We start from the raw sequence: 258,309 nt of genomic DNA, 5'->3' as shown, positions 1-258,309 counted from the left end.
TTCGCGTCACAGAACACAGCCTGAAGGACCCGCCCACACGTGACAGCGCACAGCCTGAAGGACACGCCCACATATGACAGCACACAGCATGAAGGACCCAGCCACATATGACAGCGCACAGCCTGAAGGTCCCTTCCCCCACATGACCGAGCACAGCCTGAAGGACCCGCCCACATGTGACAGCGCACAGCCTGAAGGGCACGCCCCTCGTGACAGCGCACAGCCTGAAGGACCCGCCCCCTTGTGACAGCACACAGCCTGAAGGACCCGTCCACATATGAGAGCGCACAGCCTGAAGGACCCTTCCCCCACGTGACAGCGCACAGCCTGAAGGACCGGCCCCGCGTGACAGCGCACGGCATGAAGGACCGGCCCCCATGTGATAGCGCACAGCCTGAAGGACCCCGCCCCCTCGTGACAGCACACAGCCTGAAGGAGCCGCCCCCCGCGTGACAGCGCACAGCCTGAAGGAGCCGCCCCCCGCGTGACAGCGCACAGCCTGAAGGAGCCGCCCCCCGCGTGACAGCGCACAGCCTGAAGGAGCCGCCCCCCGCGTGACAGCACACAGCCTGAAGGAGCCGCCCACACGTGATAGCGCACAGCCTGCAGGACCCGCCCCCTCATGACAGCACACAGCCTATAGGAGCCACCCCCTCGTGACAGCGCACAGCTCAAAGGAGCCGCCCCCACGTGACAGCGCACAGCCTGAAAGAGCCCGCCCCTCGTGACAGCACACAGACTGAAGGAGCCGCCCCCTCGTGACAGCACACAGCCTATAGGAGCAGCCCCCGCGTGACAGGGCACAGCCCGAAGGAGCCGCCCCCGAGTGACAGGGCACAGACATGATGGAGCCACCCCCACGTGACAGCACACAGACTGAAGGAGCCGCCCCCTAGTGACAGCACACAGCCTATAGGAGCCGCCCCCACGTGACAGGGCACAGACTGAAGGAGCCGCCCCCGTGTGACAGCGCACAGCCTGAAGGAGCTGCCCCCGCGTGACAGCGCACAGCCTGAAGGAGCCGCCCCCGCGTGACAGCTCACAGCCTGAAGGAGCCGCCCCCCGTGTGACAGCGCACAGCCTGAAGGAGCCGCCCCCCGCGTGACAGCGCACAGCCTGAAGGAGCCGCCCCCCGCGTGACAGCGCACAGCCTGAAGGAGCCGCCCCCTCGTGACAATGTACAGCCTAAAGGAGCCGCCCCCATGTGACTGTATTATTAGACACTGTCATAAGTATGTCCATTCCAGGTACTTCCGAGGAGTCTGGCAGGCAGGATAGCAGGGAAGGGACTAGTAGCAGCAGACATGGGCTACACACAGAATCTGTTACTGTCAAGTGAATGGGCTGCCTTGTGTGATACACGGGAACCCATGTGACTTGCTCCTTTAAAATTCCCAGTGGGAAGCTGTGTGAATGGGGCCTAATAATGAGATTATCAGTAACGGTAGCTTGTTTTCTCCATAAACTGACAGGTCTGGTCATAGGTGAAGCTAAAGGATTCAGAAAATATTAGGTATATATTTTCTGTCCCTGTCAGTATACTCTGTACAAGCACATTCATAGATGTCAGCAGACTGGGTTCTGGGTTGATTTTGAGGCGTTTATCATCATCTGGTGGCACTTTTCATTGTGGGTGTATCCACATTTCCACCATGTGTTCATACCATTTCGTTAATCATCTGAGTAATGTATTTAGTGTGCCCCCTGCTGGATTTCCCCTGAAAATACATGAAAACCTGGACTGAGATTTACAAGATCACTTCACTCTGCATAAAGCTGGTCATACATGTATAGATTTTAGGCTGAATGAAAACATATAACAGATCCCCCCCCCTCCATGCTTTAGTCCAGGTTCACACTGAGCTGCTGCACGTCAGTCCTCATTTCAGCGGCAATTTCACAGACATCTATGGGGGTTTCTGCACAGATGCCAATGGAAATTGCACCCTGAAATCGCAAAAAGTAGTACAGAAATGACTTTTTAAAATTGGTGCCGCGCCGCAAATTCAACGTCGCACTGATTAGGAAGGTGCCATGGCCAGCAATTGTTGCTGATCTGACATTCCGATCGTGTGTACACGGCATAAGAGTTCTCTTCACTGGAACTAAGGGGCCAAGCCCAACCCCTGAAAAACAGCCCCACACTATAATCCTCTTTCACTAAACAACTTGGACAAGTGCACAAATCAAGGTCCATAAAGACATGGATGAGCGAGTTTGGAGGAACTTGACTGGCCTGCACAGAGTCCTGACCTCAACCCGATAGAACACCTTTGGGATGAATTAGAGCGGAGACTGTAAGCCAGGCCTTCTCATCCAACATCACCGCCTGACCTCACAAATGTGCTTCTGGAAGAATGGTCAAACATTCCCATAGACCAGTGATGGTGAACCTTGGCACCCCAGATGTTTTGGAACTACATTTCCCATGATGCTCAACTACATTGCAGAATGCATGAGCATCATGGGAAATGTAGTTCCAAAACATCTGGGGTGCCAAGGTTCATCATCATTCCCACAGACACGCTCCTAAACCTTGTGGACAGCCTTACTAGAAGAGTTGAAGCTGTTATAGCTGCAAATGGTGGGCCAACTCAATATTGAACCCTACGGATTAAGACTGTAATGCCATTAAAGTTCATGTGCGTGTAAAGGCAGATGTCACAATACTTTTGACAATATAGTGTATACTCTCCTGTGTATAAATCTATATTGTGAAATATCTTAAAAACTCCAGCCAACCATCACCTTTATCACCTGTTTTCTAATTCATTTAATGAAAATATGTAAGAATTGGCACATTTTATCTTGGAGGTTGATATTTTCCTAAAATGTTTTGACTGGTGAGATGTGGTGGCTGCATTTGTTTTTTCTTTACCTTCACCTGAAGATTCAGCCATTAATTTACTGTTTTTCAGCTTCCCTTTAGGCCCCTTTCACACTTGTGCGACTTGTCCTGTGACTGCAGTCACACCTCATGATTGCCAATGAGTACCGTTCATATCTGAGCGACTGCAAAGTAGTCCCTGCACTACTTTGGTCCCACTTTGATATGACTTGAGGTCCATAGATCTCAAGATTACACAGGCATCGAAGTTGCACTTCTGAAAGGGGCCTTAACAGACGGAACTGTCCAGTAAAATTGGCAGTAAGAAGGTTGAGACAAACCACATCCTGCCACACAAGTCCTCGTGCAGACACTTCCTATTACAGGGTGACAGTAAAGGATTTTGGGGCACTTCCGATGCTTTCTGAACATTTGCACCTGAGTGTTGCAGTGATCAGCGACGGATGGTTTTGCGCACGTGTTTGGAGATGCCTGGTGAGGGGGGGGGGGGGGGGGGGGGTGGGGCATGCCATTAACAATGGCACTACTACACATCTGTTAAATGGCAGCTTGTTTCTCTGTGTCGGGAAAGCATGTGATTTTGCATGCCTTCCCGACACGCAAAGGTCTGAAACTAGCCTAGGGACTCTGTATGAACCGACGATCTGTCAGTTCCCTGCTCAGAGAACTGAAAACTGTGTGTTTACACACACAGCTCCCGTGTTCTCCGAGTTCGGCTCGGGGAGTAAGCAGGGGACGCGCACCTCCAGCGGCGTGCAAGTGCCCCCTAGTGGCCATTTATGTGACCGACGTAGCATAACTGCGATTTGCGCAGCCGAGCCATGCTGCCGCAGTACAACTGCGGAGGCTGGTCGGCATGCAATTAACGTGTAAAAATGTCCCTGTTCTGGTATGCATGGCTACGCATGGCCTCAGACACAGATTTTTGGACTTTGCATTACAAATCTGAATGCAATATTTACACACCTGTGTGTATGTCTCCATCAAAAGCACTACAACTACGTTCAGGTCCGTAAGGCCTGGTTCCCACTATTATGATTTCAGATGTGACTTGGGTTCGCGCAGAATCGCATGCCAATGGAAATCACATTGTTTTAAATTGTGCCTGTTGACATCAATGTGACTCAACTGCAATGCAACTTAGAGAAAGGTGCAGATCCTACTTTGATGCATTTTTTATGCGTTTTTGTATAGTCTTTTTCTCCTACAAAAAAAACTGCATCCGCATCAAAAACGCATCACACTACAAAATCTCATCAAGTCGCAACTGCCCTAGTATGAACTTTTTTTTTATTTACAGCCTTGACAGTCAATGAACGCAAAAAAAAAAAAGCAAGCCCTGCAATGCGTTTTGACAATGCAACACAGCTAAGGCCTCTTGCACATGGATTCCTAAGTACCAGTGGCGGGCCCTCATGCAGGGTGCCCGCCAATCCATGTGCCCAGCCCCTAACCACTTAAGGATCGGGACTCTTTTTAAGATTTGTTGTTTGCAAGTTAAAAACTGTTTTTTTTTGCTAGAAAATTACTTTGCAGCCAGGCTGAGAACCAACATGATTAGAAACAATGTCTGTGGATGAGCTTCAGTGGTATCAGGCGGTGCGCTCGGGGAGGCCGGGCTGTGCTGGTTATGAAGATTTCTATGGGGAGTCCCCCTTTAGGCGGTGCAGTGCTGTGTGTGTCCAGCAGGTGTCGCTCGGTGAGATCTCCGCACAGACGGAAGAAGCTCGGTGCAGCGTCCTCTCCCGGGGTGGGGAAGGAGGGAGTCGGTGCCGCTTCATTGATCGGGGGCGGTCAGGCCGGACGCTGTACAGAGCCTGCTCCGGGCCGCACCCCTCCCTCCGCCACCGTGCACAGCGGGCTCCGCTCACCACCTCCGGACACACACCGATCTGCATGCAGCCCCGGCCCAGCAGCGAGGTATGTCCGCTCCGTCCTCCCTGACAGGCGCTCACCGCCCCCCCTCTCCCACTATCCCCCGCTCCCGGGGCCGGGGGAGGAGTCCCGGTGTGCGGACAGCTCCCGGTTCTGGGGTTTGATTGACAGGCCGGGGTCACACAAGTTGCAACTCATAGAAGCGCTATGATTGGCCGACAGGGGGATGTGACGTCACACGGTGACAGCTCGAGCCATGATCACAACACTTCATATGTTTGCACTGTTTGGGGGACATCAGTGTGGCATATACACAGGAGGAGGGACATCATCGGTGTGGTATTTACACAGAAGGGGGGAACATCACGAGTGTGCTATATACACAGGAGGGGGACATCAGTGTGGTGTATACATAGGGGGAGGAGGGGGGCATCAGTGGGGTGTATACATAGGGGGAGGAGGGGGGCATCAGTGGGGTGTATACATAGGGGGAGGAGGGGGGCATCAGTGGGGTGTATACATAGGGGGAGGAGGGGGGCATCAGTGGGGTGTATACATAGGGGGAGGAGGGGGGCATCAGTGGGGTGTATACATAGGGGGAGGAGGGGGGCATCAGTGGGGTGTATACATAGGGGGAGGAGGGGGGCATCAGTGGGGTGTATACATAGGGGGAGGAGGGGGCATCAGTGGGGTGTATACATAGGAGGAGGGGGGGCATCAGTGTGGTGTATACATAGGAGGAGGAGGAGGGGGGGCATCAGTGTGGTGTATACATAGGAGGAGGGGGCATCAGTGTGGTGTATACATAGGAGGGGGGGGGACATCAGTGTGGTGTATACACAGGAGGGGGGACATCATGAGTGTGCTGTATACACAGGAGGGGGACATCACCAGTGTGGTATATACACAGGAGGGGGGATATCAGTGTGGTAAAGTGTGGTAGAGTCGGCCTGTGTGTAATCTCAGTATACATACAGCTGTTCTGTGAAGCCCTCATAGGTTTGTTAGAGAATCTTCGTGAAGAAACAACATCATGAAGGCCAAGGAACACACCAGACAGGTCAGGGATAAAGTTGTAGAGAAATTTAAAGCAGGGTTAGGTTATCAAAAAATCATTATCTGAAAATGGAAAGAGTATGACACAACTGCAAACCTACCAAGACATGGCCGTCCACCTAAACCAGGGGTCTCAAACTGGTGGCCCTCCAGCTGTTGCAAAACTACAAGTCCCATGGGGCATTGCAAGGCTGACAGTTGCGAGCATGACTCCAACAGGCAGAAGCATGATGGGATTTGTAGTTTCGCAACAGCTGGAGGGCTGCCAGTTTGAGACCCCTGACCTAAACTGACATGCTGGGCAAGGAAAGCATTAATCACAGAAGCAGCCAAGAGGCCCATGGTAATTCTGGAGGATCTGCAGAGATCCACAGCTCAGGTGGGAGAATCTATCCACAGGACAGCTATTAGTCGTACTCTCCACAAATCTGACCTTTAGACTCCTTTCACACTGGGGCGCTTTTCAGACATTTTAGCACTAAAAATAGCGCCTATAAAGCTGTGCGAAAGCCTGAGTTCTTTCACACTCACTGGGGCAGTGCGTTTGCAGGTTGGGGAAAAAAGTCCTGCAAGCAGCATCAAGCCTGCAAAGCGATTTGAACCCTTTCCTCGGTAACTAGCGAGGGTTAAAAGCACCCTGCTAGCAGCCGAAAGGCGACCTAAAAACGAGCGATGCTTTACTGCTAATGCCCCTGCCCCAGTGTGAAAGTACTCATATGGAAGAGTGGCAAGAAGAAAGCCATATGAAGTCCTGTTTGCAGTTTGCGAGAAGCCATGTGGGGGACACAGCAAACATGGCAGAAGGTGCTCTGGTCAGATGAGACCAAAATTAAACTTTTTGCCCTAAAAGCAAAACACTATGCAAGGAAAACTAACACTGCACATCATTCTGAACACGCCATCCCCACCGTGAAACATGGCGGTGTCAGCATCATGTTGTGGGGATGCTTTTCTTCAGCAGGGACAGGGAAGCTGGTCAGAGTTGATGGGAAGATGGATGGAGCCAAATACAGGGCAATCTTAGAAGAAAACCTGTTTGAGTCTGCAAAAGACATGAGACTGGGGCAGAAGTTCACCTTACAGCCGAACAACCCTACAAATACAGCCAGAGCTATAATGGAGTGGTTTAGATCAAAGTGTTAGAATGGCCCATTCAAAGTCCAGACCTAAATCCAATTGAAAATCTGTGGCAAGACTTGAAAGAAGAAGAATGGGCAAACTTTTCAGTCTCTAGATGTGCAAAGCTGGTAGAGACATCCCCCAAAAGACTTGCAGCTGTAAATGCAGTGAAAGGTGGTTCTACAAAGTATTGACTCGGGGGGCAGAATACAAATGTATGCCACACTTTTCATATTTTTATTTGTTTTATTTTTAAACCATTTATCATTTTCCTTCTATTTCACAATTATGCGCCACTTTGTGTTGGTCTATCACATAAAATCCCAATAAAATATATTTGTTTTTTGTTGTAACATGACAAAATGTGGAACATTTTCAATGGGTATGAATACTTTTTCAAGGCACTGTATACACAGGGAGGATCAGTGTGGTATATACACAGGAGGTGGGGGCATCAGTGTGGTATATACACAGGAGGTGGGGGCATCAGTGTGGTATATACACAGGAGGTGGGGGCATCAGTGTGGTATATACACAGGAGGTGGGGGCATCAGTGTGGTATATACACAGGAGGTGGGGGCATCAGTGTGGTATATACACAGGAGGTGGGGGCATCAGTGTGGTATATACACAGGAGGTGGGGCATCAGTGTGGTATATACACAGGAGGTGGGACATCAGTGTGCTATATACACAGGAGGGGGGGGCATCAGTGTGGTATATACACAGGAGGGGGGGGCATCAGTGTGGTATATACACAGGAGGGGGGGCATCAGTGTGGTATATACACAGGAGGGGGGGCATCAGTGTGGTATATACACAGGAGGGGGGGCATCAGTGTGGTATATACACAGGAGGGGGGGGCATCAGTGTGGTATATACACAGGAGGGGGGGGCATCAGTGTGGTATATACACAGGAGGGGGGGCATCAGTGTGGTATATACACAGGAGGGGGGGCATCAGTGTGGTATATACACAGGAGGGGGGGCATCAGTGTGGTATATACACTGTAGGGGGGGGGGGCATCAATGTGGTATATACACTGTAGGGGGGGGGGCGTCAATGTGGTATATACACTGGAGGGGGGGGCGTCAATGTGGTATATACACTGGAGGGGGGGGGCGTCAATGTGGTATATACACTGGAGGGGGGGGGGCGTCAATGTGGTATATACACTGGAGGGGGGGCGTCAATGTGGTATATACACTGGAGGGGGGGCGTCAATGTGGTATATACACTGGAGGGGGGGGCGTCAATGTGGTATATACACAGGAGGGGGGACGTCAGTGTGGTATATACACAGGAGGGGGGGGACGTCAGTGTGGTATATACACAGGAGGGGGGGGACGTCAGTGTGGTATATACACAGGAGGGGGGATGTCAGTGTGGTATATATACAGGAGGGGGGGGGCATCAGTGTGACGTATAGAGGGGGGGTGGGGGCATCTGTGTGTGGGGGAAATATCCCAGGCTAGACGGGTTCTGATTGGTCAGCGCTGTCCATGTGATGGCGCCGACCAATTAGAATGTCTCCTATACGTGCCTTTATGAGGTACTTTTAGTAGGTTAAGCTGTCAGGATTTCAAATCCCCGGACTGGTGAAGCGGTGACCAAATGTGTCACAGCAGGTGATCGTGGGACGGAGGGTCCAGTGTAAGTTCACCTTACAGATTTTCTGTAAAGGTGAACTTACCCTTTAACTACTTAAGCCCCGGACCATTTGGTTGACAAAATACCAGTGTTTTTTGCGTTTTGGCACTGCCTCGCTTTAACTGACAATTGCGCGGTCATTCGACATGGCTCCCAAACAAAATTGACATCTTTTTTTCCACACAAATAGAGCTTTCTCATTTTTTTGCACTATAAACAAAAAAATAGCTTTAATTTTGAAAAAAGTGCATTCTTTTTTAATTTTTGCTATGATAATTGTATAAAAAAAAAATTCCTTTGTTTAGGCCGATTGTATTATATGTAGTATATATAAAATCACAATAAGCGTTTATTGATTGGTTTGCACAAAAGTTATAGCGTCTACAAAATAGGGGATAGTTTTATGGCATTTTTATTAATCCTTTTTTTTTTTTTTTTTTTTTTTTTTACTAGTAATGGTAGCGATCAGCGATTTTTATTGTGACTGCGACATTTTGGCGGACAGATCGGACACCTTTGGCTCTATTTTGACACCATTCACATAGCGATCAGTGTGATTAAAAATGCATTGATTACTGTGTAAATGTGACTGGCAGTGAAGGGGTTAACCACTAGCTGGCGCTGTAAGAGTTAAGTATGTCCTAGGGCAGGGATATGCAATTAGCGGACCTCCAGCTGTTGCAAAACTACAAGTCCCATCATGCCTCTGCCTCTGAGTGTCATGCTTGTGGCTGTCAGAGTCTTGCTATGCCTCATGGGACTTGTAGTTCTGCAACAGCTGGAGATCCGCTAATTGCATATCACTGTCCTAGGGAGTGATTCTAACTGTGAGGGGCTATGTGTGACACGACACTGGTCATCACTCCCGATTACAGGGAGCTGTGATCAGTGTCCTGTCACTAGGCAGAATGGGGAGATGCTTGTTTACATTAGCATTTCCCCTATCTTCCCCTCCTTGAGACGATCGCGAGTATCCCTGCAGACATCGAGTCCACGGGACCTGCGATCACGCTCACGGAGGTCGCTTGCGCCCGCAAACCGATTCTTAAAGGGCAACGTACAGGTATGTTAAACTGCCTGTACGTGCCCCTATGTCTACGCAAATTGGCGTGAGCTTGTTGGCAAGTGGTTAGCTTTGAGAAAATAAAACTGGAAGCCGATTGGTTTCTATGCAAAGCTGCACCCGATTTTCACTCTCCAGTTTTAGTAAACTCAGCCCCACTGTTTGCACTGCAATTCCCTTTAGTACATTTGTTCCTAAAAATGCATTTGAGAAATAACTGCGCAAATGTAGTGCAACATAAAAAGTTGTAACAACCACCGTTTTATTCTCCAGGGTCTCTGCTTTCAGAAAATATATCATTTTTGGGAGTGTACAGTAATTTCCAGCAAAATATACAGATCTTAACGTATGCAAAAATGTCAAATATTTCTCCAGTTTGGTAAGTAGTTCATGTCGGAGGGATCATGCTGCAGCCATGTCCAAACACACCCCGGAGTTCGCACAAGGGCATATCAATGTAAAATCCTCATTGGGATTGATCAGCAGGCTTTCAGGAGGCAGCAATAATTCCTCTTGTCTGCATAAAGCCCAGCTCTAGGGATTTGAAAAGTGATTCCACCCCCGATCACCTTTCCTAGCCTGCCGACTGTTTGGAAGAAGCCTATGCCTAGGAGGATATACCAAGCAGGGGCTTTTATTGCAACCACACACCTCCCCTATAATGGAGTTGTATTGTTTAGTGTTCAAATAACCTGTTCCCGGTTTGCATTATAACACACCTGCACAGTGCTTTTCCAGGGTACTTGTACACTGATCATTTGACTTTATTTGCATTGCCTTTGCCTTTTGTTTGCATATGGGGACTCTTATCAAAGAGACAATCAGTACTGGGAACCCAAGTGCACCTTGTCTAAGCACACCTGAACAGAACACCCCACAGTCAGACCTATCTTAGAACCCATAGTGGAGTCTAAACCGATGCACAAGTATGTGTAAATTCAGTGTATATACCGATTTGCCAGGATGTACTTCTTAGGCATGGGGTACCTTAACATTAATAGCTGCACTACAAAGTGTTCACAACGTAGGTCAGCCACGTGGGTCTGGTCTGTTTTTGGAGTGAATGTTGCATGCATAAGTCAAGTGAGTCACCAAGGACCCCACATCCTGAGATCGTAGTCTCCTTCTTAACCATTTGACTACCGGGCACTTTCACCCCCTTCCTGCCCAGGCCAATTTTGAGCTTTCAGCGTTGTCGCACTTTGAATGACAATTACGCAGCACTGTACCCAAACACAATTTTTATTGTTTTGTACACACAAATAGAGCTGTCATTTGGCAATATTTAATCACCACTGGGTTTTTTACTTTTTGCTAAATAAATGAAAAAAAGACCGAGAATTTTTTTTCATAGTTACCATATTTATCGGCATATAACACGCAATTTTTTCCCCCTAAAATCAGGGGGAAATCGGGGGTGCGTGTTATACTCCGATACCTCACTATTTTTAACCCTTTCTGCTGCTCTCTGCAGCTTCCGGATATTTTCGGCCATTCTCAACTATCTTCAGCCGTTCTCGGCTATTTTCGGCCACACTCGGTGGCTTTTTGAAAGCCGAAAGCCACCGAGAACGGCCGAGTGTGGCCGGAAATAGCCGAGAGCGGCCGAGAACTACCGAGCGCCGCCGAGATACACAGGACATCTGTATCTGTATCTCGGTGGCGCCATTTTTAAATGGCAAAGCCACAGACAAGACTGCAAATGACTGACAAGGCTAAATGCAAGGCTGCAATGGAAGGCTGCAAATGACACTGATAAGGCTGCAGTGATGGGCATTTAAATGTAAGTTTTGTTTTCCTTAAACTTCCCTCCTAAAAGTTTTTTTTCTTTTAAATTCCCTCCTAAACTTGGGGTACATGTTATATATACGGTATATCATTTTGCAAACATTTCATTTTTCTCCTTAAGTGATGTGCACTGATGAGGCTTCACTGATGGCCACTGGTAGGCCCCCCCTTCCCCAAGGTGCCCCCCCATGTTGAGGGCACGCGGCCTGGTACCCCTTTCCTGGCCGGCCGGGTAGCGTGCTCGGATAAGGGTCTGATGTGGACCTGGGGGGACCCCCATGCCGATTTTTTTTCGGCGTTGGGGTTCCCCTTTAAGTCCATACCAGGTGGCGGGGCCAGCGACGTCTCCTTCGCGGGCCCCACCTACCTGGAGACGAAATGAGCGGACTTTCCTCCGTGTGTGTGGGCGAGTCCGTTCATTTCAAAAGTACGGCGGACTTAGTACTCCGTATTAGTCCGCTGAAAAAGTGCCTTGTGTGGGCAAGTAGCCCGTTCGGAATGTCCGGCGGGAAGTCCGACGGACAGTCCGGCGGGAAGTCCGACGGATAGTCGGCTACGTGTGTACGCGGCATTAGAGACACACAAGCAGCCAGCTATCCACATGATGTAAAAGAAAACATGATTCATCAGACCAGGCCGCTTTCTTCCATTGATCCGCGTTCCAGTTCTTTTTTTTTTTGTTTGTATAATCTTTATTTACTTAGCATATTTGACAAAACATCAAAAAGGAATAATAGTAAAAAAGAGAATAGAACAAGGTCATCATACATGGCCCGAGGAGATCTGGAAATGAAACCATGAGATATGTCAACATATTGCAAAGGCAGGGATTCCTTCCTTAGCTGTCCAAGACCTCTCTCGCCTGCCAGGAGAGAATAGGAGGACCCCAATCTTAACTATAAACGATAAGTAGTGATTACATAACTCAAAGCTTGTCTAAGGCATATGACCTTGTACCATGAACTGACGTAAAACTAACTACCGCTCATTGGTCCATAACAGGAATGTATAAAATATGCAAAGTGATCAAGAGGTTCACACCTGGTTGAATGAATGAATGAATGAATGAAATACTTATATAGCGCACAATGCGAACTGAATCGCCTCTAGGTTTATCAGTTGATTAGGTACGACAGTAGTAGGACAGCATTGAGTAGGTGAGGGAGAGAACTACGTTTATAGCAAGAAACAGGGATGGTTGGAATGTGGAGTAGAAAATGTTTTGGTGAAGCAGGGACATCTATACAGAGGCCATCAGATATGTGCCTCTCAAAATTGGACACTCCCACCATATATATAGGAATGTTCCCTTCTGGGCACATCCACTCCAACACAGGTCAGAGGCAGAGGGATGCATTTGAGCAATAGACCACGGTACCTTATACCACCTTGATAAAAGTTTTATAGTTATTCTCCTGTGTTTTGGAGTTCATGGAACTAGAGTGTCTCAGGCGGTACAGATGATGCAATTGTTCGGTGAAATCACTGGGGGGTCACACTCCCATTCTCACAAAAAAAAGGGTTTTGGGCTAGATTTAGGTGCCTCTAGCATCTTATTGAGGGCATATGGGGCAGGGGGTTGTTAGTTGCCCATAGGTTTTCAAATTCAGAGAGTAGTCCTAATCTGTGAGTTTCTATGTCGCATGTTGGCAAAAGCAGCCAGATGACAATGCCTCCAGAAATCAAAGGGGAAGCTGCCATATCTGTTCCCTGAGGGTGGTTAGTGGAACTAATGTGTGATCCTCTACAAAACATGCCAAACGAAGACCCCCGTCGCTCACCCAGGTTCCAAAGAAGAACAGCTGCTCCCCAGGGGGAAACCAAGGGTAACCGCCTATCAGCGCCAATGGAGATGTCGGAGGCGCCAGAGCCAAATGCTCATACATTCCATCCCACACCTTCAGAGCGTGAGTGGTCAGCGGGGACACCCATTTACCGTGTTCCAGTTCTGATGCTCACATGCCCATTGTAGGTGCTTTTGGCTGTGCATGAGCACCCTGATTGGTCTGTGCCTATGCAGCACCATACACGACAAACTGCTATGCCCATTTCTTCTGCTTTCAGCATGTCAACTTCAGGGACAACATATTTGCTTGCTGCCTAATATATCTTATCGACTTTCAGGTGCCATTGTAATGAGATAATCAATGTGGTTCACTTAACCATGTCAGTAGTCAAAAAGTTATGGCTACTCTCCTTTAACCACCTGCCGCCAAACGATGTACTGGTACTTTACCGCAGTTTGTGTGATGATATCGGATCATGGCTGCTGCTGCATTCATGACCTCAGAGTATGTGTGTGTGTATATATATATATATATATATATATATATAAAATATATATATATAAAATATATTATTTGAGCTGTCCATTCTTTTAAATGCAAAAGTGATTTTAGCAGTGCCTCTCTCTGGGCTCTCCCATCCCACTGGGGAGCCCGGGACTAAAGCTGGCAGTTCTTCCGGCTAATCATAGACCTGATTCAGGACCAGAATGTTCCTGTTTATCTCTATGGTCAAAGAGATCAGAAGCAACGAATATTTTGCCACTTCCGATTTGGGCAGAACAATCCATCTTGGTTTGATCACATGCTTTTAAAGTGGTTGTAAAGCCTCAAGGTTTTTCACCTCCCCCTAGACCCCCCCCCCCTTTTATTTTTACCTGAGCCGACCCGGTCCAGTGATGTGCAAGAGCACAGCGACTCCAGCCACTGTCTCTCTCCTTATTGGATAGATTGATGGCAGCAAGAGCCATTGGCTCCCTCTGCTGTCAATCAAATCCAGTGACATGTGAGTGGGAGACAGGGGAGACGGTGCTGTCTGTGTCGATGGACTCAGCAGCGGGACTCGGGAGCAAACCCTCATGGGTGCACCCAGGGAAAGCGCCTTTCCATGAGGGCACCTGATGAAGAATAGGGGCCTGGAGCGCTGGCAGGGAACCCCAGAAGAAGAGGATTGGGGCTACTGTGTGCAAAAAGAATGCACAGAGCAGGTAAGTAAGGGCACGTTTTTTGCTATCATGAGGGGTGCTTACTTAAAAAAAAACAAATCTTAAAATGGTAACCTGCACAGGCATTTAAAGCGCCACCTATGAATTATATAATATACGTAGTTTGTCACCATTCCATGTACCGCACAATTTTAAAGCATGGCATATTTGGTATCTATTTACTCAGCGTAACACCAGTCTTTATATTTTACCAAACAATTGGGTATTTTATTGTGTTTTTGTGCATAAAAATTCATTAAAGTGCATTTGAAAAACTACTGCTTACAAATATCTAAAAATTGGGGGTTCTAAGTAATTTTATAGCAAAATAAATACAGCTTTTGACACGTAGGAGAGAAGTGTCAGAATAGGCCTGATCTTCAAGTGGTTAAATGTATTTTTTTTAAACTTTTTTCAGTACTGGTCCCTTCATAAAGAGTTTTTCCTTTTTCTTTCTTTTTTTTTTAAGGTATTGTTGGAAAACCAAGATGATGGGTAAATCAAGCCATTGTAGTTATGTACTGCAGCAACTCTACAATCAGAGGGAATGGGGATTTCTCTGTGACTGTTGCATCTCGATCAATGACATCTACTTCCAAGCTCACAAGGCGGTCCTGGCAGCCTGCAGCTCCTACTTCAAAATGATGTTCATCAATCATCAGCATAGCATGGCGCAAATCAACCTCACCAACACAAAGATCAGTCCGGATTGTTTTGACCTAATCCTGCAGTTTATGTATCTGGGTAAAATAATGACTGCTCCAGAAAATTTCGAACAGCTAAAGCATGCCATGACTTACCTGCAACTGTATGTTATCCCAGACTGCTTGGAAGAAATACAGGATATGGATTCCTCCATTAAATGTTCCTCTTCTGCATCTAGTAGTCTAAGTAGTAAAATGGTCTTCGGAGTGCGTATGTATGAAGAACACACGGCAAAGACTGACGAGGAACCAGGAAAACATACCTCAGAGTCGGCCTTATCGACAAACGCGGTGCCGGAAAAACAGGTTGAAAACAATCTGCCGCATCACAGCCGGCAACCAACTAGGAGTTTGTGCAAAAAGACACCTTCACCAAAAGTGCATAACACCAGAGAACGCGGAACAAGGCGCTTTGGACGTAGCTATACTTGTGAGGGTTGTGGATTTGTATTCAGTTGCGAAAAGCTGCTGGATGAGCATGCTCAAACCTGCACCAACAGGCTCTTTTTTCACGGCAGGGAACAGAATAACAATGAGCAGAGCCAGAGCGGAAGCGAATCGCCAGTGTCAAAGTTTTCACCTTCGCAAGACAACGTGAACAAAGTGGACTCTAGTCAACCGATGGAAGAAGCTGCTGAAAGTACTAAAGACTCTGGAGCCACCTTGGACCAGATGAAGAGCGACACGATAGACACTACCAAGAAAAACCCAGTTATCATCAAAATCGAATCTGATGAGAATTCCTTGGCAGAAATGGATGACATCAATATTGTAAAGATCTCTGACAAAGATTATTTGGAATCTTCTGATATTGATGATTTAGATGATGAAGCTGATGAAGGAGCTTACTACATTGGTATACCATGTAACCAAAGGAATGATAACATGGCTATGAACTCCCAGATGATGTTTGCCGGCTATAGAAAAAATTTGAGATGCTCAAGTAGGAAAATAAGTAACGCCACTGAGCGTACATCAGAGATATCGTGTGAACTTTGTGGTTTGACTCTTAATGAGCAGGACCTCTCATCTCATTACCTAGCCAAGCATATAGAAAATATATGTGCGTGCGGTAAGTGTGGCCAAATTCTGGTGAAAGGTAGACAGTTGCAAGAGCACGCTCAGAGATGTGGGGAACCCCAGGAGGCTTTTGAGAATCACGAGAGGAACATGGATGACAGAGTTCACTTTGGAGATGGCATGGAAGAGTCCTCTGCAGTTGGAGAGGTATTAGTAGACATGTGGGATGACCTAAACGAGGGCACTGTTAGTACACCAAAACAGGTCTATAAACATTCCTCCTGCCCTTATCGTTGTCCTAATTGTGGCCAACGTTTTGAGTCTGAAAACCAGGTAGTGGAACACGTGTCCCAGTGTATGGAGCATGACGTCTACAGGAGTTCAGTTTCTGAAGACAATGATCGGGACCATCGGAGAAAACACTTCTGTGACATCTGTGGCAAAGGCTTCTACCAACGTTGTCACTTACGGGAACATTATACCGTGCACACCAAGGAAAAGCAGTTTTCATGCCAAACCTGTGGGAAGCAGTTTTTAAGGGAGCGGCAGCTAAGGTTACATAATGACATGCACACTGGCATGGCTAGATACGTTTGCTCACTTTGCGACCAGGGAAATTTTCGTAAACACGATCACGTACGCCACATGATATCCCATTTAGCGGCTGGAGAAACTATATGTCAGGTGTGCTTTCAGATTTTCCCAAGTAATGACCAGCTAGAGCAGCATATGGACACCCACCTCTATACTTGCGGAGTTTGCGGTGCAAAATTTAACTTGCGAAAAGACATGAGGGCGCACTATAACTCTAAGCACTTCAAGAAATCCTAGACGCAGCTATGTGATTGGACCTCCTTTTAGAGTATATACCAAAGCTTTAATTATTAACATAGGACTTATATAAACATAGATTTAACCCAGGAAGCCCACACTTCTGTTAGATTTAAATATGAAAAAATATCTTTTTATATTTTTGTTGGTGGAGAAAGTATTTAAGCATCTTTGCAAAGTACAGGTAGCATCTTTCTGACAATTTAGCACCAGACATATACTTTTCTTTTGTATATATTTTTTATTTTCATTTTCATTATATTTTATTTCAGACTGGTAGAGAGTATATCAGGGTACCTTTTTATAGGTTGCATAGCTATGATTGAATGTATTGCTGAACTCCTGCCCTTTACATATTCTTACTTCGCATGAATTCTTGTTATGTTTTGGAAATTCAAATGGCGGTGATAAACTTCTGCTGCATTATCCAGTGTATGATTGCTGTAAAATATAGTCTATTTATATTGGTTTATTACAAATAGTAATCATAAAGTAGATCAAACACTGTGTCATTTTGTAGTATTCCTGTACCCGTCTATACAAGTCTTGCTAATAACACATCTTAAGAGCTTTAATGGGCTTAAAGGCATATTCAAGTTCAACCTTTTGTATAAAAAAAAAAAAAAAAAAAAAAATGTGCATGTATTATTTTTATTTTTTTGCATTTTAGCCTGCAAAGTATTGCAACTGCAATCAGCTCATAACAGGTATAATGCAAAGGCTCCTGCAGACTATTCCTCCAGTCTCAGGTAGAGGGGAGGGAGGAAAGTGGACACCCATCTGCTCTGCTCCCCTTCTACTTGTTGACCCAGAAGTGACTCCTGACGTCACTTCCGGGTCCCTCTTGAGAGTTTCCCTGGCCATCATTGCATTACATTCAGTGGAGCACAGGGGAGACATGTCGGATTTTTTTAGACCATAGATGTCTCATTAAAGTGAACCTGTCACCAAAAAGAAAAATCATACCCCCCCCCCCCAAAAGAAACATGTCTGCTAGTTTATAAGGAAAAAAAAAGTTAAAGTGTTATTAAACCCACAAAAGTAAAATCAGTGTGTATATGCCGTAAAGCACGCTTTTTTAAGACTCATACACACGATCAGACATTTTGACAACAGACATGCAAATTAGCTGTTTTAAGGCAACATCTGTCCGTGTGTACGCGCATCGGATTTGTGTTGGCTGTGCGAACAGACAAACTTTCCGGCAACAAAAGTCCGATGGAGCAAAGTCAAATCATGTGTACAGAAAACCATAGGACTTTTGTACAAAGTACAATCACGTATGCTCAGAACCAATGCAAAAGATCAAAAAACAATACAGAAGTTGACCAAAAGTGGCAGTAAAGAGCATAAAAACCACATGATTTGGTGAAAGTTGGCTGAAAAAGACCTGCCGTGTGTATGCAATACAAGTTCACGGCCAACGCCCTTTGTTCAAAAATCCATGGGAAAGTTTGTTCAAAGTCCGATCGTGTGTATGAGGTGTTATACTCATTGTGGAATCTAAGGGGTTAATCCTATGCATCGTGTAAAAAAGGCTATTTGACACTGTCTTCTCTGATCCTCCTCTTCCATTGTCCCCAATTAATCACCTGATGGAACAGAGCCTTGGGGGCAAGCTGCTCGTGCTCAGTTTGGTGTATATTACTAGAGAGTTGTTGTTTTTTCTTGAGAGAGTGCATGTGATCAGCACAGAGCCAATCAGCACTGTCCAAACAGAGGGTCAGGGGTCCTGCAGCCTCATAGGACAGTCAGAAGAGAATGAAGACTCCTCCTACAAGCTTTAACCAGACACTGATAGAAGTCACAAGACTGCTGTATACTGCTGATGACTGCAGTTGGCAAGTGGTTAATTGAGCAAGCTGAAGTTAGAAGCTGATTAGCTACCATGCACAGCTACACCAGATTTTGCACTCTCCAGTTTAAGTAAATCAACTCCATTGTCACACAGAACGGGAACAAAGGAAATGACCTCAGTAGGGGCACTCGGCTATAGAAACCTGACAGAGGTTCCAATCCTTTCCTGCTCTAAAATGAACACAAGAGAACAGCAAGGCTTCAATTATGTATTACTCCGCATCTGCTTGATGAAAAGCATTTCAGGGATTTCATCTTAAAAGAGAGTTCTAAAATGAGACCTCCCCAGGAGGCCTTTTGATTCACAGTAGAGGATTGCAGGAGAGATGGAAGTAGGTCAGGTAGGGACTGGAGAGGGTTTGTGGGTGAGATAAGTGTAGGAGGGATTTGGGTTCTGTAGAGACTTCTAAACACAGAATAATCATTTGAATTCCATTATCAACCACATTATTAAAAGAAGTGTAAAATAATTATTTGCGACTTCTGAGTGCCAAGTACGCTGAATACTCAATGTAGTAAAGAACTGTGAAATAGCTGATCTCTGAAAACACAAGGACTGCTTTTCGAATGGTAGCCATACGTTCTTTGATAAATGATCATTTTATTTTTCAATTGATTTCTTCACATAGGATTAATTGATCTATTGTTGACAACCCGTTTAATTGCTAAGGTATATACAGGTAACGGTAAGTGGAGTACAAAAAAAAATAAAAATTACGAGCACTTACTATTGCATAAGAGACATGCACTGGGGTTGGTTTACTAAAGGCAAATAAACTGTGCACGTTGCAAGTGCAGTTGCACCAATTTTCCCCGAGGTTTAGTGAATGTAGTGAAGCTCTGCTGATTTCCACCATCCAATCATGTGCAAGCGAAAATGCTGTTTATTTTTCTTGCACCTGATTGGGTATTTACAAAGTGAAGCTTCACCACATTCACTAAGCTCTAGGAGAAAATAAGTGCAACTTCACTTCCAAAGTGCACAGTCTATTTGCATTTAATAAAGCAACCCCAATGCCTCTTCTGCAAGAAAATGCGCTTACTTGGCTGTTCGCAACCCTCTCTATTTTTTTGGCACAGTGCCAAAAAGAATGAAACGTCATCCCATACTAGCCAATCAAGACTGCTGAAGACCATCATCTAGAAGGAGCTGGTAAGAAGATGTTGGTGAGGGAACTCACAGTTGTCACTATTAGAGAATAGGTAAGTATTTCTGACTTTAGTTCCACTTTAAGATACAGTTGTAACTGAAACAGGAGCTCCAGTCTCTCCCCAAAAAATACTGTAGCTGCTGGTTTTTAATATAAGGACACTTACCTGTCCAGGGATCCAGCAATGTCCTAATCTGAGCCAATTCTTCAATCGGCTTCTGCTGCAGGCATCTTAAGTAAAGGAAATCGGCAGTGAAGCCTTCCGGCTTCACAGCCGGTTTCCCACTGCGCATGCGGTAGCCACGCTGCACTTTGTGAATGGTCCCGCAGTCTTCTGAGACCTGGGACGTGTCCCAAGAAAGCTGTTGGTGGGGGGGGGGGGGGGGGGGGCAAACTTCTGCACAGATCGCCCAGCAATCTGGCTGGAAGTTGGAGTGGGTACTTGTCAAAACCAGGTACCCACTCCCCCACAAAAAGTGCTAAATGGGGAGGAGGGTAGGATGCAAACAAGTGGAACTTCCCCTTTTGGGTGAAGTTACGCTTTAAGCTGGCTATACACTAGTAGAATTTTGCTTGAAATTTATCATTTTAACAACGTTCGTTCAATTTTCTAGTCGTTAGTGGGGTCATCATCGTCATTTGTTTTCGACCACAGCAATGAGATAATTTGCAGGAGCAGGATGTAATATTTTTAAGTGAACAATTTGCATGTGGTTTTTGTTTAGGAAATTACATTAATTTCAAAATTTAATGTTAACCACTTCAGCCCCCTTAATGACCAGGCCATTTTTTGCGATACGGCACTGCGGCGCTTTAACTGACAATTGCGCAGTTGTACGACCTTCTACCCAAACAAAGCTAATGTTCTTTTTTCCCACAAATAGAGCTTTCTTTTGGTGGTATGGGAAAACCTTATGCACATTTTATTTTTTGCGCTATAAACAAAAAAAGTTGAAAAAAAACGAATTTATTCATCACTTTAGGCCAATATGTATTCTGCTACATATTTTTGGTAAAAATATTGCAATAAGCATATATTGATTGGTTTGTGCAAAAGATATAGCCTCTAAAAAATAGGGGAAAGATTTAGGGACTTTTTACTTTTTTAATTGTTTTTGCTACTAATGGCAGGGATCAGCGATTCTTAGTGGGACTGCGACATTGCGGCGGACAAATCTGACCCCAAGTGACACTTTTTGATGACCAGTGACACCAATACGGTGATCAGTGCTAAAAAATGAACTGGTTACTGTATAAATGGCTTTTGCAGGAAAAGGGTTAACACTAGGGGGTGATCAAGGGGTTAAGTGTTCTCCAGGGCGGTGTTTCTAAATGTCAGGGAGAGGGACTGACTGGGAGTAGAGAGAGAACGTTGTTCCTGATCACCAGGAACAGCTGATCTCTCTCTGTCAGAACGAGGATTCGCGGTTGTAGGTGGCCGGCAGACATCGAGTGACCCAATCCTGTGGGCAAGCTCCCGTGATGGGCGTGCACCCGCAGTACCACATGCACAGCTCGATGTACAGGTATGTAGTTTGTGCAGCCCAGCCACCTTGCAGTAAATATGCAGAAGGCGGGCGGCAAGTGGTTAAAGAGGAACTCCAATCCCCCACCAATTAAAAGTCAGCAGCTATAAATAATGTAGCTGCCGACTCTTATACCCTGTACACACGATCATAAATTTCGCCTGTGTGTATGCAAGACAAGCTTGAGCGGAATTCAGACGGAAATTCCGCTTGTGTGTACGGGGCATTACTATTAGGGCACTTTCCTGTGCAGCTTATGGTGTCCTCACCCAAACTGATTCTTTAATCTGCTCTCGGGTGCTGATGCTGCCATCTTGGTTAAGGGCCGGTTCACACAGCGATGCGCGGCGAGGCGTCTCCGACTTGCCTCGCCGCGACCTGCACGGACCTCAGCGGCGACTTGCAGAGGACTTCTGTATAGAAGTCAATGCAAGTCGCCCCCGAAGTCGCCCCAAAGTAGTACAGGAACCTTTTTTCTGAGTCGGAGCGACTCGAGTCGCTCCTCTCAGAACGGTTCCATTGTACAGAATGGGGGCGACTTGCGGGAGCGAGGCGAGGCGAGCCGTGTCGCCTCGCCTCGCGTCGCAGTGTGAACCGGCCCTAAGGGAAAGGGCTTCAACAGCAGGTTTCCTACTGCACTTGCGCTGCGCTTTCACAATGGGCCGGGTGCGGCAAGGGCCGAACTTCCTGAGTTCACTGTGGGAAGGTCAGCAGGAAGTGGGGGCAAGCACCTTTTAAAATCAGGTACCCGATTCCCCCCCCCCCACAAGGTGCAAAATGTGGCACCTGAGGTGGGAGGAGGCAGACAAGGGGAGCTTCCCCTTTTGGGTGGAGCTCCGCTTTAAAAGCAAACCTCAGATGTACAAAGAATTTTCGTACCAACTTTAAAATTTTGTTTGAAAATCTTCTACTGTATAGACAGCTTAAGAATTGTAGGTTATCAAGTGAATTTTATAATCTGATCTAAATACAACCAATAGAATTCTAGACCTAAGCATCTCTGTGCTGCGGGCCCTTTCACATGGGCAATCCGACCAGGTCCGCCTATCAGTTTCTCAGGCGGATCTGATTGGAAGGTCCATGTCCATACATTCCTAGGGACCAGCGGGTGTAAATGGACTTGTAAAAGAACACACAGAGGGTGCAAACGCCTAGTGCAGTGATGGCGAACCTTGGCACCCCAGATGTTTTGAAACTACGTTTCCCATGATGCTCCACTACACTGCAGAGTGCAGGAGCATCATGGGAAATGTAGTTCCAAAACAGCTGGAGTGCCAAGGTTCGCCATCACTGGCCTAGTGCATTGCCCCCACAGTTAAGATGCAGGCGCCCCTCTGGAGGAGCACAGCATTGGATCCTGGTACAGGTAAGTGTCTGTTTATTAAGTCAGCGGCTACAGTTTTTGAGCTCATATCAAGTCACACTGGGAGGCTGCAGCAGGGGCTGATCTGTGTCAGACATCCATGAAGTAGATGCTGAGCCTGAGCAACAATGACTGTTTAAAACTTTAGCATCAAAAAAAGTTAAATTTGTATGCCTTTTGTGCAGAAAAGGTTCAATTGATGCATTTGATTTTTCTGACAAAGAAGGCGCTTCTGTTACTGCTGGCTCATGTATAATTTCTGATCTGCTCTGAGCTACAAATTTTTGTGGGCAGTCAGAGGAATCCGTGGGAGTGGCAGGATGCTTAACTAAGAGCAACTGCAGAAGCTGGCCGAAACCCAAGCAGGGACTAGCCATGAAAAGCCATCAGGCAGGGAATTACTAATGTCTCTCCTGCAAAAAGGTTATGTTAGCTGCAGTGTCTATATTTGTGGATAGGGCAGGACATGAGTTCATTTCAGATGGTTTTCAATACATGGCTAAGGAATATGCATAGTGCAAAGGCACTACAAGTACAAGGATAGCTTGCTTGCTGATTTTAAGCTGCAGAAATGCTAAAGCCGCACTATTTTAAGCATATTTTTTTTCTATACAGATTTCAAAAGTGTTATTTGGGGAAAGGGGTGGATGATGGATAGAGTCAAATGTTGAAGTGAAATGTATAAATAGCGATTCTGGATTATAAGAAGCTTTTGATGTGTTTTTGGGGCATCCCTTGACCCCAGGCGCACACTGACATAAACTACAAGCGTGTCTTCATTTACTTTTTCTACTTTTATCCATCTTAAGCCACGTACACACGGTATGATTGTTGGCCAAACGATTGTCTGATTTTTGGCTTAAGGGCGTGTGCCAGGATCTTGTCTTGCATACTAACTGTGCACAATTGTACAACAAACACGAACGTAGTGACGTACTACGAGGAATTTCAGCTCTCGAGCACCACCCTTTGGGCCCCTTCTGCTAATTTTGTGTTTGGTGAGCACTGATTCCGAGCATACGTGTTTGTACTTTCAACTTTTGTGTGACGGACTTGTGTAACAACCATACGAAAATCAGACAACAGAACGTTGCGTGCCGAAAATTTACCAACCTGCCATCCAACATTTGTTGGCTGAAAGCTGGACAACAATTGTCAAAAGGAGCATACTAACGGTAAGATTTTAGGACAATAGTCTGTCAACAGACAATCCCCTGCCAACAATTGAACCGTGTGTACGAGGCTTTACTCTCCCCTTTAGCAAATTCCCAAGAAAATGTTTTTTTCTTTTTAAAGGGGAGCACAGCCTGTGTGTGGGGAGGTGCAGCGGTAGTAAAATCTCTGAATCCAGTAGCAGAGAACAGAACTTGTATTAATGTAGAATCCGGTAATTCACAACAAACCCACAGGGAAACCACCCAACTGGGGATACTCACGTTATGTAACGGCACTGTGTTGCGGAGCAGGTCTCAGATGTGCCAACAGCATATGTCTTGAGGGGCAGAATGGGACCAGGACCAGTGGCAGCTGGTGTTTCTTTTTTTTTGGGGGGGCAAACAACCCCCCGCTGTTTGTCGATCAGTCCGGCACTTGCCCCATCGTGGTGGGTGGCTGGTAGCGTAGTGCAGTGGCTCGGCTCCGAGTCCTCCAATCAGGTGACCAGTGTTAAAACCCGCTTCCTGATTGGCCGAGAGGAGGATCAGTCTTACGACAGCGAATATTTGTTGGTGTGTGTCCTATGCCTAAGTACGTTTTCTAGTAGGTGTCCCTCATTCCCATCTAAAAAAGTTGGGAGATATGTATAGTATATTGTGGGCAGAAAAATTAATTGGGTGCCAGTCACTTTAGCTTTTTTATTTTTAGCTTTTATTGCTGAACTCAATTCTAGGAGAGAGACTTCAGGGGTCCAGGATAACCCAAATAGGACAGATATTCTGAAAAAAGTAGTAGGCCCATTAAGAGCCACTTGGTAATTGCTGGCCCTGTGAGAGCCACCAGACAGATCTATGATCCTGAAGGAGCAATCGCAGTCTCCTTAAAGCGAAGTTCCACCTATTTTTTTTTTAAAGTCAGCAGCTACAAATACTGCAGCTGCTGACTTGTAAAATAAGGACACTTACCTGTCCAGGGTGCCCACGATGTCAGCACCTGAAGCCGACTCGTCCCTTGGCTCTTGGATGCTGCCGCCGCCATCTTCGGTAAGTAAGGCTTCACTTCCTGGTTCCCTACTGTGCATGAGCGACTGGTGCTGTGCAATCCCACTGGTCCCTGCTGTCTTCTGGGACCTGTGTGTCTCCCACAAGACAGCGGGGGGGACGGAGAAGGCACCGGAAGTGGCGTAGATACCCATGGGTGGCTCAGCCATCTATGCTGGAAGTGGGAGCAAAATACTTGTATTAGACTGAAACGTGCCAAATGTGACACCGGAGAGGGGAGGATTCCGAAAAGCAGAAGTTTCATTTTTGGGTGCATCTCTCTCTAATACATTTGGCTTTTGACCTTCTAATAGCTCGATCAGACATGTGGCTATTATTGCTGCCCCTCTTAAAAGTGACCTTCAGCAGATTGCTTTTCAGAGGGCACTTGACAGGAGGTGAGGAGATGGTATGTTGCCTTCATGCTTCCTGTTTTAACCCTAAAAATGTTGACTAACTGTACTACATACACATGTGTAGCATGTCCCGAGCCCCTTTTAGACCTAATAGTTACCTCCAGAGTTAGGGAGAGCTGAAATCTTTCAGTGGGTTACAGGGCATGGTGAGTGTTCCGCAAAATGAACAGGTGGGCGCCAGACACTTTTTGAATGCAAAGAGATTTATTTTCTCTTAAACAGAATTGTGGGAGAGAGGGCCAGGACACCCTTAGGTAGATGCAAAGATAATTGTCAGACTCCGAGACTTCTATAGGCAGACAGCTATACTGGTGAAGGCCTCCAGCCGTACACCACTTCTGGATGCTGTATCCTATGGCAACAGTCTTTTAGAAGTTACTAACTGTAATGGTATCCAACTATTTGCAACACAAACAGTTCTCAGCTTACTCCCACTTACTTGCTGTGAGTCTTCACTCAATGAGCTCCCAGTCTCTCTCACTAGACTTCAGATCCACTAGCCACTAGATCCCCTGAGCTCTTTTGCTTTAGCACACAGTTATATTTTCTTCAAACTTCACCCCCGCTGACACGTTAGGTCCCTGGCTTGGCACTCACTGATGCTCCACAAGCGTCACCTCTGCTGTCCCACTGAGTCCATGACTTGGGACTCGCTGAAGTTTTCCCACTCTTCACCATCCCCAGCTGGTGAGAAGTCTGCTCTGGTACTGGCCTCAGCCCACTCACAGTGGTCTCTGGTAACAAGGTGGATGGTCCCTTAGTGGCAACAGCTTCTCCTCCACCTCCGACCCTAACTGGTTCTCCGGCCAGCGGAACCGTAACTGGTCTGACTACAAGCCCACAGTCCCAACCCTACGCTGCTTTTCCTGCTTCTGGATAGGCCCTCAGACAGCCTAGCAGCCAGATGTCCCTGGGATAGACCTCAGATTTTTGACCTTGCAGCCTGGGACAATACACACACACACGTCCACCCAGACAGTCATCGGGATGGCACAGAACAGAGATCACCTGACTCCAGCCAAATAAATAGGCTCTCCCAGCAGGCAAAGGGGCCCAGGAAAATCCATGCCCATTGGCTGAGACACCCCATTCATTCCTAGTCTGTCCTTGCTATTCCCTTGTCCTATCCAATGTCACCAACTACAATGCCACCTAGTGACAGAAGAGAGAAGAGCAGCAAGTCCAGAATTAGGGGGAAATCAAATGATCTCCTATCATTTGGCCAAGGCAGCTAAATTTGATAGAAGCCCTGCCTAAACATCAGATCAAGATCTGTCTGGGGGTGCACTGTAATGCAATGGAGAGTGGGGAACTCTTGACATTTGATGTAAGGGGGGTGGGGTGATCTGGACATCTAGTCTTACAGATACAACGGGTCCTTTGAGGGCAACAATAATGCTAATTCCGCCCATAATAAAATTGAGTTTGACACCTCTGTTCTAGACACGCATATTCTCCAGCAAAAGCCTTGTGGGACAGAACACCCTGGAAAGGTGCCCCAAATATTTATCCTCTTCCCAAACCATACAACAAACTCAGAGATTGGTTGGGTCAGATACATATTCAGAACTCACTGAATGTCCTTCCCCTCTGATTACTGGAATCCCTTTTACAGTAACAGGCAGAAGCAATCAACCCACTGAGTTTAGGGAAGCCAGCAGAGCCTAGATTTATGTAACCAGAGCTAGGGCTGCAAAACACATTCAATTTAATTAGGCACACAATAGCATTGGGTGGGGTTCCTACACATAACCTTAACATCTCACCAGATAATTCTGCTGGCTGTTTTTTGTTGCTTTTGGATACAGTTAGTATAGTATTTTGAAGAGTTTATTTTTATTTTTTAAACAAAGCTAAATTAACGTTCAGTAATTTCCTCAAAATGTGATGCAGACAGCTTTTTCAACAGAATGCAATTAGACGGAGTCCCCATGGTCCTGTGATATTGCAAATAGACAATTCATGTGACAGGATCACAGAACATCTTGTTTCCATAGTACAATATGCCACAGTAGCCTGCAGCATTTTTTGTTCATTGCAAATCATTTTCCACCCTCATCTGATGCGTTGAAAGAAGTAATTGAAAAGAGTGTTCTTGCCCTCTTAACCAGTCGTCTTGTATCATGCGCCCTCATACCCAGGTTACAAACGACACACTTGGGAGGCACGCCCTAAAAATGTGTTTATATTCAAGATGGTGCTGCTATAAGACCAATAAACAGTACAAAATACATTATAGTGCACACATATATAGATTTAACCACTTAAAGTGGAGGGCCACCCTGAAAACAAAAAAAATATTAAAAATTACAAAAAAATCTAAAAAAAAAAAATGAAAAACATTTTTTTTTCTTTTTTACTTACCAGAAATGCCTGTTGCTAGGCACATAATCCTAATCTTCCTCTTCCTCCTCCGCGGAGATCTTCTGTCTTCTCTCCTCGTCGCGGCGTCTTCTGGGTAATGGGTCGCGCTGTGTTCTGGGAACTGTGTGTGCTGCGGGACTCGCGCATGCGCAGTAGGAAACGGGCAGTGAAGCCATAAGGCTCCACTGCCTGTTTCCCTTAGGGGGAATGGCGGCGCCGGGACCCGAGAGCCGAGGGACGGGTCGGCCTCGGGCGGCCGACATCGCGGGCGCCCTGGACAGGTAAGTGTGTTTATTAAGTCAGCAGCTGCAGTGTTTGCAGCTGCTGACTTTTTTTATTTTTTTTTTAAACGGCCCTCCTCTTTAAGGACCCAGCTTCTTTTTGAGATGTGTTGTTTACAAGTTAAAAACATTTTTTTTGCTTTTCTAACACCCTAGAGAATAAAATGGCAGTCGTTGTAATACTTTTTCTGTCGCACCGTATTTACGCAGTGGACTTACAAGCGAATTTTTTTGGGGGCGAATCCACTTTTTTGAATTAAGAAATAAGACAACAGTAAAGTTAGCCCAATTTTTTTTATATCGTAAAAATTAATGTTACGCCGATTAAATTGATACCCAACATGTCACGCTTCAAAATTGCGCCCGCTTTTGGAATGGGGACAAACATTTACCCTTAAAAATCTCCATAGGCGACGTATAAAAAATTCTACAGGTTGCATGATTGGAGTTAAAGATTGAGCGCGTTTAAAAAAAAATAAAAATCTTATTTATTTTACCCTTTATTTTTACACTGTTTAAAAAAAACAAAAATTGTATCACTTTTATTCCTATTACAAGGAATGTAGACATTGTAATAGAAAAAAAGCATGACAGGACCTCTTAAATATGAGATCTGGGGTCAAAAATAACTCAGATCTCATATTTACACTTAAAGTAGGGTTCCACCCTAAAGTGGAACTTCCACTGATCGGAACCCTCCCCCCCTCCGGTGTCACAATTGGCACCTTTCAGGGGGGAGGGGGGTGCAGATACCTGTCAAAGACAGGTATTTACACCCACTTCCGGGCATAGACTCCCACGGGAGTCTATGCCTCTTCCTGTCCCTGCGCGCTGTCTGCTGGGACACACACGGGTCCCAGAGACAGCGCGGACAATTCCTATTGCGCATGCGCAGTAGGGAACCGGGAAGTGAAGCCGCAGCGCTTGACTTCCTGATTCCCTCACCTAGAATGGTGACGGCAGCAGCCGAGAGCCGAGCGATCGATCGGCCTTGGCTGCCGGCATCGCTGAAGCCCGGGACAGGTGAGTGTCCATTTATTAAAAGTCAGCAGCTGCAGTATTTGTAGCTGCTGGCTTTTAATATTTTTTTCCACAGTGCAATCCCGCTTTAAATGCAATAAAAAATAAAAATAAATTGTCATTTAAGGCTGGGTTCACACCGGAGCGATGCGGGAACGCCGCGAATCCGCGGCGTTTTCCCGCATCGCATGCCTCCCGCCGGCAGTTAACACTGCCCTATGCGGACTGCTGGGAGTGTCAGTGAAATGTTAATGACACCCCCAGATCAGTCCGCATATAGCAGTGCGATCTGCAAACTCGGACAGGAATCGGATCGCATGGTGTGAAAACCCATGCGATCCGATTCTGCTGCGGACCAAAAAAAGGGTCCCGTGCGAGTTTGCGGCGGGTGCGATGCGAATTCAGCCATACTATCTGTATGGCTGAACTCGCATCGCACAGAGATCGGATGTGATTTGCACTGCAGTGCGGTGCGAATCACATCCGATTCTCGCTGCCGCATCGGTGTGAACCCAGCCTAAATGTTCCTGATGAGCAGACACTATTGTTTTTTTTCAAATTTTAATTATCTGAACCTGTAGTTTGGCTCAGAATAATTTCTCTAAAAGTTCTGGTTTCTGTACCAGTCTAGTTGGGTTGCATTGATTTCCACCTGACCGTAGGTGTCGCTGTCACTCTCAGTGGGTATGGAACAGCAGCAGGCTGAATGCATTGAATATCGCCTCTTGCGCAGAAATGGTTCAGTGGGTGTGGTTTCCCTGCTGTGCATTCTGGCAGAGGGTATTTAAAGTACCGACGCCATTTTTCTGGGTTCGTTTTTTGGGGTCCGTGATCCCAACCCCAGGGCCCTCCTGGCCTGGGGTCTGTGTCACATGGTCTTGCACCTCGGGGCCTGCTGACCTAAGGCTTTGCAACTGAGAGTGTAGGCCCAGGAATGTCTTGGGGCCTACAGATCCAGGGGTGGTCCTGTGCTGCCTCACCTGCGGGGAGAAGCCGAGGAAAGCTGAAGGATCCAGGGGAGGACTTTTCCAGTGGAGGACCGAGCGCAAGGCTGTTATCTCTGGAGGAGCCTGGAAACTCAGTTTGAGGACGCATCCCGGATCAATATCCTTACAGTATCGTCGGGTCAGCTGAAAGAATCTGGTCAAACTGTATGGTAGTTCTTCCTAAAAACTCTCAAGAATCTCTAAGTCTGGTTAACAAGTCTGTGGCAGAGACTTTGTTGCACATTTACTTTCAAGAACCACTAAGTTTAATTAACAAGTCTGTGGCAGAGACTTTGTTTAGCATTTCATCGGCTGCTAGGTCAAGTGAGAGGGGCCTATCCGGTGACTGCTGGATCCAGTCTGTGGAGCTGTTTGTCCTCTGGATCTGACTGATACCTCTAACCCGCAATTACCAGTTGCCTGAACTCCCCTTATCCTCTAACCCTCTATTGAAGGACTGTGTCTTGTGTCTTTCTTTGGAATTACCCCTAAACAAATCTTCAAAAAGGACCACGTGTCTGATATATCTTCATTTAGGCTACATTACACGGGGCTCCCTAAGATGAAGAGGCGAGCAGAAGAGGTAACGGTAAGCCTGAATAAAACTAGCAGCTCCTTCAGGGGTTAGTGCTACATTTAAAAAAAAAAAATGTCCCTTTAAGAGCTATGGGCGTAAGTGTTGTTATGACGTCACTTCCGCCCTGCGATGTTATGGAGACGAGTGGGGGCCATCTTCCCCCCACTCGTCTCCATACCCAGCAAGGGTGAAGAGCCGATCGCCTACGCCGCTGCCGACTCCTCACGTAAGCGGCGGAGGGCATCGGAGCGGAGAGGGGCCGTCGATAAAGGTGATCTTGTGGCGAATCCGGCGCAGAGACCACGCTTATCAGAAACTGGATCGCCAGCCGAAGAAGAGTATACCGAGGTTATGGCAGCTAGCTGCTGCCATAACAATGATATTCCTCTTCAAAGTTAGGACATATATTGGCATGTGGCGGTCCGTAAGTGGTTAACCACTTAACGACCAGCGCCCGCCGATGTGCGTCCTATTTTTGAAGAGGGATATCTCAGTAACGGCAGCAGCTGCTGCCACAACCAAGATATCCATCTCTTCAGGTGCCAGTCGTCTGTACGATAACGGTGGTCTCCGCAGCGGGTTCGCCGCGAGATCACCGCTATCGGCGGCGGGAGAGGTGCCACCCCCCCTCCCGCCGCCCTCCGCCGCTTACCGGAGCCGTCGGTAGCGGCAGAGGCAATCGGGTCCTCTTCCTAGCTGGGTATAGAGACGAGTAAGGCTAAGATGGCCCCCACTCTTCTATACCATAGGAGGGCGGAAGCGACGTCAAAACGTCACTTCCGCCCATACCTCTTAAAGGTATATTTTTTTGATGTTATTTTTTTCAAATGACTTTTTTTTATTATTTTTTGTTGCATTTAAGTCCATATATGAGATCTGAGGACTTTTTGACCCCAGATCTCATATTTAAGAGGACCTGTCATGCTTTTTTCTATTACAAGGGATGTTTACATTCCTTGTAATAGGAATAAAATTGATCCATTTTTTTTTTAAAACAGTGTAAAAATAAATAAAATCAATTAAAATAAATAAGGAAAAAAAAAAGGTTTTTAAGAACCCCGTCACGACGAGCTCGTGTGCAGAAGCGAGCGCATACGTGAGTAGCGCCCGCATATGAAAACGTCAGTCAAACCACACGTGAGGTATCGCCGCGATCGGTAGAGCGAGAGCAATAATCCTAGCTCTAGACCTCATCTGTAACACAAAAAATGCAACCTGTAGAATTTTTTAAATGTCGCTTATGGAAATTTATGAGGCTACAAGTTTGACGCCATTCCACGAGCGGGCGCAATTTTGAAGCGTGACATGTTGGGTATCAATTTACTCGGCGTAACATTATCTTTCACAATATAAAAAAAATTGAGCTAATTTTACTGTTGTCTTATTTTTTTATTCAAAAAAGTGATTTTTTTACAAAAAAAGTGCGCTTGTAAGACCGCTGCGCAAATACGGTGTGAAAAAAAGTATTGCAATGACCGCCATTTTATTCTCTAGGGTGTTAGAAAAAAAACCAATATAAAATGTTTGGTGGTTCTAAGTAATTTTCTAGCAAAATAAAATGTTTTAAACATGTAAACACCGAGTATGAAAAAGAGGCCTGGTTAAATGTAATTTTTGTATGCGTGCGGTATAATCAATTTTGTACTGTTTTGTATGGTTTGTTGGTCTTATAGTAGCATCATCTTGAATGTTTTGTACTGGCCCGTTCAGCTTTAAAAAAAAATGAACATTCAGGAGGTTGAGGGATTGCCTCCTAAATGCCTGGCAGAAGCTTCTCTACTGCCTTTTGAAGAGCGATCCATGATCCACCAAGGATTGCTTTCCAGAAGGGTGGTATGGACTGATGCCTATCCAAATGAGCCCTAACTCATGATAATACCAGTCAGCTGAAGGAACCACAATGCACGGCGAGGAAGCAGGTATTTGTCACATGCAAATGTTTAAGTTACCTGCAGCAGCCTGGGATGAGCAAAAGTTTAACCACTTCCAGACCTCCCCATAGCAGATTTACTGCTACAGGGCGGCCCTCCTGTGCAAAATATACATTATTCTACACATTCACTTAGAGGGGGCATGCGCTCGCCACCGGTGGGCTGCTTCTGCTGTGATTAATCACAACAGAAACCGATTTGCGGGCGCCGGGGACTGGATGTCTGCAGGCACCCACCAATCGTCTAGCAGAGACTTAGGACAGCGGTCTGCTTATGTAAACAAGGCAGTTCTCGATTCTGTCAAGGAAGAAGGGATGGATTTTGTGTCCCTGCAAAGCAGGGAATAAAATGAATCACTTCCTCTAGTAAAAGAAGCATATACAGTCTACTAAAACACTGGCTAGGCATAGAATTAACCCTTTGATCGCTCTAGATGTTTAACATCTTCCCATCCAGTGTCATTAGTACAGTGACAGTGTATATTTTTAGCACTGATCACTGTATTAGTTGCACTGGTTCCCGAAAAGTGTCAATGTCTGATTGTCCAAAGCAATATCGCAGTCCTGTTATAAGTTGCTAATCATCACCATTACTAGTGTGAAAAAAAAAAAAAAAAAGAATTCCATAAATATATACAATAACTTGTAGATGCTATAACGTTCGTGTAAACCAATCAATATTTGCGTATTGGGATTTTCTTTTACCAAAAACGTAGCAGAATACATATTTCCCTAAATTTATAAAGAATTTAGATTTTTTTAAATTATTTATTGGATATGTTTTATAGCAGAAAGTCAAAAATAATTATTTTTTTTTCAAAATTATCAGTATTGTTTTGTTTAAGGCTGGGTTCACACCAGAGCGATGCGGGAACGCAGCGAATCCGCAGCGTTTTCCTGCATCGCATGCCTCCCGCCGGCAGTTCACACTGCCCTATGTGGACTGCTGGGAGTGTCAGTGAAATGTTAATGACACCCCCAGATCAGTCCGCATATCGCAGTGCGATCTGCAAACTCGGACAGGAATCGGATCGCATGGTGTGAACACCAATGCGATCCGATTCTGCTGCGGACCAAAAAAAGGGTCCCGTGCGAGTTTGCGGCGGGTGCGATGCGAATTCAGCCATATTATCTGTATGGCTGAACTCGCATCGCACACAAAGATTGGATGTGATTTGCACTGCAGTGCGGTGCGAATCACATCCGGTTCTCGCTGCCGCAGTGGTGTGAACCCAGCCTAAAGCCCAAGAAAAAAAAAACAGTGGTGATCAAATACCACCAAAATAAAGCTCTATTTGTGGGGGGAAAAAGAATTACATACATTTTATTCGTGTACAGCGTTGCATGACTGTGCATTTGTGAGATATGCAACAGTAACGGTGGCATATCACAAACAAAATTACCTGGTCATGAAGGGGAGTAAATATTCCGCATACAGTATTTTCTTTTATAGCATGGGCTTAGTTTAGTTTGGATCCTGATATGGAGTAAGCCTTAGACCCCTTTCACACTTGGGCACTTTGCAGGCGCTACAGCGGTAAAAATAGCTCCTGCAAAGTGCCCTGAAAGAGCCGTTTTTCACACTGGAGCGGTGCGCTGGCAGGATGGTAAAAAAAAGTCCTGATAGCATCTTTGGAGCGGTGAAGGAGCGGTGTGTTTACCGCTCCTGCCCATTGAAATGAATGGGGCAACACGGCTATACCGCTGGCAAAGCGCCGCTGCAGCAGCGCTTTGCAGTGGTTTTAACCCTTTCTCAGCCACTAGCAGTAAAACCACCCCGTTAGTTGCCGAATACCGCCACTAAAAATAGCGCTGTTTTACTGCCAGCGCCCGCATCGCCCAAGTGTGAAAGGGGCCATAAAAAAGCCCAACTCCAGCCAGTGCTGGGACAAGGTCCTTTTTAAGCGAAACTATACTTAACTTCACGCCAACACTGCGCTGTCTCAGAGCTCCCTGCTAGTCGCTGATATCTTTGGCTGGCAGCTTCTGGATAGCGATCTCCGGTCATTTTAATTGACTATGCTAGGGTGACGTCATTCCTGCACATGCATGGGAGTTTAGTTAACTCAAAGTTGTACACTGAGCAGCGTACATCGGCCAGCAGGCGGGTAAGAAACATTAATGCAAAAGGGACATAGTAAATCTCTTCTGCATTAAAAATCCTGCCTGTTCCCCAACTATTTTTTTTACCAAAAGTTACACTTTAGCATTAAGGTGAAAGGCCAAGGTGCACCCCCACTTCCCAACATGAGCTGCATACTACCTCAGAAGAAAAGATTGTATGTTCTGCCCTGTTTGCATCCCCCTCCTGCTGAAGCATCCAAGGTAGCTGCCTCTTCTGCTAACCTATAGGCCTAGTTCTGACTCCAGCTAATGCGTTTTAAACAGCAATGCCAACATTTTTTTTCTAAAAGGTTTATATAAAAGCTGACCACTGGAAGAATGGCAATGTCATACAGTATAAGATAAGGGTTTCTTTTAACTAGTTAATACAATGATTTCAACTCACATTATGTGCTGCTGTGTTGTGGTGCTATTCATTCTAAGTGGCACCCCAACACACTAATGTAATGCACATGCCTTGCTGCACACTGAAATGCATAGAGGTTTGTTACTTTGACAAAAATGTTCTCTCAATGTGTTTGGTTATAAAACGATACTCATTACCTCTCATGGTGTCTATGTAATAGGAAGTGGGGAAGGAGGTGGTGAGAACTCCTCCTTCTACTACTTCTAATGGTATAGTTGACCACTGCTTACTATCTTGCAACTCTATAGTACTCATTAACCTCCCTTTTAAGCGGAGTTCCGACTGGGTAAATAAAAATTAAAAGTCAGCAGCTACAAATACTGCAGCTACTGATTTTTAATATATGGACACTTACCTGTCCAGGGAGCTGTCCCTGGGCTCCGGGTGCAGGTGCCAGTGTCTTATCATATAAGGTCCCCCATCAGATAGCGTCCGCTGTGTACTGCGCATGCGCAGTACACAGCAACACAGATTCGGAAAATAGCCGAGGATGAACGGCGCCTGCGCACTGAGTCCAGGTTCTAGCCCCACCATCCAAGTGGACATAGAGTAGGAATAAAAAAGAGCCAAGCGCAGCGAGGCCGAGCCCGAAGCGTGGCAAGCGAAGCTCGCCCGCGAGGGGCCGTCTAATTTTAACAACCCTATGTCCGCTTGGATGGTGGGGCTACCACCTCCACTCACGGAAATTTTACGAAGCTTCTTCTGACCCGTACTGCGCATGCAGTACACCGGCATCCTTACCAAGGGAGACAGGAAGTGAAGCCTTTACGGCTTCACAGCCTGTTTCCTACTGTCAGAAACCATGAAATCAGACTGAGACAGAGGTACAGTTAAATCACACTTGTTTAATAATAAAAGTAAATAGAACAAAACTCATAGTCAAAACATAGTCAGAGTTCAGGAACCAGAACGGATAGTCAGACAAGCCAAAAGTCAGGGAGCAGGAGATGAGCGTAGTAAAACTGCAAGCCGGATCTGGAGCCAGAAGGGATGTCAGCCAAGCAAGTCTTTTAACAGGAATGAAGGAGAGCATCTCTGTGATGTTGACTAAGGCATAGGCTGGACGGCTTAAGTAGGCAGAACTGACAAGCAGGAAATCATCAACAGCTGAATAACTGTGGAGAGATAGGAGCTGGCAATGAGCCGACGGCCTCAGAGAAGGAATGGCTGAGCCCAGCCCTGACACCTATTGCTAGGGGTGCAACGGATCAAAAAACTCACGGATCGGATCGTTCCTCGGATCAGAGTCTCGGATCGGATCATTTTTCGGATCAGCAAATAATAATTTAATTTCCAAAAACCTGTGAAAATTCCACCACCATATAGTCCCCACTGTAATATCCACAATCTCCCCCACTGTAATATTGGCTGAGTATGGCTGGGCACGGCTGGGTATCGCAGAGTATGGCTGGGTATCGCAGAGTATTGGCAGGCAGGGTATTGGCAGGCAGGGTATCGCTGAGTATTGGCAGGCAGGGTATCGCAGAGTATTGGCAGGCAGGGTATCGCAGAGTATCGCTAGAGTATTGGCAGGGTATCGCTAGAGTATTGGCAGGGTATCGCAGAGTATTGCTAGAGTATTGGGGTATTGCAGAGTATTGCTAGAGTATTGGGGTACTGCAGAGTATTGGGGTACTGCAGAGTAAGGTAGAGTATTGGGGTACTGCAGAGTATTGGCAGGGTATTGCTGGGTACTGTAGGGTATAGAGGGATGGCTGCTTCCATCTCAGGATCTCTCCCCGGAGCGATCAGTGTAAACAGCCTGGGTGTAGAAAGATGGCCGCCGCTTCGGAGCTAGGCCGAAGCCGCGGCCTTGTGCCGATCCGAGCGGGGTGACGATCCGTTGCACACCTACCTATTGCACATGCATGACTCGCACTGTGCTTTCTGAATGAATGGCCCTTCCTGCTGTCTTCTGGGACCTGTGTGTCTCCCAGAAGGCGGTGGGGGGGAGGGTATCTCCCCCCCCTGAAAGGTGCCAAATGAGACACCGGAGGGGGGAGGAATCTAATCCACGAAAGTTCCATTTCTGGGTGGAACTCTGCTTTAAAGTGGTTGTAAACCCTTACAGACCACTTTGACCTACAGGTAAGCCTAGATTAAGGCTTACCTGTAGGTCCAAGAAATATCTCCTAAACCTACACGGTTTAGGAGATATTTGCAAAAAGACAGGCACCGCTGTCTACGGCAGTTAATGGCAGCTCCCGTGCGCATGCACGGGAGTGATGTCATAGCGGCTTCGGCCAATCACATCACCAGAGCCACAATACCCAGAAAGAAGATAGACGCTCTGTGGAAGAGGAGACAGCGGTGACATCGCTGGCTCCTGTGTCAGGTAAGTGAAATATAATGGGCTACTATGCGATGCATAGTAGCCCATTATGCTTTACCTTTGCAGGGAAACAAAGAGGAAGTAAACCCATCAGGGTTTACTTCCTCTTTAAGTGAATGTTATGCACAGTTACATATACATTTTATATAGTCATTTTAATAAAGGTTATATTTTATACCATATATTTTATAAATATTAAGAAAAATTAGCTGTACGCAGGAACATTTTCCTTGTTATGTACTTTGGTGAAACTTTTGTTCCTCAATATTAATGCTGTATAATGTAAAGTTAAGGTTCAGTGACCTTCATGTTGAATTCATATACAGATATAAGAATAGAATAAATACCATGCTGAATGAGTTATAAAAAAAAATAAAAAAAGATTCATTATACTGGAGGACCACCATTGTGCTGATGGCTTGTTAACATCATGACTTCTTCCATTGGTTTGTCCTTTTCCAATACCCTGCAAATACTACAGTGTACACATTGGGGGTTTACTAAAGGAAAATCCACTTTACACTGCAAGTGCACTTGGAAGTAAAGTTGCTGTAGATCCAAGGGGGACATGCAAGGAAAATGAAAAACAGCATTTTAGCTTCCACATGATTGGATGATAAAATCAGCAGAGCTTCCACTCATTTCAGATCTACCCCTTAGATTTTGAGCGACTGCACTTCCAAGTGCACTTGCAGTGCAAAGTGGGTTTGCCTTATCTGAATAGCCAAGTTCTAAATTTCACAGTAGTGGGCACTGAAACATGTGGCATTACGGCTGCACTTATCTACAGTATTTTGTTCTAGACGGTAGAGCAGCCCAGCTGTAGCAGAATGCGGCCCATAAGACTACATGCATACCTTTACCTCTGTGGGGTTTTTTGTTGCATGTTTTTCATGCATTTTTTTGTGCACTGCTATTAAAGTCAATGGAACCAGAAACATGCACTGATGCACTAAGAAGGAATATTTTTTTTCCCAATGCAGGGAAGGGGCATCACACAGGCATCATTGGGACCAATGGGGGAGCTGCCATGTTTGAAAAATTATGAAAAATTATCTAAGCTGCTTTAAACCATAAATCCCACATAAAATTCTATAAGGTAAAAAAACATTAGGCATGAACTCAATAGTAATGTGCAAATATCAAATGGACCTATTACACCCCAACTCATAAGAAATTGGGGGGTATAGGATAAATAATAACAGTGATCAACAATAAACAATATAATAAACACCCGATGTGTTAAAATTATATAAACGTGCAAATTTCAACAAAGTCCTTGTGAAATAAAATTATAGATGAATGAAGAATTATCGAATCTTCTATTGTGTGACAGGTGCTTGATCCACCACCATATAGCCAAAATCACTTCTTACCAGAACTTCATGACCCCCCACTACAGAGGGTCACAAACAGCATGTAAATATGGATTATCTCCCACTTCAAAAGGACCTCAGCTGCTCTCCTCCCTCCACCGATATCATGACCAGGTTATCAAGCAGGTATCCTTAATCATCTCCCATATGTTAAAACATCTCGCAGATATGTACCAGTTGCATGAAAAAGAGATGAAGCTCCAATAGTATAAAAACCCTTTAACCACTTCAGCCCCGGGAAACAAAAAACACCTTAAGGACTAGAGGTCTTTTTCCAATTTCGCACTGCGCTGCTTTAACTGGTAATTGCGCGGTCATGCAATATTGCACCCAAACGAAATTTGCGTCCTTTTCTTCCCACAAATAGAGCTTTCTTTTGATAGTATTTGATTGTCTCTGCGATTTTAATTTTTTGCGATATAAATGGAAAAAGAGCGAAAATTTTGAAAAAAAAAGATATTTTCTTCTTTTTGTTATAAGAAAAATCGAATAAACTAAATTTTAGTCATACATTGAGGGCAAAATGTATTCAGCCACATGTCTTTAGTAAAAAAAATGTCAATAAGCGTATATTTTTGGGTTTGCGCAAAAGTTATAGCGTCTACAAACTAGAGTACATTTTCTGGAATTTACACAGCTTTTAATTTATGACTGCCTATCTCATTTCTTGAGGTGCTAAAATGGCAGGGCAGTACAACCCCCCCCCCCCAAATGACCCCATTTTGGAAAGTAGACACCCCAAGGAAATTGCTGATGGGTATGTTGAGCCCATTGAATATTTTTTTTTTTGTCCTAAGGGATTGAATAATGACAAAAAAAAATTTTTTTTTACAAAAAGTTGTCACTAAATGATATATTGCTCACACATGCCATGGTTATATGTGGAATTGCACCCCAAAATATATTCCGCTACTTCTCCCGAGTACGGGGATACCACATGTGTGGGACTTTTTGGGAGTCTAGTCGCGCACGGCACCCCGAAAACCAATCACCACCTTCAGGATTTCTAAGGGTGCAAATTTTTGATTTCACTCCTCACTACCTATCACAGTTTCGAAGGCCATAAAATGCCAAAATAGCACAAAACCCCCCAAAATGATCCCATTTTGGAAAGTAGACACCACAAGCTATTTACTGAGAGGCATGTTGAGTCCATGGAATATTTTATATTTTGCCACAAGTTGCGGGAATATTACAAACTTTTTTTTTTTTGCACAAAGTTGTCACTAAATGATATATTGCTCACACATGCTATGGGCATATGTGAAATGACACCCCAAAATACATTCTGCTGCTTCTCCTGAGTACAGGGATACCACATGTGTGGGACTTTTTGGGAGCCTAGCCGCGTACGGGACCCCGAAATCCAAGCACTGCCTTCAGGATTTCTAAGGGCATACATTTTTTATTTTATTCCTCACTACCTATCACTACCTATCACAGTTTTGAAGGCCATAAAATGCCAAGATGGCACAAAACCCCCCCAAATGACCCCATTTTGGAAAGTAGACACCCCAAGCTATTTGCTGAGGGGCATGTTGAGACCATTGAATTTTTTTTTTTGTCCCAAGGGATTGAATAATGACAAAAAATAAAAATGTTTTTTTTTTTTTACAAAAAGTTGTCACTAAATTATATATTGCTCACACATGCCATGGTTATATGTGGAATTGCACCCCAAAATATATTCCGCTACTTCTCCCGAGTATGGGGATACCACATGTGTGGGACTTTTTGGGAGTCTAGTCGCGCACGGCACCCCGAAAACCAATCACCACCTTCAGGATTTCTAAGGGTGCAAATTTTTGATTTCACTCCTCACTACTTATCACAGTTTCGAAGGCCATAAAATGCCAAAATAGCACAAAACCCCCCAAAATGACCCCATTTTGGAAAGTAGACACCCCAAGCTATTTACTGAGAGGCATGTTGAGTCCATGGAATATTTTATATTTTGCCACAAGTTACGGGAATATTACAAACTTTTTTTTTTTTGCACAAAGTTGTCACTAAATGATATATTGCTCACACATGCTATGGGCATAAGTCAAATTACACCCCAAAATAAATTCTGCTGCTTCTCCCGAGTACGGGGATACCACATGTGGGGGACTTTTTGGGAGCCTAGCCACGTACGGGACCCCCGAAAACCAAGCACTGCCTTCCGGATTTAAATATAAAATGCTACCAAAAAAACTGTTAGCGATCGCAGGGATCAGGCCTGACTCTGCGATCGCTGCAGTTATGTGTTTAGTGTTTTGTAAGTGACAGTGATCGATCGATACTGCACTTGGGTGGGCTGGGCGGAGGGGCAAAACGCAGGTGCTAGCAGGTATCTGGGCTGATCCCGCTAACAATGCGTTTTTTTGGAACCCTAAACTGCTGGGGACGCTAGTATAGATCTGATCAGATCAGATATTGATCTGTTCAGATTCTATACCACTACGGGAGGTTTATGCTTTGCGTGTGGGTGTTAGCGGTACTGGCACTAACCTAGTGCTGCCTGGGGCGACGCAGACCCTGACCCTAAAACCTAATTGATATCACCCGCCGGGTGATCAGGGGGTTAAACCTTTATTGGGTAATAAATGGTGGGTGCCCTGATGCTATAAAAAGCAAACTAACCAGAGTCACCCGTAACACGGTGATCAGTGGTGAAAGTAGGGGCAATCAGGGGGTTCAAATTTTTTTTAGGTAGTATATGAGGGTCCCTGGCGCTATATAAAAACCTGACGGGGAACCTAAATAACTAACTGGCTAACCAGCGTCACCAGTGACACTTATACTGTGATCGCTGGTGAAAGGGTTAACTAGGGGCAATCAGGGGGTTGAAACCATTATTGGGTAGTATATGGGGGTAGCTAACGCTATAAAAACCTGGCGGTGAACCTAAAAAAATAACTAGCTACCTAATGACACTAGTGACACTAATGCAGCGATCAGAAAAACGATTGCTTAGTGACACAGGCAAAAGGGGGTGAAAGGGTTAACTAGGGGCAATCAGGGGGTTAAAACCATTATTGGGTAGTATATCGGGGTACCTAGCGCTATAAAAACCTGGCGGTGAACCTAAAAAAATAACTAGCTACCTAGCGGCAGTAGTGACACTAATGCAGCGATCAGAAAAACGATCGCTTAGTGACACTGGCAAAAGTGGGTGAAAGGGTTAACTAGGGGCAATCAGGGGGTTAAAACCATTATTGGGTAGTATATTGGGGTACCTAGCGCTATAAAAACCTGGCGGTGAACCTAAAAAAAAAATTAGCTACCTAGCGACACTAATGCAGCGATCAGAAAAATGATCGCTTAGTGACACTGGCAAAAGGGGGTGAAAGGGTTATCTAGGGGCAATCAGGGGGTTAAAACCATTATTGGGTAGTATATCGGGGTACCTAGCGATATAAAAACCTGGCGGTGAACCTAAAAAAATAACTAGCTACCTAGCGACAGTAGCGACACTAATGTAGCGATCAGAAAAATGATCGCTTAGTGACACTGGCAAAAGGGGGTGAAAGGGTTAACTCTAGGGGCAATCAGGGGGTTAAACCTTTATTGGGGGGGGGGTAGGGGGCTACCCTGGACCTAACACTAACTGCTCTGACAGTTTTTACTGTTACAACTGACACTGAATGCAGTGATCAGTAAATAAATGATCAATGCAATCAGTGACACTGTGACTGGGGGGGGGGGATCGGGGGTGGGGTTTGTGTACCTATGTGTACCTATGTGTCAGTGTAGTGTTTTGGTGCACTTACTTTTTGTCTTCTCCTCGTAGTCCGGTCAAAAAGACCACCCCCGAGGAGAATGACATCACTTCCTCCTTCCTGTGTATACAATGCACAGTGGGAGGAAGCTTCTCATTGGCCAGGAGCGATCCAGAGGGGGTGACCAGAAACCAACGGCCATCCCCTCATCACGGATCTCTCCTGAAGCGAACCGGACCGCCGTATCCAGCGGGAGGGGGTCCGATGGGACCCCCCACCCGCTGGAAGGCAGGCACGTACATGTACGTGCTTGTGCCTGCCTGTGCCATTGCGATGACGTACAATGGCAATACGGCGGTCCTTAAGTGGTTAATATAGATTCAAGTATAAAAATAAAATTGCACTTACAAAGCACAAAGGAAAGATCAGCCTTAAGTCCGCTGCGCCGGCCGGACGCATACGGACAAACTCGTCCTTCCTGGATACAACTCCTTCACACGGGGTGACGTCAGCGCATTGCTCAGCCCTACGCGTTTCATAAAAAATTACATCATCCAGGGGCACATGCGGCACGCTGTGTCACCTCTATTTATACTGCCACATCCTCACCAACACTACACTGACATGTAGGTACACACAGGCACACAAACCCCCCCCGATCGCCCCCCGATCCCCCCCCCCGCCCCCCCTCCCCCCCAGTCACAGTGTCACTGATTGCATTGATCATTTCTTTACTGATCAATGCATTCAGTGTCAGTTGTGACAGTAAAAACTGTCAGGACAGTTAGTGTTAGGTCCAGGGTAGCCCCCTATCACCCCCCAATAAAGATTTAACCCCCTGATTGCCCCTAGAGTTAACCCTTTCACCCCCTTTTGCCAGTGTCACTAAGCGATCATTTTTCTGATCGCTGCATGTGTCGCTAGGTAGCTAGTTATTTTTTTAGGTTCACCGCCAGGTTTTTATATCGCTAGGTACCCCGATATACTACCCAATAATGTTTTTAACCCCCTGATTGCCGCTAGTTAACCCTTTCACCCCCTTTTGCCAGTGTCACTAAGCGATCGTTTTTCTGATCGCTGCATTAGTGTCGCTACAGTCGCTAGGTAGCTAGTTATTTTTTTAGGTTCACCGCCAGGTTTTTTATAGCGCTAGGTACCCCGATATACTACCCAATAATGGTTTTAACCCCCTGATTGCCGCTAGTTAACCCTTTCACCCCCTTTTGCCAGTGTCACTAAGCGATCATTTTTCTGATCGCTGCATGTGTCGCTAGGTAGCTAGTTATTTTTTTAGGTTCACCGCCAGGTTTTTATATCGCTAGGTACCCCGATATACTACCCAATAATGGTTTTAACCCCCTGATTGCCGTTAGTTAACCCTTTCACCCCCTTTTGCCAGTGTCACTAAGCGATCGTTTTTCTGATCGCTGCATTAGTGTCGCTACAGTCGCTAGGTAGCTAGTTATTTTTTTAGGTTCACCGCCAGGTTTTTATAGCGCTAGGTACCCCGATATACTACCCAATAATGGTTTTAACCCCCTGATTGCCCCTAGTTAACCCTTTCACCCCCTTTTGCCAGTGTCACTAAGCGATAATTTTTCTGAACGCTGCATCAGTGTCGCTAGTGTCGCTAGGTAGCTAGTTATTTTTTTAGGTTCACCGCCAGGTTTTTATAGCGCTAGGTACCCCGATATACTACCCAATAATGGTTTTAACCCCCTGATTGCTGCTAGTTAACCCTTTCACCCCCTTTCACCAGCGATCACAGTATAAGTGTCACTGGTGACGCTGGTTAGCCAGTTAGTTATTTAGGTTCCCCGTCAGGTTTTTATATAGCGCCAGGGACCCCCATATACTACCTAATAAAAATTTGAACCCCCTGATTGCCCCTAGTTAACCCTTTCACCACTGATCACCGTATAAGTGTTACGGGTGACTCTGGTTAGTTTGTTTTTTATAGCATCAGGGCACCCACCATTTATTACCCAATAAAGGTTTAACCCCCTGATCACCCGGCGGGTGATATCAATTAGGTTTTAGGGTCAGGGTCTGCGTCGCCCCAGGCAGCGCTAGGTTAGTGCCAGTACCGCTAACACCCACACGCAAAGCATACACCTCCCGTAGTGGTATAGAATCTGAACAGATCAATATCTGATCTGATCAGATCTATACTAGCGTCCCCAGCAGTTTAGGGTTCCAAAAAAACGCATTGTTAGCGGGATCAGCCCAAATACCTGCTAGCACCTGCGTTTTGCCCCTCTGCCCAGCCCACCCCAGTGCAGTATCGATCGATCACTGTCACTTACAAAACACTAAACACATAACTGCAGCGATCGCAGAGTCAGGCCTGATCCCTGCCATCGCTAACAGGTTTTTTTGGTAGCATTTTATATTCAAATCCGGAAGGCAGTGCTTGGTTTTCGGGGTCCCGTACGTGGCTAGGCTCCCAAAAAGTCCTCCACATGTGGTATCCCCGTACTCGGGAGAAGCAGCAGAATTTATTTTGGGGTGTAATTTGACTTCTGCCCATAGCATGTGTGAGCAATATATCATTTAGTGACAACTTTGTGCAAAAAAAAAAAAGTTTGTAATATTCCCGCAACTTTTGGCAAAATATAAAATATTCCATGGACTCAACATGCCTCTCAGTAAATAGCTTGGGGTGTCTACTTTCCAAAATGGGGTCATTTTGGGGGGTTTTGTGCTATTTTGGCATTTTATGGCCTTCGAAACTGTGATAGGTAGTGAGGAGTTAAATCAAAAATTTGCACCCTTAGAAATCCTGAAGGTGGTGATTGGTTTTCGGTGTGCCGTGCGCGACTAGACTCCCAAAAAGTCCCACACATGTGGTATCCCCATACTCGGGAGAAGTAGCGGAATATATTTTGGGGTGCAATTCCACATATAACCATGGCATGTGTGAGCAATATATCATCTAGTGACAACTTTTTTTTTTTTTTTTGTCATTATTCAATCCCTTAGGACAAAAAAAATAAATATTCAATGGGCTCAACATACCCATCAGCAATTTCCTTGGGGTGTCTACTTTCCAAAATGGGGTCATTTGGGGGGGATTTGTACTGCCCTGCCATTTTAGCACCTCAAGAAATGAGATCGGCAGTCATAAATTAAAAGCTGTGTAAATTCCAGAAAATGTACTCTAGTTTGTAGACGGTATAACTTTTGCGCAAACCAAAAAATATACGCTTATTGACATTTTTTTTACTAAAGACATGTGGCTGAATACATTTTGCCCTCAATGTATGACTAAAATTTAGTTTATTCGATTTTTCTTATAACAAAAAGAAGAAAATATCTTTTTTTTTCAAAATTTTCGCTCTTTTTCCATTTATATCGCAAAAAAAAAAATCGCAGAGGCAATCAAATACCATCAAAAGAAAGCTCTATTTGTGGGAAGAAAAGGACGCAAATTTCGTTTGGGTGCAATATTGCATGACCGCGCAATTACCAGTTAAAGCAGCGCAGTGCGAAATTGCAAAAAGACCTCTGGTCCTTAAGGTGTTTATTGGTCCGGAGTTGAAGTGGTTAACATATGGGAGATGATTAAGGATACCTGCTTGATAACCTGGTCACGATATCGGTGGAGGGAGGAGAGCAGCTGAGGTCCTTTTGAAGTGGGAGATAATCCATATTTACATGCTGTTTGTGACCCTCTGTAGTGGGGGGTCATGAAGTTCTGGTAAGAAGTGATTTTGGCTATATGGTGGTGGATCAAGCACCTGTCACACAATAGAAGATTCGATAATTCTTCATTCATCTATAATTTTATTTCACAAGGACTTTGTTGAAATTTGCACGTTTATATAATTTTAACACATCGGGTGTTTATTATATTGTTTATTGTTGATCACTGTTATTATTTATCCTATACCCCCCAATTTCTTATGAGTTGTTGTGTAATAGGTCCATTTGATATTTGCACATTACTATTGAGTTCATGCTTAATGGTTTTTTACCTTATAGAATTTTATGTGGGATTTATGGTTTAGCGCAGCTTATATAATTTTTCATGTGTTTTTTCTGTAGTTATGTGATGCAGTTAAGCCGCAGCTGAACATAGTTCTATTGTGAACAATTAGTACACAATTCTTTTTACCATAGCGCAGTTTCTTTCTTTATCCATTGATCTTCCATGTTTCCAATATGTGCCGTGCACGTGGGCCCCACTGTACTCCCACACACTGTACATGTTTTAGGCACAATGGGTGGCATATAGTTGGTTAATGAATGCCATTCACTGGGTGCAGTCTGATCTGCAGCCATGCCTGTTACTTGCAGCAAGATCCTTACTATCCATGCCAGGGACAAATACTGCTCAAATGTAAACCTGTGGGCAGGGCGGGGTATCTGTAAAGCCCCATACACACTATCAGATTTTCTGCTGATTTTTGTCTTCAGATTTATCAAAACCATGCAGTGGAAGGGCCTGCCTGATTGCATACACATTGAAATTCCTAAGGTTTGAACTCATATTATATGGTTTTGGTAAATCTGAAGACAAAAATCAGCAGAAAATCTGATAGTGTGTATGGGGCTTTACTCTAATTGCCCATGGCAGAGGGCACATGTAGTCTGGAGAAATCCACTGTGCTACAATAAGCCTTGGCAAGGTCACTTTCCTTACTTATTGCCAGCAGCCAGTCTGCACGTGCACCTGCAGTCCAGCCTTGAAAAATGTAAGCACTGCCACTTAGCCCTTTCACTGCCATCAACTTATGCCATATGATGTCAGGATTGTGTGTAAATCTGACAAGTCGACTGTCAGCTGGAAGTAGGGGTGCAACGGATCGTCACCGATTTGTGATCCGAACGGGTCAACCTGTTCGGATCGGCACACTCCACGATCCGTGGGGCTCTCCGCTGCTTCGGCCTTAGGAAAGGCCACGGCTTCGGGCTAACTCCGGAGCGGCGATCATCTTGGTACGCCCGGCAGCCGACGGAGCGATCACTGCGATCACTTGTACACAAACCGCGTCATGTCATGACGCCGGTTGCTCTCTCCCTTCTGTGTATCTGTGGAGGGGAGAGATCGGATGGCAGCAGCGATTTGGGCTGCATCTGTAGTGCCCACAGTGCTGCTCTGTGACAATTGCAGTCACATCCATCCATGCTCAGTCATCCCTCCATACTCTGCCAATACCCTGCCATACTCTGCCAATACTCTGCAATACGCTGCCAATACTCTGCAATACGCTGCCATACCCTGCAATACCCAGCCATACCCTGCAATACTCAGTGATGCCCAGCTATACTCTGCAATACCCAGTCATACTCGGCGATACCCAGCCATGCTCAGCCATACCCAGCCAATATTACAGTAGGGGAGATGTCCATTACAGTGGGGGGAGATGGGGAGATGTGGATATTACAGTGGGCACTATATGGTGGTGGAATTTTCACAGGTTTTTGCAAATTCAATTATTATTTGCTGATCCGAAAAATGATCCGATCTGTGACTCTGATCCAAGGAATGATCCGATCCATTGCACCCCTAGCTGGAAGTGATCCGGCAGCTGTGCATCCTTCAGATCGCTTACACACAACCTGGCAACACTGTGTCTCCCCCGTGTGCACCCCAGCCTTGTTTACCTGGCTTTGTGTTCCAACTGGCAGACCTGGACCAAGGGTTGCAATAGCCAGGTAGAGGGGAGGGAGATCAGTGAATTTCTCACCTAGACAAAAATGACGTCTGGGGCCCCCTTACCCCATTCTGCATGTGTATACAGATGTGCTGCAGGGCTTTGGGTCCTGACAGCCCTGCAACACACCCGTGCATAATATCAAAACAGGCAGTGCTCATACACGAACATGATGTTAGTGTATATACACAGTATCTCATAAAAGTGAGTACACCCCTCATATGTCTGTAAATATTTTATTATATCTTTTCATGTTACAACACTGAAGAAATGACACTTTGCTACAATGTAGAGTAGTAAGTGTACAGCTTGTATAACGGTGTAAATTTGCTGTTCCTTCAAAATAACTCAACACACAGCCATTAATGTCTAAACCGCTGGCAACAAAAGTGAGTACACTCCTAAGCGAAAATGTCCAGATTGGGCCCAAAGTGTCAATATTCTGTGTGGCCACCATTGTTTTCCAGCAATGCCTTAACCCTCTTAGGCATAGAGTTCACCAGAACTTAACAGGTTGTCACTGGAGTCCTCTTCCACTCCTCCATGATGACATCACGGAACTGGTGGATGTTAGAGACCTTGCGCTCCTCCGCCTTCTGTTTGAGGATGCCCCACAGATGCTCAATAGGGTTTAAGTCTAGAGACATGCTTGGCCAGTCCAGCATCTTTACCCTCAGCTTCTTTAGCAAGGCAGTGGTCATCTTGGAGGTGTGTTTGGGGTCATTACATTGGAATACTGCCCTGTAGCCCAGTCCCTGAAGGGGGGTGGGGGGGGGGATCATGCTCTGCTTCAGTATGTCACAGTACATGTTGGCATTCATGGTTCCCTCAATGAACTGTAGCTCCCCAGTGCCAGCAGAAACTCACACGCTTGACACCGTCTGAACCAAATGAGTTTATCTTGGTCTCATCAGACCACAGGACATGGTTCCAGTAATCCACGTCCTTAGTCTGTTTGTCTTCAGCAAACTGTTTGCAGGGTTTCTTGTGCATTATCTTTAGAAGAGGCTTCCTTCTGTGACAACAGCCATGCAAACCAATTTGATGCAGTGTGCAGTGACAGGCTGACCTCCCCACCCCTTCAACCTCTGCAGCAATGCTGTCAGCACTCATACGTCTATTTCCCAAAGACAACCTCTGGATATGACGCTGAGCATGTGCACTTAACTTCTTCGGTCGACCATGGCGAGACCGGTTCTAAGTGGAACCGGTCCTGATAAACCACTGTCTGGTCTTGGCCACCATGCTGCAGCTCAGTTTCGGGATCTAGGCAATCTTCTCATAGCCTAGGTCATCTTTATGTAGAGCAACAATACCTTTTTTTCAGATCCTCAGAGAGTTCTTTGCCATAAGATATCATGTTGAACTTCCAGTGAACAGTATGAGTGAGAGCGATAACACAAAGTTTAACACACCTGAGACCTTGTAACACTAACGAGTCACATGACATCGGGGAAGAAAAATAGCTAATTGGGCCCAATTTGGACATTTTCACTCACTTTTGTTGCCAGTGGTTTAAATATTAATAGCTGTGTGTTGAGTTATTTTGAGGGGCGGCAAATTTACACTGTTATACAAGCTGTACTCTCACTACTCTTTACATTGTAGCAAAGTGTAATTTCTTCAGGAAAGCTGTCAGCACACCGCATTAAGGAGCAGCTTGTTGGTATTATCAGAGGGAGGAGCATTATCAGTGTGCTGCACTGCTGTTAGAAACAGTGAGTCTGCTGGGGGGGGTCACTGTTTCTAACAGCATGTCAAACAAGTCCTGCACACTGATAATTCTCCTCCCTCTGATCATACCAACAAGCTGCTCCTTAATGCGGTGTGCTGACAGCTTTCCTCCATAGATAGAGCACTGTTCTTGGCTTTGCCTTGCTAACACTGCCCTGTCCTGATCCTGTCTGAAATACTAAGGCAGGCTGCATGATGGGTACTGGTAGGCTGCTGGGCACTGGCAGGCTGCATTTAAAGGAACCTGGTGAGGCTGCATTGATCTCCTGTACCACGTCTGCAGTCTGACCATCTCCTGTACCATGTTCCCAGTCTCTGACCATCTCCTATATAAAACTTTTTTTTTAAAACAGTCATTTTCGGTATCAGTTTTCAGCCTAGAGCATTTTTCATTTTGGTATCAGCACCAAAAAACCCATTCGGTGCACTCCTACACACAACTATAGAGAAAATTTGTGCAGTTGCTACTAGCAATGTGTTAAAGTTATAACAGTCAAAAACCATAAATCTCCATTTACATGAAGGTCATGTTAATATAACCCAGCACAGAGTTCCCCCTTACATCATAGTCTGCAGGATTATCCCTCAGTGCAAGGGGAACTTTGATGTAAAGGGGCGTGCTGCTGATCATGATGTAAGGGGGAATGATGAAGAATTTGATGTAAAGGGAAACTATGATGTAAGAGGGGGCTCTGGTGACCAGAAATCACCTTATATCAGATAGCACAGCATTCCCCTTTACAGAGTTGCCCTTTAAATCAGGGTCTCCAGAGTTCCAACTTGCATTTAAAACGGGAACTCTAATGTGGAGGGGGAAGATGACCAGAGACTGTGCGGCCATGATACAAAAGAGATGGTCAGAGACTGTGCGGCCATGATACAAAAGAGATGGTCAGAGACTGTGCGGCCATGATACAAAAGAGATGGTCAGAGACTGTGTGGCCATGATACAAAAGAGATGGTCAGAGACTGTACGACCATGATACAAAAGAGATAGTCAGAGACAGTTTGGAGATGACAGCTCCTGCCATGCAAAATAGTGCCGGTGTTCTGGCACAAAGTGTCCGCCTATCGAATCGTGTCTGGGTCGTACTGCGCAGGCGCAGCACTTGCACAGTACAGGGGACAAGGAGAAGTCGAACATCTCCGAAGAAGAGTCCAGGTTGAAGCCCCACCATCCAAGTGGACATAGGGTTGCTCATAGCGACAGGGCCGCTCGCCATGCTTCGAGCATGGCCTTGCTTTGCTCGGCTCTTTTATATTCTAACTCTATATCCACTTGGATGGTGGGGCTTGAACCTGGACACAGTGCGCAGGCGCCTTTTATCTTCGGAGATGTTCGGCTTCTCCTTGTCCCCCGTACTGCGCAAGCGCAGTACAGGGAGGACACTATGTGATGGGGGACAGTATTTGATCGGACACCGGCTTTGGGAGAAGGCTAGGACGGCGTTAGAGCCTGACAAAGGCTGCCACTGATGAGATGCTCTCAGTTGGGGGGGGGGGGAGGGTTTCAGCTGGCTGGAACCTCCATGGCTTGACCCCAGTGTGTTCCAGCCTCCTCACCCTGCCCACCTGGGGACACCCAGGGCCGTCTTTAACCACTTGAGGACCGCCGTATTGCCATTGTACGTCAGCACAATGGCACAGGCAGGCACAATCACGTACATCTACGTGATTGCCTTCCAGCGGGTGGGGGGTCCAATCGGACCCCCTCCCGCTGGTTACGGCGGTCCGATTCGGTCCAGGAGCGCTCCGTGATGAGGGGATGGCCGTTGGTTTTCGGCCACCCCCTCTGGATCGCTCCTGGCCAATGAGAAGCTTCCTCCCCTGTGTATTGTTTACACAGGAAGGAGGAAGTGATGTCATTCTCCTCGGGGCGGTCTTTTTGACCGGACTACGAGGAGAACAGTAAAAGTAAGTGTGCACCAACACTACACTGACATGTAGGTACACACAGGCACACAAACCCCCCCCGATCCCCCCCCCGATCGCCCCCCGATCCCCCCCCGCCCCCCCTCCCCCCCCAGTCACAGTGTCACTGATTGCATTGATCATTTCTTTACTGATCAATGCATTCAGTGTCAGTTGTGACAGTAAAAACTGTCAGGACAGTTAGTGTTAGGTCCAGGGTAGCCCCCTATCACCCCCCAATAAAGATTTAACCCCCTGATTGCCCCTAGAGTTAACCCTTTCACCCCCTTTTGCCAGTGTCACTAAGCGATCATTTTTCTGATCGCTGCATGTGTCGCTAGTGTCGCTAGGTAGCTAGTTATTTTTTTAGGTTCACCGCCAGGTTTTTATATCGCTAGGTACCCCGATATACTACCCAATAATGTTTTTAACCCCCTGATTGCCGCTAGTTAACCCTTTCACCCCCTTTTGCCAGTGTCACTAAGCGATCGTTTTTCTGATCGCTGCATTAGTGTCGCTACAGTCGCTAGGTAGCTAGTTATTTTTTTAGGTTCACCGCCAGGTTTTTATAGCGCTAGGTACCCCGATATACTACCCAATAATGTTTTTAACCCCCTGATTGCCGCTAGTTAACCCTTTCACCCCCTTTTGCCAGTGTCACTAAGCGATCATTTTTCTGATCGCTGCATGTGTCGCTAGGTAGCTAGTTATTTTTTTAGGTTCACCGCCAGGTTTTTATATCGCTAGGTACCCCGATATACTACCCAATAATGTTTTTAACCCCCTGATTGCCGCTAGTTAACCCTTTCACCCCCTTTTGCCAGTGTCACTAAGCGATCGTTTTTCTGATCGCTGCATTAGTGTCGCTACAGTCGCTAGGTAGCTAGTTATTTTTTTAGGTTCACCGCCAGGTTTTTATAGCGCTAGGTACCCCGATATACTACCCAATAATGGTTTTAACCCCCTGATTTCCGCTAGTTAACCCTTTCACCCCCTTTTGCCAGTGTCACTAAGCGATAATTTTTCTGAACGCTGCATCAGTGTCGCTAGTGTTGCTAGGTAGCTAGTTATTTTTTTAGGTTCACCGCCAGGTTTTTATAGCGCTAGGTACCCCGATATACTACCCAATAATGGTTTTAACCCCCTGATTGCTGCTAGTTAACCCTTTCACCCCCTTTCACCAGCGATCACAGTATAAGTGTCACTGGTGACGCTGGTTAGCCAGTTAGTTATTTAGGTTCCCCGTCAGGTTTTTATATAGCGCCAGGGACCCCCATATACTACCTAATAAAAATTTGAACCACCTGATTGCCCCTAGTTAACCCTTTCACCACTGATCACCGTATAAGTGTTACGGGTGACTCTGGTTAGTTTGTTTTTTATAGCATTTTATATTCAAATCCGGAAGGCAGTGCTTGGTTTTCGGGGTCCCGTACGTGGCTAGGCTCCCAAAAAGTCCCCCACATGTGGTATCCCCGTACTCGGGAGAAGCAGCAGAATTTATTTTGAGGTGTAATTTGACTTCTGCCCATAGCATGTGTGAGCAATATATCATTTAGTGACAACTTTGTGCAAAAAAAAAAAAGTTTGTAATATTCCCGCAACTTTTGGCAAAATATAAAATATTCCATGGACTCAACATGCCTCTCAGTAAATAGCTTGGGGTGTCTACTTTCCAAAATGGGGTCATTTGGGGGGGTTTTGTGCTATTTTGGCATTTTATGGCCTTCGAAACTGTGATAGGTAGTGAGGAGTTAAATCAAAAATTTGCACCCTTAGAAATCCTGAAGGTGGTGATTGGTTTTCGGGGTGCCGTGCGCGACTAGACTCCCAAAAAGTCCCACACATGTGGTATCCCCGTACTCGGGAGAAGCAGCAGAATGTATTTTGGGGTGCAATTCCACATATAACCATGGCATGTGTGAGCAATATATCATTTAGTGACAACTTTTTGTAAAAAAATTTTTTTTTTTTTTGTCATTATTCAATCCCTTAGGACAAAAAAAATAAATATTCAATGGGCTCAACATACCCATCAGCAATTTCCTTGGGGTGTCTACTTTCCAAAATGGGGTCATTTGGGGGGGATTTGTACTGCCCTGCCATTTTAGCACCTCAAGAAATGAGATCGGCAGTCATAAATTAAAAGCTGTGTAAATTCCAGAAAATGTACTCTAGTTTGTAGACGCTATAACTTTTGCGCAAACCAAAAAATATTCGCTTATTGACATTTTTTTTACTAAAGACATGTGGCTGAATAAATTTTGCCCTCAATGTATGACTAAAATTTAGTTTATTCGATTTTTCTTATAACAAAAAGAAGAAAATATCTTTTTTTTTCAAAATTTTCGCTCTTTTTCCATTTATATCGCAAAAAAAAAAAATCGCAGAGGCAATCAAATACCATCAAAAGAAAGCTCTATTTGTGGGAAGAAAAGGACGCAAATTTCGTTTGGGTGCAATATTGCATGACCGCGCAATTACCAGTTAAAGCAGCGCAGTGCGAAATTGCAAAAAGACCTCTGGTCCTTAAGGTATTTATTGGTCCGAGGCTGAAGTGGTTAATATTGACTGGACAAACATTTTCCTGGCTATCCCCACCCCTAGCAATTTCGCTATCCACCCCATCCCAAAAATCAAACACGCACATGGACTTATGCAAAAAAAAACTTCAATAATGTAAAAAAAAGATCTGGTTCACACTCACTGATTGTGCTAGGCTCACTGACTGGTTGCTAGAGGTTACTGTACAATAATAGCAAGCAATGATCAGTTGCTAGGGGTTACTGAACATCATTACCTCTCACTGGGTGGCAGTATTGTGGTGTGTGAACTGTTGGGGTACACTTGGTTGGATGACAGGATGGCAGCATTGGGGTGAGAGGCTGAGATCATATCTCCCCAGGATGCCAGAGGTGGGGTAGAGAGGGATGTTGATGACAATGGGTGGGGTACAGGGGATAGAGATAAGGATGATGATGGGGTAGGGTGGTTGGATGCTAGTGGTGGGGTACAGGGGGGTGATGGGGAGGTTGATGACAGGGGTCAGGGTGGTAGGATGTCAGAAGGGGGGTATGGGGATTATGATAGTGGGTGGGGTGGCAGGAACCTGGCAGTGGAGTACAGGGGGATGAAGATGATGGGGTGGGGTGGTAGGAAGCTGGCAGTGGGGTGCGGGGGGTGAAGATGACACAGGGTGGGGTGGTAGTAAGCTGGCAGAGGGTTACAGGGGGGGTGAAGATGGTGGGGTGGTAGGAAGCTGGCAGTGGAGTAAAGGGGGTATGCAAATGGCAGGGACAGGAAGCTAGCAGAGGGGAACAGGGGGATGAAGATGACAGAGGGTGAGGTGGTAGGAATTATATTATGTATGGTACCTCTGCACTTAGCCCAATTGGTACAATGTAAGGGGAGGATGGGATACTGCTGCATGCACTGATTAAGGGAAAAAACTCTAACCTTAATGAAAAAATAGTATGTATATGATAGTGCTGCGCCGTATAGGAAAGGGGGAAATAAGGGGGAGGGGAAAAAAAAGGGGGGGGGTGTAATTTGGGGTGGGTGGGGGAATAACAAATAAATAAAGTACTACACCGTGAATTATAGCTAATAAAGGTCCGCTATATATACCCTAATAATTGCAATTATACTGGTATCAAAAAACCAAAGTATTAAAAAATCAAATAATAACAATATAACTTGTCATATGTACAGCAAAGTGCAATTGTGCTAAACATATAATATCACTGAAAAATAAAGCGCCAAGTGCTAAAGCTTAATAGTGCAAAAAAAGATGAATAAATAAAGTGGACACACCGTTCACAATAGGGACCCCTCTCAGCTCAAATTTTGGAGCATAGAACCCTATGTCAGACATTGGCGGGGGAGTCACAAAGTGAGAAACCTAAGCCAATTGGAATCCAAATGGATTTTTATTATGGATACTTTTGCACCACAAGGCCTAAATATAGACTTCGATTTGAATTGTTTTATCAGTGATTTTAAAAAAAAATATTCTTTTGATTTTTTAGATACTTTTTCCCCTTTTTTTATATTTAGTAGTTTAATATATTTTTGATATTTATTTTTGTCTCAATTCCCAGATACGATGTTAGATATATGTATGGTGATTATCTTTGCTAGCAGCACAATTACTACATAGATATGGCGTTTTTAAGCCACATTTTTTAATATATTATTTTCCCTTTTTTTTATACACATTTTTTATTATATATTTTTTTATTCATATTTTCTTAATATATATTTTTCTGTGTTTTTATCTAATTATTTTTAATTGGTATTTTTATTAAAATACGTTTTTAATATTTTGATGAATGTAACAGCGATGTACACACTTCCGGTGTCACCCTATCTCTGACCGCTATAGCATACACATATCTTGTATAGATCGGTTGAAAACGTTGTGCGCAACATATCAGGCGCATGATATAGTTGTAATTAATGGCCGCATTTAAATTCCCTGGGTATGGACTACAATAAAATGGAGGCTATTACAATTCATTCGCTTCCAATATATTGCTGCACATTACTCGCGCAGGATATATAAGAAAATGGCCGCAATTGTACTTCCGGTCACCGGACTTCAATAAAATGGCCAAAACAATTAAATTAGGGTATATAAGGGACACTTCCCTCTCTCTGTCTATTCCCTGATGAAGTCACGTGACAGTGACGAACACACGTCGGAAAGAGAGAAAGAGAGACACCGGAAGTGATGTCCGAACCCGCCATCCACCGTTTGTTTACACTTGATGCCTATTTTTATTTTACCAAATGTGAGTAACCTGACAACTTTATTAAATAAAAATTTAAACATCAAAATTACTACACTATTTGGTATCATCTCTTGCATTTTATGAGGTTTACCTGCTTTTAGCCCCTGTACACACGGTCGGAGATTTCAACAACCAAATCCGTCGGATTTTCTCCGTCGGATTTTCTCAGTCGGATCTTGTCCAAAACTGTTGCATACACACGGTCGGACTAAGTTGTCGAAAAATCCGATCTTTCAGAACGTGATGACGTCATTTTGTTACGATGGGACTACATTCAGGCTAGTAGCCAATAGCTTTGATGTAGGAATTTGATCTGAGCATGCGTGGCACTTGGTCCGATCAAAATTTGCTACACATGATCGGAGTATGTCCGACCGGCCCAGTTGGTCGGGAAATATTTCCAACATGTTGGAAAATTGGGTCCGACGGATATTCGGATGGAATCAGTCCGATGCATACCACACACAGTTGGATTATCCGACGACACGGTCCGATAGGACACATTCCGATGGATTCTCCGACCGTGTGTACAAGGGCTAAGATATCTGGTACAAGAAGTGAGGAAACCCCCATTGTGACCAATATATCTTGCTATGCGCTGTAACCTTACAGCGGTAAGGTAAGGGGATACCCATCTATTTATCCTACGGAGGGGAAAGAAGGAGTGTGGCACTGAATTGCCTGCATGATCTGCACAGCACATTAAGTTGATATGCTTTTTGTCTGAACGCTACGTCAGCAACAGTTGCACTTATTCCACCATTCAGTTCATTTATACTATGTGATTAATTGCTTGGATTTATTGGCACTAAGCACTTTATTTTTACGGACTTGATTCTGAGTTTTAAATATTTTGTTTGAATATTTTATATATACGGTGTGTGCACCAGCCACTTTATTTATCTTTTTGCACTATTAAGCTTTAGCACTTGGCGCTTTATTTTTCAGTGATATTATATGTTTAGCACAATTGCACTTTGATCTACATATGACAAGTTATATTGTTATTATTTGATTTTTTAATACTTTGGTTTTTTTGATACCAGTATAATTGCAATTATGAGGTGGTAGGAAGCTGCTAGCAGAGGAGGACCGTGAGGGGCCCTCTAATTTTCCCAGCCCTATGTCCGCTTGGATGGTGGGGCTACCACCTCGACTCACGGCGCAGGCGGCGTTCATCTTCGGAGATTTTCCGAAGCTTCTTCAGCTTTGTACTGCGCAGGCGCTGTGAATGCACAAAACGGGGCGGACTCTATATGACGGCCGGACTCAATATGCCAGAACACCGGCAGAAGGGAAGGAGCTGGGGGAGGGGAGTACACGGAGCCGCCCACTGACCCTGAGAGCTCGGACAGTGCAGTGCTGAAGTAGTCAGTCTGCTACTGGCAGGGGAAACTAGTTGCAGCATAAAAACGCCGGAGTTCTGTCAAAACGTGTCCAGGCATCGGATAGTGTCCGCCCCCTACTGCACAGGTGCAGTGCTTGAGCAGTACGGAGGAGGAGACTCCGAAAGTCTGCGAAGAAGAATGGCATGAGCAAACAAACAGGACAAAACTCTGGATAGCCGCATACTGGAAAAAGACTTGAATTCCCATCTTTAATTAAAACAACGTGGGTCCCATCAAAACAAAATAAAAAAATCCACAGCAAAAGAATAATGGTACAGGAAAATGCTGACGCAGAAGAAGAACCGCGCCTGAGTCCAGGTGCAAGCACCACCATCCAAGTGGACATACGGTTGCACATAGTAATAGGGCCCTTTGCGGGCTTGCTTCGCTCGCCCCGCTTCGGGTATGGCCTCGCTGCGCTCAGCTATTTTTTATTCTAACTCTATGTCCACTTGGATGGTGGGGCTTGAACCTGGACTCACATTGCAGGCGCCGTTCATCTTCAGAGACTTTCGGAACCTCCTTGTCCTCCGTACTGCGCAAGCACAATACAGGGCAGACACTATCTGATGGGGGGCACTATTTGATACATCACCGGCTATCGGATAGTGTCTGCCCCATAATGTGCAGGCGCAGCGCTTGCTCGGTATGGAGGAGAAGGAGACTCCGAAAGTCTCCAAAGAAGAACGGTGCCTGCGCACTGAGTCCAGGTGCAAGCACCACCATCCAATGGACATAGTAACAGGGCCCCTCGTGGGCTCTCTTTGCTCACCACGCTTCGGGGGGGGGGCCTCGCTTCACTTGGCTATTTTTTATACTAACTCTATGTCCACTTGGATGGTGGGGCTTGAACCTGTACTCATGGCGTAGGTGCCATTCATCTTCGGAGACCTCCGGCGTCTCCTTGTCTTCCGTCGCTGCGTAAGCACAGTACAGGGCAGACACTATCTGACGGGGGACAGTATTCGACACAACACCGCCTCTGTAGTAACCCTAGCTCAGCCCGGGCACCCTGTCAGTATCGTCATGACAACAGAGAAATAGGGAAGTACCGCCTCCCCCTTACCCACGTGACTGCCATCCCATACCCACGTGATTGCCATCCGTTAGTCACGTGACCGCCTTCCCTGCGTCACCGTCTCCATGGAAACCCATGCTAAGGTATTGAGGCACCGAGGATGCCTTTCCTACCCCTCCACCCCAAGGTATTGAGGCACTGAGCATGCCATCCTAACTCTCTACTCGAAGGTAATAAGGAACTGAGGATGCCCTCCTACCTCTCCACACTAAGGTCCTCAGTGCCTCAATACTTTAGGGTGGAGGGGTAGGAGGGCATCCTCAGTGCCTCGATACCTTGGACTGGAGAGTTAGGAAGGCATCCTCAGTTCCTCAATACTTTGGGTTTGAGTGGTAGGAGGGCATCCTCGGTGCCTCAATACTTTGGGGTGGAGGGGTAGGAGGGCATCCTTAGTTCCTTAATAACTTGGAGTGGGGGGGTAGGAGGGCATCCTCAGTGCCTTAATACTTTAGGGTGGAGGGGTAGGAGGGCATCCTCAGTGCCTCGATACCTTAGTGTGGAAAAGTAAGGGGGCATCCTCCGTGCCTCAATACTTTGGGTTGGAGGAGTAGGAGGATATCCTCAGTGCCTCAATTCTTTGGGGTGGAGAGGTGCGAGGACATCCTCAGTTCCTTAATGCCTTGGGGTGGAGAGTTAGGAGGGCATCCCCAGTTCCTCAATACTTTGGGGTGGATGGGTAGGAGGGCATCCTCAGTGCCTCAATACCTTAGCGTGTAGAGGTAGGAGAGCATCCTCAGTTCCTTAATACTATAGAGTGGAAAGTTAGGATGGCATCCTCAGTGCCTCAATACCTTGGGGTGGAGGGGCAGGAGGGAATCCTCAGTACCTTTGAAACCTTGGGATGGAGAGGTAGGAGGACAGCCTCAGTTCCTTAATACCTTGGAGAGGAGAGTTAGGAGGGCATCCTCAGTTCCTCAATACTTTGGGGTGGAAGGGTAGGGGGGCATACTTGGTGCCTCAATACTTTGGGTTGGAGGAGTAGGAGGATATCCTCAGTGCCTCAATTCTTTGGGGTGGAGAGGTAGGAGGGCTTCCTCAGTTCCTTAATGCCTTGGAGTGGAGAATTAGGAGGGCATCCTCAGTATGTCAATACTATGGGGTGGAGGGGTAGGAGGGCATCCTCAGTGCTTTCATTACTTTAGGGTGGAGAGGAAGGAGGGCATCTACAGTTCCTTAATACCTTGGAGAGTTAGGGGGGCATCCTCAGTGCCTTAATACTTTGGGGTGGAGAGGTAGGAGGGAATCCTCAGTAGCTCGATACCTTGTGGTGGAGAGGTAGGAGGGCATCCTCAGTTTCTTGATACCTTGGGGGGGGGGGAGTTAGGAGGGTATCCTCAGTGCCTCAATACATTGGGGAGGAGGAGTAGGAGGATATCCTCAGTGCCTCATTTTTTGGGGTGGAGGGGTAGGTGGGCATCCTCGGTGCCTCGATCCCTTAGCATGGAGAGGTAGCAGGGCATCCTCAGTTCCTTCATACCTTGGAGTGGAGAGTTAGGAAGGCATCCTCAGTTCCTCAATACTTTTGGTTTGAGTGGTAGGAGGGCATCCTCGGTGCCTCAATACTTTGGGGTGGAGGGGTAGGAGGGCATCCTCAGTGCCTCGATACCTTAGTGTGGAAAAGTAAGGGGGCATCCTCCGTGCCTCAATACTTTGGGTTGGAGGAGTAGGAGGATATCCTCAGTGCCTCAATTCTTTGGGGTGGAGAGGTGCGAGGACATCCTCAGTTCCTTAATGCCTTGGGGTGGAGAGTTAGGAGGGCATCCCCAGTTCCTCAATACTTTGGGGTGGATGGGTAGGAGGGCATCCTCAGTGCCTCAATACCTTAGCGTGTAGAGGTAGGAGAGCATCCTCAGTTCCTTAATACTATAGAGTGGAAAGTTAGGATGGCATCCTCAGTGCCTCAATACCTTGGGGTGGAGGGGCAGGAGGGAATCCTCAGTACCTTTGAAACCTTGGGATGGAGAGGTAGGAGGACAGCCTCAGTTCCTTAATACCTTTGAGAGGAGAGTTAGGAGGGCATCCTCAGTTCCTCAATACTTTGGGGTGGAAGGGTAGGGGGGCATACTCGGTGCCTCAATACTTTGGGTTGGAGGAGTAGGAGGATATCCTCAGTGCCTCAATTCTTTGGGGTGGAGAGGTAGGAGGGCTTCCTCAGTTCCTTAATGCCTTGGAGTGGAGAATTAGGAGGGCATCCTCAGTATGTCAATACTATGGGGTGGAGGGGTAGGAGGGCATCCTCAGTGCTTTCATTACTTTAGGGTGGAGAGGAAGGAGGGCATCTACAGTTCCTTAATACCTTGGAGAGTTAGGGGGGCATCCTCAGTGCCTTAATACTTTGGGGTGGAGAGGTAGGAGGGAATCCTCAGTAGCTCGATACCTTGTGGTGGAGAGGTAGGAGGGCATCCTCAGTTTCTTGATACCTTGGGGGGGGGGGAGTTAGGAGGGTATCCTCAGTGCCTCAATACATTGGGGAGGAGGAGTAGGAGGATATCCTCAGTGCCTAATTTTTTGGGGTGGAGGGGTAGGTGGGCATCCTCGGTGCCTCGATCCCTTAGCATGGAGAGGTAGCAGGGCATCCTCAGTTCCTTCATACCTTGGAGTGGAGAGTTAGGAAGGCATCCTCAGTTCCTCAATACTTTTGGTTTGAGTGGTAGGAGGGCATCCCCGGTGCCTCAATACTTTGGGGTGGAGGGGTAGGAGGGCATCCTCAGTGCTTCAATACTTTAGGGTGGAGGGGTAGGAGGTCATCCTCAGTGCCTCAATACCTTAGTGTGGAGTGATAGGAGGGCATCCTCAGTTCCTTAATAACTTGGAGTGGAGGGGTAGGAGGGCATCCTCAGTGCTTTAATACTTTAGGGTGGAGGGGTAGGAGGGCATCCTCAGTGCCTCGATACCTTAGTGTGGAAAAGTAAGGGGGCATCCTCCGTGCCTCAATACTTTGGGTTGGAGGAGTAGGAGGATATCCTCAGTGCCTCAATTCTTTGGGGTGGAGAGGTAGGAGGACATCCTCAGTTCCTTAATGCCTTGGGGTGGAGAGTTAGGAGGGCATCCCCAGTTCCTCAATACTTTGGGGTGTGGAGGTAGGAGTGCCTCAATACTTTGGGGTGGATGGGTAGGAGGGCATCCTCAGTGCCTCAATACCTTAGCGTGTAGAGGTAGGAGGGCATCCTCAGTTCCTTAATACCTTGGAGTGGAGAGTTAGAAGGGCATCCTCAGTTCCTCAATACTTTGGGGTGGAAGTGTAGGAGGGCAACCTCAGTACCATGATATGTTAGCATGGAGAGGTAGAAGGGCATCCTCAGTGCCTAAATACTTTAGGGTTGAGGAGTAGGAGGGCATCCTCAGTGCCTCGATACCTTAGTGTGGAGAGGTAGGAGGTCCTCCTACGTTCCTTAATACCTTGGAGTGGAAAGTTAGGAGGGCATCCTCAGTTCCTCAATACTTTGGGGTCGAGTGGTAGGAGGGCATCCTCAGTGCCTCAATGCTTTGGGGTGGAAGTGTAGGAGGGCAACCTCAGTACCATGATATGTTACCATGGAGAGGTAGAAGGACATCCTCAGTGCCTCAATACCTTAGTGTGGAGAGGTAGGAGGTCCTCCTACGTTCCTTAATACCTTGGAGTGGAAAGTTAGGAGGGCATCCCCAGTTCTTCAATACTTTGGGGTGTGGAGGTAGGAGTGCCTCAATACTTTGGGGTGGATGGGTAGGAGGGCATTTTCAGTGCCTTGATACCTTAGCATGGAGAAGTAGGAGGGCATCCTCAGTTCTTTAATACCTTGGAGTGGAGAGTTAGAAGGGCATCCTCAGTTCCTCAATACTTTGGGGTGGAGGTGTAGGAGGGCAACCTCAGTACCATGATATGTTAGCATGGAGAGGTAGAAGTGCATCCTCAGTTCCTTAATACCTTTGAGTGGACAGTTAGGAGGGCATCCTCAGTTCCTCAATACTTTGGGGTGGAGGGATAGGAGGGTATCCTCAGTACTTCAATACTTTAGGGTAGAGGAGTAGGAGGGCATCCTCAGTGTCTCAATACCTTAGCATGGAGAGTTAGGAGGGCATCCTCAGTTCCTCAATACTTTGGGGTGGAGGTGTAGGAGGGCATCCTCAGTGCCTCGATATGTTAGCATGGAGAGGTAGATGGGCATCCTCAGTTCCTTAATGCCTTGGGGTGGAGAGTTAGGAGGGCATCCCCAGTTCCTCAATACTTTGGGGTGGAGGGGTAGGAGGGCATCCTCAGTGCCTCGATACCTTAGCGTGGAGAGGTAGGAGGGCATCCTCAGTTCCTTAATACCTTGGAGTTGAGAATTAGGAGGGCATCCTCAGTGCCTCAATACTTTAGGGTGGAGGGGTAGGAGGGCATCCCCAGTTCCTCAATACTTTGGGGTGTGGAGGTAGGAGTGCCTCAATACTTTGGGGTGGATGGGTAGGAGGGCATCCTCAGTGCCTCAATACCTTAGCGTGTAGAGGTAGGAGGGCATCCTCAGTTCCTTAATACCTTGGAGTGGAGAGTTAGAAGGGCATCCTCAGTTCCTCAATACTTTGGGGTGGAAGTGTAGGAGGGCAACCTCAGTACCATGATATGTTAGCATGGAGAGGTAGAAGGGCATCCTCAGTGCCTAAATACTTTAGGGTTGAGGAGTAGGAGGGCATCCTCAGTGCCTCGATACCTTAGTGTGGAGAGGTAGGAGGTCCTCCTACGTTCCTTAATACCTTGGAGTGGAAAGTTAGGAGGGCATCCTCAGTTCCTCAATACTTTGGGGTCGAGTGGTAGGAGGGCATCCTCAGTGCCTCAATGCTTTGGGGTGGAAGTGTAGGAGGGCAACCTCAGTACCATGATATGTTAGCATGGAGAGGTAGAAGGGCATCCTCAGTGCCTAAATACTTTAGGGTTGAGGAGTAGGAGGGCATCCTCAGTGCCTCAATACCTTAGTGTGGAGAGGTAGGAGGTCCTCCTACATTCCTTAATACCTTGGAGTGGAAAGTTAGGAGGGCATCCCCAGTTCTTCAATACTTTGGGGTGTGGAGGTAGGAGTGCCTCAATACTTTGGGGTGGATGGGTAGGAGGGCATTTTCAGTGCCTTGATACCTTAGCATGGAGAAGTAGGAGGGCATCCTCAGTTCTTTAATACCTTGGAGTGGAGAGTTAGAAGGGCATCCTCAGTTCCTCAATACTTTGGGGTGGAGGTGTAGGAGGGCAACCTCAGTACCATGATATGTTAGCATGGAGAGGTAGAAGGGCATCCTCAGTTCCTTAATACCTTTGAGTGGACAGTTAGGAGGGCATCCTCAGTTCCTCAATACTTTGGGGTGGAGGGATAGGAGGGTATCCTCAGTACTTCAATACTTTAGGGTAGAGGAGTAGGAGGGCATCCTCAGTGTCTCAATACCTTAGCATGGAGAGTTAGGAGGGCATCCTCAGTTCCTCAATACTTTGGGGTGGAGGTGTAGGAGGGCATCCTCAGTGCCTCGATATGTTAGCATGGAGAGGTAGATGGGCATCCTCAGTTCCTTAATGCCTTGGGGTGGAGAGTTAGGAGGGCATCCCCAGTTCCTCAATACTTTGGGGTGGAGGGGTAGGAGGGCATCCTCAGTGCCTCGATACCTTAGCGTGGAGAGGTAGGAGGGCATCCTCAGTTCCTTAATACCTTGGAGTTGAGAATTAGGAGGGCATCCTCAGTGCCTCAATACTTTAGGGTGGAGGGGTAGGAGGGCATCCTCAGTGCTTCAATACTTTAGGGTGGAGGGGTAGGAGGTCATCCTCAGTGCCTCAATACCTTAGTGTGGAGAGATAGGAGTGCATCCTCAGTTCCTTAATACCTTGGAGTTGAGAGTTAGGAGGGCATCCTCAGTGCCTCAATACTTTAGGGTGGAGGGGTAGGAGGGCATCCTCAGTGCTTCAATACTTTAGGGTGGAGGGGTAGGAGGTCATCCTCAGTGCCTCAATACCTTAGTGTGGAGAGATAGGAGGGCATCCTCAGTTTCTGAATACTTTGGGGTCGAGTGGTAGGAGGGTATCCTCAGTGCCTAAATACTTTGGGGTGGAGGGGTACGAGGGCATTTTCAGTGCCTCGATCCCTTAGCATGGAGAAGTAGGAGGGCATCCTCAGTTCCTTAATACCTTGGAGTGGAGAGTTAGGAGGGCATCCTCAGTTCCTCAATACTTTGGGGTGGAGGTGTAGGAGGGCAACCTCAGTACCATGATATGTTAGCATGGAGAGGTAGAAGGGCATCCTCAGTTCCTTAATACCTTTGAGTGGACAGTTAGGAGGGCATCCTCAGTTCCTCAATACTTTGGGGTGGAGGGGTAGGAGGGCATCCTCAGTGCCTCAATACCTTGGGATGGAGGGGTAGGAGGGCATCCTCAGTGCCTAAATACCTTAGCGTGGAGAGGTAGGAGGGCATCCTCAGTTCCTCAATACTTTGGGGTGGAGGGGTAGGAGGACATCCTCAGTGCTTCAATACTTTAGGGTGGAGGGGTAGGAGGGCATCCTCAGTACCTCAATACCTTAGCGTGGAGAGGTAGGAGGGCATCCTCAGTTCCTTAATACCTTGGAGTGGAGAGTAAGGAGGGCATCCTCAGTGCCTAAATACTTTAGGGTGGAGGGATAGGAGGGCATCCTCAGTGCCTCGATACCTTAGTGTGGAGAGGTAGGAGGTCATCCTACGTTCCTTAATACCTTGGAGTGGAGAGTAAGGAGGGCATCCTCAGTGACTCAATGCTTCGGGGTGGAGGGGTAGGAGGGCATTTTCAGTGCCTCGATACCTTAGCATGGAGAAGTAGGAGGGCATCCTCAGTTCCTTAATACCTTGGAGTGGAGAGTTAGAAGGCCATCCTCAGTTCCTCAATACTTTGGGGTGGAGGTGTAGGAGGGCATCCTCAGTGCCTTGATATGTTAGTGTGGAGAGGTAGAAGGGCATCCTCAGTTCCTTAATACCTTTGAGTGGAGAGTTAGAAGGGCATCCTCAGTTCCTCAATACTTTGGGGTGGAGGGATAGGAGGGCATCCTCAGTACTTCAATACTTTAGGGTAGAGGAGTAGGAGGGCATCCTCAGTGTCTCAATACCTTAGCATGGAGAGGTAGAAGGGCATCCTCAGTTCCTTAATACCTTGGAGTGGAGAGTTAGGAGAGCATCCTCAGTTCCTTAATACTTTGGGGTGGAGGTGTAGGAGGGCATCCTCAGTGCCTCGATATGTTAGCATGGAGAAGTAGATGGGCATCCTCAGTTCCTTTATGCCTTGGGGTGGAGAGTTAGAAGGGCATCCCCAGTTCCTCAATACTTTGGGATGGAGGGGTAGGAGGACATCCTCAGTGCCTCTATACCTTAGCGTGGAGAGGTAGGAGCGCATCCTCAGTTCCTTAATACATTGGAGTGGAGAATTAGGAGGGCATCCTCAGTGCTTCAATACTCTAGGGTGGAGGGGTAGGAGGTCATCCTCAGTGCCTCAATACCTTAATGTGGAGAGATAGGAGGGCATCCTCAGTTCCTTAATACCTTGGAGTTGAGAGTTAGGAGGGTATCCTCAGTGCCTCAATACTTTAGGGTGGAGGGGTAGGAGGTCATCTTCAGTGCCTCAATACCTTAGTGTGGAGAGATAGGAGGGCATCCTCATTTTCTCAATACTTTGGGGTCGAGTGGTAGGAGGGTATCCTCAGCGCCTAAATACTTTGGGGTGGAAGGGTACAAGGGCATTTTCAGTGCCTCGATCCCTTAGCATGGAGAAGTAGGAGGGCATCCTCATTTTCTCAATACTTTGGGGTCGAGTGGTAGGAGGGTATCCTCAGCGCCTAAATACTTTGGGGTGGAAGGGTACGAGGGCATTTTCAGTGCCTCGATCCCTTAGCATGGAGAAGTAGGAGGGCATCCTCAGTTCCTTAATACCTTGAAGTGGAGAGTTAGGAGGGCATCCTCAGTTCCTCAATACTTTGGGATGCAGGTGTAGGAGGGCATCCTCAGTGCTTCCATATCTTAGCATGGAGAGGTAGGAGGGCATCCTCAGTTCCTTAATACCTTGGAGATGAGAGTTAGGAGCGCATCCTCAGTTCCTCAATACTTTGGGGTGGAGGGGTAGGAGGGCATCAAAGGGGCCTCAATACCTTGGGGTGGAGGGGTAGGAGGGCATCCTCAGTGCCTCAATACCTTAGCGTGGAGAGGTAGGAGGGCATTCTCAGTTCTTTGATACTTTGGAGTGGAGAGTTTGAAGGGCATCCTCAGTGCCTCAATACTTTGGGGTAGAGGAGTAGGAGGACATCTTCAGTTCCTCAATACTTTGGGGTGGAGGGGTAGGAGGGCATCCTCAGTGCCTCGATGCCTTAGCGTGGAGAGGTAGGAGGGTATCCTCAGTTCTTTAATACCTTGGAGTGGAGAGTTAGGAGGGCATCCTCAGTGCCTCAATACATTGGGGTGGAGGAGTAGGAGGATATCCTCAGTGCCTCAATTTTTTGGGGTGAAGGGGTAGGAGGGTATCCTCAGTGCCTCGATACCTTAAAATAATTTATTTGACAAATGTTGATCAATCATCTTGATCAAAATAGAATTAGAGGAACTTTCCCTGCCCATTTGGAGACCCAGGTCCTGCCCCAGGGAACATGTATCCATAAAACAAAAAGATTTAAAGACGGCTGTTTTTTCAGGGGCAGTGATTTTAATAATGCTTAAAGTGAAACAATAAAAATGAAATATTCCTTTAAATATCGGGGGGGGGGGCTTAGTATGCCTGTAAATTAGCGCATTTTTCCCATGTTTATAACAGTGCCACAGCAAAATTAAATTTCTAAAGGAAAAAATGTAATTAAAATTTGCTTGCGGCTGTAATGTGTTGTCGGATCCCAGGAATATAGATATTAAAAATATAGAAAGATAGATAAAAAATAACTCCTAAAAAAATGCTGTGGATGTCCCCCCAAAAATCCATACCTGGCCCTTCAGGTCTGGTATGGATATTAAGGGGAACCCCGCACCCAATTTGTTTACAAAAATGGTGTGTGGGGGGCCCCCAGGCACTATATACTGTCATGAAAAGGTCCACCCGTTGGTGGCGCTGTTGGTCTCTTGGATTGCAGTACCAGTGTCCACCAGCGGGTGTCTTCTAACACCCAGGGCCTGTAATAAGAGGACCTACCTCCTGGTGGCACTGTTGGATCCTTGGGCTGTAGTACTGGTGCCCACCAGCGGGTGTACTCCGGCAGTGTGGAGCAGACAGCACCTTCTGCACTCAGCTGTTACGTGAGGGTAATCATTGGTAGTCTTATAAATACCCGGCAAGCCCTCACATGCTTGCCTTGGTATCGCTCTCTCCATGTGCCCTGACCTTGTTGCCTGAACTTGGACCTTGAGCCTGTATCTACCTGACCTGTTCCCTCCTGATCCTGAGCCCATCCTGGACCTGTCCCTCTTGTCTCCTGTTACCTAAGATCCCTACTCTGCAGCCCATCCATCCGTCCTCTCCCTCTCCTGCTGGTTCCCCTTCCTTACCCATCTACTGATTCCCCGGTGTATGACCTCGGCCTGGCTTTTGTTGACGACTCTGGTATTTCCCATTTATTGTATATATTACTTGTTGTTTGTGGTTGGTAGTGCACTGTTTGTTTTCACTTTCTTGTCATTTATAATAAACACTTTTGTTATTTCACTTAAATGCGTTTTGGGTTTCCTCTATGCAGTCCACACAGTCTGGTCTAATAATTCCCTGATATATACTCTGAACAGCAGTTTATATACTATACAGCCTGCCCTATATACTCTGCAGAAAATTTGGCCTTAGGTGTTGGTGGTACCAGAACACTGTAAGCCTCCACAGTTACTCTTGTTGGGCGCAGGAATGGGCCCTGCTGTGGAATATTATAATCAAAAGTTGTAATTACATGCCCCTGTTAAACAGGGGCAGAAAAAATTGGGCCTTGGGTGGTGGTGGTGCCACAACACTGTGACCCCTCACAGATACTCTTGCTGGGCACAGAAACAGGCCCTGCTGTAAAACATGACTGCCAGTTTCCTGTCCTTCTGTGACACCCCCTCTCTGTAAGCTTACATTACTCCCTTCCTCAACCTAGGAACATTGGAAGCTTCAAATCGCTGTCCAGCACTATATAATCGAGACTGGTCGAATAATTCTGGGGACTCCTCCATGCATGATGGTGGGGCTATGGAAGGAGTGACTGTGGACAAGGAGCTGGTGGAATAGGCCTGGGTGACAGAGGATGAGGACAGCTTTCTTATCCACTCCACCAACTCCTCTGCATGTTGTGGCTTAATAACACGGCCAGCAGCAGCAAAAAAGGACAAGCGTGCCCCACGGCCACCTGCAGAGGATGCACCATGTCCACGACCACCACTGTTGACTGTACAGAGGGTGCTTGCCCTCTTTTCGTGGCCTGTGAGTGTCTGCCTCTCCTTGGTGGCCTTCTGGACATGATATATTTTTGGTTTTGCAACACCACACTAAACTGTATTAGATACGGGGGGCGTGACCGGATGTGATCGCGGCAGCAAGCTTTTATACACAGCTCCGCTCATCCTGCTACTATCCGTGATTTTGGAGCGCAGCCGGCCGGGAATACAAGGCACCATAGTCCGGGGGAAAGTGTACTGGCTCCGGAGATGCGTTCATCGGCATCTAAACAGCAGCGCAGGGCCCAGAAAGAGCAACGCCGCACTCGCTCCTCACAGGACACGGCCGGAAGTCCCGCCCCCGCCATCTTGTCTTCACAGAGGGCAGAGCAGTGTGTAGCGCGGCCGTGGGACGGGATGGAGCATTCTGCTCCTGCAGCAGAATTGGGAGCAGAAGGTGAGGGGCTTGAGGACCATCCTGTAGCGGTGGATGCTGAGGCGATCACGAGACCTATACTGGCGAATCGATCATTTGTCCTCTGAATGCACACTGATACGCCATGACCTAGACAAGATCCGGGGCAGACTTACTACAGTGGAGGACAGGGTGTCTGGAGTTGAAGATGCCACACATTCACAGGCAGCCCAGGTAGCTGAACTCCGTGACATGGTGCGGAACCTCCAACGCAGAGCGGATGACGCCGAAGACCGTCAAAGGCGCAACAATGTAAGGGTGGTGGGCCTGGCGGAGGGATCAGAAGGGGACAAGCTGGTGGAGTTTGCTGAGGCTTTGTTCAAAAAATTATTTTCCCTGGAAGATTTACCCCCCACTTATGTGGTCGAACGGGCGCACAGGGTCCCGACGGGCAGGCGGCCACCAGGGGCGTTCTCACGACCTTTTCTTGTCAGATTCCTGAACTACAGGGATAGAGACATGATCCTGGCCAAGTCTAGAAGAACACAAGAACTGTTGTATGAGAATTCCAAGTTAATGCTATTCCCTGACTTCTCTGCCGCCACACAACAACAACGCCGATCCTTTACAGATGTCCGCAAGAGGCTACGCGCGAAGGAGATACCATACAGTATGCTATACCCGAGCAGGCTTCGAATCCAACACAAAGGCAGTGTGAAATTTTTTGACAACCCTGCGGAGGCCTGTGACTGGATGGACAAGGAACTGGCTTAAAGGCATGGGACGTTGGGCGCGGAGTTATTAAATCAGCCACGGCTGTGGCGGAATATTGTGCCTGTTGCACACTTCTGTGAAAAGTTGTCCGACACGAGGACTGGCCCACTGATGCCTAGAGAGTTATTCAGCATCCTGTTGGTGGAGACGGAGCCATGAGTCGGGGGTCCTCCGGCAGAGCACCCCCGCCGGCAGACAGTGGAATGGAACGCGACCCTCCCATTGCTCCGGAACATTTTTAGACGTACCTGCAACAAGGGTGGAGGAGGCTCGTGCTGCATCATACGGTACTCTGGGGTTGCTTGAAGGGGGGGTGGGTTTTTCCCCGGAGGGGTCGGGGAGCCCACGGTCCCTTTACTCTTCACATTTTTTCCTATTTTTCCATCAGAGTTTCCACTTATGTTTACCCGTGGCTACTCATCCAATCATCCTTATGTTTTTGTCCCTTTGCCTTTGATTTTTTTTTTTTCTCTTTTATTTATTTTTTTTTTTTTCTTTTTTCCCTGATCTCAACCACTTGTATGGGACTATGTTGGCACGTGTCTGTGCCCTGGTGCATGCTGTGCTCCAATAGTATGCTCACTTCCTGGAGCTTAGGACCAAGGAAGACACGACGGAGGAGATGTTGCCAGACTTTCGATTGCAGTGGTTGGACCTCACCGCAAGTTTTTGCTGGTTTCGTTATGGGAGGAAGCTTCATATCAGGACACTTTGGTTTGATTTTAAAACGGGTGCTTGTATAAGAGCAGGGGTGGGAATTCGGTTTGTCACGACTCAGAGTCTCGGGAAGGAGGTATGGTTCCTTACGTTAAGGTTTTATGACATGGTACCGGTGGTCCGGCATGTGGGAGTTTGGTCTGACCTGCACTGTACGAGTGTTATTCTGTTGTGGGATAATGGTGGATAGGTTGGATATTGTCTCTTGGAACGTCCGAGGCCTCAATCACAAATTTAAGAGGGCCTCGGTTTTCCAATATTTGAAACAATACAAACCCCATATAATACTTTTCCAAGAAACACATCTAGATGGAGCCAAAGTATTGACTATGCGGAAGCCGTGGATTCAGAAAGCTTTGCATTCCACATATTCCACTTACGCAAGGGGAGTGTCCATGCTTATTAGCAAGGCTATTGCCTGCACGGTACATCAAGTTATTACTGACCGGGGGGGACGATATGTGGCGGTGGTGCTGGAAGTGTACTACCAGAAGATATTGTTGGTCAATGTGTATATACCCCCCCCCATTCCAGGTTCAATTATTATACGATATGTTTGCCAGCTTGGCTGAATTTTTACATCTACCCATGGTGGTATTGGGGGATTTCAATGCTACACTGGATGCGGTATTGGATTCCTCCAACCCAAGTAGGGGAGGTTCAACCGAACTAAACAATTGGGCCATGGGGGTGGGACTGACGGAACTGTGGAGGTGGAAGTGTCCGGTGGCCAGATGCTATTCTCACGTGTCCTCAGCCCATGGGTCAGCGGCGAGAATTGATCTGGCCTTTGGTAACGACAGGTTGCTGCACAGTGTGGAAAGGGTGGAATATTTGCTGGGGGGCATATCGGATCATAATCCTCTCTCCCTCACCCTGTCGTTTCCGACTGGATCCGGGAAGAGGGGATGGAGGTTGTCTGCCAGTTGGTTACAGAAGGAAGACGTACTCTCCCAGCTTAACCCTGCTTTTCAACATTACTGGTCGGAGAACATGGACACCTTGGATCCACCTGTGGTGTGGGAAGCCTTTAAGGCAGTTGCCAGGGGCGAATGTATATCAGCAATAAAAACAGCTCGGGTCAATGATAACGAGGAATTCCTCTGTTTGAAGCAGAAGGAGCGGGAGTGTGCGGAGGCTCATGCGGGGTCCCCGACGGGGGCCACTCTTGAGCATCTCATGACGGCTAGGAGGAGTTTGTCGCTTCATATTAAAGAATTGACTAGCACTGAATGGACTACTACTGCCCACAGAGTGTTTGCTGAAGGGGACAAAAATGGAAAGCTCCTGGCCACATTGGTGGCTGATAGGCCGCCCCTGGTGCACATTCCTAAAATTATAACTGAATCAGGTGCCTTGGTTTCTGACCCAACCTTAATAATGCAGGAGCTTGTGACCTTTTTCACGAAACTGTACCGGCCCATCCCTAGGTATGACCCTGGAGCTCTGGACTCCCTATTAGGGGGTCTGCCAATCCCACAACTGGCGGAAGACGACTGCTTGACCCTTGATTCCCCCATTACGCTTACGGAAATTCAAAAGGCAATTTTCTCGTTTACGCCCAATAAGGCCCCGGGACCGGATGGTTTTCCAATGGAATCTATAAGTTAAATGTAGAGCTTTTGGCCCCGCGTTTTAATTGGCTGCTACAGCACTGTCTTGATGTGACCTCACTGCCGCCCTCCATGATGGAGGCTTATATGCTTCTATTGTTGAAACCGGGGAAAGATCCTACTGAGTGTGCATCCTATCGTCCCATAGCTCTCCTAAACACGGATCTTAAGGTCCTCACGAAAGTCCTAGCGACCAGACTTGCCAAGGTCATTCAAACGGTGGTGAACAGCGACCAGACAGGGTTCATGCCTGGCAAATCAACAGACACAAACATAAGGAGACTTTTTACCCATCTGCAGCTCCCGCCAACAGACTCTGACTGTAGAATTGTGGTGTCCATAGACATAGAAAAAGCGTTTGATTCTATTGATTGGGAATATATGCTTAAAGTGCTAAAAGTCATGGGTTTTGGGCCACAGTTTTGTAAATGGGTGTCCATGTTGTACACGAATCCTAAGGTGGCTGTTAGAGTGGGAGCGAGGACCTCTGATTTTTTTGCGGTGGGCAGGGGCACCAGGCAAGGTTGCCCGTTGTCTCCCTTTTTATTTGCCCTGGCTATGGAGCCCCTGGCCATCGCACTCAGGTCGGCAGAGGGGATTCAGGCCATCAGGGTGGGGTCTATCAGGGAGACTTTAGCCCTCTATGCAGATGATATGCTTTTGTTCCTTAATGACCAGGAGGAGTCTTTGAAAGAGGCGCTGGCTGTCTTTGACAGATTCGCCGTCTATTCGGGTCTTAGAGTGAACTGGACGAAGTCATCCATCCTGCCGGTGGATGAAAAGGCCAAAGCCAGGATGGATCCACACTTGCCACTTCAATGGGTGGATTCCATTAAATATTTGGGTGTAACGGTCACTCCCCGGGTGCGGGACTATTTCTCCTTGAACCTGCTTCCCTTGCTGGGTCTCCTTAAGCATAAAACACAGGCCTGGGTTAGACTGCCCCTGTCCCTTATGGGCAGAATCAGTTTACTTAAAATGAAGCTGCTTCCGGTAATCCTATATTTTCTGAGACATGCCCCGGTCTGGATAACAATGTCCTTTTTCAAACAATTGGAGGGGATTATAAATACATTTCTCTGGTCGCCAAAGTCACCTCGGATCGGGTTGAAGGTCCTACAGGAACCAACAGATGGGGGTGGCTTGGCAGTTCCGGATTGGTTCAAATATTACCTAGCGGGCCAGATGGTGTTTGCACGCCGGTGGCTGCTGTCCGACCACGGTGACGCGGCGACGGTACTGGAAGCCGCGCACTTAGGTTCGTACGAAAGCTTAAGCCTGGCGCTTTTTCGGGGAACTAATTCAGATTTGCCCATCACCATAACCATGACGGCCACGATTAGGGCATGGGAAAAGGCACATACTTTGGCTGCCCCTAGTTATAAGGGAATATCTCCGTCCACACCTCTGTGGATGAATAGGAGGCTCCCCCATTTCTATGGGCTAACTGATCCGTTGTTATGGGCGATTAAAGGCATAAAGACGCTCGGAGACATTACTAACCTAGGGGAATTGCAGTCTTTTTCGCAGCTACAAACTAGGCATGATCTGCCTAACTCGTATTTTTTCTGTTTTTTCCAACTCAGGCACGCATATCATGCTCAATTTGAGGAGTTGAAGGTGGCATCTCTGCCTTTGATGCTCTAATTATTGCTATCCCGGGAGGACCTATCAAAAACGCTCTCCGTAACTTATAAGGAGTTCTTTAAATGTTCGCCTAAGGCAGTCACTAGGTGCAGGACTAAATGGGAAATGGAAGTCCCTGATCTACAGACGGAGGACTGGGACGATCTCTGGGCTCAACCTTTTCGGCATCTTGTGTCAGCCAGGGATCGCCTAATACAATTTAAGTTCTTACATGGAGGCTACTACACACCGGCCAGATTAGCCAGGATATATGGATTAACGACGGCGGAGTGTTGGAGATGTGCTTTTTCTCCGGCCGATGCCGACCATATATTCTGGAGCTGTGCTCACATTAGGAGGTTTTGGCAGGAGGTTACCTCCTGTATATCGGAGGTAGTGGCAGTACAGATCCCCCTGACGGTGCGGGTCTGCCTATTGGGCTTGGTAGAGGAGGTGGTGCCGTCTAGGGCACTGCGAACATTGATTACCATCCTGCTATTCTATGGTAAAAAGGCCATCCTACTTAAGTGGAAGAATAAACAGGCTCCGAGTATAGGTTTTTGGAAACATCTAATCAATGCTATGCTGCCGTATTATAAAACGACATACAGGGTGCGGGGAACTGTACACAAATTTGATAGGGTTTGGAGAGCCTGGTACGAAGCGGAGGGCACTGCGGGCTAGCCCCCGGGGACTTGCTGTGATGGGGTTGGCTAAGACAACAGGGTCCTGTTGATTACGGTTTAGAGGTTGTCCTGAACAAGGAAATGGGGAGTGCATTGTAATGATATACTGCTTATAACTGATATGTTGTAGATGGCTGTCGGTACACCGGCTCATAAGTAATAGTTTTTGATGAACTGCAGGAACCTGGATCCGAGGTACTAGTCCGAGTATTTTTGGGGGGCTGAATCGTGACAAACAGGGGGAGGGGGTTTGGGGGGGGGGGTTGTTAGTAGTTAGTTAAATTGTTTATATGTTAGGCCCTGCGAGGCCAACGGTTGGGATACTGCTATGTTGGCAGGACTCAACCTGTGTTGTAAATGTTCTTATAAATTGAAAACTCAATAAACAGAAGTTTAAAAAAAAAAAAAACTGTATTAGATACTGTTTACACCACCTGAAGTGTATTAGAAACTGTACACACTGTATTAGATACTGTGTACACCGCCTGCACTGTATTAGCAACTGTACACCGCCTGCACTGTATTAGAAACTGTACTATAGCTGCACTGTATTGTATAATGTGTACACCACCAGAAGTGTAGTAGAAGCTTTACACACTGTATTAGATAATGTATACACTGCCTGAAATGCATTAGAAACAGTACACCACAGAATGCACTGTAGATATAGGCTACACTGAATGCAGAGTGCATATATATATATATTAGACTGTATAGTGGTAGTGTGGTACCCCAACAGTGTACGGGTCCAGGATTCTCAACCAGGCAGGTTGAGGGGCTCCAGGGTATTTGCTTGTTTGAGAGGAAGCTGACTTTTCAATTTCCTCAATATTTAGTAAGATCCACTTTGGGACCTGGAGCCCAGGGATTTCTTAGAGATCCGGGTGGGATGAAATCCCCAGTCCTGGGTCCGGATTTTGAGACTCACCAGGCACACTGATTGTGCTGTCTCATGCACACAAACAGTTCATAAAACAAATGAATTTACTTTTTTTTTCCAGGGATCTCTAGGCCTGCCCGCATTCTCCACCGCTTGTAATGTTTGGGGGTTGTTTAGCTCAAGTGTAGCACCCGCTAGCGAGAATAGTCCACACGGATGATTCCTTTTCAGGGCTTTTTGGCCCACTTTTATTAAAGAACATCAAACAAAGTTCCAGAAATGAAAACAAAAGTGGTTTCCCTCGCAGGTGTTTTTCACCATCAGCATTAAAACCTGGCTCTCTTCAACAGCAGACGCACCACTGTTTAGGCTCCCACACGGAGCTCTCCTGACTACTGTCAGTGACCTCAGACTCAGGTCTCTGGCTTTCACAGTGCAGCACCTGCACTCTCTGGATTCTCCCTTGCAAGCCTCGACTCCTCGGGAGGGTGGAGCCCAGAACCATGGTCCTGACTCTACTATCAGGCCCACACACACCTGAACAATCAGTGTACTGGTGAGTCTCAAAACCCGGACCCAGGACTAGGATTTCATCCCACCCGGATCTCTAATAAATCCCCGGGCTCCAGGTCCCAAAGTGAACCTTGCTTAATAAAACTGAAAAGCCATTTTTCCTCTCAAACATGCAAATACCCTGGAGCCCCTCCAGGGCTGGTATGAGGCAGGGGCAGATACCCTGGGCGCTATTTCTTAGAGATCCGGATGGGATGAAATCCCCAGTCCTGGGTCCGGGTTTTAAAACTCAGCGGCACACTGATTGTGCTGTCTCATGCACACAAACAGTTCATAAAACAGATGAACTTGCTTTTTTTTCCAGGGATCTCTAGGTCTGCCCGCATTCTCCACCACTTGTAATGTTTGGGAGTTGTTTAGCTCAAGTGTAGCACCCGCTAGCGAGAATAGTCCATATTAAAAAACATCAAAGTTCCATAAATGAAAACAAAAGTGGTTTCCCTTGCAGGGGGTCTTCACCATCAGCAATAAATAAAAGGATATTCAGCCTCCTGGCTTACACATGTAAGCAAAAATACTGAGCCACCTGTCTCTCTTCAGCAGCAGATGCACCACTGTTTAGGCTCCCACACGGAGCTCTCCTGACTACTGTCAGTGACCTCAGACTTAGGTCTCTGGCTTTCACAGTGCAGAACCTGCACTCTCTGGATTCTCCCTTGCAAGCCTCGACTCCTCGGGAGGGTGGAGCCCAGAACCATGGTCCTGACTCTACTATCAGGCCCACACACCTGAACAATCAGTGTGCCGGTGAGTCTCAAAACCCGGACCAAGGACTGGGGATTTCATCCCACCCAGATCTCTAATAAATCCACGGGCTCCAGGTCACAAAGTGAACCTTACTAAATAAAGAGGAAACTGAAAAGCCATTTTCCTCTCAAACATGCAAATACACTGGAGCCCCTCCAGGGCCGGGTATGAGGCAGGGGCAGATACCCTGTGCGGAACAATTTACTAGAGGAAGTGGGGCGCAGGTGAAGTGTCGGTGGTGCCTGGACTGTACACACAGGCTGCTCTAGAATACAGCACAGCCGGTCAGGTGCAGCAATGTGTTGACTGTGCTCCTGCACCCAGCACAAGCCTAGGCTAGAACGAGGCCTTCCGTTTGCTTCCCTGTCAGGTGGAGCAATCTCCGCCCGACAGGCATTTCCTAGTCCCATCCTGGGGTGATGTCACTGAGAGGCCAACTGGAAACAGGAGTGGAGAGGAGCATAGAGTGCTGAGTGCGGGGTGTAGCAAGATGGCGGCAACGGAACATAGTTTCCGTTTCAAAATCTGATGGGTCGCATAATCAAATGAAACACCAGAGCTGCAAGTGTAATCTAGAGGAGGAGTAGAAACCAAGCAATAGTAAGCCATTTGTAGATGAATTTGTTAACTCCTTTTTTGGGTGCCTGCAACATGAAGGAGTTAATTGACACTGACGCCACTAATGCAGCCCAAGGGGGGTTAATTAACTGCCACTTGTCACTAATGCATAGTGACAATACACAGTAACCCCTTCATGCTGCATATTACAAATAATATTGGTAATTAATAGGGATCAGCTTCGTGTTCAAGTCGAACCTATCTTCTACTCGAACATCATCTGTTTGTCCAATCAGCGAATTCTGAATATTATGGGCTGTTTGCGCCAAATTCGAGTGGTGCGTCACGGCCCATAATTCACTGCGGCATCGCAGTGCATTGCTGGCTGATGATTGGCCAAGCATGCACTATGACCCGCCTGTCTAGCGAGCTGTAATTGGCCAAAATCAGGGTGGCTTTGGCCAATTATGGCTCAGGGGGTTTAGTACACGGCCCACACTATATAAGGCCGCCTGCGAGGCAGCCTTGTGTAGTGTGTTGCGGTGGAGATAGCCAGAGAGACAGTGTGATTTAATTTCATTTGAAACTGTTGCACATACAGTCGTTGTATTGTGCCACCTGCACAGTGTACACCTAAAGCTACCCCAATTGCTTGTGTTCTGCTGCTCCTATACCGCATGCAGCTGCAGCAATTACAGTCGGTGTATTGTACCATCTGCACAGTGTGCACCTAAAGCTGCTCCAAATGCTGGTGTTCTGCTGATCTTATACCACAGGCAGCTGCAGTAATTACAGTCGGTGTACTGTGTCATCTTCACAGTGTGCACATAAAGCTACCCCAATTGCTGGTGTTCTGCTGATCCTATACCGCAGGCAGCTGCAGTAATTACAGTCAGTGTATTGTGTCATCTGCACAGTGTGCACCTAAAGCTACCCCAATGGCTGGTGTTCTGCTGATCCTATCTGCAGGCAGCTGTAGCAATTACAGTCAGTGTATTGTACCACCGACACAGTGTGCACCTAAAGCTACCCCAATTGCTGTTCTTGTGATCCTATACCACAGGCAGGTAGCTGCAGTAATTACAGTCGGTGTATTGTGTCATCTGCACAGTGTGCACCTAAAGCTACCCCAATTGCTGGTGTTCTGCTGATCCTATACCACAGGCAGGCAGCTACAGTAACTTCAGTCGGTGTATTGTGTCATCTGAACAGTGTGCACATAAAGCTACCCCAATTGCTGGTGTTCTTCTGATCCTATACCACAGGTAGGCAGCTTCAGTAATTACAGTCGGTGTATTGTGTCATCTGCACAGTATACGCCAAAAGCTACCTCAATTGCTGGCGTTCTGCTGATCCTATCCGCAGGCAGCTGTAGCAATTACAGTTGGTGCATTGTGCCATCTGCACAGTGTGCACCTAAAGCTACCCCAGTTTCTGGTGTTCTTCTGATCCTATACCACACTCAGGCAGCTGCAGTAATTACAGTCGGTGTATTGTGTCATCTGCACAGTGTGCGCCTAAAGCTACCCCGATTGCTGGTGTTCTGCTGATCCTATCTATAGGTAGCTGTAGCAATTACAGTCTGTGTATTGTGTCATCTGCACAGTGTGCACATAAAGCTACCCCAATTGCTGGTGTTCTGCTGATCCTATACTGCAGGCAGCTGCAGTAATTACAGTCGGTGTATTGTGTCATCTGAACCGTGTGCACCTACAGCTACCCTAATTGCTGGTGTTCTACTGATCCTATACCACAGGCAGGCAGCTGCAGTAATTACAGTCAGTGTATTGTGTCATCTGCACAGTGTGCGCCTAAAGCTAACTCAATTGCTGGTGTTCTGCTGATCCTACACCGCAGGCAGCTGCAGTAATTACAATCAGTGTACTGTGTCCTCTACACAGTGTGCACATAAAGCTACCCCAATTGCTGGTGTTCTCATAATAATAATACTGCAGGCAGTTGATTATGCTAGCTGCAGTATATCAGTATATACGTCTCAGCTTTTTGCAGCTACATCTCCCTACAGGCCATTAGTATGTCTGGAAGGCCAACAAGGAGAGGCAGACAGTCACGAGCTAATAAAAGAGGGCAAGCAGGCTCTGTGTCTAGAGGCAACAGTGCTGGTTGTGGACAGTGCATCTTCCTCAGTACGTGGCCATGGGACACGCTTGTCCTTATTTTCGGCAGCTGGATGTGTTGAGCCACAATGCGCCGAAGACTTGGTAGAGTGGATGACCAAGCCGTCCTCATCCTCAATCCTCTCACCCAGGCTCAGGGTACTGGCAAAGCAGCTGCTAATGTGGCCTGTTCCCTCGGCCCAATGGCATCAGTCACTTCTACCCTAGCCCCACCATGTCCTCCTGAGGAGTCCCCCAAACTGTTTGAGCAAAGTGTTGGGTACATGCTCCATGAGGATGCCCAGCGGTTTGAAGGCTCTGATGATGATACCCAGCTAGAGGAAGGCAGTAACGTGAGGACAGAGAGAGAGAGTGCCCAAGAAGGACAGCAATCTGGCAGTCATGTTTCCCCAGCTGCAGCATACTGCCAGGTTTGCTCCAGTGATGAGAAGGGAGGGGATGATGAGGTCACTGACTCCATGTGGGTGCCTGATAGGAGAGAGGAGGAGTAGGAGGAGGCACATCTCCAACAAGGCAGGATGCCCTCCAGGGGCCAGCTTAAGGGCAGCACACAACTGCATCACACCGCAGAGCTCCGCATGTGCAGGGCGCTGCCTCTGCATGTAAAAGTTCTTTGGTGTGGGCCTTTTTTGAGATGAGTGCATCAGATCGCACCGCTGCTATTTGCATATGTCTCAAGTGTATCTCGCGTGGCCAAAACATCAGCCGCTTGGGCACCACATGCTTGACCAGACATAGGTCGACCTGCCATGCAGTTTGTTGGTAAGCGTACCTAAAAGACCCACACCAAAGAACAAAGCGGACCTCTCCTTGCGCCTCATCAGCAGGGATCTCCAACCCCACTATACCTTCAGTCCTCTCTGAAACCTGCTCTGAGAGGAATGAAGGTGTAGAATTAGGTGTGTCACAGCCAAGTACTTGCGGGCAATCTGCTATTGATACACCGACATCCAATTGTACCAGGCAACTTTCCCTGCTCCAGCTGCTGCACCGTCAAAAGAAGTTCACTTCCAGCCATCCACATGCCCAGTGGTTGAATGCTAGCTTGGCTAAATTGCTAGCACTTCAACTGCTGCCTTTTCAGTTGGTAGACTCTGCCCCCTTCCGTGAGTTTGTGCAATGTGCAGTTCTTCAGTGGCAAGTTCCCAAATGCCACTTTTTCTCACGGAAGCCGATTCCGGCTCTCTGCCGGCATGTGAAAGGCAATTTCTTGGCCTCATTGGACAGGGTGGTCAGCAGTAAGGTGCATATTACCGCTGACTCATGGTCCAGCAGGCATGGACAGGGACGTTACATATCTTTCACGGCGCATTGGGTGGCTCTTCTGGCAGCTGGGAAGGATGCAGGACAAGGTGCAGTAGTGTTGGAGGTTGTTTTTCCGCCACCACGCCTCCAAGATGCTACTACTGGTGATTCTGACACACCTCTCTCTTCCACCCCCTCCTCTTCTTCTTCCATGACCTCTTCCTGTGCTTTGTCCTCGGAACCAGTGGTGCTCCGTAGGCGTTCCAGGGGCTACGCAAGTACGCAGGCAAAAAGATAACATGCCGTGCTTGCGCTGGTGTGCTTGGGGGACAGGAGCCATACTGGGGCAGATATTTGCGGGTTAGAGGTATCAATCAGACCCAGAGGACAAACAGCTCCACAGACTGGATCCAGCAGTCACTGGATAGGCCCCTCTCACTTGACCTAGCAGCCGATGATATGCCAAAGTCTCTGCCACAGACTTGTTAATGAACTTAGTGGTTCTTGAGAGTAGATGCACAGCAAAGTCTCTGCCACAGACTTGTTAATGAACTTAGAGATCCTTGAGAGTTTTTAGGAAGAACTACCATACAGTACCACCAGATTCTTTCAGCCGACCTGGCGATACTGTAAGGATATTGATCCAGGATGTGTCCGCAAACTGAGTTTCCAGGCTCCTCCAGAGACACCAGCCTTGCGTTCGGTCCTCAGATCAGTAGGCCCCAAGACATTCCTGTGCCTACACTCTCAGTTGCAAAGCCTCAGGCCAGCAGGCCCCGATGCGCAGGACCATGCGTCACAGACCCCAGGCCAGGAGGGCTCTGGGGTTGGGATCACGGACCCCAGAAGGCAAAAACAAACCCACAACAACCCATAAAAATGGTGTTGGTACCTTAAATACCCTCTCCCAGAATGCACAGCAGGGAAACCACACCCACTGAACCATTTCTGAGCAAGGCGGTATTCAATACATCCAGCCTGCTGCTGTTCCACACCCAGTGACAGTGACACCTACGGTAAGGTGGGAATCAGTGCAACCCAGCTGAACTGGTACAGAAACCAGAACTTTAGAGAAATTAGTCTGAGCCAAACCACAGCTTCGGATAATTAAATTTAAGGAAAAAAAAATAGCGTCTGCTCATCGGGAGCATATATATATATATATATATATATATTAAATCGATCTGGAATATATGGTTCTGCTCAAATAGAATTTATTTTAAAACTATTAAGGATTGTATTGGAAGAGAATTTTTTTCTGTTTAAGGATACATATTATTTACAACTAACAGGCACAGCGATGGGTTCTAATGTTGCCCCCCATATGCCAATGCATTTATGGATATGTTGGAAAATGCATTTGACTATCATTGTAAATTATTTAAAGATAACTGCTTGGCATATTTTAGATGTAATGATGACACATTTGGCATATGGGTGGGCGACAGTGAATCATTATGGCTATTTAATGAATATCTTAACCACTTGGTTCCTGGTCTAAAATTTAACATGTCAATTGCAGGTGAAAATGTTCCATTTCTGGACACTTTATTATGTTTATTATGTCCAGGAAGGGCGGATTGTTAGCGATATTTATCGCAAACCGACAGATTGTAATCAATTATTACATTTTTCAAGTTTTCACCCCCCGAGTGTATTTATTTATTTTTTTTTATTCTTTATTTAAATTTTTCATTTAAGTTGCGTACAAAACATCATCAAGTATTATAAAAGAAAACCATAGGACCAAAATACATTCATGCCCTTAAATTTTTCACATTATCCTGGTTTTCTTTCTTTACTTCTCGAGTTCTTCTAAAATATCTCCCTCCCACCCCTCTCCCCACCCCTACCGACCCATTACCTCGTTAAAAATCATAGATTGTCTAAAGATTTTCCAGTATTTCCATTTCACATGGAATCTCTTTCTTTCTCTTTCTTCCTCCATTCCCAGCCCTTCAATACTATACATTTCCTCAACTTTTCCTAGCCATTCCTTTACTTTGGGTGCTTCTATTTCTTTCCATTTTTTCGGAATCAGGCTTTTTGCCACGTTTATTAATGAGCTTGTGAGGGAATTCCTATACTCCTTAATTGGGGTATCTACTGCATGGAATAGGCATAACCATGGGTTCTCAGGTAACTGTATTTTAGCTATTACTTCTATATATCTTATTATTTCTCTCCAATATTCTTTAATCTTGGGACAATCCCACCATATATGGGCCAAACTTCCCGTTTGTCCACAATTCCTCCAACATTTCCCAGATTGTCCCTCCTGGTACTTTGCCATTATATCTGGGGTCCTATACCATCTTACTAAAATTTTATAATTTGTTTCTATCATCTTACTATTTTCCGTGGATCTGTGCACCATCTTCAATATTTTTTCTATATTTTGGTTTTCACCCCGTGCTCCTATCTCTTCTTCCCATTTTTGAATGAAAGTTGGTACCTCCGCTTCACATTCCCGTCTCAAGACCTTATAAAGCTGGGCAATACCTGCCCTTGGAGATTTCCCCTCACATATCCGCTCCAAGGCAGTCAAATTTTCTCCATCTCTAAGCGGTTGTGGTAGTCTTGAGACGAAATGTCTAAGCTGCAGGTATCGCCACTCATTCAAATCCATCCAATCATTTTCTTTCTGTAATATTGCTTTTACCAGGTGCAAAAAAATCATTATCTTTTAAATAAATTAAAGGGGAATTATATTTCCACTTATTATGTTTGTGTATTCCCTCCCATACTCTAAACACATTTTTTGTGACCAAAGGTGTTGTCTTCCCTAGTGATCTATATTTTAAAGGAGTCCAGATTTCTCTACCTAAATTTGTGCCTGATAAACTGTGTTCTATTTTTCCCCATCTTTTTTTACTTTCTAATTTTGCCCATTCCACCACCCGTGTTAACACTGCTGCTTCGTAATATTTTCTAATCCCCGAGTGTATTTAAATCTATCCCAAGAAGTCAGTTAAAAAGAGTTACCAGGATCACTGATAAATCTACCCATAAGGAGGATAGACTGAGTGAGATGGAGGTTAGGCTGCGACAGCGTGGTTATCCCAGTGATATGGTATATCTTAATTGTATTAATTTAGATAAAGAAAAAGAAAAAAAAATACTTTTCCCAGGCTTCCCTTCATCTTACAGTTTCATCCTTTTTCTAATAAAGTGAATAATATCATCAAAAAGCATTGGTCCATATTACCGTATTTATCGGCGTATAACACGCACTGGCGTATAACACGCACCCCAAGTTTAGGACGGCATTTTTAAGGAAAAAAGTTTTAGGAGGGAAGTTTAAGGGAACAAAAACTTAAGTTTAAATGCCCATCAATGCAGCCTTATCAGTGTGCATCTGCAGCCTTGTCCATCATTGCAGAATGATCAGTGTCATTTGCAGCTTGCCCAGCATCATTTGCACCTTGCCCAGCGCGGTTTACAGCCTTGCCCAGTGTCATTTGTATCTTGCCAGTGTCGTTTTCAGCTTGCACAGTGCCATTTGCAGCCTTGCCCACGTTTAAATTTCCCTCCACCGAGACAGACGGAGCAAGCGCCGCCGAAAAATACTGAGCGCCGCCCGAAAAAGGCAGAGCCGACTGCTCGGCTTTGCTCGCAGTCCCGCTTCCCTGCTGTTTCTGGAGCGAGCGCTGCCGAAAAAGACAGAGCCGACTGTACTGTGTGCTTGGCTCAGCTCGCAGTCCCGCCCAGACACAGTACAGTCGGCTCGGTCTTTTTCGGCGGCGCTCTGTATTTTTCGGTGGCGCTCTGTATTTTTTGGCGGCGCTCTGTATTTTTCGGTGCCGCTCGCTATTTTCAGCTCACAGACAGTGGGGATCGGCGTATAACACGCACCCACGACTTTCCCCCGATTTTAAGGGGGAAAAAGTGCGTGTTATATGCCGATAAATACAGTAAGCAAAAATGATCCTTCTGTCCCGGAATTTCGCTTTTCTCCTTTACCATCATACCGTAAGGGTAGGACTATATACAATCGATTGGTCAGATCTGACCAATATAGTGTATCTACTTCTCGGGTTACGTTTTTGGGACCCCCCAATTTTGGTTTATTTCCCTGCTTATCATGCATCCAATGTACTAGTATGATTAAAGGGAAATCCTTTAATCATCCGACTCAAGGTTATAACATCCCTATAAAAGATAATTTTACATGTCAAACGACATATGTTATATACATAATTAAATGTCCATGTGGTTTAATTTATGTAGGCAAACTACACAAAAAGTTAAAGATAGAATAGCTAGACATAAATATTCTTAGGGATAAAAATGCCAAATTACCTCTTTCCAGACATTTTTTAGAAATGAACCATACGGTTTCTCAATTAAGATACATGGTAATTGATGGTATTCCCAATAACAGACGAGGGGGTAAAAGAGAATTGGAATTGAGAAAAAGAGACGTTTACTGGATAAATCGCTTAGACTCTTTGTACCCTAAGGGGTTAAATACGGATTTTGATCTTTATTTATTTTTATGTTTATTTTATTATTATTTGATGGTATGTATCTCGTAATTTGTGGATCGGTCGGCTGAATATCGGCCATTATGATACTGCATTATGAGATCGTTCTGGATTTTTTGTTTTGTTTTTTTGTACATTTGTCTAGTATTTTTTCTAATATATATATATATATATATATATATATATATATATATATATATATATATATATAAATTAATCTGATCATGAATTGATTATTTTTTTTAATATATTTTTTATAGATGAACTATATTATCAAGCATATTATCATCTAGGGAAGCATCCTATTGTCCCGTTTTTCAGCTGTTGATCCACATGTCTATAGTTAAAAAAAGATGGTTTATAAGAAATACAAAGTATTCACTACGGAGAATGATTCCAGATGAAATTAATTAATTGATTAGTGGCATGTATTAGCCATAAGTCTTTATATATGTAGAATGTTATATTTTTCATTGCAGGTATATGGTCATGAGGAAGGGCAATATCATGTTTATCCCAAAACGTCACCTGATTATACCTGATGTAATGTAACTTTTTATTAATAAATGTTCACTTGTTTGTGCAGCAATCCCTCTTCGTTTTTTTTATATTAAGTCCCTGGGAAGGACTTAATTGCTGGCTCATTTGTTTGATGGATCGTTTGTGCATCTCCCCCACTATTTTTGCCATATATATATATATATATATATATATATATATATATATATATTGTGATGGTATGCGAGGTGAGATACACGATAATAGGTACATTTCGCCTCGCATTCCTTCCATTGTAAGGGACTAAACCGGAATCCGGCCCGGTTTTTCCAGCCTCTGTGGCAGGCTCGGTTCTGGTCCAGATGTTCATGTCCACTGTCAGCTGGACTTTAAATATCCAGGAAGAGAGCACTGCAGGGCTCTGGTTTTGAGACTCAGGAAGGAAACACCTTTAACCTGCAAAACTACAAAGGTTCCTTTGTAGTTTTGCAGGTTAAAGGTGTTTCCTTGATCCAGAGGACAAACGATTTCCACAAGCTGGATCTAGCAATCACCGGATAGGCATCTCTCAGTGACCTAGCAGCCGGTGAAATGCTCAAACAAAGTCTCTGCCACAGACTTGATAAGTTTAGCGATCTTGTTATGCAATCCTCTGACACAGGAAAGCACAATGAGCTTCTGGTTGCAAAATTAAAGAGTTTCCCCACAGTACCTGATTCTTTCAGCCGACTCGGTGATACTGTGTGGTAGGCAACCCAGACTGCATCCCTCAACTGAGTCTCCAGGTTTCTCCATGAGGCACCAGCCATATTGCTCAGTCCTCCTCAGAAAAGTCCTCCCCTGGATCCTACAGTTGCTTCTCCCCGCAGGCAAGACAGCACAGGATCATCTCTGGATCAGTAGGCCCCAGAACCTCTGGGCCCACTCTTCAGTCACGAAGCCTCAGGCCAGCCGGCCCCGAGGCATTGATCAAAGTAGCACACACCCCAGGCCAGGAGGGCCACGAGGTCGGGAAAAACAAATCCCAGAATATGGCGTTGGTACTTTAAGTACCCTTACCCAGAATGCACAGCGGGCAGACCACTCCCACCGGGCTGCTTCTGAGCAAAGGGGTACCCAATACATTCAGCCTGTTGCATTTCCAACACTTACCGGTGGTGACAGTGACACCCACAGTCAAGTGGAAATTAGCACAACCCATCCAGACTGGTACAGAAGCCAGAACTTTTGCATAATTAGTCTGAGCCAAACTGCAGCTTCAGACAAACTTTACAAAAATACTAGCATCAGTATTAAAAATACCAGCGCTACATACAGTGGTGTGAAAAAGTGTTTGCCCCCTTCCTCATTTCCTGTTCCTTTGCATGTTTGTCACACTTAAGTGTTTCGGAACATCAAACCAATTTAAACAATAATCAAGGACAACACAAGTAAACACAAAATGCAATTTGTAAATGAAGGTGTTTATTATTAAAGGTGAAAAAAAATCCAAACCATCATGGCCCTGTGTGAAAAAGTGATTGCCCCCTAAACCTAATAACTGGTTGGGCCACCCTTAGCAGCAACAACTGCAACCAAGCGTTTGCGATAACGTGCAATGAGGCTTTTACAGCGTCCTGGAGGAATTTTGGCCCACTCATCTTTGCAGAATTGTCCTAATTCAGTTACATTAGAGGGTTTTCGAGCATGAACGGCCTTTTTAAGGTCATACCACAACATCTCAATAGGATTCAGGTCAGGACTTTGGCTAGGCCACTCCAAAGTCTTCATTTTGTTTTTCTTCAGCCATTCGGTGGTGGACTTGCTGGTGTGTTTAGGATCATTGTCCTGCTGCAGAACCCAAGTTCGTTTCAGCTTGAGTACACGAACAGATGGTCGGACATTCTCCTTCAGGATCTCTTGGTAGACAGCAGAATTCATAGTTCCTTTTATCACGGCAAGTCTTCCAGGTCCTGAAGCAGCAAAACAGCCCCAGACCATCACACTACCACCACCATATTTTACTAATGGTATAATGTTCTTTTTATGAAATGCAGTGTTCCTTCTACGCCAGATATACTTGGACACACACCTTCCAAAGAGTTCCACTTTTGTCTCATCGGTCCACAGAATGTTGTCCCAAAAGTCTTGGGGATCATCAAGATGTGTTGTGGAGAAATTGAGACGGGCTTTGATGTTCTTTTTGCTCAGCAGTGGTTTTCTCCTTGGAACTCTGCCATGCAGGCCATTTTTGCCCAGTCTTTTCCTGATGGTGGAGGCATGAACGCTGACCTTAACTGAGGCAAGTGAGGCCTGCAGTTCCTTGGACGTTGTTGTGGGGTCTTTTGTGACCTCTTGGATGAGTCGTCGCTGCGCTCTTGGGGTAATTTTGGGCGGCCGGCCACTCCTGGGAAGGTTCACCACTGTTCCATGTCTTCGCCATTTGTGGATAATTTGTGGTTCGCTGGATTCCCAAAGCTTTGGAAATGGCTTTATAACCCTTTCCAGACTGATAGATCTCAATTACTTTCTTTCTCAATTGTTCCTGAATTTCTTTGGGTCTCGGCATGATGTGTAGCTTTTAAGGATCTTCTGGTGGACCTTACTGTGTCAAGCAGCTCCTATTTAAGTGATGCCTTGATTGTGAACAGGTGTGGCAATAATCAGGCCTGGGTGTGGCTAGAGAAATTGAACTCAGGTGTGGACAACCACAGTTATAGTATGTTTTAACAAGGGGGGCAATCACTTTTTCACACAGGGCCATGATGGTTTGGATTTTTTTTCACCTTTAATAATAAACACCTTCATTTACAAATTGCATTTTGTGTTTACTTGTGTTGTCCTTGACTATTGTTTAAATTGGTTTGATGTTCCGAAACACTTAAGTGTGACAAACATGCAAAGGAACAGGAAATTAGGAAGGGGGCAAACACTTTTTCACACCACTGTATATACAGTATCTCACAAAAGTGAGTACACCCCTCACATTTTTATCTAAATATTTTATATCTTTTCATGTGATAACACTGAGGAAATGACACTTTACTACAAAGTAGTGAGTGTACAGCTTGTATAACAGTGTAAATTTCCTGTCCCCGCAAAATAACTCAACGCACAGCCATTAATGTCTAAACTGCTGGCAACAAAAGTGAGTACACCCCTGAGTGAAAATTTCCAAATTGGGCCCAACTAGCCATTTTCCCTCCCTGTTGTCATTTGACTCGTTAATGTTACAAGGTCTCAGGTGTGAATGGGGAGCAGGCGTGTTAAATTTGGTGTTATCACTCTCACTCTCTCATACTGGTCACTGGCAGTTCAACATAGCACCTCATGGTCAAGAACTCTCATAGGATCTGAAAAAAATAATTGTTGCTCTACATAAAGATGCCCTAGGCTATAAGAAGATTGCCAAGACCCTGAAACTGAGCTTCAGCACAGTGGCCAAGACCATACAGAAGTTTAACAGGAAATGTTCCACTCAGAACAGGCCTCACCATGGTTGACTAAAGAAGTTGAGTGCATGTGCTTAACGTCATATCCAGAGGTTGTTTTGGGGAAATAGACATATGAGTGCTGTCAGCATTGCTGCAGTGGTTGAAGGGGTGGGGGAGTCAGCCTGTCAGTGCTCAGACCATATGCCGCACACTGCATCAAATTGGTCTACATGGCTGTCATCCCTGAAGGAAGCCTCTTCTAAAGATGATAAACAAGAAAGCCCGCAAACAGTTTGTTGAAGACAAGCAGACTAAGGACATGGATTACTGGAACCATGTTCTGTGGTCTGATGAGACCAAGATACATTTATTTGGTTCAGATGGTGTCAAGCGTGTGTGGCGGTAACCAGATGAGGAGTACAAAGACAAGTGTGTCTTGCCTCCAGTCAAGTATGGTGGTGGGAGTGTCATGGTCTGGGGCTGCATGAGTGCTGCCGGCACTGGGGAGCTACAGTTCATTGAGGGAACCATGAATGCTAACATATACTGTGACAATACTAAGAAGAGCACGATCTCCTCTCTTTGGAGACTGGGCCGCAGGGCAGTATCCCAACATGATAATGACCCCAAATACACCTCCAAGATGACCACTGCCTTCCTAAAGAAGCTGAGGGTAAAGGTGATGGACTGGCCAAGCATGTCTCCAGACCTAAACTCTATTGAGCATCTGTGGGGCATCTTCAAACGGAAGGTGGAGGAGCGCAAGGTCTTTAACATCCACCAGCTCCGCGATGTCATCATGGAGGAGTGGAAGAGGACTCCAGTGGCAACCTGTGAAGCTCTGGTGAACTTCATGCCCAAGAGGTTAAGGTAGTGCTGGAAAATAATGGTGGCCACACAAAATATTGACGCTTTTGCACATTTTTAACTTTTGTTGCCAGCGGTTTAGACATTAACCACTTCAGCCTTTAGGATTTCAGGATTTAGCCTCTTCCTGACCAGAGCACTTTTTTCAATTCGGCACTGTGTCACTTTAACTGACAATTGTGCAGTCGTGTGACATGGCTCCCAAACAAAATTGATGTCTTTTTTTCCCCCACAGATAGAGCTTTCTTTTGGTGGTATTTTATCACCTCTGGTTTTTATTTTTTGCGCATTTTTTATTTTTTTTTACTTTTTGCTATAATAAATATATAAAAAAAAGTTCCGCTCATCTGATCCCTCCCCCCCTCTGGTGCCACAATCGGCACCTTTCGGGGGAAGGGTGTGCAGATACCTGGATAATCCAGGTATCTGCACCCACTTCTGGGACAAGCTCGCCGCAGATGCCCCCCCGTTGTGTTCTGGGAAACACACAATTCCCAGGACACAGCGGGGACCAGTACAGACGCGCAGCGTGACTCGCGCATGCGCAGTAGGGAACCGGGCAGTGAAGCTGCAATGCTTCACTTCCCGATTCCCTGACAGAGGATGGCGGCGGGGGGGCGGCGGAGAGACAAGTGATTTCTCGTCATCTGCCGCCGACATCGCTGGACCCTGGGACAGGTAAGTGTCAATTTATTAAAAGTCAGCAGCGGCAATATTTGTATTTAATATTTTTTTAAAAGGTGCAGCTCCTCTTTAAGCGGATACGTATTCTACTTATTTTTGATAAAAAGAAATTGCAATAAGCGTTTGATTGGTTTGCGCAAAAGTTATAGCGTCTACAGAATAGGGGATAGTTTTATGGCATTTTTATTAATCATTTTTTTTTGTTACTATTAATGGCGGAGATCATCGATTTTTATCATGACTGCGACATTATTGCAGACACATCGGACAATTTTGACACATTTTTGGGACCATTGGCATTAATACAGCGATAAATGCTATAAAATTGCATTGATTACTGTAAAAATGTTACTGGCAGTGAAGGGATTAACCACTAGGGGGCAGGCAGGGGTTAAGTGTGTCCTGAGCAGTGATTCTAACTGTCTGCGGGATGGCCTAGCAGTGACACGACACTGATCGTTGCTCCCGATGACAGGGAGCAGACGATCAGTGTCCTGTCACTAGGCAGAACAGGGAGATTCTGTTCACATCGGCATCTCAACGTTCTTCAGTTCCGTGATGCAATCACGGGTATCCCAGCGGCGATCGAGCCCGTGTGTCACACGGTCAAGGAGCTTGCGGCAAGCACGTGCGCACATGGTGGGAAATTCAAAGTAACGTATGGGTACGTTACTTTGCCAAGCCGTGCCATTCTGCCAACGTATATGTGCTGACAGCGGTCGGCAAGTGGTTAATGGCTGTGTGTTGAGTTATTTTGAGGGGAACAGCAAATTTACACTTTTATACAAGTTGTACACTCACTACTTTACATTGTCGCAAAGTGTCATTTCTTCAGTGTTGTCACATGAAAAGATATAATAAAATATTTATAAAAATGTGAGGGATGTACTCACTTTTGTGAGATACTGTATATGTTAACCACTTCCCACCCAAAGACATCATATGACGTATTTGACTTTCAGTTGGATTTTCTGAATGATGCCTGCAGCTACAGGCATCATTCAGATATCCTTGTTTTCAGCCGGCGATTCTGTGCACCATACAAATGATCATATTGACCCCGCATCTCTCCATAAAGAGGACCTGTCACAAATGATTCCTATTACAAGGGATGTTTACATTCCTTGTAATAGGAATAAAAGTGATCCAAAAAAAAATGCAAAAGTGTAAAAATAAAAACAATAAAGTAAAAAAAAAAATTCCCCTGGTGTACACTCCTCGGTAGCTCCCACTCAGAAGCGAGTGCACGTAGGACCCACCCACATATGTAAACGCAGTTCAAACCACACATGTGAGGTATAGAGCGCAAGCAACAATTATAGCACTAGACCTCCTCTGTAACTCTAAACATGTAATCTCTAAAAAAAATTGAAAGCGTTGCCTATGGAGATTTTTAAACCGGGTTTCCACCCTAAAGTGGAACTTCCGCTCATCGGAACCCTCCCCCCCCTCTGGTGTCACGTTTGGCACCTTTCAGGGGGGAGGGGGTGCAGATACCTGTCTAAGACAGGTATTTGCACCCACTTCTGGGCATAGACTCCCATGGGAGTCTATGCTGTTTCCTGTCCCACCACACTGCCTGCTGGGAAACACACGGGTCCCAGAGACAGCGCGGGCCACTCCTAGTGCGCTGCGGGACTCGCGCATGCGCAGTAGGAAACCGGGAAGTGAAGCCACAACGCTTCACTTCCTGATTCCCTCACTGAGAATGACAGCGGCAGCAGCCGAGACCCAAGCGATCGATTGGTCTCGGCTGCCGACATCGCTGGACCCCGGGACAGGTGAGTGTCCATTTATTAAAAGTCAGCAGCTGTAGTATTTATAGCTGCTGGCTCTTAATATTTTTTTTGCAGGTGGAATCCCTCTTTAAGTACCAAAGTTTGGCGTGATTCCATGAGTTTGCACAGTTTTAAAGTGTGACATGTTGGTTATCTATTTACTAGGCGTAACATCATCTTTCACATTATACAAAAAAATTAGGCTAACTTTACTGTTTTGTTATTTTTTAAATCATGAAAAAAAGCGTTTGAAAAATTGGTGCGCAAATACCGTGTGATATAAAAAGTTGCATCGACTGCCTTTTTATTCCCTAGGCTGTCTGCTAAAAAAAAAAACATATAATGTTTGGGGGTTCTGAGTAATTTTCTAGCAAAAAAATTATGATTTTTACACGTAGGAGAGGAGTGCCAGAATAGGCCCGGTATGGAAGTGGTTAATACAGCACCTGAAGTGTATTAGAAACAGTACACCACCAAATGCACTGTAGATATAGGCTACCTTGGATGCAGTGTGTGTGTATATATATATATATATATATATATATATATATATATATATATATATATATATATATATATACAAGACAGTCCTGCTCTCCGCTATGGGGAAATCGGATGGAACTGGACTGCCTGTCCATTTTCGTCTGAGCCTATCTGGCAGATGGATGAAAAATAGGACCACCGTAAGCCTGGTTTTGGTGGACCAGATCAGATGGCAGAGGACACCGCATAGGGGAGACTGGAGGGTCTGATCAGGTCCATCTGAAAAACTGACAGGCGCACCTGATCAGACAGCCCATGTGAATGGACCCTTAGCCTAGGTTCACACTGACTGAGGGCAGTGGCGGCTGGTGCTAAAAAATTTTTTGGGGGGGGGCGCAAACAAACTTATACTGAAAAAAAACCTTAAATGCAGCCCCACTGTGCCCATCCATTGCACCCACTGTGCCCATCAATTTCAGCCACTGTGCCCATCAAATGCAGCCACCGTGCCATCAATTGCAGCCCCTGTGTCCATAATATGCAGCCCCTGTGCCCATAATATGCAGCCACAGTGCCCATCAATTGCAGCCACAGTGCCCATTAATTGCAGCCACAGTGCCCATCAATTGCAGCCACCGTGCCATCAAATGCAGCCACTGTGCCCATCATATGCAGCCACTGTGCCCATCAAATGCAGCCATTACATGCAGCCACCGTGTCCATCAAATGCAGCCACTGTGCCCCTCAAATGCACCCACTGTGCCCATCAATTGCAGCACCTGTGCCAATCAATTGCAGCCCCTGTGCCCATCAAATGCAGCCATTGTGCCCCCCCCCCAACAGCCCATCCGCTCTCTGACCAGCATTTACCCCATCTTGGTGGCGGGTCAGGTAGCGGGTGATGGGGGCCTTCTGTGTCCTCCATGCTTCCCGTGTGTCTCTTCTTCCCAGCTAGGCGTCCAATAGCATTACCTATGCCTTCACAATCAGGTAATGGCTATCAGATCTGCGCTTCTTGAGAGGCGGTTCAGTGTTAGAAAAGCAAATATTCATTTGCTTTTCTAACACACCTGGGTGGGCTCTTAGTGCAATGCTTTGTGCTCCGAGTCCACCTTTTTTGAAGCCTATTAGAGCCTATGGCTCTGTAATTCACACGCCCGGAGCCCGAAAAGGGTTGTATGCCTGAATAGGGGGTGGCCACGGATAGATTCATTTGCACATGTCAGTCCGACTTCGGGGGGTGGGTTTCTGCACAAATGTCAATGGAAATCGCACCCCAAAATTGCCCAAAGCAGTACATGAACTACTTTTGGTAATCAGTGCGGCATCGCACCGATTCTGACACTGTCATTGCTGCCAATTTCACATGTGATTTGACATGCCAAATCGCATCAATGTGAACCCAAGCTTAAGGAGCTTCACCCTCTCTATTTGTCCTCTTTACCATTATCATTGAACGTGAAAGCAAAAGAGAATCACACATTTTGTGTTGTCCTGAGAAAAGTAATAGAGGGGAAATCTTCCAATAGGGACACTAGTTCTAGTCACCTGCAGGCGTTTCCTCTCACTTCCTGTTTGGCTATGGGACAGGAAGTGAAGGGAAATCTCTGCAATGGGACAGAGATGGTGATAAAAAAAAATCTGACAGGGGTTATAATCCTCCCTTGCTCTTTCCAAATTGAAAAAAATAAAAGTGTTGCCTATGGTTCTACTTTCATTATAAAATGTATTTGAAATTGAATGAAGATCGCAGCGTGTAGGTCCCTTGAAACTCTTCAGATGTGATTTGCTGTGACTCCCTCCGTGGATCTCCCCCCATCCCGCACATCGCACACACACGGAATGTTTGTCATATTCTTTAGCTGAACCAAATAAGGAATAATCTCTCCGCAGAAAGGCATTTGGCATTTAACCGGATCAGAGGAATCATAAACACCAGGCGGGGTGGCCACGCCCATCTGTCAGCCACGCACGTGGTGCGTCGGATCCTCCGTGGTGCCTCTTCGCGCTTCCATTGGCTGCCTGATATCCCAGGAATACGCTGACCACGCCCGCCCTGGCATCTTCTTCACTGTGTTGCCATGGCTTTGCGACTCCGGGCAAGGACGTCCCGTCCACAATTCTGATAGTGGGAAGAAAGCGCCGTCCAATCGCGCTCTTGTTGGTGACAGCTGAGCTTTCGGGACCTCAGCCGCAGCCGATTGGATAGAAGTTTTAAGCCCTCTGGCGCCGTCGACCAACGAGAGGAGAGGGCGGGGGAGTATAAAAGCCCTCACTGGCAGTACTGCGTAGCAGTCGCTGAACAGCCTGTGAAGTGACTGGAGACAGTGGCAGAGATTTAACCATGTCTGTTAGCGGTCCGGCAGTGGGCATCGACCTGGGCACCACCTACTCCTGTGTGGCTGTCTTCCAGCTTGGCAAAGTAGAGATTATTGCCAATGACCAGGGCAACCGCACCACCCCCAGCTATGTGGCCTTCACCGATACCGAGCGACTTATAGGGGACGCGGCAAAGAACCAAGTGGCCATGAACCCCAACAACACAGTCTTTGATGCCAAGCGACTAATTGGCCGTCGTTTTGATGACCCCACTGTGCAGTCCGATATGAAGCACTGGCCTTTCACCGTGGTGAATGAAGGCGGGAAGCCCAAGTTGCAGGTGGAGTACAAGGGTGAGATAAAGACCTTCTTCCCAGAGGAGATCTCATCCATGGTCCTCAACAAGATGAAGGAGATCGCCGAGGCTTACCTAGGCTGCCGAGTACCCAACGCTGTGGTCACTGTGCCGGCCTACTTCAACGACTCTCAGCGACAGGCCACCAAAGACGCGGGCACCATCTCTGGCCTCAATGTGCTGCGTATCATCAACGAGCCCACTGCTGCCGCCATCGCCTATGGCCTGGACAAGAAGGGCTCTGGTGAACGTAATGTCCTCATCTTCGACCTGGGCGGCGGCACCTTTGATGTGTCTGTACTTACTATCGACGATGGCATCTTCGAGGTGAAGTCCACGGCCGGAGACACGCATCTGGGTGGCGAGGACTTTGACAACCGCATGGTCAACCACTTTGTGGACGAGTTCCGCCGCAAACACAAGAAGGACATAAGCAGCAACAAGCGGGCCCTCCGCCGCCTTCGCACCGCCTGTGAGCGAGCCAAGCGCACCCTGTCCTCCAGCACCCAGGCCAGCATCGAGATCGACTCGCTCTATGAGGGCACTGACTTCTATACATCTATTACCCGTGCCCGCTTTGAGGAGCTCAACGGCGACCTGTTCCGTGGCACACTGGAGCCCGTGGAGAAGGCCCTGCGAGATGCCAAGCTGGACAAGGCGCAGATCAACGAGATCGTCCTGGTTGGCGGCTCCACCCGCATCCCCAAGATCCAGAAGATGCTGCAGGATTTCTTCAATGGCAAGGAGCTCAATAAGAGCATCAACCCGGATGAGGCGGTGGCGTACGGGGCTGCAGTGCAGGCGGCCATCCTGACCGGGGACAAGTCAGAGAAGGTGCAGGACCTGCTGCTGCTCGATGTGGCGCCGCTGTCGCTTGGCATCGAGACTGCCGGAGGAGTGATGACCGCGCTCATCAAGAGAAACACCACCATTCCCACCAAACAGACCCAGACCTTCACCACCTATTCCGACAACCAGAACAGCGTGCTCATCCAGGTCTACGAGGGCGAGAGGTCCATGACCAAGGATAACAACCTGCTGGGGAAGTTCGACCTCAGCGGGATCCCCCCGGCGCCCAGAGGGGTACCCCAGATCGAGGTAAAAGGATGGAGGGGGAAAGGCTGTACAGGGTGGGTGGGTACACTGGACCCCACTGCATTGAATGGATTTGAATGAAAAGATTGGAGCACATACAGATCAAAACAGAACACATACAGAGATCAGGACAGATCAGAACACATACAGGGATCAAAGCACACAAAGAGATCAGTTCACATACAGAGAGCAATACAGATCAGAACATAGAGGCCAATGCACATACAGATCAGTGCACTTCAGATCACATACAGAGATCAGAGCACATGCAGATGAGTAAACATACTTGGGGAGATTTATTAAAACTTGAGCGTGCAAATTCGGGTGCAGCTCTGCATAGAAACCAATCAGCTTCCATGTTTTATTGTCGAAGGATACTTGAACAAGCTGAAGTTACAAGCTGATTGGCTACCATGCATAACTGCACCAGATTTTGCACTCTCCAGTTTTAGTAAATCAACTCCAGAGTTTGGTGCTCATGCAGATATTTGCACATACAGATCACTGCAGCCTGCAGGAACGTTTCCTGTGACCAGCCCTTGGAGTTTATCTTGTGCATGCATTTGGCTGTGTTGGAAAATGTAGCAGATTGCATGGCAGTGTGACTGTGAACAAGACCTACTTTCCCCAGGTAGCCAACAATAATGATCTAACAGTTACTGAACCACAATGTTGGTAGGACAATACACGGCACTGTGCGGTGTGAGTATGCTCCATTTGTCACCCATGTGTGTTGATCTCAACCATTAAAATGACCAAACAGTTTGTATTGAAACACAATTGATAGAATGCCCAACTATGTCAAATTTGCTGCCAAAAGCTGTGCGAAAATACCTACCGTAACTCTAACTATGGCTGTGATCTTTCATCCTACCATGGTGAAAAAAAATGAGGGGTTGATTTACTAAAACTGTAGAGTACAAAATCTGGTGCAGCTTTGCATAGAAACCAATCAGCTGCCAGGTTTGTTTTATTTTTTTGTGTTAAAGCTTAATTGAACAAGCTGAAGCTAGAAAGTTGGCTACCATGCACAACTGCACCGGGTTTTGCACTCCAGTTTTAGTAAATCAAACTCATTTCACATTTACTAAAGTGTGGAGTGAGCTTGAAGAGGACTTGTGCTTGCTGCAAGCATCCATGGAGAATAAGAAGCTGCCTCTTTCTGCAATAGGATGTTTAAAGTCAGCACAGTCTATTTCAGCATGTTGTGACTCCAGATCTGCTTCATGTTTAGTAAATCAGGCTCAGTTTGCATCCTATTGCCAGTTGGTACGGTGAGTATAACAGAGGTCCCTTTACAAAGACATTGGAGTTGATTTACTAAATCTGGAGAGTGCAGAATCTGGTGCAACTGTGCATGGTAGTCAATCAGCTTCTAACTTTAGCTTGTTCAATTAAGCATTGACAATTAAACCTGAAAGCTGATTGGCTACACCATATTTTGCACTATTCAGTTTTAGTAAATCAAGTCCTCAGTGTTTTTCACCATGGTAGGAGGAAAGATGCCGGCCATACAGTTAGGTATTTTCGCAAAGCTGTTGGCAGCAAATCTGACATAGTAGGACATCCTACCAATTGTGGTTCATTAAAAACTGTTTGATCGTTTTGATGGTTGAGATCAATACGTGGCTGACAAGCGGGGCTCTTTCACACAGCACATTCGTTTTAGTAAATTAACTGCACTGTCAATTTGTGCTTGCATTTTGCTGTGGCTACAAGAAAATGGCACCCGGATCAGCAGACTGTAAAGCTAAAATAGTGAAAGATGATGAGAATTGGCTTAAGCTCAGTTCTCCACCCATTGAAGAACTCCACCCTCCTCCCCACAATGCCTTTTGCCCATCTAGGGCTTAATCATAGATGCTATTTTGCTTTGTTGAAATTAAAAATGTTAGCAGAATGCATAGCAATGTGTTGTGTGACTGAGTCCACCTGTTGCCCTTTTAGCAGTTTTTTGGTGATCTCATGCACAGGAATAAGAAAACAGCTGTTACTGAATCAGCATGTTGGTAGGATGCCCTGATCTGTCATTTTTGCTGTTGCACTTAAAACAGCTGCACTTAAAACATCTAATCGTGAAGAAATGGCTTCTTATTTCCTGTCCATCTCAGCTTACCTCACTCTTTAGAGTAGGGTTACTCAGCCACAGTGCCATGGATCCCTAAGGTTCCTCTGGTTTCTAGGGGTTCCTTGAGCAATTTCTGCCTCCTTAGATTAGTTCAGAGGGGCGCCATTGATCTTTTTAGCTATCTGTAAGGGTGAAATTCTTTCCAATGACCATAAGTGTAAGTTGCATTCTTCCCACTGACATCAATCACTAATCTGTCATGAGTTATAGTCATTTTTAGCAGGGGTTCCCCCGAGACCAGAAAGTTATTTCCAGGGTTCCTCTGTATTGAAAAGGTTGAGAGAGGCTTCTTTAGCCCCAATCTTTTTCACCTTTTGTAGGATGAGAGACGAAGCTGGGTTGGATGCCGTGGTTTGTAGTTTTGCTCTAGTCTTCATACCTCGGCAGGTTTGGGAGCTGTTTGCAGTGGTCATGTAGGAACATCATCATCCTCACCAAGTAGACACAGACCACTTCACCTAGAGCTCAACTCTAGTTTGGACAGTAGCCCCATTGCATGCTGCTTGCCCTCATAGAGCACTCCGGTTTAAAAAATAAATAAATAGTGTACATACCTTTTACCAAGGGTGTTTGGTGCCATCATGTGACATCGCAGCTTTTCTTCCTCTAGTGGTGGTCAGGTCTTGAATGCTGCCCGCAGAGCAAGTTTCCCCATACCGAAAGATTTCCCCTCTCCTCTTGTTTCTGTAAAAAACTCAAAATTGTATTTCCAATTTCTGTACAGGAGAGACAGGTCACTAAAGCCGACAGACTGAATCTTCCAAACTGAGACACAGACAGCAATGAATATCTGATAGTGGTTTGAATACCACCTCTGTACCGTGGCCCCATACAAACTGGACAATCCACTGTGGTCAGAAATGTTGTCCCTGAATGCAGGGTGTCTATGTCCAGGGCTGGTCACAGACCCTAATCACATGTAACCACTCAAACAAGTTATATGTGAACAGTGGCAGAGACGGCCATTGATTTGTATAGGGTACAAATCCAGCCATACAATAGTTTGCACACAGTGTGCATAGGGTGTCCCTTGCTGTGCTCTGTTACTCCCCTTGGCTCCTACTTTGCTATACGGCACAGGAAGTACAATACTATATTTGGGAGGAATTCAAGACAAAAGGTCAATTTTCAGGGTACTACTAAAATTTCCACTAGCAAAGCAGATCTTCAGTTCCTCTTTAACCCATTAATGCTGGCTGCACACATATATGCAGCCACTCAACGGGTGGACCTTAACTCCGAGTGACCTCATATATGTGGCCCTACTAAAAAAAACTTACCATGCTAAGAGTATGCTCCCAGCACAGTAGCCATCGGATTCCATAAAGCTCCCAATGCATACTTGCCATTTGACCGCTGTGATAGCCAATCACAGCTGTCACATGACCTGAATGCTGGCCTCCACCTCCTGGCTTTTAGAACTCTTAGCCCTTGTACACACGGTCGGAGAATCCGTCGGAATGTGTCCTATTGGACCGTGTTGTTGGATAATCCGACTGTGTGTGGTATGCATCGGACTGATTCCGTCGGAATATCCGTCGGACCCAATTTTCCAACTTGTTGGAAATATTTCCCGACCAACTGGTTCGATCGGACATACTCCGATCATGTGTAGAGAATTTTTATCGGACCAAGTGCCACACATGCTCAGATCAAATTCCTACATCAAAACTATTGGCTACTAGCCTGAACGTAGTCCCATCGTAACGAAATTACGTCATCACGTTCTGAATGATCGGATTTTTCGACAACTTAGTCCGACCGTGTGTATGCAACGGTTTCGGACAAGATCCGACGGATTTGGTTGTCGAAATCTCCGACGGTGTGTACAGGGGCTAAGAGGGCCGGGAGGTGGTTGGCGTGAAAAAGGTTAAAGAATTCCAGGTATGGATATTTTATACATAATTGCCCTGGTCCAGCTTGGACCAATGTATATACCATACCTGTCCTGGAAGCTGGAAATCATGGAAGTAAACACTGCAACAGCAGCGACCCTCACTTCCTTCCGGTTCCCATGTCGACCAGCTGGTTTGCTGCTTTCTGAACATGGAAGGTTGGCCACTTGGCACAGGTGCCATTTAGAAAATGCTTTGCGTTTTTTGTTAATGACTGTAAAGTATTCTCTAATTGGACGAGGTGGGATAGTGACGTCACACTCTCCACTTTGCCCGGTGAGAGAACAGACAAGTAGTGGAGTAGCAGTGTCTGCTTGAGTGATTTTTACCTTCCAGGGTCTCAGGCCAACCTGGACCAATGTAACAGTATAACATACCCATACCTGCAATTCTTCTTTTAATGAAACATCTATTTAGATATAAAAATATTGGTGTAAGCTGTGTTGGGTGTCCATGATAAATGGTGCTCTTGGATTCATAGGGTGACCCCCTTATTAATTGTAAGTATCGGATCAGCCATACAATACAGCACCAACCGAGCAGAGAAATGGAGCTTTGTCCATATCAGCCACTTTTCCTGGGTTTATTTCCCACAGAGTGCAAAAATCGAATTGGATTGGTCATTCTGGACATAAGCTCACGACGCGTTTGTCCCAGTTATAAATCAGCCAGAAGGTTATTTTTATTAGTGCAACAGATGTGAATGTTATGACAGTGTACAGTAATAGTTCTCTGCCAAGAACAACTTGACATTTGATCAGACCCCTCTATGTACAGTAGCTAGCTTTACACTTCAGTCCTCTTGCTGGGTTCCTACCCTTTTCCCTCTCCACCTCCCTGGGGAAAAAAAAGTTCCTTTTACACTTTCTTTTTGGGACTTCATCTTAAAAAGTATATATATATTTTTTTTGGTTAAAGAGGAACTGCAGTCTGCTCACATAATCTGTAGTAAAAACATCTTTGCCACTCTGAAGCTTCCCTCCAATCACTTTACATATTATTTTATATATACTGTTATTCTGTACTTGCAGAAATCTCCCCACAGAGTCTGGCTGCATCCAATTTAACTGTGGGCAGCTGAAGCTGCTCCTTGTTCACTTTTGGGATACACACAGAGGCACACCTCCAGCTCCGTTCTATGTATGAAGGTAAAAAACCTTTTGCGCTCCCTCTGTCCAGCGATGTTCACAATAGCCTCCTTGGCTGTCCTGGGACTCTCCCTCCTCATTGGCTGAGACAGCAGCAGGAGCTCCCAGTGCAGTCAATCAAAAGCAGTGACCCAATGAGGAGAGAGTAGGGGCGGGGCCGAGCCGCAGCTCTGTATTATGGACGCGTAGAGCAGCAGCTCTGGAGTGAGCACGCATCTGTGGCCCTAGGGCAAGTGGCTTTCTCTAGGTGTAGAGTACTGCTTGAGGAGGAGGGGCCTGGAGCACGGCAAATTACCAAAAAAGGGAGGATTGGAGCTGTTTATATGTTTATAGCAAAGCTTTAAAAACCCTTTATATCTACCTGTTTTGGGAAACCTTTACAGCTCAATCGCACAATACGTGCATGGAAACTGATGGGAAAATCGACGTCCGTTATGTGCCCTATTCAGAAGAGACATGCTTTGGAGCTGATTTACTAAAACTGGAGCATGCAAAATCTGGTGCCGCTCTGCATAGAAACCAATCAACTTCCATTTTTTTGTGTTTTTTGTTAAAGCTTACTTGAACAAGCTGAAGTTAGAAGCTGATTAGCTATCATGCACAACTGCACTAGATTTTGCACTCTCAAATTTTAATAAATCAACCCCCTTGTCTCTTCTGTATTAAAGTTGCCTATCTGCCTCTGTACAGTGAGCTGTGCATGTGCAGCTCGCTGTAGAAATTTGGCAATGCTGAAGCCTACTGAACCTCTGCGCATGCGTGGGGGGTGACATATCAGGCTGGCCGATAAAAGTGGCTGGCTATCGATACTCTGAAGCTTGTCAGCAGCTGGCAGGGAGCTCAAGGACGCCGCATTCATAGAGCTAAGGTGTGTTGTGCTCGTAAGTTTACATACCCCGGCAGAATTTCTGATTTCTTTTCAGAGAATTTGAATGATAAGCACAAAAACTTTTCTTTCACTCATGGTTAGTGTTTGGCTGAAGCCATTTATTATTAATCAACTGTGTTTACTCTTTTTAAATCATAATGACAACAGAAACTACCCAAATGGCGATCAAAAATTAACATACCCCAGTTCTTTATACCGTAAATTGCCCCCTTCAACATCAATGACAGCTTGAAGCCTTTTGTGGATGAGGCTCGTTATCTTCTCAGATGGTAAAGCTGCCCATTCCTCTTGGCAAAAAGCCTCCAGTTCCTGTAAATTCTTGGGTTGTTTTGCATGAACTGCATGTTTGAGATCTCCCCAGAGTGGGTCAATGATATTGAGGTCAGTAGACTGAGATGGCCACTCAAGAATCAAAGTTTGAAAGAAGTCTATACAAAAAAATTTGATTAACTATATAACTAGTACTTTTTAGCAAAAGCTGCAGCAAAGCGTTTCAGTTTTGGATAGGATGGGGAAGTACTAGAAACCCTGTAATGTTTTTATTGCTGTCTGTTAGTTTGGGAGAACTGACACCCCTTTATTCAGACAGCAGGTGAGTAGGCATCCCCAGATGGAAGAACAGACCGCAGTAAAAACTGACAGTTTGTATCCCTTCACTCTATCCAAAACCAAGTAAAACTTTTTAACCTATTCCCCCTGACATGGCATATATATACGGCCTCTTGGCGGGTGAGCTTTAATGCCGAGAGGCTGCATATATGCTGCCCTACGTAAACTCTTCTCTGGCTGAGAGCTCTCCCCATGCACGCTCCCAGCACAGTCACCGGCGGGGACTAAAAAGCTCCCAATACATACTTATGATCGGAACCCAATCGTAGCGGTCACATGACCCTAATGCCAGTCCCCCAGCATTTAGAAGCTCTTAAAGGGGCAGGCGGTGCTGTTAGGAGGGGGTTAAAGGGGTTGTAAAGTCTCACTGTTTTTTTTTTTTCTCCTTCCTTTTATATGCATTAAGGTGAACCCCCCCCCAGCCCCCTTTTACTTACCTGAGCCTGATCCGTTTCAGCTCTGAGCACAAGCCCAGTGGCTTTAGCTGCTGTCTCTGGCCTCATTGGATAGATTGATAGCAAATCAAATCTAGTGACATGGTAAGGGGGGCGAGTTCTGCTGGTTGTGTCAATGGATGCAACAGTGGGACTCGGAAGCACCCCCGCACGGGTTCCCCCAGAGAAAACGGCTCTCCAAGGGGGCACCCGATGGAGAGGTGGAGCCAGGAGCATCGGCGGGGCACCCCAGAAGAGGAGCATCGGGGCTGTTCTGTGCAAAACCCATTGCACAGAGCAGGTAAGTATAACATGTTTGTTATTATTTTCTTTTATTTATTTATTTTTTTAAACGGAAACTTTACAATCACTTTAAGGCTGGGTTCACACTGAAGCGATGCGGGAACGCCGCAAATCCGTGGCGGGTTCCCGCATCGCATTGCTCCCGCCAGGAGTTCACACTGCCCTATGTGAACTGCTGGGAGTGTCAGTGAAACCTTAATGACACCCCCAGATCAGTTCGCATATCGCAGTGGGATCTGCAAACTTGGACAGGAATCGGATCGCATGGTGTGAACACCCATGCGATCCAATTCTGCTGGGGACCAAAAAAAGGGTCCTGTGCGAGTTTGGAGCGGGTGCGATGCGAATTCAGCCATACTATCTGTATGGCTGAACTCGCATCGCACAGAGATCGGATGTGATTTGCACTGCAGTGCGGTGCGATTTACATCCGGGTCTCCTAGCCGCAGCAGTGTGAACCCAGCCTAAAGGGGAGTGCCACCTGGAAAAAAAATTATTAAAAGCCAGCAGCTACAAATACTGCAGCTGCTGACTTTTAATAAATGGACACTTACCTGTTCCAGTATCCAGTGATGTCGGCAGCAGATGATGAGCAAGGTATACAAGGTATATACAGGTATCTGCACCCCTTCCCCCCTGAAAGGTGCCAATTGTTGCACCGGAGGGGGGAAGGGTTCCGATGAGCTGAACTTCCACTTGAGGGTGGAGGTCCGCTTTAAGTTTATGTTTTTGGGATCATGACTGCAAACTGTTTATCATTCTGACTGCACAGATTTTCTCTGATTAGGATTTACTGAACAGATTGAGAATAATATATTCTGCCTCAGCGGCGCAGTTGTAACAACCATTAAAAAAAAAAAAAAAAGAGAATAAAAGTTGGGCTGAAGTTTATTCATTACAGTTATTTATCCTGTAATCACAGTGGTTCACATGACCTGATGCTTTTTATACACAGCATTTTCATGTACAGTCCCTGCCCTCAAGGAGCTTACAATCTACAGTTCCTAGCTGGCATGTATACATACACATATTGGGATTTGTTTAGACAGGAGCCAATTAACCTAATGTCTTTGGAGTGTGGTAGGAAACTCATACAAAGAACATGCATACTGTGCCATAAACGGGATTCAAACCGGGGACCCCAGTGCTGCAAGGAAAAGTGACAACCTCTAAGTTACATAGTTCCATAGTTAGTAAGGTTGAATAAAGAGAATAGTCCAACCTGGGTGAGTGTGCGTGCTTGTCTACAGTTGTCCCTATCCCTGTACATTGTGTCTCATTAAGATGCTCATCTATTATGTATTTAAGGTACCCATATAGTGCCATCAATTTACATAGTGCTCCACACATACATCGCACACTCACATCGGTCCCTACCCTCAAGGAGCCCACAATCCAAGGTCCCCAACTCATTCATATACTAGGGCCAATTTTGGACAGAAGCTAATTAACCTACCAGCATGTCTTTGGAGTGTGGGAGGAAACCGGAGCACCCAGAGGAAACCCACGCAGGCACAGGGAGAACATGCAAACTCCAGGCAGGTAGTGTCATGGTTGGGATTTGAACCAGCAACCCTTTTTATTGCTAGGTGAGAGTGCTAACCACTACACCACTGTGCGAGGGAAATCTGTGACTTTAATTTATTGCCTATAGGAGACGGTCATGGGGGTATTGTTACCCTGAACGAATTGGATTTCTAGTTCCCCTGTGTCTGTACTGGATTCCTCTCTGCATTGCACGCTGTCATGTATTGTCATCCCCATCAGTCTTATCACCTGCTCTGATATCTGTTGCTAGAACACCATTTATTTTACAGTGTAAACTTGACGGTGAACATTACATTTGTATGACGGAAGATTCCTAACATAGATTATGACTAATAGGGATGGAGCTTGTCAATCCTAGAACACATTTCATTCAATGTAGTCATGCATGCAGCTCTCTAGTTACCGAATAGAGTAAAAGCCAAAAGTACCTTACATTGAGGCTGGGTTCACACATACCTGAATTGCAATTCGCATGACATGCGTGTGTAACAGGCTCTCAATGGAACTGGTTCACACATGTCCGGGGTGGCCGCAGTCCATGTTGAAAAAGGGTCCTGTGTGTCTTTGGGTCCGATTCAGGCAATGCATACTAGCCCATTATGCTTTTACTTTGCAGGGAAAAAAAAGTAAAGCCCATCAGGGTTTGTTTCCTCTATCCAGCATACTTCAGAAAGATAACGCATGCAAGATTTTAAAAGAGTTTCTGTGTGAATTGCACTTTTTCTTTTCCCTGAAAGCTGTGCGTTTTTACCGCATACTCGGATGCGGTAAAATATCGCTTAGTGAATTTTGCCCATTATCTCTATTGTCTGCATAAGTGCTAGGGGAGGAGAAACTGCAGTACACCAGTCCCCCCAGTGAATGACTGTGCATGGAGGTGGGGGGTCAGGACAAGTCTGATCATTGGAGGAGAGCAGGCTGGGTTCTCAGCACAGCTAGAAAACGGACCACTGTGTACACTCATGCCTAGTGTGGACAGTTTTTAATAAGAAAGCAGAGGGACTGGCAGGAACACCAGGCATTTCACACAAATGAAACGATACAAAGAGAACAGGAGACTTTTTCATACAAGTACAAGGTACAGCAGGCAGATATTCTTTGAAAGTCATCCTAAGTAGTGACAATTCAGCTGAACTCTGGTGAGCTGAATACAGATCATCTGATGTCTGTCCTGGGTACAGGGGTAAAGCTGGCGATACACTGTAAGATTTCACCCGATTGCCCCATCCATGCTGAACGTGTGAATGGACAAATGTCTTCTGCCAGTTATTCTGATGGTAGCCACTGTCAGAATGCTCAAGCAGCAGCTCATTTGCTGAATGCAGCGACCGCTCTGCCAACATTTTTCCTGATTTGATAGAAGAATATAGGACGGAGGGGGCCACCTACAGCTTGAATTTTGCCCGGTTCATCGGAAGCTGCTGCAATTTGCTTTGTGTATGGTCAGCTTCACATCTTCTAACGTTACCAGCCCGACCTGCCTTACTAAATCTGTCTACTCAGTGATGAACGAGAGAATAGGAAGGAATAGTGCGATTAATGACATGGGCGAGCCAGACTTCCTGACAGAAACAATGAAGCCGCTCTGCGATTTTTACATAATAAAAACCTCCTGCCCAATCCACAGTGTGATACAATCTGGCAAGACTGAAGCGTGCGATCCGTTTCCTTTACAAAAATATGAAACAAAGCGTGCCAACATACCTGGAAAGCTCTAATCAAAGCAGAGTACAGTGTACAGTATGTCCGGCCAAAATATTTTACTTTTTGGATTGTGAGAAAGCAGTAAAATGCTTCCCGGGGTTCTAATCCTATTTGGGCCTCTGTTAGAGATTTTCTACTTTCCATCACAGTGACTGTGGCATCCCTAGACAAGAAGAATGCCCCGTTCACATTGTGTGATGTGCTTATGCTTGTGTTTTATTTTATTTTTTTTGCTTGCTTATAGGGCAGCCCTTCCCTACACACTAGACCAGGAGGTCTCAAACTGGCGGCCCTCCAGCTGTTGCAAAACTACAAGTCCCATCATGCCTCTGCCTGTGGGAATCATGCTTGTAACTGTCAGCCTTGCAATGCCTCATGGGACTTGTAGTTTCACAACAGCTGGAGGGCCGCCAGCTTGAGACCCAGTAGAGTAGAACTACACCTTTTTTGGGGGCAATGAGCCGTTCATGTTTTTGTACTGCGCAGTTTGCCATGTTAAGAAGAAATAAGCATGATGGGCGTTTTGGCGCATTTCCGTGAACATGTGAGGTTGTGAATGGTGCAAAGGTAAGTGAAAATCTCCCACAGAGACAACAGGCAGCAATAAAAAGCTGACAGGGGTTCTAGCCTCCCCTATTCTATTTAAAAATAAAAATAAAAAAAACGATATAGGGATGTCTGTGTTGCTTTCCTGTCTTCTGGTATGTCACTAGGATAGCTGGGGGAAATCTCTAATGGAGGCCTGTGTAGCAATAAAAGAGCAAAAGGTTGGACATGCACTTTAAATAGGAAGTAAACCCTGATTTTTTACCCTGCATATTAAAAGCATAATGTGCTAGTATACATCGCATGCTAGCACATTATGTGACACCTGCAAACAAAACTGGCGCTGTCCCCACTGGTGGTCGCATCCATCTTCGCTCCCTCTTCCTTCTGGGGCCGCGGATTCAGTGACTGGCCGGAGCCACATAACATCACTACCGCGCATGCGCGAGGGAGCCGCCGGTCATGACACTCGCTCCTGAAGAAACCGGTTTCTTCACAGTGCATGTATACAGTTAATACCTCCTAAACTGCGCACGTATATTTACAGTACCTATATGCAATCCTTAATATAGACGTACCTATAGGTACAACTTGCAAAGGGAGGTTTGCAACCACTTTAAGTTTATTAAGCAAAGATTGAGCAGCGTATGCATTTCTGACAAAAGTCTTACACCTATGTGCTGTTGTAAATGGTTTAGGTTTTATATGTATCCCAAAAATCAAAAAAGCCCACCAATTACATTCATAAATATGTGTAGATTTATATATCATTAAGAATAATGCTACATAAAATACATACAACTAAATTCAGCAGGGCAAACCAGGGAGAGAGCTAAAGCATGAGATTAAGCTGAACATTCTAAAGTGATTAGAAACTATCACCTTGTAAAAAAACAAAAAAAAAAATTCAGTTTAAAATAGAAATGATAGAAAACATTTGTGTATAGATAGAAAAAACATTTATATACATTTTTTTCCTTTTTTATAAGTAATCACATTGCCTTTGTTAGCTGAATAAGAGCTGGGGGTAGAGAAACAGCAACACCCTGGTCTTCCCAGTAAATGGCTGTGCGGAGCGGTGTCAGTAAAAGTCAGATCAGTGGAATAGACCAGGCTGAGTTTCCAGCACAACTAAAGAATTGACAATGATGTGCTCTCCTGCTTAGTGTGGTCAGTTTTTAATAAGAAAGCAGGGAGACTAACAGGAACACCAGGGGTTTCACACAGGAAGCAATACAAAGAGAACAGAATACTTTCGTATGCAAGTACATGGTACAGCAAGCACATATCAGGAGTATGAAATGTTGGTTTTACATATTATTTAAGTCTTCATTCACACAGGCCTATGTGTATTTTCTGCACTGAATGCAGGCTATTGCTAGCAGAAAATCCTGCATAAAATATGCATCTAAAATACTTGCCTTTAAATATGTACAGCAATTAGACACTTCCATTTTTTTCTAATGGCTTAGGCCTTGTTCACACGGCCAAAGATGCCCATATAACGTAAACAGGCTTTTGAACGCACAGCCAGTGCACAGACACAGCTGCTCGTCCTAAAGTCGTAAAGTGATGAGTGAGCGACCCACATTGTGTTTGGGGGGGCCACTCGCCTTCATGCTTGTCACATTTGGATCTGGAGGATGTCAGGCTAGAGGCAGCCAATATGGACATCTACTGAGTCTATCTGAGTCTTTTATATCTTCTGGGAGTTTACCTTTAAAGTGGTAAATTACAGAAATGAAATATAAACAAAGCTTATCCCCCTATTGTGTGTACTCAATCCAGTGCACTAGATGTCATTTCTGTCTGCTGCCTCATTCCTCTGCTATCAGCTTGAATCTCTTCTGACAAGTTTTCCTGACACCAAGAGAAAAATGGTGACGGGGGAGGGATCTCCAGCAGAATGACAGCTTCAGCTCTGTTCCTGTGAGCTGTGTGGAAGGGTGTGCATCCCTTACCTCCAGTATGCTGTCAGAGCTCTCCTCACTGAACTCTAGTGTGTAACTTGAGCTCTCTGCCCCCTGCTTTCTGACAGCTCAGACAAGCTTTGTAGAGAAGAGAGTACTGCAAATAAACAGGTACAACTTTTGTAGGAGGATTTGTTTAATCTGTGAATCACCTGAGGCCAGTCACTTCACTGGGTATTTGTGAGGGTTTCATTTGTTTAATGGAATTCTGTCATAAGAGAAACAATGAAGATACCTATGCTCACCTCTCCTGAAAATTCTAGATGCTTAGCTGTTATACTGACTGTCTTGCTCAAGTTCTTTGAGGCACTGACCAGGAACACCCTGGGGGTTATTTACGAAAAGAAAATCCACTTTGCACTACAAGTGCAAAGTGCACTTGGAAGTGCAGTCGCTGTAAACCTGAGGGATAGATCTGAAATGAGGGGAAGCTCTGCTGATTTTATCATCCAATCATGTGCAAGCTAAAATGCTGGGTTGTTTTTTTCTTTTCTTTATTTTCCTTGTATGTCCCCCTTGGATCTACAGCGACTGCTTTCGGTGCAATTTCAAGTGCACTTTGCACTGGTAGTGCAATGGGGATTTGCCTTTCGTAAATAACCCCTATTGTCTTTCTAGATTTTGATGCTTGTCCCAGTTCAATGACAAAGAAAGTATTGAAGAAAGTTGTTTAGAATAACAGCCAAGTAAATAGCATTTTCATAAGGAGGTTATATGGCTTTCATGTTTAAGTTTATTTGATTTTAACATTTGCACTTGCTTTGCCTTTTTTGAAGGTAACTTTTGACATTGATGCGAATGGTATACTGAACGTGACCGCAGCGGACAAGAGCACAGGCAAAGAAAACAAAATCACCATCACCAATGACAAAGGCCGGCTGAGCAAAGATGACATTGACCGCATGGTGAATGAGGCTGAGCAGTACAAGGTGGAAGATGAGGCAAACCGTGATAGGGTGGGTGCTAAGAACGGGTTAGAGTCTTACGTCTACCAAATCAAGCAGACCATAGAAGATGAGAAGCTGAAGGGTAAGTTGAGCGACCAGGACAAAGAGAAAATTTTGTCCAAGTGCAAATCAGTCCTTGATTGGCTAGACAAGAACCAGATGGCTGAAAAAGAGGAGTTTGAACATCAGCAAAAAGAATTGGAGAAAATATGCAATCCAATCATTACTAAGCTTTACCAGGGAGGAGCCCCTAATCCAGGAGCCACTGGTGGAGGAGCAGGTAAAGGAGCAGGAGGACCCACCATTGAAGAAGTAGACTAGGTTGCCTGGGCACTGTACTGGCAGGGGTTGCCATCAGAAATACAAGTGGTAATATATACATATAGATTACATTTATTCATGTATTAAAGTTTGCCTTGTAGACAGTCCAGTACACGTTCCTTTTAAATTAGTTCAGATTTAAGGTGAGACGTTAATATTTCATTTCTGGAAGGAGTTGCCAAAGCCAGTTTGCCTTTTTAATGTTTACTACAGCGTGAGAGCTGTTGGTTATATAATTCTGTTGGATGAAGGTTGATCATTAACGAAAGGCCCTTTGAGGGGTTCAAGCTGCTCAAAGCAAACCTGTCTGAAAATGCAAAACTAAGAATTCTGCCTTTGACTAGAAGATGAAAGACCGACACCTGTATAAAGGCAGATATGGGGCTGCTATGTTTGACCTCCTCATGCTATTTTCTAGACAGTGTCAGGTGTTAGTAATGAATTATCAAACTGGATGTCAGAATTCCTGACTTTCTAGTTTTGGACCAGGGATCCAGAACAATCCACATGACTGCAACCTAGGCAGTGTTTTCAGGAGGAGGCTTACACTATGGTGGTCTTCCTTTCCCCCCCGCCGCACTTGGAGGATCTCAAGTATACTTTGTCATTATCATGTATATTTACCAAGACTGGAGAATGCTAAACCTGGTGCAGCTGTTCATGGTAGCCAATCGGCTTCTAACTTCAGCTTGTTCAATTAAGCTTTGGTAAAAATCCTGGATGCTGATTGGTTTCTATGCAGAGCTGCACCAGATTTTGCACTCACCCAGTTTTAGTAAATCAACCCCTATGGCCTCAACCTCCATAACTTCAGAGATGTGCCCTTCCCCCAAAGCTAGGCTTTGGCCATCCGCCATCCCACTATCCCCTGAGTTTTTTTGTTTAAGATTAAAATACTGTAGCTTCAGGAGCTGTGGCTTTGATGTCATGTTAGTTACCTAAGCTTGAGAGTGCAAAATCAGGCTCACTTCTGCATAAAAACCAATCAGCTTCAAACCTCAGCTTGTTTAATTAAGCTTTGGCTATAAAACCTGGAAGCTAATTGGTTTCTATGCAGAAGTGAGCATACTTTTTCATTCTCCAGCATTAGTAAATAAACTCTATATAGTGACATAGCTTCTGAGATACTCGAGGCACACACGAGGGATTTCAGGTTAGCAAAGCATTGTTCACACGGCTGGTGCTTCTAAACCCTCTCTGAAAAGCATTGCACAGTGGATCCCTTTTCATAGATGGTTTACAGACATTCAGGAGACCATACTGCCACCTCCTTTTACACTATTCTTAGGTGGTTTTAACATTGAAATACTGCACTGCAAGCCAAGTGTTTGCCATTTGGTTGCTGCTCAATCTCATTGATTTCAATGGATACTCCTGGCAAGAGGCGTCACCGGCCAAGCGTGACATGGTGTATATTTTTGCCACGAAAAATGGGTTCGAGTTTTTGCTTCTGCCTGGTCAGTTTGTAGGTTGGAGGGTACAAACCCCTTTTGCCACCTGTGTGAACGAGACCTACATGTAGTAGCAGGCACCTTGTCAAGCCTACCCTAAGACATGAGTCTTTAACTTTACATTTTCAGAAAGGGCGAGCACTTTAAATATACCAACTTGGTAGTTTTAACTGCAAGGTCTAGTTGAAAACCAAAAAGTCTTGAGGATGCTTATGTGCCGAATGCATTAAGCACACAGCAGTCACAGCATCTGATCATTTTTATCCTCGTCCCCTCTGAGTTTTCAGTTAGTGTAGAATAATTTTAGCATTACACACCCTGGTTTCTTTGTTCATATACATGTTTCAGTCTCAATGAAATGGTATAACGTCAAAGACCTGACAGCAGCCATTTTGTTCATTTGGAATAATTTTATTGAAGGATGTAACCTTGTAGGCAGAATTCCCAGTGTGATCTTCCTTCAGGAATGATGCCGGCTTTTGCTTTTTGCAGAGGGAATTTGGACTATGGGTGTAATGGGCTTAGCTTCCTGCCTGCTCCACTATTCTGCTGGAAAACACATTTCTACGTTCTTTGTTACATGTTAAAATTTCTAATCTTGTATTCAATAAATATATTTTCTTCAGCATGTTAGTGGTGATTTATTCTCAAAAATGAAGCTGTTATACACAATCTACAACATCTTCTACACAGTCACCAAGGTTAATACACATCTTGCAACAGATTGCTGCTCCTGGCACATTGGGATGGTTTTGTAAATTGATGAGATGTACTGTTTATACAGGGCTGATCAAATATTAAAAGTGTGGTATCCTTGATGGTGGTAAATGAACTTTGGGCACAAAAAGCTTTTAAATATTAATACCCATAAATTTATGACCACCTACTTAAAAATGAGTAGGCTCCCTTTTGCCAAAACAGCCCTGACCCGTCAAGGCATGGACACCACTAGACCGCTTAAGGTATTCTGTGGTATACAGCATCAAGCTGTCAGTAGCAGATCCTTTAAGTTGGGAGGTGAGGCCTCCAAGTATCGGACTTGTTTTTCCATCACATCCCTTAGATACTCAATTGAATTGAGATCTGGAGAATTTGGTGATTTATCAGTGCAGGCCACCTTCTTCCAATGCTCTATGGACCAGTTCTGATGCTCACATGCCTAATGTAGGTAAATTTGGTTGTGGATACAGGTAGGGCTGCTGATACAAAATTAAAGCTATATTTCGATAAAAAAAATACAATAAAATCATTATAAGCAGACACAAATACAACATAACTCACAGAATTCCTGCTAAATCTAAAATATAAAACTGAGTTAATAAAGCTCCTTGTGGATAAGGTCTTGAGGCTTAGTCACATGGGTGCTGTGGTCTGTAAAGTGTGAACCGGTGGTTCATTTATGTGGCTTGAGCCACCTGGAGCTCCTAATTTGACAGACAGCCTGAATAGACAGTGTGCATTTGGGGGCCACTCGCCTGCACACCTGTCAAATTAGGGCCTGCGGCTGTGTTCGTAGAGGTTCTGCATCCCCATAGAATGACAGGGGGCTCCAGCCCAAACTTCTGCTTAAGACCCCTTTCACACAACATCGCCCATTGCGTCGGCGGTAAAACGCCGATATTTTTAGCAGCGTTTTACCTCCGGATATGCGGCGCATTTTGGGCGCTAGCAGGGCGCTTTTAACCCCCCGCTAGAGGGCGAGAAAGGGTTAAAACCGCCGGCAATAAGCCGCAATAGCGGCGTTTTGCCGGCGGTATTACAGCGCTGCCCCATTGATTTCAATGGGGAGCAGTGGTGGAGGAGCGGTAAACACACCGCTCCTTCACCGCTCCAAAGAAGCTGCTGGCAGTACTTCCCCTGACGTCCTGCCAGCGCACCGCTGTAGTGTGAAAGACAATGGTGCAGCTTTTTTAGGGCAGATTGCAGGCGCTATTTCTAACGCTATAGCGCCTGCAAAACGCCCTGGTGTGAAAGGGGTCTTACACAGGCAGAAGTACCTGTGTGAGGGAGCCCTTAATTATATTTTTCTAACAATTTCTTTCTTTTTTTTTTTAAACAACCCTATTAGGAAGGGGGAATGGGCTTTGGTGAAATATTATTATGATAGACTTACCTGAAAATGGATCTCTCCAGGGGCATGCTGTAACTACTGTGCTGATGTAACTCCCATGTATGTGTGTGGGAGTCATGGTCACAGCACAGCTCTCTCAGTGGATGGCATGTCATCCATTGAGAGCGCAGGCCACATACATCGGGGCTATCACCGGCTGCAAAGTTTAGGAGATATTACTGTACTTACAGGCTTACCTGTAGATACAAGGTAAAAAATGGTGTTTGCTATGGCCAGATCAGTTACTAAATGGTTAAATAGAAGGAGTTGATACATGGATTTTGCAGAGGGAACTGACAGTGTAGGGGAGAAGAAGCAAAACTGTATAGGTCAGGAAGCAGTGTGGGGGAGAGGAGTGGGAAGCCCAGCTACATTAAGCACCGGGAGGGGGATTAGTGACAGAAGACAATTGTGTCTCTCTTCCTTCAGCAGCTGAAAGCTTGCAGCAGGGAGGGAGGGAGAGACCAGCTTTCATCTGCTGGAGGAAGAGAGACACAATTGTCATCCATCACTCACCCCCCTCCCTGTGTGGGCCCCCCCTGTGTGCTCAGGCCCCCTACAAGAGGACTGGTGGTCCTCAGCGGCCCTGGACATGGGTCAGCAAGAGCATGCTGACTGATTTGTGGCTTTGCAGCCCCATACTCAACAAACTGCAATGCCACTTTTTTCTATATATCAGCTTCAGGGACAGCATGTTTACTTTCTGCCTTATATATCCCACTGACTTTCCAATGCCTTTGTAACAAGATAATCAATATTATCCATGTAACCTGTCAGTGATCAAAGTTACGGCTGATTGGTGTAAATCTACATTGTGTGTACACAGCGCCTTTGCAAACCCAGATATTTTCTTGTAAAAGTAGCAGTGATATCACCACTGTGTTGTACATGGCCTGTGCAGAGAGCAGAGCTTTGGGAAGGACCTAGCAGGCCCCAGGCCGCCTGCAGAAGAGGAGGCAGAGACAAGACCAGTCACTATGCACATGGAGAGAGAGCAGCAGTGACCGGTCCTTTTTACAGGAAGCTCCTTTGCAGAGACAAAGTTCTAAACTGGATTACTGCACAGATCTGGAAGAAATAGACAAATACACAAACACCAAGATTCAAGGAAGAATAGACATGGTGGTACTCAGTTGGCAATGTCCAGTTCTTCTTTGGCTACCTTTCTATTGCCAAGTGTTATTCATACAGTATTTCAGCACTGCTAGAAGTGAGAACAAAAACATTTGCATCGGACGTACTCATAGCTAGGTATTGTTGACATTCTTGTCACTGCTACCGTAGTACTATTTACTGCAGGGGCGCTCAACCCGTGGCACACAGAGCCCTCTGATGGGGCCTGCGACCTCGTGCTCTGGGATGGCGGGGTCTGGAAGCCTAGATCGTGGGTTGCTGACCCACCATCCCAGAGCATCAGAGAGCATGGCGCCGACGACGGAGGGAGCTGATGCTCCCTCTGTAGTGCCGGTGTTCTGTCGATTTGTGCTCTCCGTTGAAAAGTGCCCACGGAGAACAGAAGGGCACTCCAGCTGATTTCTCAATCAGCTGACATGACTTCACCATGGCACAGGCACACATCACAGGAGGCTTTTTTTTAGGTGAGAGTCAAGCGTAGGGACACCGTATTTGTCATATTTTGCCTCGCTGTTGCGCCGCAGGTTTACTGTGTGGTCTAGGTCCGGATTTGTCTGTCGCAAGGCAGGTTGTAAGGACTAATTTACATTTGCGGTTTGGAGGGAGGTAAAACCCCCATAGTTCATTGTGACCATGGACCCTACATTGGTCTTCATGATGTCAGGACCCTATGCTGCTGTTGCATTGTAGCATGCGGGAGAAGATGCTGTGGGGGGACTAGACAAATAGCATGGAGGATCGGGTAAGGATATCTTCTTCTCTGTGCCCCCCTCCACCTAAGTGGCCAATTAACTCCCACAGTGCAAGCATACTACACCCCCCCCCCCCCCCCCAACCATCTGCAAAAGATCATTTTTAAGTTTTCCGGAGTTGGGCTTTAAATTTAAAGTGGAACTATACCCATAACAACTTGATAAAAAGTTATGTTCTCTAGCAAGGGACATTCATTCCACATTAATAATTATGCTACCAAAATCAGTGTGTGCTGTAAATTGCCTCCAACATTGCTCCTGTTTCTTCTTCATGGAGGCCGCCATTTTGCTGAAGCCCAGAGCCCCTGAACAGCAGTAAATTATAAAGCGGGATTAAACACATTGATTTACCAGTTTCAAAAAACAGTTACATTCCTGGAATGCTGAGATGCTAACTGTCACATTTGCTTGTTTCCTCAACCAAACTGTCAAACCATCAAATGGCTGGTATCATAACTGATCACAGGTCCAGCACCATGGGCATTACAGGTTAAACAGAAGCAGCTTCCTTGGCTTTTAAGGATAGGAAGGTTTAAGGCGGGCGGGGGTCACAGTGGTTGAATTTGATAGGCACAAGTGGCTGTATATGATGGGCACAAGTGGCTGCATATGATGGGGCACAATGACTGCAATTGATGGACACAATGGCTGCATTTGATGGGGCACAATGGCTGCATTTTATGGGGCACAAGTGACTGCCTATGATGGGCACATTGGCTGCATTTGATGGGCACAAGTGGCTGCATTTGATGGGCACAAATGGCTGCAAGTGATGGGGCAAAGTGGCTGCATTTGATGGGCACAGTGGCTGCAATTGATGGGGCACAGTGGCTGCATTTGATGGCACAGTGGCTGCATTTGATGGGCACAATGGCTGCAATTGATGGCACAGTGGCTGCATTTGATGGGCACAGTGGCTGTATTTGATGGTACAGTGGCTGTATTTGATGGTACAGTGGCTGCATTTGATGGGCACAGTGGCTGCATTTGATAGGGCACAGTGGCTGCATTTGATAGGGCACAGTGGCTGCATTTGATAGGGCACAAGTGGCTGCAAGTGATGGGGCACAGTGGCTGCATTTGATGGACACAAGTGGCTGCATTTGATGGGCACAGTGGCTGCAATTGATGGGGCACAGTGGCTGCATTTGATGGCACAGTGGCTGCATTTGATGGGCACAATGGCTGCAATTGATGGCACAGTGGCTGCATTTGATGGGCACAGTGGCTGTATTTGATGATACAGTGACTGTATTTGATGGTACAGTGGCTGCATTTGATGGGCACAGTGGCTGCATTTGATAGGGCACAGTGGCTGCATTTGATAGGGCACAGTGGCTGCATTTGATGGGCACGAGTGTCTGCATTTGATGGGTACAGTGGCTGTAATTGATGGGGCACAGTGGCTACAATTGATGGGGCACAGTGGCTGCATTTGAAAGCACAGTGGCTGCATTTGATGGGCACAATGGCTGCAATTACATAGTTACATAGTAGACGAGGTTGAAAAAAGACACAGGTCCATCAAGTCCCACCTATGTGTGTGATTATATGTCAGTGTTACATTGTATATCCCTGTATGTTGCGATCGTTCAGGTGCTTATCTAATAGTTTATTAAAGCTATCAATGCCCCCTGCTGAGACCTCCCCCTGTGGAAGGGAATTCCACATCCATACCGCTCTTACAGTAAAGAACCCTCTATCTACGTAGTTTACGGTTGAACCTCTTTTCTTCTAATTTTAATTGCGAAAAAGTTTTATCCCTATTGTGGGGTCACCAGTATGGTTTTTGTATATTGAAATCATATCCCCGTTGAAGCGTCTCTTCTCCAGAGAGAATAAGATCAATGCTCGCAACCTTTCCTCATAACTAATATCCTCCAGACCCTTTATTAGCTTTGTTGCCCTTCTTTGTACTCGCTCCATTTCCAATACATCCTTCCTGAGGACTGGTGCCCAGAACTGGACAGCATATTTCAGGTGCGGCCGGACCAGAGTCTTGTAGAGTGGGAGAATTATCATTTTATCTCTGGAGTTGATCCCCTTTTTTTTAATGCATGCCAATATTCTGTTGGCTTTGTTAGCAGCAGCTTGGCATTGCATGCCATTACTGAGCCTATCATCTACTGATGTCACAGTGGCTGCATTTGATGGTACAGTAGCTGCATTTGATGGGCACAGTGGCTGCAATTGATGGGCACAGTGGCTGCAATTGATGGGCATAGTGGCTGCAATTGATGGGCACAGTGGTGGCAATTGATGGGCACAGTGGCTGCAATTGATGGGCACAGTGGCGGCAATTGTTGGCACAGTGGCTGCATTTGATGGACACAGTGGCTGCATGTGATGGGTATAGGGGCTGCATTTGATGGGCACAGTGGCTGCAATTGATGAGCACAGTAGCTGCAATTGATGGGCACAGTGAGGCTGCAACTGATGTTTTTTTTTCAGAATTTTTCAGTTTGTTTGCACCCCCCTAAAATTTTGAGCACCACCTGCCACTGCAGGGCACTATTCATCAGTTCCCTGATTACAGTGCAGCCCCAACATTGCCCATCAGTGATGTCACTTTTCTCCCATCTGTGATGCCAACCATTATTCATCAGTGACACCAGTCAATGCCTATCCATGATACCAATTTGTGCCCATCAGTGATGCCAATCAGTGCTGTCTTTCTGTGTCACCTATCATTGCTCATAAGTGTCGCCTATCAGTGCTGCATATCAGTGCCATCTCATCAGTGCCCATCAATGCAGCCTCATCAGCGCACATTAGTAAAGGAGAAAAATTACTTATTTACAACCTTTTCTGACAGAAACGTAAGAAATTTTTTTTTCAAACTTTTTGGTCTTTCTTTGTCTTTTTAGCGAAAAACCCAGCGGTGATTAAATACCACCAGAAGAAAGCTCTATTTGTGGCAAGAAAATGATCAAAAAAATTAATTTGGGTACAGAGTTGCATGACAGCACAATTGTCATTCAAATTGTGACAGCTCTGAAAGCTGAAAATTGGCCTGGGCAGGAAGGGGGTAAAACTGCCCTGTATTGAGGCAGTAAAAGAATCACTAGAGAGGAAAATTATTGTAGTCTGTGTTCAACTTGAGCATCAACAATCTAAGGGAACATACATTGAATATCACTGACTCTTCCAGCACGACCAGCTCTCACCTTCATCTCAGGCTTCAACTTGTAGCCACACCCCCCTGCCAATCACAGCCTACAGAGGCGTCTACTACTGACTGCTTAGCAACCAACTCCTCGCTGTAAACAATGCAGTGATTGCAAATGGCCATCCTTCTGAACAGCTATGGAGCCGGTAAGTTGCTTAATTCCTATTGCTCTGCTGGATCAGTCAGTGTACTTCACAGTATTGTATCTGGGGTCGTTTTTTACTGTCGATTTCACTCCAGTGAAAATTCACCCTAATTCCAAATATCTGTACTATCAGTAATAATGACATTCTGGTGTATGTGAGCTCCAACAATAAGCTTCCCTTACACCCACTCACATATGGACGATGTAAAATGCAATTCCAAATCGCAGCCAAAGGCATGACATGCGTTTGGGTGTCATTCATCTTGAATGGCACTCCAAATGCAGTGTGATTTTGCTGCGATCGTCACGCTACAAAAGGTGCGAAAATCACAGAAAAATCATCACTGCCAAAATTTGGTCTTTCAGCTTCTTTGGAATGACAATTGTGCACAGGGCAGCCCATTCAAGGAAATTAATGAATTGCGCTCCCAAATTGCTAGAGGGAGCCTGCGTTCCCTCTAAAGCGTTCCCTCTAAAGCGATATGTGAAAGTGGCCTTTTTTGCTACCTTTTGCTCTGCTAAATATACTGTAGCATTGATCACACTTTATGATATCTGATAAGTGAAAAAAGAAAATAGCCATTAATCCAGCTAGAGATCAAGGAAGCTGGTAACTCCCTATACACTCTGCACTGTTATCAGTTAACATTGTTCCCTGCTATCTCCATGAATGACAAAACACCTCCACCATTTGGGAGTAGAGAGGGAGATGTTATATAGTTCTAACACATTCCTGTCCTAGGGTGACAACACAGGTAAGTCATACCTCCCAATATTTTGAGATGGGAATGAGGGACTCCTACTAGCAAATGTATGTAGGCATAGGACACGCCCCCTGCCACACCCTCTTAAAGGAGAATTAACAACAAAGGTTAATTAAATCCACAAGGGCTTTTTTACTGCTACTATTCCTTTATATTGGCTTTAAAAAAATGCAGCAATTTATAATTTGGATGAAAGGTTTAGCACTGGGAAACACTTTTTGAAGGATAAAAAGTGAATTTTATATACAATTATATAGATCAGACCAAAATGAGGGGGAAAAAGGGACAGAGGGACATTGCTCCAAATCAGGGACAGTCCCTCCAAATCAGGGACAGTTGGGAGCTATGGCTAAGTACGGGGGACAGGAAGTAATTTAAAGTGGAAGTAACCTATGTAGCATGTAAATATCCTTTCTTTATCAGCTTTAGTGTGGTCATCTGTTCCATTGAGCAGCAGTTGCAGCGGATTAGAGGGAGTGCTGACAACAAGGAGGGGTGGTGGGTGGTGGTGCAATGGAAGATGGCATGTAAACGAAGCAATAGTTTGGCACTGCTCTTTTCAGAAATTAATATTATTATCCATCTAAATAAAGATATTATCAATAGTAAGTGACCAGGTGATTCTATAATTCTTGTGACCAAGTCCTCCAATATTAGACCATCCAGCTCCTCTAACTCCCATCCATACAAGGACCTAAATAAACTTTCTAAATACACGTGGATAAACGACACACTTCATTTAAATCAATATAAAGTGAATGCTTATTATATCTTACAAAAAATAAACACCTTACAGGGATTCTAACCCAGCAGGAAAAATGAAATATTAACAAATTTAATGTGCAGAAATAGTCCCATTACAGGTGGTCCCCTAGTTACAAACATCCAACTTACAAACGACTCCTACTTACAGAGGGAGACAACAAGAAGCGACAGGAAATCTACCCCTAGGAAGGGAAATTCACTCCTGTAATGCCCCCGTACACACGGTCGGACATTCCGACAACAAGATCCGTCAGATTTTTTCTTGCATACACACGATCAGACAAAGTTGTCAAAAAATCAGATCGTTCTTAACGAGGTGGCGTAAACCACATACGTCGGGACTATAAACAGGCCAGTAGCCAATAGCTGTGGTCTCTTAATTTATTCTGAGCATGCATGGCACTTTGTCCGTCGGAATTGTCTACACACGATCAGAATTTAACTGATCTAATTTTGTTGTCGGAAAATTTTAGATCCTGCTCTTAAACTTTGTGTGCCGGAAATTCCAGCGGAAAAAGTCAGATGGAGCACACATACGATCCCTATCTTGTTTGTAACCTGGGGACCGCCTGTATATAATAAATCCCAACAGATGTATGTAAATCCTTCCGTGAGGTGTTCCCTCTTGTTGCGTTTAGAATGTGATGCAAAACACCAGTGAATCTTGCACGAATGCAGTGCATCTGGAAAGAAATCTCAGCGCTTCGCTTTTTCCACGTTTTATTATGTTATAGCCTTATTCCAAAATGGATTAAATTTATTTTTTCCCTCAAAATTCTACAAACAATACCCCATAATGAAAACATGAAAGAAGTTAAAAATTAGAAAAAAAAAAAAAATCCTATGTATATAAGTATTCCCAACCTTTGCTCAATTCTTTGTTGAAGCACCTTTGGCACCCATTACAGCCTCAAGTCTTTTTGAGTATGATGCTACAAGCTTGGCACACCTATTTTTGGGCAGCTTCTCTCATTCTTCTTTGCAGGACCTCTCAAGCTCTATCAGCTTGGAGGTGGAGCGTCGGTGCACAGACATTTTCAGATCTCAGCAGAGAGATTAAGTCTGGGCTCTGGCTGGGCCACTCAAGGGCATACACAGAGTTGTCCCACAGCCACTCCTTTGCTAATTTGACTGTGTGCTTAGGGTCGTTGTTGCTATAAATACTTTCCGAATGCACTGTATCACCACTGTGCATCAGCACCTTCAGGTGTGAATGCTCATTTTCATTTTCTGACCTATGAGAATAGGTCAATAAACACTCTGTATAATAATCCCTTTCAGGCAGATCTGCCTCTACTGGCTGTTAGAAGGGCCAGACGTGTCCAGAGTTGCTGCCCTCGCTCGTGCCCCACCGCCCACCTCACTCCCCGGGGAGGGAGGAGTCGGGAGCGAGGGCAGTGGGGGTGGTGCCCCATCCAGCTGCGACACACACCTAGCCCCCCTTCGTGTCCCAGCACAACCGACTCTAAGGATCAAAAAGGCACGTCGATATGAATGCTTGGCTGCCGTGGTTCCTCACACCAAAAAATGTCAAAGTCCCAGCCGTCCAGCACGGTGCTCACTCAGCCTGCTTGGTCTGTGGCCACTGATTGCTCAGCAAAGTCAGGGAGGGGGAAGCGGGGCAGGAAGGGGGGGAGGACCCCCGTCTGCATCAGAGGGGCAATCTCCCAGCACGATAGCAAACCTTGAAAAGAGCAAGACTCTTAGTGATTCCAGACGCAGTTCCCTGGCCATCCTGGCCTGGCGCCTCATCTGCGGTCTGGGCTTCGACCAGTAGGACTTGGGCCCCCAAACGTCACAGAGCTGGGTCTGCCCCCCCCCCGTACGCCACATTTCCTGTGGCCACCGTACTATCCCTTTGAGGCCCTTCCACGGATGGATCAGTGCTCAAATATAACAACAAAGATGTGTCCCATGGTGCAGTAACTAATTTTTTTATTTAACTACTTGCCGACCTGTCATTTTTTTTAAGCGGACCTGAACGGATGCTCCATAGAGGTCTATGGAGCATTGGATGTCAGCGGTGACATCCGACCCACTCCGATCCGAAAAAGTGTGACGGAGGAAAAACCTACTTTTCCATCCATCATCCAATCCCCCATGGAGGAGAGCCGCGTTCTGACAGGTCCGTCCCTACGCAGTGTGCAGAGATGGACCTGTCCTCTGCCTGCTCCCCGCTGAGTGGATATCCACGTGTGAAAGGACCCTTAGGGTTTTTACAATAATAAGGCTCCCTAAAATGTATTGACAGCTAAAAACACCAAATGTGGCTAAAAGCTTGTCACACTGTTTTTCCGCATTTAGGACGTTTTGAGTTTTCACTGCCAAACAGCCTTTGCTCCAGGATGCACAGGCAGTCGTTTCTTTTTACTGCCCCTAAACGCTTATGTCTACAAACTCCTCTGAAAGTTTATATGTGCATGGACACATAGGCTAACATGGAGGAGAGTTCAGAGGCAGTCAAAAAAAATTCCAGATGCCCCTAAAAGCATCTGCAAAAACATCCTGTGTGTATGAGCCCTTAGGCATGTTATCATTGAAATCTATAGATTGTGTGTTTTGATAAAAGCGAATCAAAGATGCAGCATTTAAGACTTTTATTCCCCGCACCACACATAAAACACCCAGGGGCCTAAATATTGTTTTATTCTCAACTTCAGTGTGGCCGCATGATCAAAAAGCTGTGGCTCCCCTGTGTCAGGGAGCACTCGACCACGTGAGAATGTGAGGGGGGCAATGGAAGATGGCATGTAAACTAAGCAACAGTTTAGCATTGCTCTATTGAGAAAATAATATTATTATCCATCGAAATAAAGATTATATCAATGGTAAGTGACCAGGTGCTTGAATAATTCTTGTGACCAAGTGCTCCAATAGTAGACCCTCCAGCTCCTCTAACTCCCATCCATACAATAACCTAAATAATATTTAATTCTGCGCTCTGTGTGTAGCACACCCCTGAACTCTGAGTGTAGCACACCCCTGAACTCTGCTCTATGTGTGTAGCTCACCCTTGAATTCTGCACTCTGTAATGCACTCCTGATGTTTAAAGCCACTTTAAGACCTCCCACTGTTTTTTTTTTTCCCAATAAAACTTTTATTGAGCAAATGTTATGTTACATTAACAGAAACCACAGTGTATCTGTATACTTAACAAACAGCTTTGTAAACTAAGCAGTAAAACCACTCGTAAACTCAACCTGAGCATCTTATGGATTTGCATAGACATCTCAATCAGTACATTGTAATGACATTCCTTAATAAGACTAAGTTGTATTACAATAGAAACTAGATCCAAGTGGCATAGACAGAATACATGTGGATCTCTGGGTTAGTGCTGGGGAAGGGAAGAAGGACTAGGTACCCAGTGAAACATATAAGGGGTAGATTTAGAGAAAGAAATATAGTAGGAAAGAAGTAAAGATGCAGAGCATAAGTCTCTTCACAGAGGAGATCTGTCAGCTTCTCCTCGCCGGGCTATTCACCAAGAGAAGAAAGGCAGAGGTAGTAATTATTACCCTACAGAAAAGGGTGGTTGTTCACCCTGTAGATTGTCGGATACATCCGAATATTTAAATTGCACCCAGGGGGGCCGGGTTTTATGAAATTTGTTTGCTGTTTCATTTGCAATAGCAAGCGTTTCTTCCATTGTGAAAATGTGATTGACTGATTGGACCCATTCCCCAATTGTTGGTGTTGTTTGTAGTTTCCAATATCTGGGGATCAGAGATTTTGCGGCTACAAGAAGGTACTTTGTCAGAGATCATTTATATCTCCCCAATGGGAAATCAGAGACGTGTATTAAACAGCAGGCTGGTGAAAGTTTCAGCTTTGTATTTGTGATCTGCAAAATTACCCTAGAGATCTGTCCCCAAAAGCTGGCTATCTGGGGGCAACTCCACCAGATATGCAGCATATCTCCTTTAGCTTCCCCGCATCTCCAGTACAGGTCCGTGGATGTCGGATACCACCTCTTCACTTTATCTGGTGTAGCATACCATTGTGAAAGTAGCTTATATGAATTCTCTTGGAGCCTGGTGCTAATGGAGCACTTGTGGGCTAAAATGCATGCATTTTGCCACTGTTTGTCAGTGAAATGAGTGTGGAGAGCTGCCTCCCATTGGCCCCCGAACCTGACTGAATCGGATTTATCAAGCTGTTGGAGACACGCATATATAAATTAGGTTGTTTTATCAACGGTTTCACTCTTAGGACATAAGGATTCAAAGGGGGTAAGGTCCCTTAACATCTCCTTTTTTGTTACGAGTGCAAGCAGGTAGTGGCATGTTTGTCTATAACTCCAGAAGGGCAATTTCCTTGGTGAGAGGCCGCCCAGCACACTATCATATGAGAGAACCTGTCCGGCTGATGTGAAATGTAAGGCTAGCAGGGGTGTGTTGTCTTTCAGTGCAAAAGCCCTCAATCCCATACCCGGGGGGAAATCAGGATTCTGCAAGATAAGAGTTAGAGGCCCAGGGGAAGTAGCTATCTGATGGTGGGTGGCTTTCTTGTGGAAAGCCTTCAGCGTGGCTTTAATGAGAGGATGCTGTGACAAATCCGATGGGCATTTTGTCCATGGTATCCAAGGGGTAAATTTTAAAGGGGTCTTTGAAAAACTCTCCTCTAATGATACCGAATCTTTACTTCCCACATGGCAGTGCCAGTCAATAATTCTTGCCAGATGTGTGGCATAGTAATAAAATTTGAAGTTCGGGAACCCCAGACCCCCATCTACCTTCGGTCGCATTAGAATGTGTAGGCTAATACGAGGCTTTTTATTGGCCCACAGAAACTTCCAGAGGGTAGACTGTAGTTGCTTGAAGAAAGTGGCCGGGATTTCAATTGGCAATGTATGAAAGAGATAAAGTAATCTTGGTAATGTTATCATTTTAATTATAGCGTGTCTTTCCGAACCAAGAAAAGAGTTTAAGGGACCATTTAGTTAAGTCTGCTTATATCTGGCGTAACATGGGTTTGAAATTTTGCGCAAAGATATCGCTAAGCTGGGGCGTCAGCCAAATTCCTATTTATTTAAGTGAGCCTGTAACCCATTTAAAAGAGTTGTTTGCTCGAGCTTGTGCCAATATGTCTATTGGGAGCGTAAGGTTCATCGCCTCTGATTTGGTGTAATTAATCTTGAGGTGGGATACATAGCCATAGACATCTGTGTACGCGGCTAATTTATAAACTTTTGGCCCAACTTGGAACCCTTTAATGGATGGGGAACTATTAATGGTGCGAATAAAAGGTTCCAGGGATAATATAAATAAGAGGATGGATAAAGGACATCCCTGTCTTGTGCCGTTCTTAACCACTTCCCGACCAGCGCACGACGATGTACGTCGACAGAATGGCACGGGCAGGCATATTGGCGTACATGTACGTCCAATATTCGTTGCCGCCGTGCCATCGGGAGCGCGCCGCCGGTGGCGCGCTCCCGCGCTGGTCGGGACCCCCGTGAGTCCGGTCGCGGGACCCGCGGACTCGATCGCCGCGGGCATCCCCGCGATCGTCTCACGGAGCGGCCGAATGGAGGAAATGCTGTATAAACAACATTTTCCCATTCTGCCTAGCAACTAGTGACGCTGATCTCTGCTCCATGTGATTGGAGCAGAGATCAGTGTACACTAAATGAAAGCCCAACCCCCCCACAGTTAGTAACACACTCCTAGGAACACTTAACCCCTACACTGCCACCCATGGGTTAACCCTTTCACTGCCAGTGTCATTTACACAGGAATCACTGCATTTATATAGCAGTGATTACTGTATAAATGACAATGGTCCCAAAAATGTGTCAAAAATGTCCGATGGGTCCCCGACAATGTCGCAGTCACAATAAAAATCGCAGATCGCCGCCATTACTAGTAAAAAAATAAATAATAAAAAATTATTAATAAAAATGCTATAAAACTATCCCTATTTTGTAAACGCTATAACTTTTGCGCAAACCAATCAATAATCGCTTATTGCGATTTTTTTACCAAAAATATGTAGAAGAATACGTATCGGCCTAAATTGAGGGAAAAAAATGTTTTATCATTTTTGGGGGATATTTATTATAACAAAAAGTAAAAAATAATGCGTTTTTTTCAAAATTGTCGCTCTATTTTTGTTTATAGCGCAAAAAATAAAAACCGCAGGGGTGATCAAATACCACCAAAAGAAAGCTCTATTTGTGGGAAAAAAAGGACTTCAATTTTGTTTGGGAGCCACGTCGCACGACCGCGCAATTGTCAGTTAAAGCGACGCAGTGCCGAATCGCAAAAAGTGGTCTGGTCTTTGACCAGCAAATTGGTCCGGTCTGAAAGTGGTTAATAAGCACCGGCTCGGACAGGGTCCCATTCATTTGTAATTGTGCAGTTGGAGTCTGATATAGGGAGGAGATCCAGGAGAACATATGGGGTCTCAGGCCAATATGTGCGCATGTAGCTAATAGGTAGTCCAATGTGACCCTATCGAAGGCCTTCACCGCGTCCGTGGACAGGAGAAGGCCCTCAATGCCAGTGTCATGGCAATGGTGTATCAAATTTAAGGCCTTAGTCACATTGTCCCTGGATTCTCTCCCGGGCATAAACCCTGCTTGTTCAGGACCTATTAATTGTGGTAGGAAGATGCGCAGGCGATTCGGTATTATTTTTTCTAGAATTTTCAGATCCAAATTTAGGAGGGAGATGGATCGATAGCTAGTGCAATCCGTAGGGTCCTTTCCTGGCTTGGGGAGTACCGTTATATGGGCACCTAGGAACATGGCAGGGATTAGGCGGGGTTCCATGAAAAAATTAAGAGTTCTTAAGAGTGGAGCTTCTAACAAATTTGAAAAAACGTTATAGTAATGGGCCGTAAGCCCATCTGGGCCAGGGCTTTTCCCGGGTTTAAGACTCTTAATTGTAGCCGGCAGTTCCTCTGAGGAAATCTGACTTTCCAGAGACTCTGCTTCTTCCAGGGAGAGTACTGGCATACCGCTTTGTACTATGTAGTCTCCGATAATTTGGCTCCTATCTCCTTGTAACTCCCCTGGTGTGCATTGGTGGGGGACGTCATAGAGTTTAGAATAATACCGGTGAAGGCTTTCCGCTATTTTATCTGTTCGGATCGTCAGGGTTCCTTCTACAGATTTAATTGCCAGGATGTTGTTGGTTAAGAAAGCATCTTTTAAAGCTCTGGCCAGAAATTTTCCCCCCTTATCCCCATGCTCGTAATAAATTGTCTTTTTTAAGAAAAGGGTGCATTTGCTCTTTGCTTCCAGTAAACCCTGAAGCTCTTGTCGTGCTTGTAATAATTCCGCCACTTTTTGTGTTGGGCTTCTAGGGATGCTATTTTATTCGTTAAGCTGCTGTTCTGCCTCCCGCTTGCGGAATGCCCCTGCTCTGATAAACTCTTCTCTCATTACGCACTTATGTGCTTCCCAAATTGTTAAGGGCGAAAGGTCCTCTGAGAGATTTTCATGGAAATAATTACGTAAAGTGTCAGTTAATTTAGGAAGTAATTCAGTGTCAGTCAACAGGGTAGAGTTCGAACTCCATATGCAGGGTTTGGCGTGTTTGTCCAGACGGTCAATTGAGGGTGAGACGGGAGCGTGGTCAGAAAGGGTTTGTAAACCTACGCTTGCCTCCCGTACATCCAATAAGTCTCTTTGTGTGACAAAAATGTAGTCGATTCGCGTGTATTTGTCGTGGGGCGCTGAGTAACATGTAAAATCTCTACCTGTTGCATTCAGTGTTCGCCATGAGTCTATTAAGGTCAAGGAGTGCAGGAGATTCTTGACATATTTCAAGGTGCTATAGGCCAAGCTCGATTTACCTGTGGAAGTATCCTGAGCCAGATAGAGAGGTATATTAAAATCCCCCCCTAGATGGATACAACCAGTGGCAAAACATTTTAACTCTTCGACAAGGTGCTTGCAAAAAGATTTGTGCGCACTGTTAGGAAAGTAGACTTTGGCTAATGTTAGTGGAGTGTTTCCCCAAGTCCCTTTCAAAAATAACTATCTGCCTTCGGGATCTGATAGCTGCTGAGAGACCTCAAAACCCACTGTTTTATGGAGTAAAATCGAAATCCCCTTCGTTTTAGCCAGGGGGTTTGCTGCATGAAATACCTGCGGGAAGTTTTTATGCCAAAGTTTTGGGATTTTATTACTTTGGAAATGCGTTTCCTGTAGATATACAAACATGGGTTTTACCTTATTCAATTCCCTGAGTATCGAAGTACGCTTCTCTGGGATATTCAGACCTCGGATGTTATGCGAGACCATGGTCAGTCTGCGGCCCAGCAAGGAGTATGCCATGGCGGGCTAGTTATTTACTCCAAACGATCTCCTGCTCTGTAGAAAAGAGAAAAGAAGAGTGAAACAAAGAAAAGGGGAGGGACCCAGAAATAAGAGAAGACCAGACAAGATTAAGGGTGTGGGAAGTATAAGAAACTTCCCTAGTTATAGGGTATATAAGGGAATATCAAGGATCAGCCTGCAAGTGTCAAAGCTGCAAGCGGTAGGATTATCTGTGGACAGTATGTGGGTTGTTATTTGCAACACCGCTCTGTCCACTTGTGGGGTGAGTGGGAGGAACTCCACTGAAGGGTTAGATAATCAGGACAATACCTTGAGTAAATCTCTGAAAACACTTAAGCTGATAAGAAAAATATTCAATAACTGAGCTATCATAAAGGAGACCCATCGCCCTATGTTCACTTCTGACATGGGTGTATTTATATTCTTTGGCCAAAAGTATCACTAAAGCCGCGTACACACGGGCGGACTGTATGGCCTACTTAGTCCGTCATACAATCCGACGGACAGTCCGTCATACTTTCGAATGAACGGACTTGACCACACACGGATGCACAAACAGTCCGTCGAAAGCTTGTGCGATGACGTGTACAGCGCGTACGACGGGACTAGAAATAGGAAGTCCAATACACAACAATGCAACCTTCCGCCGTGTAAATCCTTTCTGAGCATGCTCCATTCTTAGTCCGTCGAACTAGCCTACTGACGAGCGGATTGTCCGCTGAAACCAAAGTATGACGGACAGAATTTCGAAAAATCCGAAATACTTAGTACGCCAGACTGCACGCTGAAAAAGTCAGCTGAAGCCCACACACGAGCGGACTGTCCGCTGAAATGTGTTTCGACTGACTAAGTAGGCCATACAGTCCGCCCGTGTGTACGCGGCCTAAGACCGTAAAGGAAAAAAGAAAAGAAACAAACAAACATTGCTGTAAACTCTGGTAAGAGCAGAAACCGCAGCATATTAAACAAGAACCAGACTGTAAATTCCATTACATCCGACACCTTAGGGTTTAGCAAAGCTATAATGTCCACCGCTTGTGCTAAAAAGGCGGTAGGGTAGACATTCGCATAGCATCCCAAACCACATGAGACAGGCGCGAACCTGAGGAATCAGCCACTCCTAACTGTATGTTTAAATTAACACTTAACTTCCTGGAAAGATTATTCCCCTGGTCTATGCATGGTGGGGAAAAAAAAGGGGGGAGGGACCTCCCCCATACTGCCCGCCTTCTCCCCGGGTGACCAGTTCCCCCTCTTTCCTCTCATCCCCTCCAGTTATAGCTAAATAGGCGTAAAAGTCTGATGTAGCCAGGGGTAACTCACTGTGGGCCGTTTGTAGGGGTCCATATTGCTGGAGATCGGTTCCATCTGAGAAAAAAAAAATGGGGAGCATACCCCCCCCCCCAGAGTTCAAGCAATATTGTCCAGAGGCGTGGAAGGGGTACTGTCATATCCTGTACAGTTGCAAGTTAAAGATGCAAAGGTATAATATCCAGTATAACAAACAGTTAATTTCCCAGGGTTATGGCCAGTAATGAGACCAAGATGGTCCGCTAGGTGTACAAAAAGGGAGTGTAACTTATCACAATGGATCGGATCATCCCCTCATGTGTGGTCCCGATTCCTGGAGTGTCTAGCTGGATATGGTGGGCGACCCCCGTCGAAGGTGTTTTGTTTTCCAACTCTGCTTTTCTTCAGTGGCGGTTTAGCCAGTGATGACAGGGGTGTGCTGACCGGGCTAAGGTCTGCCAGGGGGGCCTTATACTCTGCATACCAGTCTGGCAAGTCCATGCAAGGGATGTTTAAGCCAGCACAGAAGTCAGGAAGTTCTTCAGGCATTCGCAGCAGCAATTGTTTCCCATTTAGCATGGCCTGCAAGGCGAAGGGGAAGCGCCATTTGTAAACTATGCCCTTCTCCCTGAGCACCTCCAACAATGGGCGCATCGCCTTCCTATTTTGTAGAGTGATGGGAGACAGGTCCTGGAACAGCGTGAGCTCAGCATCATTAAATAAAATTTGTTTGTTCTTCCGAGCTTGGTTAAGAATCTCTTCCTTTAGAGGAAAGCTCTGGAGGCAGCAGATTATATCCCGGGGTGGTGCTGTGTCCAAGGGTTTTGCACTTAAGGCCCTATTAGCTCGCACAAAGTCTATAGGGGTGTCTGCTGGGTTCTCAAGCAGGTTGGTAAAGATTGATCGCAAAGCGGAGGGAATTTGATCAGGACCGACTCACCCTGATATTGCATCTCCTGCCCCTATTATCGAGGTCCTCTAAGTGCCTGTTAATGTTTATCAAATGCGCTGTGTGAGAGGTGGCCGTGGCTTCCAGTCTGCGTACCGCCTTGTCGCTCCTGTTCTCTGCTCTTTCCAGGGTGGTCATTTTTTCAGTTAGGGAGAGCAGGTCCGCCTTCAAGTCTGTAATCGCTGTAAAAAGCGTATTCTTAATGTCTGTAGCGATAGAAGTCATGTCGCCCAGTGTGAGAGGGTGGTCAGGGTTTCCCATCCTGCTTACCAAATCCTCTGCCGTGGACTGAGAGCCATCGCTTAACTCTTCTTCCTCTCCATGAGCCTGCTCCATCTTGAATGGTGTGTCGCGGCCTAAGCGGGCCTGGGTAGGGAAGATGTCCTGTATGCTGCGGGTACGAGGAGTAGCAGACTGTCGGTGTGCTCGTGTCCCGATATGGTGTCTGGCCGGTCTGCTCATATTTTAGCGCAATGTGGCCAAAGAAGAGGCTATCGGGCTACGGGTCTCCTGGAGCTCCTCGATCAGGCAGCCATTCCCTTTGCGCGCCAAGCCACGCCCCCAAGACCTCCCACTGTTTGTGAAATTTAGCCACACCTACTATTTGATTATGTTTGGTGGGTGTGTGTGTATGTGTGGAGGGCATGGTTGAGTTCCTGAACTCTGCACTCTGTGTGTAGTGCACCCCTAAACACCCCTGAACGCTGCACTCTGTGTGTAGGGCAACCCTGAACTCTGTGCTACAGCACACCCCTGAACTCTGCGCTCTGTGCGTAGCGCACCCCTGAACATTGAGTGTAGCGCACCCCTGAACTCTGTAATCTGTGTGTAGAGTACCCAAGAAACTCTGCGCTCTGTGTGTAGTGCACCCCTGAACACTGAGTGTAGTGCACCCCTGAACTCTGTGTGTAGCACACTCCTGAACTCTGCACTCTATGTGTAGTGCACCCCTGAACACTGAGTGTAGCTCACCCCTGAGCTCTGCGCTTTGTGTGTGGCGCATCCCTGAATTTTGCGCTCTGTGTGTAGTGTATAGTAGACCCTCCAGCTCCTCTAACTCCCATCCATACAATAACCTAAATAATATCTAACTCTGCGCTCTGTGTGTAGAGCACCCCTGAACACTGTGTGTAGTGCACCTCTGAACTCTGTGTGTAGCGCACCCCTGAACTCTGCACTCTGTAATGCACTCCTGATGTTTAAAGCCACTTTAAGACCTCCCACTGTTAGTGAAATTTAGCCACATCTACTATTTGATGATGTTTGGTGTGGGTGTGTGTGTGTGTGTGTGTGTGTGTAGGGCATGGTTGAGTTCCCGAACTCTGCACTCTGTGTGTAGTACACCTCTAAAACATCCCTGAACTCTGCACTCTGTGCTACAGTACACCCCTGAACTCTGCGCTCTGTGTGTAGCGCACCTCTGAACACTGAGTGTAGCGCACCCCTGAACTCTGCAATCTGTGTGTAGCGCACTCCTGAACTCTGCGCTCTGTGTGTAGCGCACCCCTGAACTCTGCGGTTTGTGGGTAGCGCACTCCTGAACTCTGCGCTCTGTGTGTAGCGCACCCCTGAACTCTGCGGTTTGTGTGTGGTGCACCCCTGAACTCTGCGGTCTGTGTGTAGCGTACCCCTGAACACCGAGTGCAGCGCACCCCTGAACTCTGTGTGTAGTGTACCCCTGAACTCTGCGCTCTGTGTGTAGCGCACCCCTGGACACTGAGTGTAGTGCACCCCTGAACTCTGCACTCTATGTGTGGCGCACCCCTGAACACTGAGTGTAGCGCACACCTGAACTCTGCACTGTGTGTATAGCGCACTCCTGAACACTGCACTCTTTGTGTAGCGCACCCCTGAACACTGAGTGTAGCGCACCTCTGAACTCTGTGCTTTGTGTGTGGTGCAACCCTGAACGCTGCACTTTGTGTGTAGTGCACCCCTGGACACTGAGTGTAGCACGCCCCTGAAGTCTGTGCTTTGTGTGTGGCGCACCCCTGAACTCTGCACTTTGTGCGTAATGCACACCTGAACACTGTGTAGCGCACCCCTGAACTCTGCACTCTGTGTGTAGCGCACCCCTGAACTCTGCACTCTGTGTGTAGCGCACCCCTGAACTCTGCTCTCTGTGCGTAGTGCACCCCTGAACACTGAGTGTAGTGCACCCCTGAACACTGCACTCTGTGTGTAGTGCACCCCTGAACTCTGCTCTATGTGTGTAGCACACCCCTGAACTCTGTGCTTTGTGTGCGGCGCACTCCTGAACTCTGCACTTTGTGCATAGCACACCCCTGAACTCTGCACTCTGTGTGTAGCGCACCCCTGAACTCTGCTCTCTGTGCGAAGTGCACCCCTGAACACTGAGTATAGGACACCCCTGAGCTCTGCTCTATGTGTCTAGTGCACCCTTGCACTCTGTGCTCTGTAATGCACTCCTGATGTTTAAAGCCGCTTTAAGACCTCCCACCATTAGTAAAAATGTAGCCACACCCATTGTTTGATGCAGTTTGGTGGGTGTGTATGTGTGTGGAGGGCATGGCTGAGTTCCTGCACCTATTCTCAGAGAAAGAAAAGCATCAATCGTGAATGCTCAAGGCTTGGGGGGGGGGGGGGGGTAATGGGTAGGGAGCAGCCAATAAACACTGTCACATGAGGAGCAGGATGCAGTCATCTGACAGCAGAGAAGGATATGGAAGGTGTGAATAGTATGCTCTGAATGGGCAAAGTCAGAGAATCTCTTTAAAAAACAGATGACATGTATGTGATATTGTATTGCAGATCCCAAAACCCACACCCGGACACTGGTACTGGAAAGAAGACACCAAGACCCTTGAATTTTCAAGGTAAAGATACAATTTAATGTTTAATACTGAATACATTTTTTTGACCGTTTATAGGTTGTATGCATTATTACAAAATAATTACGTGACTGGGAAAACAAATGGCATGTTATCATACATACTGAAATTATAGACTGCATTTAAATGATTTCCAGGCAAGCAAAGCGGTGCAGATATTGGTCAACACTGTGATCTCTACTCTATGTGTTTTTTCATTGTACCTTGTGTTCTGAAATTTCACTCCAGGCTGGCACTGGGAATATCTGCACAGGCTGCAGAAATTGGTTGCATCCTTGACAAATAGGGCATTGCTTGTATTAACTGAACATGATTATACAAGATGTTTTTTTTCTTGATATTCTAACAAAGAAAGAGAAGCCTTCAAAAAAGCCTGGTATAAAAGTGAACTGGTACTTTCCAGTACAAAGGACTGTTCCATCGGTTTTTTTCTGACCTCTAACGCATTTCACTTTGTCAAAAGTTTAAATGTCGACATAGTGAAACGTGCAGGGCCGTCTTTAAGGCAGGGCCCTGGGCCCTGTCATTGTTGTGGGGCTCAAAAACAGCTGCCTCACACTTGCCAACTATCCAGGTTTAAATTCCCTTGTCCCTTGAAGTTTTAGTCCTGTGCTGTGTCCAGGGGCGGACTGACAACTCATGGGGCCCCTGGGCAACAGGAGATTATGGGGCCCCTGGGCAATCATAGATTATGGGGCCACACAGTATACAATCACACAGTATACACATACATGTTCACACAGTATATACAGACCTGTTTCTATTGGCTGAGAAGGTACTGGAGAGGTGGGGCAGCTATAATCTCTGGAGTTTTAGACCAAAAGGATGTCGGGAAGGGACATTTCAGAGACAGATGTAAAAAAAAAAAAAAGATTTTTACGTACTGTCCCTGGTGCTGTCCCTGGTTTTACTGAGGCTGGCAACCCTGATGGTGCCCCCTAGTGGCCTGGGGCCCTCAGGCAGTGCCCGAGTGGTTGAATGGTCAGTCCGCCCCTGGCTGTGTCCCAATATCTCAGTGTGAAGTGCTGGTACTAATGCTGCCCAGCTCTGCCCTATTGTTGTGTACAGATGACTCACCTGCAGACCCTGTGTTTACATGTAAATAACCAGCATTCATATGTAAATAATGGCGACAATACTAAGTAAATAGCTGCAGGTGGCAGCATTGATATGTAAATAAAGGCAGCATTCATATGTATATCATGCACCCCTGCAGTGAGGAGATGGTGTGCTGTAACATCTAGCAACCAATCAGTGAGCCGTAATGTGTGCTGTAACCTCTAGCAACCAGTCAGTAAGCAGTAATGATATGCCTTAACCGCTAGCAACCAATCGTAATCGTTGCCTGATCTGATACAGTAAACTGATTTTAAGTTTAGCTGCTATTTATTGTATGTCTCAGAGCAGGGGGAGAGTGAAATTGCATGGGGGGGCCCCAAGAAAAATTTTGCCCAGGGTCCATTCAGTATTAAAGACGGCCCTGGAAACGTATTAGAGAGCAGAGAAGTGGACGGAACAACCTTTGAACCAGAAAGTAACAATACATTTTTATACCAAACGTTTATGATAGAGAACGGCTTCTCATTCTTGTTGGAATATCATTATAACATAGCGGGTAATGAACCGCTTGAAGCCAGCACTTATCGGCCAGTGGTGCAGGGGGTATGAGATATGGCAGGGTAGCATAAAGCCTGTCTTCAATATGTTTTTTTCTTCTCTATGACTTTTCTTTCTTTTCAATTTCACACTAGCTGAAATTTCAGAGCAGGCGTTTTCAGGAGCAGAGGTAATAAACAGAAAAATCTATCTACAATCACTTATCTCAGCAGCTGTAATAGCATGATATTTCTTGTACAGATCAGAGAATGCCTGCTTGCACATCTTTTGCTGCCAAACAAGCTGCTGACTATGCCTGTGCTTTGAATTCACACTGGGAAAAATACCATTGTAAGTCCAATTCACTTCTGGTTTGTGTCACTTTGTTGCCAGTCAAGCCGTGATGAAGGGGGCACTTAGACCCCTGAAATGCATTGGCTACTTTTTGAATTGTACCCCTGACCTTTAATGAAATAAAGATTAGACATCTGCGGTTCATTTCATACGAAACAAAAATCCGTACGAATTTGCGAAAGTTCATACATTCGGAAGCATCCCAAAATACAAATTTCTATGCTTCTAAATTGTATACAAAATATGACATTTCATTGACGAATTTCAGATCCAAATTCCGTGACTGGTTTGTTGATCAATCAGAGGTTTTCTTCTGCTGCTGAGTGAGGGTTGGGAAAATTACCTTTTTTAATTTGGGAGTGATAGACTAGTACTGGTAGTCGATAGGAGATTCAGAATCGGACAAAATAAGAATGTTCATTAATATCGTTTTATTATTGTCATAATAATTACAATTATTCATTATGATGAAGTTAAAAACCCAAGAAGTCAGCACAGCACAGAGATGGTGGGAGCCCCTCATAATGAGCACAGCAGGGGTACAGCCCCAGGAGTAGGGATGAGCTTCGTGTTCGAGTCGAACATACGTTCGACTCGAACATCGGCTGTTCGTCCGTTCGGCGAAGTCCGAACATTTTGGTCCGTTCGCGCCAAATTCGTGTGGCGCTCACGGCCCACAATGCACTGCGATGGCGCAGTGCATTGCTGGCTCATGATTGGCCAAGCATGCACTGTGACCCCGCATGCTTGGCCAATCGCAGCGCCAGCAGCGAGGAGAGCCATGATTGTGCCTGTGGCCAATCATAGCTCAGGCTGTGTAGTGCACGCCCCACACTATATAAGGCCGCCAGCGCGGCGGCCTTGTGTAGTGTGTTGGCGTCTGAAGCAGTGGGTGTTCTGTGTACCTTCAACACAGTACACACCAATCGTTTTCGGCCGATTTTCGATCTTGCTGTTGTGTAGTGGTTGTTGTCTGCGTGCCCTGACCGCAGTATACACCGCTATATTCACCTCACCTATATAGCTAGTGATCTATCTTTTATAATAGAGCTTGCAGTCAGTAGTGTTAGGAGCTTGTGCGTGCTGTCTGCGTGCTCTGTACCCAGTACATACTGCTATATCCACCTACATAGTTGTTCTCTATTTGAGCCCACTTGCCATCTGCAGGAGTTATTGGAAGTTGTGTGTGCCTCCAGCACAGCACAGTATACATCTGTATATACCCCTTTATCTCTGGTGTTCTATAATAAAGGCATCTGCAGGAGTTAGTGGGTGTTCTGTGTACCTTCAACACAGTACACACCGATCGTTTTCGGCCGATTTTCGATCTTGCTGTTGTGTAGTGGTTGTTGTCTGCGTGCCCTGACCGCAGTATACACCGCTATATTCACCTCACCTATATAGCTAGTGATCTATCTTTTATAATAGAGCTTGCAGTCAGTAGTGTTAGGAGCTTGTGCGTGCTGTCTGCGTGCTCTGTACCCAGTACATACTGCTATATCCACCTACATAGTTGTTCTCTATTTGAGCCCACTTGCCATCTGCAGGAGTTATTGGAAGTTGTGTGTGCCTCCAGCACAGCACAGTATACATCTGTATATACCCCTTTATCTCTGGTGTTCTATAATAAAGGCATCTGCAGGAGTTAGTGGGTGTTGTGTGCCTCTAGCACAATATACACTACCCAACTTCTTTTTTACCCAACTTCCTTCAGGCCATTACCATGTCTGGAAGGCCAGCAAGGAGAGGCAGACAGGCGCGAGCCGATAAAAGAGGGCAAGCCGGCTCTGTGTCTAGAGACAACAGTGCTGGTCGTGGATGCGGTGCATTGTCATCAGCACGTGGCCATGGGACACGCTTGTCCTTCTTTTCGGCAGCTGGACATGTTGAGCCGCAACATGCCAACGACTTGGTAGAGTGGATGACCAAGCCCTCTTCATCCTCCTCATCCTCTCTCACCCAGTCTCAGGGTACTAGCAAAGCAGCTGCCAATGCATCGTCTTCCCTCCTCTCAATGTCATCATCAGTGACTCCTTCCCTAGACCCACCACGTCCTCCTGAGGAGTCTCCTGAACTCTTTGAGCACAGTGTTGGGTACATGCTCCAGGAGGATGCCCAGTGTTTTGTGGGCTCTGATGATGACACTCAGCTAGAGGAAGGCAGTAGCGTGAGCGCAGAGAGAGGGGATGCTCAAGAAGGACAGCAATCTGGCAGTCATGTTCCACAAGCTGCAGCATACTGCCAGGTTTGCTACAGCGATGAAGAGGGAGTGGATGATGAGGGCACTGACTCCACGTGGGTGCCTGGAAGGAGAGAGGAGGAGGAGGAGGAGGAGGAGGCACATGTCCAACGAGGCAGGATGCCCTCCGGGGGCCAGCTTAGGGGCAGCACACCGACTGAATCACACCGCAGAGCTCCGCCTGTGCAGGGCACTGCCTCTGCGCGTTATTCTAAAAGTTCTTTGGTGTGGGCCTTTTTTTAACGAGTGCATCAGATCGCACCGCTGCTATTTGCAACATATGTCTCAAGCGTATCTGGCGTGGCCAAAACATCAGCCGCTTGGGCACCACATGCTTGACCAGACATATGTTGACCTGCCATGCAGCTCGTTGGCAAGCGTACCTCAAAGACCCACACCAAAGAACAAAGCGGACCTCTCCTTGCTCCTCATCAGCTGGCATCTCCAACCCCACTAGACCTTCAGTCCTCTCTGAAACCTGCTCTGAGAGGAATGAAGGTGTAGAATTAGGTGTGTCACAGCCAAGTGCTTCCGGGAACTCTGCTAGCGGTACACCCACGTCCGATTATAGCAGGCAAATGTCCCTGCCCCAGCTGCTGGACCGGCGAAAGAAGTTCACTCCCAGCCATCCACATGCCCAGCGGTTGAATGCTAGCTTGGCTAAATTGCTAGCACTTCAACTGCTGCCTTTTCAGTTGGTAGACTCGGCCCCCTTCCGTGAGTTTGTACAATGTGCGGTTCCTCAGTGGCAGGTCCCCAAACGCCACTTTTTCTCACGGAAGGCGATTCCGGCTCTCTACCGGCATGTGGAAGGCAATGTCCTTGCCTCGCTGGACAGGGCGGTCAGCGGTAAGGTGCATATTACCGCTGACTCATGGTCCAGCAAGCATGGACAGGGACGTTACCTGTCTTTCACGGCCCATTGGGTCACTCTTCTGGCAGCTGGGAAGGATGCAGGACAAGGTGCAGTAGTGTTGGAGGTTGTTCCGCCACCACGCCTCCAAAATGCTACTATTGGTTGTGACACACCTCTCTCCTCCACCCCCTCCTCTTCTTCTTCCTCCATGGCCTCTTCCAGTGCTCTGTCCTCAGAACCAGCGGTGCTTCGTAGGCGTTCCAGGGGCTACGCAAGTACGCAGGCAAAACGATGCCATGCCGTGCTTGCGCTGGTTTGTTTGGGGGACAGGAGCCACACTGGGGCGGATGTTTTGTCAGCTCTGCAGGGGCAGGCCGAGAGGTGGTTGACGCCACGCCAGCTTAAGCCAGGAATGGTGGTTTGTGACAATGGCACCAACCTCCTCTCCGCCCTCCGACAGGGACAACTGACCCATGTGCCCTGTGTAGCTCATGTCCTTAACCTGGTGGTGCAGCGGTTCTTGGGCAGGTACCCCGGCTTACAGGATGTCCTGAAGCAGGCCAGGAAAGTCTGTGTGCATTTCCGCCGATCATTTAATGCCTGTGCTCGGCTGGCTGAGCTCCAAAAGGAGTTGAACCTGCCCAAGAACTGCCTTATATGTGACATGCCCACCAGATGGAACTCAACGTTGGCCATGCTGCAGCAGCTGCACGCGCAGCAGAGGGCCATCAATGAGTACCTGTGCGACTACGGCACCAGGACAGGGTCAGGGGAGCTTGGTTTTTTCTCACCACGCCAGTGGGGCATGATCAGGGATGCATGCACTGTCCTGTCACCGTTTGAGGAGGCCACAAGGATGGTGAGCAGTGACAGTGCATGCATCAGTGACACTGTACCTCTTGTCCACCTCTTGGAGCATACGCTGCGTGGAATAATGGACAGGGCACTTGAGGCAGAACAGAGGCAGGAAGAGGAGGACTTCCTTGCCTCTCAAGGCCCCCTTTATCCAGACAGTGTTCCTGCTGTGCCACCCATCACACAGGAAGAGGATGAGGAGGAGGAAGAGGAGGATGCAATTTTTGATGCAATGCTTTGCAGCAGGGCTAATTCCTGCAATAAAACTAGAGTATATGGAAGAGGTTGCAGTGTGGTGGCACCAGCACCAGTGCCTAAGGCCCAATTTTTCTGCCCCTGTTTAACAGGGGCGTTTAAGTACAATTTTTGATGCAATGCTTTGCAGCAGGGCTAATTCCTGCAATAAAACTAGAGTATATGGGAGAGGTTGCAGTGTGGTGGCACCAGCAGCAGTGCCTAAGGCCAAATTTTTCTGCCCCTGTTTAACAGGGACATGTAATTACAAATCTTGATATAATATTTCACAGGAGGGCCCCTTCCTGTGCCCACCCAGAGTAACGGTGAGGACTTATAGTGTTGTGGCACCAGCACCACAACAACCAAAGGTCAATTTTTCTACCACTGTTCAACAATGGCATGTAATTACAATTCTTGATATAATCGTTCACAGCAGGGCGCTCCAGCGCCCACCAAGAGTCACTTTGAGGGCTTACAATGCTGTGGCAAAACCAACACCTTGTTCCGCCATTTCTGCAGAGCATATAGGGCAGGCCCCTACTTTCAAACATCCAATTTACAAACATCTCCTACTTGCAAACGGAAGGAGACAACAGCAAGTGAGATGAAAAAAGATGGACGACAAAACAAATTATACAGGGGTGATAACCCTTCCCTATGTTTTCCAAAAAGCTTAAAAATAGTTTTTTTTGACTGGAGCTACACTTTAAAAATGTACCAGTTGAAAATTACAAACAGATTCAACTTAACACAACAAACCTACACAGTCCCTGTCTTGTTTGCACCGCCTGTATACTGCTGTTCTGAGTATATAGGGCCTGGGGGCCACACGCATTTCCTTTTTTTAATATGGGTACAGGGTTCCCCTTAATATGCGTACAAGACCCAAATAGGCTGGTAATGGGCAGGGAGGGCTACCCATGCCATTTTTCTCAATGATTTTCAACCATATTGCAGGAACCAGATATAACATTAAAACCGCAAGCAGTTTTAAATGGTGTTATTTCCGTTTAATGTCATTTTGTGCAGGGACTGTTCTAAACACGGGAAACACGTGGCACTTCACAGGCATACTACAGACACCCCCAGGCACCATATTTAAAGGAATATTTCACTTTTTTTTTCACTTTAATCGTCATTAAAATTAGTGCTCCCATTTTTAAAAACATTTTAGGCATTGACCCATGTCCCCTGGGGCAGGAGCCAGGTCCCCAAACCCTTTTTAGGACAGTATCTTGCATATTAGCCGTTAAAATTAGCACTTTTAATTTCGAACGTTCGAGTCCCATAGACTTCAATAGGGTTCTAAAGTTTGTTCGAATTTGGGGTCTGTTCGAAAGTTCTGGTGCGAACCGAACCGGGGGGTGTTCGGCTCATCCCTACCCAGGAGGAAGTCAGCACAGCACAGGGCTGGTGGGAGCCCCTCATAATGAGCACAGCACATGGATGGTGAAAGCCCCTCACAATGAGCACAGCAGGGGTACAGCCCCAGCAGCAAGTCAGCACAGCACAGGGATGGTGGGAGCCCCTCATAATGAGCACAGCACATGGATGGTGGGAGCCCCTCACAATGAGCACAGCAGGGGTACAGCCCCAGCAGCAAGTCAGCACAGCACAGGGATGGTGGGAGTATCTCATAATGAGCACAGCAGGGGTACAGGCCCAGGAGGAAGTCAGCACAGCACAGGGATGGTGGGAGCCCCTCATAATGACACATAGCAGGGGTACAGCCCCAGGAGGAAGTCAGCACAGGGATGGTGGAAGCCCCTCATAATGAGCACAGCACAGGGATGGTGGCAGCCCCTCATAATGAGCACAGCACATGGATGGTGGGAGCCCCTCACAATGAGCACAGCAGGGGTACAGCCCCAGGAGCAAGTCAGCACAGCACAGGGATGGTGGGAGCCCCTCATAATGAGCACAGCAGGGGTACAGCCTTAGGAGGAAGTCAGCACAGGGATGGTGGGAGCCCCTCACAATGAGCACAGCAGGGGTACAGCCCCAGGAGGAAGTCAGCACAGCACAGGGATGGTGGGAGCCCCTCATAATGAGCATAATGAGTCAACGACTGCATATTGAGAAAGATATTTTTTTATTTTTTAATTCATCATAACGAGCGTTCATAATTGTTACGAAAAGTTAACAAACCTAACGAAAATTCATATTTTGTACGAGTCCAAATTGAATTTCAGACACGAATTACGAAATACGAATTAACGGCTAATACGTAACGGAACAAAATTAAACAAATTTATTGACGGCGCACGTGTCTAATAAGGATTAATCTGGACCATTTAGTGGTGGTGTGGCACTTCAATTTCAACTCTATTTTCACATGTGGGTCAGGTATAGTTTAGATAGGTGTCAGTAGGGGAGACTGGAGGCAAGACAAATAACTACAGGCTCAGAAAATATGACCACTGTATGTAGGGTAAAGCAGTCTTATGACACATAAGTATTGATTACCAAATGTCTTCCCTTTGAGGGTGTATCACAACACTAAAGAGAAAAAAAAAACATAATAGAACATTTAATGGGTTAGTTCACCTTTACCAAAAACTGTCTATGCAGGGATGTCTGTAGATAAAAGCAAATTGTGCAGCTTTTACCAAAGTTGAATAACGCCCTTGCTATAGGTGTAGGCCATATACATATCTCATGAAAGTAAAGTAAACCCCCTCTCATGAAGCCTGACTGGACTACCCCCAGTACGTTGCTAAGTGAGGCCTAGTCATTACTGCTTACCTCCACCATCACAGGAGTGAGCTCACACTTTGACCTACAGGTAAGCCTAGATTAAGGCTTACCTGTAGGTCCAAGAAATATCTCCTAAACCTACACGGTTTAGGAGATATTTGCCGAAAGACAGGCACCGCTGTCTACGGCGCATGCGCCGTAGACAGCGGCGCGCAAGGTGCACTGAGCGCGGCACCGCCAACGGCGAATATGGCTACGAGACCCACCGAGAAGATGACAGCGGCGGAGCAGCGAGACCCACCGAGAAGATGGATGCGCCGGACTACAGGGGACAGCGGTGACATCGCTGGCTCCTGTGTCAGGTAAGTGACACATAATGGACTACTATGTGATGCATAGTAGTCCATTATGCTTTACCTTTGCAGGGAATGAAAGAGGAAGTAAACTCATCAGGGTTTACTTCCTCTATAAACACTGAGCTTAGAGCTACTGCGTTATGGGAGAGAAGGAACATGTGAGGAGGTTTGAATCAGAGAAAAATCTTGCCCCTGTGATGGTGAAGATGAGCAGTAATGATTAGGCCTCTCTTAGCAATGGCCTGGAAGTATTCCAGTCAGGCTTTGGGAGGTATGTAAATGGCCTACATGTATAATAAGTGCTTTCTTCAACTTTAGTCAGAGCTACACAGTTTGTTTTCATTTACAAACATCCTTTACCTGCATAGGCATTTTTTTTAAGAGTTCTAAAAGCTGGTGGGCATTCGGGTCATGTGACCACTGTGATTGGCTGTCACAGCAGTCACCTGATCGGAAAGTTCCTGATCGCAAGTATGCATTGGAAGCTTACCAATCCCTGCCGACTACCATGCTGGGAGCGCACTCTCAGCACTGTAAGTTTATTTAACAGGGTCGCATATATGTGGCTGCTCGACGGTAAGGCCTACCCGCTGAGCGGCCATATATATATACAGTATTTCACAAAAGTGAGTACACCCCTCACATTTTTGTAAATATTTTATTATATCTTTTCATGTGACAACACTGAAGAAATTACACTTTTCTGCAATGTAAAGTAGTACAGCTTGTATAACAATGTAAATTTGCTGTCCTCTCAAAATAGCGCAACACAAAGCCTTTAATGTCTAAACTGCTGACAACAAAAGTGAGTACACCCCTAAGTGAAAATGTCCAAATTGGGCCCAAAGTGTCAACATTTTGTGTGGCCATCATTATTTTCCAGCACTGCCTTAACCCTCTTGGGCGTGGAGTTCCCCAGAGCTTCACAGGTTGCCACTGGAGTCCTCTTCCACTCCTCCATGACGACATCACTGAACTGATGGAGAGTCCTTGTGCACCTCCACCCTCTTTTTGAAGACGCCCCACAGATGCTTAATATGGTTTATATCTGGAGACATTCTTGGCCAGTCCATCACCTTTACCCTCAGCTTCTTTAGCAAGGCAGTGGTCGTCTTGGAGGTGTGTTTGGGGTTGTTATCATGTTGTAATACTGCCCTGCAAACCCAGCCTTCGAAGGGGGGAAATCATGCTCTGCTTCAGTATATCACAGTACATAAAAAAGTGGCAATACAGCGCTGTCTATTAAATTCTACAAACAATTTTTTTTTTATAAACCGTGACTGAAGAAATATTGCTCCAAACAATATAAAAACTAAAATACTGAGGTGGAGAGTGAATGAAGTGATAGCTACAACTCAATGTGAGATACACACAATAATGACATAAACTAAAAAGAAAAGCTGCGCTGCAATTTTTAAAAAAACATATAGCATTAACCCATATAGTGTAAAAATAAATGAATATATAATATTATAAATAACGACACGAAAAACTCATTCAAATACCATATAGCATTAGCCCATATAGCGTAGAATAAATAAATATTAGTGCGAAAATTCATTCAAATACAACATTTTGAAAAACCAATATTAATTCCTAAAGTCCAAAAAAGATTTCCAAACAGGCCTGTACTGGTCATCGGGACTGCCGGGAGATTCCCGGTGGGCCGATTGGCTCAGTGGGCCGCTGGGCCGGTTGTCAGGTTCATCTATAGCGTGTTTTTTTTTTTAACGCCGGCGGTGGCCACAGCCGCGGCCGTGGCTCCACTACAGCACCTGGGCCGGCCCACCACACAAGTTCCACCCCCTCATGACGCTGCCACTCACTAACCTTACTGGCAGCCTCCTTGTCCTAGCGCTGTGATGTCACACACGGCCGGAGAGCGGAGGTGGCCCGGTGATATGGGAGGAGTCAGAGCGTAGCAGCTGCTGCCCAAGCTTAGCTGCCTAGCCTGGGACTGGAGAGAAAGCACCGCCGAGGAGGAACCAGAACATTGCTCCAGTACTCCACTCCAGACAACAGCACAGACAGGGTCAGGGTCCAGGGACAAAAGTACATCACCTCACCAGTGTCATTCAAGTAAGATAATCAAATACTATACTGGATGCAGGCTGCATGGCATGTCTGTGATATCTGTAATATGCAGCATGGTGGGGGGAGGGGGTAGGGGTAAATGTATTGTCACTGTTCACGGTAATTGATAATTTATTGTCACAGTAATTGATTGATAATTTATTGTCACTGTCCACGGTAATTGCTTAATAATTTATTGTCACTGGTCACGGTAATCGATTAATAATTTACTGCCACTGGTCACGGTAATTGATGAATAATTTATTGTCACTGTCCACGGTAATTGATTAATAATTTATTGTCACTGTCCACGGTAATTGATAATTTATTGTCACTGGTTACGGTAATTGATAATTTAATGTCACTGTCCATGATAATTGAATAATAATTTACTGCCACTGGTCATGGTAATTGATGAATAATTTATGGTCACTGTCCACGGTAATTGATTAATAATTTATTGTCACTGTCCACGGTAATTGATAATTTATTGTCACTGGTCACGGTAATTGATAATTTAATGTCACTGTCCATGATAATTAATTAATAATTTACTGCCACTGGTCACGGTAATTGATGAATAATTTATTGTCACTGTCCACGGTAATTGATTGATAAATTAATGTCACTGGTCACAATAACTGATTAATAATTTATTGTCACTGGTCACGGTAATTGATTAATAATTTATTTTTTTGCGCAATTGCGTATAGTTTATATACTGTTTTTGTGTGTGTTTGCAAAATTAAAGTGGGCTGATCTGGATGAAGTCCAGGGCCAAATTTTTGTCCCAGTCCAGCCCTGTTTCCAAATGTCTCTAGAAAACACACTCCGTGAATGAGGGGTTAATAAGTCCACTCTCCTAAACCAACAGTGTTCCATAGGACATCCAAAGTGATGTTACACACAACACCCAAGAAGAAGTGCCATAGAAAAGTGGGTCCTCCACCAATGACAATACCAGCTGATCAGATCCCTTTTGTGAGATCTAATATTGCCTGTGGCTTATCCCCCAGCCAGGGTCTCTGTGTCAAAATGGCAAGCACCGTTTTCCACTGCTCCGCTTGGTATTTGAATGAGTTTTTGCACCATTATTTATAATGCAGCACAGCTTTTCTTTTTAGTATATCACAGTACATGTTGGCATTCATGGTTCCCTCAATGAACTGTAGTTCCCCAGTGTCAGTGGCACTCATGCAGCCCCAGACCATGACACTCCCACCACCCACCATGCTTAACTGTAGGCAAGACACATTTGTCTTTGTATTCCTCACCTGGTTGCCACCACACACACGCTTGACACCATCTGAACCAAATAAGTTTATCTTGTTCTCATCAGACCACAGTTCTAGTAATCCATATCCTTAGTCTGCTTGTCTTCTTAGTCTGCTTGTCTTGGGATAAGCCATTGTACATGAAATATTTTTATCTTAGGACATAGTTTTTCCCACCTTGTGAAAAATGTTATTTAAATATAAAGTTTATCAACCTAAGAAACAGCGCCAAGACCTGCTGTATCATTCTTTTTGTTTTACTTTTACACTGGGGAGGGAAAATGGCTAATTGAGCCCTATTTGGACATTTTCACTTAGTGGTGTACTCACTTTTGTTGCCAGTAGTTTAGACCTTTAATGGCTGTGAGTGATTTTGAGGGGACAGCAAAGTTACACTGTTATACAAGCTTTAAACTCACTACTTTACATTGTAGCAGTGTCATTTCTTCAGTGTTGTCACATGAAAAGATATAATAAAATATTTACAAGAATGTGAAGGGTGTACTCACTTTTGTGAGATACTGTATGCGTGTAGCCGGCATCAAGAGGTTAAGGTACCACAGACAATATAGAAACTGAAATGAATAAATAGAGTATGTGGTGCCAACTAAAATAGTAATACATTTAAACAGAAAAAAAAACGTTTCCAGCTGCTAACACAAATGTCGCGATCAGTGTAAATGCATATAAACTTGACAATTCACTATAGCGTTGAATCATTCATCAAAAGGTGCAGATAATTAAACTAGTGCAAAAAAATGCAAAATACTATAGCATCCAGTATTCTCATAAAGTGCATAAAGTGACATAAAGTGCATAGTCCAAAAAATGCAGTAAAACTCCAGTGCGGAGGGAACGAACCTCCATATATCAGTTCATGAAGAAAAAAACAAGAAAACACAAAAAACAAAGTGCATGGGCAAAAAAATATATATTTGATCAATGTCAAATTTTTTCAATCATTCACACAATCCGTGGTGCGCCACACGATTCCCCCAGCCTCTCACCACTAATAGAGACCCCTACGGGTCAGGTCAAACCTTCGGAATGGAGTGAACAGGTCACAGCAATCCATCAACTTCCAACGATCGTCACAACACCAGCGGATTTTTGGAAGGCTTAGCCAATGCGGTAAGGACATGCAATACAAAGAGATGGCTCCATCGTGCAGTATTTCCAAAAAAATAAAAATATTTAAAACAAACAGTATTAACTCACAGTTTAAAATATGTGATTCCAGTTAACAGAAGAGTACTTCTGGTCTTGACCGGAAGTGACGACACCTGGCTCCTCCCTGACGTGTTGCGTCACTGATCAAAGGATTACCCTTTGATTAAGTCACGTAAGCAGTAATGCAACGCTCACATGACTTCATCAAAGGGTAATCCTTTGATCAGTTAGTTAGTTAGCACCACATACTCTATTTATTCATTCACTTTTTCCCAAAACCGTCTTTCAGGACAGCCACCATAGAGAGACCCTGGCTCCTCCCTTCCTAGAAAACACCGCCTTCAATTTGAGATTTAAGCCTCATGCTCCCTCCAGCCCCTCAGTTATGGTGTTTCCTCCGGTGAGGAGACACCGCTCTCTATGGTGTTCCTGGGCAGTCAGTCGGCTATGAGATCCTGGTAGGCCGAGGTTTGATTGCCGCTGCACACCCCAACTATCCTTAGGGATGGCGGAGGTCTGGGGAGGTCTGTGGCGCCTAGCGTGGCGCAGAGGAAGGAGGCACATAGTTCCCCCTGTGTTGCAGGTGGCGTCGGAGCGGAAGGCCGGACCGGATGACGGGCGACGTTACTTCTGGTGGGGGCGGGCTTCCTCCCTGGTTCAAGACGTGGCATATTCAAAGCAAACTGCGTGCTTGGCTGGTGAAGCCCTCTCTGTTTTGCACTGTACAGACAGCGTTTGGAAAAGCGTGTTGTGACCATCCGTTCTCTGCGTTGTCGGAAGCAGAGGCTTTAAGAACAGCCCTGGGAGACAACAGCACCAGCCACTCCAAGGTAAGGTGAACCCTGGGGTGGTGTTCCCTTGCCTAGATGTCGGTAGCTCCACCGGTGTAATCACTCCCTGGTGGTTGGGGGGGAAGGGGGGTGAATCTGGGACCCTGGTGGTGGTTGGTCCTGGGGGGGTACTACCGGTGGTCCTCTTGTCAGTTCTGGTGGCATTTGGTTCATACTGCTTCTCTGTCTGCTCTTATGTGTTTCAGAAACCCACTAGCAAGTTGCCCCATGGGTCCAAGAGGAAATGTCCTTCATGCAGGGCTTCTATGGGGGAATCTTGGGCTAAAGCACTTTGTAGGGAGTGCATTGATGGGCTGGGGAGGGAACAGGCAGCAGAACAAGGTGTGGACCTGGCGGCATCGGTGAGGGAGCTCTCTAGCACCTTTCAGTCATTTAGGGCGCTATTTTCCAGCTTTCAGTAACCTCAGTCCCAGAGTAACCTTCCACCAGCACAACTAAGTGGTTCACCTATCCCTGTGGATATTGTCCCTGTAGGTGGGGATAAGCCAGAGGGCTCCAGGGAGGTAGTTGGGGACGATGTGGACAGTGCCACCTCAGATTCCCAGGGGAAGTCGGCTAAGGATTTGGATGGGGAATCCAAAAGATCCTCACAGTATAAGCTTTCTCTTGAAGAAGTGGAGGATCTCTTAGGAGCCATTCACACCACTTTAGGTATTCAAGAGGAAAGGAATACCTTGTAACTTCACGATCAGATGTACAAGGGCTTGGAGGAACAGAAGAAGAGGGGGTTCCCGGTTCACAAGGTCCTAATAGATACCATCATAAAGGAATTGCAGGATCCTGAGAGGAAACCCTTTTTCTCAAGAGCATTGAAACAAAGGTTTCCTTTTGCAGAAGAGGAGACTCTGGTATGAAACAGGTCTCCTAGGTTAGATGCGGCCTTTTCCAAAGTGTCCAGGCATACTGATCTGGCCTTTGAGGACATGGGGGTACTGTCAGACCCCATGGATCGAAGGATAGATTCACTCTTAAAAAAGGCTTGGGACTCATCTCAGGGAAACCTGAAGCCAGCCATGGCAGCCACTGTGGTAGCCCATAATATAGAATATTGGCTCACACAGATTAAGGCCCATATTGAAGCATGAACAGCAAAGGAAACTATTCTGTCTTCTTTTCCCATGTTACACAAGGGAGTAGCTTATATTGCAGATGCTTCGGAGGAATCTGTCCATATGTCTGCAAGATCCACGGCCCCGACCAGGAGAGCCTTATGGCTGAAAACATGACAGGGAGATAGTGCGTCCAAAATCAAACTTTGTGGAATTCCTCTCACAGGTGATTTGTTATTTGGGCCAGGTTTGGAGACAGTCCTGGATTGGACGGCCAATAACAAGAAGGCCTTTCCTATTAAAAGACAATATGGGAAACAGGCCAAAAGAAAGGCTCGTCCTCAGAAGAAGTTGGAGGCCACAAAAACTGAAAGACAGAAAAAGTCTTGGGGGTTGAAGGGTAAGGGGCGTGGGGGGGGGGGCGATTTTTCGCCCTCCTGAACAGCCCAAAGAGACCCAATGACAGGATCATGGTGGGAGGAAGGTTGGGGGCTTTCTTCCCACAACGGGAAATTATCACCTCCAATCAGTTTGTGCTGTGGATCATAAGAAGGGGTTATCGGTAGGAGTTCTTGGATCCCCCCCACTCAGGCTTCTTGTTACCGAGATGCGCAGAAAAATCTTTTGCTCTTCTGTCCTCCCTACAAGAGTTGGAATAACAGGAGGTGGTGATACGGGTTCCAGTAGGCGAGATAGGAAGAGGCTTCAATTCCCACATTTTTGTGGTCTGCAATCCTTTGGGAAAATTCAGGCTCATCCTGAATCTAAAGCCTCTGAATGTCTCAGAACAAAGGGTCTTCCTTCTCTTGGAAAAAATTCGGAAGATAGACAGTGCAACGTTGCTTCTCCAGGGCAGCTGTCAGGTCTCATTAAGGGGGATTATGTCGTCTTTGGGCTTACTGACATCCAAACTTCCAGCAGTGCAGTGGGCGGGATTACATTTTCATCCTCTGAAACTGTTCATTTTGAAGATCTGGGACCACAGTCAGGGGTCTTTGGATTCATTGGTTTCAGTTCCATCCCAGGTCAAGAGGTCCCTTTGGTGGTGGAGAAAGGGGGTAAATCAGTCCCAGGGCCTGGAGTAGGTCTTACTGGTATCCAGGACTGTCACAACTGATGCGAGCGGCTCAGGCTGGGGAGCACATCTAGGTTTCAGGATGGTGCAAGGTTCCTGGGGGAAGATGGAGGTAATGAGGTCCTCAAATTGTAGGGAGCTGAGAGCGGTGGACCTGGCACTCAGGGACTTTCAGGGGGAACTCCAGGGACAACACCTGAGGGTCCGGTCAGACAACTTCTCAGTGGTGGCCTATGTCAACAAACAGGGGGGCAACAGGAGAGGAACACTTTGGGTTCTGACAGAATCCATCCTCAGATGGGCCGAGGCCAATGTTCTGTCTCTCTCGGCGATACATTTGAAGGGAGAGCAGAATCATTTAGTGGACTTCCTCAGCAGGAAGACTCTGAGGGAAGGCAACTGGGTATTGAAGCAGGAGATCTTCAAAATGATCACCCAAAGGTGGGGGGTCCCATCGGCAGACCTTTTTGCCTCAAGGGAAAATGCAAAAGCTTGTATTTTCTTCTCCCTAAGCAGTTGGGATGGGGCGTTTGGAGTGGATGCTCTGGCTCAGAGCTGGGGGTTCTCCAGGTGCTATGCCTTCCCCCCTCCTGTGCTGATTCCTGCAGTTCTGAGAAAGTTTCAGGTGGAGAAAACAGTTCTGATCCTGATTGCTCCACACTGGCCCAGGAGGCCATGGTTCTCCATTCTGAAGGGCTTGGCTGCAAAACCCCCCTGGATGCTCCCAGTCCAGGACGATCTTCTTTTCCAGGGGCCAATCTGTTGTCCTCAAGTAGAGTGGTAGAACCTCGCAGCTTGGCTTCTGAGGAAGAGTTACTAAAGGGCAAAGGGTTTTCTGATCGCTTAGCAGCCACTCTTCTAAATTGCAGAATGAGGGAAACGCAAGCTATTTACCGGAAGGTGTGGAAACGTTTCAATAGTTGGTGCTTGGAAAACTCTTTCGATGTACACAGCTCCGTAGCAGTGTTGGAGTTTCTGCAGGCAGGGGCAGATAAAGGCCTAGTACCCTGAAAGGACAGGTATGAATGAATGAATGAATGAAATACTTATATAGCGCACAATGCGAACTGAATCGCCTCTAGGCCTCTTTATGTGTTTTTCTAGAAAAGCAATTAGCGACAGATCCATGGATAGGCAGATTTTTTAAGGCCTTGAGTAAACAAAGGCCTATCAGAATCTCCCCTTTCCCGGTGTGGGATCTTTCTTTAGTCTTGCAGGCGCTCACAGGGGAACCCCTTGAGCCGTTGGGAACCTGCACGTTAAAATGGATCCCCCTCAAAATTGTATTTTGGTGGCGATCACTACGGCAAGGAGAGTGAACAAAGAGCTGCATAAACTGTTGGCGCTATATAAATCCTGTATAATAATAATAATATAATAATAACTCAAAGCTCTCTCAGTGAGGGCACCTTTTTTTCAGGTTTTCCTAGACCGTGTAGTTTTTAAAACGGATCCGGCATTTTTGCCAAAAGTAGCCTCTGAATTTCATAGGGGTCAAGAGATTGTGTTACCTACCTTTTGTTCAAATCCTGTGAGGGAACAGGAATGTATTTTTCATAGTTTGGATGTTAGAAGGTGTGTCCTGCAGTATTTAGAGAGTGCAAGTCAGTTTAGGAAGTCTGACTCCTTTTTTGTATTATTCTCAGGGTCCAAGAATGGGTCCAGAGCCTCTATGCGTACAATTGCCAGATGGTTGAGGATGGCTATTAGTCAGACTTATGTGACAAAGGGGGCGGAACCCCCAGTGGCGATTAAAACACACTCCACTAGGTCAATGGCGACTTCTCAGGCTGAGTGGGCTGGTGCTTCGCCTGAGCAGATTTGTAGGGCTGCAACGTGGTCCAGCTTTTCTACGTTTGTGAAGCACTGCAGATTGTATCTGCTGTCTGCTTAAGACCAAGCCTTTGGTCATAAGGTGCTGCAGGCGGTAGTCCCACCCTAAGGTAAGGTGCTCACTTATCCCCTCTATGGTGGCTGTCCTGAAAGACGGTTTTGGGTAAAACTGAGTTACTTACCGGTAACATCCTTTTCCAGGAGTCTTTCAGGGCAGCACCGTTACCCACCCAGATTGGAACTACTTACGAAGAACTCATCGCATGAAGCCGTCAGGTAAGACATAATGTTTGGTTTGACATGTTCTTGCGCCTCCCCAGTTGGCTGGAGGTCCTCGCGAAGAACTGAGGGGCTGGAGGGAGGATGAGGCTTAAATCTCAAATTGAAGGCGGTGTTTCCTAGGAAGGGAGGAGCCAGGGTCTCTCTATGGTGGCTGTCCTGAAAGATTCCTGGAAAAGGATGTTACCGGTAAGTAACTCCGTTTTTTTTTTTGTGTGTGAAAACTTTTATATTTTGGCGGCTTCTCACATCTTCTAATTACTGCATTTATCTAGTTTGGTTTTGGACATTAGTTCCCCCTTCTTTTCTAATAGTAACTGAAATACTGTTGACATGATTAATAAAAATAATAAAAAGTACCCTACATGTGTGTATAGAATCATATCCATATTGAAACCCCTGCCTTATCCCCATGCAAGTCGAAGCAGGGAATTCAAAATGAAATGATTCCATATTGAATCATTTCCGAAAACTAGCCAGGATGAGAATGTAAACAAAGACGAGAGTATTTCAGCCAATCTTCATCCAATCTTCTACATGGCCTACAGGTTTGGCATCTACAGTAATCAATATTTATAATATCAGTTTGTGTTTCACCTATCGGTGCCCCTTGTCTGCATGGTCACTTTATGGGGAAAGATGTGCCAAAGGTGAACTCAGCCAGATGCTTTAATCTGTCCAAAAAGCGGTTGTGCGCCAACACTAATTTAGCCCAGGCATGTTCTGGAAATTAAGTAGTAAAATGTTCTGGTCTGCATTATGCAGATTGAACAGCAGAATAATTGTATGTGCTGCATTTCGTACTCTGCCTATTATAAGATCTGCTGGTCTGTCTTGTATTATTCACGGTCTATTTTGCTGCAGTGACGGGAACATTGGAGAATTTTTAATACGATATTATCTTGGCACTGGGCTTTCTCAGCTTTATATGTGTTGTATTTCTAGGAGCTTAGCCTGCCTTGATGAGACATACCAGGCCACAAACAGCCATATTTAGATGCTCATCTCATGAGATTTTACAATAGGCAGCTTGCTGAAAGCTGGGGGAGTCCAAGAGTGACATTCTGTACACACAGGCCAAGATTAACGTGACTGTTTGTGGGTTGTTAGGGGTACATACATAGTTATTTATAGGTGCACATACTGTCTGCCATGTCATTGCACCATAACCTCAATAACAAAGCATTAATTGGAATACACATGATCTATATCAGCCTTGTCAACTGGGGTAATATCTAGGTTCTTCAGGGGTGACATGCCTAAAAAATGCCCAAAAATTGTCAACAAGCCACCAGGTGGATCAAGCCTGCCGATTTTGTTACACAAAGCCACATGTTTTTATTGTGCAGCATTAAAACCATGGACACCGTGCTGGCCAGCCACCGGCACCCTAATAAAAGATGGCATCATCTGCTTATAAGGAGCATGTTGGGTGCCTTGAACAGCATCCTTGACTGAACGGAGATGGAGAAACACAGTATTTATACACATGCTTGCAGTCCTCTATGAAGCACAGACACATCCAGATGTATTTTGTTTGTGGGATGACATGAATGGTTTGTATATCGTAAGGTCCCAATGTAAAGAGTACTTGTCAGCATGTCAGTAATTTGTATTTACTAATGACAAATATACAGTATAGCAGACATACTCTCAACCAAATAGGAAGACTTTCCAATGTAATAATTTGGAAAAATGTAGTAGGAGGGTTGCAGAGCCAGATTAAGAACATCACGGGCCTGGTGCTGAGGATTTTGGTGGGGCCTTTTATAAACAATAAATAAATAAAAATGCAAACTATTTTTTGTTATAACAAATTAAATTAAAGCAAGAGAGAGGGAGGGAGGATGAGAGAAAGAAAGAGAGAGAGAAAGGGGATGAAAGAGGTGTGAGGGGTAAGGGAGGGAGGATGAGAGAGAAAGGGGGGGATGAGAGAAAGAGGATGCACATGAGCATGTGTGAGAATGACATCAACGCAGCCTGGCCAAGGCAAGTGACCGAAGATACAGAACCCAGAAGGAAGACCGGGTGAAGATGGAAGTGCCTGGGCCCCGCCGGATTGATCACAGCACAGGACTGGAGGGCTCAGTCAGACAATTTAAGTGTACCCTAATGTGCTAATATGCTGGGCATACTTGTACATTATGGCATAACCTACCTTAGTGCCCCTAAAAAGTAGTAATGTTAGAAAAGTTTACTACCGCTTTGAGCAATATGTACAGGAGTGTGGAGGGTATGACAGTGAGCACTATGTACAGGAGAGGAGTGTGGAGGGTATAACAGCAGGCACTATGTATAGGAGAGAAGTGTGGAGGGTATGACAGTGGGAACTATGTATAGGAGAGAAGTGTGGAGGGTATGACAGTGGGCACTATGTATAGGAGAGGAGTATGGAGGGTATGACAGTGAGTAGTATGTACAGGAGAGGAGTGTGGAGGGTATGACAGTGGGCACTATGTATAGGAGAGAAGTGTTGGAGGTATGACAGTGGGCACTATGTATAGGAGAGGAGTATGGAGGGTATGACAGTGAGTAGTATGTACAGGAGAGGAGTGTGGAGGGTATGATAGTGGGCACTATGTATAGGAGAGAAGTGTTGGAGGTATGACAGTGGGCACTATGTATAGGAGAGGAGTGTGGAGGGTATGACAGTGAGTAGTATGTACAGGAGAGGAGTGTGGAGGGTATGACGGTGGGCACTATGTATAGGAGAGGAGTGTGGAGGGTATGACAGCGGGTGCTATGTATAGGAGAGAAGTGTGGAGGGTATGACAGTGAGCAGTATGTACAGGAGAGAAATGTGGAGAGTATGACAGTGGGCACTATGTATAGGAGAGAAGTGTGGAGAGTATGACAGTGGGCACTATGTATAGGAGAGGAGGATGAAATAATCTCGGAAGGAAAAATGTAAAGGTTTGTGGAAGGATGTTTAGGGACTGTGTAGTGGTTAAGCGGGCCATTATGGATTGAAATGACACCAATTAAGCAGAGACCAGCCATAGTCGATCTATGTATGGGCTAGCTGGTTTTACACAAGTCAACCTATTAACCAACTTGAGTACAACCAGCCTGTCAGGTTTTCCCCAAAACAATCAGTGCTGCCAGCTATAGTTAGCAAGACTAATCATTGTATTTAGTGGCAGAACACAATAACACTGCGGGAGTGATTGCCCCATTCACAGGTCAGCAGGTTAGAGGGTGTGTGGGGACAGGCTGGGGAGAGATACTAGTCAGTCCCTGGGTAGGCACTGGTTAGTATCACAGGTTACATACGCCACGATTGTTAGAGCGAGAGCAATAATTCTAGCACTAGACCTCCTCTGTAACTCTAAACATGTAACCTGTAAAAAAATTTAAAGCATCGCTTAGTACACAACAAAAAATTGTGCTAAATTTAGTGGTTTTTTTTTTTATGAATGAAATAGTTTCTTTCCAAAAAAAAGTTAGCAAAATTGCTGCACAAATATTGTGTAACATAAAAAGTTGCAAAGACCACCATTTTATTCAATAGGGTGTCTGCTAAAACAATATATAATGCTTGAGGGTTCTGAGTAATTTTCTAGCATAAAAAAATTATGATTTTTACATTTAGGAGAGAAGTCTCAGAATGGGCCTGGGTGGCAAGGGGTTAATTATCATAAGTAATGTACAAATAATTATTATAAGCACTGTGAGTTCATCCTCTCAGTCGGCTGCAGAGTGTTCCAGCTTGTATTTAAACTGGTCGCTCTGTATGTAGCTTCTGACAGGCTGCACAAGCAGCCCTATATCTCCGGAACCATAAATGATAGCAGCCCCATATTTTAACCAGTGCTGGAGTGGGTCTTTAGCTACCTACCCAAATGTTGGGTCTCTGTGACTCCTGATTGCCGAGCTACAATCCTCAAAGTAATTTTTTTTTAAATTATTATTATTTTTTTGGGCAAATGGGCCTATCTTGAGAAAGGGGCCTGGAGCTGCAGCTCCAATAGCCCCTATGTTAATCCGGCCCTGGAGGGTTGGAGTCAGGCTGCCCCTCATAATCAGGGAAGCTCCACTGGCCCCCTAGCCTGCCACTGAAGTCAAATCAAAATTGAGGTACCAGACCAAAAAATTGCACATCCAGTTACAGCTGTATTCCTAAACCAGATAAAGGAATGGTCACCAAGCCAACATGTTTTGGGCAGATCAAACTAGCTGCTAACAGCAGTTCAAACCACCTGCTCACAGACTGTTGTAGCAAAGTCCCGGGGCCCCTGAAGCCCAATGGTGACCTCCAGAGTTAAGGACAGCTAACATCCTTCAGTGTAGAGTGGGTTACAAGGCATGGTGGGTGTAACACAAGATGAACAGGTGGGCGCCAGACACTTTTTGAATTCAAAGAGATTTATTGTCTCTTAACCGGTTCCCGACCAGCGCACGACAATGTACGTCGACAGAATGGCACGGGCAGGCATATTGGCATACATGTGCGTCCAATCTTCAATGCCGCCCTGCCATCGGGAGCGCGGGTCGGGACCCCCGTGAGTCCGGTCGCGGGACCCGCGGACTCGATCGCCGCGGGCATCGTCTCACGGGACGGCTGAATGGAGGAAATGCCGTGTAAACAGCATTTCTCCATTCTGCCTAGCAACTAGTGACGCTGATCTCTGCTCCATGTGATTGGAGCAGAGATCAGTGTTCACTAAATGAAAGCCCAACCCCCCCCACAGTTAGTAACACACCCCTAGGAACACTTAACCCCTACACTGCCACCCACTGGTTAACCCCTTCACTGCCAGTGTCATTTACACAGGAATCACTGCATTTATATAGCAGTGATTACTGTATAAATGACAATGGTCCCAAAAATGTGTCAAAAATGGGTCCCCCACAATGTCGCAGTCACAATAAAAATCGCTGATCGCCGCCATTACTAGTAAAAAAAATAATAATAAAAAATTATTAATAAAAATGCTATAAAACTATCCCTATTTTGTAAACGCTATAACTTTTGCGCAAACCAATCAATAATCGCTTATTGCGATTTTTTTTACCAAAAATATGTAGAAGAATACGTATCGGCCTAAACTGAGGGAAAAAAATGTTTTTTTTATATATATATTTATGGGGGATATTTATTATAACAAAAAGTAAAAAATAATGCGTTTTTTTTCAAAATTGTCGCTCTATTTTTGTTTATAGCGCAAAAAATAAAACCCGCAGGGTTGATCAAATACCACCAAAAGAAAGCTCTATTTGTGGGAAAAAAAGGACATCAATTTTGTTTGGGAGCCACGTCGCACGACCGCGCAATTGTCAGTTAAAGCGATGCAGTGCCAAATCGCAAAAAGTGGTCTGGTCTTTGACCAGCAAAATGGTCCGGTCTGTAAGTGGTTAAACAGAACTGTGGGAGAGAGGATTAGGGCCAGGACACCCTTACGTAGATGCAATGTCAATTGGCAGACTCTGAGACTTCTATAGGTAGACAGCTATACAGGTGAAGGCCTCCAGCTGGACACTTCTGTATAAGTAGGACTGCTGTCTCCTATAGCAACAATCTTGTAGCTGTTACTAACGGTAATTCAACTTTCTGAAAAACAAACAGTTCCATTTACCCCACACTAACTCACTGTGGGTCTCCACTCAATCAGCTACCAGTCTCTCTGACCAGACCTCAGATCCACTAGCAGCTGGATCCCCTGAGCTTTTTCACTGTAGCACTCTCAAATGTCACCCCCGCTTCACTACTGGGTCCCTGGCTTGGCACTCAGATACTCTTCAAGCTTCACTCCTTCTGACACGTTAGGTCTCTGGCTTGGCACTCCACAAGCATCACCTCTGCTGTCCTGCTGGGTTCCTGACTTGGCACTTGCTGAAGCTTTTCCACTTCTTCACCATCCCTGGTTGGCGAGAAGTCTGCTCTTGTACTTGCCTCAGCTTACTCACTGTGGTCTCCTTGTGGATGGTCCCCTTGTGGAGACAGCCTCCCTTCTATCTCCGACCATGACAGGTTCCCCCTGGCCGGCAGGACCGTTACTTCTGGTTGGACTAAAAGACCGCAGTCCCAAACCTGCACTACTTCTGGATAGGCTCTCAGAAAGTCTAGCAGCCAGATGTCCCCGGGATAGGCCTTAGGTTTTTGGCCTAGGAGCCTGGGCAATACAACACATGTCCACCCAGACGGGGCCAAATAAATAGGGTCTTCCAGCAGGCCAAGGGACCCAAAAAAATTCCTGCCCATTGGCTGAGACACCCCATTCATTCCTAATCTGTCCTTGCAATGCCCTTGTCTTATCTAATGCCACCAGATACCCGGCCATCTAGTGACAGAAGTGAGAAGTGCAGCAATTCTCGAATTAGGGTGAAATCAATTAACCTCCTATCAATTGGCCAAAGCAACTATCACGTGGAAAATAAATTTAATAGCAACCCTGCCTAAACATCAGGGTGCTACACTGTGTATTCCATCTGATGAAAGGAGCATGGCTTTGGCCTGAGATACGTTGGCTTGATGACCATTCCTTTTATTTGATTTTGGAATAAAGCTGTATCTGGATGTGCAATTTTTTGGTGGGTTGCCTCAATACTGTATTGACTTTATTCAGCATACGTTCTTTAGTGACATTATAACTATACAGGTTATGCTGAGAAGGGACTAAATTAATCAAAAAGCCCTCCAAGCAAATCAGCATGTAACACAGTAAAGCCTTCATATAACTGTGGGTATTAATGTGTCTCATTAGATCACATATCACAAAAATTAGAGGATTATTCTTTATTTCAAGAAAGTGGGAGGAGCCATGAAAATCACCCTTTATGCCTCATCAGCCATATGCATGCATGCACAGAACCGCTGATATATAGTGCAAACAAAGCCTAATATTATAGAGCCATTTATTCCGCACTGCATTCCACAAATATTTCAGGTTTTTTGGCCATCAGTGCAGTTTATGAAAACCATAGCTCCTATGAAGTAGGGTTTGGGACCCAACAAGACGGTAAGCCATTCAGGGTATGGTAAGAAGAGACTCCAGGAATCAAAAAGGGAGAAATTATTAGCATGGCTCTGCCCTCTGTCCTTAACCACTTCAGCTCCAGAAGGTTTACCACCCTTTATGACCAGGCCATTTTTTGCAATATGGCACTGCGTTAATTTAATTGACAATTGTGCGTTCATGTGACGCTGTACCCAAATAAAATGTATGTTCTTTTTTTCCCAGAAATAGAGCTTTCTTTTGGTGGTATTTGATCACTTCTGCGGTTTTTATTTTTTGCGCTATAAACAATAAAAGACAATTTTGGGAAAAAAATAAAACATATAAAACATATCCAATAACAAAATTGAAAAAAATGTATTTCTTCATCAATTAAGGCCAATATGTATTCTGCTACATATTTTTGGTAAAATAGATCCCAATAAGAGTATATTGATTGGTTTGCACAAAAGTTATAGCATCTACAAACTATAGGATAGATTTATAGAATTTTTTTTCTTTATTTTTTTTGTACTAGTGATGGCGGCGTTCAGGGACATTGCGGTGGACAAACCAAACACTGAGTGACACTTTTTGCGGGACCAGTGACACTAATACAGTGATCTGTGCTAAAAATATGCGCTGTCACTGTACTGATTACACTGGCAGTGGAGGGGTTAACATCAGGGGTCATCAAAGGGTTAAATGTGTGCCTAGGGAGTATTTACTAACTATGGGGGAGGTGCTTTTAATATGGGAAGGCAGAGATCTGTGTTCCTGCTTTGCTAGAACACAGGATCACAAACTTTCCTTCTCACAGAACGGCGATCTGCCTTGTTTACATAGGCAGACCACCGCTGCTCTGCCTGTGTCCCGAACGATTCACGGGATGAATAGCTATGTAAATTTGTATTAAATACACGCCAAATAGTTTATATATCTCTGGGCAGCGCTCTGGGTTGAATGGCCCACGTTTTATAGTTTTTGTAGTGGTTTGTCTCTTCTTTTCCACAGTCAAGATCTTTGCAAAAGTGACCACCATTTGCAGCTTATTTTTGGATTAATCTTTATGGCTCTATAACAGTGGTCTCTTACTGCGGGCCCTTGGGGCAGTATTCCTCTCGCTGATATTAGGCACTATTCCTCCCACTGACTTTAATGATGAAGCACTATTCCTCCCACTAATACCAATGATGGGGGCATTGTTTACTCTCACCCCAGATCATTTTCTACCCTCACTGGTCAGTGGCGAAAGTCCGACCCCCTAAAGTCTGATGGACAATAAACTGATCCTATGTTTAGAAAGATTCGAGATCCCTGCGCTATAACGATGGTGGCAATTGATTACAACTTGCACTTCTGTTTAGTACAGCTCATTTGTGGGACCCAGAAGATATAGGAAGCCAGCATGTGATTCAATGTGCCAACAACCAGGCAAAAATGATAAGAGTTGTTGGTGGAGCTTGTTTACCCCATGTGATATGGTATTGTTAGCTTCACTTTGAGATCTCAAGTAACCTCATTTGCACTCTCTATTTAAGAGCATCAAATACATCATTACGGAGAATTCCAGAATGCACAGAACTTGATAAAGTCACCAAGTCGCCCCGGCCTGGAAGGATTCCAGACAACAGATGTGTGACATTGGATGATGCCAAGGGTAAGTTCTTAGTGATTAAAGGTTTAGTTAATATATATATATATATATATATATATATTGACAATATTGTGTAATATATTGACGCTTATAATGTTTTAATAAACTTGCCGCATTTAATCATTTAATCTTGCAGGCTAGTAGCAAACCATGATGTCTGGCCTACTGGTTACTGTTCTATAGCAGCCTTTTTCATACAGGCTTCCATGCAACCCTAGGGTTTCTATGGGGGTTCCTAAGGGTTCCTTAACCACTACAATACAGGGCACTTTCACCCCCTTCCTTCCCAGCCCAATTTTCAGCTTTCAGCGCTCTAGCGCTTTCAGTGACAATTGCGCGGTCATGCTACACTGTACCCAAATGAAATTGTTATCATTTTGTTTGCACAAATAGAGCTTTATTTTGGTGTTATTTATTCACGACTCCGTTTTTTTTTTGCGATATAAGCGCAAAAAAAGCGGAAATTTGGAAAAAAAACAATATTTTCTTTTTTCTATTTGAAAAGAAATCCAATAAAATCTAATTTTGTCATAAATGTAAGCCAAAATGTATTCTGCTACATGTTTTTGGTAAAAAAAATTCCGTTAAGTGTATAATAATTGGTTTGTGTGATCACGGACATATGTACGCAAATGATCATGTACATATGTGTGCAGGTCATCACGTACATATGTGTGCAGATAATCATTGGGACATGTGATTTTAGTGGGACATATGTGGGGGACATGTTTTTATTATTAAGGACATGTGTTTTTATTATTTGGGGACATGTATGTTTTGGGGACATGTGTGTTTTGGGGACATATGTGGGGACTGTGTTTGTACTGTGTGGTGTGTTGTGTGTTGACACTACACTGATGATCAGTGAGTAAAAAGCTGTAAAAAGCAGCCCATACTCACTGATCATCAGCCGGCTGCAGCGTTCTGCTCTCCTCTCCTCAGCGATGACTTCCGTGTGAGGAGAGGAGAGCCGATTGCCTAGCAACCGGCTGTTTGTTTACATCACATGACGGCCGTGATTGGACACGGCCGTCATGTGATCAGGAGGGCCAATCACAGAGCCCTCCTGCCGATCCGAGATGTGCCGTGTCTGGGTGACACGAGCACATCGGGATCGCGCCGCTGCGCCGGCACGCGTGCGCGCGATCCCGCTACTTCTGAAGGACGTTCCTGAACGTCCTATCAGGAGTAGACGGCTCCCACCCGGCCGTATATATGCATTGGCCGGGTGGGAAGTGGTTAAGCAATGGAGTGACCATTGAATACACTGACATTTTTACTATCTGTAAGGGGGATTCTTCTCAATGACCATAATGTAAGAAGTATGCTTCCAAGTAACCATCACACTAATGTACTGTGAGTTGTAGATATAGTAATTATTAGAGCCCCAAAGTTATTTCAAAGGTTCCCCCATGTTAAAAATGTTGAGAATAAAAGGCATAGTAAATGTGGAAGTCATTTTTATGTGACTTACTTTTTTCTAGTTTACTGTTTGGTCTTTATGCTACTGTTCCAGGTCAATAATCCCGCACAAAGACTTCAGTGCCAGAAATTATTGTAATGAAACTTGAATCCCTATATTAAGGGCCAGGGGGGCCTTAACCCCCTATCCCTCACACTTAATCCCTTCACCTAAAGCCTAAGTCTGGGTTCACACTGAAGCACGGAGCGGCTCACAGCAGGGGTCAGGTGCATCTCCATTCACTGTTTCAGGTCCGATTTCAGTACGAATTTTTGACTGAATTCTGACCTGTAATGGACCAGAAGACGCACAGGATGCCTGTGCAATTAGAGTTGGAGCCACACTGGAGATGTGTGAAAGGGCTCCATAGAGAGCCGGCCACAATCTAATGACATGTAAATTGGATCCAGTTCGCAACAGTGTGAAACCAACCTCAAACAATCTTTCTCAACCTTTCTTTAACAAGGAGGAACCTTTGAAATAATTAGGAAACCTTTTGCAGCAACCAATTTATTGGAGATCAGCAGGGACATGACCCCTATATTGTTGGCTAGTGGGAAGAATTCCTCACTACAGTGGTGGTTAGAATGCCACTAATACAGACAGCTGAAAAGATCATTAGTTTAATGCCGCTAGCTCTGCAATATGGTGCTGTGTCCAAAACTATCCAGTCTCCAACAACTGAGCAGTCAATCATCCAAAGCTCAAGTAACCCCCTAGCATTCTCTGGAGGAACCCTGGGGTTCCACAGAACCATGGTTGAGAATGGCTGACCTAAAATATAACCTAAACCTTAAATGAACCCTTGACCTGACTGTTATGTCGCGTACACACAACCATAATTTCCGGCACACTAGGTCTTCCCGACGGACTTTCGGCGGAGTTACGACGGACTTTCTGAACGAACGGACTTGGCCAAACATGAACGGACTAAGTCCGTTTGAAAGTCCTTTCGTTTTGAACGTGATGATGTAAGACTAAAAAAGGAAGTTCCATAGCTAGTAGCCAATAGCTTCCCTTGCGTCATATTTGGTCCATTGGACCAGCATTCAGATGAACGGTTTTCCCGATAGGAATTGAGTCCGTCGGACAGATTTGAAACATGTTCTATTTCTAGGTCCCTCTGATTTTTTATGTGAAAAACGATCGGATTAGCCCACACACGATCGGATTGTCCGACGGAACTAGTCCGGTCGTGTGTACGCGGCATAACACTTACCTGATCATTTCCTAAACCTTTAACCCTTAACCTGGGCTCTGCACATGAAATCTAACCTGCTAAAAGATAGCCCTTTTAAAATTTATACTTGCCTTGCCTTTACTAAATGTAATCGGAAACTGTTCAGCACTGAAACTGCTTTGATTTGAAATGGCTATCTATATCTGCCTGCAATTTTTTGCTGAATAGGCAACCTTTTTTTTGTCCATATGTATTGTACACATACAACTCTCTTCATGTACAGTATGTAAAGAATAACAAAGTGGACATAGACACATTTTTTTTTCTGAAGCACACATTGACAAATGCATACTTTAATGCTGAGCTCCAGGAATTCTTTATTTGATCTTACATTAATTTAGCTTGGTTAAATTTTATCCTAAATAGCTCACATCCAGAGGGCTGCTGTGGATGCAAAAAATCACTGTAGTAGCCTTTGATACATGCAGTCAGTGATGGTCTCTTCCCGCGTGCTGCTGGAGTGACCAGTTTTCTGTATACTGAACACAGAGGGTCGCTTGCATGGCATTTGCCCCAGTAAGGGAACATCTTGTATTTTTTATAATAATTGCAAGGAAAATTTGATTGGACAAAAAAGATAAGAGGGGTGGATGATGTCATGATATCCATCTCAGCCGATCAGACCATGCATTGTATTCATTAGAAAAAATACCAGGGGTTCTGTTACTGGTAGGGGTACCAAAGGAGCACCCCCAGTGTTCAATATACAGAAGGCAAGTCATTCAGTCAAAACCCAGAAGAGACCACTGTGAATTTTTGCATCCCCAGTGTGCCCCCCAGTTGTGAGATATGAAGAATTATATGTTACATTTAAGTTTAAAAAAAATGATAATTTCTGCAGTTCAACTTTAAAATGCACTCGTGCTTCATCAATGCTAGTTCCCACAGCAATTTCTACTTTCTTTTCCTTTGCCCCCTTCCCCAACTACCACCCACCCAACTTACCATCCATCCCTTCATTTGCTTGCTGATATATATGTATTACATGATTTACAGTGGTACAAATAATTTCCTCCCATTCCAGAGGTGGCTCTGAACATGCTGGAGGAGCAAGAAAGAAATTGCATAGCTTCATTTTCTTTGGGAGCAAGGTAAGCCCACAGTATGTCACTCATCCCGATTGGGCCTACACTTACCCTTTATAGTGTTGTGAGAATTTTGCTTATACTCATTTTAGTTGGTGCATTCTCTCCCTGACTCATATATGAACAGATGTGGCGTTATTATGAAATGTAGATTTCCATCCCTGTAGGGAAAGGACAGAAGTAGCCAGGCATAATATACAATCATTATATGCAAAGATTTCCAGTATGTATAAAAAATGTACAGCTGTTTTCGGTGTTCACTTTTTGTCTTGAGGTTTTTCAGATTCTTACACCCCGCATATGCTATATGCACAGGTTCATTGAAGACTGGGGTTGACCCCAGTTTACAGTAAGTCAAGCGATAGGCAGGTCTTTCAATACTAAAAGTTCTTAGTGAGGGATCAGCACATCTTGGTCCAATATTTTAGCTTGTGTAGGGATCTGCTGTCCTCTACTGTTTGTATTTGTGAATAACCTAGCTATTACAGAGTTAAGTATAATTATGTATGAGCACTTCCTATCTCTGGTAGACTGGCTTGGAAACCCCAGAATGAGGAAGTGGAGAAAGAGAAAGAGATGCTGATACCACATGTCTCCATGGAAGAAATGTTGCTATTCCAGACCAGAAACAGGGGTTATTAGGAACGTGTTCCTATTGTTGCTCATAACTTCTGGGTGTACATTTGTATATATTTAATAACTTGTGACAGAAATATATTTGTTCCCTTATTGTTATCTCACATGTATTATACCAGATCGTTCGGTCTGTGACACAGTGTGTGTGTGTGTGTCTAGCTGTCACATTGCTATATGTTATTGGGTGAACCTATTTATTGCAGTAGAGCTTATATGCAGATGTTTTGGTCCTGCCCTGCCTTGTCATCATATTGGAAGGACATATTATCTTTCTTTGATAACACCTTAAATTTACCTGTACCTCATACTGCTGAGGCCGGACTGCTTGGTGTGTTAAATGACTTTATACACCCTACTCATTCTCAAACTTTTGTGCGTGTATTATTATTTTATGCTAGGAAATTGATTCTGCTACGATGGAAAAATGCCTCTGCTCTGGATATAAAAACCTTTTACAGCATGGTGAATAAAGTGTTACCTATTTTCAAGCTCGTTTATAATGGTAGGGCTTGCCCCAAAAAGTTTTTTAAGATTTGGCAGCCCTGGCTTGACTCCTTTTGAAGAGACACTCCACTCTCTCAACAGTAGTAGATGGTTGACATGAGCCCATACCAATGTGACTGTGGTTTGCAATATGCCATGATTGTAGGCTTCCTAATTCTCAAGTTTAAATGGTGATGGAGGGGGTGGAGAGGTTTGAGTGGTGGTTATGTGTGTGTGTATGTTTGTGTTTGTAAGGCTTGGATGTCAACTCTTCTTGTTACGGTTGAAGTGCACATACTTAGGGGCCCAGTGTTGTCCTTCTAAGGCAATATTGCTATGTTACTCTGTGACATTCTCCTCCATCTTGGGGTCTGTGGTTTTGGTATTGTTTTATTACTATGCTGGCCATTTTCGGCCAAATGTTCTACAAATTCAATATGTACTCAATGTTACATTTAAAAGTGTCTGTTAATACTATATTTTTGAAAATGAATAAAAATATACTTAATCAAAAAATAAAGAGTTTATATGTAGCTCCTATTGGTCTCGTTAACCCGGCTCCTTCTGCTTTCAGATTCTATAGCTAGTTTTAGCTCAGGATTCAAAGACCATCATATGCTAGAGTCAGGTTAGGCATCTGAAGGCCACTTCTGGTAGTTAGAAGTCCATGACAGATACAACCCTACTAGGTACAAACGCAGATTAGATATGCTAACTCTTAATTCCAGTTCCACACTATGGTTCCTGCTGCTAAAAAGCTGTGTTCCAGGCTGGTTGGAGAACACTAAACAATATTCTGCAAGTAACTTTGACAGTTCCAGATTTAACAAGGGCATTCTTCCTTTGGAGAATATGGCTCTTGTCTATGCTGACATAGGTGATTCAAGCACATTTCCTTCAGTTATATTGGTCACTAATTATATATCAATACTTGATTCCTTTCAGAAGTTTCTTGGAGGAGCATGGACTGTTTCTTTTGAGCAAGTTGAGATCCCATCTGAACTTCAATAGCTCTATGATGTCCTCTTTCTTAACTATTGGAATGGGGTGGTGTATCACCGGGGGGGGGGGAAGAGATTGCTGAGAGTAGCCTCCAGTACTGCCCCTGAGCTGCTTGAGGAGGGAAGTTATACCAGGAAGTTATACCCTCGTGGAAACTCCTGAAGAGATGATGAACAAAGAAGGGTGGATGGTAATTCCTGAGAGGAAAGACTGGAGAGCCAGAGTGGAATTATCTACAGTTGTGACTGTGAAAAAGTGTTCTCCCCATTCTGTCATAATTTGTTATCACCAAGTTCTATCTAAATGTCACCCTGTGCTCGGTGTTAACACCTACGTTGAAGTGTGCATAGTCCATGTCAGAAATACAGCTTTTACCCTCAAATTCGATTTGAGTGACCTGAAGTTGCCATAGCTCTGGAACAGGAAACTGACACAGCAATTGTCAGATTTGCCAGTGAGTTGTTTTCTACAGATGATATGGATGTAGGGTCTGCTAAGAGTGGTCAACACACTTTTAGATTAATTGATGCTACTCCCTTCAGAGAGAGAAACCAGAGGTAGGATAGCAACAAATTATGTGGATGAACAAAGACAGAGACCGGAAGAAAGACCAGTGTTTCCTTGTGGATAGTAAGAGTCCCTTTGCCTCGCCCATTGTGGTTTTGAGGAACAAATGTGGATCCATCTGCCTGTGTGTAGAGTACAGAACTCTAAATCAGAGCACAATACCTGATCAGTATACAATGTCCAGAAATGAAGAAGCTCTGGGGGCTTTACATGGAAAATGTTGGTTCACTGTGTGAGACCTACCGTCTGTATACTACCAACTTCCCATGGTACCCGAAGATCGGGAGAAGACAACCTTTATTTGTCCTTTGGGCTTCTATAAATTTACTTGCATGCCACAAGGCATGAGAAGTGCACCTGCAGCATTATATAGGCTAATGGAAAAAGTGATCTAGTACCCAGGTATTGTGCACCTCCATAACATTATTGTGTTACAGTAGAAAAGCATAAAAAAACAACTCTTGCAAGTCTTTTATCACCTAAAAGAGGGATTGAAATTGTCAGCAGACCAGCACAAGCTCTGCAGTTCATCAGTCAGCCTTGTGGGTCACATCCCTTTTTGCTGAAGGCATGGCCACTGATCCATCTAAAGTTGAAGCAGTGGTGAACTGACCTCAGTCTCAGAATATTAGATTTACATTCTTTCCTTGGATTTTGCACAAACCAATTACCGTATATACTCGAGTATAGGCCGACCCGAATATAAGCCGAGGCCCCCAATTTACCCCCAAAAAAACTGGCAAACTTATTGACTCGTGTATAAGCCGAGGGTGAGACATGCCTGTCCATCCCTGTGTGTGTGTCCGTCCATCCCTGTGTGTCCGTCCATCCCTGTGTGTCCGTCCATCCATCCCTGTGTGTGTGTGTGTCCATCCATCCATCCATCCCTGTGTGTGTGTGTGTCCATCCATCCATCCATCCCTGTGTGTGTGTGTGTCCATCCATCCATCCATCCCTGTGTGTGTGTGTCTCCATCCATCCATCCATCCCTGTGTGTGTGTGTGTCTCCATCCATCCATCCCTGTGTGTGTGTGTCTCCATCCATCCATCCATCCCTGTGTGTGTGTGTATCCATCCATCCCTGTGTGTGTGTGTCTCCATCCATCCATCCCTGTGTGTGTGTGTCCATGTGTGTGTGTGTGTGTGTGTGTGTGTGTGTGTGTGTGTGTGTGTGTCCAGCCTACCTGTGTCCCGAGCCTGTGTCCCGAGCCTCCGTCCCGTGCCTTGCCTCCTTGCCTCCGTCCCGTGCCGTGCCTTGCCTCCGTCCCGTGCCGTGCCTTGCCTCCGTCCCGTGTCGTGCCTTGCCTCCGTCCCGTCCCGTGCCGTGCCTTGCCTTGCCTCCGTCCCGTGCCTTGCCAGGATCGCCGCTCTTCGTCTGCGCCTCGGCGGCCATTCTAAAATTCAAAAGCCGCGCCTCCGCCTTCGCCTGTGATAGGCGGAACACTGAATTTCCCAGCAGCCTGTGTTCCGCCTATCACGGACATCGTCTCATCCTCGTCCGTAGTACGAGGATGAGACGATGTCCGTGATAGGCGGAACACAGGCTGCTGGGAAATTCAGTGTTCCGCCTATCACAGGCGAAGGCGGAGGCGGAGGCGCGGCGTTTGAAGGGTAGAATGTCCGCTGTCTGTCTGCTCGACACGCTGATCGAGCAGGCAGACAGCGATGACTCGAGTATAAGCCGAGGGGGGCACTTTCAGCCTCAAAAAAGAGGCTGAAAATCTCGGCTTATACTCGAGTATATACGGTAATATACACGCTTTGGGATTTTCTTTACCAAAAACATGAAGCAGAATTAAAAAAAAAAACATGTAGCAGAATACATACTGTATTAGCACACATTTATGAAGAAATTCACATTTTTTTCATTTTTTTTTTTTTTATTGGACAGGTTTTATAGCATAAAGTTAAAAAATATAGTTTTTTTACACTCTCCAGCTTTAGTAAATCAACCAGACTCACAGATTGAATGTTCACAACGTATCACAACATATCTTGTGAAGATGGAATCTCATAAGCAGACTAATAAGTATAGTAAGCGTAGTTATAAGTGAAAACACTGTGTATATAGACTTGTAAATAAATCCATTACCTCTGTCAGAACAATTTCCTCTGAATGGCCTCATACAGAGTCAATACCATAATCATTTTTATATAAAGAGCAGTTGGGAAATATTTACCTGTTAGGATCACATGCAGCATAGATTTGGACATCAACCTTGCAAAGGAGCATCTTCCAAACTCCTACTGCTTGCCCCTCTGTTTAAATCACCCCCTGAGGTACATATATATATATATATATATATATATATATATATATATATATATATATATATATATATATATATATATATATATATATATATATACATATACCCCTTGAAATTTTCCACATTTTGTCATGGTACAACCAAAAAATGTAAATGTATTTTATTGGGATTTTATGTGATATATGTGATAGACCAACACAAAGTGGCACATAATTGTGAAGTAGGTTGTAAATGATAAATGTTTTTCAAATTCTTTTTACAAATAAATATGGGAAAAGTGTGGAATGCATTTGTATTCAATTAGATTTAGGTCTGGGCTTTGACTGGGTCATTCTAACACATGAATATGCTTTGATCTAAACCATTCCATTGTTGCTCTGGCTGTATGTTTCGGGTCGTTGTCCTGCTGGAAGGTGACCCACCGCTTCAGTCGCAAGTCTTTTCCAGACTCTAACACGGGGGTCGGCAACTCATTGATCGCGGTCAACCTATCGATCACCTGTAGATGACAGATAGACCTATATTTTATCAGAAAAAAAGTTCTCCATAAACTCTGACCAGTTTTTCTTTTAGGCCAAAAAGTAAAATTTTTGATCTCATCTGTCCAGAGCACATTCTTCCATATCTTTGCTGTGTTCCCCACATCGCTTTCCGCAAACTGCAAATTGGACTTTCTTTCATCAATGGCTTTCTTCTTGCCACTCTTCCATAACACCCCTTTCACACCAGGGCATTTCGCAGACGCTATAGCGTTAGAAATTGCGCCTGCAATCCGCCCTAAAAGAAGCTGCACCATTGTGTGTAGTGTGAAAGCCCCGAGGGCTTTCACACTACAGCGGTGCGCTGACAGGACGTCAGAAAAAAGTCCTGCCAGCAGCTTCTTTGGAGCGGTGAAGGAGCGGTGTGTTTACCGCTCCTCCACCGCTGCGCCCCATTGAAATCAATGGGGCAGCGCTGTAATACTGCCGGCAAAACGCTGCTATTGCAGCGTATTGCCAGCGGTTTTAACCCTTTCACAGCCGCTAGCGGGGGGTAAAAGTGCCCCGCTAGCGGCCGAAATGCACCGCTTTTGTATATATTATATTAAGTGACTGCTGCTTTTGTATATGCTATATTTACTGCTGATATATAATACTAGGGATCACACAAGACCGCTGCTTTTGTGTGGGTGTTCTTTTTTTTTATGGTAAAGAACACCCAGCTGTCTTTGCTACCATCTCTGTCCCTAAACACTTAACTGGCTCCTGTCACCATTCCAGCACTGTCTTGGCTGAAGACTCACTCCCCACATTTCCTGGTCCCACAGGAGGCACTAGGGGCAGTGGAAGCCATAGGCTTCTAATACTATCAGTTAAACACTTTGAGGAGGGAGCCAAGGGGTGGCTTACTGGTGCTTTATGTGTCTGGATGCCCACAGCCTGGCTCGAGTAACACCTCCTCAATAACACCTGGCTTTCTAAGGAGGCACCTAGAGCAGACAGAAGGTGACAGCCCCAGCTGGGGTCTGCTAGGATAGCAGAAGATGGCGTTTTCTGTGCAATAGTGTTGAACAGAGAAGGTAACAATTAACTATTTTTTATTTTAAAAAAAAAATAAAAAATTATTATCACTTATAACTGAGCAGGACCCTGTGTGTACCCAGCTTTAGTCTACCAACATTACTTTTGTGTCCTGCAGTGACAAAGGGGGTGGCAGGAGACACCACGGAGTGCAGTGGTGGGGGGGGGGGGGACAAATCCGACACTCCCGGAAGTGGCAGATTTTAATTTCATCAAGTTATTCTAGTGACAGACTTTTTACTATAAATTTATTTTCTCACATAATGGGATGAATTTAATGTCTACAGAATACTAACAATGTGTTTTTCTTTGTTTATTTAGAAACCTCCTTCTGAATGATTTCCTCATGGCCCTGCTGAATTACTTGTCCTGCTTTTTGGAAAAACATTCAGACAAAAACCCCAAATCTTTGATGCCGTAAGTTCTGTTTTCTTTATACAAGGGAATAAATTAGATTTGGGTCTGATGGGAAAGTTAGTGCAGAATTTATCAGTGGTAGCGCCAAACCCCTACATTGAACTTCTGTGTTACCATCGCTCCCCATTCTTCATCCTCCTAATGCAGTCATCGAGGTAGCCAAACCAAATGTATTCTTTTATAGACAACTCTACAAGGAAAGAAAGAATGGAAGAAAGGGGGAGGGACATAGAAGGAAGGAGAGAGAGAAAAAGAGCAAGCTGGGTTCTCAGCCATAATGCACTTCTACTACAGTTCAGCCATAATAAACTTAATAAGCTTTACTCTTTGTTTTTGGTCACCTCAATCAGTGAAGCAGCTGGCTTCTTTCCAAGGCAGCTTCATGACACATGGGCAGTAACAAGGCAGTGAACAGCGCACCCATTGGCTGGAAAGTGGTGCAGCCCGTGAGGCTGCATTGGTGGGCACAGATGAGGCTGCATTGATGGGCACAGGTCAGGCTGCATTGATGGGCACAGATGAGGCTGCATTGATGGGCACAGATGAGGCTGCATTGATGGACACAGGTGAGGCTGCATTGATGGACACAGGTGAGGCTGCGTTGGTAGGCACAGGTGAGGCTGCGTTGGTGGGCACAGGTGAGGCTGCATTTACGGTCACTGGTCAGTCTGCATTGATGGGCACTGGTCAGTCTGCACTGATGGGCACAGATGAGGCTGCATTGGTGGGCACAGGTGAGGCTGCATTGATGGGCACAGGTCAGGCTGCATTGATGGGCACAGGTCAGGCTGCATTGATGGGCACAGGTCAGGCTGCATTAATGTGCACAGGTCAGGCTGCATAGATGGGCACAGGTCAGGCTGCATAGATGGGCACAGGTCAGGCTGCATTGATAGGCACTGGTCACGCTGCATTGATGCGCACTGGTCACGCTGCATTGATGGGCACAGGTGAGGCTGAATTTATGAGCACAGGTGAGGCTGCATTGATTGGCACCGACGAGGCAGTGCTGATGAGCACTGGTGAGCCTGCATTAATGGCCACTAATGAGGCTGTGCTGATGAGCACAGGTGAGGTTGCATTCATGGGAACTGGTGAGGTTGCATTGATGAGCACTGGTGAAGCTGCACTGATAGGCAATGATAAAGTTGTTGTTAATATTTATTTTTATAACTTAATTCTGCATAAAATATTTGAGTATAATTTCATGAGATAATTTATGAGCGCGTGTTTAGGGGTGGAATTAGGGGCAGGGCAGGGTAGGGGTTAAGTGGGGCAACTGGTGGACGAGTAACCCTTAAGGCCTGGCTAGTAGCTCAGGACTTGAAATTTTGAGCCCACTTGTATGTTATACATATTATAAACTTGTAAAAGCTTCCCATGGGTAGACATCCAAAAGCCCCAAAACAGCGCTGCTGCTTTGCGCTGCCATCTTCATCAGGCCTGGCAGACTCAGAGCTGTCACTCAAGTGACATTCTAGAGCCCTGGTGCCCAACTTGTGGTCCAGGGGCCACATGCGGCCCTTTGGCACATTTTGTGCAGCCCTCGAGGCTCCTGCAGACACTAACCTGTGTTTCCCTGTGGCTAGCAGTCTCATGTAATATGTTTCCAGTCAAGTCTACTGAAGCATGTTTTCAGTCTCCAATAACTCCTATGGCATGTTCACAGTCTCTGCAGCATGACTGCAGTCTCTGTTCATCTCTTCTATCATGTCAATATTCTCTGACCATCTCATGTGTCATGTCTGCAGTCGCTACCCATCTCTTGTATCATGTCTGCAGGTTCTGACCAACTCTTGTATCATATCTGCAGTCTCTGACCATCTCTCGTTTCATGTTCGCAGTCTCTGACCATCTCTCGTTTCATGTTCGCAGTCTCTGACAATCTCTTGTATGATGTCTGCAGTCTCTGACCATCTCTTGTGTCATGTTTGTAGTCTCTGACCATTTCTTGTATTATGTCTGCAGTGGGACTGTTCCCTCACTGAAATGGTTAAATCCTAATTTCTGTCTAAGGGACCAGGTTCAGCAGTTTTACTTACCTGATCTTCCACCACTGCAAGCTCCTTCGTACTGCAAGACCAGCATCTGCAGCTTCTTCTTCTCTGCACTCCAGCAGTCTAAGATACTCTGACATCATCAAGTCCGATATAGGGGCCCATGGCTCTGCAATGCACTGGAGGACATTAAGGAACAGTACACTGCCTGGGCATAGGGCAGCACAGTCTGCCAGAGGTGGGTAAGTAAAACTGCTTTACCTGTCTCCTAGACACAAATGGGCATTGAACCCTTGCAGCGCATGAGCAGACCTACTGCATGGAGAGATTTTCTTGGAGAAAGTTGACCTTTGTGACTCCTGTTGCTAATTCACTAACGACAAAATATCTACAATTAAAATACATACACAATATTACCAAAAGTATTGGGACACATGCCTTCACATGCAATGGCTTTCCAGTCTTAGTAAGGTTCAATATTGAGTTGGCCCACCCTTTGCAGCTATAACAGCTTCAACTCTTCTGGAAGGGCTGTCTACAAGGTTTAGGAGTGTGTCTATGGGAATGTTTGAGCATTCTTCCAGAAGCACGTTTGTGAGGTCAGGCACTGATGTGGATAAGAAGGTCTGGCTCGCTGTCTCTGGTCTAATTCATCCTAAAGGTGTTCTATCTGGTTGGGATCAGGACTATGTGCAGGCCAGTCAAGGTCCACCACCCCAAACTTGCTCATCCATGTCTTTATGGACCTTGCTTTGTGCACTGGTGTGCAGTCATGTTGGAACAGGAAGGGGCCATCCTCAAACTGTTCCCACAAAGGTGGGAGCATGAAATTGTCTTGGTATTCTGACACCTTAATTAGACCAAGTCCAACCTCTGAAGAACAACCCCACACCATAATCCTCCCTCCACCAAATGATTTAGACCAGTGCACAAAGCAAGGACTAGAAAGACGTGGCTGAGGGAGTTTGCAGTGAAGGAACGTGACTGGCCTGCACAGAGTTCTGACCTCAACCTAATAGAACACCTTTTGGATTAATTAGACCAGAGACAGTGAGCCAGGCCTTCTCATCCACATTAGTGCCTGAACTCACAAATGCGCTTCTGGAATAATGGTCAAACATTCCCATAGACACACTCCTAAACCTTGTGAACAGCCTTCCCAGAAGAGTTGAAGCTGTCAATAGCTTGTAAAGGCAGGTGACCCATACGTTTGTATATAGTGTATATTTGATCTCTTGTTCTTACAATGCTTCAGCGTGCTCCTGTATCAGGGGCTCACTCAGAACTTGGACTGCACTGTCAGCATGGACTGGCCCTACAATACAACACATGGGAAGAGGCAAACCCAATTCTAACGCTGACTATACACTGATGTAATTTTTTATTTTTTTTCCTGGGCTGAACAAAAAAAATGTAACCAATTCCACCATCCACACTGCACAGCATAGACAGAAGATCAAAATACCCAAACCAGGGCTGCATCTGATTGGATGCAGCTACTGTTCAGCTGACAATTTCCTGCCTAGCCCCTTTGATCCAGATGAGAGGTAAACTGGTCAGAATTTGCATAGTGTAAGGCCAGGTTAAACTCTAGTGTACAGTATATAGTACCAAAGAGCTAAAAAACACTTTCCTAGGCTAGGTGTTTGGCACAAGCTCTTGATCTTTTAACTTCTAGTCTATATGAGACCTTAGAACAGCAGCATCCAGAATATTTAATTTTCATGAAATTGATGTTCACTCTTCTTTCCAGGAGGATGATTATCCTAGAGAAGGACGAGGCTGACCTGAAAAGGAGGACAGAGATCGCTCTGAAGCACTTTGCACACATGTATTGTATCCTTGTTCTTGGAGAGGGAATTAGTGATCAGCATCAGCTTGGCTGTGGAAGGTAAGCCACTGTTGTATATACATTTATACACTAGTATATTTATCTTTGCTGCTCACTATTTCCATTTACTTATTATTATTTTGGAAAATAGTTAAAAATGTATCTTTCAGTTTAAATCAGCTAAATACATCCCAGGTTCATCAAGACATTCTCTGTTCAGAGACCACTGCAGGGTCCCATTCTGTAGCAGCTTGCAGGAGACAAACTTTTATACTTTGGGTATAGCTAATTTTTAAAGAAAACAAACGCTTAAGCCTCGTACACACGATCGGATTGTTGGCCAACAAAACCGTGAACTTTTGTCCAAAGGGCACTGGCCCAAACTTGTCTTGCATACAAACGGAAAGGAATTGTTGGCCAACAAATAAGAACATAGTGACTTACTACGTTGTCAGAGCATGCGTGTTTGTACTTTGGACTTTTGCGTCACTTCCAACTTTTCCTGTGGCGCAGAGCTCTGTACATTTTCTCATCTGCGGGGGCCTAACTTATGATCCTGCACACATGCCCACTGCTTTCAGAAAATGACCCTAACCTGAGCTCACCATTGCACATCTATTCCAGATGCTTGTATGTGACATCACATACACCCCATACATCACATACAAGCACGTGGGCTGGATGCAAGAGGTGGATCAGGAGGATGAATGTGCCAGGACAGGTAGATGCGTCCCATCTCGGCTTTCTTTCACCACTCTGCATATCACGCATATCGACATAGATGAAAAGAGGGTACAGCAGATGAGCAGGAAGGTACAGCAGTCAGGAAAATGAGCAGGAGGTGAGACAGATGAGCAGGAGGGTACAGCGGTGGGGCAAATGTGCAGGGAGGTACCGTGGTGGAAGGGATGAGAAGGGGGTTCAGCAGTGGGACAGAAGAGCAGGGGGGTACAGTGGTGAGGCAGATAAGCAGGGGGGGTTCAGTGTTGGGCCAGATGAGCGGGGGGGGGGGTTCAGTGTTGGGCCAGATGAGCAGGGGGGTTCAGTGTTGGGCCAGATGAGCAGGGGGGTTCAGTGGTGGAACAGAAAAGCAGGGGGGGTTGATCAGTGGGACAGATATGAAAGGAGTTGTATTGGTGGGACAGATAAGCAGGGGGTTACAGTGGTGGGGCAGAAGAGCAGGGGGTACAAAGGTGAGACAGATGTGCAGGAGGTTCATTGTGGGGCAAATGAGAAAGCGGGTTAGGGGTAGATGAGCAGATGGGTTCAGTGTTAGGACAAATGAGAAGGTGATTCAGTAGTGAGACAGAAGAGCATGGGGATACAGCGGTGGAGCAGATGTGCAGGGAGGTACAGTGGTGGGGCAGATGAGAAAAGGGGATACATTGATGGGACAGATGAGCAGGGGGGTTGCAGTGGTGGGAGAGAAAAGTAGGGGTGTACAGTGATGGGGCAGATGAGCAGGGGGTTACAGTGGTGAGACAGATGAGCAGGGGGATTTCAGTGTTGGGCCAGATGAGAAGGTTACAGTGGTAGGAAAGATGAGCATGGGGGTTCAGTATTGGGGCAGAGGAGAAAGGAGGTACATTGGTAGGACAGATGAGCAGGGGGTTACAGCGATGGGGTAGAGGAGCAGGGGGGTACAGAGGTGGGGTAGATGTGCAGAGGGGTGCAGAGGAGAAAGGAGGTACATTGGTGGAACCCATGAGCAGGGAGTTACAGTGGTGGGGCAGAAGAGCAGGGGGTACAGTGGTGGGAAAGATGTGCAGGATGTACACTGGTGGGGCAGATGAGAAAAGGGGTTACAGTGGTGGGGCAGATGAGCAGATAAGTTCAGTGTTAGGACAGATGAGAAGATGGTCCAGCGGTGAGACAGAAGAGCATGGCGGTACGGCGGTGGAGCAGATGTGCAGGGAGGTACAGTGGTGGGGAAGATGAGAAAGGGGGGGCATTGGTGGGACAGAAGAGCAGGGTGGTACAGTGGTGGGACAGAAGAGCAGGGTGGTACAGTGGTGGAACAGATATGCAGGGGGTTACAGTGGTGGGACAGATGTGCAGAGGGTTACAGTGGTGGAGCAGATGAGAAAGGGGTACATTGGTGGGGCAGATGAGCAGGGGGGTACAGTGGTGGGGCAGATGAGCAGGGGGGTACAGTGGTGGGGCAGATGAGCAGGGGGGTACAGTGGTGGGGCAGATGAGCAGAGGGGTACAGTGGTGGGGCAGATGAGCAGGGTGGTATAGTGGTGGGGCAGATACACACGGTAGTATAGTGGTGTGCAGATGTTCAGGGTTTTCCAGTGGTGGGGCAGGTGTGCAGGGGGATATAGTGGTGGAGCAGATGTGCAGGGGGGGTACAGTGGTGGGGCATATTGCAGGGTGGGTATAGTGGTAGGGCAGATGTGCAGGGTAGCACAGTGGTGTGGCAGATGTGCAGGGCAGTATAGTGGTGGGGCAGATTTGCAGGGGGATACAGTGGTGGGCAGGTGCGTTGCTAGGTATACAAAAGATCTGGGGCTAGAGCTAATAGCAGCAAAGTAAAGAAAATCATATGGTTAAGCGGGCATACACATGTATATAATGTGTGTGTGTGTAACATTATAAATTATCATTAAATAAGGGTACCCAAAGCTACTATACAGAGAGGCTAGTGTATATAGAAGACAGGCTAGTATACAGGCTGGGAATATAGAGAGGAGAGTGACTAGGTATAAAGAGAGGCTAGAGCAGGGCCGGATTAACATAGGGGCTATTGGAGCTGCAGCTCCAGGCCCCTTTCTCAAGATAGGCCCATTTGCCCAAAAAAATAATAATAATTAAAAAAAAAAATTACTTTGAGGATTGTAGCTCGGCAATCAGGAGTCACAGAGACCCAACATTTGGGTAGGTAGCTAAAGACCCACTCCAGCACTGGTTAAAATATGGGGCTGCTATCATTTATGGTTCCGGAGATACAGGGCTGCTTGTGCAGCCTGTCAGAAGCTACATACAGAGCGACCAGTTTAAATACAAGCTGGAACACTCTGCAGCAGACTGAGAGGATGAACTCACAGTGCTTATAATAATTATTTGTACATTACTTATGATAATTAACCCCTTGCCACCCAGGCCCATTCTGAGACTTCTCTCCTAAATGTAAAAAATCATCATTTTTTTATGCTAGAAAATTACTCAGAACCCTCAAGCATTATATATTGTTTTAGCAGACACCCTATGGAATAAAATGGTGGTCTTTGCAACTTTTTATGTTACACGATATTTGTGCAGCAATTTTGCTAACTTTTTTTTTGGAAAGAAACTATTTCATTCTTTAAAAAAAACCCACTAAATTTAGCACAATTTTTTGTTGTGTACTAAGCGATGCTTTTAATTTTTTTACAGGTTACATGTTTAGAGTTACAGAGGAGGTCTAGTGCTAGAATTATTGCTCTCGCTCTAACAATCGTGGCGTATGTAACCTGTGATACTAACCAGTGCCTACCCAGGGACTGACTAGTATCTCTCCCCAGCCTGTCCCCACACACCCTCTAACCTGCTGACCTGTGAATGGGGCAATCACTCCCGCAGTGTTATTGTGTTCTGCCACTAAATACAATGATTAGTCTTGCTAACTATAGCTGGCAGCACTGATTGTTTTGGGGAAAACCTGACAGGCTGGTTGTACTCAAGTTGGTTAATAGGTTGACTTGTGTAAAACCAGCTAGCCCATACATAGATCGACTATGGCTGGTCTCTGCTTAATTGGTGTAATTTCAATCCATAATGGCCCGCTTAACCACTACACAGTCCCTAAACATCCTTCCACAAGCCTTTACATTTTTCCTTCCGAGATTATTTCATCCTCCTCCTGTACATAGTGCCCACTGTCATACTCTCCACACTTCTCTCCTATACATAGTGCCCACTGTCATACTCTCCACATTTCTCTCCTGTACATACTGCTCACTGTCATACCCTCCACACTTCTCTCCTATACATAACACCCGCTGTCATACCCTCCACACTCCTCTCCTATACATAGTGCCCACCGTCATACCCTCCACACTCCTCTCCTGTACATACTACTCACTGTCATACCCTCCATACTCCTCTCCTATACATAGTGCCCACTGTCATACCTCCAACACTTCTCTCCTATACATAGTGCCCACTGTCATACCCTCCACACTCCTCTCCTATACATACTACTCACTGCCATACCCTCCATACTCCTCTCCTATACATAGTGCCCACTGTCATACCCTCCACACTTCTCTCCTATACATAGTTCCCACTGTCATACCCTCCACACTTCTCTCCTATACATAGTGCCCGCTGGTATACCCTCCACACTCCTCTCCTGTACATAGTGCCCACTGTCATACCCTCCACACTCCTGTACATATTGCTCAAAGCGCTAGTAAACTTTTCTAACATTACTACTTTTTAGGGGCACTAAGGTAGGTTATGCCATAATGTACAAGTATGCCCAGCATATTAGCACATTAGGGTACACTTAAATTGTCTGACTGAGCCCTCCAGTGCTGTGCTGTGATCAATCCGGCGGGGCCCAGGCACTTCCATCTTCACCCGGTCTTCCTTCTGGGTTCTGTGTCTTCGGTCACTTGCCTTGGCCAGGCTGCGTTGATGTCATTCCCACACATGCTCATGTGCATCCTCAGAGAGGGGAGAGGCTGGGTATACAGAGAGGGGAGAGGCTGGGTATACAGAGAGGGGAGAGGCTGGGTATACAGAGAGGGGAGATGCTGGGTATACAGAGAGGGGAGATGCTGGGTATACAGAGAGGGGAGATGCTGGGTATACAGAGAGGGGAGATGCTGGGTATACAGAGAGGGGAGAGGCTGGGTATACAGAGAGGAAGATGCTGGGTATACAGAGAGGAAGATGCTGGGTATACAGAGAGGAAGATGCTGGGTATACAGAGAGGAAGATGCTGGGTATACACAGAGGGGAGAGGCTGGGTATACAGAGAGGGGAGAGGCTGTGTATACAGAGAGGGGAGATGATGGGGAAGATGAGCAGGGGGGTTACAGTGGTGAAACAGATTTGCAGGGGGGACAGTGATCTGAGGTGTGAAGGTGCAGGAATTGGGGGTGATCTGAGGCGTGGGAGTGCAGGATGTTAATTTCTCACTATTAACGTAATTTACAGCATTTACATTATAAAAATTTTTTTTCGTGATTAAGAGTGTGAAGTTGACATTTTTTTGTTAAAAAATCGTCACGCTCAATTTCTTTGAAAAAAAATGTCGGCACACTGTGCTCAAAAGGTTGCCTACCCCTGGTTTAACTACTTAGAGCAGAGTTCTACCCAAAGAATGGAACTTCCACTTTTCAGGATACTCCCCCCCCCCCCCCGTTGTCACATTTGGCACCTTTCAGGGGGAGGGGGGGAGCAGATACCTGTCTAATACAGGTATTTTGCTCCCACTTCTGGGTATAGATAGCCGAGCCACCCGCGGGTATCTACACCACTTCTGGCGCCTTCTCCGTCCTCCCTGCTGTCTTCTGGGAGACACACATGTCCCAGAAAACAGCTGATTCCCTTACTGAAGATGGCGGTGCCTCCACCCGAGAGCCGATACTTCCTCCCCCTCCTTATTTATGTTCTTCTTTAATTGTGCCTTCTGTGCTCGTGTCTTTCTTTTGTGATCTTATAAGTACGTGTTCGCGAAGAAAAGAAAAGAGAAAAAAAAAAGGAAACATTTTAATTTATAATAACTTTTTTATTTTATTTTTCATCAGAGCTAGTAAAATGCCTGTTACGTACATTAGTCGTTGGTGGAGCCATCCCCTATCACCGTGCCACATCATGTAATACGTCTTTAATATTAACAATTACTACAGGTTAAAAATATGAGGGACATGTTGTGGTCCTTCCTTCATTTCTTTCATTTCTGCACTTTATCTTGATTTAAAGTTGACTTATAGGAAGTAGCACTGCTCTATCACTAGGACTCCCACAGTGCCATCCTATGATGGAGCCTTGCATGGGCATCTGCAGGTAGGGGCAAGGGGGGGTCAAGTGCCCCCCCTGGAATCAAGGACCAGATCTTAAATTCAACACAGTTCCATCGCTATCAAGGTTCGGGCAGCCCACATCCGTGGGCACCCCGCCAGTGGGGTGACACCATCAAGGTTCTGTCAAGCCCCTCTATCAGTGTAGTGCGACTGCAGGCTCTTTTCCCTGCTCAGTCCAGCAGTCACCCCCCCTTTCTCCTATCAGGGAGAAGAGACGACGGCTCTCACCAGGTTCCTCACCCAGCTTGCTGCCTGCTCCGTTCCTTCCCTATTGGCCATAACTGAGGGCCAATCAAAGGAGACTAGGAGAAGAGAGCATCATGGGACATGTAGTCCCAAAGATTGGCGGCCCCATTTTCCACAGGGAGGCTACAGCTCGATCAAGAGAGAGATTGAGAGACTGAAGCCTGGAAAAAAGCTGAGAGAGAGAGTGCTACAGGAAAAACAACAAGGAGTGTGCTGGGCAGAAGCCAGAGAGAGAGAGAGAGCCATGCTGCCCAGGTCCACCAGAGAGAGAGCTACACTGCCCAGCGCCACCAGAGAGAGAGCTACACTGCCCCGCACCACCAGAGAGAGCCATGCTGTCCAGCGCCACCAGAGAGAGCCACGCTGCCAAGCGCCGCCAGAGAGAGAAAGACTGAGCCACTGCCAGGGTACAGACATGCTACACTACTGACCAGAGTCGCCCCCGGGGAACCCAGAGTGAGCGATCGTCCAGCCGGAGGGATCACTGCTGTAGTTTTGCTGGGTTTGGTAAGAGGGCCTGTTGGCCATTATCCATTACTTATCCTAGGGACTGTACTACATCTGCAGTCTCTGACCATGATAATGTGATAATGACATTGTCGAAAAGGGGTGACCCTAAAAGTATGCCCCCCCCCCCCTGAAAAAAGTTCTGCGGACACCCATGGAGCCTTGGTAAACTTTTTGATACATGTAGTGCAAGGGCCTGCCTGATTGCATACAAATTGAAACTCCTAAGGTTTGACCTCATATTATATGGGTTTTTTGGGGGGAAAAATCAGCAGAAAATCTGATAGTGTGTATAGGGCTTTATATGATATAATAATGTATATATTAAGGGCAGGTATGCCTGGAAGGAGCCTACCCCTGCTTAAAAGCACAGGGATGTACGTGGTCCTTTGGCGAAGTCACTTTAAATCAGTCATGAGCAAAACACAAATGCTGCCAATGCTGAGCACTCCTTCTAAATGCTGGTTTCCTGGCTCTCAAAGGGCGTTCTTCAATAGTTTGAGACACTGATCTGCAACAAGTATGCAATATGAACAGCTGACTCAAACTTATGAAGCCATTGGGCCAGCATGACAGCTAGATGTCTACCATTTTCAGAAGAAAGTTGGCAACAGCAGTTCCTTGTATTCCTTTCATGACAGGTTTGCCCTAGGCAGTGCCCGCCATCTGTGTTCCATTTTGCGCGTCCCGTCCAGTAAATAATCCATTGACTTAGTCACAACATGCCATGTTCAGCCTCGGCACAGCTCATGGCATGTTTGCTTTGGTTAGATGCTCATCGCTCAGCAGCGCTTATTAACTATTTACATATTTGTCCTGTGGCCAACGCAGAGCATTTCAGGACAAGCGCCTGCTACTTTCTTTGTTCCCTGCTGAAAGGATATATATTTACGTTGTACCAACATCAGTGAGAACCTTTTCCAAAACCGGTTCCAGTCGGTTTAAAGATCAGTTGGACCTTTTGGTGAATAGGTTTTACTCAGCAATTTAGGCAGACAAGCCCTAACAGAACATTTCACAGACTTGTGCGGTATTTATTATGTTACGTTGCATAGCTGCAGTACTGTTTGCTTACTTAGAATTTTAATATTTAGATATCTTTGATGGAAAAAAAGATATGACCATCTCCTAAGGATATTCAAAATGTCCGATTATGAAATAGAAAATGCAAACCACACATTAGACATTGTGGCACCTAAACCTAATACATTCAATTCTTTTTTTCTTTTTTACAAAACAGGTGTGCTTTATTTGAGTCTGTAGTAATACAGTATAAACAGAGCACAAAAACATGGTCTAGTTCAGTACACAACAAAGGAATGTACATGTAGAATACGTGTATAGTGAGCAATCAAAACCATTAAAGGACAGGTAAATGTAAGCAGATTAAGCCAAGTAAAACACGGCAAATTACACATGTAAGTAACAGGAAAGAAGACCTCCTTTATAGGAAGGAGAACCATTGTATACCCAGGGGCATGGTGTGGTGGAGGGGGAGAGGGAAGGGTAAAAAGACAAAGGGGAGAGGGGATGGGGAAGGAAGGGGGTAACAGATAGACAAAAGGAGCAATCAGGCAAGGGAGGGGTCGGTAAGAAGGCCACTCCAAACTTAAAACTTACTACCCGACCCTTCACCCAAACAAGGATATTGCAGGTGAACCACATCAGGTCAAGGTCCAAGAGGACCATACCTTTTCAAATTTCCATGGGCACTCCCTATTAATATACGTTAACTTATACAGAGAGGAGGTCCATATTCACCATAGCCTCCCATGAGGACACTTCAGGTTGCGTCAAGGACGACCAGTTTATCAGAATCTTTTTTGGCGTAGTAAAGCAGAAAATGTATTAATAGCTTAGTATAGTGAGACCATTGTTCGTCATCCGGAATCCCCAGTAATGCTAGGGATGGAGAGGACAAGAGGGTCAATCGTAATCTAAGGTTTATTTCCTCAAAGACAGCAACCCAATATGTCACAATAGAGGGGCACTCCCAAAACATACTTATGTAAATAGGACGCTGGTGGGAGTCTACATTGGAGAGGGGGCCCGATCTGGGAAGATTCTATGCAGCCTAGAGGGAGTATAGTATACCCAGTGAAGGAACTTAACTTAAATTCATTCATCCTTAGAGGAGCCAACAAGTTTAGGGTCTTGCTCCAACCAGTTCTCCCAGTCACATCCAATACTTGTATTTTCAAAGGTCAGTTTTTTTTTTTATTAATATCCAACTAAATTTACTTTACTGCAACCCGCACTTGCCCCATCTAGGTAGCGGGCATCGCTTCCTCCGGGCGGCAGCTTTACCCTGCGTCTCGTCCTCCTCGGCTTGGCGACTTCCTTTGCGTCGACTACCTTCTCCTCGGCGGCCAATAGGATCGCTTCTCCTCTCGGCCAATCAGGTGACGGGTCTTAGGACCCACTTCCTGATTGGCCAGGAGGAGAATCAGGAAGACAATACTGAATAGGGATGAGCCGAACACCCCCCGGTTTGGTTCGCACCAGAACTTTCGAACGGACCCCAAATTCGTACAAACTTTAGAACCCCATTGAAGTCTATGGGACTCGAACGTTCGAAATTAAAAGTGCTAATTTTAACGGCTAATATGCAAGATACTGTCCTAAAAAGGGTTTGGGGACCTGGCTCCTGCCCCAGGGGACATGGGTCAATGCCTAAAATGTTTTTAAAAATGTCAGTTTTGGCGGGAGCACTGATTTTAATGACGATTAAAGTGAAAAAAAAAGTGAAATATTCCTTTAAATATGGTGCCTGGGGGGTGTCTGTAGTATGCCCGTGAAGTGCCACGTGTTTCCCGTGTTTAGAACAGTCCCTGCACAAAATGACATTAAACGGAAATAACACCATTTAAAACTGCTTGCGGTTTTAATGTTATATCTGGTTCCTGCAATATGGTTGAAAATCATTGAGAAAAATGGCATGGGTAGCCCTCCCTGCCCATTACCAGCCTATTTGGGTCTTGTACGCATATTAAGGGGAACCCTGTACCCATATTAAAAAAAGGAAATGCGTGTGGCCCCCAGGCCCTATATACTCAGAACAGCAGTATACAGGCGGTGCAAACAAGACAGGGACTGTGTAGGTTTGTTGTGTTAAGTTGAATCTGTTTGTAATTTTCAACTGGTACATTTTTAAAGTGTAGCTCCAGTCAAAAAAAACTATTTTTAAGCTTTTTGGAAAACATAGGGAAGGGTTATCACCCCTGTATAATTTGTTTTGTCGTCCATCTTTTTTCATCTCACTTGCTGTTGTCTCCTTCCGTTGGCAAGTAGGAGATGTTTGTAAATTGGATGTAGGAAATTGGAAAGTAGGGGCCTGCCCTATATGCTCTGCAGAAATGGCGGAACAAGGTGTTGGTTTTGCCACAACTTTGTAAGCCCTCAAAGTGACTCTTGGTGGGCGCTGGAGCGCCCTGCTGTGAACGATTATATCAAGAATTGTAATTACATGCCATTGTTGAACAGTGGTAGAAAAATTGACCTTTGGTGGTTGTGGTGCTGGTGCCACAACACTATAAGTCCTCACCGTTACTCTGGGTGGGCACAGGAAGGGGCCCTCCTGTGAAATATTATATCAAGAATTGTAATTACATGTCCCTGTTAAACAGGGGCAGAAAAATTTGGCCTTAGGCACTGCTGCTGGTGCCACCACACTGCAACCTCTCTCATATACTCTAGTTTTATTGCAGGAATTAGCCCTGCTGCAAAGCATTGCATCAAAAATTGTACTTAAACGCCCCTGTTAAACAGGGGCAGAAAAATTGGGCCTTAGGCACTGGTGCTGGTGCCACCACACTGCAACCTCTCCCATATACTCTAGTTTTATTGCAGGAATTAGCCCTGCTGCAAAGCATTGCATCAAAAATTGTACTTAAACGCCCCTGTTAAACAGGGGCAGAAAAATTGGGCTGATGGCATCACCCAGAACCAGAAATGTTCTTCCAACATATCAGCGGAGGAGGAAGAGGATAGACAATCAACATAACAGGACAGTCACTCAGCATCAGCATAGGCAGTCTTGAAGGGATGTGATATTTAAAAAAAAAATTATTCTGTTACATCAGCTTCAGGTGCTTGGTAGCTGTGGGTGATCCAAGACTGATTCATCTTGATGAAGGTCAGTCGATCAACTGATTCGGTCGACAGGCGCACCCTGTGATCGGTAACAAAGCCACCAGCAGCACTGAAGGTGCGTTCCGAAAGAACGCTGGATGCAGGACAGGCCAGTAGCTCAATTGCATACTGTGCAAGCTCTGGCCAGTGATCCATCCTCAAGACCCAGTAAGCCAGAGGATTTTCAGTGGGAAAGGTGTCCAAGTCTGACCTTGCCCTTAGGTATTCCTGCACCATGTAAATCAGACGCTGGTGATGGGTGCTGGAACCGATCATACCTTCGGGCTGCGGACTAAAAAATTGTCTGAAAGCATCAGTCAGACGGCCACCTTCTCCACTGCTCCTTCTGACCGATGCCTCAGCAACACGTTGTCCAGGACCAGGAGTTTGTAACCTCCCAGTCTCTGGGAACGCGTTGCACAGACCTTTCTGCAAGGCCTCCCGGAGATGTCTCATCCTCTGCTCCCTCTGCGATGGCAAGATAAGGTCGGCAACCTTACCCTTGTAACGTGGATCAAGGAGAGTGGCCAGCCAGTAATGGTCCCTCTCCTTGATCCGAAGAATACGAGGATCCTTCCGAAGGCTTTGCAGGATCAGGGAGGCCATGCAGCGTAGGTTAGCTGAGGCATTCGGTCCGGAGTCCTCTGGGTCACTAAGGACAACATGATCCGCAGCTACCTTCTCCCAGCCACGTACAAGTCCACGTGTTTCTTGGGACTGTAAATCATCCCTACAAGACTGCTGCTGCTGCTGAGTGCCAGCCTCCACCTCCATGCTGACACAATCATCCTCCTCCTCCTCTTCCTCCTCCTCATCCTCTTCCTGTGTGATGGGTGGCACAGCAGGAACACTGTCTGGATAAAGGGGGCCTTGAGAGGCAAGGAAGTCCTCCTCTTCCTGCCTCTGTTCTGCCTCAAGTGCCCTGTCTATTATTCCATGCAGCGTATGCTCCAAGAGGTAGACAAGAGGTACAGTGTCACTGATGCATGCACTGTCACTGCTCACCATCCTTGTGGCCTCCTCAAATGGTGACAGGACAGTGCATGCATCCCTGATCATGCCCCACTGGTGTGGTGAGAAAAAACCGAGCTCCCCTGACCCTGTCCTGGTGCCGTAGTCGCACAGGTACTCATTGATGGCCCTCTGCTGTGTGTGCAGCCGCTGCAGCATGGCCAACGTTGAGTTCCATCTGGTGGGCATGTCACATATAATTTGGTTCTTGGGCAGGTTCAACTCCTTTTGGAGCTCAGCCAGCCGAGCACAGGCATTAAATGATCGGCGGAAATGCACACAGACTTTCCTGGCCTGCTTCAGGACATCCTGTAAGCCGGGGTACCTGCCCAAGAACCGCTGCACCACCAGGTTAAAGAGGAAGTAAACCCCTTCAAACCACTTACCTGTAGGTCCAAGCAATATCTCCTAAACCTATATGGTTTAGGAGATATTTGCCCGAAAATGGGCACCGCTGTCTACGGCGCATGCGCCATAGACAGCGGCGCGCAGGCGCACTAAATGCGGCAAGTCCGAGAATGGATTTGCCTAATTTGTCGACTCCCGTGCGCATGCGCGGGAGTGACGTCATCGCGGCTTCGCCGCTGTGATTGGTCGGAGCTGCGAGACGCCACCAGCAAGATGGATGCGGCGGACTACAGGGATCAGCGGCGACTTCGCTGGCTCCTGTGTCAGGTAAGTGACACATAATGAGCTACTATGCGATGCATAGTAGTCCATTATGCTTTACCTTTGCAGGGAAAAAAAGAGGAAGTAAACCCATCAGGGTTTACTTCCTCTTTAAGGACGTGAGCTACACAGGGCACATGGGTCAGTTGTCCCTGTCGGAGGGCGGAGAGGAGGTTGGTGCCATTGTCACAAACCACCATTCCTGGCTTAAGCTGACGTGGCGTCAACCACCTCTCGGCCGCCCCTGCAGAGCTGACAAAACATCCGCCCCAGTATGGCTCCTGTCCCCCAAACAAACCAGCGCAAGCACGGCATGGCATCGTTTTGCCTGCGTACTTGCGTAGCCCCTGGAACGCCTACGAAGCACCGCTGGTTCTGAGGACAGAGCATTGGAAGAGGCCATGGAGGAAGAAGAAGAGGAGGGGGTGGAGGAGAGAGGTGTGTCACAACCAATAGTAGCATTTTGGAGGCGTGGTGGCGGAACAACCTCCAACACTACTGCACCTTGTCCTGCATCCTTCCCAGCTGCCAGAAGAGTGACCCAATGGGCCGTGAAAGACAGGTAACGTCCCTGTCCATGCCGGTTGGACCATGAGTCAGCGGTAATATGCACCTTACCGCTGACCGCCCTGTCCAGCGAGGCAAGGACATTGCCTTCCACATGCCGGTAGAGAGCCGGAATCGCCTTCCGTGAGAAAAAGTGGCGTTTGGGGACCTGCCACTGAGGAACCGCACATTGTACAAACTCACGGAAGGGGGCAGAGTCTACCAACTGAAAAGGCAGCAGTTGAAGTGCTAGCAATTTAGCCAAGCTAGCATTCAACCGCTGGGCATGTGGATGGCTGGGAGTGAACTTCTTTCGCCGGTCCAGCAGCTGGGGCAGGGACATTTGCCTGCTATAATCGGACGTGAGTGTACCGCTAGCAGAGTTCCCGAAAGCACTTGGCTATGACACACCTAATTCTACACCTTCATTCGTCTCAGAGCAGGTTTCAGAGAGGACTGAAGGTCTAGTGGGGTTGGAGATGCCAGCTGATGAGGAGCAAGGAGAGGTCCGCTTTGTTCTTTGGTGTGGGTCTTTGAGGTACGCTTGCCAACGAGCTGCATGGCAGGTCAACATATGTCTGGTCAAGCATGTGGTGCCCAAGCGGCTGATGTTTTGGCCACGCGAGATACGCTTGAGACATATGTTGCAAATAGTAGTGGTGCGATCTGATGCACTCGTCTCAAAAAAGGCCCACACCAAAGAACTTTTAGAATAACGCGCAGAGGCAGCGCCCTGCACAGGCAGAGCTCTGCGGTGTGATTCAGTCGGTGTGCTGCCCCTAAGCTGGCCCCCGGAGGGCATCCTGCCTCGTTGGACATGTGCCTCCTCCTCCTCCTCCTCTCTCCTTCCAGGCACCCACGTGGAGTCAGTGCCCTCATCATCCCCTCCCTCTTCATCGCTGTAGCAAACCTGGCAGTATGCTGCAGCTTGTAGAACATGACTGCCAGATTGCTGTCCTTCTTGAGCATCCCCTCTCTCTGCGCTCACGCTACTGCCTTCCTCTAGCTGAGTATCATCATCAGAGGCTACAAAACACTGGGCATCCTCCTGGAGCATGTACCCAACACTGTGCTCAAAGAGTTCAGGAGACTCCTCAGGAGGACGTGGTGGGTCTAGGGAAGGAGTCACTGATGATGACATTGAGAGGAGGGAAGACGATGCGTTGGCAGCTGCTTTGCTAGTACCCTGAGACTGGGTGAGAGAGGATGAGGAGGATGAAGAGGGCTTGGTCATCCACTCTACCAAGTCGTTGGCATGTTGCGGCTCAACATGTCCAGCTGCTGAAAAGAAGGACAAGCGTGTCCCATGGCCACATGCTGATGACAATGCACCGCGTCCACGACCAGCACTGTTGTCTCTAGACACAGAGCCTGCTTGCCCTCTTTTATCGGCTCGCGCCTGTTTGCCTCTCCTTGCTGGCCTTCCAGACATGGTAATGGCCTGAAGGGAGTTGGGTAAAAAAGCAGTTGGGTAGTGTATATTGTGCTAGAGGCACACAACACCCACTTACTCCTGCAGATGCCTTTATTATAGAACACCAGAGATAAAGGGGTATATACAGATGTATACTGTGCTGTGCTGGAGGCACACACAACTTCCAATAACTCCTGCAGATGGCAAGTGGGCTCAAATAGAGAAGAGCTATGTAGGTGGATATAGCGGTATGTAATGGGTACAGAGCACGCAGACAGCACGCACTAGCTCCTAACACTACTGACTGCAAGCTCTATTATAAAAGATAGATCACTAGCTATATAGGTGAGGTGAATATAGCGGTGTATACTGCGGTCAGGGCACGCAGACAACAACCACTACACAACAGCAAGATCGAAAATTGGCCGAAAACGATCGGTGTGTACTGTGTTGAAGGTACACAGAACACCCACTGCTTCAGACGCCAACACACTACACAAGGCCGCTGCGCTGGCGGCCTTATATAGTGTGGGGCGTGCACTACACAGCCTGAGCTATGATTGGCCACAGGCATCCTGCCTGTGGCCAATCATGGCTCTCCTCGCTGCTGACGCTGCGATTGGCCAAGCATGCGGGGTCACAGTGCATGCTTGGCCAATCATGAGCCAGCAATGCACTGCGCCATCGCAGTGCATTGTGGGCCGTGAGCGCCACACGAATTTGGCGCGAACGGACCAAAATGTTCGGACTTCGCCGAACGGACGAACAGCCGATGTTCGAGTTGAACGTATGTTCGACTCGAACACGAAGCTCATCCCTAATACTGAATATAAATTTCTATTGTCACACAACTGGGTGTACTTAGGTTACAGTGCTCTGCGCCCTGAGCCCACCCTTTTTGGAGGCCAATTAGAGCTTTGGGCTCTAATCACATGCTTCTAGGGGGGTGGTGCCCTGTATGGACAGTCCACCACTGATCTATTGGTAGAAATGTGCTTCCCACCCTCACACTCCAGTGCTCTGTGGTGGCATTGATAAGTAATGGCATAACTCTCATCACACACAAGAGAGGGTGGCATGTCTGACCAGGTCTGTTAAATTACAGAACCCACTAGGAAAGGTTATCGGGTTCATAAGCCTTTTTAGGATTCACTCATGTGTGCAGCCAGGGGGGCTGTGGTTTTCCCATCCCCCCAACTTCCCACCTAAACACAGAAATGTAGCAGGGAGGGCTATACACATGTCACGGCCATGAAGCTGTGATTAAAAAAAACACCATTCAGCAGCGGTAATACATTACCACTGCTCATGACCCATGCAAGTCTGCCTTCTTACCACCTGTCAAATACCTTTGAAAAGCGTATGGATCACTTTTCTTAGGGACCTCAAGGGCTGAAGCACATGTCAATGAGCCCTTAGGCTGCACATTTGACTATATTTGGATGCAGTGGGGTTGATTCACTAAAGGCAAATAGACTGTTCACTTTGGAAGGGAATTTTCCTTTAGCTTAGTAAATGAAGTGAAGCTTTGATTACTTCCATCATCCAATCATGTGCAAGCAAAAATACAGTTTTTTTTATGTTATTTTATTTTCCCTTCATATGATTGGGTATTTTTTTCTAAAGTGAGTTTTCACCACAGTTAATGAGACCTAACATACACAAGTGTCAGGAAGGCAATAAAAATAGGTGGTTGAGCCAATAAATATACACTATACTACCAAAAGTATTGGGACACCTGCCTTTGCACGCACATGAACTTTAATGGCATCCCAGTCTTCGTCTGTAGGGTTCAATATTGAGTTGGCCTGCCTTTTGCAGCTATAACAGCTTCAACTCTTCTGGGAAGGCTGTATACAAGGTTTAGGAGTGCGTCTATGGGAATATTTGACCATTCTCCCAGAAGCACATTTTCCTTCACTGGAACTAAGGGGTAAGCCCAACCGCTGAAAAAAAAACCCCACACCATAATCTCCCCGCTACCAAATGCTTTGGACCAGTGCAAAAAGCAAGGTCCATAAAGACATGGATGAGTGAGTTTGAGGTGGAGGAACTTGACTCGCGTGCACAGAATCCTGACCACAATGCAATAGGACACCTTTGGGATGAATTAGAGTGGAGACTGCGAACCAGATCGTTTCGTCCAACATTAGTGCCTGACCTCACAAATTTGCTTCTGGAAGAATGGTCAAACATTCCCATAGACACATTACTAAAGCTTGTGGACAGCCTTCCCAGAAAAGTTGAAGCTGTTATAGCTGCAAAGAGTGCAACTTAATATTGAACCCTACAGACTAAGACTGGGATACCATTAAAGTTCATGTGCGCGTAAAGGCAGGCGCCCCAAAACTTTTGGTTCAGGGGCCCAACGGGGTTGCTAATCGCAGGGCTCTGAGAGGAGAGTATCTCCCATACAGCTCACAGCCGGCAGTTATCCCTGCTCCCCCCCTCCTCTCTCGCACAGAATAAGAGAGGAGACACAGCCAATCTGCTCCGTCCCCCCTGTGTGTGCTCTGCGGGAAGTCAATTGTGATGCTAATGAGCTCACACATCTCGCAGACCCCACACAGGAGAGGGGTGAGGGGAGAAGGAGCAGATCGGCTGTATCTTCTCTCTCATCCCGTGTGAGAGAGGACGGGTGGTGGGGGGGAGCAGGGAGAACTGCCAGTGGGTCGAGATGTATTTTACAACACCGACTGAGAGCTGTATGAGAGTTTATAGCCATGCTGAGGAGGCTGGCTTCATTGATGAGCACTGATCGGCTGCACTGATAGGTGGCATTGATGAGCACTGATGTGTACTGATAAGCAGCATTGTTGAGCAATGATAGGTGGCACTGATGGGCAGCATTAATGAGCACTGATAGGCGGCACTGATGGGAACTGAAATGCAGCGCTGATAGGCGGCATTGATGAGCACTGATAGGCATCAATTATGAGCAGTGATTGGCGGCACTGAAATGCAGCACTGATAGGCGGCATTGATGAGCACTGATTATCAGTGTAAACAATTTACTGGCATTCTTGACTGTTAACAGTTCTCCTTTTCTTACACAGACACAGTGTGGAAGTAAAGTACTGCTGATAACCAGCAAGTCCGTTTACATGTGATCAGCTGATCACATGATAAAGGGCCTCCGTGATTGCGCTGGATGCACATCCCAGGGGACACGTGGGAGGTAGGGTTTTGGGAGGATGTCCATAGACGCTCTCCGAAAATTGGAAGGCCGGGGCTCGGATTGGCTGGGGGGGGTGGGGGTCGGGGGTCATGGTTTCTTGTATCGGGGCCCTGTAGGTTCTAGTTACATCCTGGCACTATATATTACTTTACAAATATTTTGATATGTAAAGCTTTTACTATGCATGCATTGCAACTATTTTGTTTTTTTTAAATCTGTGGTTGCCTTTTATAGGACACAGAACAGAAATTGCAAAGGTAATTAAAAAACAAGTCAATGAATGATATATTAGTAGCTCAGTGGATGATTATTATTTTTTAAAGCATTTTATTAAAATAATATTTATTAAAATATTATACTTACCTGCTCTGTGCACAAAGCAGCCCCTACCCTTCTCCTTTGGGGTCCCCCCGCTGGTGCTGGAGACTTTTCTTCTAATGAGAAGCTGCTTCCTTTGGTGGTACACCTGTGGTATTGATCCTGAGCCGGGTTGTGTGCGTCTATTGAGACACACAGTACGGTTCAGGCCCCCCCCCCTCCCCATACACACACACACACACACACGCTGCCCACAGAATTTGATTGACTGCAGCAGGAGCCCAATGGCAATGGCTGTGAACAGAGAGAGAAGAGAGCCACTGCAGATAGGCGCAGCGCTGGATTGAGATGGGACCTAGGTAAGTGTAGGGGGGTGGTGTGGGGGTGATACAAACACTGGCATGTTTTACTAATGAATAAATCAAAGATTTAGTGAAAGGTTGATATAGGTCCCATTGTTCATGAGACCTGGAAAGAGGCCACTGATTAGACTTCCTGAAACTTGCTGACAATCTCACCCATCTATTTATACTTCATTCATTCATCTGACACCAATTTGATTAGTAAGCTATAAACCATCTTATAACTTCTTATGCCCTAAAGCTAGCCATACACATAGATTTTTTTAACAAATGTTCGTGCTAACATATCTATGAAAATTCTCAGTACAGTTGATTACTTGTGAATGTCGTTCAAAAGTACTCGTCTAAGGGCAGGGGTCAAGTCCTGGGGAAAAAAGTGTGGCAACTCCCACCCAAGATCCACTCGCCCACCAAAAAAAAAAAAATTATACGCTCATATGAACGAACGCTTCAAAAGTGGTATTTTTCATCCAATTTTCGTATTGTGTGTATGAAGCTTAACTGTTAGTACATGAAAAAAAAAACAATCCTCAATAAACATAAATACGTTAATTCTCTGAATAATCAGCATTCATTCAACTGTGCTTCCATGAAAATGTGATCATGTTCTGATCTTTATTGGGGAATTTTATTTTGTATATAGAGTGTTTATGTGGTGAGTTTACACTTTTCATTGAACAGAGTTTGGATAACACAGGGTTAAATGGAAAGGTCATAAATGAACTGCACATTATCTGGACAGAATGCTTGGGGAGATAGTGATGTGTTCCTGCTTAGGAGATGTATGTTAGCTTGGGGGGCTGCAAACTCTGCAGGGCTCCAACACACACTCGCTGCTATTCCAACCCTTCACATATTCCCACATAAACTTCCCTCCTGGCATTAAACTTTGCCAGGTATTGTGCTCAGCTTACCACCCCAAACTGATGTTCCTCCCTCAGCTCACCTCTCTCCCTGCATGTCCTGTGAGCAGAATAGCTGTGCTCCCCTGGGTTCTCTCATCATATGGCACTAAAGATAGAGGAGGGGGGGGGATTCAGTGGGACACACAGAGCAAGTATGCAGGAGATGGGGGTGGGGGGGGGAGAGTCAGCGGGACACACAGAGCAGGCATGCAGGAGACCGGGGGGGGACACAGAAAATCAGGAGGGGCCGGCTAGGGGGGGGGGGGGGGTTGCTTTGGGGGCGCATCAGGAGAGGTCTGACTAAATACAATCTCTTAGCAGCAGGGACCTGATCTACACATAAGCTAGCTGTGATTGACAGGTAGATCAAAGCAGAAGCTGTCATGGCATGCCCGCTACTGGCAATGCCTGAATGGTCAAGTGTGCGGCACTTACTATTGCGAGCTGTGTCAGTGACTGCTGGTGTAGAACCTGCCACACAGCTCGCATACATCAAAGTCTTGCAGGACACGGCTGCTAATGGGAACTGAGTTCCTGTTGTGGACAAAGTACAGGAACTCCGTTCCCATGCGTTCCCGCAGGACTTAAAGAGGAAGTAAACCCTTTCAAACCACTTTGACCTACAGGTAAGCCTAGATTAAGGCTTACCTGTAGGTCCAAGCAATATCTCCTAAACCTATATGGTTTAGGAGATATTTGCCCGAAAATGGGCACCGCTGTCTACGGCGCATGCGCCGTAGACAGCGGCGCGCAGGCGCACTAAATGCGGCAAGTCCAAGAATGAATTTGCCTAATTTGTCGACTCCCGTGCGCATGCGCGGGAGTGACGTCATCGCGGCTTCGCCGAATGGCAGCGGCGGAGCTGCGAGGCGCGACTCCCGTGCGCATGCGCGGGACTGACGTTATCGCGGCTTCGCCGCTGTGATTCGTCTGAGCTGCGAGACGCCACCAGCAAGATGGATGCGGCGGACTACAGGGGACAGCGGCGACTTCGCTGGCTCCTGTGTCAGGTAAGTGACACATAATGAGCTACTATGCGATGCATAGTAGTCCATTATGCTTTACCTTTGCAGGGAAAAAAAGAGGAAGTAAACCCATCAGGGTTTACTTCCTCTTTAAGCCCTGTCTAAGGGTACTACTGAGATCCAAATATCCCTATATTTGAGATGGTACGCACCTTTGGTTTTCATGGTTTAACAAGTGATCATATTTTATTATATTGGTTTTGCTATATTATTTTGCTCTTATTCCTACAAACAATCTTTGATTAGGTCTGGCATTTTATTTTATTTGTCTTCAGCAATCTGATAACTTGTCAGTTTTCTATGCAATACATTTTTTTTTTGTGCTATATTGTAGAGATCTTGTTTTATCTATTTCTTTGACTGAGTGTACAACATAGGCCCATGTCTTTGTCAGCATTGCTTTATGCCCATTTAAATACTAATAAAAACTTTTCTGGATTCAAACATTTTTTTTTTTATCTTTACTGGCTATCCAAAACTAACTTTGAATTGATAAAGTACTGTATATGTTTTTACTGTATTTGTACTATATATTCCAATTGAATAACTTTGTACTGTAAGAAAAGATTTACTAGAATAACATAAATTAGTTATTTTTATTATTAGTAGTTTATTATTAGTTTTATTTTTTTACTTATTATATTAGTCCCTGTCTGTTTGAAATGAAAAAAAAAAAAGAAATCTCATCATATTTTTCAATTTCAATTTTATTACAGTAGCAGAGCATCATTCAGCAAGCAGGAGCGGATATTTTATGAGGTAACAGAGCATGATTAGAATATTTTTTAAATCCAATTCAAGGAATTAGGAAATATCTTCTACCCTTGCAGGGAGCAGCTGTGCATGGCAACCAATTATAGTGATACTAAAGGTTCTTTTTTTTTTTTTTTTGTAACAAACACGTTATACTTTCCTGCTCTGTGCAGTAGATTTACACAGAGCAGCTCTGATCCTCTTCTTTTCAGGTCCCCCCATCGGCGCTCCGGGCTCCTTCCCCTCAAGCAGTGCCCCCAGAGAAAACAGCTTGCCCTGGGGGCACCACTGATCGCTCTATGCGTCCATAAGACACATAGGGGTTGATTTACTACAGGCAAATCCACTTTGCACTACAAGTGTACTGCAAGTGGACTTGAAAGTGCACTTGGAAGTGCAGTCGCTGTAGATCTGAGGGGAAGCTCTGCTGATTTTATCATTCAATCATGTGCAAGCTAAAATGCTGTTTTTTTATTTTCCTTGCATGTCCCCCTCAGATCTACAGCAACTGCACTTTCAAGTGCACTTTCAAATGCACTTGCAGTGCACTTGTAGTGCAAAGTGGATTTGCCTTTCGTAAATAACCCCCATAGAGCAGTGGCTTGGCCCCGTCCCCAGCTCTCTTCTCATTGGCTCACTGATTGTGAATGACAGCAGTGGGAGCCAACTGGCTCCTTCTGCTGTCTCAGCCAATGAGGGAGAGTACCTATACTCTCCCTCATTGTCATTGTTATTATTCACAATCGCTATTGTGAACATCGCTGGATCGGTGGGGCTCAGGTAAGGATTGAGGGGGCACTGCACACAGAAGGTTGTTCACCTTCATGCATAGAAAAAAACCTTCAGCCATTAGAACCACTTTAACGTCTAGCTTTCATTTTCAAAGCTTAAAGAGGAACCCCCCCCCCCCAAAAGACAACCTGCAAGACAAAGGCATAATGAGCTAGTATAGGTCATAATAAAATACTTACCTTAAAACAATGCCCTGCAGTGCCGCCCACACTCCGCTCCCACAGCCGACATCTTTCACCTGAGTTACTTCTGGGTTTGTGGGCTCCGGCGCCACAGAGACGTCACTCCTGTGCATGCGTGCAGGTTGCCGCCAGTCATGGCACAGGTACTGAAGAAATGGCATGAGTGGGCCGTTTCTTCAGTGTGCATGTGCCGATGACATCAGCAGCAGCGCATATAGTGAATATCTTCTAAACTATGCACGTTTAGGAGATATTTACAATACCTACATGTAAGCCCTATTATAGGCTTACCTGTAAGTACAAGTGGTGTAACAGAGTTTACAATCACTTTAACTGAACAAGTTGAACATAAAAGCTGATTGGTTGCCCCAGCTTCTTTGCGCTCCATATTTGATGAATTTGCCTCATTATATAATCAGATTGTATATTGTATGGTCAGTTTTACAAACTGACCTCGGGCCACACCATAAAGACACTCAATTTTGATCATGAAAAATCTGACATTTTCGATAAACCTGATAACCAAAATGTAAAAAAACAAACAAACAAAAAGCCATCTATACAAGAGACTAGCAGTTAGATTTGGGCTCCCCAACCCCTATACCAAAGAGGAGGTACCCCCTTGCATCCACCTCTTTCAACCCAGGCCTCTTTATTCTGCTCAGGTGATGGAACTGGAGCAAAAAAAGTAAAATATTCCACTTGATACAAATTCCCAGAAATCACTTTTTGCCCTTATCAGCTTCTAGCAGGGAAATTTTTTTTCCTATGCGTGGCATAAACATGGTATTACACCCACATTGGCAAAGCCCCAAATAATCATTTGGTTATAAATAAAACTTGAATTCCTTTCGGCGCTCTCTGTGTTCTCTTCTACTTCCTCTTCTATTGTTCTGTTTAGGGTTTGTATTTCTCCACACCTAAACAGTTGTTAAAGGATTAAAGGAACATTATTACTACATTAAAGCATTTTAGTGCAATGCTTAAGATATACACTACTTTAACGCTGCCATTAATGTCAGAAAATGAACTTTATCTCCCCTGGCAGGTGGGAAAAGAGTTGGTATATATACTCACACACACACACACGCACACATTGTCCATGCAGCAGAGTTGGTATTGGTGGACTATTTGAGATAACTCTTTCCATAAAGCGGAATTAAACCTTGTATGGGGTATTGTCCAAGCTTCAGGCTAACCCAACACCCGTTATCCATAACCCATCTGAAATAATACTACCAGACACCTTGTTTGGGATTTAAAATGGGCATAGCAGCCTTTTACTAACCAAAACATAACATCAAAAACATTTTAAATCATTAAACCTACTAATAGTCAGATAACATACACTGCTGAGGGTTTTTGAAGGCACCATAGACATTACTCCCTGTATCCGGCACCGCCTTGCCACCTACCCGGCCCCTAGCCGTGACTTACGCCAGCACAGGGACAATAATTGTGGCAAAATCAACCAGCCGGTACAGCCACCTCTTACTTCTGCCCTCCTTAGGGCAGGTCCACTTGCTTCAGTGATGGGCCCAGCCCATCTTTTCCAAATCCATTTTACCATCCCCCGCCTTCAAAAACCCTACGACCACCGCCAGCTGCTATGACATCAGAAACATCACAAACCAACTCCACCCTTCGACTCCTTTCAAAAACGCACCCAGTACAGGGAGGGCGGGCGGGAGAACGTCACTGGATTGCTGCCTAGCTGAACTGATCCAGGGTCCCAACACCCCACCTAGCAACCCACTAAGGACCACCCTGCCCCATCTACCACACCCTATCCTCCACCAATGACCTTCTTCTTCAAATATTCCCCCTTCCTGACTACACCCTACTCTTACTGACTATTTTAACCCCTTATTCCTCAGCCTTCCTGTCCAAACCCCATCATGTAGGCCCTCCACCTACGCTGCACTACGTCTCCTGGCCTATACTTGTATGGGGTATTGTCCAAGCTTCAGGCTAACCCAACACCCGTTATCCATAACCCATCTGAAATAATACTACCAGACACCTTGTTTGGGATTTAAAATGGCCATAGCAGCCTTTTACTAACCAAAACATAACATCAAAAACATTTTAAATCATTAAACCTACTAATAGTCAGATAACATACACTGCCGAGGGTTTTTGAAGCCACCATAGACATTACTCCCTGTATCCGGCACCACCTTGCCACCTACCCGGCCCCTAGCCGTGACTTACGCCAGCACAGGGACAATAATTGTGGCAAAATCAACCAGCCGGTACAGCCACCTCTTACTTCTGCCCTCCTTAGGGCAGGTCCACTTGCTTCAGTGATGGGCCCAGCCCATCTTTTCCAAATCCATTTTACCATCCCCCGCCTTCAAAAACCCTACGACCACCGCCAAAGCCGGCTGGCGTGACACCTTACGCCTGGCCGGCCCGCCACACTGCTATGGCCCTCTGAATCCCCTCCTAACAACCCCAAAAACCACATGTCGACAACAATTGCATTCAGGTGCACCACAGCTCCCCTCAAAAACAACCAAGGCTCCCTCTCCAGCTCCCTGGTGCCTAACTGCCAGACCTCCGTTGCGAACAAAGAATTTCATGGCCATAGCAGCCTTTTATTAACCAAACATAACATAAACACTTTAAAACATTAAACTCAAAATTACCAGAAACCATATATATATATATTGCCAAGGGTTTTTGAAGGCACCAATGACATTAATTTTTCTGTATCCGGCACACCCTTTTGCCTCTTACCCGGCCCCTAGCCGTGACTTACGCCAGCACAGAGACAATAATTGGCAAAATTCACCCAGCCGGTACAGCCACCTCTCACTTCTGCCCTCCTTAGGGCAGATCCACTTGTTTCAGTGATGGGCCCAGCCCATCTTCCTCCGAATACCTTTTTACCATCCCCGCCTTCAAAAACCCTCCTGGATTGCTGCCTAGCTGAACTGATCCAGGGTCCCAACACCCCACCTAGCAACCCACTAAGGACCACCCTGCCCCACCTACCACACCCTATCCTCCACCAATGACCTTCTTCTTCAAATACTCCCCCTTCCTGACTACACCCTACTCTTACTGACTATTTTAACCCCTTATTCCTCAGCCTTCCTGTCCAAACCCCATCATGTAGGCCCTCCACCTACGCTGCACTACGTCTCCTGGCCTATACTATCCATAAAACAGTTTCATTTACGGCACATGTCGGTAATGTAACACTACCATTGGTTGTGCTTTCAACCAAACTGTCAAGCCATCCAATGGCTGGTGTCTAAACTGATCACACGTGCAGCATCATGGCAGTTGTAGATTAAACAGAGGCAAAGATGGCAGCTTTCTTGGCTGAAAACCATAGGGGGCTTTACTTACACTTTAAAGCAGCTATAGTCATGTAAATGTTATTGGGGAAGAGATGATGTTCTGATCATGCTTGCATGTCCTCACATTAAATCCTATGTACTTTTGGTGTTAACAACAAGCTAGGAAGGAAAAATGCTGGGTGCTTGGTTATGGGTTCAGTGCAAAATAGATCCACTCTTGTATGGTCAACCATGACTTTAGTGTAGTAGGGCTTATAGCAACGGTGAAAGTACCAGTGATGCAGTTGTTCCTGACCCAAAGCTTAATGGGCCCCAGTCTACAAAATCCCTGTTAAATGCAGACAACACTGTGTATGGATCAACCTTAGATAGATGTACTCTTGTGTGGTCAACAATAACTTTACTGTGGCAGAGCTCATTAGCACTGATGAAAGTACCAGAGATGCAGTTGTGCCTGCCCAAAGCTCATTGGGACCCAGTCTACAGAATATCTGATAAATACAGAAAATATTGGTTATAAATCAATCTTAACATAGATTTACTCTTGTATGACTAAATATAACCCTACTGTGTCAGAGCGCATTAGCAATAGTGAAAGTACCAGAAATGCAGTTGTGTCACTCCCATGGCTCAATGGACCCAGTCTACAAGATCCCTGTCAAGTGTAGACAATACTGGGTATGGATTTTCCTTAACATAGATGTACTCTTGTATGGTCAACTATAACTTTACTGTTTCAGAGCTCATTAGCATTGTTGAAAATACCAGAACTGTATTTGTTTCTGCCCCAAATTTCAGTGGGACCCAGTCTGCAGAAAATATTATTATAAGCAGTCAATAGTGAGTATGGTACATCCTTAACATATATACTCATGTATGGTCAACTATAACTTTACTGTGGTAGAGCTCATTAGCAATGGTAAAAGTGCCAGAACAGTATTTGTTCCCCTCTCAGGGCTTAATGGGACCCAATCTATGAGATTCTTGTACTGCGTATTGATCAACCCTAAAGCAGAACTTTGCTCATATCAACTTGATAAAAATAATTTCCTTTAGTAATGAACATACATTCCACATTAATAATTGTGCTACCAAAATTAATGTGTGCTGTAAATTGCCTCCAGCATTGTTCATGTTTCTTGTTGCTGGAGGCTGCCATTTCTCTATCGTTCATTGACAGACACAGTAACTCTTCTTGACCTCATGGTTATTTCGCCCCTTTAGGAGAGGACTAGGCAGAAAGTGTTAAAAACAGCAACAATTGCAAAGTACTGCCCAGGAGGCGGTCCTACTGGCTATAACCCCTCACACTGCATCCAGCAGGTCAGTTTTTTTCTGCCTAGTATAAGAGAAGGACCTGGCTCCCAATAGAACCATTGGTCCTGGGAATTTTTTACTGCATTTTTGATGCCTGTGATCTTCAGTCAACAGCCGGGCTGGGTGGCAGGCTGGATAATATAGATCGTTGTAGTCTCCCCAGCCTGGCCATCGAGTGTGAGCAGGCCCTAGCTACACGCTGGGTCGGCCACAACATGCCCCATCTATTCCAGGGGCGGCCGGTGAGCTATATGCTCCGGGGCACACATATGACTGGGCTACTGCTGTCTGTGTCATAGTGTGTCGTGGCCAGCAGCCACCCCGTACTGCTCGGGTGATGAGTCTGTCTGTGGAATGCGTCCAGCAGTTTCTGCAGGAGGGGTAAGTATGGTTCCACCTGTCTCAGCAGGATTGAGCAGCTGGGCATTCCCTGGGAGGTCAACTAGGGGGTCTCTCACTCTCACTTTCTTCTCTCCCTGTCCTTTCCCTCCTCCCCATGCTATGGGCTGCTGTTTGACTGGGCACAGGGGGGTACAGTGCACGTACTTGGCCGGGGGTTCTCTGGGAGCGGGGCTCTAGGCCCTGGCAGGGGGCTGCACTGGGTGTTGGGGGTCCGCTCATCCTCTTCCCTTTTTTCTGGGCCTTGGTGGGTGTCTGTGCTGTATGAGCCATGTGGGGAGGCCAGCGCACCCTCTGCGGCTATTTTCCTAGGGCCGTGGCCAATTTGTGGTAGCCACAGCTGTTTATTTATTTTTTTGCCTTCAGCCATTTACTAGTAGTTCGGCGGCCATTTTCTTAGCGCTCTCAGATGTTTTTTGCCGAGGCGGCCAGCGGACATTTTCTAATAGCCCCAGGTGGTTTTGCCTCTAGCACTGGGCGATTGTTTCCTTCTAGAACAGCACGCTTCCACACAGACACCTCGTGGATGGCCCAGGGGAGAGCGGACAGCAGCAGCAGCACAGCCCAGTACCTGGGTCAGGGTGGTGAGCCCTGCGGGGGCCCCCTCAGTCTGTGCAGCTAGGAGGGTGGACTTTTGTGTGCCTTGCCTTAAGTCCCTAAGTGGTGATAGATGAGTGTGGGTCAGCATGGCATCAGAAGCTGATGCTTCTTCCCAGACATTCCTGTGATTGCAACTGGATTCACTGCACCTGCGTTGCCTATGTACGCTCTGTTGGCAGTCCTGGAGGCCTTTATTGCCAGGGTGGAAGTGACGTGCGGGCGCAAGGGGGGTAAAAAACGCCCCCTTCCCCCCGTCTTCTGGTGAAAGCTCTGATTCAGACTCGGGCCCCGCTGTGACTGGTGGCCCCTGTTCTGATGTATCAGAGGATGCAAACCAGGACCGTTCGGACAGTGATGATGACTCCGTGTCCAGGTCAGTGCAGCAAAAGGCGCGTGTTGGAGCACTTATTACAGCAGTGTGGGATACCCTAAAAATGGAGAATACGGCAGGGACATCTACAGAGGTGTCGGTCCCTTTCGGGTCCCACAAACTGGTACGCACGCCTAAGGTGTTTCCTTACCCAACTTATTTTGATACGTTTATTTACAAGGAATGGGGAAAACTGCAGCGGGCCTTTTCAGTCCCAAAACACATGGCGGTGCGTTACCCCTTTGAGGGGAGTGTCCTGAAGAAATGGACATCTCCTCTGATTGTTGACCCCCCCGGTATCCAGGTTAAATAAAGTAACCACGATTCCTGTGGAAGGGACTCCTGCTTTCAAGGACCCTGCTGACAGAAGGGCTGAGGCGGTTGCCTGGTCCATGTTTACCGTAGTGGGTGTCAGCATTGCGGCCATTGTTAGCCACGGCCTTGGTATCACAGATGCTAACTGAATGGGCTAAATTGTTGCACCATGAATTGGAGAAGCAACAGGCTTTCCTGGTCTGCGTGGAGCTGACAGACCAGTTGGTGCAGGGCCTTAAGTATGTCTGTGATGCGGCCTTGAATACGGCCCCCTTGCTCTCCAGAGCTTCAGTATCAGCAGTATGGTACGTTGCCTGATTTGGCTGAAATGCTGGTCTGCGGACCAGGCATCTAAGAAAGCACTGGCAGACTTGCCCTTCCATGGAGAGAGGCTATTTGGAGCCTCGCTGGAAGACATTATTAAGAATGTTACTGGGGGTAAGAGTACGTTGCTCCCACAGTCCAGGAAAGGTAAAGAGCCACACTGCAGGCAAGGGCCCTCCTTTTCCACTCAGAAGCAGATTTTTCGTCCGCCCGGGTCGGCAGGTAAGCGTTCCCAGTCCGACAAGGTGCCTGCTGAGGGACAAAAGCGTCCCTGGTTTAGCAAGCGTCTGCAGCGTTTGTTTCTTCCAAAAGTTGTTTCAGGCTTTCATCTAAATGAGGACATTGTGCTTACCGTATATACTCGAGTATAGGCCGACCCGAATATAAGCCGAGGCACCTACTTTTACCACAAAAAACTGGAAAAAGTTATTGACTCGAGTATAAGCCTAGGGTGGGAAATGCAGCAGCTACCGGTAAATTTCAATAATGTTTTTGAATATTTATTTCAAAGAAAAACAGTAAACTATCTCTGTAAAAAAATATAAAAGTGTAAAGAGGGTCAATAAAACAATATGGTATCAACAATAACTTTAAAAGTACAAAAACCTTAGCTCATTCAGCAACCAAGCTAAAACACAAGAGTTAAAATCCTTCAAAACTGGATTCCTCATCATCTGTATGTCCAAACAGAGCTTCAGCATTAGCTGGTGTGAGATTATCAGCGTAGACATTGTCATCATCACTGAGTTCGCAGTCATCACTATCACTGCTGTCGTTCTCATACAAAGCGCTGTCTTCACTGCCATCCATAGCATTACTAATGCCACATTTCTTGAAGGCGCGTTGCACCATGTCCTCCGGAATCTCTTCCCATGCATCACGAACCCACTTTGCTATCAATTCTATGTCGGGCTTCATCAGATTTCCACCTTTTGTCAGTCGGGCTTGACCAGATGACATCCATTCATGCCACATCTTTCTCACACGGTCTTTAAAAGGTTTATTTAAACACACATCTAGCGGTTGCAATACAGATGTAAGCCCACCTGGAATAACGGCCAAAGTAACTTGAGAAGATTTTGCCATTTCTTTTATGCCATCAGATGTGTGGGCTCTGAACATATCCCAAACTAGCAATGATGGTTTTTTCTTTAAGGCTGCTCCTGGTCGTTCTTTCCAAATTTCTTCCAGCCATTTTTTTGTTCCGTCTTCATCCATCCAGCCTTTCACATGTGCGCGCACTGTAATTCGTGGTGGGAATTTGACCTTTTTAGGCAAGGTCTTTCTTTTAAAAATAATGACAGGCCGCAGCTTTGTTCCATTAGCCAAACATGACAGAACAACTGTGAAATGATTTTTTTCATTTCCTGTGGTTCTGAGAAAAATAGTTTTGTCTCCCAAACTTGCCACAGTTCTGTTGCTTGGAAGATCAAAGGTCATCGGTGTTTCATCCATATTTCCAATATCTCCCAGGTCATAGTTATGGATCCTTCTTTGTTTTATGATGAATGAATGGAATGACATCACTTTTTCATCAAGGTCTTTTGGCAACTTCTGTGAAATCTTTGTTCTTTGCCGCAAACATAGGCCAAACCTATTCATGAAGCGGGTACACCATCCTGCTGAAGCAACAAATTTTTCAATGCCTGGTGCTTTTAATTTGTCATCTTTAGCCATCTGAAGGGCACGTAAGCGAATTCCCATGCGTGTTACGCAGTAACCATTTTGACGACACTCCATAACCCATTTATGCAATTCAGTCTCTAGAGCCCCATATGAAGTTGTTAAACCACGTTGAGCTTTTTTTGCCTTTGGAATCTTTTCCAAGTCAGCTTTCTTTTTCCGCCATTCCCTCACTTGTTTTTCATCAACACAAAATTCCCTACTTGCAATACTGTTATTGCTTTCTTCTGCTCTTGACACAACCTTAAGTTTGAAACCAGCTTCGAATGACCTGCGTTTTTCTTTTGGTCCAGGATTACCGGTAGAAGTGTTGGGATCCATTTCTAACAGGATAAAAAAAAAAAAGACTTGTTTGGGTACCTTTTGAGGCCTAATGCAGGCTGATATTACAGAAAGTGATGACATGACTGTTTGCATAGAGCAGCCTGTGTTAGGGCTCATAATATACGGTACCGTACATTCTACCAGTGTCCTGCCTGTGCCCATTAAATATACAGCCTGCCTGTGTCCATTAAATATACCGTCCAGCCTGCCTGTGTCCATTAAATATACCGTCCAGCCTGCCTGTGTCCATTAAATATACCGTCAAGCCTGCCTGTGTCCATTAAATATACCGTCCAGCCTGCCTGTGTCCATTAAATATACCGTCCAGCCTGCCTGTGTCCATTAAATATACCGTCCAGCCTGCCTGTGTCCATTAAATATACCGTCCAGCCTGCCTGTGTCCATTAAATATACAGTAGCCATTGTAATAATGCTCTGGATAACACATTAGACACATACCGGTATACAGCCTGCCCAATAAATATACAGTAGCCATTGTAATAATGCTCTGGATAACACATTAGACACATACCGGTATACAGCCTGCCCAATAAATATACAGTAGCCATTGTAATAATGCTCTGGATAACACATTAGACACATACCGGTATACAGCCTGCCCAATAAATATACAGTAGCCATTGTAATAATGCTCTGGATAACACATTAGACACATACCGGTATACAGCCTGCCCAATAAATATACAGTAGCCATTGTAATAATGCTCTGGATAACACATTAGACACATACCGGTATACAGCCTGCCCAATAAATATACAGTAGCCATTGTAATAATGCTCTGGATAACACATTAGACACATACCGGTATACAGCCTGCCCAATAAATATACAGTAGCCATTGTAATAATGCTCTGGATAACACATTAGACACATACCGGTATACAGCCTGCCCAATAAATATACAGTAGCCATTGTAATAATGCTCTGGATAACACATTAGACACATTTTTTTTGCGGCGCCTCGCCACGATTTCTTCAGATGTGGTCCACTGCAGTGCAAATCACATGCGGTCTCTGTGCGATGCGAGTTCATCCATACAGATAGTATGGCTGAATTGGCATCGCACGTGGCCCAAACTCACACAGGACCCTTTTTTGGTCCGCAGCAGAATCGGATCGCATGGGTGTTCACACCATGCGATCCGATTCCTGTCCGAGTTTGCAGATCGCACTGCGATATGCGAACTGATCTGGGGGTGTCATTAACATTTCATTGACACTCCCAGCAGTTCGCATAGTGCAGTGTGAAGTGCCGCTGGGAGGTATGCGATGCGGGAAAACACTGCGGATTCACGGCGTTCCCGCTGCAGTGTGAACCCAGCCTAAAGTGCAATTATTAAAATTATGTTTAAAAAGGCTGGGTTCACACTGCAGCGATGCGGGAACACCGCAAATCCGCGGCGGGTTCCCGCATCGCATACCTCCCAGCGGCACTTCACACTGCCCTATGCGAACTGCTGGGAGTGTCAATGAAATGTTAATGACACCCCCAGATCAGTTCGCATATCGCAGTGCGATCTGCAAACTCGGACAGGAATCGGATCGCATGGTGTGAACACCCATGCGATCCGATTCTGCTGCGGACCAAAAAAAGGGTCCTGTGTGAGTTTGGGCCACGTGCGATGCCAATTCAGCCATACTATCTGTATGGCTGAACTCGCATCGCACAGAGACCGCATGTGATTTGCACTGCAGTGCAGTGCGAATCACATCCGGTTCTCGTAACCTCTGCAGTGTGAACCCAGCCTTTAAGTACCGTACAAAATTGCTTAAGATTTTAAATTTTTTTTTAAAGATTTTAAAAAAACAATTACGGTACAAAAAAATTACAGGATTCTAATCTACAGTATCTACAGTATGACAGTATGACACAGTATGAGACAAAAGCAGGTTTTTTTTTTTCCATTATTTATCGTATGCCTCGTGAATTCACCTCACCTTTACTTCCTTACACTGGATTGCCCGGCCCCTGCTCTCTCTGCTTCTTTCTATGGTAGTCCTGTGTAGAGAGAGAGAGAGGGGATTGGGCATATCACTCCGCAGCACACAGTATCCTATGCTAATACTGTGTGGTGTGCGGAGCGCGTGCAGAGATTCCTCCGCGCCCGAAATAAAAGAAAGAGTCCCCCCACTGCAGTAACGATGTGCGGTCTGCGGAGCGGGTGCAGAGGCTGTATTCCTCCGCGCCCGAAACAGAGGAAAGAGTCCCCTCCCCGCTGCAGACATAGAGCACATCGAAGGAAAAAAAAAAAATATAACGAAGGGAATCGAAAGATGAGGGGATTGTGCTGACCGGCAAACTGACAGGCCATTCACCAGCGTCAGCCAGCGACATGGCCCCGCCCCTTTTTCTCCTCCAGCTCGGGCAAATTTTCAGTGACTCGAGTATAAGCCGAGGCGGCTTTTTTCAGCCCAAAAAGTGGACTGAAAAACTCGGCTTATACTCGAGTATATACGGTATGTCCTCGGCCGTCACACCCTAAAGAGGTGGCTTTACATTGCCTGGATGTGGTCTGGGCTCTGCGGGTGTATCTGTCTGCTATGGCTCCTTTTCGGAGGTCGGACTCACTGTTTGTATCTGTGGTGGGTCCAAAGAAGGGACTGGCGGTCCCATCGGCCGCCATCTCTCGGTGGATCAGACAGATTGTAGTTCAGGCTTATGCTATAAGGGGACGGGCGCCTCCCTTTCCTGTCATGGCGCATTCTACCAGGGCAATGGTGCCTCTACATCAAGAGTCTGTTTCTCAGGTGTGTAAGGCGATGACTTGGTCGTCAGTTAACACTTTTACAAAATTTTACAAGGTTGATGTGAGTGCATCTTCAGATGCTTGCTTCGGCCGCAAGGTTTTGCAGGCGGCTGTTTAAGGTTGCAACTCCTCCGTTGAGTAGCTCTGGCTGTTTTGGGTGGAGTAATTGTTGTTTGTTGTTCCCACCCCTTGTTTTTTTTACACTGCTTGGGAACGTCCCTAAGGTCAAGAAGAGCTGCTGTGTCCGTCAATGAACGATAGAGAAAATAGGATTTTTATACTAACCGTAAAATCCTTTTCTCTGAAGCTCATTGACAGTGCCAATCAGTGCCCAACAGTACCTCTGTCAGTACCTCATCATCAGTGCTGCCCATCAGCTGTCAGTGCCAATCAGTACCGCTTATCGGTGCCAATCAGTGCTGCCTGTCAGTGTCCATCACAGCCGACTGTAAGTGCCGCTTTACAGCTGCCAGTCAGTGCCTATCACAGCCACTTGTCAGTGCCCATCAGTGCCACCTATTAGTGCCCATCAGTGCTGCCAATCAGTGCCCAGTGCTGCCAATCAGTGCCCAGTGCTGCCAATCAGTGCCCATCAGTGCTGCCAATCAGTGCCGCCTATTGGTGCCCACCAGTGCTGCTTATCAGTGCCACCTATCAGTGCCCATCAATTCTACATATCAGTGCCTCCTCATCAGTGCCACCTTGTCAGTGCCCACCCATCAGCGCCGCCTCATCAGTGCCCATCAGTGCCGCCTCATCAGTGCCCGTCAGTGAAGGAGAAAAGAAAATTTTATAACCGAAGAAATTATTTTTTTTCTTCAAAAATGTTGGTCTTTTTTATTTTTTATTTTTTGTTTAACAAAAAATAAAAACCACAGAGGTGATCAAACACCACCAAAAGAAAGCTCTATTTGTTGGAACAAAATTATAAAGATTTTGCTTGGGTACAGTGTTGTAGGACCACACAATTGTCATTCAAAGTGCGACAGTGCTGAAAGCTGAAAATTGTCCTGGGTGGGAAGGGGCAAAAATGCCCAGTATTGAAGTGGTTAAACAGTATATGCACTTATTTTAAATGTTTTACAAAGCTGTACCTGCAAAAGAGGCCAACCTGAAGTGGTTTAGTAGGACCTAATTTTCTGACTAATGTACACACGACCGGACTTTCCGGCAGACTAAGTCAGACGGACTTTCGGCTGAGTTCCGATGGACTTTCCGAACGAACGGACTTGCACACACACGAACGGACTAAGTCCGTTCGTTTTGAACGCGATGACGTAAATGGCACTAAACAAGGAAGTTCAATAGCCAGTACCCAATAGCTTCCCTTACGTCGTATTTGGTCTGTCGGACCAGCACACAGATGAACAGTTTCCCGATTTTAGTCTGTCGAAATTGAATCCGTCGGATAGATTTGAAACATTCTATTTCTAGGTCAATCTGATTTTTTTTTTTCCAAAAAACGATTGGACTAGCCCACACACAATCGGATTGTCCGATGGACTAATCCCTTTGGCTCTAGTCTGCCGGAAACCCTGGTCGTATGTACGCGACATAAGGTTCCTTACTAAGGTAAGGTGTACTCTTTATGGTCAACTATAACTTTACTGTGGTAGAACGCAATAGCAATGGTGAAAGTACCAGAACTGCATTTGTTGCTCTCCCAAGGCTCAATGGGACCCAATCTATGAGGTCACTGTTAAGTGCAGACAATACTAGGTATGGATCATTAAGATATATGTATTCGGGTATGGTCAGCTATTACTTTACTATAACTTTACTGTGGCAGAGCTCATTGGTACAGGTAAAAAAGTACAGCTGTGCTAGTTTCATTGGCCCACAAGGCTCGATGGTAACCAGTCTATAGAAATAATTGCAGAAATTATTGTCTGCCTGCTCTGTGAGCAGAGGTAACTGGAAACTTTCCTGAGAGCGGGAATATAGTACATTTCCCAAGTTTAAGTCAATAAATGAGAATGTACTGGGTGGAGCACAATGATACCTGTAAAAACATTGCTTCTGGGCCTTGGGAAGCAAACAAGTACATTCTTGATTATTAGTTGAATCTTACTATGAAAGATAAATACTACTCTAAATCTCAAAATGATTTATTTCTTTCCAGAGTCTGTACAATTACTCAATCAAGGTTGCTTGGGTAGTATTTTGTCGCAGAGAGCTGAATTTAATACAGGAAGAGGTTGGCAGGCTTCTGCGTTCCAACACATTCAATCCTGCCCTGAGGAAGCAAGATGCCCAATCGGAGCCAAGCAAAAACCAGTCTGGGAAGAGGACAGCCAAAAAAACACCTATGTATGTAGAAGAGGGGGTAGAATGTACAATTATACTCTCCTGTATACAATATACTGCACTGCTACATGTTTGGAATAAAAACACCAACCTATCAATGTTATCCACAGGGGGACGTGTTCTGTAGTTCAGAGAGAGCACTTAGGCCCGGTAATATTGTTTGAGATTTTAGGACAGCATTGTCAGTTCTCTACAGGAGTTATGAATTCACTACATTTCTGATAGCATCAATAGGTATTGTATGCACTTATTGAACAGATAATACAAAAATCTTTCAATGGTATATTTAACAAACCAAAAGGGATCAGATAGGAGGGCTGAACATACACTTTAATTAATGAACCAAATGCATTCCAGTGGCTATTTTGGACAAGACAGTATTCTGACTGGGGGCAGGTTCTTTTCAATAGCAGTGCCCTGGCCATCTCAGGATAGGAAAGAATTAAATTGATACTAAAGGTTCCTTTTTTTTTAAATAACAAACATGTCATACTTAACTCCACCGTGCAACTCGTTTTGCACAAAGTGGCCCTGAACCTGCTCTCTCCGGTCCTCCCCACATCAGATAACCCCCTGGGAGAAGCGCTCTCCTGGGGGTTACCTTGCGGGCGCGATCCCGAGTCCAGCATTTGGCGTCCATGGACGGGGAATGCAGGACTCAGCCCTGCCCCCCCGGCGGCCGCATAATTGGATTTGATTGACAGCAGCAGGAGCCAATGGCTGCATTGCTATGAATCTATCCAATCAACAGCCAGGAACCCCCTACCCGAGAGACAGCTTGTCCTCGTGGTACAAGTTCGATGGTTCAGGTAAGTAAAATGGGGGGGGGGGGGGCTGGGGGCCAGTCACTGCCAGGTGTTTTTTCACCTTAATGCATATGATGTATTTTTTAAATGCAAGCAGTGTAAGTACCTGCATTTGATCCAGTAGTAGCCCTTTGTTGTCCCTGTATAGCAGAGCTGGAATGTGAGAGGAAGAAGCAGTACAAGGAGCTAGACATGTGCAGAACGGAAAAGTTTGTTTAGTTTCAGATAGATTTGTTACGTTACTAATTTTGTTTCTTTGATTCGATTCAGAATTTGTTTAGTTTCGTTTTGTTTAAAAAAGTCTAAATTCCCCCCACCCACAGCCCCCCACAACCACTGTGCAAGGGTTGTGGCGAGAAGGCCCTTGTCCCCACCAATATTGGGACAAGGTGCTTTTGGGGGGGCGCTCGTGCACGTCTCCCCCCCCCCCCCTTATTTGGCTGCCAGGCTGGATGCATGGATTTTTTTTTTTTTATTGAGGCATGGAGTTTCCCTTAAAACAGATTTGGGGGGTACCCCACACTATTTTTTTTGAAAAAATGTTGGCAAGGGGTTCCCCTTAAAATCCATACCAGAGCCAAAGAGCCTGGTGTGGATTGGGTGGGGTATCCCATTGCTGCATGCCAGTAATTCTGTTTACATTCAGCTGTCAGCCCGCTCTTTAACAACCAGCTATTCTTCCCACAGAATTCGTTTTAAAAATTTGCGTTCAAATCGTTCCAAAAATTTGGAATTTGTTAGAAAACGAATAAACAAGATGAAACTAAGTGAATTTCAAAAACAACATTCGTTACTAATATCATTTGGAGATTCAGATACATCCAAATCTCAAGATAACCAAAAATGTGCCCGAATGTAGTGTCGGACCAAAATAAATTGCACATGTCTACAAGGAGCCCATCAGTTCATGTATGCTTACAAGAGAAGAGAGCAAAGTGATAGAGATCATCACTGTGCTGCTTCTTCTTTCACTAACCAGTAACAGGCTGGGGCAGGTCCAGGACAACCTATTCTCAGAGGAAGAGAAGTGACAAAGGCTGTTCCTCAGACAAGTAACTGCAGAAAAAAAAGTACTGTGGCGAAAATCTCCAGATTGAAGCCGATTGCTGCAGCAAAAGCTGTTTTTTTAAAATGATCTTTTAGTGGACTATTCATTTTTATATGTGGTCTCCGGTCTCCTCCAATCTAATGAGAAACTCCAGGGCCAGAGCTAGCAGACATCCTTCAGTATGTGTTGGGTTGTGAAGCATAGTGGGTGCAAGGTGGAAGTTATTGGGCGCCAGACACTTCTTGAATGCAAAAGAGATGTTTATTTCTCTTACAAACTATTATGAGGGAAAGAGGATTATTGCCAGGACACCCTTGAGTAGTTGCAAGTTCAATTAGTAGACTCTGAGACTTCAATAAGAGGACAGCCATGCATGGAAAAGCCTCCAGCAAGAAGCCACATCTGCACTGCAGGAATGCTGTTTTTTATGGCAACAGGCTTTAACAGTTTCGAATACCAAATGTAACAGTTGCTTCACTTTCACTACAACTTCTCTTTGTAGTTCACTGCAACTGAATCCCTTGAGCTCCTCCAATCTTTACAGGGGTATCTTCCTCAAGCGTCAACCCTGCTTCTCTGCTGAGTCCATAGTTTGGCACCCCGCTGGCACTCAAGACTGCTCTGCAAGCGCCACCTCTGCTGGCTGAGTCCCTGACCACCATCTGAAGTTTCCCGATTCTCCATCATGCCTGTTCAGTGAGAATGTGACTTTGGTACTTCAGTTACTCACTGTGGTCCCTGGTAATAAGGTGGATGGTACCTTTGTGGCGACAGCTTCCCCTCTACCTTCAACCACTGACAGGTTCTCCGGCTGGCAGAACCGTCACTTCTGGTTGGACTGCAAGCTGCAATCCCAACCCTGCGCTGCTCTCTCTTGCTTCTGGATAGGCCTCAGACAGACAGTCTAGTGGTCAGATGCCCCTGGGATAGGCCCAATCTCCGGCCTAGCAGCCCGGGGCAACACGACACACGTCCACCCAGGTGGCACAGAACATAGATCACCTGACTCCACCCGAATATATAGCTTCTCCCAGCAGGCCAAGGGATTCAAGAAAACCCCTGCCCATAGGCTGAGATACCCCATATCCCCATAACCTGACCCTGGGTTGCTCTTCTCATATCTATTACCACCAAGTACCTGGTCACCTAGTGGTAGGAGAGAATAGTGCAACAACGCCAAATTTAAGAGAGAAATCAAAGAATCTCTAGCAATCAACCAGGATAACTACTCCTGGCAAGTAAGTTTGTGAGGAACCTCCCTGCCTAAACTTCAGGGTGCTACATCTATTATTATTTTTTGGCTAGAGTTCTGCTTGGTGCATACCACTGCCTTAAAGCTTAGGGGGAGGCAAGTTTTTGGTTAGTTCTTGGGCAAGATTTTATAGAAACAGCCGGTATCAAGAAAACCATCTTGTAGCAGTGTAGATAATTGGTTCATGTGGGAAATTATAGTGGTGTGGGTAATGCTCGGATACTACAAAGGTAGTGGCAATGCTCCATTACTGAACTAAGATTGGGAAACACTGGGTGAGAGTTAGGCCGCGTACACACGCGTGGACTGTTCGCCCAACTTTGTCCGTCCAACAGTTTCGGCAAACAGTCCGCTCAAACTTAGCATGGACGGACATGCCCACACACGACGAACGAACAGTTTGCTGAAACCGTGCGCGATGACGTGAACGGCACGTACGACGGGACGAAAAATACGACGTCCTATACACTGCATTATAGCTTTCGGCGTGAAAATCCTTTCTGAGCATGCGCGCAACTTTGTTTGACGAACAAGCCTACACACGGGCGGACTGTTCGCTCAAACAAGGTTTCAGCGGACAGTTTTTCGGAATTTCCGAAAAACCTTGTCCGTCCAACTGTCCGCTGAAACTGTCCGCTGAAAGCCCACACACGAGCGGACTGTCCGCCCAAACACTGTTCAGCGGACAAAGTTGGGCGAACAGTCCGCCCGTGTGTACGCGGCCTTACTAAAACTGGTGCACATAGAATCTGGTGCAGCTGTGCTTAGTAACCAATCAGCTTCTAGGTTTTATTCTGAAAGCTCTAGGCTCCTTTCACACTGACGGACCGATTGGGTCTGCCTGTCAGTTTTTCAGGCAGACCCAATTGGACCATCTATTGCTCTCTATGGAGCGGTGGATGTTAGCGGATATGTGTACCACGACCATCCAATCCTATCCGCTAAAAACAGACAGATGCGGATCTGTTCTTGGATCGGATCTGATGACAGTCAGGTGAAAGCAGACAGGCGGTACGTTTCCATCCAACAGACCATAGCGGAAAGCAGGCTGTGTCCATGTCTTCTCTGCATCAGAGGAGTGGACACAAACCTGTCATTGGCCTGCTCAGTGGGGATCAGCGGAGAGATACACCAGTGTGAAAGGGGCATAACTGAACAAGCTGAATTAGAAGCTGACTGGATTCTGTGTGCACCAGTTTTAGTTAATCCCTCTACTGTTCTCATAAAACAACACTCATTCCTACAATATTTTACTAACTATATTATTTATTATGCAACAGGAAGATTCTAACCAAGCGGCCTGCTATTCATGACATTGTCACACAGCGTTCTCCAGCTCTCACCTCCCTGATCCCATCTCCCAAAGAGAAAGCTCGGTATTTATTCCAGCAACACGAACTTCACCCAAAGGGCAGTGCTGGCACCATCGATGTGAACACCTGGCTTGAACCCTCCAGTGCGATCAGCATACCACGGTGAGTGTAAATGTACCGCAGCCTCTCCCTGAAAAAACTGGACCAGCTCCAAACCAACTCACACAAAGCACAATCAGCCCGAACACAGGGCTATTTATTTTGCCACACCCAGCTTCTTTTTACTTCTTTCTACACATCATTTTTTGGTTTCAACAGACCTGTTTTCTTTACATTTCATGTTTTTCCAAATCCTACTAAATATTACTGAAAGGCAAACCTTTCCAAAACGTGCTTTATAATATTCTTCAAGCTTGTACTGTACTAATGCTTCAGTTTGCTAGTTAAAGCTCATATTTTGAGATATTATGAAGGTGTTTATCATAAAGAGGTGTATGGGGTATATTAAAAAACATACAAACTCAGCACTATGCTGCAGCATTGGTGCGCAGCAGCGTTAGCCCTAAGACCAAGAACTGAGTGATAACATGACCACTAAATGCTCAGTTCATGGTCTGCCTGGAGAGGAGAGTAGTGACTATCTGTCACTGCTCTCCATTCTGCTTCTCCAGTGTTCACTGAAGTACCCGGGAGGGGGGAGGCACAGCTGCCTTCAGTTCTCATGCTGGGAGCCAGAGCCAGCTGTGAATCAGACAGCTGGGTGGATCCCAAAAATATGGACGGTATCCTTCCAGACCCTAGAGCAGCTCTGTCACATCACTATACTGTAAGTTCAATCTAAAGTCCTGTACACGTGATCAGAATAGTGTACAAAAAATACAGATTTTGAAACGATTGTACAATAATCTGGTCGTTAATGCACAACTTTCGTCAGAAATATTCAGAAGGGACGTGACAATACAATAAAAATACATTACATCACTTCCGAAATGTTGTTCTGTTGTACGAGAATTTCCGTACTTTAATAACCTATTTGTTTTTGATATGGAGACTAGCATGCACAAAAAAAACGGATAATTGTCTGATAATCTCATTGTGTGTACTAGGTTTAATCCATCTCTGCAGTGTGTGCGGGTGCAGGTTGCTTTACTGTTACATTACAGTGAGCGGCACAGCATCGCTCTCCCATGTCGCTAAAGTTTGCATACAGACCCATGGGTAGGAAAACTGCCCCGCAAACTTTTGCACCATCTGTATGGGCACATCTTGGCATGTGCCAAACTTTTGACACATAACTGCCAATAGCTGATACGGAATAGAGAAATGCAGAAAAAAGGTTATCTGATGCCAATTTTAAATGTGATTTTTATATAATGCAAACTACATTATATTTAGTTGTTTAGCCAATGAAAGCAGGGTTGATTTGCCACTGTAGTGACTACCTAACTGCTTAAAGCATATCTATGGTCAAAAATAAAATTCATATATGCAATGCCTGTGTGCCATGTAGTCTGGCCTACCAGTTGTAAATAAAATGCTCTGCAAGTATCCAAACATACCTTCAGAACAATCCAATAACAGGGGGCATGGCTTGCGGCTGATGGAGTAGGCAGCATGGTGTGTTAGCTCCGCCGAGAATCCGAGCTATTCTTCTGATACGGCTATCCTGATACACCCGATCTACCACTACCATGCTCTGGAGGAATTCCTTCATCACCCCTGATCCAGCAGTGCTGTATTACAAGCAATACAGCTGTGGACCTGTCCTGCAAAGGAGACAAAGACTCTTTGTCTGCACCAGAACATGGCGGGCAAGATGGCGCCAGGTCCCAGCTCAGCTAAGGAGGCATCCATGAGGATGTTTGGCAGCTCTCTGGGAAAGGGTAACCTGCCCAAAACACCTTCCTTTCTTCTGGAACTCACTGACCAGAATCCCCTTCCAGAAGACCTAGAGACTGTATGGCTAGAGGACTCAGAGCCTGCCTTATCATGGGAAGCAGTGAGTACACCAGCCCCAGATAACACAGCCAGGGCTCTGGCAGACAAGGAGCTGCATGCCCCCGAACCAACCCTTGGAGACATTTTTGCAGCAGTCACCTCCTTCTGGTTTATAATTTTTCCAGAATCTGATCCTATTCCCATAGCTCTCACAGAATTCCTGCACTTTAATCAGGGTACAACTAAATCTATGGGGGTTTGGGATGCCCTGAAGGCTCATCTGAGGGGCTTAATTATCAGGGAGATTTATTAAAACTAAAACCACAGAGTAGGAGAACCTAGTAATGCCAAGACAGAAGAGTCATAAGTTGCTGCCCCCACCTCAACATCTGAGTGTAGATGACAGGAAGCGCAGGCCCTGTATCAACAGGTCTCCACTACTGCAGAGGAGAACAAGAGATTCTTCCTGCAGCAAAAATACTTTAACAAGGGTGAAAACACAAGACACTTGCTAGCAATGATAGCTAAAGCCCAGCAGGGAACGACCCATATAGAGGCGATCCAAAATTTAGAGGGGGAAACAGTTGTTGATAAGACCAAATTCCCGAAGTATTCTCACATTTCTTCCAGGATTTTTACATGTCTAAAGTGCACCCCACACAGGAGGAGCTGGGTCATTTTTTAGGCCAGTGCTCCCTTCCACGTATATCAAGGCAAGGCCTTGAGATACTGGGGACTCCTTGAGGGCAGTGTTGCGCCTAATCGATCAGTTTGGGCAGTTGTGAGGCTTTGCTATAAACTGGAACAAGTCAGCTTTTCTCCCACTGGACCCTCACATACAGGTAGTCACTTCATTCAGATATTTGGGTATAGGTAACCGGAGACCCACGGGTCCACCAACTTTGAATCTGAAACTAATACTTCAAAAGTTCCAATACAAACATGCCAGTTGGTATAGGTTACCGCTGTCAGTAACTGGACATATAAATTTCATAAAAATTATCTGAGCCCCACAACTACTGTACATTTTGCACAATGCCCCGATCTGGATACCACAGTATTGGTCCCAGCATATAGACTCGCAATTCAGGGCTCTTATCTGGAGAGGTGGAGTGGCAAGCATTAAGCTTGCCACTCTGCAACTTCCCAAAGATCAGGGTGGAATGGCTGTTCTGCACCCACAAATGTACTATTTTGCAACCCAATTACAACACTTCACAGGTTGGGATCTTGCGATGGTTACAGACTCTTCTAGGAATCTACTCCTTGGCCATGATACAGGCTACACTGCCCTATCACATATGGAAATGTGCCTCCCTAGAGTCCCATTTAATTGTCCCACAGTTCAGCTACTAATGAAAATCTGGAAAAGGGGTTAAGAATACATTGAGACTTGGTTTCTCCGTCAAATGCCCATTTGGCAGAACCGCTTTCACACAGAATTAGCTAAGGTTGCTAAACATCCAATCTGGGAAAGGGCGGGGATTAGATTCCTCAATCAAGTGCTAAATGATTCTTTCCTAAAATCTTCAACTTCTGCGGGAATTCTTAGGGCTGAAAGGTCATCATTACCAATATATACAGCTACAGCATGCTATGCGTGGCCAGTGTAGACAATCTAACTTGAAGCTAGAGGACTCTGCGTTTCTGGAATCCATATATACTGACCCAGAGAAAAGAGGTATCATCTCTAGAATTTATACCCATCTACTACCACATGTACAAAGGCAGAGGCTTTCACACCTGTTTATATTGCACCGAGTATACCATACACCTGTACAGCTACATAAGTGGGGTAGACGTGAAACTTCCATGTGTCCAAAATGTCAGGCTCATCCGGGTGACCTCAACTATTATCTCAAGTTGGTGTGTTATTGGAACAGAATTGTCACCAAAATTAACAATGTATACCAGGTTCAGCTAGCAGTATACCCGTCGATGAGGAACTGTACCCCCCCTCCGGTGTACATCGCCCTCATGAGGCTCTTATACCTAGCTAGGAAGCTGATTGCTCGACTTTGGCTTTCGGCACAGGCCCCAAAGGAAACATAGTGGATTCAAATGGTTAATACCATCCTCATCCGAGAAAAAAAAACACCTACCATCATAAAAAAAAAAAACACTCAAAAAATGTATAAGCATCTGGCAGAGTTGGCTGAACTCACCAGAGGTGGCACCCCGGCAGATGGCACTAGACAGGTTACGGATAGGTGATTTCCTGCACTGACTTCAGGTGACCATATGAGACTATGTGTGACCTGTCAGACGTGATTTGCCTTTTCTTTATAACACAATATATTGGCTGTATACTACCAGTTGGACTGACCTTTTCTTTTTATTGTTATTTTATTTTTCTTCATTTCTGCTTGTTGTTCTGTTTGATTGTTTGCACTTCCCTTTCCAAGAGAGCTTGGAATTCAGGGCGTTATGCAATGCTTCTCGGTCACTTGCTAGATGAGTTGGCTATACAGTTACTATCATTCATTTAATGCTATGAGGATTGAAACCCTTGTCTTTCATGGATTGTATGCCTATGCAACTGCACCATGTAATGCCTTGTGTTCTATTCAATAAAAATCAATTTTTTTGATAAAAACAATCCAAGAACACCCACTCCATTGAATGCAGTGATACCAAACCGACATGCCTTTTGAATGTCAACAGCCGGTGTCACCCATTGTATAGCTACAGCTGTACATCTGAACGTTCTAAGCGTCCAGACATTCATCTGTGAAGTCGACTGAAATCCCACCATTAGGATAGGACATGGCTGCTGTCCATGATGCTGCAGTGCTGAAAAGGAGGGTGCTCAGCAAGGACAGACATTAGAGGAAATCATCTTTATGTGATGTCATCAGTGAGCAAACATTGGAATATGTAGTCCTGAGAAGTGGATGGGAAGGAGCTGCAAATGTACACACAGAAGACAGGAAGTAGGGAAAGTGACAGTTGACAGTTGGATGACAGGCAAAGATCACATCATGAGAAGTGATTTGTTTAGGTAAGGCAGTATTTTTAGGTCAAATTTTACTAGTGGATTTGTACATTGATGATGTTATAACAGCAAGATATATTATGACGCTAGATACCCTTTAGGTTCCATTCAAACCTGAGCGTAGCAATTTTACTGGTGTTTTTCTTAAGCTTTTTTACAACTTTTTAGGCTGGGTTCACATATATGCGAATTGGACGCTGGTTTCTCCGCATTCCAATTTGCATTATAGGCGAGTGTGACCGTCTCTCAATGGAGCCGGTTCACACAGGTCCAGTGTGGCCGCGTAGCAGATTGCATAAGGGATCCTGCGCATATTTGGGTCCGGTTCAGGTGCGAATTCAGGTAAAAATTTGGTACTGAATTGCACCTGAACCGGTAAACAGACATGCACCAGACCCCAGACACGAACCCACGGTCGCACATATGTGAACCCAGCCTAACGCATTTTAGACCCAACCCAGCCCAGCCTAAAGCATTTTAGAAGCGTATTACAAGTGTTTACAGCTTTAGGCATTTTTGTTTGGTCTATAGAAAGCACTAGAGGGAGAGGAAATTAGGGGTGGAGAGCTGCTGTTTGAGCAGAAAATGAGCAGAAAAGTGCTCGTAAAAACACTCACGTCAGGTGTTCTATTGAAGTCTATGAGGCCAAAAACGCTTGTAATCTGCCAAAAAGAAGCTCATGTACTTTTTTGAGTGACAGACCTTTTGCTTCAGGCGTCAGAACGCTCAGATGTGAACAGGGGCCAATGAAATGTACGGGACTGGCTTGTTGATCGTTTTAGAGCTACGAGCTTTAAGACTATTGAGACTATTAAGGCTAAGGTGTGAACGGGGCCGTGTACACATGGTCAAACTTTCCGGCAGAAAAGGTCAGACGGAATCATTCCATCGGATATTCCGATCATGTATGGGCTTCATCTGACTTTTTCTTTTGAAAACTCTGACGGAGCTAGAAATAGAACATGTTTTAAATCTTTCCCATGGAATCAATTCCTATCGTAAAAACTGTTCGTCTGTATACTATTCCGGCGGCCCAAAAACGACGCAAGGGCAGCTATTGGCTACTGGCTATTGAACTTCCTTTTTCTAGTCCCGTCATATGTCATCGCGTTCTAAATGATCGGACTTTGGTGTAATCGTGTGTAGGCAAGTCCGTTTCAGCGAAACTCCGTCGGAAAACCGTCAAAGTTTATTCTGACGTAAAAACCAGACGTGCGTATGCGGCATTATAGCGGTACTGAACCCAAAAACAAACATTTATTATATTGCAGCTTACCAATTCCTATATGTGGTAGCTGCATTAGTTTTATTTTGTAGACTTTCTTTCTTCAATTTTCACTTGGTGATCCGGCCAGTACCTCTGTTGTTTTTCAAAAGCACAAGCTTTCCAGCAGAATGTATCAGTTTACAGGGATAACACAAACCAATTGACACTGGTTCCCCATAATTAAGCTCCAGGAGGCAGAGCGAAACATGTTGGGGCATGGCATCACCAGAGCCTAGGCTGAGACTACCACATATTTTCCTATTAGTGGAATTGCAGCGATGTGTGGCTTGAGGGACTTATCCTTCACTACATGCTGATGTTTGGACCCAGGACAAGCTACGTTCCCAGCTGGCACTCCCAGCAGTTGGCAATTGGTTAGGATCCTTTAGGAGCATGAGCGGCAACCACATTTGTACATAGGTTAAAAGGAGTTATTAAAATGATCAGGTTTTATTTATTTATGTTAAATCTATCTCAAAAGGGAAAAAAAGTTTGCTCGAAATGATTATAAAGTGTGAACTGGAGTTTGGCTTCCATTTGTCAGTGTATTGAAATCTGCCAATACATTTAACACTACCCTCCCCACAGACTGACAATGCTGCTGCCTGCTGTGACTCCTGTGCTCATTCATGCAGAGCTGTGTCTCATTAATACAGGAAGTGTGTTAATGGCCAGATCACCAGGTGAAAACTGAGGAAGAAAAGCTAAAGAAAAGAAAAGTGATGCAGCCACCACATCTAATGATTTGTAAGCTGCAATATATATTTTTTTGGTTTTGGGTTTAATACCACTATTGAGTTAAAATATCAACAACTCACGGATTGCATTGTTTTCAATGATTCAGATGACATTTATGCCCCGTACACACAATCGGACTTTCCGACAACAAAACCATGGATTTTTGTTTGAAGGGTGTTGGCTCCAACTTGTCTTGCATACACACGGTCACACAAATGTTGGCCAACAATTATGAATGTAGTGACGTACAAGACGTACGTGATATCTCCATTACGAGTGCTAGTTATATCTCTGGCTCATACTTGATTCCGAGCATGCGTGGACTTTTGTCTGACGGACTTGTGTACACACGATCAGAAAGTCCGACATCGAGAACCTGCTAGCCAACGAAAGTGCGACAACAAATGTTCGATGGAGCATGCACATGGTCGGACTTGAGAGACTTGAAAGAAGGAGCAGTAAAGCACAGCCATTGTGTAGTACTGCAAGGAAGGAAGCAGTGTATGCAATGAATAATGCAGCTACCAAATGTATCTACTATATAGCTGCATCATAGGCATGTGCACAGGGTGTGCCAGGGCACACCCTAATCACCCCGTATGGTGCAGATTCCGCTTGCGTAGACCCCTGATATTTCACCAAAGCCCCCTAACAGGGCTCCTAAAAAAAGTAATAAACAAAATTGGAAATAATAATAAAATAATAAAAATAAAAATGACTGACACCATCCACTGCCCTACTGACAACAATCTCTGCTCTACTGACACTGTCCACTGTCCGTTGCTCTACTGACGCTGTCAGTATACAGTATATACATGTGCACACAAAGGTTAATGTGTTTGAGCTTTTGGGTGCACACCCCAATGCAATAGGCTGCGGACACCTATGAGCTGCATACTATACAACAAAAGGCTTTAATGAACACACAAAAGAATGATTTAATGATTCAAGCTGATTTCTTTACATGTTTATCTTAAAAACTCAAAGAAAGACTATAAATGGCAAATATTACTAGAAAAGCCTTGTTTTGTATAGTGCCAATAGTTCTTTAATTGCAAGGGTAGGAAACCCTGGGGAGATGTTGCAAGGTAAATTTAGGTACATAAGGGCTCAATTACGCTTGTGATGGGGGATGGTAAAAATAGATGGCTGAGGCATATTTTTACCGCACACCTTAAGCTGCATAGTCATACTCTCTGTTGCATTCTGTGTGCCATGCACACAGTTACAGGTTGGTAATATGGACTTTACAAGGTTAAAACAGGATAGCGAGGAGTCAACGCCTCCACACCACCTGTCAAATGCAAAGCCTGCTGCAAGTATAAACTTAGCCTTAGGGTGCCTTGTTTACATGGCATCAACATTTGAGCAGTGTGTACAGAAAGCAATGTGAACAAGGTCTTACTTTCTAAGGTATTTCAGATGGAAAAGGTTATAGCTAGACCCAAAAAAGGAAATTAATCTAAATGATGCTATTTCTGTAAATTATTTATTCAATGTGATGGACTCACCCGGGACAGAGGCTTTTGGAGGGGGATTGAATTCTGGGCCCTGGATTTTGGGGGAACGGCGTTCTTTGTGAGCTGTATGCCTGCGGACCCTTGAGGTGGTGTTACTTGAGGTGGTGTTACTTTGCATACTGTTAGAAGATGCTGATGTCAATAACTCCAGCCACCTGTCTGTTATAATGTAAATAAGTCTAGTATGCCTTCTAAGAGTCTTTCACCCATTGTTCTTTGTGCTAATTAACCCTGTTATCAGACATCCCAACAAGCAAAAATTTTAGGGAGGTGGCGCTCCGTCCCCCTCCTACTTTAAGACAACTAGAGGATGATCAAATAAAATGGAATCAGTACACAGAGGTTTACTTCTTCTGAGAGATATTAAAGGAACACTCTAACCACCATGACCTCAACAGTGATTTGAAGTGGTGTGAGAGAGAGAGAGAGAGGGGGGGGGGAGAGAGAGAGAGAGAGAGGGGGAGAGAGAGAGAGGGGGGGGAGAGAGAGAGAGAGAGAGAGAGGGGAGAGAGAGAGAGAGGGGGGGAGGAGAGAGAGAGAGAAAGAGAGAGAAGAGAGAGAGAGAGAAGAGAGAGAGAAGAGAGAGAGAAGAGAGAGAGAAGAGAGAGAGAGAGAGAGAGAGAGAGCCCTATAAACACGGGGTATGATACGCTGTGCCTGCCCTGCTGTTTCTCGCCTCTTCAGGGGCGGTGTCAAGGAAGAGGAGGTGGTGTTTGTTGAGCTCTTCTTTTGAGTCCCACGCTCTCTCGGGCCCCGGAGCCTATCTGCCCTTGGCCCGCTGATTACTGCTGTGTGTGGCAATGGATGCATGTCCAGCGGCCCCCTGCACCCCAAGGCGATGCGGTGCTGATTGCTGCTGTAGTACGACCAGCCCCGTGCCTGTTTGCCCCCACTAGATGGCCATCAAACTGGGGACAGTATACCAGCACCCCTTTAGGTTTTGCACCCAGCCCCAAGGTGGAAGCCCTGCCTGCCTCTCCCCACGCTATGCCACTGATCACATAGCCACCAGGTAGGGGAGGAGTAGAGGACGAGGCACAGCCACTGACAAGCTCCAGGTGCCTCTCTCCTCCCAATGCCTGGAGAGTAGGTAAGCCTGCAGCCCTGGATCAGCCCTGCAGCCGGGATATTTCACCCCACTTGCGGGTGTCCGGGAGCTGCAGCTGAAATGCAGGAGGCTCCCGCACCTCGCGGGAGACTTGGGATGTCTGTGATATTGTGTGAAGAAGTTCTGTGTTGATATTTATGATAATGTGTATTGTATAGTCAGTGAGCTAGAAGATGGCAAGTCTACCCTGAAAGGTCATATCTCTGAGCCACCAAATCTGGGTAAATGATTAAATAACTAGCTCATGTTAATTAGGTTTCTGGTTACAGTTTGTATTGTTAGCCTTCTGTATATATTTGTGTGTCATCTCAAATAAAACAGTCCATGTTCAGCAACCAAACGAGTATTGTCTTGTTGTGTTTGTTAGCGGTTGGAATATCTGATATCTATATTCAGACTGGGAGGAAGCAGTAGATGATGAAAGCACTCAAGTGGAGTGTGGAACGTTTTGTTACAGTCATTTTCCAATATAAAGAGCACTTCTTCTATACAAGGTTAAAATACAACCTTAAATATTTAAGATTCCTAATGTTCAACACTGTAATTACTTAAACCACCTTCGACATTAAAACATTATCAAAAGTACAGATATAAACCAATATGGAAACAAAAAAGCATTACACTTTACTTAGCTGCACAAATATAACCAGTGTCTTGATTATAAAGTGGATCTAAAGAACAGATTCCAAGACTTGTAAGTCTTAAAAGAGAGGTTTAGGTTTTAAATTAAACAAACAATTATGCACTGTACACACGATCGGACATTCCGACAACAAAATCCATCTGACTTTTTCCGACTGATTTTGGCCCAAACTTGTTTTGCATACACACGGTCGCACAAAGTTGTCGGAAAATCCGACACGTACAACGAGACTTTAAAACGGGCCAGTAGCTAATAGCTTTTGTCTCATAATTTATTCTAAACATGCGTGGCACTTTGTCCGTCGAAATTGTCTACGCACGATCGGAATTTAAACGATTGTATTTTGTTGTCGGAAAATTTTAGATCCTGCTCTCAAACTGTGTGTCGGAAATTCCAATGGAAAAAGTCAGATGGAGCCTGCACATGATCGGATTTTCTGACAACAAGATCCGATCACTAATTTTCCATCGGAAAGTCCAACCTTGTGTACAGGGCATTATACTCACCTAGGTGGATGCAGCGTTGATATGATGCTGCATCTGTCCCCTGCTGGCTCTGTAGTGAGAACTGAGCGATCAAAGACCACTGATCACTCAGTTCTCCCCCTACGCTCTCTTTGAGAACCTGCTAGCCAATATTTGTTGGGGGAAAGTTCGACAACAAATGTTCAATGGAGCAGAGAGACAGAAAAGAATAATACCGGGATGATGTAGGTGCAGGCATCATCCTAGTATAACCACTGAAACCTGAGGACATACACTTGGGTGGGTAGTGGTTAAAAAAAAAAAAACACACTACGGCCCCCGATGTAGATCCATCAATCACAATGTCTGCCGATGGGCATGCTGGGCTATCGACGCCACAGGGGACAAGGCCACCAGGTGACTTTTCTGGGTGGCCCCACCCCTTAGTTATATAAGAACTGTCAGATGGTGGAGCAGGCAGACGGTGCGAGCTTTCGGTGCAAAACTAAAATAAAAGTTTTGCCTTTAGTTATACTTTAAAATGTTATTAAACCCAAAACAGTGAAATCAGTCTGTATATGCAGTAAAGCATGCTTGTTATACTCACTGTGGAACCTAAGGGGTTAATCCTCTGCATTGTGTAAAAAAGATGTTTGATCCTGTGTTTTCTGATCCTCCCCTTTTTCCACTGTCCCCAATCCATCTCCTGATATAACAGAGCCCTGGGGGGAAGCTTCATATGCTTAGCTTGGTGTGTATTGCTAGAGAGTTTTTTTTTACTTGGGAGGGTGTATGTGATCAGCACAGGGCCAATCAGCACTGTCCAGACAGAAAGCCAGGAGTCATGCAGCCACATAGGACAGTCAGAGGAGAATGAAAACTCCTCCTACAAGCTTTGACCAGACACTGATAGAAGTCACAAGACTGCTATATACTCCTGATGAGAAAGGGTATTTAGCAGTTTATATTTACTAAAATAATTGCATTTCCATGTTCTGTGTACTCTGGGAGACCAGATATAGTGAATGCAGGGTCCTAGGTTTAGTAACACTTTAGGTCATTTGAAAGAAAGTTTTAGCTTTAGCATAGTTGCAGTATTTTATGTTCAGGATCAATAAAATTATTTTTACTTGTTTGGAATTGTGCTTTTTCTATAACCCCCCCTTAATATTTACAGTGGTGTGAAAAAGTGTTTGCCCCCTTCCTCATTTCCTGTTCCTTTGCATGTTTGTCACACTTAAGTGTTTCGGAACATCAAACTAATTTAAACAATAGTCAAGGACAACACAAGTAAACACAAAATGCAATTTGTAAATGTAGGTGTTTATTATTAAGGCCGGGTTCACACCGCTGCGGGGGGAGAACCGGATGTGATTCGCACAGCAAATCACATCCGATCTCCGTAGCGCTGCGAGTTCAGCCATACAGATAGTATGGCTGAACTCGCAGCGGTCCCGCAGCAAACTCGCACGGGACCCTTTTTTGGGTCCGCAACGGAATCGGATCGCATGGGGGTTCACACCATGCGATCCGATTCCTGTGCGAGTCGGCAGATCGCACTGCGATATGCCGACGGATCTGGGGGTGTCATTAACATAACATTGACACCCCCAGCCGTCCGCATAGGGCAGTGTGAACTGCCGGCGGGAGGTATGCGATGCGGGAAAACGCCGCGGATTCGCGGCGTTCCCGCATCGCAGCAATGTGAACCTAGCCTAAAGGTGAAAAAAAATCCAAACCATCATGGCCCTGTGTGAAAAAGTGATTGCCCCCCTTGTTAAAACATACTATAAGGCCCCTTTCACACTAACGTCCCGTTCAGGCCCGCCTGTCAGTTTTTCAGGCGGACCTGAACGGGTGCTCCATAGAGGTCTATGGAGCGTCGGATGTCAGCGGTGACATGTCCGCTGACATCCGACCCGCTCCGATCCGAAAAAGTGTGACGGAGGAAAAAGCTATTTTTCCATCCGTCTGCGGATCGGATCGGATGACGACGGGCACTGCGGTCCGTCGTCATCCGATCTCCCATAGGGGAGAGCGGCGCTGTGACAGGTCCGTCCCTGCACAGTGTGCGGAGACAGACCTGTCATCTCCCTGCTCAGCGGGGATCGGCGGAGTGATCCCCGCTGAGCAAACGGACATCCACGGGGCGGATCAGAACTGATCCGCCCCGTGTGAAAGGACCCTAACTGTGGTTGTCCACACCTGAGTTCAATTTCTCTAGCCACACCCAGGCCTGATTATTGCCACACCTGTTCACAATCAAGGCATCACTTAAATAGGAGCTGCTTGACACAGTAAGGTCCACCAGAAGATCCTTAAAAGCTACACATCATGCCGAGACCCAAAGAAATTCAGGAACAATTGAGAAAGAAAGTAATTGAGATCTATCAGTCTGGAAAGGGTTATAAAGCCATTTCCAAAGCTTTGGGAATCCAGCGAACCACAGTGAGAGCCATTATCCACAAATGGCGAAGATATGGAACAGTGGTGAACCTTCCCAGGAGTGGCCGGCCGCCCAAAATTACCCCAAGAGCGCAGCGACGACTCATCCAAGAGGTCACAAAAGACCCCACAACAACGTCCAAGGAACTGCAGGCCTCACTTGCCTCAGTTAAGGTCAGCGTTCATGCCTCCACCATCAGGAAAAGACTGGGCAAAAATGGCCTGCATGGCAGAGTTCCAAGGAGAAAACCACTGCTGAGCAAAAAGAACATCAAAGCTCGTCTCAATTTCTCCACAACACATCTTGATGATCCCCAAGACTTTTGGGACAACATTCTGTGGACCGATGAGACAAAAGTGGAACTCTTTGGAAGGTGTGTGTCCAAGTATATCTGGCGTAGAAGGAACACTGCATTTCATAAAAAGAACATTATACCAACAGTAAAATATGGTGGTGGTAGTGTGATGGTCTGGGGCTGTTTTGCTGCTTCAGGACCTGGAAGACTTGCCGTGATAAAAGGAACTATGAATTCTGCTGTCTACCAAGAGATCCTGAAGGAGAATGTCCGACCATCTGTTCGTGTACTCAAGCTGAAACGAACTTGGGTTCTGCAGCAGGACAATGATCCTAAACACACCAGCAAGTCCACCACCGAATGGCTGAAGAAAAACAAAATGAAGACTTTGGAGTGGCCTAGCCAAAGTCCTGACCTGAATCCTATTGAGATGTTGTGGTATGACCTTAAAAAGGCCGTTCATGCTCGAAAACCCTCTAATGTAACTGAATTAGGACAATTCTGCAAAGATGAGTGGGCCAAAATTCCTCCAGGACGCTGTAAAAGCCTCATTGCACGTTATCGCAAACGCTTGGTTGCAGTTGTTGCTGCTAAGGGTGGCCCAACCAGTTATTAGGTATAGGGGGCAATCACTTTTTCACACAGGGCCATGATGGTTTGGATTTTTTTTCACCTTTAATAATAAACACCTTCATTTACAAATTGCATTTTGTGTTTACTTGTGTTGTCCTTGACTATTGTTTAAATTGGTTTGATGTTCCGAAACACTTAAGTGTGACAAACATGCAAAGGAACAGGAAATGAGGAAGGGGGCAAACACTTTTTCACACCACTGTATGTTGGCCTTTTGACAGCCTTTATAAAACAAGTAAGGAAATATTTGATGCCGACAAGGCAAAAAACGTGTTGGAATATGTGCTGGAAATCAGGTCTGAGGAATGGTTTGTGAGCGTGTCAGCAATGTTAGAACATGATATGACAAGATAATCACCCATCTACTATGCTGACTCTGCTGCTGTGTCTCTTCAAACAGGATTGGGATACTGGGAGAACCAATGAAACAGTTTAACCGTCACAGTCTACTGCCGATCGGTGACGAAGAAGAGGAGATGAAAAACATGGCTTCCTTTCATTCTAGTCCTCACTCTCCCATCCGCCCTGCCACTGGACGTCACAGCCTGGTCTCTAGAGCTACAACTGAGGCTGCCTACTCTGACACTGAATAACAACTGTCATAGTGATCCATGTATTCATCAACCAAGGACAAGTGATTATTTACATGAGTGATGTTCACTGGACAGCTGGGTTAACCTAGTGTGGGCATATTATCTGTTAACCAAAAAAATGACAATATATACAGTATATGTAGTAATATGGGAACTAGGGATCACCAGCCAGCCACCATTTGTAAAAGCAGTCTTTATTGTCCACTCAAAAACTATTAAAATTGCTTCCTTCAGCAAAACCAAAGAAAACAGTCCATAATTGTGGTATAATGAAAATTACACGTTGGCTCACCTCCAGTACACCAATCCCACATCAGGGTTTAGGGTTCCTGCCTGCCGCAAAGGCTGCAGGAGTTCAGCAAACAGCATCTCAGTTGCCAGACAGTACCCACTTACTCATAGATTGTAAGCGCTAAGGAGCAGGGCCCCCTGATTCCCCCTATATTGAAACCGTACTATCTACCCTCATGTTGTAAAGCGTTGCATATATTTTTGGCGCTATATAAATCCTGTATAATAATAATAATAATAATAATAGTAATAATAATAGCTGTGCGCAACAAAACTCTACCTCACAGACACCTGATGACCGTTTCCTGTTCCTTTTTAGGACCCTCCTGCAGATGGGTAAACCATTTTGGGACCAAAGTCCCTGTAATCAAGGATGGAGGCTCTTTCCCACCCCTCACTCCCACGCCAATCCTGAGATGAACCGACAAGCAGTCTATGCATTTAAAAACACATCCACTCCTTTTTTCGAAACATGCTATTACGTTGGCTAGAATGAGCTCCTGTGCAAGTCTGTTCTACATTTTTACAACTCCTACTGTAAAGAACTCTTTCCTCTTTTCCACCAGGCACAAAGAGCCCCCCTAGTCTTTTGCAATGATCTGCAGGCAAACAGCTAAACACACAGGTCAGTTATATATCAGGGAGCTTATTTTAATAGCCAAAGGACCGAACAGTGAAAGGAGAAGCAGCAAAGTGATGGGCTCATCCATCTGTCATTCTGCTCTCTCCTTCTATCAGCACGGTCCTTATTATACAATGACGATGCAGCAAAACTGCATCTATGTGCTGCTTCTCTCTTTCCCAATCTGAACTCTGCTATACAAGGGATTGTAGAAGGTTGTTACCAGGTTAAATTCAGATATCCACACTGCTTGCATTAAAAAAACAAAAAACATCAAGATATATTATTGAACACACATTTATGTCTTTTATATTGATTGGATAAAACAACAAGCTTTCATTGACATACTTAGCACTTTCATGCATGTGCATTTATGCAGCTTCACTGAAGTGGGTCTTCATCCAATATGTTTGTGTTGTCACAGACAGCTCCGGGTCTTATACTAATGATCAGGAGCTGGGTGGACCAGCTGTCAATCACATTATTGCTGTGATATTCTGTGATTAGCTATCACAGTGATCAATCACTTTGCAGCCCACTCCTGTACTCCTTCTCCTCTTGAATGGAGAAAAAGACACATTGTAGAATCCTTGCTAAAGGAGCAGTTTATAAACAAAAAGCATGTGAATACAATAAAATCAAGATAAAATAGCTAGGGTTAGATTTAGGTCAGGTTTAGGGTCTCGGTCAGGGTCAAAGGTCAGGGACAGTGTGTTTTAGGTAGGATTAAAAAAAGAAAAAAAGAAGTTTTTTTTTTTAAGTTTGTATCAGTATCAATTAGTGTCAGTGTGTTTTAGGTAGAATAAAAAAAGTAAAATATGCACTATTGTTTCTGATCCTGCTATAGGTACAAACTACGAATGTGGTATTGCTGTGATTGTCAGGAAAAGGAGAATCTGCTGTGGGTTGTTCTGCAGTGGTGGCTTATGGTAATGGCAGGAAATGTATGGCTAAATAAAAAAAGATTTTTCTTTTTTTTTCTAAAAATAACAATTTGTATATATCTATTACCATTTACCACAAAAATGGTAATGGCCAAAAAGCTTGGAATTGGAATAAATTGGGCTCTTCCAGCACTTACATTGATTAAAGGTTTTGATTTTTTTCCCCTAAAATAATAAAAATTCTATACTTGCCTGCTCCGTGCACATGTCACAGCTTTGCCCTGCCCCTCACTCGCTCGCTCGTAGTTGCGATCATATGTACAATTTTACTAACACATGTCAAAGTTGCAAAACTAACTTTGTGAACTAGGATTTGTTTTACCTTTGTCATGAAGGGGTTAACAGGCCTAAAGCAAGAGATGTACAATGTTAGAGTTTACATACACTGAGTACTGGGACAAATTCCTTTAACATTCAAAGCGGAAAAAGGTGCGCCCCCGGTTAGCTGTGAAATACTTCAGCAATATAGGCTGCAGACCCTCCCCTTCCCCCCTCCTGCTGCTAAAACACCCAGTGAGGCAGTAAAAAGCCTGCTCTAAAAATGGTTGTTATAATAAAATTCTTTTAACACTAACATTGGCATACACAAGCAATCATCTTTTCAACAAATAACAGTAATATTGCATATAGAACACTAGAGGGAGCATCAAATGCAAGCATTAACTACAAGCACGAACGCAAACTACTACTTGTTGTGCTGTGAGGACATCTAGTGGTAAACAATGAGTATGGTAATGGTGCTGCTAGTGGCAGATTTTTTTTTTAACTATATAATATTTTTACTTTCTGCTATGAAACATGTCCAATAAAAAAAAGTAAAAAAAAAAAATCAAATGTATTCGTCAATTTAGGCCAATATTTATTCTGCTACATGTTTTAAAATAGCGTGTATTCATTGGTTTGCACAAAAGTTATCGCGTCTACAAACTATGGGATTTTTTTTTATACTAGTAATGGCGATGATCAGCGGATTAACTACACACCGATATATGTTGTGCGCCGCAGGTCCCGCGAACACGATGTCCACATGGCATGGAGAGGCAGAACGAGAAGATGACTATTTAAACAAGGCATTTCCCTGTTCTCAATATATATTAGGGGATTGCGCCTCCTAGTTTAATAATCCCCCCCACCTATAAAAATAATTTTTCTCAATATGTGCCTAAACACACTGGTGATCACTATGCTACCTTAGTACGTTGTGAACCCCCAAAGTAGCCCCCAAATATACAAAAAAACACTATTTATATCATCAAATATATGTGCAAATTAATGTCTGAATAAATCATAGCCCTCCATATGCAATGGTTATTTCAATATCTCCAACTGTTTCACCTCAATCCCCATTCATCTTCTAAATGGGTAATCCACATGTGTTACCAAAGGGAAAACCAAAATCGTGCCACCACCACCTTGTAGAATGGCCACTCACCAGACTCCACCAAACAGTAAGCCTTTGGTTCACTCAACGGATAACCAATCCTCAATGTACTTCTCCCATTAGCAATTCCTCAATATCCGTATGTTCATACAAAATGAAATAGAACCAATATAGTGTAAAACCGTTTCACCTTTAATTAGGAAATCATTTAAAACATATTGCACTCACATTTCAGTGTGTCTGTTAGCCGACACCAAGCTTATCCAGCTATAAGAACACAGCATAGGATCTGGCAAGTCAACGATGTTCCGCAGGTGGTTCTCTCCTCCCTCCACCTAACCGACCTGTTCCTGGCTATTTCTCAAGGACAGTATGTCTCCCACAGCTTCTTCTCTCTTTTTCTTTTTACCCCCTCTGCAACCTCTTCTTCTACTCCGTTTTTTATTCTGCCATTTTCTTGGGTGGGTCTCATCGTTCCTATTTCCCCCGGCTGTTTGCTCCCTACATACTCCTGTGGGTGTTTGCTCCCTACATACTCCTGTGGGTGTTTGTTCCCTACATACTCCTGTGGGTAACGATTCCCTCCCCCTCTGCTCGTTTGAAAAATAGGTGTTAGATACCTGGTGTAGAAGCCCGACTTGTAGAAGGAGACCTCTCTTACAACGCTGGTTCAGGAGCCACTGGAATTGGAACAGTGGTCTTGAGAGCACAGTGGGTAGGAGTGCCTGCTGGAATAGGGCTGCTGGAACTGATCCCTCTGGATGGCTGGACGGCTGGCGGACCAGGGCTGGAAGTTGATAGAAGAGCTGAGGAATGCAAGCAGCAGCTACTGGAGCTGATGAGAGGAACCACAGGCACAGCAGAACACTGAACAGGCAGCAGGCTGGAGCAGGGTCGGATGGTCTGGGTCAGTAGGCGAGCAGACAGGTGATAGCATCAGGCAAAGGCAGCGTTGGTAAAACTGGCAGAGGTCGGCAACGGAATCACAGGCAGAAGTGGTAGCAAGGTCAGGCAGGCCGGGTCGGGTTTGGAGAAGGCGGAGAGGTCAGACAAAGCCGGGTCGGTAACAGTAGTGGGTGATCAGGTTCAGGTTCAGGTAGTTAGATCCACAGGAGCTGAGACAAAACAGCGCCGCACCAGCGCACTAGGAGAACCTTTAAGCGTTCAATGGCGGCAAACAGCGCTATCGCGTCCACGCGCACACCCGCGCACCACTCGTGCACGCGCTGGCAGTACATGCTGACGCCCGCCAGTGTGAATACGCTGAGGCTCAGGTCGAGAAAAAATGGGTCCAAAATTGCCCCCCGGCCCTTTTATCCCAAAATGGGTCTAAAATGACTAAAATTGCACCCCCGCCCCTTTTATCCCAAAAATCCTGCCTCTCTTCCTTGCAGTCCATGCTGGCTGATCCTGATGGCCTTTTCTCAAAGGGCTGATTCACAGCCGTATATACAAAATTGCACCCCCGGCCCTTTTATCCCAAAATGAGTCCAAAATGACCAAAATTGAACCCCGGCCCTTTTATCCCCAAATGGGTCCAAAATGACACAAAATTGCAACCCCAGCCCATTTACCCCAAAAAGGGTCCAAAATGACCAAAATTGCACCCCCTGCCCTTTTACCCCGAAATGGGTCTAAAACGACAAAAAATCACACCCCCGGCCCTTTTACCCCAAAAAGGGTCTAAAATGACACAAAACTGCACCCGGCCCTTTTATCCCAAAATGGGTCCAAAATGAGACAAAATTGCACCCTCGGCCCTTTAATCCCAAAATGAGTCCAAAATGACCAAAATTGAACCCCCAGCCCTTTTATCCCAAAATGGGTCCAAAAAGACACAAAATTGCAACCCCAGCCCTTTTACCCAAAAAAGGGTCTAAAATGACACAAAACTTCACCTCCGGCCCTTTTATCCCAAAATGGGTCCAAAATGAGACAAAATTGCACCCCTGGCCCTTTTACCCTAAAAAGGGTCCAAAATGACACAAAAACGCACCCCCGGCCCTTTTACCCCGAAAAAGGTCTAAAATTACCAAAATCGCACCCCGGCCCTTTTATCCCAAAATGGGTCCAAAGAGACACAAAATTTAACCCCCGGCCCTTTTACCCCAAAAAGGGTCTAAAATGACACAAAACTGCATCCCGGCCCTTTTATCCCCAAATGGGTCCAAAATGACACAGAATCGCACCCACCCCCGGCCCTTTTACCCCGAAAAGGGTCTAAAATTAACAAAATTGCACCCTCGGCACTTTTATCCCAAAATGGGTGCAAAATGAAACAAAATCGCACCCCCGGCCCTTTTACCCCAAAAAAGGGTCTAAAATGACCAAAATTGCACCCCCTGCCCTTTTACCCCGGAATGGGTCTAAAACGACACAAAATCACACCCCCGGCCCTTTTACCCCAAAAAGGGTCTAAAATGACACAAAACTGCACCCGGCCCTTTTATCCCAAAATGGGTCCAAAATGAGACAAAATTGCACCCCTGGCCCTTTTATCCCAAAATGAGTCCAAAATGACCAAAATTGAACCCCCAGCCCTTTTATCCCAAAATGGGTCCAAAATGACACAAAATTGCACCCCCGGACCTTTTACCCAAAAAAGGGTCTAAAATGACCAAAATTGCACCCGGCCCTTTTATCCCAAAATGAGTCCAAAAAGACACAAAATTGCAACCCCAGCCCTTTTACCCCAAAAAGGGTCTAAAATGACACAAAACTGCACCTCCGGCCCTTTTTATCCCAAAATGGGTCCAAAATGAGACAAAATTGCACCCTTGGCGCTTTTACCCTAAAAAGGGTCCAAAATGACACAAAACTGCATCCCCGGCCCTTTTATCCCCAAATGGGTCCAAAATGACACAGAATCGCACCCACCCCCGGCCCTTTTACCCCGAAAAGGGTCTAAAATTAACAAAATTGCACCCCCGGCCCTTTTATCCCAAAATGGGTCCAAAATGAAACAAAATCGCACCCCCGACCCTTTTACCCCAAAAAGGGTCTAAAATGACCAAAATTGCACCCCCTGCCCTTTTACCCCGAAATGGGTCTAAAACGACACAAAATCACACCCCCAGCCCTTTTACCCCAAAAAGGGTCTAAAATGACACAAAACTGCACCCGGCCCTTTTATCCCAAAATGGGTCCAAAATGAGACAAAATTGCACCCCTGGCCCTTTTACCACAAAAAGGGTCCAAAATGACACAAAAACGCACCCCGGCGCTTTTACCCCGAAAAAGGTCTAAAATTACCAAAATCGCACCCCGGCCCTTTTATCCCAAAATGGGTCCAAAAAGACACAAAATTGAACCCCGGCCCTTTTACCCCAAAAAGGGTCTAAAATGACACAAAACTGCACCCCCGGCCCTTTTATCCTAAAATGGGTCCAAAATGAGACAAAATCGCACCCCTGGCCCTTTTACCCCAAAAAGGGTCCAAAATGACACAGAAACGCACCCCCGGCCCTTTTACCCCAAAAAAGGTCTAAAATTACCAAAATCGCACCCCCGGCCCTTTTATCCCAAAATGGGTCCAAAATGACACAAAATCGCACCCACCCCAGGCCCTTTTACCCCGAAAAAGGTCTAAAATGAACAAAATTGCACCCCCGGCCCTTTTACCCCAAAATGGGTCCAAAATGACACAAAATCGCACCCCGGCCCTTTTACCCCAAAAAGGGTCTAAAATTACCAAAATTTTACCTCCGGCCCTTTTATCCCAAAATGGGTCCAAACTGACACAAAATCGCACCCCCGACCCTTTTATCCCAAAATGGGTCCAAATCACACAAAATCGCACCCCTGTCCCTTTTACCCCAAAAAGGGTCTAAAATGACCAAAATTGCATCCCCGGCCCTTTTACCCCAAAATGGGTCCAAAATGACACAAAATCGCACCCCCGGCCCTTTTATTCCAAAAAGGGTCTAAAATAACCAAAATTGCACCCCCGACCCTTTTAGCCCAAAAAGGGTCTAAAATAACCAAAATTCCACCCCAGGCCCTTTTACCCCAAAATGGGTCCAAAATGACACAATCGCACCCCCAGTCCTTTTACCCCAAAAAGGGTCCAAAATGACACAAAAACGCACCCCCGGCCCTTTTACCCCGAAAAAGGTCTAAAATTACCAAAATCGCACCCCGGCCCTTTTATCCCAAAATGGGTCCAAAGAGACACAAAATTTAACCCCCGGCCCTTTTACCCCAAAAAAGGGTCTAAAATGACACAAAACTGCATCCCCGGCCCTTTTATCCCCAAATGGGTCCAAAATTACACAGAATCGCACCCACCCCCGGCCCTTTTACCCCAAAAAGGGTCTAAAATTAACAAAATTGCACCCCCGGCCCTTTTACCCCAAAAAGGGTCTAAAATGACACAAAACTGCACCCGGCCCTTTTATCCCAAAATGAGTCCAAAATGACCAAAATTGAACCCCCAGCCCTTTTATCCCAAAATGGGTCCAAAATGACACAAAACTGCACCCCCGGACCTTTTACCCAAAAAAGGGTCTAAAATGACCAAAATTGCACCCGGCCCTTTTACCCCAAAAAGGGTCTAAAATTAACAAAATTGCACCCCCCCCTTTTACCCCAAAAAGGGTCTAAAATGACACAAAACTGCACCCCCGGCCCTTTTATCCCAAAATGGGTCCAAAATGAGACAAAATCGCACCCCTGGCCCTTTTATCCCAAAATGAGTCCAAAATGACCAAAATTGAACCCCCAGCCCTTTTATCCCAAAATGGGTCCAAAATGACACAAAACTGCACCCCCGGACCTTTTACCCAAAAAAGGGACTAAAATGACCAAAATTGCACCCGGCCCTTTTATCCCAAAATGGGTCCAAAAAGACACAAAATTGCAACCCCAGCCCTTTTACCCCAAAAAGGGTCTAAAATGACACAAAACTGCACCTCCGGCCCTTTTATCCCAAAATGGGTCCAAAATGAGACAAAATTGCACCCCTGGCCCTTTTACCCTAAAAAGGGTCCAAAATGACACAAAAACGCACCCCCAGCCCTTTTACCCCGAAAAAGGTCTAAAATTACCAAAATCGCACCCCGGCCCTTTTATCCCAAAATGGGTCCAAAGAGACACAAAATTTAACCCCCGGCCCTTTTACCCAAAAAAGGGTCTAAAATGACCAAAATTGCACCCGGCCCTTTTATCCCAAAATGGGTCCAAAAAGACACAAAATTGAACCCCGGCCCTTTTACCCCAAAAAGGGTCTAAAATGACACAAAACTGCACCCCCGGCCCTTTTATCCCAAAATGGGTCCAAAATTAGACAAAATCGCACCCCTGGCCCTTTTACCCCAAAAAGGGTCCAAAATGACACAGAAACGCACCCCCGGCCCTTTTACCCCAAAAAGGTCTAAAATTACCAAAATCGCACCCCCGGCCCTTTTATCCCAAAATGGGTCCAAAATGACACAAAATCGCACCCCGGCCCTTTTACCCCAAAAAGGGTCTAAAATTACCAAAATTTCACCTCCGGCCCTTTTATCCCAAAATGGGTCCAAACTGACACAAAATCGCACCCCCGACCCTTTTATCCCAAAATGGGTCCAAATCACACAAAATCGCACCCCTGTCCCTTTTACCCCAAAAAGGGTCTAAAATGACCAAAATTGCATCCCCGGCCCTTTTACCCCAAAATGGGTCCAAAATGACACAAAATCGCACCCCCGGCCCTTTTATTCCAAAAAGGGTCTAAAATAACCAAAATTGCACCCCCGACCCTTTTAGCCCAAAAAGGGTCTAAAATAACCAAAATTCCACCCCAGGCCCTTTTACCCCAAAATGGGTCCAAAATGACACAATCGCACCCCCAGTCCTTTTACCCCAAAAAGGGTCCAAAATGACACAAAAACGCACCCCCGGCCCTTTTACCCCGAAAAAGGTCTAAAATTACCAAAATCGCACCCCGGCCCTTTTATCCCAAAATGGGTCCAAAGAGACACAAAATTTAACCCCCGGCCCTTTTACCCCAAAAAGGGTCTAAAATGACACAAAACTGCATCCCCGGCCCTTTTATCCCCAAATGGGTCCAAAATGACCAAAATGGCACCCCGGCCCTTTTAGCCCAAAATGGGTCTAAAACAACACAAAATTGCACCCCCGGCCCTTTTACCCCAAAAAGGGTCTAAAATGACACAAAACTGCACCCGGCCCTTTTATCCCAAAATGGGTCCAAAATGAGACAAAATTGCACCCCTGGCCCTTTTATCCCAAAATGAGTCCAAAATGACCAAAATTGAACCCCCAGCCCTTTTATCCCAAAATGGGTCCAAAATGACACAAAACTGCACCCCTGGACCTTTTACCCAAAAAAGGGTCTAAAATGACCAAAATTGCACCCGGCCCTTTTATCCCAAAATGGGTCCAAAAAGACACAAAATTGCAACCCCAGCCCTTTTACCCCAAAAAGGGTCTAAAATGACACAAAACTGCACCTCCGGCCCTTTTATCCCAAAAAGGGTCCAAAATGAGACAAAATTGCACCCCTGGCCCTTTTACCCTAAAAAGGGTCCAAAATGACACAAAAACGCACCCCCAGCCCTTTTACCCCGAAAAAGGTCTAAAATTACCAAAATCGCACCCCGGCCATTTTACCCCAAAATGGGTCCAAAAAATGGACACAAAATTGAACCCCGGCCCTTTTACCCCAAAAAGGGTCTAAAATGACACAAAACTGCACCCCCGGCCCTTTTATCCCAAAATGGGTCCAAAATGAGACAAAATCGCACCCCTGGCCCTTTTACCCCAAAAAGGGTCCAAAATGACACAGAAACGCACCCCCGGCCCTTTTACCCCAAAAAAGGTCTAAAATTACCAAAATCGCACCCCGGCCCTTTTACCCCAAAAGGGTCTAAAATGACCAAAATTGCATCCCCGGCCCTTTTATCCCAAAATGGGTCCAAAATGACCAAAATTGCCCCCCCTGCCCTTTTTTCCTGAAATGGGTGCAAAATGACACAACATCGCACCCCCGGCCCTTTTACCCCAAAAAGGGTCCAAAACGACACAAAATTGCACCCCCGGCCCTTTTACCCCAAAAAGGGACCAAAATGACCAAAATGGCACCCCCGGCCCTTTTACCCCAAAAAGGGTCCAAAATGACGAAAAATTGCACCCCCTAGTCCTTTCACCCCAAAATGGGTCCAAAAATTCACCCCGTCCCTTTTATCCCAAAATGGGTGTAAAATTGCCAAAATCGCACCCCCCGGTCCTTTTATCCTAAAATGGGTGCAAAATGACACAACATCGCACCCCCGGCCCTTTTACCCCAAAAAGGGTCCAAAACGACACAAAATTGCACCCCCGGCCCTTTTACCCCAAAAAGGGACCAAAATGACCAAAATGGCACCCCCGGCCCTTTTACCCCAAAAAGGGTCCAAAATGACCAAAATGGCACCCCCGGCCCTTTTACCCCAAAAAGGGTCCAAAATGACCAAAATTGCACCCCCAGCCCTTTTATCCCGAAATGGGTCCAAAATGACCAAAATTGCACCCCCGGCCCTTTTACCCCAAAAAGGGACCAAAATGACCAAAATGGCACCCCCGGCCCTTTTACCCCAAAAAGGGTCCAAAATGACCAAAATTGCACCCCCAGCCCTTTTATCCCAAAATGGGTCCAAAATGACCAAAATTGCACCCCGGCCCTTTTATCCCAAAATGGGTCCAAAATGACCAAAATCCCACCTCCGGCCCTTGTATCCCAAAATGGGTCCAAAATGACACAAAATCGCACCCTCTGCCCTTTTATCCCAAAATGGGTCCAAAATGACCAAAATTACACCCCCGGCCTTTTTATCCCAAAATGGGTCCAAAATGACACAAAATCGCACCCCCGGCCCTTTTACCCCAAAAAGAGTCCAAAATGACCAAATTGCACCCCCGGCCCTTTTATCCCCAAATGGGTCAAAAATGACCAAAATTGCACCCCCGGCCCTTTTATCCCAAAATGGGTCCAAAATGACACAAAATCGCACCCCCAGCCCTTTTATCCCAAAAAGGGTCCAAAATGACCAAAATGGCACCCCCGGCCCTTTTATCCCAAAATGGGTCCAAAATGGGTCCAAAATGACACAAAATCGCACCCCCGGCCCTTTTACCCCAAAAAGGGACCAAAATGACCAAAATGGCACCCCCGGCCCTTTTATCCCAAAATGGGTCCAAAATGACACAAAATCACACCCTCTGCCCTTTTATCCCAAAATGGGTCCAAAATGACCAAAATTACACCCCCGGCCTTTTTATCCCAAAATGGGTCCAAAATGACACAAAATCGCACCCCCGTCCCTTTTATCCCAAAAAGGGTCCAAAATGACCAAAATGGCACCCCCGGCCCTTTTATCCCAAAATGGGTCCAAAATGGCACCCCGGCCCTTTTAGCCCAAAATGGGTCTAAAACAACACAAAATTGCACCCCCGGCCCTTTTACCCCAAAAAGGGTCCAAAATGACCAAAATTGCAGCCCTGGCCCTTTTACCCCAAAAAGGGTCCAAAATGACCAAAATTGCACCCCCGTCCCTTTTATCCCAAAATGGGTCCAAAATGACCAAAATGGCACCCCGGCCCTTTTAGCCCAAAATGGGTCTAAAACAACACAAAATTGCAGCCCCGGCCCTTTTACCCCAAAAAGGGTCCAAAATGACCAAAATCACACCCCCGGCCCTTGTATCCCAAAATGGGTCCAAAATGACACAAAATCGCACCCCCGGCCCTTTTATCCCAAAAAGGGTCCAAAACGACACAAAATTGCACCCCCGGCCCTTTTACCCCAAAAAGGGACCAAAATGACCAAAATGGAACCCCCGGCCCTTTTACCCCAAAAAGGGTCCAAAATGACCAAAATTGCACCCCCAGCCCTTTTATCCCAAAATGGGTCCAAAATGACCAAAATTGCACCCCCGGCCCTTTTATCCCAAAAAGGTCCAAAACTACATAAAATTGCACCCCCGGCCCTTTTACCACGAAAAGGGTCCAAAACTACCAAAATTGCACCCCCGGCCCTTTTATCCCCAAATGGGTCCAAAATGACCAAAATTGCACCCGGCCCTTTTATCCCAAAAAGGGTCTAAAACAACACAAAATTGCAGCCCCGGCCCTTTTACCCCAAAAAGGGACCAAAATGACCAAAATTGCAGCCCCCGGCCCTTTTACCCCAAAAAGGGTCCAAAATTGCACCCCCGTCCCTTTTATCCCAAAATGGGTCCAAAATGACCAAAATGGCACCCCGGCCCTTTTAGCCCAAAATGGGTCTAAAACAACACAAAATTGCACCCCCGGCCCTTTTACCCCAAAAAGGGTCCAAAATGACCAAAATTGCAGCCCCGGCCCTTGTATCCCAAAATGGGTCCAAAATGACACAAAATCGCACCCCCGGCCCTTTTATCCCAAAAAGGGTCCAAAATGACCAAATGGCACCCCCGGCCCTTTTATCCCAAAATGGGTCCAAAATGACCAAAATGGCACCCCGGCCCTTTTAGCCCAAAATGGGTCTAAAACAACACAAAATTGCACCCCCGGCCCTTTTACCCCAAAAAGGGTCCAAAATGACCAAAATTGCAGCCCCGGCCCTTTTACCCCAAAAAGGGTCCAAAATGACCAAAATTGCACCCCCGTCCCTTTTATCCCAAAAATGGGTCCAAAATGACCAAAATGGCACCCCGGCCCTTTTAGCCCAAAATGGGTCCAAAATGACACAAAATCGCACCCCGGCCCTTTTACCCCAAAAAGGGTCCAAAATGACCAAAATCACACCCCCGGCCCTTGTATCCCAAAATGGGTCCAAAATGACACAAAATCGCACCCCCGGCCCTTTTATCCCAAAAAGGGTCCAAAACGACACAAAATTGCACCCCGGCCCTTTTACCCCAAAAAGGACCAAAATGACCAAAATGGAACCCCCGGCCCTTTTACCCCAAAAAGGGTCCAAAATGACCAAAATTGCACCCCCAGCCCTTTTATCCCAAAATGGGTCCAAAATGACCAAAATTGCACCCCCGGCCCTTTTATCCCAAAAAGGTCCAAAACTACATAAAATTGCACCCCCGGCCCTTTTACCCCGAAAAGGGTCCAAAACTACCAAAATTGCACCCCCGGCCCTTTTATCCCCAAATGGGTCCCAAAATGACCAAAATTGCACCCCCGGCCCTTTTATCCCAAAAAGGGTCTAAAACAACACAAAATTGCAGCCCCGGCCCATTTACCCCAAAAAGGGACCAAAATGACCAAAATGGCACCCCCGGCCCTTTTATCCCAAAATGGGTCCAAAATGACACAAAATCGCACCCTCTGCCCTTTTATCCCAAAATGGGTCCAAAATGACCAAAATTACACCCCCGGCCTTTTTATCCCAAAATGGGTCCAAAATGACACAAAATCGCACCCCCGTCCCTTATATCCCAAAAAGGGTCCAAAATGACCAAAATGGCACCCCTGGCCCTTTTATCCCAAAATTGGTCCAAAATGACCAAAATGGCACCCCGGCCCTTTTAGCCCAAAATGGGTCTAAAACAACACAAAATTGCAGCCCCGGCCCTTTTACCCCAAAAAGGTCCAAAATGACCAAAATCACACCCCCGGCCCTTGTATCCCAAAATGGGTCCAAAATGACACAAAATCGCACCCCCGGCCCTTTTATCCCAAAAAGGGTCCAAAATGACACAAAATTGCACCCCCGGCCCTTTTACCCCAAAAAGGGACCAAAATGACCAAAATGGCACCCCCGGCCCTTTTACCCCAAAAAGGGTCCAAAATGACCAAAATTGCACCCCCAGCCCTTTTATCCCGAAATGGGTCCAAAATGACCAAAATTGCACCCCCGGCCCTTTTACCCCAAAAAGGGACCAAAATGACCAAAATGGCACCCCCGGCCCTTTTACCCCAAAAAGGGACCAAAATGACCAAAATTGCACCCCGGCCCTTTTATCCCAAAATGGGTCCAAAATGACCAAAATTGCACCCCCGGCCCTTTTATCCCAAAATGGGTCCAAAACTACCAAAATTGCACCCCCGGCCCTTTTATCCCCAAATGGGTCCAAAATGACCAAAATTGCACCCCCGGCCCTTTTATCTCAAAATGGGTCTAAAACACCACAAAATTGCAGCCCCGGCCCTTTTACCCCAAAAAGAGTCCAAAATGACCAAATTGCACCCGCGGCCCTTTTATCCCTAATTGGGTCAAAAATGACCAAAATTGCACCCCCGGCCCTTTTATCCCAAAATGGGTCCAAAATGACACAAAATCGCACCCCCGGCCCTTGTATCCCAAAATGGGTCCAAAATGACCAAAATTACACCCCCGACCTCTTACCCCAAAAAGGGACCAAAATGACCAAAATTGCACCCCCTGGCCTTTTACCCCAAAAAGGGTCCAAAATGACCAAAATTGCACCCCTGGCCCTTTTATCCCAAAATGGGTCCAAAATGACCAAAATTGCACCTCCGGCCCTTTTATCCCAAAAAGGTCCAAAACTACACAAAATTTCACCCCCGGCCCTTTTACCCCGAAAAGGGTCTAAAACGACACAAAATTGCACCCCGGCCCTTTTACCCCAAAAAGGGACCAAAATGACCAAAATGGCACCCCCGGCCCTTTTATCCTAAAATGGGTCCAATATGACCAAAATGGCACCCCGGCCCTTTTAGCTCAAAATGGGTCTAAAACAACACAAAATTGCAGCCCCGGCCCTTTTACCCCAAAAAGGGTCCAAAATGACCAAAATCACACCCCCGGCCCTTGTATCCCAAAATGGGTCCAAGATGACACAAAATCGCACCCCCGGCCCTTTTATCCCAAAAAGGGTCCAAAATGACACAAAATTGCACCCCGGCCCTTTTACCCTAAAAAGGGACCAAAATGGCACCCCCGGCCCTTTTACCCCCCGAAAAGGGTCCAAAACTACCAAAATTGCACCCCCGGCCCTTTCCAAAATGACCAAAATTGCACCCCCGGCCCTTTTATCCCAAAATGGGTCTAAAACAACACAAAATTGCAGCCCCGGTCCTTTTACCCAAAAAGAGTCCAAAATGACCAAATTGCACCCCCGGCCCTTTTATCCCCAAATGGGTCAAAAATGACCAAAATTGCACCCCCAGCCCTTTTATCCCAAAATGGGTCTAAAACAACACAAAATTGCAGCCCCGGCCCTTTTACCCCAAAAAGAGTCCAAAATGACCAAATTGCACCCCCGGCCCTTTTATCCCCAAATGGGTCAAAAATGACCAAAATTGCACCCCCAGCCCTTTTATCCCAAAATGGGTCCAAAATGACACAAAATCGCACCCCAGCCCTTTTATCCCAAAAAAGGTCCAAAATGACCAAAATGGCACCCCCGGCCCTTTTATCCCCAAGATGGGTCCAAAATGACACAAAATCGCACCCCCGGCCCTTTTATCCCAAAAAGGGTCCAAAACGACACAAAATTGCACCCCCGGCCCTTTTACCCCAAAAAGGGACCAAAATGACCAAAATGGCACCCCTGGCCCTTTTATCCCAAAATGGGTCCAAAATGACACAAAATCGCACCCTCTGCCCTTTTATCCCAAAATGGGTCCAAAATGACCAAAATTACACCCCCGGCCTTTTTATCCCAAAAAGGTCCAAAATGACCAAAATGGCACCCCCGGCCCTTTTATCCCAAAATTGGTCCAAAATGACCAAAATGGCACCCCGGCCCTTTTATGCCAAAATGGGTCTAAAACAACACAAAATTGCAGCCCCGGCCCTTTTACCCCAAAAAGGTCCAAAACGACCAAAATCACACCCCCGGCCCTTGTATCCCAAAATGGGTCCAAAATGACACAAAATCGCACCCCCGGCCCTTTTATCCCAAAAAGGGTCCAAAATGACACAAAATTGCACCCCCGGCCCTTTTACCCCAAAAAGGGACCAAAATGACCAAAATGGCACCCCCGGCCCCTTTACCCCAAAAAGGGTCCAAAATGACCAAAATTGCACCCCCAGCCCTTTTATCCCGAAATGGGTCCAAAATGACCAAAATTGCACCCCCGGCCCTTTTACCCCAAAAAGGGACCAAAATGACCAAAATGGCACCCCCGGCCCTTTTACCCCAAAAAGGGACCAAAATGACCAAATTGCAACCCCCAGCCCTTTTATCCCAAAATTGGTCCAAAATGACCAAAATGGCACCCCGGCCCTTTTATGCCAAAATGGGTCTAAAACAACACAAAATTGCAGCCCCGGCCCTTTTACCCCAAAAAGGTCCAAAACGACAAAATCACACCCCCGGCCCTTGTATCCCAAAATGGGTCCAAAATGACACAAAATCGCACCCCCGGCCCTTTTATCCCAGAAAGGGTCCAAAATGACACAAAATTGCACCCCCGGCCCTTTTACCCCAAAAAGGGACCAAAATGACCAAAATGGCACCCCCGGCCCCTTTACCCCAAAAAGGGTCCAAAATGACCAAAATTGCACCCCCAGCCCTTTTATCCCGAAATGGGTCCAAAATGACCAAAATTGCACCCCCGGCCCTTTTACCCCAAAAAGGGACCAAAATGACCAAATTGCACCCCCGGCCCTTTTATCCCCAAATGGGTCAAAAATGACCAAAATTGCACCCCAGCCCTTTTATCCCAAAATGGGTCTAAAACAACACAAAATTGCAGCCCGGCCCTTTTACCCCAAAAAGAGTCCAAAATGACCAAATTGCACCCCCGGCCCTTTTATCCCCAAATGGGTCAAAAATGACCAAAATTGCACCCCCAGCCCTTTTATCCCAAAATGGGACCAAAATGACACAAAATCGCACCCCAGCCCTTTTATCCCAAAAAAGGTCCAAAATGACCAAAATGGCACCCCCGGCCCTTTTATCCAAGATGGGTCCAAAATGACACAAATCGCACCCCCGGCCCTTTTATCCCAAAAAGGGTCCAAAACGACACAAAATTGCACCCCCGGCCCTTTTACCCCAAAAAGGGACCAAAATGACCAAAATGGCACCCCTGGCCCTTTTATCCCAAAATGGGTCCAAAATGACACAAAATCGCACCCTCTGCCCTTTTATCCCAAAATGGGTCCAAAATGACCAAAATTACACCCCCAGCCTTTTTATCCCAAATGGGTCCAAAATGACACAAAATCGCACCCCGGCCCTTTTATCCCAAAAAGGGTCCAAAACGACACAAAATTGCACCCCCGGCCCTTTTACCCCAAAAAGGGACCAAAATGACCAAAATGGCACCCCTGGCCCTTTTATCCCAAAATGGGTCCAAAATGACACAAAATTGCACCCTCTGCCCTTTTATCCCAAAATGGGTCCAAAATGACCAAAATTACACCCCCGGCCTTTTTATCCCAAATGGGTCCAAAATGACACAAAATCGCACCCCCGTCCCTTTTATCCCAAAAAGGGTCCAAAATGACCAAAATGGCACCCCCGGCCCTTTTATCCCAAAATTGGTCCAAAATGACCAAAATGGCACCCCGGCCCTTTTATGCCAAAATGGGTCTAAAACAACACAAATTGCAGCCCCGGCCCTTTTACCCCAAAAAGGTCCAAAACTACCAAAATCACACCCCCGGCCCTTGTATCCCAAAATGGGTCCAAAATGACACAAAATCGCACCCCCGGCCCTTTTACCCCAAAAAGGGACCAAAATGACCAAAATGGCACCCCCGGCCCCTTTACCCCAAAAAGGGTCCAAAATGACCAAAATTGCACCCCCAGCCCTTTTATCCCGAAATGGGTCCAAAATGACCAAAATTGCACCCCCGGCCTTTTACCCCAAAAAGGGACCAAAATGACCAAAATGGCACCCCCGGCCCTTTTACCCCAAAAAGGGACCAAAATGACCAAAATTGCACCCCCGGCCCCTTTTATCCCAAAATGGGTCCAAAATGACCAAAAAATTGCACCCCCTGCCCTTTTATCCCAAAATGGGTCCAAAACTACCAAAATTGCACCCCCGGCCCTTTTATCCCCAAATGGGTCCAAAATGACCAAAATTGCACCCCCGGCCCTTTTATCCCAAAATGGGTCTAAAACAACACAAAATTGCAGCCCCGGCCCTTTTACCCCAAAAAGAGTCCAAAATGACCAAATTGCACCCCCGGCCCTTTTATCCCCAAATGGGTCAAAAATGACCAAAATTGCACCCCCGGCCCTTTTATCCCAAAACGGGTCCAAAATGACACAAAATCGCACCCCCAGCCCTTTAACCCAAAAAGGTTCCAAAATGACCAAAATGGCACCCCGGCCCTTTTATCCCAAAATGGGTCCAAAATGACACAAAATCGCACCCCGGCCCTTTTATCCCAAAAAGGGTCCAAAACGACACAAAATTGCACCCCCGGCCCTTTACCCCAAAAAGGGACCAAAATGACCAAAATGGCACCCCGGCCCTTTTATCCCAAAATGGGTCCAAAATGACACAAAATCGCACCCTCTGCCCTTTTATCCCACAATGGGTCCAAAATGACCAAAATTACACCCCGGCCTTTTTATCACAAAATGGGTCCAAAATGACACAAAATCGCACCCTTTAATCCCAAAAAGGGTCCAAAATTACCAAAATGGCACCCCCGGCCCTTTTATCCCAAAATGGGTCCAAAATGACCAAAATGGCACCCCGGCCCTTTTATCCAAAAATGGGTCTAAAACAACACAAAATTGCACCCCCGGCCCTTTTACCCCAAAAAGGGTCCAAAATGACCAAAATTGCAGCCCGGCCCTTTTACCCCAAAAAGGGTCCAAAATTACCAAAATTGCACCCCCGGCCCTTTTATCCCAAAATGGGTCCAAAATGACCAAAATTGCACCCCCGGCCCTTTTATCCCAAAATGGGTCCAAAATGACACAAAATCGCACCCCCGGCCCTTTTATCCCAAAAAGGGTCCAAAACGACACAAAATTGCACCCCCGGCCCTTTTACCCCAAAAAGGGACCAAAATGACCAAAATGGCACCCCCGGCCCTTTTATCCCAAAATGGGTCCAAAATGACACAAAATCGCACCCTCTGCCCTTTTATCCCACAATGGGTCCAAAATGACCAAAATTACACCCCCGGCCTTTTTATCCCAAAATGGGTCCAAAATGACACAAAATCGCACCCTTTAATCCCAAAAAGGGTCCAAAATGACCAAAATGGCACCCCCGGCCCTTTTATCCCAAAATGGGTCCAAAATGACCAAAATGGCACCCCGGCCCCTTTATCCAAAAATGGGTCTAAAACAACACAAAATTGCACCCCCGGCCCTTTTACCCCAAAAAGGGTCCAAAATGACCAAAATTGCAGCCCCGGCCCTTTTACCCCAAAAAGGGTCCAAAATTACCAAAATTGCACCCCCGGCCCTTTTATCCCAAAATGGGTCCAAAATGACCAAAATTGCACCCCGGCCCTTTTTATCCCAAAATGGGTCCAAAATGACACAAAATCGCACCCCGGCCCTTTTATCCCAAAAAGGGTCCAAAACGACACAAAATTGCACCCCCGGAGCTTTTACCCCAAAAAGGGACCAAAATGACCAAAATGGCACCCTTGGCCCTTTTATCCCAAAATGGGTCCAAAATGACCAAAATGGCACCTCGGCCCTTTTAGCCCAAAATGGGTCTAAAACAACACAAAATTGCAGCCCCGGCCCTTTTACCCCAAAAGGTCCAAAATGACCAAAATCACACCCCCGGCCCTTTTATCCCAAAAAGGGTCCAAAACGACACAAAATTGCACCCCCGGAAGCTTTTACCCCAAAAAGGGACCAAAATGACCAAAATGGCACCCTTGGCCCTTTTATCCCAAAATGGGTCCAAAATGACCAAAATGGCACCTCGGCCCTTTTAGCCCAAAATGGGTCTAAAACAACACAAAATTGCAGCCCCGGCCCTTTTACCCCAAAAAGGTCCAAAATGACCAAATCACACCCCCGGCCCTTGTATCCCAAAATGGGTCCAAAATGACACAAAATCGCACCCCCGGCCCTTTTATCCCAAAAGGGTCCAAAACGACACAAAATTGCACCTCCGGCCCTTTTTACCCCAAAAAGGGACCAAAATGACCAAAATGGCACCCCCCTTTTACCCCAAAAAGGGTCCAAAATTACCAAAATTGCACCCCCGGCCCTTTTATCCCAAAATGGGTCCAAAATGACCAAAATTGCACCCCCGGCCCTTTTATCCCAAAATGGGTCCAAAATGACACAAAATCGCACCCCCGGCCCTTTTATCCCAAAAAGGGTCCAAAACGACACAAAATTGCACCCCCGGAGCTTTTACCCCAAAAAGGGACCAAAATGACCAAAATGGCACCCTTGGCCCTTTTATCCCAAAATGGGTCCAAAATGACCAAAATGGCACCTCGGCCCTTTTAGCCCAAAATGGGTCTAAAACAACACAAAAATTGCAGCCCCGGCCCTTTTACCCCAAAAAGGTCCAAATGACCAAAATCACACCCCCGGCCCTTTTATCCAAAAAGGGTCCAAAACGACACAAAATTGCACCCCCGGAGCTTTTACCCCAAAAAGGGACCAAAATGACCAAAATGGCACCCTTGGCCCTTTTATCCCAAAATGGGTCCAAAATGACCAAAATGGCACCTCGGCCCTTTTAGCCCAAAATGGGTCTAAAACAACACAAAATTGCAGCCCGGCCCTTTTACCCCAAAAAGGTCCAAAATGACCAAAATCACACCCCCGGCCCTTGTATCCCAAAATGGGTCCAAAATGACACAAAATCGCACCCCCGGCCCTTTTATCCCAAAAAGGGTCCAAAAACGACACAAAATTGCACCTCCGGCCCTTTTACCCCAAAAAGGGACCAAAATGACCAAAATGGCACCCCCCTTTTACCCCAAAAAGGGTCCAAAATGACCAAAATTGCACCCCCAGCCCTTTTATCCCGAAATGGGTCCAAAATGACCAAAATTGCACCCCCGGCCCTTTATCCCAAAATGGGTCCAAAATGACCAAATGGCACCCCCGGCCCTTTTATCCCAAAATGGGTCTAAAACAACACAAAATTGCAGCCCCCGGCCCTTTTACCCCAAAAGAGTCCAAAATTACCAAATTGCACCCCCGGCCCTTTTATCCCCGAATAGGTCAAAAATGACCAAAATTGCACCCCGGCCCTTTTATCTCAAAATGGGTCTAAAACAACACAAAATTGCAGCCCCGGCCCTTTTACCCCAAAAAGAGTCCAAAATTACCAAATTGCACCCCCTGCCCTTTATCCCCAAATAGGTCAAAAATGACCAAAATTGCACCCCCGGCCCTTTTATCCCAAAATGGTCCAAAATGACACAAAATCACACCCCCGGCCCTTTTATCCCAAAAGGGTCCAAAATGACCAAAATGGCACCCCCGGCCCTTTTATCCCAAATGGGTCCAAAATGACACAAAATCGCACCCTCAGCCCTTTTATCCCAAAATGGGTCCAAAATGACCAAAATTACACCCCCGGCCTTTTTATCCCAAAATGGGTCCAAAATGACACAAAATCGCACCACCGTCCCTTTTATCCCAAAAAGGGTCCAAAATGACCAAAATGGCACCCCCGGCCCTTTTATCCCAAAAAGGGTCCAAAATGACCAAAATTGCACCCCTGGCCCTTTTATCCCAAAATGGGTCCAAAAATGACCAAAATTGCACCCCCAGCCCTTTTATCCCAAAATGGGTCCAAAATGACCAAAATTGCACCTCCGGCCCTTTTATCCCAAAAAGGTCCAAAACTACACAAAATTTTACCCCCGGCCCTTTTACCCGAAAAGGGTCTAAAACGACACAAAATTGCACCGTCGGCCCTTTTACCCCAAAAAGGGTCCAAAATGACCAAAATGGCACCCCCGGCCCTTTTATCCCAAAAAGGGTCCAAAACGACACAAAATTGCACCCCCGGCCCTTTTACCCCAAAAAGGGACCAAAATGACCAAAAATGGCACCCCCGGCCCTTTTATCCCAAAATGGGTCCAAAATGACACAAAATCGCACCCCGTCCCTTTTTTCCCAAAATGGGTCCAAAATGACCAAAATGGCACCCCGGCCCTTTTATCCCAAAATTGGTCCAAAATGACCAAAATGGCACCCCGGCCCTTTTAGCCCAAAATGGGTCTAAAACAACACAAAATTGCAGCCCCGGCCCTTTTACCCCAAAAAGCTCCAAAATGACCAAAATCACACCCCCGGCCCTTGTATCCCAAAATGGGTCCAAAACGACACAAATCGCACCCCCGGCCCTTTTATCCCAAAAAGGGTCCAAAATGACACAAAATTGCACCCCCGGCCCTTTTACCCCAAAAAGGGACCAAAATGACCAAAATGGCACCACCGGCCCTTTTACCCCAAAAAGGGTCCAAAATGACCAAAATTGCACCCCCAGCCCTTTTATCCCGAAATGGGTCAAAATGACCAAAATTGCACCCCCGGCCCTTTTACCCCAAAATGGGACCAAAATGACCAAAATTGCACCCCGGCCCTTTTATCCCAAAATGGGTCTAAAACAACACAAAATTGCAGCCCCGGCCCTTTTACCCCAAAAAGAGTCCAAAATTACCAAATTGCACCCCCGGCCCTTTTATCCCCGAATAGGTCAAAAATGACCAAAATTGCACCCCCGGCCCTTTTATCTCAAAATGGGTCTAAAACAACACAAAATTGCAGCCCCGGCCCTTTTACCCCAAAAAGAGTCCAAAATTACCAAATTGCACCCCCTGCCCTTTTATCCCCAAATAGGTCAAAAATGACCAAAATTGCACCCCCGGCCCTTTTATCCCAAAATGGGTCCAAAATGACACAAAATCACACCCCCGGCCCTTTTATCCCAAAAAGGGTCCAAAATGACCAAAATGGCACCCCCGGCCCTTTTATCCCAAAATGGGTCCAAAATGACACAAAATCGCACCCTCAGCCCTTTTATCCCAAAATGGGTCCAAAATGACCAAATTACACCCCCGGCCTTTTTATCCCAAAATGGGTCCAAAATGACACAAATCGCACCACCGTCCCTTTTATCCAAAAAGGGTCCAAAATGACCAAAATGGCACCCCCGGCCCTTTTATCCCAAAAAGGGTCCAAAATGACCAAAATTGCACCCCTGGCCCTTTTATCCCAAAATGGGTCCAAAATGACCAAAATTGCACCCCCAGCCCTTTTATCCCAAAATGGGTCCAAAATGACCAAAATTGCACCTCCGGCCCTTTTATCCCAAAAAGGTCCAAAACTACACAAAATTTTACCCCCGGCCCTTTTACCCCGAAAAGGGTCTAAAACCGACACAAAATTGCACCGTCGGCCCTTTTACCCAAAAAGGGTCCAAAATGACCAAACATGGCACCCCCGGCCCTTTTATCCCAAAAGGGTCCCAAAACGACACAAAATTGCACCCGGCCCTTTTACCCCAAAAAGGGACCAAAATGACCAAAATGGCACCCCCGGCCCTTTTATCCCAAAATGGGTCCAAAATGACACAAAATCGCACCCCGTCCCTTTTTTCCCAAAATGGGTCAAAATGACCAAATGGCACCCCCGGCCCTTTTAATACCCAAAATTGTCCAAAATGACCAAAATGGCACCCCGGCCCTTTAGCCCAAATGGGTCTAAAACAACACAAAATTGCAGCCCCGGCCCTTTTACCCCAAAAAGCTCCAAAATGACCAAAATCACACCCCCGGCCCTTGTATCCCAAAATGGGTCCAAAACGACACAAAATCGCACCCCCGGCCCTTTTATCCCAAAAAGGGTCCAAAATGACACAAAATTGCACCCCCGGCCCTTTTACCCCAAAAAGGGACCAAAATGACCAAAATGGCACCACCGGCCCTTTTACCCCAAAAAGGGTCCAAAATGACCAAAATTGCACCCCCAGCCCTTTTATCCCGAAATGGGTCCAAAATGACCAAAATTGCACCCCCGGCCCTTTTACCCCAAAATGGGACCAAATGACCAAAATTGCACCCCCGGCCCTTTTATCCCAAAATGGGTCTAAAACAACACAAAATTGCAACCCCGGCCCTTTTACCCCCCAAAAATGGTCCAAAATGACCAAAGTCACACCCCCGGCCCTTGTATCCCAAAATGGGTCCAAAATGACCAAAATTGCACCCCCGGCCCTTTTATCTCAAAATGGGTCCAAAATGACACAAAATCGCACCCCTGGCCCTTTTATCCCAAAAAGAGTCCAAAAAAACACAAAATTACACCCCCGGACCTCTTACCCCAAAAAGGGACCAAAATGACCAAAATTGCACCCCCTGGCCTTTTACCCCAAAAAGGGTCCAAAATGACCAAAATTGCACCCCTGGCCCTTTTATCCCAAAATGGGTCCAAAATGACCAAAATTGCACCCCCAGCCCTTTTATCCCAAAATGGGTCCAAAATGACCAAAATTGCACCTCCGGCCCTTTTATCCCAAAAAGGTCCAAAACTACACAAAATTTTACCCCCGGCCCTTTTACCCCGAAAAGGGTCTAAAACGACACAAAATTGCACCCTCGGCCCTTTTACCCCAAAAAGGGTCCAAAATGACCAAATGGCACCCCCGCCCTTTTATCCCAAAAAGGGTCCAAAACGACACAAAATTGCACCCCCGGCCCTTTTACCCAAAAAGGGACCAAAATGACCAAAATGGCACCCCCGGCCCTTTTATCCCCAAAATGGGTCCAAAATGACACAAAATCGCACCCCGTCCCTTTTTTCCCAAAATGGGTCCAAAATGACCAAAATGGCACCCCCGGCCCTTTATCCCAAAATTGGTCCAAAATGACCAAAATGGCACCCCGGCCCTTTTAGCCCAAAATGGGTCTAAAACAACACAAAATTGCAGCCCCGGCCCTTTTACCCCAAAAAGCTCCAAAATGACAAAATCACACCCCCGGCCCTTGTATCCCAAAATGGGTCCAAAACGACACAAAATCGCACCCCCGGCCCTTTTATCCAAAAAGGGTCCAAAATGACACAAAATTGCACCCCCGGCCCTTTTACCCCAAAAAGGGACCAAAATGACCAAAATGGCACCACCGGCCCTTTTACCCCAAAAAGGGTCCAAAATGACCAAAATTGCACCCCCAGCCCTTTATCCCGAAATGGGTCCAAAATGACCAAAATTGCACCCCCGGCCTTTTACCCAAAATGGGACCAAATGACCAAATTGCACCCCCGGCCCTTTTATCCCAAAATGGGTCTAAAACAACACAAAATTGCAGCCCCCGGCCCTTTTACCCCAAAAAGAGTCCAAAATTACCAAAATCACACCCCCGGCACTTGTTATCCCAAAATGGGTCCAAAACGACACAAAATTGCACCCCCGGCCCTTTTACCCCAAAAAGGGACCAAAATGACCAAAATGGCACCCCCGGCCCTTTTAACCCCAAGAAGAGTCCAAAATGACCAAAATTGCACCCCCAGCCCTTTTATCCCAAAATGGGTCCAAAATGACCAAAATTGCACCCCCGGCCCTTTTTATCCCAAAATGGGTCCAAAATGACCAAAATTGCACCCCCGGCCCTTTTATCCCAAAAAGGTCCAAAACTACACAAAATTGCACCCCCGGCCCTTTTACCCCGAAAAGGGTCCAAAACTACCAAAATTGCACCCCCGGCCCCTTTTATCCCCAAATGGGTCCAAAATGACCAAAATTGCACCCCGGCCCTTTTATCCCAAAATGGGTCTAAAACAACACAAAATTGCAGCCCCGGCCCTTTTACCCCAAAAAGAGTCCAAAATTACCAAATTGCACCCCCGGCCCTTTTATCCCCAAATGGTCAAAAATGACCAAAAATGCACCCCCGGCCCTTTTATCCCAAAATGGGTCCAAAATGACACAAAATCGCACCCCCG

The 258,309-nt window shown here is 45.9% G+C and overlaps 3 protein-coding genes across 5 annotated transcripts; all 3 read left to right on the top strand.

The window, feature by feature from the left end:
• Positions 1-4,535: 4,535 nt before the first annotated feature.
• Positions 4,536-17,450, top strand: ZBTB1 (zinc finger and BTB domain containing 1). The gene is made up of 2 exons (XM_077464335.1): positions 4,536-4,768; positions 14,858-17,450. Exon 2 carries the CDS (start codon positions 14,877-14,879, stop codon positions 16,941-16,943), a length of 2,067 nt encoding a protein of 688 aa, XP_077320461.1. The 5' UTR covers positions 4,536-4,768; positions 14,858-14,876; the 3' UTR covers positions 16,944-17,450.
• Positions 17,451-95,685: 78,235 nt separating this feature from the next.
• HSPA2 (heat shock protein family A (Hsp70) member 2) lies at positions 95,686-113,916 on the top strand. The gene is made up of 2 exons (XM_077464334.1): positions 95,686-97,398; positions 111,346-113,916. The coding sequence occupies exons 1-2, from the start codon at positions 95,971-95,973 to the stop codon at positions 111,835-111,837; spliced, it is 1,920 nt and encodes a 639-aa protein (XP_077320460.1). The 5' UTR covers positions 95,686-95,970; the 3' UTR covers positions 111,838-113,916.
• Positions 113,917-120,507: 6,591 nt separating this feature from the next.
• Positions 120,508-234,709, top strand: PPP1R36 (protein phosphatase 1 regulatory subunit 36). Of its 3 annotated transcripts, none has more exons than XM_077464332.1 (10): positions 120,508-120,599; positions 135,430-135,494; positions 162,780-162,898; positions 166,622-166,688; positions 173,521-173,616; positions 177,367-177,504; positions 198,493-198,532; positions 213,035-213,222; positions 217,606-217,800; positions 232,086-234,709. In XM_077464332.1, the coding sequence occupies exons 1-10, from the start codon at positions 120,591-120,593 to the stop codon at positions 232,276-232,278; spliced, it is 1,110 nt and encodes a 369-aa protein (XP_077320458.1). In that variant the 5' UTR covers positions 120,508-120,590; the 3' UTR covers positions 232,279-234,709. The 3 variants fall into 3 exon arrangements, with proteins under 3 accessions (XP_077320458.1, XP_077320457.1, XP_077320459.1); XM_077464331.1 differs by having other exon boundaries at positions 198,490-198,532; XM_077464333.1 differs by lacking the exons at positions 162,780-162,898; positions 166,622-166,688 and having other exon boundaries at positions 198,490-198,532.
• Positions 234,710-258,309: the final 23,600 nt, after the last annotated feature.

Source organism: Lithobates pipiens, unplaced genomic scaffold (assembly GCF_037356315.1).
Source record: "Lithobates pipiens isolate NorthernLeopardFrog02 unplaced genomic scaffold, aLitPip1_a1.2 Scaffold_30, whole genome shotgun sequence".
Classification (NCBI taxonomy): Eukaryota; Metazoa; Chordata; class Amphibia; order Anura; family Ranidae; genus Lithobates; species Lithobates pipiens.
The sequence above is the reverse complement of the archived record's forward strand: the minus strand, read 5'-3'. Positions and strand labels throughout refer to the sequence as shown.

Excerpts from the sequence above, each read along its gene's own strand:
- HSPA2 (XM_077464334.1), top strand. The coding sequence starts at position 95,971 with ATGTCTGTTAGCGGTCCGGCAGTGGGCATCGACCTGGGCACCACCTAC. Across the intron at positions 97,399-111,345 it reads GAGGGGTACCCCAGATCGAG|GTAACTTTTGACATTGATGC; the intron begins GTAAAAGGATGG and ends CCTTTTTTGAAG.
- PPP1R36 (XM_077464331.1), top strand. Across the intron at positions 135,495-162,779 it reads AAGACCCTTGAATTTTCAAG|AGCATCAAATACATCATTAC; the intron begins GTAAAGATACAA and ends TCTCTATTTAAG. Across the intron at positions 217,801-232,085 it reads AGTGCGATCAGCATACCACG|GATTGGGATACTGGGAGAAC; the intron begins GTGAGTGTAAAT and ends CTCTTCAAACAG.
- ZBTB1 (XM_077464335.1), top strand. The coding sequence starts at position 14,877 with ATGATGGGTAAATCAAGCCATTGTAGTTATGTACTGCAGCAACTCTAC.